Source organism: Gymnoscopelus microlampas (assembly GCF_963454915.1).
Source record: "Gymnoscopelus microlampas genome assembly, chromosome: 24".
Taxonomy (NCBI): Eukaryota; Metazoa; Chordata; class Actinopteri; order Myctophiformes; family Myctophidae; genus Gymnoscopelus; species Gymnoscopelus microlampas.
The window spans coordinates 4837912-5126269 of NC_139961.1; the positions used below are offsets into that span (position 1 = coordinate 4837912).

General features: G+C 42.2%; 3 protein-coding genes across 3 annotated transcripts in view; 1 reads left to right on the forward strand and 2 right to left on the reverse strand.

Moving 5' to 3' along the window:
• Positions 1–30427: 30427 nt before the first annotated feature.
• On the forward strand, positions 30428–153169 carry LOC311041068 (uncharacterized protein; the record flags this gene model as incomplete). Its single annotated transcript, XM_084051506.1, has 4 exons — positions 30428–30659; positions 150065–150181; positions 150699–150846; positions 152998–153169. 4 exons carry the CDS (start codon positions 30428–30430, stop codon positions 153167–153169), a joined length of 669 nt encoding a protein of 222 aa, XP_083907632.1.
• On the reverse strand, positions 85109–86434 carry LOC311040948 (uncharacterized protein). Its single transcript, XM_084051385.1, has 3 exons — positions 86215–86434; positions 85634–85775; positions 85109–85247 (listed from the first exon to the last, which is right to left on the reverse strand). Exons 1-3 carry the CDS (start codon positions 86388–86390, stop codon positions 85194–85196), a joined length of 372 nt encoding a protein of 123 aa, XP_083907511.1. The 5' UTR covers positions 86391–86434; the 3' UTR covers positions 85109–85193.
• Positions 153170–283231: 130062 nt separating the features above from the next.
• The window catches only part of LOC311041069 (uncharacterized protein), a gene marked incomplete at its 3' end in the record, with an annotated part of 5816 nt that continues 689 nt past the window's right edge, over positions 283232–288358 (reverse strand). The window contains exons 2-14 of the mRNA XM_084051507.1: positions 287312–287419; positions 286716–287105; positions 286324–286425; positions 285846–286078; positions 285573–285751; positions 285357–285450; positions 284928–285272; positions 284711–284828; positions 284512–284603; positions 284306–284420; positions 283836–284102; positions 283529–283696; positions 283232–283428 (exon numbers count right to left, since the gene is read on the reverse strand). Coding sequence (XP_083907633.1) covers positions 283232–283428; positions 283529–283696; positions 283836–284102; positions 284306–284420; positions 284512–284603; positions 284711–284828; positions 284928–285272; positions 285357–285450; positions 285573–285751; positions 285846–286078; positions 286324–286425; positions 286716–286785 — 1980 coding nt within the window. The 5' untranslated portion in view covers positions 286786–287105; positions 287312–287419. The remainder of the gene's footprint in view (positions 283429–283528; positions 283697–283835; positions 284103–284305; positions 284421–284511; positions 284604–284710; positions 284829–284927; positions 285273–285356; positions 285451–285572; positions 285752–285845; positions 286079–286323; positions 286426–286715; positions 287106–287311; positions 287420–288358) is intronic.

Below are 288358 nucleotides of genomic sequence, written 5' to 3' on the forward strand. Positions count from 1 at the left end.
CCCTGTATGAGTCCTCATGTGTGTTTTTAGATTAGACATTGTAGCAAAGCCTTTATCACAAACTAAAAGGGCTTTTCGCCTGTATGAGTCCTCAATGTGTATTTTAAGAGAATTTTTCTGAGTAAAGCCGCTACTACAAACTGTACAAGAAAAGGGCTTTTCGCCTGTATGAGTCCTCATGTGTGTTTTTAGATTAGACATTCTAGCAAAGCCTTTATCACAAACTAAAAGGGCTTTTCGCCTGTATGAGTCCTCATGTGTATGTTCAGATTATCCATTCTAGCAAAGCCTCTACCACAAACTGTACAAGAAAAGGGCTTTTTGCCTGTATGAGTCCTCACGTGATTTTTTAGATCACCTGTGCTAACAAAGCCTTTACCACAAACAGAACAAGCAAAGGGCTTTTCACCTGTATGAGTCCTCATGTATATTGTCAGGTTATCCGTTTTAACAAAGCCTCTACCACAAACTGTACAAGAAAGGGGCTTTTCACCTGTATGCGTCATCGTGTGTGTTTTTAGAACACTTTTCTGATTAAAGCCTTTACCACAAACAGAACAAGCAAAGGGGTTTTCCCCTGTGTGAATCATTGTGTGTCTCTTCAGATATGCCCTGTGATTAAACATTTTGCCACACTCTGTACAACTAAAAAGTTTATCCCCTGTGTGACTCCTCATGGAGTGAGTTTGTGTTGATGATTTCAGGGACAGGCTGCGCTGTCCTCCCACATTTTGTTTCTTGTGTGATTTCAGTGTGTTTAAAGCTGACAGATCTCCCCTATAGTCTCCTCGCACTCATCACTGTCTTCAGTGTCTGATTCAGAACAGTGTGAAGAGAGGAGCTGGTCATTATTAGTTGGTTGTGATGTTCCACAGTCCTCTACATCAACTTGTGTTTTCATGTGTTCAGTTGAGGTGCTGGCTACAGGCTTTGTCTCTCCGTTTTCATCATCATCATCATCATCACTTTTCACTGCTAAAAATGTCAACGTTGACGCACCAACCTCTTCTGGTCTTTGAAGTAGCTCCTCCTGTTCCTCTTTAATCTGTGGAGGTTGTGGTTCCACCTGGAACAGACTGGGGCTCCACTCCTCTTCTGGTGAAACCTCCTCTTTGCACACAGGGACGCGCAGGAAGTCTAGGAAAAAGATACAGTGAGACACTATAAAAGGTTTGAATCTTGTACCTTCACTGGAGTGCCTCAGTGCAGAGTAGTGGCATGAAAAAGTATCAACACATTACTCTTTGCCCAAATCTTCCAAAATTAAAATGTGATGGTGTGCTGACTGCGCTCTGTGCAGTAAAGGGTGTGGCCTTTTTTTTGTTTATATTGCAGCGGGACGAGACGACCTGAACGAGAGGCTATTATTTTGAAAGTAACTACTTGTAAATATGAAATCAGTGAGACTTCTGCAGCAGGGCAGTTCATATTGAAGTAGAATCGACAGCGACGCTTCAGTGAACCCAATAATACTTTAACAACCGGACCATTGTCCGATTCATGGTGCATTTAGATAGATGCAGGGGTCCATGCATCTATGTAGTCACATCGTTAATGCTTAAATCGATGACTTGATTAATTTCGGTTCATCTTCACACGCTCAGTACCGGTCCACTTTCTCCAATAAAATAAATAAAGAGTGCTTGAAACTTACTGAGATCCAGGTGGCCTTCAGGTTCCTGTTTAAGGTGGTCTTCAGTTTCCTGATCATTAGAAACAGTCCTGGCTTGAGAACTGATCTTCATCTGCAGACTGGACTCCACACTATGATCTGGAATGAAGGAATACAATATACGCTATAATAATAGGAACGTTTTGACATGAATAGGGACTTCAATAATAAGGACTTTGGTGTGACGCAAATACATTTTTAGCCATGTGGCACTGTGTGTGTGTGTGTGTGTGTGTGTGTGTGTGTGTGTGTGTGTGTGTGTGTGTGTGTGTGTGTGTGTGTGTGTGTGTAACAGACATACCTGCAGTGTGTAGTTTGATGTTGTGTGTGTAACAGACATACCTGCAGTGTGTAGTTTGATGTTGTGTGTGTGTAACAGACATACCTGCAGTGTGTAGTTTGATGTTGTGTGTGTAACAAGACATACCTGCAGTGTGTAGTTTGATGTTGTGTGTGTAACAAGACATACCTGCAGTGTGTAGTTTTTTTATTTTTTATTTAACCTTTATTTAACCAGTAAAATCACATTGAGACCAATGTCTCTTTTACGAGTGCGCACTGGCCAAGAGAAGAGGCAAATAAATGTTACACAGCTCTGCCAGTAACAACATAACAAGACATAACAAAGACAAACATGTCATCCATAATACCGAAAATCTACTACCAAAAGCACCAAATACAGACTAATTATTAAAAGGCTAATAACAACAATACATCTTAAAACTATTAAACTAATACAAAACTAAGATCACAGCATTTGCTACTCGTCAAAGCAGGAGCAGTGGCTGGAGAATGTGCCCATGGCAATCCTCTTAAAACTCACTAGGGGGATCAAAGAAGCCAATTTTAGTCTGGTCTGTAGGTCATTCCATGACCAGGGCCCAAAAAATGCAAGGCTCTTTTTCCCTGCCTCAGATTTGGTGTCTGGTATGACGTAGCGCATCCAAGCATTTGATCTGAGGTTAAGCGAATTTTGGACTAAATTAAATTTTGAACCAATATAACTAGGGAGATTACCAAGAATGGCTTTGTAGATAAAAGTGTACCAATGTAGCAACCTGCGAGATGCTAAGGATGACCATCCTACTAAAGAGTACAGAATACAATGGTGTGTCCTGTAGGTAGAGCTGGTAATAAACCTCAGTGCAGCATGAAACAGGGGATCAAGTCTGCCCAATGTTGAGGAACAGGCGAATCGGTACACAACATCTCCATAATCAAGTTGCGACATAAAAAGGCTAGTGACCAGCCTTTTCCTTGAGGCAGAAGAAAAACAGGACTTCATTCGATAGAAGAAGCTCAGTGTGAACTTCAACTTCTTTGCCAAGGCTTCAATATGATGATTGAAGTTTAGCTTGTTATCCAACCAAATCCCAAGGTATTTATATAGCGCCACCCATTCGATGGTTACTCCATCGAGAGTGGTGATGTTTGGGGGGCTATAGACGGTGCTATTTGGAGCAAATAGCATGGCCTTTGTTTTTTGGCCATTTAGTAGCAATTTGCTGTTTACCAATTCATGCTGCAGAGAGACAAAATCTGAAGCCAAGTTTGACACTGCCACGTCAAGAGAAGGGGCACAGGAATACAGAACTGTGTCATCAGCATACATGTGATACTTACAATGCTTAGATTGACTGCAAATATGATTGACATATAACAGAAAAAGCAATGGACCAAGAATGGAACCTTGAGGGACTCCCTTCTCAAGGGTGATGGAATCTGAAACAGTGTCACCAAATTTAACACACTGTGTGCGGCCAATTAAATAGTTTTTGAACCAGCCTAGCACATTGTGACAGAAACCAGCATTAGAAAGGACCTTGAGCAGTACATGAGGATCAACGGTGTCAAAGGCCTTGCTCAAGTCAATGAATAAGGCAGCACAAAAAGATTTTTTACCCAAGGCTGCCCTGATGTCGTCAATAACATTAAGGCACGCCGTTACAGTACTATGTTTTGCTCTAAAACCTGACTGCATGGGATTTAAGATAGAGTGTGAATCAAGAAACCCTTTTACCTGTTTTGATACTTGACCTTCTAGGATCTTAGCCAAGGCAGAGAGGTTAGAGATAGGTCTATAATTGTTTACGTCACAAGGGTCACCAGCCTTGAGAAGAGGGGAAACATTTGCTTGTTTCCACGCTTCTGGTAAACTTTGGGTGGATAGAGAGATGTTGAACAAATCAGTAACAGGTTGAGCAATGACAGCCGATGATAATTTTAAGAAGAAAGGGTCAAGGCCATCTGGGCCAGCAGACTTTTTAGGGTCTAGGGTGGACAGGGCATGCACAACATCCGAAACCAGGATGGGAGAGAAATCAAAACTAAAATCCGAAACAACAGATGAGCCAGCATTTTCCTGGGCTTCATTCTGAGGAGCTTTGGCGTTTTTCTCATCAAAGATGTGTCCCGCCCTTTTAAAATGCATGTTAAAAGTATTAGACATACATTTTTTGTCCGAAGTGAAGGAATCACCAACCCGAATTTTAGGCGGTGGGCCTGCTACTCCTTTCTGTTGAAGGGTTTTAACTACTCTCCAGAATTGACAATGATTACTGGAGGTGTCACTAGTGAGAGATAAATAATGTTCCGATCTCAACTTCCTGGTGATGTTGTGTGTGTAACAAGACATACCTGCAGTGTGTAGTTTGATGTTGTGTGTGTAACAAGACATACCTGCAGGGTGTAGTTTGATGTTGTGTGTGTAACAGACCTCCTGTTCAATTATTAACGAGACCAGATCAACTTGAGACCGCGTCCTAGTAACAGCAGATGTTGTCCACGGTGAAAGAACACGTAGCTGTCTTCGTCAATGCCTTTTTTTGTTCATATCACAATGCCACAACATACCGTTATGGTTCTTGTTTGGATGAAGAAACGTCGGACAGACGAACACTGACGTTGCGTTGTGGACGTTGATTCTCCGTTGGTTTTGTTGTTGTTGTTGATGAGAAACAGGAAGACAACCACTTCTTCCTGTCTCTCTAACAATAGATGTATACATGCCACTATTCGCCATTGGAGTCAACATATAAAGGTACAATAACTATTCATCCCATTTAAAGCGTGGAAATAAACGCATTAATGAATTAATAAATAAATGTTCATCCCCTCGGGGGATTCGAACTCTTCCCAACGTCAGCATAAATACACCAGACAGGTGCTTACACCGGTGAGCCATTATTCTCACAACAATTGTGTACCGTTAACAACTCATAGAGTATACAACCAGCCATTAAAAAACAAATCAGACATGGTCGCCAGGTCAACTTGAGACCTCAAGTCACCACACTGATTTGATTTATTTTACTGGTCTCCAACACGGCTGTTTAGTACAGATTTGTTTCTAAAATATCTCACCATGATCATCTATTATTCATTATGTTATAGGCTACTTAGAAATAGTAAATATGACGCATGATAGGTTAAATAAACCGTTTATGATCAATGGTAGGTCTACTCTAATGATCAATGGTTCAATGACCAGATCTGTAGAGGGCGCAGGTGAGTAATTTAAATTATTTCCGTCTGGTGGACATATTTTATTTTCTGCCCAAAAAGTGTATAATACAGAGAAGGTGGGGTCCTGAGATGTAACCCACCGTGGAGAATAGTCTTTCAACAACACCAAACGGCCTTTCTTTCGATGAGTAGCGAAATCGTTTTCTTTAGTTTTACTACAGTTGGAGACCTCGCACGGTAGTGGAATTTTCAGTCAATGGGAGGAGCACCGCTCCTAACGGAGACCAGAGCTCTAAATGGACATGCCTTGAAATGCCATTTTCTGTGCAGCGGCTGCTGCAACTGTATCTTAAAACATACTATTTCCAGGTGATTAGATTACGTAAACATTAGCTTCAATAATTTGTAGGACATTTAAAATCGACTGGTCAATAATCACGTCACTGTAATGTGGGTTTTCAGACACTTTTGGCCATATTTTATTTAACCTATCATGCGTCATTATTTACTATTTCTAAGTAGGCTATAACATAATGAATAATAGATGGTGATGATGATGATGATGAGGATGAGGATGATGATAGTGATGATAGATTTGAGAAACAAATCTGTAGTACACAGCCGTGTTAGAGACAGCCGTGTTCCCGAAGTGGGACCTTGCAGTAGTGCTGGAGGCACTCTGCCGTCCTCCTTTTGAACCTTTTGAGACAGTGGATCTGAGGATCGTGAGTCTCAAAACGGTACTCCTGGTGGCCCTGTGTACAGCCAAACGTGTCGGTGACATGCAGGCGCTCTCGGTGAGCCCGGAGTCCATGTGGTTCTCAGACGACGGCAAGAGGGTTTTGCTGAAACCCAACTTGGCGTTTGTGTCTAAGACTGGCATGATAGCTAGGGCCCCGGTGGAGTTGGGGGCCTTCTATCAACCGCCGTTCGCGTCGGTGGAGGATAAGCGGTTGCACTGTCTCTGTCCAGTAAGGGCGCTGAAACTTTACTGCCAGAGGACGGTGGTCGGCCGTGGGTCGTCTCAGCTGTTCGTCTCTTTTGGCCGGTCCAGTCAGAGGAAAGCGGTGGCTAGACCAACCCTGTCCAGATGGATCGTGGAGGTGATTAAGTTGGCCTATGAGAGTAGTGGGTCTGTAGTCCCGATGGGACTGAGGGCCCACTCTACTCGGGGTGTTGCTGCATCTTGGGCCCTTTACAAAGGGGTGTCGATGCAGGAAATATACTCTGCGGCGAACTGGTCGTCTCCTTCGACCTTTGCAGCCTTTTACAGCCTGGACGTGGCGGCATCTGCGATGGCGCACACAGTCTTGGGTGTGGCAGCAGGTTCAAGCCAGGAAAGTGATGGGCAAGCCTAGGGGCATGCTTCTCTTCCTGCTTGCTCTTCCTCAAAGGTCATGTATTACTCGACCTTTGTGGCCCTTTCAGCCGGGTCGTGGCGGCATCTGCAATGACGCACACGATCCTGGGCGCTGCGGTTGGCTCAAGCAATGGAAGTTTTGTGCAAGCCTAAGGGCATGCTTCTCTTCCTGCTTGTCCTTCCTCACAGGTCGTCTACTTCGACCATTGCGGCCTTTTACAGCCTGAATGTGGCGGCATTTGCTATGACGCACACGTTCCTGGGCATGGTGGCCGGCTCAAGAAAGGCCAATTTGGCTGAAGCCCACTTCAGCCCTGATTGCTCTAGGGGCTCGAAGGGGGGGGGGGGACGAAGAGCCTCCAGGACCAGGGTTAAGTCCCATGCGGGGTGTTTCACGGCCCGCGGGGGGTCCCGCCGCTGGGATCCACGAAGGAACCGGGTCACCAGAGTGTGAGACCCCACAAGAGTGTGAGACCCCACAGTCTGGTTGTCCACCCTGCTATGGCTGGCCGAGATTGCAGCCACATAGACCTTCAGTGTCGACGCTGACAGCTTCTTTTCCAATAGTGATTGTAAAAAACGCAATATTATCGGCACCGAGCAAGTCTCAGGGACCTCTCTGTTAACACCACACCATTGCGAGAATATTTTCCACCTGTTGGCATAGATTGCCCTGGTGGAGGGTGCTCTTGCGTCCAACACGGTCTGGATCACAGCCTGGTCACACAGACTCAGGAGTGGGTCCGGCCCCTCAGATGCCACAAATCACCCACTATTGGGAAACAGTTATAATATCAACTCAAATAAACACAGTAAAGAGCGGAAACACTCAGCAGGCAATCATAATTGGATAACTTAGGTTGTTCAGTTTACTAGAACAGGCAATTTAACAAAATGCAAAATAAATATATATATGGTGTCTTTCCACAACTTATAAAGAGACAGAGACCGAAAACAGACTCTGATAACCCACACCAACCTGTGCGTCTCCCACAGTGTGGCCGGCGCAAACACTGCTCTGCTGGGGAGCTATGTTGGTCTTCGGAAAAACACAATAGTGAGTCTTAATCGCAGCCCTTGGAGGACGCGAGATGCGAGGCTCCAACCTACTGTAGGTTACAGGGCTCCCTGCGAAAAAGACGATAGTTTAGTTTGTTTCTTTAGAACCTCAAACCTGCAACGCGTAGCCTGCGAGAAGATCAAACGGGAAGTCATAAATGACGGCTGTGGGCTTATGTACGCTGACTACTGCATTCCACGCCCACCGTCATTATGTCACAGCGGTGACTTTGCTGATATTAATTACTCGACTGCACGTGCGTGAGACGGATATATCCAGTGTTAAAGGGATATTTCACTTTCAAAAAAACTTTTGGTAATTTTATCATCTCCTCAGGCTTTTGTGAGCCCCCCCAGACCGTTTTTAAGTTGCTCGATTCAGTATTTAGATATTTGATATTAATTTTATCAGACACGCCCCCTTCCTATACAAACCCATTGTAACTTCAAACTCCATTTTAACCATGTTAGATTCATCAAAAACACCCGTCCTTGGTTCTGGTGACTCACCCTGCCCTCCTAATACGCGAGGGGGCCGTGTTTTTTCAATTACTTTTTTCATTTATTTTTTTGGAAAATGAAAAAAATTCAATACAATAAAAAAATTAAGTAAAATAAATGAAAAAAATAATCTGAAAAACACGGCCCCTCACGCATTAGGAGGGCATGGTGAGTCACCAAAACCAATGACGGGTGTTTTTGATGAATCTAACATGGTTAAAATGGAATTTGAAGTTACAATGGGTTTGTATAGGAAGTGTGGTGTATTTCAAGGCTAATACAGTGGAATATGAAAATATTATCAATATATTATAACCCAGAAACCATCAAAATGTCTCATAACAGGCAGAGACCAAAACTAGCCAAGTTTGAGTCAGTCTGTGGCAAACAGCTGCAGTTGAGTTAATTACCTTCACCCATCCTGTCCTATTGTCTCAAAGTGTGATTTGATGACACCACGCCCGAGCCATTCTTTTGTTCCCACAGTGTAAGCATTCTAATTATATGCAGGAGAGCCTGCCAGTTGTCCCTCCTAAATCAGACTGACAAGAAGTAAATCCATCAGGATTTACTTATATCAATGTGTACTAGTTTGTTCTAATTATACAGATATATAGGACTTTAGTTTTAGTAAAATAAAGATCATTCTGGGTCTAAGCCAAGGTTAAAGACGACATCATTGTGTAAGGGATTTTGACTCTCTCTCCAGAGGAGCTGAGCTGGAGAAAAGCGTTTCTTTTAAGTCATTTTAATCATCTAAATAATTTATACAATGTCAGACATGTTACTGTTTAGACTTATTTCAAAGCTAATAAAATGTTGAATAATAATGTTATAATGTGAGCTTGTGTAAAGGTACAGTTTGATAGATAAATGTTATGTGCTACCTAATTTAGATCCAGTGTGTGTGACTTTTAGGCCCACCCCAAAAAGTCCATTGTCTTAGCAAACCTGTATTGTGAATGGTCAGGAAGAGGGCCGTTACTTGCATATAATGTGATGTGTTTGTGAGATTCGGGACTCTGTGTTTTTGGGTACACACAGACGTCACGTTCAATGGAGCCGATTTCTATGAACAAAGGGAGCTGTACGACGATTGACTTGTATGTATGGATTTGCCGAGAACTCTTGACAATAAAATGGAATTGTTGGAGAAAGAAAAACTCTGATGTCTGAACGCTGGTCTTATTCCCCACCTCCCGGATATGAACTCGTATTTCCGCCGTTCCTTTATGGTCCAGAGACGACATTATTGGCGAGCCAGCTATCCTCTTTACCGTGGGGAGATCGGACGATTGCTGCGTTGGAGGTATGTGGTAATATGCTTTTACCGTTGCTTAGTTTGGTTTCCTCTCGGCATGTGTAAAAGAACCGAGTTGTTTGGGCCACGTTGGGTTCCGGTGGTGATGCGTGTTTGTTTCCGGCGGGGTTATGGCGCTGCGTTCGGGGCCTCTTGTTTTTTACCGTCTTTGTTTTGAGACGCGCGCGGCGCCTTCTGCCGTGCTGTGTGGACGTCTGTGTAAACATTCCTTTGTGTTCTCTTTGGAGAGGCCTGATGTGAAATTCACATTTCGCATGGGATACTGATGTTCACTCATCCTACTATAATTCTAGTAACCTCTGTAGTGGTGGTGAAGACACCCGGTTCTCCTCACTGGCTGGACCAATTGCTCTGATTTTGCACACAGCCATTGACCATTACCATCTGAACACAACTGTGAAGCCCGTTTTTCAATTTCATCAAATCTCAGCTTCTTATTAGCGTTTTTCTGTCAAACACTGTCGCCATGGTTACGGGGCTGCCCAGCTATGGGACGAACTGCCTCCCGGGTTGCCAGATCATGTGCGCATATCCCCCCACGGCTGCGCTGCGCCGACCGGGTATGGTCTAGTTAGGTTTAATTTCTTTAGGTTTAATTTCTTTATGGTGTAGTAACCATGAATTCATTAAATTGCAAGTCAGGTACTGTGTATGCATATTTGACTTGTTGTAACGTTTTGGTTATTTTATGGCTGTTTAAGATTTTTATCATCCCCGGGCGAACTAGCGTTCGTTCGGGAGACTGGATACGGCCCGGTCGACAGGATTTTATAGAATCTTTCTCAGGCCATAATCTAATTGGGACCTTTTAGTCATTCTGTGGGTGTTTAAGAAGTTTTTCATCCCCGTTCGCTCGGGAGACTGAATACGGCTCAGTCGTCTGGATGTTGGAGTCTTGTTCACGCCATAAAACTGGTTAAATGTGTCTTAGATAGATTCTCGTTACTGGCACTTTGGCCTTGTCTAGTCGGGTGTACACGAGCGCCCCGGATATTCCCAGAGGTGGAAATCTGGTTCGGTAAAAATGTCTATTATGGTGAGTAAAGGTACCAGGCCGACGCTGGCTGGTGGCACTTGGGATCCCGCTGTTTGTTTGTTGTGTGTTGGCCTGTGTTGTTACTTGTTCCAGGTGGAGCGGTAGTTTTTGTTGTTGTCTGTGACCAACTGTGTGTGTGTTGCTTTTTAATGCGTCTCGGATAATGGTGTTTGTTGTGTGTCTACAAGCTGTGTCATGTGATCTTATTTTCTCTCTTTATATGCGTGCCTGTGGGCACGGGGGGATTTGCGTTGGATAGTCTTGTATTGTTTGTATGTATGTATTGTTGCTGTTTTAGGCTGCTGAGGTACACGGTGGCCTAGGTTGTGCTTTTTACTTTTTACATGAGTTTGTTTATGGCTTAGATGTCTCGGTTGTTAAAACATTATGGGCATAATGTTTTTAAGAGGGGAGTGGTATATATATAATCTTTGAGAACGTTTGTTTGGACTTTGTTTTAATTGCATTTTATCTTTTACCTATTGTGTCGAGCTGTTTATTTTAGAAGGGAAGGCATTTTCGCAAAGTCCCGTCTTTGTTTTATTGTCCGCGCGTATGTTGTAGTTTTTGGGCAGGAAATGTAGTTTTTTCTACACGTCTTGACTTCCGCGTTGCTACGTGATATCCGGCAAAGCAAAGCAAAGTTTGTTGTTTACCCAGGGTGTCGGACTAAGCACGAAGCTTGTTTCCAGCCGGACCCTGCATGGAAGCCTTGCTCAAGGGCTATTCAGCGGTGATTCATGATTGATGTGATGAATTGGGGAATCGAACTAGGGACCTTCCGGTATCAAGGCCGCCCCTCTAACCACTAGGCCACCGCTGCCACCGCAAGCGAGACGCAGTTGTGGAGTTTTGGCTTTTATATCTATAAAGGCTACTTTTCTTATATATATTACACTTCGTAATATTCTCTTCTTTAAACGCCTTTTTGCTTGTATGAGATTCCTTTTGTCTGGATGGAATTAGGTCCTTTTTAGGGAATAAAGTATTTATTCTTTATTTTTGCATTTAAAACGATTTCCCGTTTTACCCTGTAATTGTACAGAGGCACACGTTCTCTTGTATGTGGGAAAGGCTTCTTTTGACTGTGTTTAAGCGCTGTTTTTGTTTTCGAGTGTTTTTGCTTGCTTTCTATTTTATAGGAAGACTTGTCTTTATAAGAAACCATGGATCAGGTTTCTGTTTTTTCTGTTTCTGATGCTCCAGTTAGGGTAGTTAAGGTATTGTGTCTAGGGAGGTTTGATGTTAGGTTACATAGAATTTGAATTTGGCCTGCTTGTGTGCTTTATACACGTCCGTATTTACAATGGATTGGTCGTTTACATGTGTGATATGGAGAACATTGTCTTTATGTTAAATTAGGGTCCTTTTCAGTGCACACGCAGAACCTTGGGGTACGCGGTCCCAAGGTCCCTCATTCTGGCTGGTTCCAGAGGAAAGGACTCTGCTGTGTGCCTCCAGAGGCATCCAGGGTTTGATCATGTTGGCTATGGTGCTCTGTAGTAACATGTTTAGGCTTATTCATAGTTGTTTTGTTAGGCTGGGCTAAGGTGTTTTACATCTGTGTGGTTCAATTCACAGACGTATTGCATTTTGACTCACTGGGCTGTGGGAAGAAGTGATATTATGCGTCAAATTTAAAACTAACTATTTTAGAATAGATGAGAATGATTGCCTGCTTAAGTACACAAATAAGATATTTCTCCCATAATGTCTGAATGGTGTACAAAAAGTGGTGCTAAAAGTGTTTAAGTATTTTAGAAGAAAAATTAGAAGTTCACTTCTGGCTGGACCCACGGAACACCACGTGATCAGTACGTGGTGACGTGTTGCCGGCGGGAGTGATTTATTGGACGGCATGGTAGTATTTTACCTTTAGTGGGAGCGAAGTTTGATATTGTCAGACTGCCTCCCCCTGGCGGTCAAAATATGAAGTTCGTCCCATTACTAAATGACAGTTCATGATGATAGAGTGACTTTCTTTTAACAGTTTTAGTTTAATGAGGTTGAGGTTAGGAGGTAGGCTCTCCAATCCCTTGACCTCAACAGGCGACGGTGGGACCGCAAGGTTCCGAGGGCACGTTAAAGACTTAATATAGTGCTGGGGAGAAGTACTGAAGGCCCCCGTGTCTAATGAAGAATGAGTTTACATTCTACCGTGGTTTCGTCTAGTCGATGTGCCGACTGCCGCTAGTTGTAAGGCAGCACATGGTGCGTGGATGACAGTCCACACCTAACCGGGAGAGACTGTCGGTGCTCACCGGTTACAGGCAAGGCTGGTGAAAACGGTTAAAGTTTCTATACCCATAGCGAGAATGGGATAGGGATCAGACCGTCGGTTTCCTGCTCAGAGTGCCAATCACACTTTGAGTAAGGGATCGCTATCGACTGGGTCACCGGCCGGTCGGGTCGCAGATAGGCATTAAATCCATGAAGAACTCAGTGAGGAGGACTGATTGGTCGCCGCGCCCGGCTCAATGTACAGTCAGGCCATCATAAGCTGAAAGCGAAAGGACAGCTAAGTAGGCGAGTGATGCTCCTGTGATCGGTGTCTTTGAAAAGAAGACACCGGGAAGCAGGAGGCTGAGATTTTTGTCCAGGGGAGCCTGGGTAGGGACCTCAGATGGAAAGGGGTCCAGCCTGGGATTGCGCCCTGTTGAGGGAGATCCGAAGGACTTAAGTGAGTATGTTAAGTATGTTTGACTAACATCGTTTGTCTGTTGTGTTAACAATTAATCTGTTTATTTAGCCTTCACAAGGGAGACTAAAAGATTGTCAATATAGTAACCAGAGGGGCTTAGTGTAGTCCCAGACAAGTGTCTTAGTTCTAGAAAATTGATTCTCGATTTTAACTATTCATTGATTAGATTATATGTTTCTAAAATAGTGTGTTTTTAGGCTAAGGACTTAAGTGGAGCTTTAAAACCTCCTATCCTTGGCAATAGAGCTTAATACCGTTTGTTTACATTTGCTACAGCTTCTAACAGAGATCACAATTATACATTATTCGAGCATGTACATAGAGTGTACATGTGTTGACTAAATTTACACCCAGTTTTTAAAATTGACAATGCTTAAAAGTTTATATGAAATCCTGATCCTGATTGTAGAATATTGGGTGTTGTGTAAAATGACACATTTCTGATACAATATATTACACTAGTATCAGTTTCCTTTGAACGAACCGCTCTGACGTAACTGACACAATGGTATCCACAGTTTGTGTTTTATTTTTATGTGAAAAAGTACAGTGTAAAACATACTTTCAGTAGAAAGAATACTGAGAAATTCTACCATTTTAGTAAAGGCCTGGAGTAAAAGATGGAGTGACAATATTTGTGACTGGAACGATTTGAACAAAATACTAATTGATGTGGCCTAAGGGAAGCATATTTTATCCAAAAAGAATCGGGAAAAGCAGGAGAGGGTGTTTTGTCTTTCAAAGGAGGGAATGAAGTAATCAAAAAAGCTCACACAAAAATCCCACACTAAAACTGACGACCGCATGGTTGTCCAGTGAAAAAACAGTGGAGGAATCTCCTCATCTATGAATTCCCTATGTTTTGTGAGAAGTCCATGTGTCCCAGACAGTTTGATCCAGTTGCTACAGGAGACCGCAGTCACCACTGATGGCAGAGGGGCAAACAGGTGTTTGCCAGTGGACAAGCCTGTTGCCAGTGCATCGGCACCCGTTCTAACGTGCCTGCGTTGAATTCGAGAGGGGTCCGGGGGGTCATTGATCTCCAATTGAGGCCCATAAGTTCCAGCAGGTCGACAGGTTTTTGCCAACACACAGGTGCAGCTCGAAGGACGATGTCGAACTACAGTCTGACAGTTACATCATCTTGCATAATCCCGTCCGCGGCCTCTCAGAAAACCTTCGTCTCAACGTCCCATATCATGCTGTCCTTGAGGGGGCACAGCGGAGACGCGAAGGTACCGGTGACCCAGTGAAAAAGGATCACCGGAGAGGGGAGGAGTCTAGGAGTCTAGTGGGCATGAGGTAAGCCTGAAGATATTTTGACTGCAAAGATTCAAAGCTATGGCAGAAAAAGACATTTGAAGGACACTTGAAGTGATGGGAAAACAAAAAGAGACATTCGAAATGTACAGAGACATTACATTAGGTGTTGGTGAATATTGGAGATACTGGAAATACCAGAGGAGTATCACGTACAAGGAAAAACAGTAGCCACCTTTTGAACTTGACACAAGGACATGATACATCACAGATTATAGTTTGGTGTGGGAGTTAAAAAAAAAAAAGAGCTAAAAACTTGCTTCTATGCCTATTTTGAAACTTGATAACAAACTCTTCCTTTAAAACTAATGTTAGATTTAGCAAATATGCTTTCAATAGTCTACTAAAGTATAACAAAATTGTAGAGTATGCAGATTGCAAATATTGTCAGTTTATTTTGGAAAATGTCTATTTTAAGAAAAATAGTTCTGTGGTTGTCTTTTAGACTTCACAGTTTTGGGATATTTTCATGATTATCAAATCATGGCAAAATACATTGGAACATGCTTAAACAAAAGAACAAGTTAATTAGAGCACTCTGAGGGAGTCACAGTAAATTAAGAGATGTGTCGTTAATAAATCACAAACGTTGGAAATTATGGTCAGATAAATCTGGAGCAAAGTAAGAGGTGATTGCAGTATGCAGTAAAGAACTTAAAATAGGAGATTTAGTACTAGGACAATATAGGAATGATATGGAAAAAGGTGAAAAGCTGTGGTAAGTGAGTAACAAAATGGAACGATTGATTGATGAAATACAAAAGGAATTAGAAGAGTAAAATATCAATAAAGTGGGAAAGATCACTTTAATATTAGATGGAGTTAGCACAAATTATGCAGGAACAACTGGACCAGAGTCCAGGAGAATGTACTGTCTGAAGAATCAGTGCATTCAACAATTTAATGATAGGTTCTCTAATCTTAACAGCATGAGTTAAACTGTGTGTTTATGAGTGATTAACCCTGTGTATGTATGAGTGTTAAGCAGTAAGGCATCTGGTTAGCTTCTGTAGAACAGGTGTAGGTAGGCTTTCGTTTCTGTACTAGGAGAAATTGGTGCTGAGATTGGAGAAGTCATCCCATTTGGACCAGGATGACGGCAGGCAGAGGGAAGCAGCGGACCCAAGGACAAGCAGAGGTCGTTCGGACTTCTACCCCCAGGGAACCGCAGCGACACCCATCTTCACACCGTCACCTATCAGCGATCATCACAGACCATGGTCGAGAGGGGAGGCTTGAGGATACAGCCTGCATGAGATTCAACCCGCCACGCCGGAGCAGTTTCTGACAGCAGTTTCATCTCCGCATCACTACACCAGCAGGGAGTGGGGACCAGTAGCTACCGGTCAACTCAACAGTACCGGCTCTACAAAACATCTTTGCCAGGGCCAGGGTGTAACACCTCTGGCGACGGGAGGACGAAAGGTCTCAGATCTACATGGTTTTTGACAAGTAAGCGAGCGTTTGGAAGTCCCACACTGTAACAAATTTCACTGTAAAATTACAGTAAATTACAGGCAGCACAGACGCCTGTAATTTACTGTTATTTTACAGTACATCTACTGTAATTCATTTTACAGTAGATATACTGTTTTTTCAATTACAGTATATTACTGTAAATTAAGTGTGGACTTATGGTAATTTAACAGCATACAGTTTTTTCAATTACAGTATATAACTGTAAATTAAGTGTGGGTTTATGGTAATTTAACAGCATACAGTTTTTTCAATTACAGTATATAACTGTAAATTAAGTGTGGGTTTGTGGTAATTTAACAGCATACAGTTTTTTCAATTACAGTATATAACTGTAAATTAAGTGTGGGTTTATGGTAATTTAACAGCATACAGTTTTTTCAATTACGGTATATAACTGTAAATTAAGTGTGGGTTTGTGGTAATTTAACAGCATACAGTTTTTTCAATTACAGTATACAACTGTAAATTTAGTGTGGGTTTATGGTAATTTAACAGCATACATTATTTTTCTAATACAGTATAATACAGTATAATAACTAATTTTACTGTCATTTTACAGTTTATTCTAGCATGTTAGTTTTCACAATAAAAGTCAATACAATCTGCTAATTAATAATTTGACATTCAATTCTTGATATACCACTAATATAAAACACACAGGTATAGATATTCAACACAGTTGGTTTATTTTTTAAAGCTGCTAATCAACAATATATGGAACATTACAAAATGTAAGAAGGTAGACATTAATTTTACAAAACAGTCTCCATTAAAACTTTTTTTTGTCTTTTTTTCTTTTCTTTTTTGAAATGCAATCAATAATAAAAGTTTTCCCTGACAGACTCATGAGGTAGATGAGCAAACGGTCTCAAGTAAAATCCCCCCTCCCCCCAAATCAAAAAAAATATTATTTTCAGTGAACAAACTGTCATGTAAAAACCTGAATGACAGGAAATGGCAACAACGGCATCTGTGTTAACATAACATAATATTAATACAGCAGCATTAATAACAATCTTTTAACAGAACTGCTTCACAGTTTAGCTGAAGTGCAAAATACTTACAGTTAAAGTCAACAACAGCATCTGCATTTTAACATAATATTAATATAGCAGCATTAATAACAATCTTTTAACAGCACTGCTTCACAGTTTAGCTGAAGTGTAAAATGCTTAAAGGGTAAGACCACTTTAGTAGAGGTTTGGGTTGTGTAGTTACCTTGCCATGATGTAACTCCAAAGGTGGGCAAGTCATAAAAAAAAAATTGCTCCATTGATTAGAAATTGATAATTCAAAATATGCTCCTCATTGACTTACATTGTACGGTAAAACAGTTCTCAAAGTCACTCTTTTAGCACATAAATGAACCCAAACATAGCTGATTCAGACAATATAGAGCATCACCAAACCCAGTACTGTTTGTTTTTTTAATAAAAATGTCAACTTCCTGTTGATTTGACTATTTGAAGATCTGGATCCGGATCCGCCGATCCAGTCCGGGTTTTCTACTTATTAAAAATGGCAAAATCAACAAGAAGTTGACATTTTTATTTTAATAAAAAACAGTACTGGGTTTGGTGATGTTCTATATTGTCTGAATCAACTTTGTTTGTGTTTGTTTTTGTGCTAAAAGAGTGACTTTGAGAGCAGTTTTACCGTACAATGTAAGTCAATGAGGAGCATATTTTGAATTATCAATTTCTAATCAATGGAGCAATTATTTTTTATTTCTTGCCCACCTTTGGAGTTACATCATGGCAAGGTAACTACACAACCCAAACCTCTACCAAAGTGGTCTTACCCTTTAAAGTGAAAGGCAACAACAGCATCTGCATTATAACATCAATATAGCAGCATCAATAACATTACTTTAACAGCACTGCATCACAGTCTAGCTTATGTGCAAAATGCTTAACATGAAAGGGAGATGGAGAAAGATGCCTTGATTCCAGCGTTTGGCTCCTCAATCACGAGTGCCTGTAAAACAAACAACAAAAATATGGATTAATACAATGTAGCCTAACTGCTAAAATAAAATATAAAATGGTAAATTTTGAAAGGAGGTAGAGCTCACAAACCAGCAAAGGATTTTACTTCATAATTGTGACGAAGTTTCGATCTCACAGGATCTTCATCAGTTCATCAGAATAAAAGATGCACACCTGTTCCATCATTGTTAACGCATGTGTGTAGTATTGACATGAATATTGTGTAGAGTTACAGAAAATGTTGCGGTCATGGGTGACAACCCATACAGTAGATCCAAATGGGCCATTAATCTGGTTAAAAACTGTTTTTTAAATGGTTTTAAAAAGTGTATTGTGTATTTTTGTATATTCTGGAAAGACAAATTCCCAGCTCCTCAAGAGTGAGGAGTCTCACCTGCTGTTTGTGGGAATGTCACAGTAGGGGAGGTACAGAATTTGGGGGAAAAGGGTTAAAAATGATGGAACAGGTGTGCATGTTTTATACTGACCTGATGAAGATCCTGTGAGATCGAAACGTTGTCGCAATAATAAAGTAAAATCCTTTGCCTGAAACTGCTGTGCGAGCTCTACCTCATCTGTGTGTGTATATAAACATGCTTTGACAATGGTAAATGTTAACATTCATCGGCAGACTTGTAATGAGCTACAGTAGCTGTGACCTACCAATGAATTCCCACTGAAAATCAAGCAGTTTTTTCAGCAGTGTGGCTACTTGTGGGTTGACGCTCACAGGCTTCTTCTGCACCAGCTTCCCCGTCTTCTTGGAGACAACCTTTCCAGTGGTGGCCTTGGTACCTCTTTCCGGGTTAATCCCGATGAACCGTCTATAAGAAAATAACAATAAAAATAATGTGTCTAAAATACAAAAACATGGATAATTGTCACATATCAATTGCAAACTGTGACACTGATTTCAGGCAGTAAACTATAGTTTCAGAAAGGTTGTGTGCTCAAACAAAAAGCAGGGCTGCCTTAAGTTGTAGTCTGTACACTGTCTCCATTAAATAGCCAGTTTCCACAAGTACCTTTAACAGACAAGATAAACAATTGAACTGTAAGTTCTGTGATTTTTACACCAGCAATAGATACCTTTGAATGAATTCCAGGGTTCTGGAGGCCTCGTCTTGGTATTTGAGGTTGAACATGTAGAACACCGCAAACAGTGCAGCAACTCCTGACACAAAGGTTGGCTGAATGCCCTCACAGACCACGTGCCCCTCAACGCTGATCATCCACTGGCTGTTTGTCATGGGCTCATTCCCTGTCAAATACAGAGTTTGAAATTAGATGGAGAATCTTGCACAGTGCCAATTTTAATAGATGAACAAACTATTTCTCAAAAACCTGAACAAGGGCAGTTGCTTGGATTCCCAGGTGGGACTGTAGAAGGGCAGAAAATACTACTAGATTTTACTTACTACATACTAGATTTTACCTACTTTTAATTTCTATTGCAGTAATTCCAGTTGAGCAAACATGTATCTTCATTAAAATTACAATTAAGATACTGTTTTTTTATTTATTTTTTCCAGTATGATATCATTACTCTGATGGAGATGGCATCTGCACTTTCTATGGTTGCCTCATTCTAATGATAAGATAAACTTATTTTAATATTACACAAAAATACATACTGAGCAGAATGAGTCGAGGACTGGCTGGTAGGGTGAACTTTCTCTCAACGTCAGCACTTGTGTCAGACCGCTGAAAATATAAAAAAAAAGCAGAGCAAAATAATGACATTGCAGCATGTGTACAATCACAAAAATATTGAACAATCAATGATCAATACTCACACTAGCAAAAATCAGCAGTCCATCTTGGCTTTCACCAAAATGGGCAGTAAGAAGCTGAACCACCTGAAGAGTCAAATCCCCATCCATGCCTTGGGAAACTATAGCTTGGACATCACTTTTCTTCGATTGGGTCCTGAAGAACTCCACAAGTGCTTGTCCACATTCCTCAATAGAATGCTCCAAATTTTGCAGTACTTTGACATCCGTCAGCAGCTCAAAGTGAGCATAGATGCCCCTCTGAGTAAAGAGGTATGGCCATTTGCTTCTTAGATCCTCAATGGAGGTTGCTTCCATTTCGTTTATGTGGGTACGCTGAAGGCTGTATGTAGTCTTCATGAGTTGGATCACCTCTGCTCTCTGTCCCCCATTCAAGCCTTCCTGTCTGTAAATGTTTTCCATTTGGCACCGTTTCTCTTCCAACGTGTCAGCAGTCTCCTCTGATGGATGCTGAGGCTGGAATCGTGTGCAGCCATAGGTATCAGCTGGTCCACGTTGGGGTCTGTGTCCCACCGAGCAGCGTCGCCGGTACAGCCCCGACCTGTTGATATTTTCAATGCGAGTTTTTACTTGCTGAAGGAGAGAGGCATAGCCTCCAGCCATTTCTGTTCCTCTTTTGGGCAGATCACTGAAACACTTTGGGTATTGCCTAACAATGCGCGCACAAACTGTGCGACACTCGGAGCGAGAGGGGTTGGTGTTGTTTTTTCTAATCTCATCCACTAGCACTCGGACCATCTGGAGTCGCCATTTCTGAAGAGGTCTCTGACCATCTCTAATGGCTGAAAGTATTTCCGGGGACATTTTGTTCCACGGCACCTGAAATACGTCGGGCCATGTTATGTTTTGTGAAGGTACACCATCGCTGGCAACTTCTGATTGTGATTGTGATGGGCTGGGGCTGGTGGTGGAGCTGCTGGGTGAGGATAAGGTTGTTGAGACTGAGTAGTTAGGCTGAATAGAAGCACTGGAATTGAATGAATCAGTTTGCATAACTTCCAAAGTGATGGTCTGGGTTTCTGAAACAACAAAGAATTCAACATTAAATTACTATTTTCAATAATTATCTATTCTATTGAAATGAACAGTAGGTATTATCATGTACCTTATGCAGGAATGAATACAGTTTATTGGATGAATATAAATGAGTCGATGGCTGGATAAGTATTAATTACCTAATCTGAAGGCCTCCAGTAATTTTCTCTGCTGTATAACAGGCAACAGGTCTTTGATGTCCACCTGTTCGACATATTTCAGGTCATCGACAGACGTGACTCCATCTTCCTGTAGTTTGTTAACAATTTGTGATTGTGTATCCTCAGAGAGACTGGGCAAATAGTTGAGAATAATCCTCTTGACATTTTCTTCAAGTGAAGACATTCTCCTAAAAGGTTGGAATAGAATGATGGAGAATTAGGACTGACATTCCCCAAAATGTGTATTCTGACAGTGGATAATAGTCGAGAAGCTTTTCTTGAGCAACACAGCAATAGACTTTCTGCATTGGTGTGATGTAATAAACACCAAATTCTGGCAGACGCACAGCTTCATACTTTTCAGTAATGAAAAACACACTTGAACTCCTATGTATAAGTGCCTGCTTAATTTTCCCAACGATGAGACCGTCATCATTATGAGCCATCACAACAAACATGTTGCTCTTGTATTCAGTCCCTTTTACTGACACAGCATGGGTGACCAGAGTGTTCAGAGGATCAAAGTTATAATGTGCAACTGATTGTCTGATTGCATCATTGTGGTCTTCCAAGACAAACTCTGTGCATCTTTCCACCACAACATCTGGTGGGAAACGTGGTCCAGCACCTAGAAAAGCTTGCAAGAGTTGATGTCTTTCTGCTAATGTTTTATTCAGGTTTTTAAAGTTTTGGAGTTTTCTTGCACATTGTTTGAAGTAGGTGTGTTTACTCTCAAATCTTAATGTCCACAAGCGGATCAGTGGTCCAAATTGAATAATGAGATCAGGATAGTGTAAAACATAGTGGTGTTTGGGCTTAATTGGGTTATTTGGAAAAGTTTCCAATCTAGTCACCAAATACTCCTCAATTAGCTCATGTAAATAGGCTACCTGACCCCTGGAAATATTTGGAGCACAGATAAGATCCACAAGCTCCTTGAGCTTTAATATAAGCTGCCATACCTCACTGTCACCTGGGTTTGCTATTTTGTCTCCAATTAACACAGGTAACATCCTCAGAAAGCACCAGTTCTGCACTGCATGCCCAGACAATTTTTTTTTGTCCTTTTTCACCTCACAGGGCTTGTTGTTTGCATCACTTGAAAGATATTTAAACTGATCTATGCGGCGATTCAAATCAAGATATGTAAATTGTTTCTCCACCATCACAAGATGTTTAATGTAGAGAGACAAATCTACAGAAACAACGCCCTCAAAAAGGTCATGGCCAAGGCAAGGAGGTAACCCTGGTTGGCATACATGAAAATAAGCCAACTGGTTGAAAATTGAGTCAAATTTTACTTGATTTACATTTGGAGACTGGGCATGTTCCTGATATGATGTTTCTGTACGATCTTGGCCCTTGGCAAGAGGATCTGACACAAATGTTCCACGGGCAATCTCACAATACCTACAAAAGTGTAAGCTTTTGCTGAAATTCTCAGTAAAGCCTCCAATGCAATGTGAACCCAAGTTATCACCTGCAATGGCACAAAGAGTTCCCTTGTAATTCTTACCATCAGGCATGGTGATGCCACTTGTCTCAAGATCTTTTAGATCTTTTATCAAAGAGCTAAACACTAGCTTGTGGGCCTCGATGCCAAAATCCTTAAAGTCCTTTTCCTTACATAGCAACACCAGTTGCATGTTCTCAATATTTGACCTATTGTGGGGTAAAATGTTAGCAAGGGTGGCATATACTGCTAGGACTTTGTGTTTTGTTTTCCCTGACCCAAGTGGATTTACAACCTCAAAGGCATCCTGATAGAGAATTATGCCTAATGAGGAGTTGTGTAGCTGAAACAACTGGTTATTTCCAATGACTGTGCCATCCCAAACATCTCTGAGCAAATACTCTGAGTTCACATTAGTGTTTGATTGCCAGTGTTCCAACACAGTAGGCAATAGAGATGCAACAGTGTCTTTGATGGGGATGTATTGTGCAAAACACTCCTTGCCAGACTTATTCTGGCCCAGACAAATTGGCATTGGCTCTACAAAATTGAAATTAGTCTTGAAGACAGTTTTTCTTCTCTGATCAGTTTTCAATGTTTGGGTATTATATTTTCTGAAAAGATCATCAGATTTAAGGGTATCAATTATATTATCTATGTCAGGTTCTGCAATTCCAATATTTACAAGCTTTTCCTTGAGTTTGAAAAGGAGATGTGACTGACTAGAGTCATGCAGCTGTTGATAGTCCTCTATGATACTCTGAATCACAGAGGCAGGAAGAAGACATTTGGCTTGCAACTTCAGATAAAACATAGCTAAATGTCTGAAAAATTGATTTTCTTCCACAGCCTCTGGGCATACCTCTGATTGTTCACAACTAACCTGACTTGCATCATCAAGCTGCATATTACTATCCCCACCACTATCATGGGAACTGGACGGAGTCACGATGCAGTCCATCAAACCCTCTGCAGTAGACTTTTTATGATTCCTTGACATATGTGATGTGAATGAAGACTGAACTTTAAATTTCTTGTCACAGTTTCTGAAAGGACATACCACCTCTGTCCCCTCTCTGATATGCACTTTTAAATGGGATAAAAAGCTCTGAGTATTCTCACATTTAGTACTGCACAATCCAACATGACATGTTAAATCAGCAACACAACACTGGGCAGTCCTAGACTGGGCACGATAGTGTCGATAGCTGTGAGATTTAAATGTGTTGTATGATTGGAAATGTCTTTGACATCCAGGATGAACACACTTAAAAGAAGCATTGGGTGTGCAACTGTGGGTCCTCATGTGCCTTATATATGTTAGCATATGAGAGCAAGTCTTAGCACACATATCACACGATATCATCTTGCTCACTTAAATGTATATCTTTGACTACAATGGTATTCTCAGCTTAGAAAGGAACACAATGGGCAATAATAATAACAGGACAGGAGCCAGCCTACTGCAAGTCTGCCAACCATTGCAATACTATCAAGCTAACATCATAACACAAAAGAATAGACTGATTCACTTAAGTTAAAGAAGTTGCCTACAGCCTATATTTTAATTAAGTTAAACAAATGATCATATAACCACAAACACACTTTAGACAGGTTTGAAACAACACCTGCTAGCTGCTAGCAACAAGCTACACAACAAGCTACACAACTAACGTTGCCCACTTTGGCAATCAGACCTATGATGAAACTAACTTTTTCTGAAACATCAATATTTAAACATGCAGACACATCAATACTTTCATGGAAACTTGACAAATTAGGGAGATAATTGTAATATACCTGTTACCTCCTTGGCTGTCTTCCACATGTGGTGAAGTGCTGCTTTGCTCTCCAGTTGAAGCTGTGAGTGGGTGTTTCCAGAAAATACTGCATTCTACTGTTAAATTACAGTTTCTACTGTTATTAGTCAAATAACAGCATAAACTGTTAATATACAGGAAAGGGATGACTATTTAACAGTATTTGTGCTGCTAAATTACAGTTTCTACAGTTATTAGTCAAATAACAGCATAAACTGTTAATATACAGGAAAGGGATGACTATTTAACAGTATTTGTGCTGCTAAATTACGGTTTCTACTGTTATTAGTTAAATAACAGAATAACTGTTAATATACAGGAAAGGGATGACAATTTAACAGTATTTTACAATTTTGTGAAAAACAGTAGAGATACTGTTGAAAATCCACCGTAAATTAACAGTGATTGGTTACAGTTATATAGGACTTTAGTTTTAGTAAAATAAAGATCATTCTGGGTCTAAGCCAAGGTTAAAGACGACATCATTGTGTAAGGGATTTTGACTCTCTCTCCAGAGGAGCTGAGCTGGAGAAAAGCGTTTATTTTAAGTCATTTTAATCATCTAAATAATTTATACAATGTCAGACATGTTACTGTTTAGACTTATTTCAAAGCTAATAAAATGTTGAATAATAATGTTATAATGTGAGCTTGTGTAAAGGTACAGTTTGATAGATAAATGTTATGTGCTACCTAATTTAGATCCAGTGTGTGTGACTTTTAGGCCCACCCCAACAAGTCCATTGTCTTAGCAAACCTGTATTGTGAATGGTCAGGAAGAGGGCCGTTACTTGCATATAATGTGATGTGTTTGTGAGATTCGGGACTCTGTGTTTTTGGGTACACACAGACGTCACGTTCAATGGAGCCGATTTCTATGAACAAAGGGAGCTGTACGACGATTGACTTGTATGTATGGATTTGCCGAGAACTCTTGACAATAAAATGGAATTGTTGGAGAAAGAAAAACTCTGATGTCTGAACGCTGGTCTTATTCCCCGCCTCCCGGATATGAACTCGTATTTCCGCCGTTCCTTTATGGTCCAGAGACGACAGAAGTGTTGAATGTATAACATTGATGCAAAGCCATGTTCTTGATCTTACGTCATTACGTACCTGCGTTACGTCATCACGTGCCTGCGTGCACACACTGTCTGCTATACTACACTCTGAGCATGCGCACAATAAATATGCCTCACTACCTGGCTGAACTCCATTGAGGATGTACGTGTGTTACTAAAGGACCACTGGTTACACTACACGCTGGAATAATGGCGAATGCAAACTCAACAGGTTATGGGCCCAGTCACAGTGGCCAAAAGTGGTTAAGACTAATTTTTGATGGTGACGAAAGGAACTACGAGCTCTGGGAGACGCGGTTCTTAGCACACATGCAACTGCGCGGATTGTGTGACACCATCGTGGAGGAGCCAGATATCGATGGCGACGATGAAGATGCACTCGCTGAAGATGCGAAATTCAATGCAGAAGCATATGCAGAATTAGTACAGGTTCTTGACGACAAAAGTTTGTCTCTTGTGATGCGTGACGTGGACAGAGATGGAAGACGTGCTTTATGCATACTACAGGAGCACTATGCAGGCAAAGGGAAGCCACGTGTGGTGAGTCTCTACTGTGAACTTTCTACACTCCACAAAGCAAGCAACGAGACCGTCACTGACTACGTCTTACGAGCGGAGACGATATTTACATCATTGAGAAGGGCCGAAGAAAATATCAGTGACGGGTTGCAGATTGCTTCGGTGCTAAAAGGTTTACCCGAATCCTATAAAGCGTTTGTCGTGCACATCACCCAAACGGATGACCGACTGACTTTCGGTCAGTTTATGACAAAGATGAGAAGCTTCGAAAACACAGAAAAATATCAGACAATGAGTGGAGACGCAGACGAGGACAACGTCATGAGGGCAGCAGCACGTGGACGTGGAAGGGAGAAGAAAAGAGACCTAGCCGAGGTTGAATGCTACAGGTGCAGGGAAAAGGGACATCTCGCCAGGACATGCCCGAACGCGCCCCAGGAGAGACGACCAGAGCGCTGGTGGGATACACCACGTCGTGGGAGAGGACGAGGACACGACGGAGGACGAGGATACGACGGAGGACGAGGATACGACGGAGTGAACACAGCACGAGGAGGACCCGAGGAGTGGATTGGAGTGGACCGAGATGCGAGTGGAGATGGAGAAGAACACGCATTCAGTTTCAAGATGGACGATTGTTCAATGGACACAAACAAGAAGGGACTTATGGTAGATTGTGGTGCCACAGCGCACATGCTAAATGACTTTACCAAGTTTAAGTCTTGTGATAAAAACTTTCAACCCATGAGCCATGTGATAGAGCTGGCGGACGGAACGAAAGCCACCGGGATGGCGAAGATGAGGGGAGAGGCTGAGGTCTATTTGATTGACAGTGAGGGACAACAGGTGAAGACACGTCTGAAAAGTGCACTTTACATCCCATCTTTCCCACAGAACATATTCTCAGTTAAAGCGGCGACAGCCAGCGGAGCAGAGGTCCACTTCAAAGAAGGAGATGACTGGATCAGACAGGAAAATGGTACCATGTTCAAAATTGATGTATATGGGAAATTGTATTATCTTAGCACAGTAGATAATGACGATATCGATGAGTGTAAAGGATGCTATGATATTCACACATGGCATAAAATACTTGGCCATTGTAATTTTGAAGATGTTGCTAAACTAGAGAATGTGGTTGAAGGGATGACTATCAAAGAGAAAAGTGATAAGTCCCCGTTTAATTGTGAGATATGCACACAGGGAAAATGTACTCAATATAGAAACAGACAGGCAGATGCCAGGGCAAAGGTGCCACCTGAGTTAGTGCATACAGATCTAGCTGGTCCAATAGAGCCAGCAGATAAAAATGGCTATAGATATGCATAGGCGGCGGGTGAGCCCGACATTTGGGAAGGCTGATACGGGACACATGCACGTGCATGTGTCCCCCTCCCGCGATTTTTTTCGGGTTTAGCGCGGATAAAGTTACTTTTTGGTTACTTTATTTTGGTTTTAGGGTTAGGGTTAGGGTTAGATATTGACCAGCGACAGCACACACAATATATAATAGCCTAAATAATGCTGCGCACATTTATTATATATAATTTGCTCAATTTCAAAAAAATTCCAGGATAACATTTGGGAAGGCTTAGCCTACCCTAGCCTTCATTACCCGCCGCCTATGCAGATATGCTATTGGATTCACAGATGATTATAGTGGGATGATTTTTCCTTACTTTCTAAAGTCAAAAAGTGACGCTGTCACAGCAACAGAGAAATTCATAGCAGACACTGCTCCCTATGGGACAATTCGGTGCCTAAGGTCTGATAATGGTGGTGAATATACAGGACAGGAGTATCAGTCTTTATTGACCAAGAACGGTATAAGACATGAGACAAGTGCACCCTATTCCCCACACCAGAATGGGACAGCAGAAAGGAGCTGGAGAACACTTTTTGAGATGTCCAGATGTATGCTACTGGAAAGTAATTTACCTAAACAATTGTGGACATACGCTGTGCAGACAGCAGCACAGACCCGCAATAGGTGTTATTGTAAGCGTCTAGAACAGACACCATACTGTGCATTTACTGGGAAAACACCTAACCTGTCTAAAATGAGGGTTTTCGGTTCAGAATGCTATGCTTACAAGCAGGATGCAAAGAAATTAGACTCAAGGTGTGAGAAGGGGATCTTCGTAGGCTACGATAAAAAACAGCCCAGCATATTTGGTCTATTATCCTGAAACAAGGAAGGTTATGAAACACAGATTAGTCAAATTTATTACAAAGAGCAGCATGGATAGCCAAACTCAGACAGATCTTGACCTGAATTATGACAGTTATAGAGACAGTACACCCATAATACAGACTAAGACAAAAACAACCAACCAGAGTCAAAGACAGCCTAGTGTACAGTATCACAGTGATACTACTTCAGAAAATGAGGCTAGTCAGTCTAATGAGACAGGAGTTACTCACAGGGGTCAGGAGGAGAGCGCACAGCGCTATCCCAGTAGAGAAAGGAGAGCTCCTGGGTATTTAAAAGAGTATCAATACAAAGTTAAATCTGAGGAAGAAAATGAGGATGTAGAATATTTCTACAGGGTTACTTATGGTGTACCAAAAACCTACACAGAGGCTATGGGCTCGAACAAGTCAAAACGTTGGTTTGAAGCAATGCAGGAGGAGATTAAGTCTTTGAAAGAAAATGAGACATTCACTTTGACCAAGTGAATGTCGGTGGGTGTATGTGGTAAAGGAGAGCCCAGAGGGGTCTGAGACTTATAAAGCCAGATATGTGGCTAAGGGCTATAGTCAAATAGAGGGAATTGACTATAGGGAAACTTTTTCACCCACTGCCAATATGACTTCTGTACGAACAGTGATACAGGTGGCAGCACAGGAGGATCTCATCCTACATCAGATGGATGTGAAATCTGCTTACCTCCATGCTCCAATGGACTGCGAGGTATATATGGAACAGCCAGAAGGCTTTGAAGTAGAGTCAAAAATGGGTGAACACCTAGTCTGTAAACTGAACAAGTCATTGTACGGTTTGAAGCAATCAGGCCGTAATTGGAACAGGTTACTACATGATCACCTTACCAAGAATCATTTCGAACAAAATGATGCAGATCATTGCGTCTATAGTAGACAATCTGAGAACGGCAAAGTGATACTGATAATATGGGTAGATGATTTACTCATTGCAGCCAGTGACAATGACTTGCTCAGTGAGGTGAAAGAGATGTTAAAAGGGAAATTCAAAATGAAAGATTTAGGAAAGTTAAAACACTTTCTGGGAATTGACTTCACTCACACAGAGTGAAGGAGAGGTCAAAATGAATCAAAAACGACACATTGAAAAAGTGCTACAAAGGTTTGGTATGTCTGAGTGCAAACCAAGGTCAACCCCATGTGAACAAAAGTTACACTTTGACACTGAAGGTGAAGTGATAGATACAACAGGGTATCAAGAAGTCATAGTAGTCTGATATACATTATGACAAGCACCAGGCCTGACTTGGGTTGGGTTGTAGGTAAGCTGTCACAGCATTTGTCAGAGCCTAAGCAACAGCACTGGGTAGCGGCAAAACAAGTGTTGCGATATTTGAAAGGCACTAGTGATCAAGAGTTGTGGTATAAGAAGAGAGAGGAAAACTTAAAACTTGAAGGGTACAGCGACGCTGACTGGGCAGCAGACCAACAAGACAGGCGAAGAACAACAGGTTATTGCTTTAGCCTAAGTAAGAGTGGTCCTGTCATATCTTGGAAAAGTAAGAAGCAGCCCACAGTGGCACTATCTACTTGCGAAGCTGAGTATATGGCACTTGCAGCGACCACACAAGAGAGCATGTACCTGGTACAAATGTTAAAAGAAATGGATAGAGGTAGCCAGCATACACCAGTTAAAATATATGAGGATAACCAGGGAGCTATCGCTCTTTCCAAAGATCCAGTTTGCAGACAAAGAAGCAAGCATGTAGACATTAAATACCATTTTATTAGATCTGCACAAGCCGAGGGTAAGATAACAATAGAATACTGCCCTACGACAGAGATGGTTGCTGATGTCCTTACCAAGCCACTAACAAAGGCTAAGCTTGACAAATTTAAAAAATATTTGTTTGGAGGGATGTAATTTGCCAGGTCAAATTAAAATGTAAAAAAAAAAAAAAAAAAAAAGATTATGTGTTCTAGGGAGCCATGTTCTTGATCTTACGTCATTACGTACCTGCGTTACGTCATCACGTGCCTGCGTGCACACACTGTCTGCTATACTACACTCTGAGCATGCGCACAATAAATATGCCTCACTACCTGGCTGAACTCCATTGAGGATGTACGTGTTTTACTAAAGGACCACTGGTTACACTACACGCTGGGATAATGGCGAATGCAAACTTAACACCCCTTAGCAGCCTCTTCTGAGACAATAAAAGCTTGACCTTCAGTTCAGATCAAACACACAACTCACAGTGAGGGAGGACAGACTGTCTTTCCACAGCTACAGGAGGCTCTATCTTCACTTACACACCTCTTCCACCAGGAGGCGAAAGGCACTAAGAAAGCAACAGTGCCTGGGTCATTCAATGCGCATGTGTGAAACACGTTGACCCGAAAGTAAGTGCGTGTTGCGATCTCGGTGAAAAACGTGTCATAAAGGAGGTAAAAACGTGTCAAATGGAGTCTGTACGGCTGCAGATAAATGAACACATGACGTCGGTGGGAGAGGATATATTGTGTGTTTTGGACAAACAGCAGCGTGGTGCTGATGTTTGTTGTGTGAAGCTTGTCAGAGTGTTTGTGTTGGAGCGCCTCAGTGCGGCTGCAGAGTTCATGTGCAACCTCTTCCAGAGAGAGATAGAGACACTAGAAACTCTGCTGGAGAAACAAAACAAACTGCTGGACATTGATTTTGATATGGACATCGATCTACACACTGCAGGTATGTCTGTTACACACACAACATCAAACTACACACTGCAGGTATGTCTATTACACACACAACATCAAACTACACACTACAGGTATGACACAGTGTTTGCATGGCGAGGTGTTGTTAGGTTAGATCTGTTTTTGGGGATAATTGTTTTTAGATCAATAGACCACGCAGCCATTAGGCTCCGTTTTGATGACTGAGTTTAACTTCCCCCTCCACACATCTATTCTCACACGCCTACTTTTAAAGTTTAATATTATACATGGCTATAGTCTCTATATAGTCTAGTCCTCCTTATTTATGTCACATCAAAGTCCTTATTATTCATTTCGTGCTGTATTCCTTCATTCCAGATCAGTGTGTGGAGTCCAGTCTGCAGGTGAAGATCAGTTCTCCAGCCAGCACTGTTTCTATTAAACAGCAACCTGAAGACCACCTTGAACAGGAACCTGAAGACCACGTGGATCTCAGTGAGTTTTAAGCACTCTTCATTTATTTTATTGGTGAAAGTAGGCCGGTGCTGAGGGTGTACCTCAGCAAATGTAAACATTAACAATTAAGTATTTTCCAAAATAGTAGGGACCGCCTCTCATTCAGCTTGCCTAGCATCTTCTATGAGAGCTGCAATGTAAACAAACAACAGCCACATTATTGTGGCAGTTTATTTAGTAGTTTATTTAGGAAACAAAGGCAAATAAAGCAATTATTTGTTGAACATGTGTTTTTCCTTTACCTGGACACATGAAGCAGAGGGAACTGCATGATATCATGTAAAGTTCTATAGAGTCTCATTGTATCTTTTTTCCTAGACTTCCTGCTCGCCCATGTGTGTAAATAGGAGGTTTCCCCTGAAGAGGAGTGGAGCTCCAGTCTGGTCCAGGAAAAATCAATATCAATTCAATTCAATTCAATTCAAAGGGCTTTATTGGCATGAGAAAACATACGTTTACATTGCCAAAGCAAAAAGCACAATACAACAATACAGCAATACAATCAAAATAAAAAATGTACATTTGAAAGTCAGAATTTTCAATAGATCAATTTCTATGTACCAAGATCACTGGGTGCAAATATAGTGCAGGAATATACACAGTGATTAGTCTTTAGGGTGGTTGTGTTCCGTTCGATATCCTTCTCCTATCACAGCAGCTCACGAATCTTGCTGCTGTGTTTGCACATTGTTGTACTTCGCCCAGCAGATATGGGAGTTTTTTGTCATTGGTCATGTTTTCAAAATCTCTGTGTGTGGTTGTAATCTGTGGGAAGTATGTGTCTCTGATGTCTTGGTACAAAGGACAGACGGTTAGGAAGTGTAGCTCGGTTTCCACTTCCTTTTGTGTGCAGTGGGTGCATAGTCTGTCTTCTCTCGGGATACAGGTCTGCCTGTGACGACCTTTCTCGATCGCAAGACTGTGCTCACTGAGTCTGTACCTAGTTAAGATTTTTCTTTGTTTTGGGTCGGTCACGGTGCTCAGGTATTCTGCCACTGCGTATTCTCTGTTTAGGGCCAGATAGCATTCTAGTTTACTCTGCTTTTGTGTTGCTTCTTTCCAATGTGTCAGGTAGTTTTTATCTCCAAAATATGAGAGGAGCTCCAGTCTGGTCCAGGAGGAACCACAACTTCCACAGATTAAAGAGGAACAGGAGGAGCTACTTCAAAGACCAGAAGAGGCTGGTGGGTCAACGTTGACATTTCTAGCAGTGAAAAGTGAAGATGATGATGATGAAAACAGAGAGAAAGAGCCTATAGCCAGCACCTCAACTGAACACATGAAAACACAAGCTGATGTAGAGGACTGTGGAACATCACAACCAACTAGTGATGACCAGCTCCTCTCTTCACACTGTTCTGAATCAGACACTGAAGACAGTGATGAGTGGGACGAGACTAGGAGAGATCAGTCAGCTTTAAACACACTGAAATCACACAAGACACAAACAGAGTGTGGCAAAATGTTTAATCAAAAGGTACATCTGATTCACACAGGGGAAAAGCTCTTTGCCTGTACAGTTTGTGGTAAAGGCTGTGCTCACAAGGGTAATCTAAAAACACACATGATGACTCATACAGGTGAAAAGCCCTTTTCTTGTTCTGTTTGTGGTAAAGGCTTTACTACGACAGGTAAACTAAAAACACACATGAGGACTCATGCAGACGAAAAGCCATTTTCTTGTAAAGTTTGTGGTAAAGGCTGTGCTCAGAAGGGTCATTTAAAAACACACATGAGGACTCATACAGGTGAAAAGCCATTTTCGTGTACAGTTTGTGGTAAAGGCTGTGTTCACAAGGGTGTACTAAAAATACACATGATGGCTCATACAGGTGTAAAGCCCTTTTCTTGTACAGTATGTGGTAAAGGCTGTGTTCACAAGGGTGAACTAAAAATACACATGATGACTCATACAGGTGAAAAGCCATTTTCTTGTACAGTTTGTGGTAAAGGCTGTGTTAGCACAAGTACTCTGAAAGAACACATGAGGACTCATACAGGTGTAAAGCCCTTTTCTTCTTCTGTTTGTGGTAAAGGCTTTACTACGACAGGTCATCTAAAAACACACATGAGGACTCATACAGGCGAAAAGCCCTTTTCTTGTGAAGTTTGTGGTAAAGGCTGTACTCAAAAGGGTGATCTAAAAACACACATGATGACTCATACAGGTGAAAAGCCATTTTCTTGTACGGTTTGTGGTAAAGGCTGTGTTAGCACAAGTAATCTGAAAAAACACATGAGGACTCATACAGGTGAAAAGCCCTTTTCTTGTTCTGTTTGTGGTAAAGGCTTTACTACGACAGGTAATCTAAAAACACACATGAGGACTCATACAGGCGAAAAGCCCTTTTCTTGTAAAGTATGTGGTAAAGGCTGTATTCAAAAGGGTGATCTAAAAACACACATGATGACTCATACAGGCGAAAAGCCTTTTTCTTGTACAGTTTGTGGTAAAGGCTGTGTTCACAAGGGTGTACTAAAAATACACATGATGGCTCATACAGGTGTAAAGCCCTTTTCTTGTACAGTATGTGGTAAAGGCTGTGTTCACAAGGGTGAACTAAAAATACACATGATGACTCATAAAGGTGAAAAGCCATTTTCTTGTACAGTTTGTGGTAAAGGCTGTGTTAGCACAAGTACTCTGAAAGAACACATGAGGACTCATACAGGTGTAAAGCCCTTTTCTTGTTCTGTTTGTGGTAAAGGCTTTACTACGACAGGTCATCTAAAAACACACATGAGGACTCATACAGGCGAAAAGCCCTTTTCTTGTGAAGTTTGTGGTAAAGGCTGTACTCATAAGGGTGATCTAAAAACACACATGATGACTCATACAGGTGAAAAGCCATTTTCTTGTACGGTTTGTGGTAAAGGCTGTGTTAGCACAAGTAATCTGAAAAAACACATGAGGACTCATACAGGTGAAAAGCCCTTTTCTTGTTCTGTTTGTGGTAAAGGCTTTACTACGACAGGTAATCTAAAAACACACATGAGGACTCATACAGGCGAAAAGCCCTTTTCTTGTAAAGTATGTGGTAAAGGCTGTATTCAAAAGGGTGATCTAAAAACACACATGATGACTCATACAGGCGAAAAGCCTTTTTCTTGTACAGTTTGTGGTAAAGGCTGTGTTCACAAGGGTGTACTAAAAATACACATGATGGCTCATACAGGTGTAAAGCCCTTTTCTTGTACAGTATGTGGTAAAGGCTGTGTTCACAAGGGTGAACTAAAAATACACATGATGACTCATACAGGTGAAAAGCCATTTTCTTGTACAGTTTGTGGTAAAGGCTGTGTTAGCACAAGTACTCTGAAAGAACACATGAGGACTCATACAGGTGTAAAGCCCTTTTCTTCTTCTGTTTGTGGTAAAGGCTTTACTACGACAGGTAATCTAAAAACACACATGAGGACTCATACAGGCGAAAAGCCCTTTTCTTGTAAAGTATGTGGTAAAGGCTGTATTCAAAAGGGTGATCTAAAAACACACATGATGACTCATACAGGCGAAAAGCCTTTTTCTTGTACAGTTTGTGGTAAAGGCTGTGTTCACAAGGGTGTACTAAAAATACACATGATGGCTCATACAGGTGTAAAGCCCTTTTCTTGTACAGTATGTGGTAAAGGCTGTGTTCACAAGGGTGAACTAAAAATACACATGATGACTCATAAAGGTGAAAAGCCATTTTCTTGTACAGTTTGTGGTAAAGGCTGTGTTAGCACAAGTACTCTGAAAGAACACATGAGGACTCATACAGGTGTAAAGCCCTTTTCTTGTTCTGTTTGTGGTAAAGGCTTTACTACGACAGGTCATCTAAAAACACACATGAGGACTCATACAGGCGAAAAGCCCTTTTCTTGTTCTGTTTGTGGTAAAGGCTTTACTACGACAGGTAATCTAAAAACACACATGAGGACTCATACAGGCGAAAAGCCCTTTTCTTGTAAAGTATGTGGTAAAGGCTGTATTCAAAAGGGTGATCTAAAAACACACATGATGACTCATACAGGCGAAAAGCCTTTTTCTTGTACAGTTTGTGGTAAAGGCTGTGTTCACAAGGGTGTACTAAAAATACACATGATGGCTCATACAGGTGTAAAGCCCTTTTCTTGTACAGTATGTGGTAAAGGCTGTGTTCACAAGGGTGAACTAAAAATACACATGATGACTCATACAGGTGAAAAGCCATTTTCTTGTACAGTTTGTGGTAAAGGCTGTGTTAGCACAAGTACTCTGAAAGAACACATGAGGACTCATACAGGTGTAAAGCCCTTTTCTTCTTCTGTTTGTGGTAAAGGCTTTACTACGACAGGTAATCTAAAAACACACATGAGGACTCATACAGGCGAAAAGCCCTTTTCTTGTAAAGTATGTGGTAAAGGCTGTATTCAAAAGGGTGATCTAAAAACACACATGATGACTCATACAGGCGAAAAGCCTTTTTCTTGTACAGTTTGTGGTAAAGGCTGTGTTCACAAGGGTGTACTAAAAATACACATGATGGCTCATACAGGTGTAAAGCCCTTTTCTTGTACAGTATGTGGTAAAGGCTGTGTTCACAAGGGTGAACTAAAAATACACATGATGACTCATAAAGGTGAAAAGCCATTTTCTTGTACAGTTTGTGGTAAAGGCTGTGTTAGCACAAGTACTCTGAAAGAACACATGAGGACTCATACAGGTGTAAAGCCCTTTTCTTGTTCTGTTTGTGGTAAAGGCTTTACTACGACAGGTCATCTAAAAACACACATGAGGACTCATACAGGCGAAAAGGCCTTTTCTTGTGAAGTTTGTGGTAAAGGCTGTACTCATAAGGGTGATCTAAAAACACACATGATGACTCATACAGGTGAAAAGCCATTTTCTTGTACGGTTTGTGGTAAAGGCTGTGTTAGCACAAGTAATCTGAAAAAAACACATGAGGACTCATACAGGTGAAAAGCCCTTTTCTTGTTCTGTTTGTGGTAAAGGCTTTACTACGACAGGTAATCTAAAAACACACATGAGGACTCATACAGGCGAAAAGCCCTTTTCTTGTAAAGTATGTGGTAAAGGCTGTATTCAAAAGGGTGATCTAAAAACACACATGATGACTCATACAGGCGAAAAGCCTTTTTCTTGTACAATTTGTGGTAAAGGCTGTGTTCACAAGGGTGTACTAAAAATACACATGATGGCTCATACAGGTGTAAAGCCCTTTTCTTGTACAGTATGTGGTAAAGGCTGTGTTCACAAGGGTGAACTAAAAATACACATGATGACTCATAAAGGTGAAAAGCCATTTTCTTGTACAGTTTGTGGTAAAGGCTGTGTTAGCACAAGTACTCTGAAAGAACACATGAGGACTCATACAGGTGTAAAGCCCTTTTCTTGTTCTGTTTGTGGTAAAGGCTTTACTACGACAGGTCATCTAAAAACACACATGAGGACTCATACAGGCGAAAAGCCCTTTTCTTGTGAAGTTTGTGGTAAAGGCTGTACTCATAAGGGTGATCTAAAAACACACATGATGACTCATACAGGTGAAAAGCCATTTTCTTGTACGGTTTGTGGTAAAGGCTGTGTTAGCACAAGTAATCTGAAAAAACACATGAGGACTCATACAGGTGAAAAGCCCTTTTTTTGTTCTGTTTGTGGTAAAGGCTTTACTACGACAGGTAATCTAAAAACACACATGAGGACTCATACAGGCGAAAAGCCCTTTTCTTGTAAAGTATGTGGTAAAGGCTGTATTCAAAAGGGTGATCTAAAAACACACATGATGACTCATACAGGCGAAAAGCCTTTTTCTTGTACAGTTTGTGGTAAAGGCTGTGTTCACAAGGGTGTACTAAAAATACACATGATGGCTCATACAGGTGTAAAGCCCTTTTCTTGTACAGTATGTGGTAAAGGCTGTGTTCACAAGGGTGAACTAAAAATACACATGATGACTCATAAAGGTGAAAAGCCATTTTCTTGTACAGTTTGTGGTAAAGGCTGTGTTAGCACAAGTACTCTGAAAGAACACATGAGGACTCATACAGGTGTAAAGCCCTTTTCTTGTTCTGTTTGTGGTAAAGGCTTTACTACGACAGGTCATCTAAAAACACACATGAGGACTCATACAGGCGAAAAGCCCTTTTCTTGTGAAGTTTGTGGTAAAGGCTGTACTCATAAGGGTGATCTAAAAACACACATGATGACTCATACAGGTGAAAAGCCATTTTCTTGTACGGTTTGTGGTAAAGGCTGTGTTAGCACAAGTAATCTGAAAAAACACATGAGGACTCATACAGGTGAAAAGCCCTTTTCTTGTTCTGTTTGTGGTAAAGGCTTTACTACGACAGGTAATCTAAAAACACACATGAGGACTCATACAGGCGAAAAGCCCTTTTCTTGTAAAGTATGTGGTAAAGGCTGTATTCAAAAGGGTGATCTAAAAACACACATGATGACTCATACAGGCGAAAAGCCTTTTTCTTGTACAGTTTGTGGTAAAGGCTGTGTTCACAAGGGTGTACTAAAAATACACATGATGGCTCATACAGGTGTAAAGCCCTTTTCTTGTACAGTATGTGGTAAAGGCTGTGTTCACAAGGGTGAACTAAAAATACACATGATGACTCATACAGGTGAAAAGCCATTTTCTTGTACAGTTTGTGGTAAAGGCTGTGTTAGCACAAGTACTCTGAAAGAACACATGAGGACTCATACAGGTGTAAAGCCCTTTTCTTCTTCTGTTTGTGGTAAAGGCTTTACTACGACAGGTCATCTAAAAACACACATGAGGACTCATACAGGCGAAAAGCCCTTTTCTTGTGAAGTTTGTGGTAAAGGCTGTACTCAAAAGGGTGATCTAAAAACACACATGATGACTCATACAGGTGAAAAGCCATTTTCTTGTACGGTGTGTGGTAAAGGCTGTGTTAGCACAAGTAATCTGAAAAAACACATGAGGACTCATACAGGTGAAAAGCCCTTTTCTTGTTCTGTTTGTGGTAAAGGCTTTACTACGACAGGTAATCTAAAAACACACATGAGGACTCATACAGGCGAAAAGCCCTTTTCTTGTAAAGTATGTGGTAAAGGCTGTATTCAAAAGGGTGATCTAAAAACACACATGATGACTCATACAGGCGAAAAGCCTTTTTCTTGTACAGTTTGTGGTAAAGGCTGTGTTCACAAGGGTGTACTAAAAATACACATGATGGCTCATACAGGTGTAAAGCCCTTTTCTTGTACAGTATGTGGTAAAGGCTGTGTTCACAAGGGTGAACTAAAAATACACATGATGACTCATAAAGGTGAAAAGCCATTTTCTTGTACAGTTTGTGGTAAAGGCTGTGTTAGCACAAGTACTCTGAAAGAACACATGAGGACTCATACAGGTGTAAAGCCCTTTTCTTGTTCTGTTTGTGGTAAAGGCTTTACTACGACAGGTCATCTAAAAACACACATGAGGACTCATACAGGCGAAAAGCCCTTTTCTTGTGAAGTTTGTGGTAAAGGCTGTACTCATAAGGGTGATCTAAAAACACACATGATGACTCATACAGGTGAAAAGCCATTTTCTTGTACAGTTTGTGGTAAAGGCTGTGTTAGCACAAGTAATCTGAAAAAACACATGAGGACTCATACAGGTGAAAAGCCCTTTTCTTGTTCTGTTTGTGGTAAAGGCTTTACTACGACAGGTAATCTAAAAACACACATGAGGACTCATACAGGCGAAAAGCCCTTTTCTTGTAAAGTATGTGGTAAAGGCTGTATTCAAAAGGGTGATCTAAAAACACACATGATGACTCATACAGGCGAAAAGCCTTTTTCTTGTACAGTTTGTGGTAAAGGCTGTGTTCACAAGGGTCATCTAAAAAAACACATGATACAGGGGCCTTTAGCCTCATCACTTAGGGTTAGGTTTGATTACATGTTTATATTCTACAGAGTTGTGTGTCTTTATAGAGGTGTTTTTATAGACTCAGATCCCCTTTATCCCTTGGGGAAAATGACTGTTTTTGTTTTGTTTAATAAAGGTTTCACCACTACAGTTCCTCTATGTGTGCTATATCATTCAAATATTCAACTTTTTGTTTAAGCCCAGAATGACAAGGATATCCACAGGTTCTGTAGAAATGTGTAGCAATTGTAAAAAAAATAATAGGCGTTAAATGCAATGAAGAAAAAAAACTTGCGTTGTGAGCTTGTAGATATTTTCAATGTTCACTATTAAATAGTGTTTAAAATACTTTGTTCATGAGGGATTTTTTTGTATGTCTTGAGACACCATGTGTATGTCTTCGGTCCTTGTGGTCTGTTCTATCACAGCAATATATGTTACAGTACAAGGGCCTTGTGGTATGTTCTATCACAGTAATATATATGTTACAGTACAAGTGAGAAACCAGTAAAAGTGAGAAAAATGTAACATCAGGCGCCCGTTTTAACAACGCTAGATTGGCTATTTCTGTGAATGTGTCCATGTGGTTAAGTAGTTTTGCTTAAATCATTAAGGTATTATTAAAGCATCAGCCCTGTGCCTAAATAAAATGACATTTATATAACTGGAAACACGCCTCTGCTCCTCCTTTAAACCTGACGTTTGGTATTCTGAACGGTGAACGTTGTGGTATTCTCTGAGTGAAACTCCCAGGGTGGCGTAGTCTGGTATTCTGTTCCGTACCTCGTGCCCTGGTCACATAATACTACAATCCAGTCGATTAAATGGTCCTTACACGTTGTCAAGTTTAATGGCACACTCATGTGTGTGTGTGTCTCCCCAGTGGTACATGTTGGCGTTATGAGTCTCTCACTGAACGAGCTCCTTCTGCACATATAGTGCATTTGTAATCCATGTGATGATAATAAGCAATTAGAATCAAGAAAATGACACTGAGTGAGAGAAATGAAGGTAGAGGCAGGCAGAACAGCAGTATAAACCTCTTAAAGACAAGTATGACAACATTTTAGCTGCAATGTCACAAAAATGCAAGTCACAGAGCAAAGGCTTAATATATCTGGTGTGTACATCATTTGCAGCAACTGTGAATTTTGTGGTATTCTCTGGGCAACACACACACACACACACACACACACACACACACACACACACACACACACACACACACACACACACACACACACACACACACACACACACACACGTCGGTCTGATGTGCGGGTCGGGTTTTTTCATGACCCGCCCCGCCCTGCCCCACCACGGAACCCAACCCGCCTCAACCCGTCCCGCGAACCCATATATAAATCTATGGCTCAACCGGCCCCGCGACCCGCGGTGGGAATATATTATATAGCGCTATTTTAAGTACCCAAAGTAAAGTTACTTTAAATGTCTACAGTATAGCACAACATTGTCATGGGCTAAATAAACAAGCATGTTGTTCAAAATAGGTTGTTTTTTTTGTTTTTTTTTGTTTTTTTTGTTTTTTTGCGTGTGAGAGCGGCTGACCCGCGGGTTACGGATCGGCCCGCCCATCACTACTGTCTGTCTGTCTGTCTGTCTGTCTGTCTGTCTGTCATAGATGTAGGTCTCTAAGTTTCATAAAAAGCGTATGCACGGTTCAGCCAGAACTGCGAAAAGTGGCAGAAGAAGAAACGGAATAATGCCAATAACAAAACGGGTCCATGCTGGAAGCCTGGCCCCGTAATAAAACCTACAGTGGGTGTCTGGGTTTAAATTTACTTTCAAGTGACTGTAAAATTAATACTAGTGATGTTTTTAATGTTCTCAAGTCACATCCTCATTTAGGATTATTACCATAGTCACAATTTGTCTTCTGGGAGGATTCTGGGAATAAAACTACCGTTTATTTCTAATACAGTATCAGCATCTTTACTATTTTCAACTACATTTTACATTACAAATTACAAACTGTTTGCCAAATGCTACAGCTTGTAAATGTGGAAACAATAACACCATGAGGATTTACACAATGAACTGTGAAGCTCTGCTCCTTCCTCAGACACATTCTTCATCGAGTAGTGTATTGGCAGGAAATATCCCATCTCCGAACAGACAGACACACACACACAGACAGATAGACAGACACACAGACAGATAGACAGACACACTGACAGATAGACAGACACACAGAGCAAAACCTACATGGTGTTGTTTAGCTCCAGCAGCTGTGTGTTCTTGTCGCGTTTGACCTGCTCGAGGGTGGACACCAATTAATTCTGGAAAGTTTGAATCCAAAATTTGAAATCTTGCAGAGGTAGTGGGGAAAATGTAAGTATAAAAAAAAATATATATATATATAGGGTCCAGGGATGGGACGATATATCGATATATCGCGATACTTTCTCCCGCGATAAATAATCGATATCACTTTTTTTTTTAAATCGATATTAAATTTTTTTTTTTTAGTTTGTTTGTGATACGTTGTGTATTTTTTGTGTAATGATGATTTTTAACTGTTTGGTGCTATTTTATGTGATAATGAATTGAATACAAGGACTATCGTGATATATCGTTGGTGAAATTTCTTGCAATATATATCCAATATCGTGATATCGCAATATATCGCAATATATTGAATACCGTGATATATATTTACCGTGGGCCTAATATCGTGATATATATCGTATCGTGAGGTACCCATATCGTCCCACCCCTAATATATATACACACACACACACCTATAAATTCACATCAAATGGCCAGTGGTACCTGGCTATTTAGAGATGCATGACGAGTACGACCATTGTGTTCGTTTGGTTTGGCCTTAGTAGTAACGTTGTCTGCGTTACCTTCTCATGAAGCGCTGCATGGAGGTTATTGGTGACTCCTCTGAGTGTGTGGTGGAACACTGTGACATCATTGCCAGCCTGGAGCCACTGTCCCCCCAGTTCCAGTTGAACAGCATTGGTTCTGGCCCTTGCAGCCTCCAGCTCTGTCTGCAACTCATCTCTCTCAAGCCTGTCGAAACACAGACACACACACACACACACACACACACACACACACACACACACACACACACACACACACACACACACACACACACACACACACACACACACACAAATTATTAATTCCTCATTGAGAACCCAGTGGTTCGTTTTAAGAACCTTTATTCAGTGCAATGTGACTCCTCCCAGCAACATCCCTCAGCAGCCACCGTCAAAAGTGCCACTGAGCACGGCAGGTAACTACTCCAGTGAAGCTGCTCAGCAGAAACTGGACAAGACTGTGGTTGCACTAGGCAGGTCCAGGGCGAGAATGTGTGTAATTATATGTGCAATGTGTTGAAAGGAGCTCAAGGAAAAAAGAAAGGTTCAGAAATGCAATCCAACAATCCATACTTAGTACTAGTCACAAGTTTGAAAAATGTTTGTTGTGATGGCTTACTGAAGATGATTTAGAGCTCCTTTCAGCTCCTCACACTGGATTTTCCTCTCCCTGAGGCCCTGCTGATGGCTCCTGAGGGAAGCTTCAGTCTCTGCAACCTGCTCTCTAGTCAGCTGGTTCTCCATCTGCATGAACTGAACCAAACACACAACAGTAGATTATAGCATAAAATCACTCAGAAGACATTTAAATTAAATTATTCAAGGGCAAGACCACTTTGGTAGAGGTTTGGGTTGTCTAGTTACCTTGCCATGATGTAACTCCAAGGTGGACAAGAAATCTAAAATAATTGCTCCATTGATTAGAAATTGATAATTCAAAATATGCTCCTCATTGACTAACATTGTACGATGAAACAGCTTTCAAAGTCACTCGTTTAGCACATAAACAAAAAAGTTGATTCAGACAATATAGAACATCACCAAACCCAATACTCTTTTCTTTCTTTTTTTTAAATAAAAATGTCAACGTCCTGTTTATTTTACTAGTTGAAGATCTGGATCCACGGATCCAGTCGGGGGTTTCTTCCTAATAAAATGCCCAAATCAACTGGAAGTTGACATTTTTATAAAAAAAAATAAAAAGAAACAGTACTGGGTTTGGTGATGCGTATATTGTCTGAATCAACTTTGTTTACGTACTAAAAGAGTTGGAGTTACATCATGGCAAGGTCCAAACCTCTACCAAAGTGGTTTTACCCTTTAATGTATTCCTCTGCCAGACAGAAGTGATATAGAACTCAAATAAAGTCTGTAATCAAGAGACAGCTGGACATTTTGGACTGCGATGGTGATGCCCATGGCTGCACTAAATGCCCTCAATTGTTTTCAGTTCATTTCCATCTGGCAGATGACACAGTGTAAAATAGATACTCTCAAAGATGGACACACTCTTACCTCGTTCTCCTCCTTAAAAATGCTGAACTGTGTGTGGACATCTTTGAGCTCTTCGATCTGTAGGCTTTGCGAATGAGAGAAGGTCTGCAGCTGTCTGAGCTGCTCCTCACTGTGGGCCAGTGCCTCTTCAGCTTGTTCTCTCTGTGTCAGACTCTGGTCTCTCTCACTCAGGGCAGCTGCTGCCTTCTCATTCAACTTCACAAGCATTGGACTGCTCTTCTGTAGAAGGACTCTGGCTGCTTGGAGCTAGTATCTTAGGGGGTATGTTTTGGTAGTTTTATGGGAGTCTGGTGAGACGACGGGCACATAGTGCATGGCTCACCAGACTCTTTTCACTTTGTCCAGCCCGTCACTTCTCTTTTTGTTTAGGACTTTAGTTAGGTTTAAATGTTGGTTCACTATTATTCTTAATATGTTACATTATTCACTATGTCATGATTTCATAGTGTATACAAACTTGATGTATTGAAAAATAAACCTTCAATTTAGTGTGAAACCTGACTATGTCCTTTATTGTGTTGTGGTCCCTTGGGTGTTGGAGCCAAGGTTAAAGGGGCCGTAACACCTGTAGAGACTGTTCAGCAACTCAGTAACTCAGCAACTCAGCAACTCAGCAACTCAACAACTCAGTAACTCAGCAACTCAATGCAAGTGGATGGGAGGGGATTTCGGGTGCCCTCTCTATTATTTTTAACTCTATGAAAAGAACGCTTTTTGAAACGCTTCCATCTTCCGGTGAAAACAAATGGAATTCTGGGTAATGCAGGAATCAACGAACGGCCTGCAGTGACGGTAATGACCAGCAGAGGCTGCTAAAAATCGTTATTTGTGGACCTGCATTGTATCACTTTAACTCTAAAGTCTATCTTTGCTGTATCTTCTTCTGAAGTACTTGTTGTCTTTTTTGCTCATCCCTGAATACTATATCTATGATGCACCTCCTTGCCTCCTTTTTTACTTCTTAATGTATTCCGTCTTCCTGGCCCTAACATCTATTTTGTTTGCTTGTCTTTGAGATGTTTGTTTTTCCTCAGTAGGAGGTTGCTGTGAATCTTTTTGTCTCTCCTCATTTGTTTTTGTCGACCGGGTCTTTATTCATTTTGTGAGACGTGTCATGTGAAGTGTTGGACAGCACTTGTGTGGATGATAATATGCCTGACTAGTGGAGGTGCTAAGCAACATTTGACTTCAAGTCATGATACAAAGGTCCCCTTTGGTATGGAAGTACCTTAGGGCCATAGGAAAATAATTATCCAAAGAGACAAGTTAGATCACCCTTCTTTTTTTTTTTATAGGCGTCTTTAAAAATGTCCGCCGACAATTAACCACTATTACACCAGACCCCATATCTTTGCTTCTGTTAGAGCTATAATAATAATATTGGTGTCAAAGTGTACATTCTTGGGGTCAAGGAATTCAATTAAATAGGTTTCAATGCAAAAAAACTAATACTTCATTAATTGCCATGACAGGGGGGGTTAAAATATGCAAATTTCATTAAAAAAATACGTTTTAACAGGGTAACTGAACCCCTCCCCCTCTAAAACTTGTATTTACTTTTCCCTTTGTCATGGAAGTACCTTAGGGCCATAGGAAAAAAAATATCCAGAGAGACAAGTTAGATCACCCTTCAGTTTCTTTATATAGGCGTTTTTAAAGAAAAGGCTGACGACAATTAACCACTATTATACCAGACCCCATATCTTTGCTTCTGTTAGCTATAGTAATACTATTGGTGTCAAATTGTACATTTTTGGGGTTGAGGAATTCAATTAAATAGGTTTCAATGCAAAATACCCAGTGCTTTACTAATTGCCATGACAGCAGGGGGTAAAATATGTAAATTTCACCAAAAGTTGGCTGGCCGCTGTTAAACGCAGGTTGTGCGCGGCCACAGTTTTTTGCAGCCAGCGGATTCTAAAAAAACGCTGTGACGCACCTGTCACTCACATTCAAGACCGTCCCCGTATCCCGCACCGCCACTAGACACTAGCCACTGGACAAAAAAATGTCTTTGCACTTTCACACTTGGGGTTCGTACATCTACATACACATTCAGATTTAAAATATAAAGTACTTACCCCATGGCCACGGATTTTACAATCATGTACGGGCCCTCATAAGTATCCGTATCTTCCGTATTGTTCAATAAAAAGCATTTCAATCCAATCAGTGGTCATTTTCTCCGTATGCTTTTAACTGCGCAACCCTAGCGGTTGAGAGGTGTATTGCACTGTTGGTACATTATAACTCTATGGGAAAATGGCCACCAATCGGATTAAAATGCTTGTTATTGAACAATACGGAAGATACGGGTACTTCTGAGGGCCCGTACATGATTGTAAAATCCGTGGCCATGGAGTAAGCACTTTATATGTTAAATCTGAATGTGTATGTAGATGTACGAACTCCAAGTGCACAAATCATAAAGTACTGGGTGAGATGCAACAGCTACAACCAGTTGGTCCACTGAGAGCACCATGTTGCTTCCTGAGTCTTGGGACGGTCCGCCTTCGACTCACCCGATTGGACAGAGGGGGAAAATCAGCTCCTGCCTCCAGCAGATTTATGCTTCTTCGTGTAGAGCGGATAAACGCAAGGTCTGCGCGACAAGCGGAAAAATCTGCTCTTGCGTGAATCCACGCATTTGCATTGAGGGCGTGCTCCCACCACACTTTTATTTTACCTCTGGGGTGGAATCTGCCAATGCTTTGTCAATGTAAATGCGTGGATTCTTGGAAAAAATCCGCAAGACCAGGAATCCACGCATTTGCATTGACAAAGCATTGGCAGATTCTGCCCCAGAGGTAAAATAAAAGTGCGGTGGGAGCGTGCCCTGACAAAGCATTGGCAGATTCTGCCCCAGAGGTAAAATAAAAGTGCGGTGGGAGCGCGCCCTAACAGGGTTACTTAACCCCCCTCCTCCAAAACTTTGATTTACTTTTCCCTTTGGTATGGAAGTACCTTAGGGCACTAAGAAAGAAATTATCCAAAGAGACAAATAAGATCACTCTTCATTTCTGAAATATATGCGCTTTTAAAAATGGCCGCCACCATTAGAAGTAATACAGCAGAACCCATATTTACTTCTGTTAAAGCTATAATGGTAAACATTGTGTCAAAGAGTACATTTTTAGGGTCAAGGAATCCAATTAATTAGGTTTCAAGGCAAAACAAATCCCCAATAACTTTCTTATTACCATGACAATGGGGTTGTCGTGATAATTTGAGTATTGCACTTGCAAATAACCAGTTCTGGCAAGTCCCTTGAAATAATTGAAATTGAAGCCATTCATCAAAGGGCAAAAGGAAAAGGATTTATAGTTGTTGCCTTTTCCAAATATCGCTCATAAGCCTTCATCACAAGTACAGAGCAGGTACAGACACCTGATGCATGTACCAGGTTCTGCAGATGTGGTCAACACCAATGAAAGACTGAGCTTTGCCACTAGTTGAAATACCACTATTGGTGAGAGCTGTATAGTGGAGAAGCTTAACCCCATTTTTTTACATTATTGAAACGAAGCGGATAAAAGCGCCACATTTTTTATGAGGCTTCTTTAGGACCTACTGATGGATTCTAGCCTTGGGTACAAAACTTTATTTTGAAAAGTATCCATACAATTATCCATATCAATATACATTAAAAAAATGTATATTGATATGGATACTTTTCATATCAATATATTTTTTTTCAAAAATGTATTTTTCCTGGACTCCTTGGATCACGACACAACTTCTCTTATAGGTCCCGCCCCTTTTCCGATTTCAATTAAATTAAATCCAATTTAATTTTATTAAATCCAAAATTCACACAAATCGGCACACACTGTGTCTTTGGTCATGTGATGTAGATGTATCAGTCCGATTTCTCATATTCCCCTCAGATTGGCTACGATTGGCTTCTAAAATTTGTACACCTGCATTTAAATGCGCTTGGCAGCCAACTCCCCTGCAATCAATTAGCTCGTCACTTCTCCTTCTCCACATGACCAAAGACACAGTGTGTGCTGATTTGTATGAGTTGGACAACATTTGTAGGAGTAATAGCAAAATGTGTGTTTTGAAAATAACGCAAAATGGCGTCAAATTTTGAAATCGGAAAAGGGGCGGGACCTATATGGGAAGTTGCGTCATGATCCAAGGAGTCCAGGGAAAAAATACTTTTTTATCTACGGTTCAAGAGTTATAGGCCAAAAAGTGAATCGGCCTGTTTTTTTTAATGAATATTGATATGGTTAATTGTATGGATACTTTTCAAAATAAAGTTTGGTACCCAAGGCTAGAATCCATCAGTAGGTCCTAAAGAAGCCTCATAAAAAATTTGGCGCTTTTATCCGCTTCGTTTCGATTATCTTGTTAAGCTCTCCCACTAGTAGTCCATCCACTGCCATTCATCCAGCCAGTCTCCAGACACACTCCAGAGCATCTGTGGAATAATCTATGATTATGAAAGATAATTGTGGATTATTATTAATGATATAGTAATGTACTTCGTTTCAACTGTCCTGTTGGAGTAAGACAATGTCCCATTTAAGTTGAGTCTAGCAGGCCATATTAGACCCCCTGTTGAGCTAGCAGCTTCAAAGGGCTCCTTGCATACCAGCGGGGGAAGGTGTGAGACAAGGAACAATAGGTGGACAGGGCAGAAGGCCAGTGCTAGCCAGCCCTTGTGTGATAAGAAGCAGTACATGACCAAGCGCAGAGCCTTGTGGGTAACCAGAACTTCCTGTTGCTTAAGATCTGCCCTAAAGGCGGACCTTATGTGTGAAGTTGATATAATAGCTTGTCTTGGGAGAAAGCCTTCAGATTCGATTGAGCTGTGCTAGGGTATGGGACCTAGTACAGTTTGCTAACAACTTGGCGAGAGAATGGATGGACTAAAGTAAGTGAGAATTAACTATGTAACGATTATAACTCTGATGTGTTCATAATGGGATGAGGATTCACGTCATTTAATATTGTTGTTCTCTGTGTTTTGTTTTCTTACAGGTTTAATAACCTAACCGGTCTGTCTAAGTGATGTAACTAACGTCTGTTTATACCATAGCCTGACGCTGACTTAATGAACCAGCGCCAGGTCTATCTGTAACTGACCATGTAACTTATGTATTCGATTTATGTATTATGTGTGATTTAGTGAATAAATATCTAAAAGACAACCAGTTTGAGTGATTAGCTTAAACACCAACCTCTCTCGACCCCCTTTTTCATTGGGCTTTAGCAACCGTAGCTCACTGCTCAAGGCAGGAAGTACGTGATTTGCTACAAAAGTGAACAGTTATTAAACTTTAGAGTCTCTTATATAAGAGACATCTATCAGTTTTAAGTTTAATCACAAGTTATTAAACTCTAGCAGTCCCCGGAGGGGACTTTCAACTGAGTTTTAAGCAGCTTAACCGTGTTATACAGAGGGTATAACACAGTATTAAACTGTGCTGGCCTTTAATAAGGCCTTCAGAGTTGTGTATTACTAAAGTAATAAACCTTGTGTTATACAGAGGCATAACACAGTACTAGTTTGTCTGAGAGGGACAACTAGTTCATTTATCAGAGTTTAATGTTCATAGTAATTGATCGCTAGTGTGCCACCTAGTTTTAAGGATTGATTACACAGTCATTTAATAGAGTTTAAATGTTCACAGTAATTGATCGCTAGTGTGCCAACTAGTTGCAAGGATTGATTACATAGTCGTTTAACAGAGTTTAAATGTTCACAGTAATTAAATTAAACCACTAGTGTGTCTAAAAGGGACAACTAGTGTTGAATGAATCACTTGAAAAGTTATAACCCGTGGTAGCCTATGAAGTATTAGGCCCTGGAAGCGGATGATATAAGTGAGTGATGCTGTGTTGTTGTAAAGATATGACACAGTTAACCCGTGGTAGCCTTGGTGAACTCTAAGAAAGGTTTTGGCCATAGAAGCGGATGAACCTTGAGAAAAGGTCCCGTGGTAGCCTCTGTAATTCCAGGAAAGAGAGAGGCATTGGAAGCGGATGTTATGCGTGTTATATAAAGAATAACAAACTCCTATAGCCATAGGAATGAAGACGCACTGTCTCTTTAACATGAGAAGTGAGTAGTAACAAAATAAAGTATCTATTAGGCCTGGTTATGGGACAGGTTTTAGCGTTAAACCAGGGGTGGGTTCAGCAGTAAGCTATCTGTCCTGAGAGCTACCTTTAGCGTCACTAGTTTACAGCAAGCTAAGTAGCTCTATTGTCTAGCATAAAGTGCTAGCTGCTAGCTAACTGCCACTGTTGACTGAGAGGTGGTTGCTGCCGGGAGGCATGCTGCCCCTGACCTAAGGGGTGGGGGAGTAAAATTAGCATTGTCTTTGTTCACTTACAAGACAGTGCTAAGCTAACCGCCAAATTCTAACACGCCTTGAGAGGAGGAGTAGTTAGGTTTGGTTAATAATCTAATCGTAGCAATGAGATGCTTGCCTTAAGATTAGACAACATTAAAATAGTATTCATGGTTTAACTAAGCTTTATGGGAGACCAGACACTGCAATGTAGCTAAAAATTAGACTAAAAGACAGTGAATATGAGGTGATCTTCTCATTGGGAGTTAAAAGGCCATTGTTTACTGATAAGGGGTGGGGGAGGTTTTCTACCACTAGCGTAATACCATATTGAACCAGACTTTATGATAGACTAAAACTGTGAGCAACTAGATGATTAGTTACGATAGCAGTGGATTAAGTCATCATTGTGGGTTAAATGCTATTATTTACTTTGGTAGAGCTAAATAAATCCTGCCAGTATTAATTAACACAATAACTAAATGTGAATAGACCATTGACAGGCTTCTTGCATAGAATGCTAGAGGGTGGGTGCTATTACAGGTTAAACACAGTGTTAATCAATTATTGTTGTTATATAGCTAAAGGCTGAACAACACTCTACTTGCTAATAGAACTGACGATTGCTTTCACAGCCTATTGAATTAAGACTAACTAAAAAAGGCCTACCTACAGTCCTGTAGAAGCCAAGAAGGCCAGGTAAAAAAGGGGAATGGAAGTGTTAGCTGAGTTACTAGAGAGGTGTGAAGCAGCTCAAGCAGGTTTTAGGAGAGAGGCAGAGTTTGCTATTTGTTGTCTACCAAGCGAAAGGGTGGCATGGGAGCTAAAAGCTGATTTAGATTCCTGGAGGTTGTTACATATTCTATCGCCATACTGGAAGTTGTCGGCATCGATTCATCTGTGATCTGCAGGATACAGGATGTCTGTTGCCTTGAGTATGACGAGACTTTGCAGAGAATCAAGGAGGCAACTTTGGCCAGATGGTCAAAAGCCGAAGTGAGTGAAGACCCCCCTGCTGTGAGGGAAAAGCGAGTGACTATCTCCACAGATAAGAAGGCAGCAGATCCGGTCGTAAAGGACAGAGCAGCTGGAGGTTGGAATGTCACACCTACTGTTGGATCTGCTGGGCCAGCAGTTCTCAGAGTCAACCCAGATGGCACCACTCCAGGGAGGAACGCAGGGTCCTGCCCGGGGGTCCCATTCTACGCTGCAGAGGGGGGTGAGAAAATTACTCCCACTGTACAAGCAGCCATCGCTGAGGAGGAGGTCCATCCGGAGGGAGCCGTGCTAGGAGCCAACATCGCAGATGAGCAGGCGGCCAGCAGAGCAGTCTCGATGGACAACGCGGCGGAGGGAGTGCCATCGGAGGTCGAACCAGCTCCAGGGGACCACGTTGAGAAGGAAGACCATCCAGAGGGCCATCCAGAGGGAGTGCCATCGGAGGCCGAACCAGCTCCAGGGGACCACGCTGAGAAGGTGCCACTGGGGATCGCAGTTGGTACTGCTCCTGGGGACAAGGCCACGGGTGACGTGGTGGTCGAGGCAGAGGCGTCAATCGTGACAGTCACGGAGGAGGACCCACTCAACGCAGAGGGATACCATCCACCAGAGGCCACAGGAGAGGCGCCGGCGAGGGCGTCAGAGGACGTCGTCACCGACCCACTCCTAGCCAAGGAGGTCGTGACAGCTGGAGGAGAGGAGCCGTCGACTGCTGAGAAGGAGGTGCCATCAGACGGCGTTGCTGCTCCTGCAGACCAAGCTGCAGGTACGGTGGAGCTGCCTCTGGAGATCGCGAGAGAAGCTGCAGAGGAGATGGTCGATGGAGCCGCGAGGGCGCCAGAGGACGTCGCCACCGAACCAATCAACGCTGAGGGGTGCCAGCCACTGGATGTCGCAACTGGAAATGTTGCACCAGGAGAGGCGCTGGTGAGGGCGTCAGAGGACGTCTACACTGACCCACTCATCGCGGAGGAGGTCCAGGGAGTAGCTGCTGGAGAAGGAGCCATGGCCAGCCAGCTGGGTGGTCCTACGGAGCCCCCGGGTAACCAAGGTGGCAGGCTACCTGCTGAAAGCGGCGTTTCCTCTGAGCCTCCAGTTCACAACGGTGGCAGGAGGCAAACCTTGGTTTGCAGACCAGTCGAGGTAAAATTATGCGGTGGCAGGCTACCAGCTGAAAGCGGCGTTTCCTCTGAGCCTCCAGTTCACAACGGTGGCAGGAGGCAAACCTTGGTTTGCAGGCCAGTCGAGGTAAAATTATGCGAATGTGCGAACTGCAAACCTCCTGACCTCTTGACAAAATGCGAGTGTGAAATATGCAAGCCTCCTGACCTCTTCGCTCCAGTCCGGTGGGTCATGAGGAAATTGCGGAAGGAAAGGAGAGGCGGGGTGCTACGTCAGGTCACTTCAGTTCTTACCGCCAGGATCCAGGCAGAGAGAATGCTTCGTCCTGGTGGGGCTGGAATAATTAGAAAAAAGAAGGTGAAGATAAAAGATAAGCCTTCTTCACCCTCTGCGGAGGGGAGCAAAGCCCCACGCTCTTTCTTGGCAACAGCTGAGAAGAGGCCCCAGGAGGGAGCTGCTAAAAAAGCAGTCCCACTGGCGGCTGGTGGTGCCAGCAACGTGACACTGGCGAACGAACTGACACTTGCGCTGCCACCCTCAGAGTAAGGGAGCAGTGCGGACGAGAAGCGAAAAGATGCCAGCGCGGTGTCTAAAAAAAAAAAAATCGAATGTCTTATTTGAGCGACTGTTTACATAGGAATTTCGAAATATATTTTGTAAATGAATGTATCATTTCTAGGTTTGCAATATACCACAGAAGAAAAACTTAACGCATAATGAAATGTATTAAGCTACTTGTAACTTCCAAAACTATAAATGCAACATAAGTTGGAAGGTTCTTCCGCACAACAACAATTATTCTGTACTGATGTTTGACTCATGGTATGAGCAATCAGACCTGTTTGAATTATTATTTGTTGATTGTCTAAAAAGCATTTTAGGATGTGTGCTTGAGGTTAAAGTTAAAATTTCTTAAGGTGAAATTGTAGATCAACTATTTTAATAATCTTTTAACCCTTTTACCCAAATTACAATGTCAGTTACCATGGCGACATGCCCTAAAATAGGACATTGACTTAGTGGGAGGAGAAAAGAAAAAAACAAGGCACGTGGGTGTCAAACCAATGGGCCTTGGAGGGTTCATGCTTGAATGTAGATAATACAATTAAAGTTAATTTGTCCTGGGATTTAGGAAAAATCTCAGGGATAAACTAGTGGAGAAGAATTGTTGCTAAATTAAATTGGTCATGATTTACTATGAAGTAAAGTCAATTTGAGATCAAATATTAGCCACAATGTCCAAAAAGTATTTCAAACAAATGGGTTTGGAGCCACTTAGAGACAATGTGTGAAATGTGTGTTGAAAATGTAATCTGTATGAGTATGGGATCAGAGCAGTTTACAGAGAGCCATACTAAACAATTGTTTTACCGAGCCGTTATCTAAAGAGCCGAAAAGCTCACCGAGTAATGTGTTCTGTGTGTGTCCTGGATCCTAGATCAGACACACAGGTGGCAGGTGTGGAATAATCTATGATTATGAAAGATAATTGTGGATTATTATTAATGATATAGTAATGTACTTCGTTTCAACTGTCCTGTTGGAGTAAGACAATGTCCCATTTAAGTTGAGTCTAGCAGGCCATATTAGACCCCCTGTTGAGCTAGCAGCTTCAAAGGGCTCCTTGCATACCAGCGGGGGAAGGTGTGAGACAAGGAACAATAGGTGGACAGGGCAGAAGGCCAGTGCTAGCCAGCCCTTGTGTGATAAGAAGCAGTACATGACCAAGCGCAGAGCCTTGTGGGTAACCAGAACTTCCTGTTGCTTAAGATCTGCCCTAAAGGCGGACCTTATGTGTGAAGTTGATATAATAGCTTGTCTTGGGAGAAAGCCTTCAGATTCGATTGAGCTGTGCTAGGGTATGGGACCTAGTACAGTTTGCTAACAACTTGGCGAGAGAATGGATGGACTAAAGTAAGTGAGAATTAACTATGTAACGATCATAACTCTGATGTGTTCATAATGGGATGAGGATTCACATCATTTAATATTGTTGTTCTCTGTGTTTTGTTTTCTTACAGGTTTAATAACCTAACCGGTCTGTCTAAGTGATGTAACTAACGTCTGTTTATACCATAGCCTGACGCTGACTTAATGAACCAGCGCCAGGTCTATCTGTAACTGACCATGTAACTTATGTATTCGATTTATGTATTATGTGTGATTTAGTGAATAAATATCTAAAAGACAACCAGTTTGAGTGATTAGCTTAAACACCAACCTCTCTCGACCCCCTTTTTCATTGGGCTTTAGCAACCGTAGCTCACTGCTCAAGGCAGGAAGTACGTGATTTGCTACAAAAGTGAACAGCATCTTCTCTGTATGCATTGCCCCCAATGTAACTAGGAAGGAGTTCTCACCAAGCTCTGTCTGGGGGAACTTCCACTGACGTTTTTTGGCAAGTGAATGGGGTTGATCAGCTAACATGACTGGTAGTAAGGCGGGAATATGTCGTTTTCAATACACGATAGTGCACTTGGTGATACAAGCGCGAAATTTGGCACAGATGTCCTTCATATGACCCTAATTGATAATCAACCTCTGGCCACGCAAAAAATCTAAGATTTCAAGATGGCCACCACCAGTTTTCAAAATGGCTGCAACGGCCAATGTTTTGGACTATATCACTTTGCTGGGGCTTATTTTAATATATGAGAATATGTTCTGGAGGTATTTCTACCAAGTACGATAAAAAAGAACATTAGGTTCCAATATGGCGGCATGTTTTCCAATATGGCTGCCGATAAATTGCAGAAATGTGCATCTGCTTATGGTTTATCCACATGAGCTTGTAGTACATGTATTTGTATTAATTACCATACACAGAATCCATTCATGGAACAGTGATTTACTAGCTTAGTAAAGCTTAGTGCTTACTTTTTGTTTTGTTATAAGTCATTATAAACACATTCTCATTTACAATGGTGGCTGGGCAAGTGACAGGCCAGTGTACTAGCAACTGCAACCACAGAGGGGTGTGCAGATAGATAAGTCCAAACTTAAAGCATTTGCAGTGTCCAGAACATGCTTTTTTGCATCCACATCGTGTCAGCTTCTGTAGTCCAAGAGCTTGGCTCCCAAATACAAAGGAATCGTTCAGTTTGTGATAAAAGCATGAAATTTGGTACACTTATAGCTAAAGGCATTCCAAAAAGAATTGGATATGGAGCCATCATGAATTTTCAACATGGCGCCCATGGGAGCCATTTTTCAAAATGGCCGCCAGCAACAACTGTTTTCTTATGAATGATGGATATAATATGATATTTCAGACTTATTTACTATACATAGTACTTGGTAAATGTCTTTTGGATAATAGAAAATTGTCATAGAATATTCAAGATGGCCGCCATTTTTCAAGATGGCAGACGTCACTTGTATGATATGGGTGATCTCGGTGTCAAATCAGTCATTTTATGCAGAATGCAGAATTCAAATTTGGAACTTTGGAATTGGCCAGAAGCTTCCTTCTACCTCACAACTGAATATGACCACTGTTTCTTTAAAGATGGCAGCCGTATAGCCGAAATAAAAATTATAATGGCAAGAAAAGAGAGCTATTATCTATTTTATTGGAATAAAAATGTTGATCCAATAAACTAAAAAATCCCTATATCTGCAAAATGAAAACAACTGAACCATTCGATGAATGGAAATGTAATAGAGTGGATGTTGAAGCACAGCCAGGGCACACTGGTGACACCACTGCTGTGAAACTCGGCATGGGGTTCAGTGCCAGCTAAATACACTCTGCTTAATAATGCCATATTTTCTGAGATTAATGTGCTGGTTGTGGTGATAGTTTAGTGGTAGTGTAGTTTAGTTTCCTAAATGCTATCTAATGTTAGCCCCACATCTACTTATAGTTTACATATTTAGATGTAGTTAGATAGCCGCACCTGCATGGACAGGATGTGCCAGTGCGGGAGAGCCAAGCCAAGGGTAACGGGGCTTTATATGACTTTCATATAGTTACCCGGATGGTGTACAGATCACACAGGAATTAAATGGTACTGGATGAACGATCGGGCTAGGTGTAGGGGAATTTTCTTATCCGAACCTAGTTGTATCCCATACTTGAATGTGTTTCCCTGTAGTAAAAGGTGGTAAAAGGATAGTCCCTCGGCATTTACTGCAAACATTGTTTTTTTCTTGTGTGAGAAAATGTCTAAGAAATTCCAACTTGTGAATTTTGATGGTCAAGGACCATCAACTTCTTGCACAGCCAAGACTGACTGGAAGCTCTGTATTATATGCCAAGAACACACGGCAGAGGCATTGAGATGTCCTTTGCAGTCCAAGCGAGCAGACAAGGGGAGTGGATACACTTCACTTGCAGAGCATTTAATCCAGTTTAATGAACTTGGCCAGCTCCTTTCAACATTTCCAATTGGAAGACTGGATGAGGGTCATGGTATTGAAGCAGCCATGATTGCAAACAAATCTCAATACCATCAAACATGCAGGCTGAAGTACAATGAAACCAAGTTGAAAAGAGCAAAAAAACGAGCATGCAGTGAAAGTCTTGATGAACAGTCAGAATGCAAACTCAGGTCCCAACCAAGTCGGACTCCTGAAATGAGACAGGTTTTTTCTGCAGACAGCCTACTGGCAATGAAGGCCTTCATGAGGCTGCAACATTTAAATTGGACCATCGGGTGTGCGCTGCTGCAACCCTACTTCAAGATACAGAATTACTTGGGCGACTTAGTGCTGGGGACATGGTGGCCATTGAAGCTAAGTATCACACCAGATGCCTAGTAGGTCTCTATAATCGTGTCAGAAAGGCTAACTTAGAAGGTCTTGAAGATAATGGCCAGGGACATGCAGCATCAACCTCTGGTGTTGTGTTTGCTGAGTTGGTGCTTTACATAGAAGAGACCAGGCAACACGATGGGTCAGCACCTGTATTCAAACTAGCTGAACTCTCCCAGCTCTACAAGTCACGAATGGAACAGCTAGGAGTAGAGGTTGATAACAGAGTTAACTCTACACGGCTGAAAGAGAGACTTCTTGCCGAGTTCCCTGATATGCGAGCTTACAACAAGGGAAGAGATGTCCTGATGGCCTTTGAAGACGACATCGGCACTGCTCTTGCCAAAGCCTGTGAGCAGGATAACAACGAAGATGCTCTGCACATTGCGCGTGCTACACAGATTGTCCGCCGTCACATATTTGGTGAGGCCAAACCATTTAATGGTTTTCCCGAACAATGCCAAGTGGACTCTGTGCCACAGCTGTTGCTTACCCTTGTGAACATGGTCCTAGAGGGACCCAACATCAAAGACCAGATGGAAGAAGCAACATCTCCTGCAGCACTTACGATTGCTCAGTTACTAAAATTCAACAGTGTTAAGCACAAGCGGATACCAGACACAGCAGCTTTTGTCAGACACAGTACTGCACAGGAGACACCAGTTCCATTATACATAGGACTGATGCTGCATGCCCACACACGTATAAGGGATCTTGTAGATAAAATGGCACATCTGGGCTTGAGTGTATCGTGTTTTCCAGCTCTCAACTCAGATGGGGAACCACGTCTGCCAGCAGTTTCATAGAGAACAAGTGGTATGCCCTCCACAGTTGCGCAGTCATGTGTTTACCACTGCTGCAGTTGACAATATTGATCATAATCCCAGTTCAACAACAGCTAGGGATTCTTTCCATGGCACGGAAATCTCTTTGATCCAGCATCCATCTTTTGTTGGTGAAGGGACTGACCGAAATAATATGAGTCTTGTGAGATAGATGGAAGCTTCTTAGAAAGTTCCTAATTCAACTCTTGCATCAAGAAAAATGTATAATTCGACACAGAGATCATCCATATCTAACTAGTCTGAAAAAATGGCGGCCATTTTGAATTTTCAATGAAAATCTTCAACTATCCATATGGTAAATAAATTCAACAAATTGTGTCTGTAATATCATATCCATCACTCATTAGAAAACAGTTGTTCCTGGTGGCCATTTAGAAAAATGGCTGCCATGGGCGCCATGTTGAAAATTCATGACGCCTCCATATCTAAATCTTTTGGGAATGCCTTTAGTTATAAGTGTACCAAATTTCATGCTTTTATCACAAACTGAACGATTCCTTTGTATTTGGGAGCTAAGCTCTTGGACTACAAGTGACGGCTGCCATCTTGAAAAATAGCGGCCATCTTGAATATTCGATGACAATTTTCTATTATCCAAAAGACATTTACCAAGTACTATGTATAGTAAATAAGTCTGAAATATCATATTATATTCATCATTCATAAGAAAACAGTTGTTGCTGGCGGCCATTTTGAAAAATGGCTGCCATGGGTGCCATGTTGAAAATTCATGATGGCTCCATATCCAATTCTTTTTGGAATGCCTTTGGCTATAAGTGTACCAAATTTCATGCTTTTATCACAAATTGAACGATTGTTTTGGTTATCTGCTGCATAATTTGGCAAACAGGACTGCACAAGAGTGACTGGCCCCATATATGTCCTGCTTGGAATGCACTTCACTTGCATTCACTTCCTTGTAGGAACTACTTCTATGAAGTTCTATCGTACATGAGTACTATGAACTCCTCAATGACTTGCATATGTTTATCATTTATTGCAACAGGTGTTGAACCTAATTCGGAGAAGTTGTCTGCCATGCTGACCTTTTTCCCTTTCCATGGAAGGACGAAACTGTGTGGCATCCCCTGAATGCATGAAAGAAGCAAAGACCTGGTGACTTTGATTCAATAGCTGATGCAATTTCATGAACGGGGATCCATCTGAGATCCTTCTCTCCTTCCAAAGGCAATCCACAGCTAATTCAAGCCAAGTCTTTGAACAAGTGAAACTGTTATGTCAACAATGTCATATATGGGCAGAGCTGCAGAGGATAGCATCTGACACATCATGATTCGCAGCTCAGATACTGACGTTGTTGTCATAGCAGTTGCACTTGTTCATATTAAGTAAGTCTGAGACTTATTGTCAGTATCAGCTGAGAACGCAGGGGTCTTATAGACCCCCTGGTATTGCTGAGGTGGAGCGCCACACTCACCGTACCTACTCATACACTGATCCTGACCGAACCCATGACCATGTGATCCGAAGGTGAAAGCTCTACCAACTGAGCTACCCAGACACAAAGACTTGGCTTGAAAAAGCTGTCGAAGAATCGCAGATGGATCCCCCTTCATGAAAATGCATCAGCTATTGGTTCAAAGTCATCAGGTCTTTGCTTCTTTCATGCGTTCAGCAAATGCCATACAGTTTTGTCCTTCCACGGATAGAGAAAAAGGTCAGCACCTGTTTGAGAAAATATCCCTATATATATCTAAGTTTTTGTATTTATTGGTGAACATATTGAAAAGTCTGTTGCCCTAGGTCATTAAAAAGCTACCAAATCACTTTAAAATGTGCTATAAATTGATTCTGTGGATGGTAATTAATACAAATACAATGTGCTACAAGCTCATGTGAATGTACATTTATGCAATTTATCGGCAGCCATATTGGAAAATATGCCGCCATATTGGAACCTAATATTATTATTTTTTATCTTACTTGGTAGAAATACCTTCAGAACATATTCTCCTATATTACAATAAGGGGGAAATCAAAGATTTACAGCCCCAGCAAAGTGATATAGTCCAAAATGTTGGCCCAGTTGCAGCCATTTTGAAAACTGGTGTTGGCCATCTTGAAATCTTAGGATTTTTGCGTGGCCAGAGGTTGATTATTAATTAGGGTCATATGAAGGACATCTGTGCCAAATTTCGCGCTTGTATCACCAAGTGCACTATGGTATCAAATTCCCGCCTTACTATGGTGTCTGACCTGGATTTAGGTAGTTGATTGCTTGAAGGAGGACATTCATTGCATGCCAAGCCAAGCCATAGTGGGACTGGTAGGAGACTCTATGAACAGTGGCAGTATGTATGATCTGGATGGGGGGCTGAACAAGGCTCTGCAATGCTTGCATAATATGCAGCCCATGAGATCCATACTTCATCCTCCAGGTTGTCTTTCCCCACAAGGTGTCTGACTCTCTCCAACCACTGGGAGCCTTCCTCAAGTATGTTGCTGAGAGAACAAGAGGCTGGCTGAGGATGACTGTTTGTATTAAGGGCAGGAACATCAGTTTGGAGTAACATCCAGATCCATTGTTGTGTAGAAAGCTGGAAAGGATTGTACATCCTTCTTCCCCATCTTAGCTGGAACTAGGATGTTAGTGAGATTGTCTGTTTGTTGGTCATCTGACGGGAAGTGCTGCTGAATGCTAATGCATGTCCCGTGGAAGGCTGATTTTGCTGTTGATGATGGGTTGTGGTCAATGTTGTCAAAACCACCATTGTTGAAGACACCCTTAACTGCCTGAGGTGGGACCACCACACCAATCTGCTCCCACTGATTGATCACTGTACTCAATGTTTTCAAGCGATCACATGATACACACATATCTCGCTTATGCATGGTATCCACCTGGTGTTTACTGCCAGTATGCAGGTGCAGATTCATTGCCAGATTGCTCTGGAACCCACTCCCACCTCACATCAAAACCGCCCCCACCCTTGCCGTGTTCAAAACCTCCCTCAAAACCCACCTCTTCAGAACTGCTTTCAGACCTAGCTGATCTCCTACCACCCTAGTCTCAACTTTTGTTTTATTCCCTGGCCTTCTGTAGCCTTTTTTTTACTTTTTTTTTTTTTTTGTATTTTCTTATTAAAGTTGTTTTGTTTTGATTGTGTTCTACTTAGTTTAGCTTTGTAAAGCGACTTTGAGTACTCAGAAAAGCGCTATATAAATTCCAGGTATTATTATTATTATTATTATTATTATTATTAGATACAGTGAAGCTGTGGTTCCCTTTCTCTTATGTGACAACTAACACTACGGACATTTCTTGGATCTGCATTTCACAGAGTTGTAAATTATTTGCTGCCCAATTGATGTAGCAACCTGGCACTTCTCTGGTTCAGGGGTCAATACCTTATCTATCCAGAAGCATCTTTAGGAACAATTGCAACAGGGGAGGGATTGAATTAGGAGGCTGTGAAGGAACCTGTACATTATTGTTTCATCGCAAGATATTCTTCCCGCAGGATTTTAGCTGCTCTAGTATACATGTTACAGAAAAGGTTTGATGTCGAATTCCTCGTTTAACCCATGAGGCGCCATAGTATTTAGAGTGTAAATATGAAACATTTCACGTTGTAGCAGGCGGCGTTCTAAATTGCCTCCTCTAGGAGGTTGTGACACCTTTTCAATGCCTGTATAACGGAAAGTACTAATACTGTGGCCTGCTTGTTTAAAGTGTAGAGCCACAGGATTGCGTTCGTCCCCGCATCTAATGTTAGAGCGGTGTTCGCTGATGCGAGTACGAAGGGGTCTGTTGGTCTTTCCTACATACCCCAAGCCACAGGGACATTTAGTAAGATACATCACATTTTTGGTACTACAGGTAATCACACTGCGTATCGGTTTTACCACTGTGGGGATGTGTGTAAGTTTTGCACTTAGACGTAAAGCCACACTGGGCACAACTCCCACACCTGTAGTTCCCATCGGGAATATCATCCAAAAAGGTGTTTTGTTTTAATTCGGGCGTATAGGATCTCACCAACTGGTCCCTCAAATTAGGAGGGCGTTTAAAAACAACAGCTGGGGCTTCTTTGAAGACAGTATTGAGTTTGTGGTCCGATTTAATTATATGCCAATGTTTTGCAATTATTATTTTTAAATCAAAGCCCATGGGTGAGTATCTGAGGACACAAAAAAAGGAGAATTTGCCTTTTGAGGTCTGATTTTAGGGGGTGCAGTACGTTAGTCCGACAGCGCATTCCTCCGACAGCGCAGCACTCTGACGTTTCCAATACTAAACCCGAACCAAACCCGCACCCTAACCCTAACCGCACGCGGATGCCACATAGTCGGAGAAATGGGATGTCGGATTATCGTATGCCTCCCGATTTTAGGGGTGTTCACTCTCCATTCCGACATCTCACCACTCCGACTAGTGGCTTCCGCGTGCGGTTAGGGTTAGGGTTAGGTATAGGGTTCGTCAACGTCGGAAAGGTGACATGTCGGAAAGGAGAAATGCACCCGATTTTAGGTATGAGACATTCATCTTGTGTCATGGCTTTAAAACGATTAACAGCGACATCAACCCATTCCTGTTTATACCCTCTATCTCTAAATCTGTTAGCCTATAGCCAGCGTCAGTGCTGCAAACCCTGCGTGCCCTATGAAACTGACTAATGGGCAGGCTTCGAATTAAATGTGTGGGGTGAAAACTATCCCCTCGAAGTAGAGTATTCCTATCGGTAGGTTTTCGATACAGGTCTGTCTGTATGGAGTTGTCATTTTTTATGACTAGTACATCCAGAAAACGAATGCTTGTGTCACTGAACTCGATAGTAAATTGTAAATGTTCGTTGGCCGAATTTAGATAGGCATGAAACGATTTAAGAGTTTCTGCCGTACCCGTCCATAAAATGAACAGGTCATCAATATAACGCTGATATAGTAGAATATTGGAATAGTAAGGGTTAACAGTAGAGTCTAGAACAAAATGTTGCTCAAAATAACCCATATAAAAATGTGCGTAATTGGGAGCCATTGTACTGCCCATGGCTGTCCCCTTAGTTTGTAAGAAGAAGTCATTTTTGTAAAGAAAGTAATTTGTAGTCAAAACTAATTCGGTGAGCTCAGTGACACAGGCTGTGCTAGGTTTAATAAGAGGATCTCTTTGCCTCAGAAAAAAGTTGACATCCTCTACACCACCCCTATGCGGGATGTTGGTGTAAAGGCTGCTAACATCCAACGTGACCAACCGACACTCTGTGGTGGGTAGGTCCACAGACTTTAATTTGCTAATAAAATCAATCGAATCCCTCGTATAAGAGGGGAGAGAAGTAACCCATGGTTTCAGGCAATAATCAACAAAGGGACATTAGTGGTTAGAGAATCGATACTACTCACTATTGGTCTGCCCACTAGAGGAATTGTTTGGGATTTGTGTACCTTAGGCAAAGTATAGAAAACAGGAATGACAGGAAAATCGTTTTTCATAAATGCATATTCACTTTTACCAATTTCACCATTTTCAAACCACATTTGTAATTGCTTGTGTACAGTTGCCTTGAAGTGATTGGTGGGATCAGATGGGAGCTTTCTGTAAAAAGTGTCATCATTTAATTGTCTCTTAGTTTCTAAGTCGTAGTCGGAGAAATTTTGAATGACAATGGCCCCGCCTTTGTCTGCAGGGCGAATTATAATGGTGGAGTCTTTCTGTAATTCAGTTACTACGTCTCTTTCCGACTTAGACATATTATTGAACACTTTATACTCCCTTTTTCTCTTCAAGGCAGCCTGTACGTCAAACTCAACTAAACGACAGTAGGTATCGAGAGAGGCATTCCTATTTCTTGGAGGGATGAAGGTAGATTTTTTTCTGAATGGAGTCGGTTTCGCTACAATGGCATTGTTAGTGGGTGGAGCCATGTCTAATTCACAATTTCATTCACATTATGATTGTAAAGTCCATTGACTGTCACTGGGAACACAGTTGTACTGGAATGAAATAGTTCTTTGAGTCTCAATGTGCGGAAAAACTTATGCAAATCTATATGTGTCTCAAAGTCATTCGTATTGCTTTTCATGCCAACAACAGCTTTCAGGTCATCATCAAACAACATAACAGGGACCAGCCACGATCTAGTCGCACAGATCTGATGTCAATATCCTCACGAAGGCGCGTGGTGTTACATTTAATAATAATTGATTGACTCAAACAATTCATTGAGGACATGTGCTCTGATGACCTGTGTTGCCTTATTTTATGTTGTGTCACAACGGCGGTTTCTGCTTTTCTATAGAGCCTAGTCAGACATGCACGATGATGCACTGCCTCCATAGCTACAGTGTTGTGCCTGAACGCGTTCAATGAACGATCGTTCATGAACTCGTTCATATTTTGGGGCGAACGTGAACTGAACGTACTGTATATCCGCTAGATGAACGTTATCGTGAACGCGTTCATTCTGGCGTTTGTGAACGGCGTTCTCTCACAGTTTAACTTCGTTCAAGAGTGTCCCAAATTTCCATGGTTACATCGGTTTGTCATGTTGTATTTCATCCTATTCTGTGTTTCCGAGGCGTCTTGAACGCACCATCAGCCAAAAAAAGAGAAAAGCAAGGCGGTGTCTAAACATTCATGTGCGCAGCGCGGAGTCCGAATCAGAGTGAACAGTCTCATTGCAGCGACAGCTAGTGAGCAGCACAGACAGTTACAGTACGGCCACTCGGCCAGGGCGAAGAGCTGACACTTTATCCGCTCTGCGAAGCTCATTTCCCGGCCACAAGCATTTGGAAGTTGACTTGTGTCTCTTCCAAAGTATCGGTGTTGTTTCCTTGGCTTCACTGCCGACAAAATTAACTTGAAGCTTGGCTGAATTAATAAGTAAACACCGCGGAACGGCGAGATGAGTTTGTCCGTGGCTGATGCGTCGTGCACCGTAGCCTACAGCCGACTTTAGGACGGTAGCCCCGGCCCCCGAACCTCTGAATGAACGTATTGTAGTCTGGACGTCCGACCCGACTTTATTTTGGGATTAAAAGTGGACTTCTGCACCTGGCTTTTGATGTTAACAGTGTCATACACTCACTTTGACAAGCCCCCAGCCCCCCCCCCCCCCAAGATTAATGAAAATCTTTAGAAAATAGCAGATCTACAAGCTCACTGTGTTGCACCATGACCTGTTGTGAGCTTGTAGATCGGCTATTTTCCAATATCCAAAACTTAAAAAGGGCTGAAGTGATACATGTATTTGTAAAATCTACTAAGTAACTAGTAACTCAAGTTTTCAAATAATTAAAAATAAGTACAATATTTGCCTCTGAGATGTAGAGTAGAAGTAAGTAAGTACTGAAAACTGCTAATACTCTAGTAAAGTAAAAGTACCTCAAAATTGTACTTAAGTACAGTACTTGAATAAATGTGCTTAGTTACTTTACAGCACTGGAAATAATAAATATAGGGTGCTTTGTGTATGTACACCAGAGAGGATATAATGTATAAGAAAATTAAATAAATAACATTGGTTTTATAATGTATTGGATAAATAATAAAACTATAGTAATAATAATAAATAATATATTTGGATGCATCCTGCTCCATATACAATACAATGCACTGCTTTTCAGTTCATCATTCAAGTTTGAGACAATAAAAAATATGCGATTAATATGCGATTAATCGCGCGATTAACTACAAAAATCATGCGATTAATCGCGATTAAAAATTTTAATCGCCTGACAGCACTAATATATATTGAAAAAAAAGAACGAAAAAGAACTGAACTAGTTCATTTTTTGAACCATGAACTTTAGTTCAAAATTTTGAATTATGAACTGAACTTTGAACTAGTTCATTTTAAAATTTGTGAACTGAACTTTGAACTAGTTCATATTTTAAGTGAACTTTCCCAACACTGCATAGCTACCATGTCACCAGCAGCTTGTTTAGCTAACAGCCACTTGTCACCCAGCACCTGAGCACATTATTTAACTTTTCGATCCAATCCCAGGGTGGAAGCCGTCCTTAGTTCCTTTCTGTTGCCAACTTCACCACAGAAGAAACACGGTGTGGTTTATTCACATGAGGATGATGATGAGCATAGTATATGATGAGTATAGCCTGTGCGGTGAACTTGTGTGAACACTGTGTTTTTACTGGGCTCACAGACTCTTCATGTCGTCTTCTTGCTCTGTCCACTTTTTGATCAATAATGGCACAGTTAACATAAAACAAATGTTCTGTATTCAATGAGAAAGTAATACAAACCTCAAATTGAACCTCAAAGTGTCTCAGATTTTCTGTCACCTCTCATTTAATCAAATTGTCGCAGTCCCTGGTGCAGAATTTATGTTTTGTGGCAGCAACAGGTGTAACTCTCAGGTGATAGCAGTCAGACATACACTTACAGTCAGACAGACACTCTCTCAAGACAGATTCAGAGCTCCGCAGCTGAATCTGTCGGGAGCTCCTGATACAACGTGTATAGTTAGGAATGTTAGGAATGTAAACAAAGACACGTAGACCGGAAGTGGAGGGCTGAGGGCGGACCTAATGGCCACCATCCTGTTATCCACATTCTATTGGGAGGTCCCCCCACTAGGGCGGGCCATACTTTTTTTTTTTTGAAAATCAAAAAAGAGGGGTGTTCAAATGACAGATTTTGGCATGTAGAACACAAATCTGAAGACATTTTTCAATTCTGATAAACCTAACCTACATTTTTTTGCAGTTGATTATTGTACATTTTTTGATTAATTTGCGATTTTCTTCTAGAAGAAAAAAATATTTCGGGAGGCTTTTATAAAGAATTCCTGTTCAAAATAACAGATGTTGGCATGTAAAACACAAATCTGAAGACATTTTCCAATTCTGATAAACCTAACCTACATCAATTTGCAATTGATTATTGTCCATTTCTTTGATTAATTAGCGATTTTCTTCTCGAAGACAGAACTTAAGATGGGAGGCTTTTATAAAGAATTCCTGTTCAAATAACAGATGTTTGTGTGTAAAACACAAATCTGAAGAAATGTTTCAATTCTGATAAACCTAACCTACATACATTTGCAGTTGATTATTGTTTTATTAATTTGTAATTAATTCGCTCAGGCCAACTGCAGCAATAGCAACTGCGGCTCTGATTGAATCATCACAGAAGACACCCTATGAAAAGTGATTGATAAAAACAAGGTCAAGATAGCACAGGAGAAGTTGATACGAGAGCTGGGGGATGAATTTGAGGAGAAGTGCAGGAAGGAGGGGGGGGGGGGGCGTGTGAGTCCTGCATCCTCTTTGATGGACGGATTGACCTGACCAATGTAATGATGGAAGCTGAGGGCAGTGACCAATCTTTTCCTGCAAAGATGAGGGAAGAACATAGTGTTGTCAGTGAGCCTGGCAGCAACTATATGTTCCATTTTACCCCAGAAACAGCAACTAAAGAGGAGTCACATGCAGTGCAGATTGCTAGACCTTGTGGGCCATTGGAGGAGACTCAACAAATGTCAACAGTGGTGTAAAAGCTGGAGTATTGTGAGGAAGCTGGAGCTGCACATGGGAAGACACCTGGTCTGGTTGGTGTGCAACTTACACACTGGTGAACTGCCCCTCCGCTGGCTCATTGTTGAACTTGAAGGTCCTACTCTGTCAACAAATTATCTGGACCAATACTAAAGCTCCTTGATTCAGTTGGATATCAATCCAAAATTTACCAGGATCTCTGATGGCCCTTCACTGATCAAGCTGCCTTACAAGGTCATTCAAGATTTCTCGACTGATCAACACTATGGCTATCAAATTGTTTGTGCATTCGGAGACAGAGTGGTTCCTACAAGGCTGGATCTGTTGGATATTGGGCCACAATGGGCCAGTAAACCACAGCCACCGGCTCACCACAGCAAACAGACTTCTCAGGCTCTGGGTGTCAAAGCATGGACTGAGAGGAAAGAATCAGAAAAATCTGCAGTTCATTGTGGAATACATCATTGGAGTGTATTATCCATGTTGGTTCAATGTGAAGATCAAGGAGTCCTGGATTGAAGGGCCTAGGCACATCCTGTTTCAGCTGGACTGCCTGAAGTCCCAGAGGAAGTAGGTACTGGACATTGTGATGCCAACTGTTAGAAGATCTGCTTGGTATGCCCATAATGAATCCACCCTCCAAACACTGCTGAGCGCTAAGGATCAGAAGGAGAGGATTGAGGGGGTGGAGGGAATCCTGGCCATCAGGGGAGAAGGAGACCCAGACACTCAGCTGGGGGACTCCTCTGTAAGAACCATAGGGACAACTGAGATCAATTATGATGCTTCCAGCATTGGTGGATTGATTAGCTGGTCAGAAGGTGTGTCAGAGCCACCTCTCACTTGCATACTAAACACATCGGAGATGAAAAACTTCATTGTCATCCCATGGAGGTGCCCAACTGGCCCTGCCACACTCAGAGCATTGAGAGGGTTGTCAAAATGGTGACTGAGGCTTCTTCTACATACTTCTCTAAGGAAAAGAGGGATGGAGGGATCAGGACTCAGGAGACCAGCAGGAGACTGATGTCTAAGGCAAAGCGTCAAAGCAGGACTTGTACAACCTAGCAAAGTTCAGGAAGTGATAATTGATCTTCATAATTGTATCCAGTGATATACATGCACTTCCATTGTGAATAAATATGTAAGTTTGATTTGGCTTTGTCAATATAAAGTATTTTCCTTATGTCTTTTAATATCCTAAAATGAGGCTAAAAAGGGCAAAATTAGTCATTTTGAAGTACAAAATAATGTAGGTTAGAGTTATTCCACCTAAAAAATAATGTCACATTTGAATTCCCCATATAAAAACACATCATTTAGACACCCCACATGTTAGGATTTCCTTTGGATTTTAATATCTTATAAATTAATTAGAACGGGTACAATTAGCGATATAAAAATGCAAAAAAATGTAGGTAAGAGTTGTCCTATCCAAAAAATAATGTCATATTTGAACTCTCCATCAAAAAACACATAAAATAGACACCCCTCTTTTTTGGATTTCCTTAAAGGACAACTTTGTTTTTTTACAACCAATGTTTATGTTTTAGATTGTAATTAAAGTAAATAAAAGATGAGTGTTCAAAATTTTAAATTTACGGCTTTCTATAGTTTTAGCAATTTTCACAATCTTTTTTACAGTGTTTTCACAGTGGGCGGGGGCATTCTGTCCGGTGGCTAAATATGTATTTTTTTAACACATTAACCCCGCGTTTTCTTTATTATTATTTACAGTAGCTCTTCTAGCCCCCAATAACTCACATCTGGCCATCTCAGACAGCCGGACCTTTTTTATTGTGCAAAAAAGGCATATTTAGCCACCGGACAGAATGCCCCCGCCCACTGTAAAAAATATCGCAAAAAATGCTAAAACTATAGAAAGCACTAAATGAAAAAAAAATTACACTCATCATTTATTTACTTTAATTACAAGCTAAAATATAAACCTTGGTTGTAAAAAACCAAAGTTGTCCTTTAATATTCATTTTAGCACCTGAGTATGGCCCGCCCTACCCCCACAGTCAAATTCTAAGGAAAAAAATAGCAGAGGGTGCCGTTTTTTCCTTTTTTTGACTGGGTTCCTAGATTGGACAGACACACATAGAGCATATGGCATGTGCATAAGAGGTTGTGCTTCTTAAAGTTATTTATAGGGGGAACATTTTAATGTCACCTTGTTGTCACTTATTTTGTTGATGAAATGTGCATATTCTACCCCCATTGTGAGGGTATGAGAAAACTATTGGGTTTTTTAGTCTTGGAACCTATTTAATTGTATTCCTTGGCCCCAGAAATGTGAAGCAAAGATATTGGTTCTGCTGTATTGCTGTAAATGGTGGCGGCCATTTTTTTAAAACATGTATATTTCAGAAATGAAGGGTGATCTAACTCGTCTCTTTGGATAAACGTTTTCCTATGGCCCTAAGGTACTTCCATACCAAAGGGGACCTTTGTATCATGACTTGGAGTTAACGGCATATTTTTGGGTCCTCACACCTCCACTAGACTGCAGAGAAGGCTTGGTGCTTGATGGTCCATTGTCCGTAGCATGCTTTGCTAGTGCTTGCTTTTTGATGCAGGTTGTCAAGGCTGTACGGTTGACAGGGGTGCATTTCTCCTTTCCGACATGTCGCCTTTCCGACGTTGACGAACCCTATACCTAACCCTAACCCTAACCCTAACCGCACGCGGAAGCCACTAGTCGGAGTGGTGAGAAGTCGGAATGGAGAGTGAACACCGGTTGACAGATGGGGTGACAGAGCATTAAGTCTGTACACATGTCACTGGCATGGAGTCAAACTGCATTCTGTCAATCGTCTGGGGAATTTACTAAGGTGTTTATTTGGTCAATCTTAGCAATCAGATCATCCACTTTAGTGAAGGTCATCATTACTGCTTTCGATGGTGGTAAAGGTAGGCCATCAGCATTTCTGCCATGAGAGTCAAACAGTCCATATCTTCCAGACTCGTCTCTAAACACAGCAATGGTGTATGGTGTTATTGTAAGCAGTGCATGTGTCATATCTGCAGACAAACACTGGAGTCTTGCTTGAAGATTCAGACACCAATCCCGTTGTCTATAGGCTCTCTTTGTCTCTCATGTATCCCATCTCTACTTTAGATCTGATCATAGAGTGATTGTTTTCCGTTTCCACATTGAGTGTCGTTTCCTCCATCGACAGGAAGTGGCTCCTGAACTGCTTGTGTTTTTTTTTTAAGTTTTCCTATTGTTCTTCTATACGGACCCTCCCAGCTCTGATTCATAGCCTTGAAGGAGTTCTCCTTAAGGCTAGGGGACTTTCGATTCTTTGCGCTCACACCACAGGCTGTGCAGCCTCTCGTCCACAGTAAAAAATAAAAAATACTTTCGCTACTCACCAAAACAAAGACAGTTTTATGGAGTTGAAAGCCAACTCTACTAAAGAAAACATTATTTAGTTACTCCGCTGCGCCCTCTACAGATCCAGTCAATGGAATTTTTCTATTTTGATTGATCACAAAATTCTACTACAACGCATGGAGTACTGGATTGGTTTGTCAGGCACAGCCTTGTCTTGGTTTTACTCTTACCTAACAGGCAGAAGCTATTTTGTCAGCCTAGCTAATTTTGACTCAGACAAACATGACATCTGTTCTGGTATTCCACAGGGCTCAATTCTGGGTCCCTTATTGTTCTCCCTGTATATACTACCACTGGGAGAACTCATCGCCGATCACGGAGTGAACTTCCATTTCTATGCTGATGATACCCAGCTGTATCTTTCGGTAGCTCCAGACGACCCCTGCGCTCTAGACCCATTGTTGACCTGTCTGTCCAGTATAAAATGCTGGATGAGTGAGAACTTTCTTAAGCTAAATGAGGATAAAACAGAAATTCTCATAATTGGCTCCAGTGAGCAGAGAGAATTAATAATAAGTAGACTTGGTAACCTGGCTGTAGAAAGTAACACCACAGTAAAGAACCTGGGGGTTATTATCGACTCTGAATTGAATTTTAATGCACACATTAATCATGTCACCAAGATTGCTTTCTTTCATCTTAGAAATATTGCGCGAATTAGAGACTATCTGTCGTTAGACGACGCAAAAACGCTGATCCACGCTTTTGTTTTCTCTCGGCTTGATTACTGCAATGCACTCTACTCTGGTCTGCCTAAGAAAACAACTGACAGATTACAACTTGTTCAAAATGCGGCAGCCAGAATTTTAACTAAAACTAGAATGAGAGAACATATCACTCCAGTACTAGCTTCACTACACTGGCTCCCGGTTGTTTTTAGGATTGATTTTAAAATTATTTTAATAGTTTATAAAGCTCTAAATGGTCTGGCACCTTCCTACCTCTATGACTGCCTAGAGAGACATGATCCAAACCGGACCCTCAGGTCTTCAAGTGCTGACCTACTCGAGGTGCCTAAAATGACATATAAAAAATACGGTGAAGCAGCATTCTGCTTTTACGGACCAACAGTGTGGAATAAACTCCCATTACACCTAAAACAGGCAGCCTCTGTCGATAGCTTTAAAGCACAGCTCAAGATCTATTTCTTCACTCTTGCTTTTAGCTGACTCTTTGGTTGATTTTTAAGTCCTCACTGTATTGCCTATTTTAATGTTTTATGCTTTTGCTTTTATTTTATTTTATTTTTTGTTTGCTTTATTGTTAAATTGGTTGTAACTGTAACTGTATTCTTGCTCTGTAAAGCACTTTGCGCTGCATTTCATGTCATGAAAGGTGCTATACAAATAAAGTTTATTATTATTATTATTATTATTGATCGGATCTGTAGAGGGGGCAGCGGAGTAACTAAAAAAATATTTCTTTCCGGTGAAATATTTTACATTTTGGCCAAAAAGTGTATTTTAGACGTGGGGTGGGGGGTTAGAGAGACGCAGACCCCTATTGCCCCAATTATTGTCCACATAACAAACCATCAGCCAGGGGCACGTCCCGCAAGATTTCAACTAGCGAGTCACCCCTGGCAACTACCACCGTCTTTATATTCTATGCTCTCTCTTGGAAGTTATAGAGGTTAGTATATTAACAGGTCGAAAAGTACCTCAATGAAAAATATTATAATAATCTAATCTGGCATCTCACTCCATAGACACATGCCCACTCTATTTGACCAACTACATCAAACGTGAGTTGGATTCGGGCAAATACTGTCATGTTGGACATTTTGCCCGCCCTAAATCCAGCCTACATGCCTGCTTAGGGCCTTTACTGTTCCTTGTTCTAAAAATGTAATCTAAATCCTAACAGTTTTCGGGAAAACTGATGTTAGTAATCAGTGGTTCTCAAACTTTTTCATGTCAAGGATCCTCAAAATGATATGTATTTGGATGTTTTTTTTTGTTCCAGATTGGGACCCCCAGAAGCAAAGATGTTGAAATGCTCAAAATGTTCTTATAAAAATGTATATATTAAATATTTGCACAAATGTTGTACAAGCTCATATAGCATGGCTGCTATTTCTGAATAACCAACCAATGTGCTATATATAATGTATATAGCTCAAATCTGAAATAACACAGATGCTTTCCCGGTTTTAATGGGTTAAGTGGTTAAGTAAAGAAACACAACAGACAGAGCTTATAAAACCCGACCCCGTATATCATCAATGGCTCCTGAAAGCCAATGGTGGACAAAGTGTCACGATCCGTGTCGTTTCTGTATTCCTGTTGTGTTCCTTGTTCCTAGTTTTAGTTAGTGTTTTACTTTTCTGTTGTGTTCCTTTCATTTTGAAGTATAGGGCATCGCAGTTGCGGCCACTTCCGGGTTCCACTGCAAAATACTCAATGCATTTTTCCCATTGACATTTCCAAAAATATTTATATCGATTCATTTAATTTAAGCCTAGAATCAAGCCATCCAGGGTCCTGGTGAATCATGACCATTAAACATTTTTTTCTGTGATTTATTTTATTTTATATTTAATTATACGATATACTGTATTTATTATACCCTTTGTTTTGCCGTTTTCAAAAAAGTTTTTTCACAGAATCAAACGTTTTATGGTCATGATTCACCAGGACCCAGGATAGCTTGATTCTAGGCTTAAATTAATTGATATAAATATTTTTGGAAATGTCAATGGGAAAAATGCATTGACTATTTTGCAGTGGAACCAGGAAGTGGGTGGGAACTGCGATGCCCTATTGTGTATTCCTTGTTTCTTAGTTGCAGTTAGAGTTTTACTTTACACTTGTGTACCTTTTATTTTGTAGTACCTAGTGTCTCCTGGTTTCCTCTGTTGCTGATCTGTACCTGTCTTGTCTCACCAGTCCTGTGATTTGCCAGTGTTTCCACCTGTGTCCTCTTAGTCCCCCAGCCTATCCCAGTGTTGATTGTCCAGTTGAGTTCACCTGCGTCTAGTTAGTCCTTGTGTATTTATACCCCCCTGGTCCCAGTATGCCTGTGACTTCATTCTCTCCCCAACCAGCATGCAGCTGCATGGGCCACTATTTTTGTTTTTGCATCCACCACCTCAATGCATGCATTGAGGGACACTGCACTACTGAATGCTGACAACTGATCTGTGTACCTTTTTAACAGTGGTGGAAAAAGAACCCACATGTTTAACTTAAGTAAAAGTATCAACACCACAATGTAGAAATACTCAATACCACAAGTAAAAGTCCGAAATTAAAAGTTTACTTCAGTAAAAGTATTATCGAAATGTACCAAAAGCAGAAAGTGCTCATTATGCAGAATTTTTCAACTGTATAAAATACATACAAAAACAGCAGATCTTAAAGGAAAACAAAAAGTATTTCCCCTGTTTTGTGAGACAACTCATTTTCCGGTTGCTAACTGAGGCTGGGTTTAGACGACAACGCTCTCTAGTGTAAACATCAAAGTGCTGTTGCGTTCTCACTTTTTATTTTGGCTTTAGACGGTGATGCACCAGTGATAGAAAACGCTGTAGTGTGCACAGCTTATAAGTGGGTTGCCATGTCCAACAATTTTCAAGATCTTTTTGAAAAAAGCAGATCTACAAGTTCACTGTGAGCTTGTAGAGTTATTTTCATTCATATTAAATGTGGTTGAACTTGCACTAATAATGACTTTAGTTGATATGTCACCATTTAAAATATAGTATTTATTTTGTTTTTACAATATTTTTTAAAAAGGAACAGTAGCTACAGTATGTGCGTGTAACACACTGTTCCGATCTGTGGGTTTGCGGCAAACCAAGGCAAACCAAGGAGCGTAATTTTCCAGTTAGATTGTACCAGTTAGATTGTACCATTAAAATGGATTTTCAGCAGAGGAACAGGGGGTCAACATTTAATAAATGAAGGAGCTTATGTGTATAGAAGCATTAGGGAGATGGCTGAAGTAGTGCGGAGGCCATGTGAGGGACTGGTAGACTACAAGTAATTAGGTCATAGGGCTATATTTCAAGTACGGAGCTGCTTTTGAATTATCTTTGCATGGATATCATTATAAATGTCCTTTTCCCGTTTTTTTTCTGCAAAACGTGTAGTACACGTTTTGTCTACACTGTAGACAGACACTGCATTTTAATGATATTTCTGTGCAGCTGATAAGAGGTTTTGTCATGCGGGACAAATTCATGTTTCAATGTGCCACTAATTTGAAACACACTACACACACACGCACAGATGTACAGTATAATTCTAATTGGTTGTCACAACACCCTACTTCATCTCCATCTCTACTTCTGTTTCTTTCTCTCTTGCATTGGTGTATTCATTCCAGTATGATGATCAAAACAATATTCTACATTTAAATATTTTTTTACACATTTTTGTAAACTCTCTGCACCCACAATGTTTGTACCAGATATATTTTACACATTATATGGATCGGCTGATTGCTATGAGAAAAAAAGTTTTATATCTTATTTGAAATGGTCACTGATGATGTCATTGGTAGGCAGGTTTCTGAAATGTCTACAGCCCATCTGAGATGCATGGCAAGTAGACTGAAACAGTCCCATCTTCTTACAATATAATTTATAGCATTAGTGAGGACCAATTATATGAACATTAACCTGTGCTCCTTTAACTATACTACATACTGTGCCCCCTACCAAAACAGCAAGCCAACACTGTTCCTACATTAACAGTACTTTCTACTTAATAATTATCTTTCTATTGTCCATAAGAAAATGTGTTACTTTTGAAATTGTGGTTTTGTCTGAGGTATGTAAGGCTTTTGAGATACACTGTGAATACATCAAGCTGGAGCTCTGATGCGATTCTCAGGAAAAATGATCCACAGGCCATGCTACTGCTGTTTGTTTGAACTTGAAAGAGAAACATTCCTTCACTGTCTGCATAATTATGATTCATGGAGTAACAAAATATATTATATAACACCTTCATTGTGTCGCTAATAGGATTTAAATGAGGTTGATATATAGTCTAATGTAGCCCTAAACATGTTTAGATTTCAGCTTAAACAATAGCAGGAAAACAATATAGACTAAATAAATTAACACATACAATAGAAAATGTTGTAAGTGCAAATCTTACAGTGGTTAAACTATAAATTATTTCCGTTCATAGGAAGTCATTGTTGGGTTTGATATGGTGGTAATGTGCTTTCAGAATAGAGAAAAGAGGAAACGCTGCGTGGGTCAGTAATCATCAGAAACTGAAAACGGGTGCTCAATTGGAGAGGGTTCAATTGTAGGTCAACACGTTTAAGTCCCTTCCTTTGTAGTAGTAGGCTGACATCCAAGTATGAAAAACAGGTGAACTTAAGAAAGATCCAAGGCACTCCGCTCAGTTGAGTTTTAAAAAGTCTTTATTTTGTCTGTATAAAAGTCTGTATTTTTAAAGTTAAAAAACGCACATGTGATGTCATCATCTCCATCTCTAAATCTTAAAATTGGTATAATCGAGACACTTCAGTCAGGGTGGGGAAGGGTCTCTGTGATTAGACTATGCAAGGGAGACATCCGGGCATTTTCAGTGTTGGTGAGTGCTAAGCAACACATCAAAGATAACACTGAAAATGCCCGGATGTCTCCTTTAATCATCTGGCTCTGACTTTGGTCAGAGCAGCTTTCTTTTTGTACGCTTGGATCCTTGTAGATGTCCTCCTTGGTGGCATTTTCTAAGCTATGGGACAGGGAGGCAACAGAAAAAGACTCATCAGGCTTATGTGACGTTACTCAACACGGCAAGGGACTGGCGAAATGCAATCACACGAGACATGCACGCACACACAAATTAGAGGGCAACCTACCTGAAGTGACACCCTTCTCCTGGTGCAGACCGCCATCTTTGGTCAGAGCAGCTTTCTTTTTGTACCCTTTCTGCCCAGGCTCAGGTGAAAGCAGTGGAATCACCGAAGCAATCGGCGTGCCCGCAGCGTGGCTCAGCCGCCAGTCTCTGGGTTTGTTCTTTATCCTTGTCGACTTCCTTGGTGTTATGGTTATGATCTCAGCTATGGGACAGGGAGGCAACAGAAAAAGACTCCTCAGGCTTATGTGACGTTACTCAACACTGCAAGGGACTGGCGAAATGCAATCACACGAGACATGCACGCACACACAAATTAGAGGGCAACCTACCTGAAGTGACATCCTCCTCCACAGCATCAGGCCCCTGGATCCTTTCTCTGCAAACAAACAAATTCACGTGCCTAAATGTCAAGTGGCTTCTGAAATGTACATGTCAGATAAAATAAATCAAACCACAAATTGGCGCTTGGCTCGTGTGCGGAGTGGCCCTGGTATGGGTGTTCAACTCACGGTGTAGGTTTAGACCGGCCAGCCTCTTTAAGCTTCAGTAGGAAGGCATCAAAGTTTGTTTCCCCAAAAAAAGAAAAATACATCCGAGACACTCCTGATTAAATTAAAAGTCCTTTATTACAAAACCTGGGACTAAACATACAAAAACACGTTAATAGAACTAAGTAAACACGACCACATAACACCAGTCCTGTGAGAAAACCACTTCCTATAGGTCTTCCCTCTAGTCTCATCTGACAAACAGTCAGCCCGGACTATTAACTGCTTCTGCATTTTCAATGATGCAATTTCCATAATATTTTCCAAAAGCATTTTCTTTTTCTGGCTTTCCTTCTCTGTCTTTCATGTGCGTGAATAAATCTTTAGACTGTTCGCGTAGGAGAGCTAGGATTTCCTTAGAATCTGGAATTGGGCATGCTGTGGCCTGAGTAGGAGAACCGTGAGAGCCATGTAGCTCTTTTATTACTTCGAATATTGATCCATTGATTCAGACTTAATTTCCTCCGTGTCCATTTTGAGTGGTATTTGCAGCTGATGGGTTGTTACACTGGTGAGAGGGGTTCCACTAGAATATTCATCTTCCCTTTCCTCTAATGAGCTTTTTACTGACTGCATCTCTGTCTTCCCGATTTCTCTTCCTTGAATGCATCAGGGGGGACAGGAATCGTAGCAACGGCCCCTCCTGGGGCAAAGATGAACTGAGAACCACAAAACAAAGGGTATTTATTGTGGGATCGCTAAAGCGACCACACTATTGTTATTGCCACTATTTATATACTATATTCCGGACGTTTTTTGACCCCTAACTAGTCCTTCATACTTTTAGCTGCAAACTCCGTTCCAACTCTACAACGTTCGGTTTAAATCTTTGAGATTTAAACCTGCCCATAGCCATGTATACATGTATGCATCTAGATTTAGACTTGCCCATTTAGATGTAGACGTGCCCATTTGTGTGCATTGGACACACAATATGAAAGCACTGCATTACACTGTTGTTGTGCACATCGACAGTCATTATCACTCCCTCCAGGCAACACACAACACACTTTCTTCATCTACTGGTGGATTTATTAGGCTCCACCATTGAACCGTTAACACATAAGACAAATAGAAAAATAAACAAATGCCCACATTATGCATATATGATAGAAACATTAACATAGGGTATTGTACAACAAACTTAAATGTCAAACAATGATACAATACACCTCAACATAAACAAACCTTGCTGGCTGCATACAACTACATTATAATGAAATCACTCCATACACCAAATGTCCATAATAAACAATAAGATATGCTCATTTAGACATTTGGTTACATATATCGTGTGATAGACTTTCATGGACACATCAGTGATAGTACATGGGGTCATATGGGGGTCTTTCAACTTCAGACCCCCTCACCCAGTCGACCAGACCGGGAGTGATCAGTTCTAGCATGACGACTTTCTTGGATGTTTCTGACAACAGGACAATGTCTGCTCAGAGGCTGGTCTCCACAATGTTTTGGGGGAATTTAAGTTGATTCCCCGGGTCCACCCTCATCTGCCATTCATTCGCTGTTGCCAGCAGACCTGTCTGAGCTTTCTGTCGGGAAGTTGGATATTGTCCTGCTCGAATGAATGTGATCGAGCAGGTAGGGCTGCCAGAATTGGCCAAAAACAACGTTTGAATATTCCTTTCAAAATCCCACATGCATTGGATCCATTCGAACCTATCGAACGTCAAACGCATATGTTTTGGATTCGATCCATTCGAACGTCGAACATCGAACATATCGAGCCGCTCGATATGTTTGACGTTCGAATGGATTCGAGCGTCGAACCCATATTTTTGGATTCGATCCAGTCGAACGTCGACTCTTTGAGCGAGATGAAATGAATGTATATTTATATATTCAGTCAGCCTGAGCCTACTAGTGCTGCTTACAATGTAACATTCGTTTTAAATAAAATTAAGGAAAAATTACAAACAAACAAATAGGCCTAGTCTATGCTTTCTTTGTTTAAATAAAATTAAAGACAATTCCGAGAACTGTCGTTACCCTGGAGGTAGTTTTAACCCAGAGGTATGACTTAAAATAAAGTGCTATAAAAACGTAAAATAATTAGGCTGGTACTTATTCAGTCAGCCTGAGCCTACTAGTGCTTACATTACAATGTAACATTCGTTAGTACAGTATGTTTTACTTTACTGGAATATTTCCAATTTACTCCATTACATCTCAGAGGCAAATATTATAATTTAACTACACTAAAATGTAAAACTAGTTACTTTGTAGATATTGATTATTACTACAAAACGTGCATTATCTGACTTCTATACTCATCTTCGCCCTTGGTTGTGTTTATAATGCATTAAGCATTTTCTCGGGCGTCCACACCGTGGCGAAGTTGAGGAAGTCCCACTTGTCCTTGTCACCCTCCTCCGCCTGCATGTACTCCTTCCTCCCGTTCAGAGTACTGCCCATCACCTTTACCTTCTTCTTGAGCATGCCCCACATGACTGTGTCGAAGGTGCCCTTAGCGATGAGGTAGTGGACGTGTACGGAGGAGGTCTGTCCGATGCGGTGGGCGCGGTCCTCAGCTTGTTTGAGCTGGCCTGGGTTCCAGCAGAGCTCTGCAAACACCACATGGCTGGCCGCTGTTAAGGTCAGTCCCTGTCCGGCTGCCTGGATGCTGAGGATGGCCACACGCGTGTCTGGATCAGTCTGGAACTTTTGGACCAACTGGCTTCTCTCAGAGGACGGGACATTGCCATCAATACGGATGTAACAGTTCTGAACATGCTTTAAAATCGCTTGCTGTGTTTTGCTGTGTCCACAGAAGCAGCAGTGGAAATGAGAACTTTTGATGCACAGTCCATGACACCTGTACATAATAAGTTATACAAATAACTTAACATTGTTAAGGCAATAAAAATGTTAACAGTATTCAAATTAGAATAAGTTAGTATTTAATATTACAATTGAGAGCTGCAACATTTATTTACATGCATAAATACCTCCATGTTTTAGAGCAGTCAGCCGGTGGGACTGAAGATGCGCAACAATTTTGCCATATTGTTCAACCTTGTTGCAGAGTCTGCATTTATAATTATTGGGGCCTTCAGGAATCGGTGGAATATAGGCATGATCTCCTTTAACAACAGTTGGGTGAATCTGAAAGCAAATGATTTTCTTCTTTTAAACTTATTTGCACTTCCAACAGTAAACATTCATATCACATAAATGACAGGAAGAATCTTAAATTAGATTTATTCTAATTATAATATGCTTATATCATTTAAGTGGGAACACATCATTCATATAATATTGCTAGTGTTTTGGCTCATTGATATTAGGTAGTTTATTATGTTATTCTTTAACCTGTCTTTTATAGTGTTAGGTGAGCTATTACATGTGTTGGATGACTAGACAGTGACTCTTCATTTAGCACACCTCTGATGATGCCCTAATTATATATTATCATTTTAAAGAGCCTGTTCAGGAACTACAGATATAAATTAGCGTATGGCCAACTCTGGCCCATTTACATAGATGTTAAAACTGACATGTTGATATAGTGAGCATTGTCCCTGTCAAATAAATAATGTTACATATAGAAGACAGATCTGCAGCTGACATTTAAGGGTCAATAATCTGTCTCTCGTGGTCATTACTATAGTTCAACTGTTAACAGTTACAACCTTAATTAGTACCACACATTGTATCACTCTATTCAACCACCAACTAGGCTTTGTTGTCTATCCATATCCATAACATTATTTGATTACATTACAATACGTAGGGCAGAGTACGTGTTTGTTTTGTTTTTGAATCATGCTAAGTGCTACCAGGTTAGCATCTAAGCCCCGGTTAGTGGTTACCATCTTAGCATCTACAATAAACTAAGCCGGTCATTAATTAGATTATCAATTTAGGTAACGCAAATCGGTATTGCTACCGACCATACTAATGTATTGACCGGTCTAAGCGTAACGTTATTATAATACAGCTGTAAAGTGTATAGTAGGCCTGCATCATGCTAATCCTGCATCATGCTAATCTCTGATTATATTAAAGTCAACACCACAAACAGAGTCAAACTATGCTCTATATTCTGATAGTACTCATTGCTATAGAGTGTTTGTTCAGTAAAAGGAGTCTCCTTGTCTCTCCACCTCTTTATTAAATAGAAAATGCATTTTCGTTTCAGTTTCAGTTTCATTTCCAATTTTATCCAATCAGGATAGAGAACTCAATCAGGATACAGATTAAACAAGTGAAATTGGAAGTGATGACACTAAGAAATGAGCAGACAAAATTGGAACTGAAACACTATACAAATTAAGCTTAAAAATGGGTACTTTCTCCTGATTGGCTGAGATTTTGACACCTACTGTACCGAAAAATGTATTTTCTGTTTATTAAAGAGCTGGAGAGACAGGGAGACATCTGTTACTGAAAAAAACACTCTATAGCAATGATTACTTTCAGAATATAGTATTTTAACCTTTTAACAAAATACTTTTTGTTTTAACCAAAAAATATCACTTACCCTACCTTTAACGCTTAACGAGGTTGGACAGTAGATTATTTACTTTAGTAAACTTTATTACTTTATTAAAAAATACATTTTTAATCAATACAAAAATGTAATGTATAAACCTACCACCCCTTCCTGAACGTAGTCCGCCATCTTGAAAGGACGTCTGCAATGGCGTCTTGTAGTTTTATGTAGTTTTCGGCCGTCTAACGATTCAAGTCTAGTCTAGTCGCCGAGATGAGAAGTCGCATGAAGACGCGCTCTCCGCGCTCCCGCTTGGAGACGCGCTCTCATGGCAACATATTTGCCAGTTTTTCACTGGATATACTCTTCATTTTCATCCTTTCGTGGACGACGGATTCATTCCTTGAATATCCACTACACCTGATGGAGACAGAAAAGGGTAATCCACGGGAAATGAAAAACGAAAAACACTCGGACTTCTACCTACTCGACGACACTACAGAATCAAAACAACTGGGGTTTGCGGATAAATCAATGTGACCACGCCACTCTCTTTAAGGGGAGAGACCCTGAACCAACTATGCATTTACTGTTACTGTTGTGACCAAATAAAGAAAAACATGGATGCAACTGGGACGTATCATCAGTGTTGTAGCCTGGGGTCATCGGGTGTTTCGGGTCTCGCAACATACAACATACACCCTCGCCCAGGTCACCCAGCCAGGGTTGATCAAGCCCCAACTTACGTCCCAGTAGCTACCCACGGTCAGTCCTATAGGGCAAGACAGGGCCACTCAGTCCGCTGTGTTACTGTTGTGACCAAATATCCCCAAGACAGACAGAGGCTTTTGTGCGTACAATCATTGGACACTTTATTTAAATAGCAGCAGAAAGTTTATGAAGAATACTGTGTGCGTGTACCAACACATGCATTGACCAGGGGGCAATAATAAGACTTTAATAATAACACAGCACACTGATGAGACTAATATAATCAACACCGCAAAAGGTTAAGATCAACTGCGACTTAATTTGCGCACACACACTAATGAAATTACACTCTTGTTAAAACACTGCTACCTTAAAAAGGGGGGGAAGGGAACAGCACGGTCACCAATGTGAAGGTAAACTGATCTGAGGACTGTTCATGTAAACTGAACCTAAGGTGAGGCACTTGAGCTTAGCAACTACTGAACATAAACAAAATAATAATAATAATAATAATACATTTTATTTATATGGCGCCTTTCAGGTCACCCAAGGTCGCCTAACAAAACAGAAAAGAAATACAAACAATAAAGCAAGTTAAAATACACACAAAATACACACATAAGGCCTGCAGCAGACTTTTACTCAAGGTGAGCATAGGCCTGTTTGAAAAGGTGAGTTTTGAGGTGGGATTTGAAGGTGGGGAGTGAGTCCATGTTTCGAATGTCGGGGGGAAGGCTGTTCCAGAGGCCAGGGGCAGAGCGGCTGAAGGCTCTACCCCCCATGGTGGACAAACGAGCAGCTGGGGGAACAGTGAGGTTGGTGAAGGAGGAAGACCTGAGTGACCGGGTGAGAGTTTTGATATGGATGAGATCAGACAGGTATGGGGGGGAGAGTTTGTGGATGGCATTGAAAGTGTTGATGAGGATCTTGAAGTCTATGCGGTATTTAATCGGTAGCCAGTGGAGTTGGTGAAGAACGGGGGTGATGTGGGAGATGGCAGGGGTTTTGGTGATGATGCGGGCTGCAGCGTTCTGGACCAGTTGGATTTTATGGAGGAGTTTGTGGGGGAGACCGAAGAGAAGGGAGTTACAGTAATCGAGGCGGGAGGTGACCAGAGAATGGACTAGGATGGCAGTGTTGTTGGGGGTGAGTGAAGGGCGGAGGCGGTTGATGTTGCGGAGGTGGAAGTAGGCTGACCGGATGGTGTTATTGATGTGGGAATGAAATGATAGAATGGAGAATGGAGAAAAAGAGCAGCGGCTGCCTGCTGACCACAATCCTGTGTGTCACCAGTTTCAGCCTATAGGCCCGAGGCACCTGTGAACCCAACGGCAGGAGCATGGGCTGACCTAACCTGCAGACACAAGTAGTCAGGAAATTAGAGGGGAGAGGAATGACAGCAACCAAAGTATTATGCAACCAAAAGTGTCTAAACTGAAAAATGCATGATATAATAGTGTGTGTGTGTGTGTGTGTGTGTGTGTGTGTGTGTGTGTGTGTGTGTGTGTGTGTGTGTGTGTGTGTGTGTGTGTGTGTGTGTGTGTGTGTGTGTGTGTGTGTGTGTGTGTGTGTGTGTGTGTGTGTGTGTGTGGCTAGCGTGTGTACATAGTGTCACTTGGACAAATAGCATAGAAAAGTAATGTCATTGAAATGATGTTTAGTTATTACTCAGACTGGCGGAGGTGAACCACAACCATTGGCCAGTCATGTTCATACAGTATAGTGGGTCCCCTGATAATGGCATCAGTTTCCACCCAGAGTAAGCCTGAAGTAGTGTGCAGGGTCCCCACACATTTTTAGCAATGAATTTCCAAAACTTTTCCAGAATATTTAGCCCAATTTCCAGGCCTATATAACAATCATTCGGCGCAATAATGTGTCTCTTACTCCTATGTAGAATGCCCAAAGATAGGCAGTGTAGCAAAAATAAAGTTTGAGACATACATTAGGCTGCCGTCACACAGCCCGTTCGGCGAAAAACTACTTATGTTACATATTTCGTGTGATATTATTCATGTTTATGAAAATGTTTTGTTTTAACAAAATCAATAGCCAAAAACAATGCATAGCCAAATATTTTTCCAGGACCCTTGATAAATTCCAGGACCTTTGATGATGTTTGATCAATTTCAAACCTTTTCCAGTACTGGATTTTTTTTAATTTTATTTCAAAATATTTCCAGGAATTTCATGACCGTGGGGACCCTGAGTGTGTGTGTGCGCGCCTGACCTGATTAAGCATGAGGTTGTTGTCCTTCAGCTTCACCATGTCTTTCTCCGGAGTGACTCTCTTCTTCTCCACCTCCTCCTCCAGTGTTCTTGACCTCTCCTCTGCTTGCTGTAGGGCCCGTTTAGTGCTGGAATTGGGCCATCTGACAGAAACAGACCATTTGTCCATTAATGGCTATGGCTTTGTTATCTTATATTTAGTCCACTTATCTATTTTTCTTTCAATATTCAAAACTCACTCAGGCTAGGGCCAAAAATAATACAGCAAGCTAGCTGGCAACTTGGTTTTATTGGCAGGTGGCTGATATGACAATTGGTTGCATTTTAAAATATAGGGCACATCAATATTTTCCAAACATGTACGGTAGTTTCTAGAGGTAACCGATTCTAGAAATATTTTAAAAAACGAAGATTTCTGAGTACTAGTACCCTGTTTGAGAAACACGGCACTATAAGGGAGCACCGTTTAGTAATCACATCTTTTAAAAACAAAAAAAATAAAAAATACACAAAAATACTGGTCCATTTTTTACATTAAATTAAAAGAGGCTTTGCCTGTGTGCCTGGTGTTTAGATCTGTACCTGTCAAGCAGGGCCCTGGTTTCGTTCAGATGTTTCTCCAGCTCTGCATGGTCCTGCTGGAGGCTCAAGAGCTCTCCCTTGGTCTTCACCAACACATCTCGGCGAGTCAGTTCCTCTTCCTCCATGGCAGCCAGATCTCCCCGCACCTCCTCCATGTCACCTCTCAGGTCCTTCATTCGCTGGTCGGACTCTGCCTTCTCCTGCTGAAGAACGGGGGTGATGTGGGAGATGGCAGGGGTTTTGGTGATGATGCGGGCTGCAGCGTTCTGGACCAGTTGGATTTTATGGAGGAGTTTGTGGGGGAGACCGAAGAGAAGGGAGTTACAGTAATCGAGGCGGGAGGTGACCAGAGAATGGACTAGGATGGCAGTGTTGTTGGGGGTGAGTGAAGGGCGGAGGCGGTTGATGTTGCGGAGGTGGAAGTAGGCTGACCGGATGGTGTTATTGATGTGGGAATGAAATGATAGAATGGAGAATGGAGAAAAAGAGCAGCGGCTGCCTGCTGACCACAATCCTGTGTGTCACCAGTTTCAGCCTATAGGCCCGAGGCACCTGTGAACCCAACGGCAGGAGCATGGGCTGACCTAACCTGCAGACACAAGTAGTCAGGAAATTAGAGGGGAGAGGAATGACAGCAACCAAAGTATTATGCAACCAAAAGTGTCTAAACTGAAAAATGCATGATATAATAGTGTGTGTGTGTGTGTGTGTGTGTGTGTGTGTGTGTGTGTGTGTGTGTGTGTGTGTGTGTGTGTGTGTGTGTGTGTGTGGCTAGCGTGTGTACATAGTGTCACTTGGACAAATAGCATAGAAAAGTAATGTCATTGAAATGATGTTTAGTTATTACTCAGACTGGCGGAGGTGAACCACAACCATTGGCCAGTCATGTTCATACAGTATAGTGGGTCCCCTGATAATGGCATCAGTTTCCACCCAGAGTAAGCCTGAAGTAGTGTGTGTGTGTGCGCGCCTGACCTGATTAAGCATGAGGTTGTTGTCCTTCAGCTTCACCATGTCTTTCTCCGGAGTGACTCTCTTCTTCTCCACCTCCTCCTCCAGTGTTCTTGACCTCTCCTCTGCTTGCTGTAGGGCCCGTTTAGTGCTGGAATTGGGCCATCTGACAGAAACAGACCATTTGTCCATTAATGGCTATGGCTTTGTTATCTTATATTTAGTCCACTTATCTATTTTTCTTTCAATATTCAAAACTCACTCAGGCTAGGGCCAAAAATAATACAGCAAGCTAGCTGGCAACTTGGTTTTATTGGCAGGTGGCTGATATGACAATTGGTTGCATTTTAAAATATAGGGCACATCAATATTTTCCAAACATGTACGGTAGTTTCTAGAGGTAACCGATTCTAGACATATTTTAAAAAACGAAGATTTCTGAGTACTAGTACCCTGTTTGAGAAACACGGCACTATAAGGGAGCACCGTTTAGTAATCACATCTTTTAAAAACAAAAAAAATAAAAAATACACAAAAATACTGGTCCATTTTTTACATTAAATTAAAAGAGGCTTTGCCTGTGTGCCTGGTGTTTAGATCTGTACCTGTCAAGCAGGGCCCTGGTTTCGTTCAGATGTTTCTCCAGCTCTGCATGGTCCTGCTGGAGGCTCAAGAGCTCTCCCTTGGTCTTCACCAACACATCTCGGCGAGTCAGTTCCTCTTCCTCCATGGCAGCCAGATCTCCCCGCACCTCCTCCATGTCACCTCTCAGGTCCTTCATTCGCTGGTCGGACTCTGCCTTCTCCTGCTGAAGAACGGGGGTGATGTGGGAGATGGCAGGGGTTTTGGTGATGATGCGGGCTGCAGCGTTCTGGACCAGTTGGATTTTATGGAGGAGTTTGTGGGGGAGACCGAAGAGAAGGGAGTTACAGTAATCGAGGCGGGAGGTGACCAGAGAATGGACTAGGATGGCAGTGTTGTTGGGGGTGAGTGAAGGGCGGAGGCGGTTGATGTTGCGGAGGTGGAAGTAGGCTGACCGGATGGTGTTATTGATGTGGGAATGAAATGATAGAATGGAGAATGGAGAAAAAGAGCAGCGGCTGCCTGCTGACCACAATCCTGTGTGTCACCAGTTTCAGCCTATAGGCCCGAGGCACCTGTGAACCCAACGGCAGGAGCATGGGCTGACCTAACCTGCAGACACAAGTAGTCAGGAAATTAGAGGGGAGAGGAATGACAGCAACCAAAGTATTATGCAACCAAAAGTGTCTAAACTGAAAAATGCATGATATAATAGTGTGTGTGTGTGTGTGTGTGTGTGTGTGTGTGTGTGTGTGTGTGTGTGTGTGTGTGTGTGTGTGTGTGTGTGTGTGTGTGTGTGTGTGTGTGTGTGTGTGTGTGTGGCTAGCGTGTGTACATAGTGTCACTTGGACAAATAGCATAGAAAAGTAATGTCATTGAAATGATGTTTAGTTATTACTCAGACTGGCGGAGGTGAACCACAACCATTGGCCAGTCATGTTCATACAGTATAGTGGGTCCCCTGATAATGGCATCAGTTTCCACCCAGAGTAAGCCTGAAGTAGTGTGCAGGGTCCCCACACATTTTTAGCAATGAATTTCCAAAACTTTTCCAGAATATTTAGCCCAATTTCCAGGCCTATATAACAATCATTCGGCGCAATAATGTGTCTCTTACTCCTATGTAGAATGCCCAAAGATAGGCAGTGTAGCAAAAATAAAGTTTGAGACATACATTAGGCTGCCGTCACACAGCCCGTTCGGCGAAAAACTACTTATGTTACATATTTCGTGTGATATTATTCATGTTTATGAAAATGTTTTGTTTTAACAAAATCAATAGCCAAAAACAATGCATAGCCAAATATTTTTCCAGGACCCTTGATAAATTCCAGGACCTTTGATGATGTTTGATCAATTTCAAACCTTTTCCAGTACTGGATTTTTTTTAATTTTATTTCAAAATATTTCCAGGAATTTCATGACCGTGGGGACCCTGAGTGTGTGTGTGCGCGCCTGACCTGATTAAGCATGAGGTTGTTGTCCTTCAGCTTCACCATGTCTTTCTCCGGAGTGACTCTCTTCTTCTCCACCTCCTCCTCCAGTGTTCTTGACCTCTCCTCTGCTTGCTGTAGGGCCCGTTTAGTGCTGGAATTGGGCCATCTGACAGAAACAGACCATTTGTCCATTAATGGCTATGGCTTTGTTATCTTATATTTAGTCCACTTATCTATTTTTCTTTCAATATTCAAAACTCACTCAGGCTAGGGCCAAAAATAATACAGCAAGCTAGCTGGCAACTTGGTTTTATTGGCAGGTGGCTGATATGACAATTGGTTGCATTTTAAAATATAGGGCACATCAATATTTTCCAAACATGTACGGTAGTTTCTAGAGGTAACCGATTCTAGAAATATTTTAAAAAACGAAGATTTCTGAGTACTAGTACCCTGTTTGAGAAACACGGCACTATAAGGGAGCACCGTTTAGTAATCACATCTTTTAAAAACAAAAAAAATAAAAAATACACAAAAATACTGGTCCATTTTTTACATTAAATTAAAAGAGGCTTTGCCTGTGTGCCTGGTGTTTAGATCTGTACCTGTCAAGCAGGGCCCTGGTTTCGTTCAGATGTTTCTCCAGCTCTGCATGGTCCTGCTGGAGGCTCAAGAGCTCTCCCTTGGTCTTCACCAACACATCTCGGCGAGTCAGTTCCTCTTCCTCCATGGCAGCCAGATCTCCCCGCACCTCCTCCATGTCACCTCTCAGGTCCTTCATTCGCTGGTCGGACTCTGCCTTCTCCTGCTGCAGCAGGAAAGACAGAGAGGCGACAAGGGCCTACAGGAACACAATGACACATTTTAAATCACTTGAACCCTTGAACTTAGACCCAATCTATACGCTCACAGTGCGTCAAAGTGAGCTTGTAGATCGAACATTTTCGAAAAATATTTGTATCGTTTCTAAAAATATGTTTTTGTGTGTGCATACAGTATATATGTAGGTATCAGTTATACCCACATATACACACACACACATACATATATATATATATATATATAGTGGCAGTTTACGACCAATTTGACATCAAATTAATACCATCACTTCATCAAAATGATCCAATGTAATCTAATCATCTAAAAGTCATCAGCAATCCGTAGCAATGGCAAAGCAGGGTGGTCAACTGACAGGAAATTGTTGGAAGGAGCGGTTGTACACATTGGTAAATATATTTTAAACAGGTTAGCACCAGTTATGGCCTTTTTGTTCCTTAAGCCGAGATTAAGATAGTTTTGTTTGTTGTAACTATACACATAGCAAGCCCAAGCTGTTTATGATCATTTGAAGTTTTACTGAATGATTAATTATATGCCAGTCACAATGTGTTAATTATATATATATACTGTACACATCTATACTATATATATATATATCCTTTCTTTTAGATAATGGTGTTGTCCAGAGGGCTGGTATTTCTCTGCTCCTCTCCTCCCCAGTCTCATAGCTTCATTATTCTGTCTTTTTTCACAATTAATCATTTTCTCCACTCGACTTCTGTTCTGCGTCTGAATCAATTTAGTCTTCTTTTCCTCTTGTTGCTTTAGATCTTGAATGAGCTGTCCTTCATGCATTCATCTTCTCCTTTTATCTCTGTGGTTCTTGCATCCCACGTCTCCCTTTCTAATATCTCTCTTCCTCTTCTATTTGAAACCATGATATCGACCACAATCCTGACATCTGAAACAAGCTATATATTTGTACTTGTATTTGAGGAACAATTATAGATTATATTTAATGATGCGATTTATTCCATTAATATTCTGTTCAGTGACACATTACCTTTTCTTTCTGCAGATCTTGCTGAATACGCAGCTGTTTTTGCTGCTCCTCCCTCCCGACTTCCTGTAGGGTGCTGAGCTCCGTCTCCAGTTCCTCCACTCGCCTCAGGCCCTCGTGCCGTGTCCTGCCTAAAACCAAAGACAGAAAATAAAACACGGAACAAACGCAACTCTAAAATGTATTTGAATCCAAGAAAATAAACTCCACAAAATGTGGCATTGATTCGGTACGCACTCATGGCTTCTTCGTTCTGCAGGCGTCCCTCTGAGAGTTGGCATGTTATGTCTCTCTCTCTCTGTCTCATCTGGACCTTCATGACGCCCATCGCCTCCTCTCTAGATCTCACCTCCACCTCACAACTATTGAGTCTCCCCTCGGTCTCTCTCAAAGTGTGCTGCGAGGCCTGAAGATTTTGCTGGCAAATAGCCAACTCCTCCTCTTTCTGCCTCACAACACTCTCCAGCTCTTCATTTCTGGTAGTTGCTCGTTGGAGGTCCTCTGTGAACAGTAAATTACATTCACGAGTACAGACCACGCCTTCAAACCAAACATCGTTTAACGTTCTTTATTTAGAAAAGAAGGAGATGGATCTGGAAGGGGAAGGGAAGGGGAGGAGGGTCGGGAGGAAGGGAGGCTTTGGGGTGAGGATGAGGAGTGGAGATGGAGGGGGCGATGATGTGCAGACAGGGAGGTGATGATGGAGGGAGTGAGGATGAGGAGTGAAGACAAGGGGTACGAATTATCTAGTGAGGAGGGTAAGTGAAGGATGTAAGGTGTGAGGATGGTGGGAGGATGGCTAGGGTGAGGTGAGCTGAAGGGAGTGAGAACAGAGGAAGGGGAAGTGGGGATGAAGGGCCGTGGGCGTGCGAAGCATAGATAGGGGGGCGCAAATGAGTGTGTGGGAAGAAGGGCGTCGTAGCCCTGGGAAGGGATGAAGGACGGGGCCCAGTGCGGGCGCGGCCCTGGGGGTGGGAAGGGCGAAGCCCTGGTGGGGGGGGAAGGGCGTGGCCCTGATGGGGGAGGAAGGGCGTGGCCCTGATGGGGGAGGAAGGGCGTAGCCCTGACGGGGGTGGCATAACCGTGTGGCTCCAGGGGGTGGAGACCTGAGTATTTGGCTTAGGGTCTGAGGAGATAGGCGTCCGTCTTGGCAGTGGTCTGAGGGCGCACCATCACTCGAGACCCCAAAAATAGAAAGCATAATTAGTCGTTAATTAGGACATTTACTGGACCATGGAAGTGTGGGCGTTCCTGAGGTCTTGGACATTGGTTCTAATGTATGTGTGGTATGCTTGGGACGTCCAACGCCCTAGGAGTTGGACGGTGTGGTCGGTGATGCCTCTTCTAGATGCAGAAGAAGCAGCACCGATTCGGAACGAATGGCCGGAAAAATTACCTGCGGGATATCCGGCCTTGGTCAGAACTTGCCGGAGGTGGTAGAGGAACCAGTGACGGGTTGCGACTGAACCGGTATCAGTGGTAAATAACGGATCGGAAGGGGAGGCGTGAGAGGAGCGCCTGGTATGGAGGTGATGGACCAGGGGTTCGTAAGGGCTGAGGTAGGAGTTGAGTTTAAACAGGTAAATTGGCGTCGTTCTGCCGAATTGGTCTGTTTTGCTATGTTTTAGCAAGAATACTAGTGTGGAGGAATCCGGAATAGTCAGATCAGATAAACAGGGATGGTAGTGAGGAATGAATGTGGAATTGGAAGCAGTGAATTCCGAACATCTAAGAAACCCAAAGAAAGCAAGGAGAAACATTGCTTCCAGTGTGGAGTCTACGGATGGATTAACATAGCCAGAGCGGAGTATGTTGATGCAGCCTGCGAGAACGTCAGAGGTAATAGGTTGGCGGCGTGGCGGATTACGTGGCTCATTCCTTCTCAGGCTCTTAAGGAGCAGGGTGACATGGGAGTGCTGAGCAAAGGGGTGAGGTGCTCCTGTTAGGAGCTTGGTAATAAAATTAATGCCTGATAGGTAGACACGGATGGTTGATGGATGCATGGCCCGGGAGGAATGGCTGTAGCTAATGTAGGAGGTGAGTGTAATGAGGTCCAGAGACGGAAATGGCAGGCTGTGGGTAGAATGAAATGACTGGAAATTGTTCCATGCTGTCCAATAGGAGGAGAGTGTGGATGGAGCTATACCTTGCAGGATGTGATTTCGGGAGATGGATACCAGGTTATGGAGAGGATGGTTTATGGGAAGGTCATTTCTGAATATGGAGGTACTGGAGTCGGGTGGAGGTCTGCGGATGGCGCCAAGGATCTGAATTTCTGGAAGGAGAAACGTGAGAGTGAATCGGCTACCATGTTGTGGTAACCTGGGACATGGGCTGCTCTGATTATGAAATTATTGGTGACTGAGAGCCATGTTAGACGTCTGAGTAGTGCCATGATGGCTAGTGATGCTGACCGGCCTTTATTAATAATGTGGACTGTGGACTGGTTATCGGAGTGTATAAGAACTGAGCGGCTGGTCCATTCGTGGCCCCAAAGAGAGGCCGCGACAATGATTGGGTACAATTCGAATAATGCTGATGAGTGGGTGGTGTCGAACGGGGGGGAAACGAAATCTAGGGGCCAAGGTTCTGCGAACCATCTCCCTCTGTAGTAACCCCCGAAACCTACAGAGGGCGCTGCATCGGTGTATAGTTGCAAATCCTCTGGTGAGGAGTGGAAATCGTTGTAAAAGAAAGAAATGCCATTCCAGTTGGATAACAGGAGGTGCCAGAGCCTAAGCTCTGTGCGGCATTCTAAGTCTAACGTGATATGATGGTGGAGGGATGGCACGGATGCAGCGAGGTGGAGAAGGTGGGAAATAAATGAACGGCCTTGTGGGATGATTCTTGTGGCGAAGTTAAGGTGACCTAGTAACTGGAGTAGCTGCTGCTTGGTGCATGATGTGATTTGTAGAAAGTTGGAGATGAGTAGTGTAATACGGTCTAGTTTATCTGTGGGGAGTGAGGCTTGAAATGAGGTGGAGTCCAAGTTGATTCCTAGGAATTCGATTTTGTTGAATGGACCCACAGTTTTCTCCTCGGCCAGGGGAACGCCGAGTGCCGCGAAAGCGGTCTTGAGGCACGTGATACTGCGTGCGGGGGGGGCTGATGGGGGGTCGACGGTGAGGAAGTCATCCAGGAGATGGACGAGGTGTGGGATGTGGTAATTGTTGCTTAAAATCCAGCAAAGGAGCTCTGATAGGTTGTCGAAAAGTTTTGGGCTACTTTTGCATCCAAATGTTAGCCTTACTGCAAAATAATATTTTGACTGCCAGCAGACGCCGAAAAGGTGCCATGAGTCTGGGTGGAGTGGGAGGACTTTGAAGGCAGACGTGATGTCGGCTTTTGATAGCCAGGCACCACGTCCAGCGAGCCGAATCAGGGCAATGGCATGGTCTACAGTTGAATAGTGGAGTGTGAAATCTGGACTGGGGATGAGGCTATTTATACTGGGGATGGATGAACCGTGTGGGGAAGATAGATCAATGATCAATCTTTTCTTCCCTGAGTACTTCCTGGTAGCCACTCCTATTGGGCTGATGCGGAAAATGGGGAATGGGGGGGAATCGAACGGACCGATCATGAAACCCTGCTTTACTTCTTTCTCAAGCAGGGTGGTGACGATTTCTGGTTCCGTTAGTGCGGACTGGAGGTTATTACAAAAGTGGGAATGATCCGGAAGTGTGACTAGGCCGGGTGAAAAACCATGATTGAGACCGTCTATGAAAAAGTGGACGAATGTGGGGTCTGGGTGGAATGCGAGCTCCTTGGCCAGGGCGGGGATGTTAATGGGGGTGGCTAGATGGCGTGCTAGTCAGCTTTTGGAAGGTTTGGTTGGGTTGTGGGGGCAAGTGTGGCGGGAATGGGCTCCTCCGCAGTAGGTGCATACGTGCAGGAGTTTGCAGAATGATGAGTCGCAGCCTGCGTCGTTGAAATTGTTGCATAGCATGCGGGAGCCGATGAACATGATCTTCCTGCCACGCTTGTCCGTGGCTTGGGAGGAGGCTGGTTGGGCTGTGGGGCGGCTGGGTTTGGGTCGCTTGTCCCGGCCTGGCTGGCGTGTTGCTGCTCCCATGAGGGGGGGAGCTGATGGAGGGATGGAGTATGGGGTGGGGCGATTGTGGTGGGGAACTGGAACTGCTGGAGGTTGAGCTACGGGTGTGGACTGGTGTGCGGAGAGCACGCACTCGGTGGTGGGGTGGGAGGGGCAGCCGCAGATGTTGCACGCTATGGCGGCGCTGCCTGTGAACAGCCGGCTGTATAATTCCACGTCTAGCGCTCCCCAGTAGGTGTTGATGTTCCATTGTTGGATACGGGCAGCCGCCCTCGCTGCGAACTGCCGGTGATATTCGTAGAATAACGTGCCCCCGAACCGCACTGCCATGTCCATGATTAGGGATAAGTAGTCATCTAACTCTTGCCTTCTGTGGGGGAATAGTGAGCAGATGACGTTCCTATAGATTGAAAATGCTAGGGTGAATTCGGTGGCAGTGAGGATGTTGTGGGGTGATGAAGTGGATGCGAGGTCTCGGAGGGTGATTGAGATGCCTCCGCAGTCGACTGTCCGGGGTTGAAAGGTGTGGGTGGATGGTTTTAATATGGCTGAGAGATCGATGTCCATACCCTGGATGATTTGTTGGCGGAGGTGATGGGATACAGGTTGTGGGTTGAGGGACAGCGCGTTCGGTGGCACCTGGGCTGCGACTGCGGAGGAGAGAGAAAAGGGGGGGGTTGGAAACACAAGGGCGGGGGTGGGAGGGAAAGAAGAGAGAGGTACGTTGCTCAGGATGCCCATGGCTGATTGGGGGGGCACCTGAGTGGGGGCTGAAGGTGCCAGCCAGCCTGGTGCGATGGCCATCTGGGTGTTGGGCTGGCTAGCGGCCTCAGGGACAGGAACAGAAAAAGAGACAGAGGTGTTGGGAAGGTTGGATGATTGTGCAGGGGGATGGGATGACAGTGAAGCCTGCATTAACTGGGATGAAAACCTTTGCCGGGAGGTTTGGAGAGAGGGGGAAGGGGTGGGGTGGAGAAGGATTAAAGGTTGGGAAGGAGGGGGGGGGAGGGGAGCAGGCACGGGGGGTGAAGGAACATGCATGAGGGAGGGGGTAGTGGGAACAAGCCTGGTCTGCTCTGCTTGGGTTGGGGGTCCGAGGCGGCTCTGCAGAGTGCGACCTGTAGGTGGAAAATTCGATAGGCGAGTATCTTTTGTAGTAATAAACAACGGTGTTGGCTGAATTACATTATAGGAGGACGAAACGGCCTCACCTGATGAACTTGTGCTTCGAGCGGGCGTTGTGATGTCCGCTCTGCTGCTGTAGTGTCTGCTGCTAGGACCCCGTGCCGGCTGTGTGACGTCATAGTGATGCGACTGGGAAGGACCCGCTGGAGAAGACGAAACTCTCGCTGTTGATGTGTAAAGTTGGAATAGTTGTCCTTTATTTGCAGTGCTAGAAAAAACGACACTCTTCTCTCTTAGTGCCTTTTTGAGCGATAGCACGGTCCAATCGCGGATGGGCGCGATTACCGTCCTGGACGGGGTCGCTGGAGGTGGCGCTCTTAGAGACGCCCGCCGTGGAGGAGGAGGAGGGGGGAGAGGAGAGTGCTGAGCGATGGGGTGGTGGTCATCACGACGTCTGCCTGGGGGCCTCCCCCGACGAGGCCGGGCTGGGGGAGGAGAAGCGACCTGGCGTCGGGGGGTAGAATGGTGGCGAGGAGGATGGTTACGTCCAGAGCCGTGCTGGGCGATCGGGTTCTCCTCCTCACGTCGGGTGGTGGAATGGTGACGTTGGTGTGGAGGAGGAGGAGAAGGAAGATGGTGGGGTGGAACGGGAGGAGCGCGGCCCGACCGGGACCGCTGGCTGGTCCGGGAGCTCCGGCTGTGGACAGGAGAGGCGGAGGGTTGCCTAGGTGTGGACCTCGGACCTCTGTGGAATTCCACCGGCGTTCCCCGTAGCCTTCGGGAGAGCGGCGTGTCGGACACGGCGGTGGAGGCGTTTGGAGAAAAATCCTCCTCGTCGGAGGCTTGGAGGGTGATTGGGAAATCCAAATCCATTGAGGTAAGTTTAGAACGATTCAACGATACGATAACTTTTCGATGTGCTGTGTACGAAGAACAATGCACGAAGGGCAGGCGAACCTGGCAGGTTTAAATGCCCTCGCTTATTGGTAGAAGGGGTGGAGTTCAGGGTGGAGCGGTTAGTTACCATGGCATCGGTGCCACTGTGAGTGGCGAGGGTGGAGCTATGATCTGTTACCATGGCAGACAAATCAAGGGAGGAGTTGACTTGGTTACCATGGTGATCGATCAAGCTTGTAACCTAGAGAGTGGGCTAGGAATGGAAATAGATTAGGGGAGTAGAGTGGGGGGCAAGGTTAGAAACAATCTCATGTTGGAAGGCGTAGTCTTCCTCCTGAACATACATTGTACCAACTCCATTTATAGCCCTTGCTATTTTAGTTACAATTTTAGTTAATTTGTGACCAGGTTATGACCTTGCCCATTTTGAAGCCTTTGTAATTTGCTTTGTCATGTACTAATTTTAACTGACAAAATCTTTACAAAAAAGGTAACCTGCTCCGCTGGTAATCCTTACCCAGATCACTGTTTCTGTCCCTGAGCGTTGGGAGCGCAGTTCTAGTGGTCCGCTTTTTTGGTGTGTTAGAGGTCTACGGATGAAATAAAACACACTTCTCATAAGAGGTTTAAATATGTATAAACACAACCAAGGGCGAAGGCGAGTATAGAAGTCAGATAAGCGGACCTGTTGAGACAGTTGTCTCTCCAAGGTGGCCATTTTAGAAGAGAAGGCCGTCCTCTTCCGGACTGCTGTCAACCATTTTGCCTTCATCCTTTTTAACTCTTCCTCGAGGGACTGTAGGCGCTGGTCCTGTTGTTTGCGCTCTTGTACCAAGGAGCGGATCTGGGAGGAAGCGGATGAAATAGATCAATAGATTTACGGACAAACTAGAGAGAGACCCGTTACTGAACAAACATTCTACAGCAATAGATAGAACAGATACTCGGTCGCCAGATTACTATTAGAATAGAGTTGAGCTTTTAAACAAAAATGGGGTAAATAATACTTGGTTGATGATGTGCGAGTTACTTACCTCCTTCTCCAAGACACTGGTCATTTTTATCTCCGTCGTAACAACGACCTGTGTTTGTCCAAAGAGTGGGATAATTCATATTTCAATGAGAACCATAGAAATAGATTAATTGTATCTCTAATTGGGGTAAATCCAGAGGGGTTTCAGGTATGGGACTCTGGGCTCATCTCAAGATGTTAGAAAATTACAGGTCATTTTGTTTTGCATTTTAAATGCTTGGATGCTTTTTTAATATGATTTTTTGGGGGTTTCTAACCACTTTAGAATTGTTTAACATGAGACCCTGGGTGTGACTAAAAAAACGAAGATCCTAGGAGGGACCAGGGTTAATATGAAAGTTGTCTTCGACAAATATTGATTTTAAAGACCTTTCCAACCAAGTGTTTGGTGTGCCATAGTGATATTGTATGCATGACGGAGCAAAAGTCATCAATGTCTGTCCTGTTACTTTTGCTGACATCGGGGACCAGGTTGGAAAAAAAGAATGTTCTCACTTTTACTTAAAGGGGAAATCCACCCATTTTCAATATTTAACTATGTCATTAATATAGCATAAAGGAGTTGTGTGGAAATAAGAAAAAAGTTCCCCCCTTTCTGTGTTGCTTTGAACTGGAGGATTGATTTTGGGTTTAACATTGCAAATTACACCGTGATGACTCATCATGGTGTAATTTGCAATGTTAAACCCAAAATCAATCCAGAAAGGGGGGAACTTTTTTCTTATTTCCACACAACTCCTTTATGCTATATTAATGACATAGTTAAATATTGAAAATGGGTGGATTTCCCCTTTAATGTTATTCTTTGGATTTGTTGACTTGAACACAGTCCACCCACCAAACCACAACTTACGAGTTGATCAACAGAGACGGCTCTGCGGACAGGTGTCATGCTGACACTACTGGAGGCTGAGGCTGAGGGTGTTGGTGGCAGGTCGTCCACTGCAGCTGTAGACAAAGAGATGATAAATTAAATGTCTCATGGAATAAAGCAAAAATAAAACGTCATTAATGAAAATGTAATGATGATGTTTATCATTTTAAACCCATGTTGCTGCTGTTCTACATACAGCCAACAAGTTGAAGAAATCACAGCTTGAGGCTTTAAACTTTGCTTTTATGACATTTCTGAGACCATTCATGTTTATGGAAGATGCTTCTAAACTTGTATTCTATTGCTAGTTTGACCACTTCAAATACTCTTTCATCTTAACATGACCGAAAATAGATGATCTACAAGCTCACAACACGTCGCAGCATGTTGTGAGCTTGTAGATCTGCTATTTTCTGTGAACGACATGCTTTCATAGAAGACATGCTGGCTTCTATGGAATCCAAATGACTGAAATCAGTCGTGGCGACTGAGAGTGAGAACTTTAATGCATGATGTCAAGACATCCAGCTTCCATGGTAGATATCATTTAAGCACTTGAATGTCTTTTTTACCCACCGTCCTTGGTGGGTCGGTTTTAGCAACTCGTGTTTACATGTTTAGGGCAGTGGTTCTGACAGATTCTGCTAGGTCTTGAGAGATTACAGTAACTGTGACATTGTATATTCTACACATCTTGTATGGGGTCAATCTTTTCAGATGGGTGCAGGCCAAAGATTAATTTAGGGGTCCTTGACATGGAAAAGTTTGAGAACCACTGAAGTAGAAGACCCATCATAGCTGGCATCTTTTCTTTTACAGGGTCATCATGGTGGAACCACAGTTTAAAAGAGTTCTACTATATAGGTGGAACGCTGAGCCTACTTATTAGCACTTGGGGCCTAACAACAACATGCCAATGTAAGCTGCTAGCCGCCTAAACTGTGGTGTAAAGCAGAGCCAAGGCTATGGTGTAATGTAACTAAGTACATTTACTCAAGTACTGTACTTAGTACAGTATTTTTTACTTTACTGGAATATTTCCATCTACAAGCTCACAATGCCTAGCATTGTAGATCAGCCATCAACATTTGTAGTATACATTTGAAAACTTGAGAACCAATACATTTTGATACCAATACTTTTGTACTTTTGCTCAAGTATTTTTTTTTATTCCGGACTTTACCTTGTATCTACATTACCGTATTGATACTTTTACTTAAGTACAAAATGTGAGTACTTTTTCCACCACTGCGTTACGTTAGCTTAGGAGGGTAACAACACTGGATGTGAGGCTTAGCTGCTACCAAACAGAAAGTAAGCTGCTACTAAACTAAACAACATTACTGAACTAATACTCACCCACATGGTCGTCAAAACGTTTGCCTCTGGCAAAAGACATGGCTGAATCAATAATGTCAGATACGCGGTACACGGAAGAACAAACAAAACGACGTCTGTGTTTGTAAAATGGAGCCTGTGTTTGATTTCAGCGCAGCGCCAGCTTTTCAAATTGACGTCACACGCGCTTCTAGCCAATGAGCTCCTCGTCAACAGATGACAGCCAGCGTTGCCATGTCTGCTTATTATAAGCGACTTTGGGTTTATTTTTCTGTGAAGTTGCTTGTAAATATTGGTGGTTGGGATGTTTTGGCCTTGTTTCTAAACTGGGCTTGCTTCCAACTTTTTTTGATTACGATCTAAACCAGTGGTTCTCAAATATATGTATGTGTAATAATGTTTCATGTTTCTTTTCATAGACTTGGTTGCTTATTTCTCACAGAATCTGGTGACACTGATGACAGCCTTGAGGAAAGCCTCTCAGCCAATCAGAAAGCCTGGTGATGCGCGGTTAACCAATCACTCCTTCAACTTCTGTTACCAATGATACTAATGAAGGCTCTGTTCCATTCTGGTCAATCAGAGTCAGGGTGCTGATATTGTGCATGCTAGCTCACTGGAAACACTGCTACACCAGACCACCAAACAAGGGACAAAAATGTGGGTCCAGGGACCCTCATGGTTCCTTAAGGGGTTTCCAAATGGACCCTTACTTGGTTCCATTTGTACACTCTCAGAGTTATGGGGATCGTGAAAATTGAAAAATCTGCGAACCACTGTGCTACACTAAATGGAACAGAGCCTTCATTAGTATCATTGGTAACACCTGTGAAGGAAGTGAAATATATGGCTGTTGTGCATAGAGCCTATTCAAAATTGACTTGTGTAAAAGTACAGGTATCAGTATCAAAATGTACTTATGATACCAAAAGTATAAAGTACTCATTATGCAGAATGTCCCGTTTCACAAGATTTCAAATGAATACATTTGATGCGACACATTGTGAGCTTGTAAATCGGCTATTTTCAAATGAACGAAATGTATATAGATAGGGCTGAAGTGGGTAATGTTATTCTGTACTGTAATTAGTCGTAAATTGAGTAAATTATGCAGTAATATACAATCGTATGTCCAGTAATCTGTACAGTAATAATGTACTGTCAGATCTTCCCTAATCTGTGGACTAATCTATAATCATATGTTCAGTAATCTACAGTCAGATGAAATCTGTAATGTATTCCACAAATATGTGTACAGATCCACTATTAGACAACAGAGAATCATGCGGTAGTTTTAAGATCATTTTCAATCCCACAAATCAAATGCCACTAATATCACCATTTCATGATTTTTTGTTAGATATTTTTATTTCATGGAAATGCAACATAATTTCAAATCCTTCACAGGACCATTATTGTTGTACATCTTATAGTCTTTTCTCTTTTTTTGTATTTCAAAACATGGTCACTCATACAACAATATAAACAAAACCTCATGTCACAAATGGAGTCATTGATGACAACAAATTACACTTGCCATGCTAAGGTTTGAAGATGATGCATTGGTACCGTCATTCTTATTTTATTATTTTCCTCTTCATTAGATTAACCCTTAAATGAACAATAAGTTGGACCTGTGTGAATGAATATAATAAAAGTACCACTGGAATTACAAAAGAAGCTTTCTTCATTCAAAAATGGAACAGATAAAGGTAGACAAAACCAAGTGGGTGTTTGTAAGTTTTTCCTCTCAAGATTTCACACAATTTTGCTTTATAAGAAAAAAATAGGGACTATTTTTTGCATATTTTGATAATTCAGCTGAATCTGTCGGGAGCTCCTGATACAACGTGTATAGTTAGGAATGTTAGGAATGTAAACAAAGACACGTAGACCGGAAGTGGAGGGCTGAGGGCGGACCTAATGGCCACCATCCTGTTATCCACATTCTATTGGGAGGTCCCCCCCACAGTCAAATTCTAAGGAAAAAAATAGCAGAGGGTGCCGTTTTTTCCTTTTTTTGACTGGGTTCCTAGATTGGACAGACACACATAGAGCATATGGCATGTGCATAAGAGGTTGTGCTTCTTAAAGTTATTTATAGGGGGAACATTTTAATGTCACCTTGTTGTCACTTATTTTGTTGATGAAATGTGCATATTCTACCCCCATTGTGAGGGTAATGAGAAAACTATTGGGTTGTTTAGTCTTGGAACCTATTTAATTGTATTCCTTGGCCCCAGAAATGTACACTTTGACACCAATATTATCATCATAGCTCTAACAGAAGATATGGGCTATGCTGTATTGCTGTAAATGGCGGCGGCCATTTTTTAAAACACAAATACTTTAGAAATGACGTCTTATCTAGTTTGTGTCTTTGGATAATTTATTTCCTATTGCCCTAAGGTAATTCCATGCCAAAGGAAAACTAAATTAAAGTTTTAGAGGGGAAATAAATGGAAAGTTACCCAGTTATTTACGTATTTTTCTAATAAAATGTGCTTATTTTACCCCTGTTTTCAATGGCAATAAGAAAATGATTGGGTTTTTTGCCTGGAAACCTATTGCATTGGATTACTTGACCCCAAAAATGTACACTTTGACACCAATATTATTATTATAGCTTTAACAGAAGCAAAGATATTGGTTCTGCTGTATTGCTGTAAATGGTGGCGGCCATTTTTTTAAACATTTATATTTCAGAAATGAAGGGTGATCTGGGAGGCATGCGTTAATCCGACAGACCTTTTCTCCGACTATGTGGCATCCGCGTGCGGTTAGGGTTAGGGTGCGGGTTTGGTTCGGGTTTAGTATTGAAACGTCAGAGCGCTGCGCTGTCGGACTAACGTACTGCACCCGGGTGATCTAACTCGTCTCTTTGGATAAACGTTTTCCTATGGCCCTAAGGTACTTCCATACCAAAGGGGACCTTTGTATCATAACTTGGAGTTAACGGCATATTTTTGGGTCCTCACACCTCCACTAGACTGCAGAGAAGGCTTGGTGCTTGATGGTCCATTGTCCGTAGCATGCTTTGCTAGTGCTTGCTTTTTGAAGCAGGTTGTCAAGGCTGTACGGTTGACAGATGGGGTGAGCATTAAGTCTGTACACATGTCACTGGCATGGAGTCAAACTGCATTCTGTCGGAGGAATGCGCTGTCGGACTAACGTACTGCACCCCCCACTCTGGAACAAAACAAAACATCCAAATACATATCATTTTGAGGATCCTTGACATGAAAAAGTTTGAGAACCACTGATTACTAACATAAGTTTTCCCGAAAACTGTTAGGATTTAGATTACATTTTTAGAACAAGGAACAGTAAAGGCCCTAAGCAGGCATGTAGGCTGGATTTAGGGCGGGCAAAAAAGGATCCTCAAAATGATATGTATTTGGATGTTTTGTTTTGTTCCAGAGTGGGACCCCAGAAGCAAAGATGTTCAAATGCTCAAAATGTTCTTATGAAAATGTATATATTAAATATTTGCACAAATGTTGTACAAGCTCATATAGCATGGCTGCTATTTCTGAATAACCAACCAATGTGCTATATATATATAGCTCAAATCTGAAATAACACAGATGCTTTCCCGGTTTTAATGGGTTAAGTAAAGACAGACAGAGCTTATAAAACCTGACCCCGTATATCATCAATGGCTCCTGAAAGCCAATGGTAAAAAAAAAAAAAATGGTAAATGGTGCATTTATATAGCGCTTCTATCCGAAGCGCTTTACATTGATTGTGCCATTAACCCATTCACACACACATTCATACACCGATGGCGGAGGAAACCATGCAAGGCACCAACCTGCTCATCGAGAGCAATTAGGGGTTCAGCATCTTGCTCAAGGACACTTCGACACTAACTCTAGGGGAGCGCCCCAGCCCGGGATCAAACTGGGAACCTTGCGGTTTTCCAGTTCACTCTACCCGGCCACTCTACCCCTGAGCCACTGCCGCCCCACTTGACAAACGATTTTATTGAACGTTCAGTTAAAAACATGTGTAAAAGTGGACCCTTTTCATAAACAAGTTTTTTTTGTTAAGAAGATGAGAAGATGGGGACGGGACGGGTGGTGGTGGTGTATCGCCGGGGCACCCTCTTAATAATCGTTCCACCCAACCTCCTGGGCTGCGTCTGAGGATCAGCTTACGGATTTCATCATTGATAAAGACGAGTAGGGAGTATAAGGGAACCCACAGAACCACCAGTTGGGTCTGGCCGGCTGGCCCTGATGCGTAACTTCTTTCTCCTCTCTTGCTGCCTCAAAATTCTCTGGACTTTATATTCTTGTCTCAAGTCTTCCACTCTTTTTTCCTTGATTTCCCTCTTCCCCTTCTCCCTTTCATCAAAAGCGAAGGGGACGACTTTTACGCCAGGGAGACGAGGATAGAGGGGCACACCGGAGTGAGGCATTGGATTGACACGGGATGGAGCTCTCACCTCCACCTTGCGCTCCAGTCGCACCCTTTTGGGGGTAAAATCTGGGGATTTGGGGACAGTGATTTCCCTCTTCCCCTTCTCCCTTTCATCAAAAGCGAAGGGGACGACTTTTACGCCAGGGAGACGAGGATAGAGGGGCACACCGGAGTGAGGCATTGGATTGACACGGGATGGAGCTCTCACCTCCACCTTGCGCTCCAGTCGCACCCTTTGGTGGACAAAGTGTCACGATCCGTGTCGTTTCTGTATTCCTGTTGTGTTCCTTGTTCCTAGTTTTAGTTAGTGTTTTACTTTTCTGTTGTGTTCCTTTCATTTTGAAGTATAGGGCATCGCAGTTGCGGCCACTTCCGGGTTCCAATGCAAAATACTCAATGCATTTTTCCCATTGACATTTCCAAAAATATTTATATAATTTCATTTAATTTAAGCCTAGAATCAAGCCATCCAGGGTCCTGGTGAATCATGACCATTAACATTTTTTTTCTGTGTTTTTATTTTATTTTATATTTAATTATATAATAATAATAATAATAATACATTTTATTTATAACGCACTTTACATTCTCACGAATCTCAGAGTGCTACAGATTAAAAGCAGAGCATAAAAGCAGCATAGGCAACAATATGATATACTATATTTAATAAATACCCTTTGTTTTGCCGTTTTCAAAAAAGATTTTTCACAGAATCAAACGTTTTATGGTCATGATTCACCAGGACCCAGGATAGCTTGATTCTAGGCTTAAATTAATTGATATAAATATTTTTGGAAATGTCAATGGGAAAAATGCATTGAGTATTTTGCAGTGGAACCAGGAAGTGGGCGGGAACTGCGATGCCCTATTGTGTATTCCTTGTTTCTTAGTTGCAGTTGGAGTTTTACTTTACACTTGTGTACCTTTTATTTTGTAGTATCTAGTGTCTCCTTGTTTCCTCTGTTGCTGATCTGTACCTGTCTTGTCTCACCAGTCCTGTGATTTGCCAGTGTTTCCACCTGTGTCCTCTTAGTCCCCCAGCCTATCCCAGTGTTGATTGTCCAGTTGAGTTCACCTGTGTGTAGTTAGTCCTTGTGTACAGTATTTATACCCCCCTGGTCCCAGTATGTCTGTGACTTCTTTCTCTCCCCAACCACCATGCAGCCGCATGGTCCACTGTATTTTCGTTTGTTTTTGATTTTGGTGTTGTTTTGTTTTTGCATCCACCACCTCAATGCATGCATTGAGGGACACTGCACTACTACTGAATGCTGACAACTGATCTTTGTAAATTTTAAGCAGTGGTGGAAAAATAACCCACATGTTTAACTTAAGTAAAAGGATCAACACCACAATGTAGAAATACTCAATACCACAAGTAAAAGTCAGAAATTAAAAGTTTAGATTAGATTAGATTTATTGGTCCCCGTGGGGAAATTCGTCTTACTTAAGCAAAAGTATTGTCGAAATGTACCAACTGTATAAAATGCATAAAAAAACAGCAGATCTTACAGGAAAACAAAAAGTATTTCCCCTGTTTTGTGAGACAACTAATTTCCCGGTTGCTAACTGAGGCTGGGTTTAGACGACAACGCTCTCTAGTGTAAACATCAAAGTGCCGTTGCGTTCTCACTTTTTATTTTGGCTTTAGACGGTGACGCACCAGTGATAGAAAACGCTGTAGTGTGCACAGCTTATAAGTGGGTGTGCACAGCTTATAAGTGGGTTGCCATGTCCAACAATTTTCAAGATCTTTTTGAAAAAAGCAGATCTACAAGCTCACTGTGAGCTTGTAGAGTTATTTTCATATTAAATGTGGTTGAACTTGCACGAATAATGACTTTAGTTGATAATTCACCATTTAAAATGTAGTATTTATTTTGTTTTTACATTATTTTTTAAAAAGGAACAGTAGCTACAGTATGTGCGTGTAACACACTGTTCCGATCTGTGGGTTTGCGGCAAATAGTGTTAAGATGTCCCTCAAAGTCTACTGAAATGCGCAAATCTAAAATATCAATATGGTCTCTCCTGTGCACCATGGAAAATGTTAACATGGTATGGTAATGTGTACCATTAATGTAATACCTGAATTCCAACAACTAATTTTCTTGACCAGTAAATACCATCAAAATGTCATCTATGCATTTTTTAAATAATAAAATAAAAGCCATATTCAAATACATATCTGATTATTTAATGACGGAAACAGAAAGCGACTGTGACCTCCTGCATCAGCAGTTTTCTATCATGGTCATGCAAGTCTTCAATCACATGAGCATTTGTGAGGATGATATTTGTGAGGATGAACCTATCAAACAGGAGAAAACCACTTCCTATAGGCATCTGACAAACAGTCAGCCCGGACTATTAACTGCTTCTGCATTTTCAATGATGCAATTTCCATAATATTTTCCAAAAGCATTTTCTTTTTCTGGCTTTCCTTCTCTGTCTTTCATGTGCGTGAATAAATCTTTAGACTGTTCGCGTAGGAGAGCTAGGATTTCCTTAGAATCTGGAATTGGGCATGCTGTGGCCTGAGTAGGAGAACCGTGAGAGCCATGTAGCTCTTTTATTACTTCGAATATTGATCCATTGATTCAGACTTAATTTCCTCCGTGTCCATTTTGAGTGGTATTTGCAGCTGATGGGTTGTTACACTGGTGAGAGGGGTTCCACTAGAATATTCATCTTCCCTTTCCTCTAATGAGCTTTTTACTGACTGCATCTCTGTCTTCCCGATTTCTCTTCCTTGAATGCATCAGGGGGGACAGGAATCGTAGCAACGGCCCCTCCTGGGGCAAAGATGAACTGAGAACCACAAAACAAAGGGTATTTATTGTGGGATCGCTAAAGCGACCACACTATTGTTATTGCCACTATTTATATACTATATTCCGGACGTTTTTTGACCCCTAACTAGTCCTTCATACTTTTAGCTGCAAACTCTGTTCCAACTCTACAACGTTCGGTTTAAATCTTTGAGATTTAAACCTGCCCATAGCCATGTATACATGTATGCATCTAGATTTAGACTTGCCCATTTAGATGTAGACGTGCCCATTTGTGTGCATTGGACACACAATATGAAAGCACTGCATTACACTGTTGTTGTGCACATCGACAGTCATTATCACTCCCTCCAGGCAACACACAACACACTTTCTTCATCTACTGGTGGATTTATTAGGCTCCACCATTGAACCGTTAACACATAAGACAAATAGAAAAATAAACAAATGCCCACATTATGCATATATGATAGAAACATTAACATAGGGTATTGTACAACAAACTTAAATGTCAAACAATGATACAATACACCTCAACATAAACAAACCTTGCTGGCTGCATACAACTACATTATAATGAAATCACTCCATACACCAAATGTCCATAATAAACAATAAGATATGCTCATTTAGACATTTGGTTACATATATCGTGTGATAGACTTTCATGGACACATCAGCTAGTACATGGGGTCATATGGGGGTCTTTCAACTTCAGACCCCCTCACCCAGTCGACCAGACCGGGAGTGATCAGTTCTAGCATGACGACTTTCTTGGATGTTTCTGACAACAGGACAATGTCTGCTCAGAGGCTGGTCTCCACAATGTTTTGGGGGAATTTAAGTTGATTCCCCGGGTCCACCCTCATCTGCCATTCATTCGCTGTTGCCAGCAGACCTGTCTGAGCTTTCTGTCGGGAAGTTGGATATTGTCCTGCTCGAATGAATGTGATCGAGCAGGTAGGGCTGCCAGAATTGGCCAAAAACAACGTTTGAATATTCCTTTCAAAATCCCACATGCATTCGATCCATTCGAACCTATCGAACGTCAAACGCATATGTTTTGGATTCGATCCATTCGAACGTCGAACATCGAACATATCGAGCCGCTCGATATGTTTGACGTTCGAATGGATTCGAGCGTCGAACCCATATTTTTGGATTCGATCCAGTCGAACGTCGACTCTTTGAGCGAGATGAAATGAATGTATATTTATATATTCAGTCAGCCTGAGCCTACTAGTGCTGCTTACAATGTAACATTCGTTTTAAATAAAATTAAGGAAAAATTACAAACAAACAAATAGGCCTAGTCTATGCTTTCTTTGTTTAAATAAAATTAAAGACAATTCCGAGAACTGTCGTTACCCTGGAGGTAGTTTTAACCCAGAGGTATGACTTAAAATAAAGTGCTATAAAAACGTAAAATAATTAGGCTGGTACTTATTCAGTCAGCCTGAGCCTACTAGTGCTTACATTACAATGTAACATTCGTTAGTACAGTATGTTTTACTTTACTGGAATATTTCCAATTTACTCCATTACATCTCAGAGGCAAATATTATAATTTAACTACACTAAAATGTAAAACTAGTTACTTTGTAGATTTTGATTATTACTACAAAACGTGCATTATCTGACTTCTATACTCATCTTCGCCCTTGGTTGTGTTTATAATGCATTAAGCATTTTCTCGGGCGTCCACACCGTGGCGAAGTTGAGGAAGTCCCACTTGTCCTTGTCACCCTCCTCCGCCTGCATGTACTCCTTCCTCCCGTTCAGAGTACTGCCCATCACCTTTACCTTCTTCTTGAGCATGCCCCACATGACCGTGTCGAAGGTGCCCTTAGCGATGAGGTAGTGGACGTGTACGGAGGAGGTCTGTCCGATGCGGTGGGCGCGGTCCTCAGCTTGTTTGAGCTGGCCTGGGTTCCAGCAGAGCTCTGCAAACACCACATGGCTGGCCGCTGTTAAGGTCAGTCCCTGTCCGGCTGCCTGGATGCTGAGGATGGCCACACGCGTGTCTGGATCAGTCTGGAACTTTTGGACCAACTGGCTTCTCTCAGAGGACGGGACATTGCCATCAATACGGATGTAACAGTTCTGAACATGCTTTAAAATCGCTTGCTGTGTTTTGCTGTGTCCACAGAAGCAGCAGTGGAAATGAGAACTTTTGATGCACAGTCCATGACACCTGTACATAATAAGTTATACAAATAACTTAACATTGTTAAGGCAATAAAAATGTTAACAGTATTCAAATTAGAATAAGTTAGTATTTAATATTACAATTGAGAGCTGCAACATTTATTTACATGCATAAATACCTCCATGTTTTAGAGCAGTCAGCCGGTGGGACTGAAGATGTGCAACAATTTTGCCATATTGTTCAACCTTGTTGCAGAGTCTGCATTTATAATTATTGGGGCCTTCAGGAATCGGTGGAATATAGGCATGATCTCCTTTAACAACAGTTGGGTGAATCTGAAAGCAAATGATTTTCTTCTTTTAAACTTATTTGCACTTCCAACAGTAAACATTCATATCACATAAATGACAGGAAGAATCTTAAATTAGATTTATTCTAATTATAATATGCTTATATAATTTAAGTGGGAACACATCATTCATATAATATTGCTAGTGTTTTGGCTCATTGATATTAGGTAGTTTATTATGTTATTCTTTAACCTGTCTTTTATAGTGTTAGGTGAGCTATTACATGTGTTGGATGACTAGACAGTGACTCTTCATTTAGCACACCTCTGATGATGCCCTAATTATATATTATCATTTTAAAGAGCCTGTTCAGGAACTACAGATATAAATTAGCGTATGGCCAACTCTGGCCCATTTACATAGATGTTAAAACTGACATGTTGATATAGTGAGCATTGTCCCTGTCAAATAAATAATGTTACATATAGAAGACAGATCTGCAGCTGACATTTAAGGGTCAATAATCTGTCTCTCGTGGTCATTACTATAGTTAAACTGTTAACAGTTACAACCTTAATTAGTACCACACATTGTATCACTCTATTCAACCACCAACTAGGCTTTGTTGTCTATCCATATCCATAACATTATTTGATTACATTACAATACGTAGGGCAGAGTACGTGTTTGTTTTGTTTTTGAATCATGCTAAGTGCTACCAGGTTAGCATCTAAGCCCCGGTTAGTGGTTACCATCTTAGCATCTACAATAAACTAAGCCGGTCATTAATTAGATTATCAATTTAGGTAACGCAAATCGGTATTGCTACCGACCATACTAATGTATTGACCGGTCTAAGCGTAGCGTTATTATAATACAGCTGTAAAGTGTATAGTAGGCCTGCATCATGCTAATCCTGCATCATGCTAATCTCTGATTAGTTGCTGATAGGAGGCAAACAGTTTTTTGACTGTGTTTATGAGGGCTGTTGGTTTATCCACCCACCACCCTATGTTTAACTATTATGTTTAATTGTATTTATTATTTGTAGGCTGGAGTGATTGGCACAAAAGCTATAAGAATAAAGGCATTTATATATGAACTTTACGTACGGTTTGGACTTCAGTCTTTTTATCACACGTCGAAACAACCCTAGCTGTCGGCAACCAGTAGTGCCTAAAAGTATAGGACTTTAGACACTACATTTAAGTATATAAAGTATAAAGTCAACACCACAAACAGAGTCAAACTATGATTTACTTTATTAAAGGTAGGGTAAGTGATTTGCGTTGGTTAAAATAAGTGTTAAATAGCTCTATATTCTGATAGTACTCATTGCTATAGAGTGTTTGTTCAGTAAAAGGAGTCTCCTTGTCTCTCCACCTCTTTATTAAATAGAAAATGCATTTTCGTTTCAGTTTCATTTCCAATTTTATCCAATCAGGATAGAGAACTCAATCAGGATACAGATTAAACAAGTGAAATTGGAAGTGATGACACTAAGAAATGAGCAGACAAAATTGGAACTGAAACACTATACAAATTAAGCTTAAAAATGGGTACTTTCTCCTGATTGGCTGAGATTTTGACACCTACTGTACCGAAAAATGTATTTTCTGTTTATTAAAGAGCTGGAGAGACAGGGAGACATCTGTTACTGAAAAAAACACTATATAGCAATGATTACTTTCAGAATATAGTATTTTAACCTTTTAACAAAATACTTTTTGTTTTAACCAAAAAATATCACTTACCCTACCTTTAACGCTTAACGAGGTTGGACAGTAGATTATTTACTTTAGTAAACTTTATTACTTTATTAAAAAATACATTTTTAATCAATACAAAAATGTAATGTATAAACCTACCACCCCTTCCTGAACGTAGTCCGCCATCTTGAAAGGACGTCTGCAATGGCGTCTTGTAGTTTTATGTAGTTTTCGGCCGTCTAACGATTCAAGTCTAGTCTAGTCGCCGAGATGAGAAGTCGCATGAAGACGCGCTCTCCGCGCTCCCGCTTGGAGACGCGCTCTCATGGCAACATATTTGCCAGTTTTTCACTGGATATACTCTTCATTTTCATCCTTTCGTGGACGACGGATTCATTCCTTGAATATCCACAAAATCTACACCTGATGGAGACAGAAAAGGGTAATCCACGGGAAATGAAAAACGAAAAACACTCGGACTTCTACCTACTCGACGACACTACAGAATCAAAACATCTGGGGTTTGCGGCTGGAGCTCTCCATATGCTCCTGGCCATGGACTCGACTAGAAAGTACGCGCCCCCGACAGGACGCATGGACCGAAGATTTTTAATCATCCTTTTTCTTCTCCTGTCGGGTGATATCCACGTTAATCCAGGCCCAGTTACCACCAGGCAAACTTCTGCCCGTCTGGCGAGAGAGGCAAACTTGGCCAACGAAGCTAGCGCTGCTAACGTTGCTATCGTTGCCAGCGACAACGTCGCACAACAACAACAACCCCACGCCGCTAGCTCTCGGTCCCAACAAGCCAACGCACCCTCGGACCACTACGACACCGCAGCTGTACTCGACGCGCCACGACGCGCGACGGAGAGACGCTGCGCAACGGAAGAAACCTATCCACGGACACATCTGGCGTTTCCAGGCGGCACACGGACCAGGATGGACCCCCGTGGACACAGACGAAGGCCCCCCTCAACCCCCCATCCCCCCATCCCCCAAGCCCCACAGCTGGTTGCTTACCAACAAGAACCAGACGATGCCCAACCCCCCACCCCCCCCCAACCCCCACAGATGGCCGCGTACAGCGAAACAGAGGCTTTGATGGACGCTAACACCTCAACACCCCCCTCCCCCCCCGACACTGCTCCTCTCTGTGGACTCTCAGTGGACAGACATCTTTTCATTGAACAAATGAAAAAATCGTTTGGTGTTGGCTTGCACATGATACACCTCAATGTGAATTCCCTTGTAGGAGACAAGCTAACACAAATCAAGCAGATGTTTTATGATGGTAAGGTTGACATTTTAACTTTCTCTGAAACGAAACTTGATCATACGATAGATGATACTGATATTGAGATTGAAAACTACAAACTTTTCAGAAAAGATAGGAACAGAAACGGGGGCGGCGTATAAGGATAAGGATAAGGATAATTCCTTTTAACAGGTCGTTCATGAAAGTCCTTGCGGTCTTGTTTCCAATGAGAACCTGTGAGCAATTAGGGGTTAAGAGTCTTGCTCAGGGACGAATTTCATTTCATCGACACATATGCTGGCCTGGCCTGGAATCGAACCTGGGGCAACCAGGGCCTCTGGCTCCCTAGGTGGGCTCACTAACCACTCAGCTATGGACGCCCCCACAGCTATGGACGTATGCATGTATGTACATAAAGACAATGTCTGCATCCTTCGCGAAGACCTGAATGATGCAGACATTGAAGCTGTGTGGGTCGAGATCATTTTTGAAAATGCTAAACCTGTGCTAGTCGGTACCATATACAGACCTCCTAACCAGACTGATTTCTATGATAGACTTGATGAATGTTTAGCTAAAGTGGACAATGAGGAGACAGTGCTTCTTGGTGACTTTAACACTGACATGCTCCGTAAGGAAGCGTCAGTGTTTAAGTCATTCAGGGGGTTTTGTAATCGGCACTCACTCCACCAGCTGATCACTCAGCCCACAAGGCTGTGTGTTTCCACTCAAACTATCATAGATCTCATTCTAACAACGGACAAGGACAAAATCCTCAATAGTGGTGTTTCTACCTGTGGCATATCTGATCATAACATGATCTTCTGCACCAGAAAGAAACGTAAACCTAAGACCGGTTACCACCAAACAGTCACGATCAGAGACCTCAAAAACTACAAGAGTGAGGACTTAAATCACAGACTGGAGGAACAGGATTGGTCCGACGTACTAAACAGCACACAGGTAGACGAATCTTGGCTTGGTTTCAAAACCAAATTCATTCAAATTTTGGACAGTGTGGCTCCCATGAAAACCATCAGGGTCAAAACCCGCTCGGTTCCATGGATGAATTCGGATATCCTTACTACCATGAAAGTCAGAGACAAAAAGTGTTCTGACTATCATAAAAGTAGGATCAAACTTGCCAAAAGCTTCAATAAAGGTCTCGAATCCCACGTAGCGAAACTCAAAAAAGAGAAAAACATGCTAAGAAACAAGGTTAATGGCATGCTGTTGTTAGCAGAAAAAAGCTACCTCGATGGCAAAATTGAGGAAAATCAAAACAAACCACGTGAGCTCTGGAAGCTATTCAACAACCTACTAGGCTGCAGCAAGAAATTGAAAACCAGGTTTACAAACATAAACCTCAAGGTGAATGACACTCTCATTTCATCCAAACGGGAAGTGAGTAAAATCCTCAACATATTCTTCACGACCGTGGCCTCAGAGTTAGTTGAAAAACTACCCCCTCACTCTGGGAGTCATGGTGGAGAGTATGTTGATTCATTTTACGATAAACAGGGTGTACGCAAAGATGATTTTAAACTCTCCCCTGTGTCAACAGATGAGGTGTTTAAAAAATTGAGTGCACTCCAACAACACAGAGCCACAGGTCCCGACAACATCCCCGCTAAATTTCTAAAAGACTCAGCCGCCTCCATTGCCCCAATCATTACCCACATAATAAACCTCTCCATCATACAGGGACGGGTCCCTAACGACTTCAAAAAAGCAAGAGTGACCCCTCTGTACAAAAAAGGAAACCAATTAGACCCTGGCAACTACCGCCCTATTTCTATTCTTAGCTCCATCTCGAAAGTCATGGAAAAAATAGTCTATGAACAGATTGATAAGTACCTTGCCGAAAAAAATCTAATTTACGAATTCCAATCTGGTTTCAGAACAAACCACTCCACTGACACATGCCTTCTCTATTTGAACGACTCTATCAAACAAGATGTCGACAAGGGCAAATATTGCGGCATGGTCATGCTGGACCTCCAGAAGGCTTTTGACACCGTTAATCACCCAATTATGATCAATAAGCTCAAAGCAATAGGCTTTGATGACACGTCGGTGAACTGGATGAGATCCTACCTGGAAGGGAGGGAGCAAGTGGTGGAAGTAAACGGCACCCAGTCCCCTCCCCTCCCAGTGACTTGTGGTGTTCCTCAAGGAAGCATACTAGGACCACTACTGTTCCTGATATATGTGAATGATATGTCCTCAGCTTGCGACTGCAAACTGTTCCTGTTCGCAGATGACTCGGCTCTGCTGGTCTCGGACAGGGACAGGCTGCAGGTTGAGAAAACTCTCAGCACTGAACTCAACAAGATCTGCATCTGGCTCTCCGACAACAAACTCTCATTACACCTGGGTAAAACTGAATCCATCCTCTTTGGGTCCAACCCTAACCTTAGAAAGGCTGAGAGTTTCACGATCAAAGTGGGTGAAAATGTTATCACAAGAAAGGAGGAAATTACCTACCTGGGTTCCATCTTGGAGGCAAACCTCTCAGGTGACAAAAACGCTGAAAAGACGATCAAAAAGGTCCACAAAATAACACGGAGGATGTGGAGGCTTGTTCGTAAAGTCAGTAAGAATACTCTGAAGATTCTTGTAGGGGCCCTCATACAAGGTCATTATGATTATGCATGCACTTCATGGTATCACAACACCTCCAAGGCCCTAAAAACAAGGCTCCAAACATCCCAAAACAAACTTGTAAGGCTACTTCTTGGCCTCAATTACAAAACCCATCTAACCCATGCCCATTTTGCTAGGCTTGGATGGCTTAGGGTTGAGGACAGAGTACAGCAACTTGCTATGGGCCTGGTCTTCAAGATACACCACAACATTGGGATCCCCCTGTATTTGTCAAAATACTTCCAAAATGTTAATCAAGTCCATGATCATAACACCAGAGGCAGCTCCACAAACCATGTTCAACCCAGATTTGGCACAACAAAGGGAATGAACTCTTTCTCATGCTATTCATCTAAAATGTGGAATGCCCTACCAAAAGGAGTAAAGGAGTGTAAAACCCTACTCACTTTCAAAAATGCCCTAAAGATACACCTTCAGGAGGCTGCAATTCAAAAATGGCCCCTGTCCAAGTCCTAACCTACCCCATGTCCTAACCTAACCTACCCCCCCCCCTCTCTCTTTCTTTTTTGTACATATTTTTCACCCTTCATACTTCATACCAGTAACCTGTAAACTGATTGTATGACATTCTGTATAGTAGTGTGTATATCTGTCTGTCTCTTATATGTCAACATGATTTGTGTGCATGGGGATCTCATCTTAAACAAGCTACGTGCTTGACTGAGCTTGAACTGAGCTATCCAGTTTAGTAGACCTTGTATTGCGAATTTGTACTTCCATGTACTGTTATGTACTGCCATGTACTGTTCTCATGTCTTACTAAATAAAGTACATCAATCAATCAATCAATATTGGATAATAATGAGGAATACGAAACGCCCCCCCCCCCCCCCCTACAATGGGAAACGCCCCAATAGGATACGCCCCTAGTCTGCAGTCTGCAGACAGACCCTTCTCCATGTAGCAGGACTTACTTACAGATAGTTTAAACCCCCAGTTATATGACCACTCCTCTACTTTTCCAATTGCTTCCTTAATTTGTCCTATTACACATTGGTTATTGCGTCCCCTTACCCAGATAGCCCCATCGTCTGCATATAAAGCGGACCCGATCCTTCTATCTAGTTTCATAAATATGTCATTAATCATTATATTAAATAGTACCGGACTAATTACACTTCCTTGCGGGATTCCGTTATCTATTATATATTCTTCTGACATCTCTGCTCCCACTTTAACCCTGAATCTTCTGTTAGTTAAAAAGTCGAGCACCCAGTTATAGAACCGTCCTCTAACTCCCATTTTGTCCAGCTTGATCAATAGCCCTTCCCTCCACATAGAGTCATACGCTTTTTCGATGTCATAGAATATGATTGCCATTAATTCTTTCATTTTAAATGTTTTTTCTATTTCATTGCTTACTTTAATAACCAAATCCATTGTTGACCTTCCTTTCCTAAATCCACTTTGGTATGGGGCCAGCAGTCCTTTCTGTTCCAAAAAGTAATTAAGCCTTCTGACTATTATCTTTTCCATCCACTTGCACAGGTGCGATGTTAAGGCTATTGGTCTGTAGTTACCTGCATCATTTGGGTCTTTACCAGGTTTGTTCAATGGTAGGATTACTGCACTCTTCCAGTTCTTTGGCATTCTTCCTTCTTCCCATATCTTATTAAACAAATGCATAATTAATTTTAGCACTTGTTCGGGCAGTTTTTGGAACATCGCGTAGCTAAGCTGATCCTCTCCTGTAGCCGTGTGCTTAATTCCATGTAATGCTAGTTGTAGTTCGTACAAGGTGATTTCAGCATCCAAGGCTCTTTCTTCTCTACTTTTCTTTCTATACACGTCCCTATTCTCATTTAGGATCGTCTCTTTCCTTTGTCTGTGTGTGTCATCCAGGTGATTACCACTGCACAGTGGTAATCACAAAATCTGCACAATTCTTTCCTAGTATATATGCCTTCTCTTTATCTGTTATTGCCATGTTCCCGTCCTCTACTAGGACTAGTATTTTGACACAAGCGTTTTTCCCATTCATCTTTTTTAACATCGCCCAGACATCTCCTATTTCCACTTCTCTTCCTATTGTTGAGCAGTAGTTTCTCCATGCATTGCGCTTACTGCTCTTAACTATCCTGCGGACTGACGCCCTTTTTTTTTCTGATATTCATTAATGTTTTCTTGGTTCAAGTCTTTCCTCAGCTTTCTCATTGCTCTATTTCGGTTTTTAATAGCCTTGGTGCATTCTCCCATTATTTAAACAGACTAGTTCTCTTGCGTCCATCATTTCTTCCACTATGTTTCCGTTACTGTCTGTGTGTTCACTTCCCCATAAGTTATTGTGTGCGTTAAAGTCACCACACCATATTTCCCTTCTATTTCCTTGTCTGTTTGTTATTTGTTCTAGTGTTTCTAGATTTAATGGTTTACATGGATTGTATATATTCACTAGCATAATATTCCCATCTTTCTTACATATTTCGACTACTACATTTTCCATTTCTGTTGCTGTTACTATTCTTCTAAATGCTATCCCATCTTTAATAAAAGTTGCACACCCTCCACCGTTATTTTCCTCTCTGTCATATCATTCAGATACATACCCAGGTATGATGAAATCGAGGTGCGGCCGAAGCCACGTTTCTTGGATACAAATTGCCTCGGTTTAATTTCTGACTTTGCTATGTAGTGTTTTAGCTCTTGACCATTTGCTGTAAGGCTTCGTGCATTCCATTGTAGTATATGGAATACCATTATGATGAGTTTAGACATCATCCTGAGACACTCCATCCTGAGGTACTGTAGGAACATCGCATGAATTTCTTCTGCTTTCAGCTCTTCCATGTCTAAGTATTCATTTGCAGCTGTGACCACTGCCCTGATTCTGTCACTTCTCCCTTTGTGTAGTGGAACTACATTGACCATACTGCACATAAACATGATGAATTTTTTCTTGTCTACGATCAGGATATTATCCTTTACTTTACACTTGTGCATGGCTGTTGCTGTGCCATTGATCCGCTGGCCTTAGTTGGCTGGGCTTTCCTGGGGCCTGTTCCTCAAAAGGTGAATAAACTAAGCCTGGACTTAAGCCAAATCCAGACTTGACAAAGTCGGGTCCATATAAGCCTCGTTTATTCCGTTCCTCAAAGCAAAGCCAGGCTGAAAAGGAGCGACTTTGTCGAGCTAGGCCTTGCCAAGCCAGGCTGTGTCGAGCCAGGATAATGAAGCCAAGCTTCACGTATTTCTATAAAAGACCATGAAAGTCGATAGCAGAATCCTTGAACTTGACCAATCATGGAGTCCAAAACCAGAGTGGCGTTCCTCTCTGTGGCTGAGCAGCAGCATTGCAGCAGCTCATGGAATCATACAAGGAAGTGAAATGTATTATAAGCGAGAAACGCGACCGCAATAAATAGATCCAGGCAGAAAGCGTGGCAAAGTAGTGCAAGCACACACAGTGTGTGTGTGTGTGTGTGTGTGTGTGTGTGTGTGTGTGTGTGTGTGTGTGTGTGTGTGTGCGTGTGCGCGCAACGGGACGGGACGGGACGGGAGGGGGGGTGTACCGCTACTGGGGGCCGCGACGGGATGAGCGGGGAACGGGGGGACGGGGGTACGGGGGGGGACGGGGGACACGCAATAACCCCACATTTGCAAGACCACTTTGGTAGAGGTTTGGGTTGTGTAGTTCATGATGTAACTCCAAAGGTGGACAAGAAATAAAAAATAATTTCTCCATTGACTAGAAATTGATAATTTAAAATATGCTCCTCATTGACTTACATTCAGTGAAGAGGCTCTTTTAAACCCGTACAAAAAATATATATAAAAATATATAGACATTTTTTTTATAATATTAAAAGAAAATCTGTAATATATTATCAAACATCTAACAACAATATGAACTATAGTGTTAACAGAGTGACAATGACATATCACGAGTCATTGTGAAACAATTATGATTCATGGTCACACTATTTCAGTAATCCTACTATAATTCTAGTAACCTCTGTGCGTTTGTAGTGGTGGTGAAGACACCCGGTTCTCCTCACTGGCTGGACCAATTGCTCTGATTTTGCACACAGCCATTGACCATTACCATCTGAACACAACTGTGAAGCCCCTTTTTCAATTTCATCAAATCTCAGCTTCTTATTAGCGTTTTTGTGTCAAACACTGTCGCCATGGTTACGGGGCTGCCCAGCTATGGGACGAACTGCCTCCCGGGTTGCCAGATCATGTGCGCATATCCCCCCACGGCTGCGCTGCGCCGACCGGGTATGGTCTAGTATAATTAATTTGATTATATCTTATTGTATTTATTTCATTTTATTTGAATGCAAGGTCATTAAAATGAGTCCATATTCAAACACATGTGTTGAATTAACTGTGGAAAAACTTGAAGAACAAGGCACTGGATTAAGTAAGCTTGGCTGTTAGCCTGCTCCTGACCAGGCTAACTTCACAGCTAAATTACCATGGTAACTAAGGTAGGATTGCTTCAATTCTCTTTTGAGGAATCGGGTCATGGCTAAACTTAGCCAGGGTGAACTGGCTAAACTAATCTTCAAGCTAATTCAGCTTTTGAGGAACCGATTCAGCCCTAATCCTGGCTAAATTAAGCCAGGATAGGTGTTAAAGCCAGGCTTAAGCTCTAATTCCCTTTTGAGGAACAGGCCCCAGGAGGTGTGAAAGCTGAGCTGTTGGGAAGACGGAGAGAGAGCAGCCCTGCTGTTGACAGAGAGTTGATGAATTATGAATGTTGTGTTTCTACACGTTTTCATCACTTCAGCCTCCAACTTCCTGCCATCAAGTCTCTCTTTTTTTAATGTTATTTGATGTATTTGGCTGACTCCAGGGTGGTTACCATGGTAACAAGCCCACCAGGTGCAGCATTTCAAGCTCTCCCATGAGGTGTCAAGTCTCACTGTTGTCTCCTAAGAATGAAGGAGTCCAACATAGCGCGGCACTGAGTGCTGCGCTATGAGCTTGTAGATCTGCTATTTTTTAATCAAAAAAAATTATTGTGATCCTATAACACATTTTGCTGGGGACCCCCTGGAACCCCATACTGTCGGGCAGACACCTCTTCTCTCCGTATTTTAACTCTTTTCGTAAATTAAGGTCGTACTTCGCCATTCTATGTCACACAAAAGTAGCAATAACAGCCGATCTACAAGCTCAAAACGCGTCGCTGTGTGACACGTTTTGAGCTTGTAGATCTGCTATATATTTTTTTTATCAGAATCCTGTTTTATTCTTTTCTGTGCTGTTTTTTAATCGGAATCCTGAAAAGTAACATTTTCATTTCATTTCAAATGAATTTAGTTATTTTTATGTTAGCTCTATGAACTTAAATACAAATACGTTTGACATAAAAAAGACAACATACTGTAATTATACTAGTCATTAAGCTAATAATATAGACTTAAAGGGATATTTCACTTTAAAAAAAACTTTGGGTAATTTTATCATCTACTCAGGCTTTTGTGAGCCCCCCCAGACCGTTTTTAAGTCGCTTGATTCAGTATTTATGGGTGAGTCACCAGAACCAAGGACGGGTGTATTTGATAAATCTAACATGGTTAAAATGGAGTTTGAAGTTATAATGGGTTTGTATAGGAAGGGGGCGTGTCTGATAAAATGAATATCAAATATCTAAATAGTGGATCAAGCAACTTAAAAACGGTCTGGGGGGGCTCAGAAAAGCCTGAGTAGATGATAAAATGACCCAACGTTTTTTTGAAAGTGAATTATCCCTTTAAGTAATTAAAGGGATATTTCACATGTTTGCATGTTAGGAATTGTAACAGCTGAAATCATTAATATATCACTATTCTGATATTAACCTGAGGGCCGCATTAAGTGAAGGTGGGGGCCACCAGGCCGCCAGTTGCCAATGTATGATCTAGTTAGTTGAGCTGCACAAAGTAACAAGCCCTGAGGCCTGTTCCTCAAAAGAGAATTAAAGCTTAAGCCTGGCTTTAACACCTATCCTGGCTTAATTTAGCCAGGATTAGGGCTGAATCGGTTCCTCAAAAGCTGAATTAGCTTGAAGATTAGTTTAGCCAGTTCACCCGGGCTAAGTTTAGCCATGAGCCGATTCCTCAAAAGAGAATTGAAGCAATCCTACCTTAGTTACCATGGCAATTTAGCTGTGAAGTTAGCCTGGTCAGGAGCAGGCTAACAGCCAAGCTTACTTAATCCAGTGCCTTGTTCTTCAAGTTTTTCCAGTTAATTCAACACATGTGTTTGAATATGGACTCATTTTAATGACCTTGCATTCAAATAAAATGAAATAAATACAATCAGATATAATCAAATTAATTATATTACTGAAATAGTGTGTGACCATGAATCATAATTGTTTCACAATGACTCGTGGGATGTCATATTGTCACTCTGTTAACACTAGTTCATATTGTTGTTAGATGTTTGATAATATATAACAGATTTTTTTTTTCACTGAATGTAAGTCAATGAGGAGCATATTTTAAATTATCAATTTCTAGTCCCCCCCCCCCCCCCCCCCCCCCCGCTAATCCCGTCGCGGCCCCCAGTCGCGGTCAACCCCCCCGGCGTCCCGTCCCGTGCGTCCCGTTGCCGTCCCGTCCCGTCGCGCGCGCGCACACACACACACACACACACACACACACACACACACACACACACACACACACACACACACACACACACACTCTGTGTGTGCTTGCAATACTTTGCCACGCTTTCTCCCTGGATCTATTTATTGCGGTCGCGTTTCTCGCTTATAATACATTTTAGATTTTACTTCCTTGTATGATTTCATGAGCTGCTGCAATGCTGCTGTTCAGCCACAGAGAGGAACGCCGCTCTGGTTTTGGACTCCATGATTGGTCAAGTTCAAGGATTCTGCTATCGACTTTCATGGTCTTTTATAGAAATACGTGAAGCTTGGCTTCATTATCCTGGCTCGACACAGCCTGGCTTGACAAGGCCTAGCTCGACAAAGTCGCTCCTTTTCAGCCTGGCTTTGCTTTGAGGAACGGAATAAACGAGGCTTATATGGACCCGACTTTGTCAAGTCTGGATTTGGCTTAAGTCCAGGCTTAGTTTATTCACCTTTTGAGGAACAGGCCCCAGGCACACCCGAATTGTTGATTAGCAAGTGGATCAAAGACTGATGCAATCACCTCTCCAGATACAGACATTAACATTTCAAATGTACCTCCTCTTTTTCGTATGTGGCCACATGCTATAAGATGGGGTGTTTTGTGACTGTGTGGGGTGTGTGTCTCAGGCCGGAGGGCCGCCTGTGGGGACCTCAGGGTCTCCACAGAAAGCTGTTGTACTCTGTCTGTACTATGATGAAATAAACTGGAAGAAGTAACCTCACTATGGAGTGATGACTCAAATCCATTCTTCAAACATCTATTCACATCTCTGGAACATCAAACTAACTTTACAATATGGCGTTGTTGGCAATTAGTATAGTATATTAAACCTGTAAGTCTGTGGTTTTTAAGATACCAAATATGGCGTGGACGACAGGATACCACATATGGCGCAGACGGCAGGATGGTTATCAACAAATACCACATATGGCGTTTAAGTCGGCAGTCGCGTTGGTTTGGCTATTTGGGGGGCGGGACGCCAATCTCCAGAAAATGCTGAGCCAGGCGTCGAAAGGACATGCGCAGTTGGGGGCGTCTTTGCCTTGCGGTGGATGGACGGGTCCGGTTATCTTCCGGCGACGTGGGGGGACCACTGCAAAGGTGAATTATGGACATCGGCACGACATGACGACAACTTTTCGAGGATCTACGGGGAGAGGCCCTCATCATGACCAGATCTAGGATGCTGTACGACTCATCTGGCTGCACAACTTATCTTCTACGGTCGCTAAAGGAGCGCGCTGCGGTGCTGACGGCAGTGCGGGGAACCTGTGGATGGACGGGGTTCTCTCGTGGCGGGTAATGTTGTGAGGAGGACAGAGGACAGCGGGTGCCAGCAGAACGTAGAACCGGCCACGCTTATTTGTCTTGATTTTCTCGAAGTATTCAGTACAATTGCAAGCCAGTTAATAGTGAATGTATTCTAATATGTTTACAAGATATTAAGTACAAGAAATTGACTGAGTATTTACAGAGAAGAAGATAATTAGACTGGAGATGAGGGGTTCTTCGTGGGGAGTGTGTTAACATTTTCTACGATCACAAGTAGAGCGTGCTGTTGTAAAAATTGCAGCTATCTGTTGGACAATCTGGTGACTGCACTGGGAAACGCGGCTGGGGCGAGAAAATGACATTGAGGGAGACTGCGGAGAAACATTATCGTGCGGGACATTGTGCATGTGGGACCTGGGGTTATATTTTTGTGATGATGGGGGTTTAAACTGTGGAGCGAGGGCTGCCATGGCGGAAGTGTTTGTGAGGATATTTTTTTACTTTCTGGTCTCTGGTATTTAATGTGAGCTTACTTTGTGTTTTTGTTATTTCATTGGGGGTACACTGCCTTGTCTTTTCACTGTGGGCACTTCCGTTGGTAGCTGTCATTTGTACTTATTGGTACGGTGTAAGCTTAGGGATAAGTATTAGGCTATCTTTGGGTATAATTTGGTGGCTCGGCGGGGGGGACATTGACCTGGGGGTGGTGTTATCGCTTGGTGAGTGATGATTCAACTGTATGCTGTCAGCTTCCATTGTGCTTGTTAGCTGTGTAATGTTTTATCCTGGAGTTTAAAGGACTAACAGAGGGATCCTCCACGCTAATTGGAATCAGGGAATGTGTTTTCTGTCTATTTGTAAATCACCTTGTCACTGTACTATGTAATCTTGGTTCCTGTATGTGCATTGTTCTGTATTGGATGTTGTTTGCTATTTATTGTTCCTGAATGTTTTATTTTTGTCCTGGTTGTGTTCCAGTAAGTTTCATGGGGGGCGGTTCTTTGTTTTTCTTTTGAAATATACGTGTTTGCGGAAGACGTTTAGTGTCTCCCGTGGGGGGTCTGTAGTATATTTCATAACTTAACATACACATTTAAGCCATCTGTTAGAAGTAATAGGATTGCAGGTCTACTTTGGGCTGCAGACAGAAGAGTGGATTCAGACCATTTGTGGGCTCCAGCCTGGCTGTGTGGGGGTAGGCTAAATTAGCATTGCCTTTTGTTTAACATGGAGTCACAAGGTCTCCATCCTGGCACACCCGAATTGTTGATTAGCAAGTGGATCAAAGACTGATGCAATCACCTCTCCAGATACAGACATTAACATTTCAAATGTACCTCCTCTTTTTCGTATGTGGCCACATGCTATAAGATGGGGTGTTTTGTGACTGTGTGGCCGGAGGGCCGCCTGTGGGGACCTCAGGGTCTCCACAGAAAGCTGTTGTACTCTGTCTGTACTATGATGAAATAAACTGGAAGAAGTAACATCACTATGGAGTGATGACTCAAATCCATTCTTCAAACATCTATTCACATCTCTGGAACATCAAACTAACTTTACAATATGGCGTTGTTGGCAATTAGTATAGTATATTAAACCTGTAAGTCTGTGGTTTTTAAGATACCAAATATGGCGTGGACAACAGGATACCACATATGGCGCAGACGGCAGGATGGTTATCAACAAATACCACACCTACAAATCAAAGAGCTCAAAGATGTCCACACACAGTTCAGCATTTTTAAGGAGGAGAACGAGGTAAGAGTGTGTCCATCTTTGAGAGTATCTATTTTACACTGTGTCATCTGCCAGATGGAAAAGAACTGAAAACAATTGAGGGCATTTAGTGCAGCCATGGGCATCACCATCGCAGTCCAAAATGTCCAGCTGTCTCTTGATTACAGACTTGATTTGAATTCTATATCACTTCTGTCTGGCAGAGGAATACATTAAAGGGTAAAACCACTTTGGTAGAGGTTTGGACCTTGCCATGATGTAACTCCAACTCTTTTAGTACGTAAACAAAGTTGATTCAGACAATATACGCATCACCAAACCCAGTACTGTTTTTTTTTTTTGTTTTTTTAATAAAAATGTCAACTTCCAGTTGATTTGGACATTTTATTAGGAAAAAACCCTCGACTGGATCCGTGGACCCAGATCTTCAACTAGTAAAATAAACAGGACGTTGACATTTTTATTTAAAAAAAAGAAAGAAAAGAGTACTGGGTTTGGTTATGTTCTATATTGTCTGAATCAACTTTGTGTTTGTTTATGTGCTAAACGAGTGACTTTGAAAGCTGTTTCATCGTACAATGTTAGTCAATGAGGAGCATATTTTGAATTATCAATTTCTAATCAATGGAGCAATTATTTTAGATTTCTTGTCCACCTTGGAGTTACATCATGGCAAGGTAACTAGACAACCCAAACCTCTAACAAAGTGGTCTTACCCTTGAATAATTTAATTTAAATGTCTTCTGAGTGATTTTATGCTATAATCTGCTGTTGTGTGTTTGGTTCAGTTCATGCAGATGGAGAACCAGCTGACTAGAGAGCAGGTTGCAGAGACTGAAGCTTCCCTCAGGAGCCATCAGCAGGGCCTCAGGGAGAGGAAAATCCAGTGTGAGGAGCTGAAAGGAGCTCTAAATCATCTTCAGTAAGCCATCACAACAAACGTTTTTCAAACTTGTGACTAGTACTAAGTATGGATTGTTGGATTGCATTTCTGAACCTTTCTTTTTTCCTTGAGCTCCTTTCAACACATTGCACATATAATTACACACATTCTCGCCCTGGACCTGCCTAGTGCAACCACAGTCTTGTCCAGTTTCTGCTGAGCAGCTTCACTGGAGTAGTTACCTGCCGTGCTCAGTGGCACTTTTGACGGTGGCTGCTGAGGGATGTTGCTGGGAGGAGTCACATTGCACTGAATAAAGGTTCTTAAAACGAACCACTGGGTTCTCAATGAGAAATTAATAATTTGTGTGTGTGTGTGTGTGTGTGTGTGTGTGTGTGTGTGTGTGTGTGTGTGTGTGTGTGTGTGTGTGTGTGTGTGTGTGTGTGTGTGTGTGTGTGTGTTTCGACAGGCTTGAGAGAGATGAGTTGCAGACAGAGCTGGAGGCTGCGAGGGCCAGAACCAATGCTGTTCAACTGGAACTGGGGGGACAGTGGCTCCAGGCTGGCAATAATGTCACAGTGTTCCACCACACACTCAGAGGAGTCACCAATAACCTCCATGCAGCGCTTCATGAGAAGGTAACGCAGACAACGTTACTACTAAGGCCAAACCAAACGAACACAATGGTCGTACTCGTCATGCATCTCTAAATAGCCAGGTACCACTGGCCATTTGATGTGAATTTATAGGTGTGTGTGTGTGTATGTATATTAGGGGTGGGACGATATGGGTACCTCACGATACGATATATATCACGATATTAGGCCCACGGTAACAATATATATCACGGTATTCAATATATTGCGATATATTGCGATATCACGATATTGGATATATATTGCAAGAAATTTCACCAACGATATATCACGATAGTCCTTGTATTCAATTCATTATCACATAAAATAGCACCAAACAGTTAAAAATCATCATTACACAAAAAATACACAACGTATCACAAACTAAAAAAATAAAAAAATAATATCGATTTAAAAAAAAAGTAATATCGATTATTTATCGCGGGAGAAAGTATCGCGATATATCGTCCCATCCCTGGACCCTAATATATATGTATATGTATATATATATATATATATTTTTTTTTATACTTACATTTTCCCCACTACCTCTGCAAGATTTCAAATTTTGGATTCAAACTTTCCAGAATTAATTGGTGTCCACCCTCGAGCAGGTCAAACGCGACAAGAACACACAGCTGCTGGAGCTAAACAACACCATGTAGGTTTTGCTCTGTGTGTCTGTCTATCTGTCAGTGTGTCTGTCTATCTGTCTGTGTGTCTGTCTATCTGTCTGTCTGTGTGTGTGTGTGTCAGTCTGTTCGGAGATGGGATATTTCCTGCCAATACACTACTCGATGAAGAATGTGTCTGAGGAAGGAGCAGAGCTTCACAGTTCATTGTGTAAATCCTCATGGTGTTATTGTTTCCACATTTACAAGCTGTAGCATTTGGCAAACAGTTTGTAATTTGACTAACTATGTAAAATGTAGTCGAAAATAGTAAAGATGCTGATACTGTATTAGAAATAAACGGTAATTTTATTCCCAGAATCCTCCCAGAAGACAAATTGTGACTATGGTAATAATCCTAAATGAGGATGTGACTTGAGAACATTAAAAACATCACTAGTATTAATTTTACAGTCACTTGAAAGTAAATTTAAACCCAGACACCCACTGTAGGTTTTATTACGGGGCCAGGCTTCCAGCATGGACCCGTTTTGTTATTGGCATTATTCCGTTTCTTCTTCTGACACTTTTCGCAGTTCTGGCTGAACCGTGCATACGCTTTTTATGAAACTTAGAGACCTACATCTATGACAGACAGACAGACAGACAGACAGACAGACAGACAGTAGTGATGGGCGGGCCGATCCGTAACCCGCGGGTCAGCCGCTCTCACACGCAAAAAAAAAAAAAAAACAACCTATTTTGAACAACATGCTTGTTTATTTAGCCCATGACAATGTTGTGCTATACTGTAGACATTTAAAGTAACTTTACTTTGGGTACTTAAAATAGCGCTATATAATATATTCCCACCGCGGGTCGCGGGGCCGGTTGAGCCATAGATTTATATATGGGTTCGCGGGACGGGTTGAGGCGGGTTGGGTTCCGTGGTGGGGCAGGGCGGGGCGGGTCATGAAAAAACCCGACCCGCACATCAGACCGACGTGTGTGTGTGTGTGTGTGTGTGTGTGTGTGTGTGTGTGTGTGTGTGTGTGTTGCCCAGAGAATACCACAAAATTCACAGTTGCTGCAAATGATGTACACACCAGATATATTAAGCCTTTGCTCTGTGACTTGCATTTTTGTGACATTGCTGCTAAAATGTTGTCATACTTGTCTTTAAGAGGTTTATACTGCTGTTCTGCCTGCCTCTACCTTCATTTCTCTCACTCAGTGTCATTTTCTTGATTCTAATTGCTTATTATCATCACATGGATTACAAATGCACTATATGTGCAGAAGGAGCTCGTTCAGTGAGAGACTCATAACGCCAACATGTACCACTGGGGAGACACACACACACATGAGTGTGCCATTAAACTTGACAACGTGTAAGGACCATTTAATCGACTGGATTGTAGTATTATGTGACCAGGGCACCGAGGTACGGAACAGAATACCAGACTACGCCACCCTGGGAGTTTCACTCAGAGAATACCACAACGTTCACCGTTCAGAATACCAAACGTCAGGTTTAAAGGAGGAGCAGAGGCGTGTTTCCAGTTATATAAATGTCATTTTATTTAGGCACAGGGCTGATGCTTTAATAATACCTTAATGATTTAAGCAAAACTACTTAACCACATGGACACATTCACAGAAATAGCCAATCTAGCGTCGTTAAAACGGGCGCCTGATGTTACATTTTTCTCACTTTTACTGGTTTCTCACTTGTACTGTAACATATATATTACTGTGATAGAACATACCACAAGGCCCTTGTACTGTAACATATATTGCTGTGATAGAACAGACCACAAGGACCGAAGACATACACATGGTGTCTCAAGACATACAAAAAAATCCCTCATGAACAAATTATTTTAAACACTATTTAATAGTGAACATTGAAAATATCTACAAGCTCACAACGCAAGTTTTTTTTCTTCATTGCATTTAACGCCTATTATTTTTTTACAATTGCTACACATTTCTACAGAACCTGTGGATATCCTTGTCATTCTGGGCTTAAACAAAAAGTTGAATATTTGAATGATATAGCACACATAGAGGAACTGTAGTGGTGAAACCTTTATTAAACAAAACAAAAACAGTCATTTTCCCCAAGGGATAAAGGGGATCTGAGTCTATAAAAACACCTCTATAAAGACACACAACTCTGTAGAATATAAACATGTAATCAAACCTAACCCTAAGTGATGAGGCTAAAGGCCCCTGTATGAGTCATCATGTGTTTTTTTAGATGACCCTTGTGAACACAGCCTTTACCACAAACTGTACAAGAAAAAGGCTTTTCGCCTGTATGAGTCATCATGTGTGTTTTTAGATCACCCTTTTGAATACAGCCTTTACCACATACTTTACAAGAAAAGGGCTTTTCGCCTGTATGAGTCCTCATGTGTGTTTTTAGATTACCTGTCGTAGTAAAGCCTTTACCACAAACAGAACAAGAAAAGGGCTTTTCACCTGTATGAGTCCTCATGTGTTTTTTCAGATTACTTGTGCTAACACAGCCTTTACCACAAACCGTACAAGAAAATGGCTTTTCACCTGTATGAGTCATCATGTGTGTTTTTAGATCACCCTTATGAGTACAGCCTTTACCACAAACTTCACAAGAAAAGGGCTTTTCGCCTGTATGAGTCCTCATGTGTGTTTTTAGATGACCTGTCGTAGTAAAGCCTTTACCACAAACAGAACAAGAAAAGGGCTTTACACCTGTATGAGTCCTCATGTGTTCTTTCAGAGTACTTGTGCTAACACAGCCTTTACCACAAACTGTACAAGAAAATGGCTTTTCACCTTTATGAGTCATCATGTGTATTTTTAGTTCACCCTTGTGAACACAGCCTTTACCACATACTGTACAAGAAAAGGGCTTTACACCTGTATGAGCCATCATGTGTATTTTTAGTACACCCTTGTGAACACAGCCTTTACCACAAACTGTACAAGAAAAAGGCTTTTCGCCTGTATGAGTCATCATGTGTGTTTTTAGATCACCCTTTTGAATACAGCCTTTACCACATACTTTACAAGAAAAGGGCTTTTCGCCTGTATGAGTCCTCATGTGTGTTTTTAGATTACCTGTCGTAGTAAAGCCTTTACCACAAACAGAACAAGAAAAGGGCTTTTCACCTGTATGAGTCCTCATGTGTTTTTTCAGATTACTTGTGCTAACACAGCCTTTACCACAAACCGTACAAGAAAATGGCTTTTCACCTGTATGAGTCATCATGTGTGTTTTTAGATCACCCTTTTGAGTACAGCCTTTACCACAAACTTCACAAGAAAAGGGCTTTTCGCCTGTATGAGTCCTCATGTGTGTTTTTAGATGACCTGTCGTAGTAAAGCCTTTCCCACAAACAGAAGAAGAAAAGGGCTTTACACCTGTATGAGTCCTCATGTGTTCTTTCAGAGTACTTGTGCTAACACAGCCTTTACCACAAACTGTACAAGAAAATGGCTTTTCACCTGTATGAGTCATCATGTGTATTTTTAGTTCACCCTTGTGAACACAGCCTTTACCACATACTGTACAAGAAAAGGGCTTTACACCTGTATGAGCCATCATGTGTATTTTTAGTACACCCTTGTGAACACAGCCTTTACCACAAACTGTACAAGAAAAAGGCTTTTCGCCTGTATGAGTCATCATGTGTGTTTTTAGATCACCCTTTTGAATACAGCCTTTACCACATACTTTACAAGAAAAGGGCTTTTCGCCTGTATGAGTCCTCATGTGTGTTTTTAGATTACCTGTCGTAGTAAAGCCTTTACCACAAACAGAACAAGAAAAGGGCTTTTCACCTGTATGAGTCCTCATGTGTTTTTTCAGATTACTTGTGCTAACACAGCCTTTACCACAAACCGTACAAGAAAATGGCTTTTCACCTGTATGAGTCATCATGTGTGTTTTTAGATCACCCTTATGAGTACAGCCTTTACCACAAACTTCACAAGAAAAGGGCTTTTCGCCTGTATGAGTCCTCATGTGTGTTTTTAGATGACCTGTCGTAGTAAAGCCTTTACCACAAACAGAAGAAGAAAAGGGCTTTACACCTGTATGAGTCCTCATGTGTTCTTTCAGAGTACTTGTGCTAACACAGCCTTTACCACAAACTGTACAAGAAAATGGCTTTTCACCTGTATGAGTCATCATGTGTATTTTTAGTTCACCCTTGTGAACACAGCCTTTACCACATACTGTACAAGAAAAGGGCTTTACACCTGTATGAGCCATCATGTGTATTTTTAGTACACCCTTGTGAACACAGCCTTTACCACAAACTGTACAAGAAAAAGGCTTTTCGCCTGTATGAGTCATCATGTGTGTTTTTAGATCACCCTTTTGAATACAGCCTTTACCACATACTTTACAAGAAAAGGGCTTTTCGCCTGTATGAGTCCTCATGTGTGTTTTTAGATTACCTGTCGTAGTAAAGCCTTTACCACAAACAGAACAAGAAAAGGGCTTTTCACCTGTATGAGTCCTCATGTGTTTTTTCAGATTACTTGTGCTAACACAGCCTTTACCACAAACCGTACAAGAAAATGGCTTTTCACCTGTATGAGTCATCATGTGTGTTTGTAGATCACCCTTTTGAGTACAGTCTTTACCACAAACTTCACAAGAAAAGGGCTTTTCGCCTGTATGAGTCCTCATGTGTGTTTTTAGATGACCTGTCGTAGTAAAGCCTTTACCACAAACAGAACAAGAAAAGGGCTTTACACCTGTATGAGTCCTCATGTGTTCTTTCAGAGTACTTGTGCTAACACAGCCTTTACCACAAACTGTACAAGAAAATGGCTTTTCACCTGTATGAGTCATCATGTGTATTTTTAGTTCACCCTTGTGAACACATCCTTTACCACATACTGTACAAGAAAAGGGCTTTACACCTGTATGAGTCATCATGTGTGTGTTTAGATTACCCTTGTGAGCACAGCCTTTACCACAAACTGTACAGGCAAAGAGCTTTTCCCCTGTGTGAATCAGATGTACCTTTTGATTAAACATTTTGCCACACTCTGTTTGTGTCTTGTGTGATTTCAGTGTGTTTAAAGCTGACTGATCTCTCCTAGTCTCGTCCCACTCATCACTGTCTTCAGTGTCTGATTCAGAACAGTGTGAAGAGAGGAGCTGGTCATCACTAGTTGGTTGTGATGTTCCACAGTCCTCTACATCAGCTTGTGTTTTCATGTGTTCAGTTGAGGTGCTGGCTATAGGCTCTTTCTCTCTGTTTTCATCATCATCATCATCTTCACTTTTCACTGCTAGAAATGTCAACGTTGACCCACCAGCCTCTTCTGGTCTTTGAAGTAGCTCCTCCTGTTCCTCTTTAATCTGTGGAAGTTGTGGTTCCTCCTGGACCAGACTGGAGCTCCTCTCATATTTTGGAGATATTGATTTTTCCTGGACCAGACTGGAGCTCCACTCCTCTTCAGGGGAAACCTCCTATTTACACACATGGGCGAGCAGGAAGTCTAGGAAAAAAGATACAATGAGACTCTATAGAACTTTACATGATATCATGCAGTTCCCTCTGCTTCATGTGTCCAGGTAAAGGAAAAACACATGTTCAACAAATAATTGCTTTATTTGCCTTTGTTTCCTAAATAAACTACTAAATAAACTGCCACAATAATGTGGCTGTTGTTTGTTTACATTGCAGCTCTCATAGAAGATGCTAGGCAAGCTGAATGAGAGGCGGTCCCTACTATTTTGGAAAATACTTAATTGTTAATGTTTACATTTGCTGAGGTACACCCTCAGCACCGGCCTACTTTCACCAATAAAATAAATGAAGAGTGCTTAAAACTCACTGAGATCCACGTGGTCTTCAGGTTCCTGTTCAAGGTGGTCTTCAGGTTGCTGTTTAATAGAAACAGTGCTGGCTGGAGAACTGATCTTCACCTGCAGACTGGACTCCACACACTGATCTGGAATGAAGGAATACAGCACGAAATGAATAATAAGGACTTTGACGTGACATAAATAAGGAGGACTAGACTATATAGAGACTATAGCCATGTATAATATTAAACTTTAAAAGTAGGCGTGTGAGAATAGATGTGTGGAGGGGGAAGTTAAACTCAGTCATCAAAACGGAGCCTAATGGCTGCGTGGTCTATTGATCTAAAAACAATTATCCCCAAAAACAGATCTAACCTAACAACACCTCGCCATGCAAACACTGTGTCATACCTGTAGTGTGTATGTAGCAGGATGGGCGTGGGTTCCCACGCTGCCCCCGGCCCCATCCTCCGCCCACTCATCAGTGGGCTGATTGATAACAGTATTAAAGCAACGCACCCCCACACTCAGTTAGCTGTCTGTCTCCACACCTGGTCCACTATCCATTCAGGCTGGCCTGTTGGGCTCGTCTGCACTTGCATCGCGCATCAGCGCAGGTATGTCTCTCCGTCTTGCTGTTTATGCTATTGTCTTATGCTGCGTGGAGCACGGTCTTGAACTTGACCATGACCGTTTGTGTCCTCTGTAGCCCTGCTTTGTGTCTACCCCTCCCGTTGGCGTTTGCGCCGAGCGTGTGTTCTTCACACTGCACAACGGGTACGTTGGTGGTTCTTCCTCTCCACAGTATAACAAGTAATATATATATATATATAATTCTATGTCAGGCAGACACTATAATAATCATGGCCTTTATTATTACTATAGTTATTCCTACCGGTGTCCGCCGCTGCAAGCGGGCCATTGTGGCTTCCGCCTTTTGCTGCATAGTGGTACGTTACTGTCTGTCTCTCTGCTCCTGTCTTAATGAACATTAGTATTATAAATTGGTAGAATGACAGGGCCCTTTATCGTTTCAGGCACTGATACCTGCTGCTGCTTTGCGGGGTTTCAATCACCCACGCTTTACTAACCCTGACGCTCCACGCTGAGGTTCCCTTCCCCCCGTGCCTAACGGCTGTGGAACAACTTGCTCAGCCAAGCTCACGCCTTTACATGGGTTAAAACTAAAGTACTCTTTTCCGACGCAACCGTCCACTCAGGCTCTCAGCCAGCCTCATTGTTTGTTTTGTTTATTATTTAGTATTATTGCTTTCGTTATTGTTTATTTAGTGTTATTGCTTAGTTTGTTTATTTAGTGTTATCGCCTATTTTGTTTATTTCGTTGTTGTTTATTTTTGCTTATTTAGTATTGGTTTATTTTGTGTTTATTTGCTTTTGTTATTCCCGGCAACTTAGGCCTACAGACGGCACTCTAGTATAATATATCTATATATATCCTCTATAATATATATATATATATATATATATATATATATATATATGATACCAATTGATTGAATCTATTTCCCTGGCACTGCTTAACGCTTGATTTCCTGTCTTGCAGGCCTGTGGCTGGGGACCCCTTGGTGCGAGGGAGCAGGTGGCGGCTGCCCAGTGGGTCGTGGTATTTCTCCCCCCTTTTACTGTGTTTTTAGTGTGATATAATCTTAGTTTGTTTTGCTGTGCCATCTCGGGGAGCCCTTCCTCTGGGTCAGCCGGCCTGCTCAGCCTCCCCCTTATCCCCCAGCACTGGCCCTATAGTTCTTATTATTAAGCGCATTGCCCCACTAATTGGTTTTAGCATATTAACGTTTTTGCCACTTTTTATTGTTGATGAGACTACACTGTTTATTATTACAATAAAGCTTTTTGTACTTTCTAAATCCTAAATACTGTTTCTGCCTTTTTATCATGTTACACGAACTTGTGGGAGGAGTAATTTATGTTCAGGTGGTTGTTTAACACTATAAATATTTCCTGGGGTGCAACTCCCCAGGTGGCGTAGTTGGCTACATATATAATTAAATATACCGCCCTGCTACATGTAGTTTGATGTTGTGTGTGTAATAGACATACCTGCAGTGTGTAGTTTGATGTTGTGTGTGTAACAGACATACCTGCAGTGTGTAGATCGATGTCCATATCAAAATCAATGTCCAGCAGTTTGTTTTGTTTCTCCAGCAGAGTTTCTAGTGTCTCTATCTCTCTCTGGAAGAGGTTGCACATGAACTCTGCAGCCGCACTGAGGCGCTCCAACACAAACACTCTGACAAGCTTCACACAACAAACATCAGCACCACGCTGCTGTTTGTCCAAAACACACAATATATCCTCTCCCACCGACGTCATGTGTTCATTTATCTTCAGCCGTACAGACTCCATTTGACACGTTTTTACCTCCTTTATGACGTTTTTCACCGAGATCGCAACACGCACTTACTTTCGGGTCAACGTGTTTCACACATGCGCATTGAATGACCCAGGCACTGTTGCTTTCTTAGTGCCTTTCGCCTCCTGGTGGAAGAGGTGTGTAAGTGAAGATAGAGCCTCCTGTAGCTGTGGAAAGACAGTCTGTCCTCCCTCACTGTGAGTTGTGTGTTTGATCTGAACTGAAGGTCAAGCTTTTATTGTCTCAGATGAGGCTGCTAAGGGGTGTTAAGTTTGCATTCGCCATTATCCCAGCGTGTAGTGTAACCAGTGGTCCTTTAGTAAAACACGTACATCCTCAATGGAGTTCAGCCAGGTAGTGAGGCATATTTATTGTGCGCATGCTCAGAGTGTAGTATAGCAGACAGTGTGTGCACGCAGGCACGTGATGACGTAACGCAGGTACGTAATGACGTAAGATCAAGAACATGGCTCCCTAGAACACATAATCTTTTTTTTTTTTTCTTTTTTTTTACATTTTAATTTGACCTGGCAAATTACATCCCTCCAAACAAATAATTTTTAAATTTGTCAAGCTTAGCCTTTGTTAGTGGCTTGGTAAGGACATCAGCAACCATCTCTGTCGTAGGGCAGTATTCTATTGTTATCTTACCCTCGGCTTGTGCAGATCTAATAAAATGGTATTTAATGTCTACATGCTTGCTTCTTTGTCTGCAAACTGGATCTTTGGAAAGAGCGATAGCTCCCTGGTTATCCTCATATATTTTAACTGGTGTATGCTGGCTACCTCTATCCATTTCTTTTAACATTTGTACCAGGTACATGCTCTCTTGTGTGGTCGCTGCAAGTGCCATATACTCAGCTTCGCAAGTAGATAGTGCCACTGTGGGCTGCTTCTTACTTTTCCAAGATATGACAGGACCACTCTTACTTAGGCTAAAGCAATAACCTGTTGTGCTTCGCCTGTCTTGTTGGTCTGCTGCCCAGTCAGCGTCGCTGTACCCTTCAAGTTTTAAGTTTTCCTCTCTCTTCTTATACCACAACTCTTGATCACTAGTGCCTTTCAAATATCGCAACACTTGTTTTGCCGCTACCCAGTGCTGTTGCTTAGGCTCTGACAAATGCTGTGACAGCTTACCTACAACCCAACCCAAGTCAGGCCTGGTGCTTGTCATAATGTATATCAGACTACCTATGACTTCTCGATACCCTGTTGTATCTATCACTTCACCTTCAGTGTCAAAGTGTAACTTTTGTTCACATGGGGTTGACCTTGGTTTGCACTCAGACATACCAAACCTTTGTAGCACTTTTTCAATGTGTCGTTTTTGATTCATTTTGACCTCTCCTTCACTCTGAGTGAAGTCAATTCCCAGAAAGTGTTTTAACTTTCCTAAATCTTTCATTTTGAATTTCCCTTTTAACATCTCTTTCACCTCACTGAGCAAGTCATTGTCACTGGCTGCAATGAGTAAATCATCTACCCATATTATCAGTATCACTTTGCCGTTCTCAGATTGTCTACTATAGAAGCAATGATCTGCATCATTTTGTTCGAAATGATTCTTGGTATTGTGATCATGTAGTAACCTGTTCCAATTACGGCCTGATTGCTTCAAACCGTACAATGACTTGTTCAGTTTACAGACTAGGTGTTCACCCATTTTTGACTCTACTTCAAAGCCTTCTGGCTGTTCCATATATACCTCGCAGTCCATTGGAGCATGGAGGTAAGCAGATTTCACATCCATCTGATGTAGGATGAGATCCTCCTGTGCTGCCACCTGTATCACTGTTCGTACAGAAGTCATATTGGCAGTGGGTGAAAAAGTTTCCCTATAGTCAATTCCCTCTATTTGACTATAGCCCTTAGCCACATATCTGGCTTTATAAGTCTCAGACCCCTCTGGGCTCTCCTTTACCACATACACCCACCGACATTCACTTGGTCAAAGTGAATGTCTCATTTTCTTTCAAAGACTTAATCTCCTCCTGCATTGCTTCAAACCAACGTTTTGACTTGTTCGAGCCCATAGCCTCTGTGTAGGTTTTTGGTACACCATAAGTAACCCTGTAGAAATATTCTACATCCTCATTTTCTTCCTCAGATTTAACTTTTTTTTGTATTGATACTCTTTTAAATACCCAGGAGCTCTCCTTTCTCTACTGGGATAGCGCTGTGCGCTCTCCTCCTGACCCCTGTGAGTAACTCCTGTCTCATTAGACTGACTAGCCTCATTTTCTGAAGTAGTATCACTGTGATACTGTACACTAGGCTGTCTTTGACTCTGGTTGGTTGTTTTTGTCTTAGTCGGTATTATGGGTGTACTGTCTCTATAACTGTCATAATTCAGGTCAAGATCTGTCTGAGTTTGGCTATCCATGCTGCTCTTTGTAATAAATTTGACTAATCTGTGTTTCATAACCTTCCTTGTTTCAGGATAATAGACCAAATATGCTGGGCTGTTTTTTATCGTAGCCTACGAAGATCCCCTTCTCACACCTTGAGTCTAATTTCTTTGCATCCTGCTTGTAAGCATAGCATTCTGAACCGAAAACCCTCATTTTAGACAGGTTAGGTGTTTTCCCAGTAAATGCACAGTATGGTGTCTGTTCTAGACGCTTACAATAACACCTATTGCGGGTCTGTGCTGCTGTCTGCACAGCGTATGTCCACAATTGTTTAGGTAAATTACTTTCCAGTAGCATACATCTGGACATCTCAAAAAGTGTTCTCCAGCTCCTTTCTGCTGTCCCATTCTGGTGTGGGGAATAGGGTGCACTTGTCTCATGTCTTATACCGTTCTTGGTCAATAAAGACTGATACTCCTGTCCTGTATATTCACCACCATTATCAGACCTTAGGCACCGAATTGTCCCATAGGGAGCAGTGTCTGCTATGAATTTCTCTGTTGCTGTGACAGCGTCACTTTTTGACTTTAGAAAGTAAGGAAAAATCATCCCACTATAATCATCTGTGAATCCAATAGCATATCTGCATAGGCGGCGGGTAATGAAGGCTAGGGTAGGCTAAGCCTTCCCAAATGTTATCCTGGAATTTTTTTGAAATTGAGCAAATTATATATAATAAATGTGCGCAGCATTATTTAGGCTATTATATATTGTGTGTGCTGTCGCTGGTCAATATCTAACCCTAACCCTAACCCTAAAACCGAAATAAAGTAACCAAAAAGTAACTTTATCCGTGCTAAACCCGAAAAAAATCGCGGGAGGGGGACACATGCACGTGCATGTGTCCCGTATCAGCCTTCCCAAATGTCGGGCTCACCCGCCGCCTATGCATATCTATAGCCATTTTTATCTGCTGGCTCTATTGGACCAGCTAGATCTGTATGCACTAACTCAAGTGGCACCTTTGCCCTGGCATCTGCCTGTCTGTTTCTATATTGAGTACATTTTCCCTGTGTGCATATCTCACAATTAAACGGGGACTTATCACTTTTGTCTTTGATAGTCATCCCTTCAACCACATTCTCTAGTTTAGCAACATCTTCAAAATTACAATGGCCAAGTATTTTATGCCATGTGTGAATATCATAGCATCCTTTACACTCATCGATATCGTCATTATCTACTGTGCTAAGATAATACAATTTCCCATATACATCAATTTTGAACATGGTACCATTTTCCTGTCTGATCCAGTCATCTCCTTCTTTGAGGTGGACCTCTGCTCCGCTGGCTGTCGCCGCTTTAACTGAGAATATGTTCTGTGGGAAAGATGGGATGTAAAGTGCACTTTTCAGACGTGTCTTCACCTGTTGTCCCTCACTGTCAATCAAATAGACCTCAGCCTCTCCTCTCATCTTCGCCATCCCGGTGGCTTTCGTTCCGTCCGCCAGCTCTATCACATGGCTCATGGGTTGAAAGTTTTTATCACAAGACTTAAACTTGGTAAAGTCATTTAGCATGTGCGCTGTGGCACCACAATCTACCATAAGTCCCTTCTTGTTTGTGTCCATTGAACAATCGTCCATCTTGAAACTGAATGCGTGTTCTTCTCCATCTCCACTCGCATCTCGGTCCACTCCAATCCACTCCTCGGGTCCTCCTCGTGCTGTGTTCACTCCGTCGTATCCTCGTCCTCCGTCGTATCCTCGTCCTCCGTCGTGTCCTCGTCCTCTCCCACGACGTGGTGTATCCCACCAGCGCTCTGGTCGTCTCTCCTGGGGCGCGTTCGGGCATGTCCTGGCGAGATGTCCCTTTTCCCTGCACCTGTAGCGTTCAACCTCGGCTAGGTCTCTTTTCTTCTCCCTTCCACGTCCACGTGCTGCTGCCCTCATGACGTTGTCCTCGTCTGCGTCTCCACTCATTGTCTGATATTTTTCTGTGTTTTCGAAGCTTCTCATCTTTGTCTTAAACTGACCGAAAGTCAGTCGGTCATCTGTTTGGGTGATGTGCACGACAAACGCTTTATAGGATTCGGGTAAACCTTTTAGCACCGAAGCAATCTGCAACCCGTCACTGATATTTTCTTCGGCCCTTCTCAATGATGTAAATATCGTCTCCGCTCGTAAGACGTAGTCAGTGACGGTCTCGTTGCTTGCTTTGTGGAGTGTAGAAAGTTCACAGTAGAGACTCACCACACGTGGCTTCCCTTTGCCTGCATAGTGCTCCTGTAGTATGCATAAAGCACGTCTTCCATCTCTGTCCGCGTCACGCATCACAAGAGACAAACTTTTGTCGTCAAGAACCTGTACTAATTCTGCATATGCTTCTGCATTGAATTTCGCATCTTCAGCGAGTGCATCTTCATCGTCGCCATCGATATCTGGCTCCTCCACGATGGTGTCACACAATCCGCGCAGTTGCATGTGTGCTAAGAACCGCGTCTCCCAGAGCTCGTAGTTCCTTTCGTCACCATCAAAAATTAGTCTTAACCACTTTTGGCCACTGTGACTGGGCCCATAACCTGTTGAGTTTGCATTCGCCATTATTCCAGCGTGTAGTGTAACCAGTGGTCCTTTAGTAAAACACGTACATCCTCAGGAATGCCTCACTACCCCAGGTAGTGAGGCATATTTATTGTGCGCATGCTCAGAGTGTAGTATAGCAGACAGTGTGTGCACGCAGGCACGTGATGACGTAACGCAGGTACGTAATGACGTAAGATCAAGAACATGGCTTTGCATCAATGTTATACATTCAACACTTCCTATACAAACCCATTGTAACTTCAAATTCCATTTTAACCATGTTAGATTCATCAAAAACACCCGTCATTGGTTTTGGTGACTCACCATGCCCTCCTAATGCGTGAGGGGCCGTGTTTTTCAGATTATTTTTTTCATTTATTTTACTTAATTTTTTTATTGTATTGAATTTTTTTCATTTTCCAAAAAAATAAATGAAAAAAGTAATTGAAAAAACACGGCCCCCTCGCGTATTAGGAGGGCAGGGTGAGTCACCAGAACCAAGGACGGGTGTTTTTGATGAATCTAACATGGTTAAAATGGAGTTTGAAGTTACAATGGGTTTGTATAGGAAGGGGGCGTGTCTGATAAAATTAATATCAAATATCTAAATACTGAATCGAGCAACTTAAAAACGGTCTGGGGGGGCTCACAAAAGCCTGAGGAGATGATAAAATTACCAAAAGTTTTTTTGAAAGTGAAATATCCCTTTAACACTGGATATATCCGTCTCACGCACGTGCAGTCGAGTAATTAATATCAGCAAAGTCACCGCTGTGACATAATGACGGTGGGCGTGGAATGCAGTAGTCAGCGTACATAAGCCCACAGCCGTCATTTATGACTTCCCGTTTGATCTTCTCGCAGGCTACGCGTTGCAGGTTTGAGGTTCTAAAGAAACAAACTAAACTATCGTCTTTTTCGCAGGGAGCCCTGTAACCTACAGTAGGTTGGAGCCTCGCATCTCGCGTCCTCCAAGGGCTGCGATTAAGACTCACTATTGTGTTTTTCCGAAGACCAACATAGCTCCCCAGCAGAGCAGTGTTTGCGCCGGCCACACTGTGGGAGACGCACAGGTTGGTGTGGGTTATCAGAGTCTGTTTTCGGTCTCTGTCTCTTTATAAGTTGTGGAAAGACACCATATATATATTTATTTAGCATTTTGTTAAATTGCCTGTTCTAGTAAACTGAACAACCTAAGTTATCCAATTATGATTGCCTGCTGAGTGTTTCCGCTCTTTACTGTGTTTATTTGAGTTGATATTATAACTGTTTCCCAATAGTGGGTGATTTGTGGCATCTGAGGGGCCGGACCCACTCCTGAGTCTGTGTGACCAGGCTGTGATCCAGACCGTGTTGGACGCAAGAGCACCCTCCACCAGGGCAATCTATGCCAACAGGTGGAAAATATTCTCGCAATGGTGTGGTGTTAACAGAGAGGTCCCTGAGACTTGCTCGGTGCCGATAATATTGCGTTTTTTACAATCACTATTGGAAAAGAAGCTGTCAGCGTCGACACTGAAGGTCTATGTGGCTGCAATCTCGGCCAGCCATAGCAGGGTGGACAACCAGACTGTGGGGTCTCACACTCTTGTGGGGTCTCACACTCTGGTGACCCGGTTCCTTCGTGGATCCCAGCGGCGGGACCCCCCGCGGGCCGTGAAACACCCCTCATGGGACTTAACCCTGGTCCTGGAGGCTCTTCGTCCCCCCCCCCCCCCTTCGAGCCCCTAGAGCAATCAGGGCTGAAGTGGGCTTCAGCCAAATTGGCCTTTCTTGAGCCGGCCACCATGCCCAGGAACGTGTGCGTCATAGCAAATGCCGCCACGTTCAGGCTGTAAAAGGCCGCAATGGTCGAAGTAGACGACCTGTGAGGAAGGACAAGCAGGAAGAGAAGCATGCCCTTAGGCTTGCACAAAACTTCCATTGCTTGAGCCAACCGCAGCGCCCAGGATCGTGTGCGTCATTGCAGATGCCGCCACGACCCGGCTGAAAGGGCCACAAAGGTCGAGTAATACATGACCTTTGAGGAAGAGCAAGCAGGAAGAGAAGCATGCCCCTAGGCTTGCCCATCACTTTCCTGGCTTGAACCTGCTGCCACACCCAAGACTGTGTGCGCCATCGCAGATGCCGCCACGTCCAGGCTGTAAAAGGCTGCAAAGGTCGAAGGAGACGACCAGTTCGCCGCAGAGTATATTTCCTGCATCGACACCCCTTTGTAAAGGGCCCAAGATGCAGCAACACCCCGAGTAGAGTGGGCCCTCAGTCCCATCGGGACTACAGACCCACTACTCTCATAGGCCAACTTAATCACCTCCACGATCCATCTGGACAGGGTTGGTCTAGCCACCGCTTTCCTCTGACTGGACCGGCCAAAAGAGACGAACAGCTGAGACGACCCACGGCCGACCACCGTCCTCTGGCAGTAAAGTTTCAGCGCCCTTACTGGACAGAGACAGTGCAACCGCTTATCCTCCACCGACGCGAACGGCGGTTGATAGAAGGCCCCCAACTCCACCGGGGCCCTAGCTATCATGCCAGTCTTAGACACAAACGCCAAGTTGGGTTTCAGCAAAACCCTCTTGCCGTCGTCTGAGAACCACATGGACTCCGGGCTCACCGAGAGCGCCTTCATGTCACCGACACGTTTGGCTGTACACAGGGCCACCAGGAGTACCGTTTTGAGACTCACGATCCTCAGATCCACTGTCTCAAAAGGTTCAAAAGGAGGACGGCAGAGTGCCTCCAGCACTACTGCAAGGTCCCACTTCGGGAACACGGCTGTCTCTAACACGGCTGTGTACTACAGATTTGTTTCTCAAATCTATCATCACTATCATCATCCTCATCCTCATCATCATCATCATCACCATCTATTATTCATTATGTTATAGCCTACTTAGAAATAGTAAATAATGACGCATGATAGGTTAAATAAAATATGGCCAAAAGTGTCTGAAAACCCACATTACAGTGACGTGATTATTGACCAGTCGATTTTAAATGTCCTACAAATTATTGAAGCTAATGTTTACGTAATCTAATCACCTGGAAATAGTATGTTTTAAGATACAGTTGCAGCAGCCGCTGCACAGAAAATGGCATTTCAAGGCATGTCCATTTAGAGCTCTGGTCTCCGTTAGGAGCGGTGCTCCTCCCATTGACTGAAAATTCCACTACCGTGCGAGGTCTCCAACTGTAGTAAAACTAAAGAAAATGATTTCGCTACTCATCGAAAGAAAGGCCGTTTGGTGTTGTTGAAAGACTATTCTCCACGGTGGGTTACATCTCAGGACCCCACCTTCTCTGTATTATACACTTTTTGGGCAGAAAATAAAATATGTCCACCAGACGGAAATAATTTAAATTACTCACCTGCGCCCTCTACAGATCTGGTCATTGAACCATTGATCATTAGAGTAGACCTACCATTGATCATAAACGGTTTATTTAACCTATCATGCGTCATATTTACTATTTCTAAGTAGCCTATAACATACCCAGCTAGCAGATCGGCGTTGCAACCGACGTCAGGCCGGCCTGGACAGAGCGGGCCCCGCCGAGCGGAGGCTCACCCTCCTCACGCCCTCCTCACGCCGGAGATGTCTCGCTCACCGAAATGTCCGGCGGAGTAGCATTTTAGAAGAGTCTGCGGCGGTCTGCAGCCAGCGTCACGACGTCCTGACGCTGTTAATGCCACGCTTTGAATTTTCCCTATACATTCTGACCATTGGTTCTCAAAGTGGGGTCCAGGGACCACCATGGGTCTTGAGGGAGTTCCAGGGGGTCCCCAGCTAAATGATAGGAAGGAACCAAATGGACCCTTATGGGTCTGTAAGTAAAAGTGTACATGGAACCAAATGGACCCGTGAAAAGTGTACGTTATACGTGTTTCAGAGTTAAATTAACCATGATTTTAATTAAAGATAAAGATTAATTTGGGTCCCAAAGATAGAAATGCCATTGGACTGGGGTCCCTGAAATTAAACTGGGTGAACTGCTATCATCACTGCTATCACTTCATTTTCACTGCTATCACAGCACAGAAATAATCCAAATATACAAATTCAACACCATTAAAAAAGTGAAACGTAAAACTATTTATATAAACTCTGTCTGTCTGCCTGTCTGGCTGTATGGGTCTGTAAAGCTATATTTTTGCTACAGTCGTATGACAGTTGCACAAATAAAAAATAAGAACATTTTGGCAGCTTCCCTGCTGTATCTGAGTATGCTGACCCCTGATGTACATGAAATAATGCAGTAAAGACTTTTTTTCTCTTTTTTTTATTAGAAAAAGGCACAGAGATAATCCAAATATACAAATGACATTATCAAAAAAGTGAACAAGTAAAACTATAAAAAAAAGTAGTCCAAATTAAACACTATCAAAAAAGTCAACAAGTAAAACTATAACATTTTTTTTGTGCCATTTCCCCCCCTAAACCTGAAGCCATTTGTAATCGTGTATATTAATGTTATTTAATGTTCAAAACAAAATAAGGTGACCTCAGTAATAATACTGATAATAGTACTACTGAATAATTCCAAGGATTAATTGCTCCTCAGTTGTTGTTTTTATTATTCTTATTCTGTTGCTATTATATTTATTCCTTGCATTGTTAATTCTAATTTAGAGTTGATGTATTTGCTTATTTAAAACAAAATATATATAATGAAGTGTCTTATTATTATTATCAATATCATTATTATTATTACCCTTATTATTATTATTATTATTATTATTATTATTATTATCAAGTTGTATAATTCATTATTAGCACTAAACATACTTTATTTAGGCCTTACAGCAGGAACTCAATATACTCCAGTTCAGTAGGTGGCGATATACACCGGATATACGCAACGGACGCTTACATCAAATCAATGACCAGTGTTGCCATATTTTGCGAGAGAAATAAGCAGCCAGGTCTATGAAAACAAGCCCAAAACTGTGTATTGCTGGCTATAGTCATGTGGTGACTATAGGCCACATGGCCTAGATATGTATGTGTATATATATATTGAAAATAGCCGATGTACAAGCTCACAACGCGTCTTCAAACAAACCCAAAGTCGCTTATAATAAGCAGACATGGCAACACTACAGCTCCATTCTTTGAGCAACGGTAGGACATCCGGTTGCTTCTGCGTCGGCCCTTCTCTTTCTCCTCTATGCTTCTCGACAGAGGGAAAACATACCGCTGATATATCTATCCTTTTCCTCCGGGGAAATATAATTTAAAGGTTAGTGTATTAGCCTACTATTTTGTTTGTATCTGTGTGGATGTATGCCTGCTGTGTGTAGTCTAAATATCTCGTTTTACAAATGTTTGACTGTTTCATTGTGTACATGTTAGCGTGCTAGCTGGCTAGCTTACTGTAGCTAACTGACTAGACTTTTCTTGCTACCCACATTACTTTTAATCACGTCACAGAGTTATGATACTAACTGTTGATCGATGGATTGGTAGGTGAATCTGTGTTATGGATACTTGTACTTATTTTATTTATATAGATCGCCGAGCTCATGTTAGCTGAAGGCTAGAATAAGGCAGAATTAAGCTAAAAGCTTACACACACACACACACACACACACACGGCTGCTAATTTTCTTAATTATTTTGCTTTACATTAAATGAACTGGCTGCTGAAAATAGCCAATCTACGATCTTATGCCACAGCCGAAATACCCTGCATTGATATTAGTATGTTACTGTTTGTAGTTTTTTCCTGCGATGGAGCATGATACGGCTTTGATTGTGTCTAACCCTTCTCTTTTTCTTTTTAATTTTCTTTCTTTCTCAGATGTTTCTGCTCGTCATTTCCTGCATCACAGCAGTGGGGATGAAGAGATCGGGAGAATCTGTGATGACCAAGCTTATAAAACCATGGTAGGTTTAACATGAGTCTAGAAGTAATGTACAGCATAAAGTAGAGCCTGACTAAAAAAACAAAAACTGTTTGATTACTTACACACTATCCCTGTGTCTGTATGTTCCAGACGCAGCGCTGTTTGACCTGGTGAGGGCAGTGACCACATTCAAGAACCTCTTGGACCTCACGTTTTGCAAGGTAAGGGTGTGACTACACAGTTATCCAAAATAGCCAATCTACAAGCTCACAGCACGCCACATTTATTTTACCATAAATCCCTGAAACCTCTCTATGTCATGATAGTTGAAAATTATGTGAAAATGGTGTTGGTGTGGAAATTTAGTGAGGCATTGGAAGAGGGGAACTGATCAATGTATCAAGGGTTTCTACACACTGAGTTAAATTAACATACATTTCACTATATAAATTGGGGTCTCAGAGATAGCCATGCCATTAACAGGGTCTGTAGACCTGATGCATGTTAAATTGGGGGTCCTTATTATTAAAACCAACACCACCGTTGTCTAATTTATTTCCTTTCTCTCCCTCTCAGTTGGCGTTCGTTGGGTGGCTCACGTGACGCGTTCCACATGAAGGAACTGCATTGGCTTTGGAAGAAGAGGCGGGCGACAGACACCAGCACACAGAACCCAAAATTGAATTAAATGAACAGTGGCCCATTTTGTATTCATTCCAGTAGCTTTGATATGGCTCTGAGTCTGTGGCATGTTAACTAGAAACACATACAGTACACCAGGACAAACTACAGCGGTAACACATGGAATCAAAATGGACCTTTACATGTCTGAGCGTCTGTGTACAGATAGAACCAAATGGACCCTTACAGGTCTGCAAGAGTACAAATGGACCTGCCCTGCCAAGGTAAAGAGCAGTAACTAAGTTTTTGGACACGCCGACTTATTTGAGTATCCCAAAGGTCAAATTAGCCTTTGTGATTTTGGGGGATAAACAATTACCTCATTTTTCAGTGATTTTTGATTTCGTAGTTACTGCTCTTTACCTTGGCAGGGCAGCATAGATCTCCTATTTTTTTAACATTCTTATGCATTTTTTACTTGACATTCTGCTCAATGGGTATGTTTACTTTTGTCCAGTAGCTTTGATATGGCTCTGAGTCTGTAGCATGTTAACTAGAAACACATACACCAGTAACACATGGAACCAAAATGGACTTTACATGTCTGAAAGTCTGTGTACAGATGAAACCAAATGGACCCTTACAGGTCTGCAACTCTGAGTGTACAAATGGACCATCTCCTATTTTTTAATATTCTTATGCATTTTTTACTTGACATTCTGCTCAATGGGTATGTTTACTTGTTTTGTTACTTTAAGTAGGCTATTGATTACCAGTCTGACTTCACACATATTATTACAGCATTGATACTTTTATGTGGAATACTTTTCTCACTGTCTGCCATTTTAATTAAAGTGATACATTTGTATTTTAGGATTATTATTTCTGTGCCTTCCTTTTCTAATAAATACCATAACAATGGAGTTAATGTCTGTGCTGCATTATTTCATGTGGGCCATGTATTTTATGCATTATGTCATGTTCTTAGACAGATACTTAGAGATACAGGGGAACTGTGTGATGGGGACCTTATTCTGTATTGCTACTTGACATGTTTATAGAAACCTCAAATGCGGGTGGGTGGGGGGGGGGTGACAATGGCCGCTAAATATAGGGGATGAAAGGGAGGAGGGGGGGGGGTATATACAGCATTATATGACGGCGCTACGCTATCCGGCCGCTATCGACGACCGCCACGGTTGGCGTTGTCCGCCGGAGTGAGGCTGATTAGCGGCTCGGCGTGACGCGCGGCTTACGCTGATCAAGGAGGCCGAGTGGACGCGGCGTGTCCCGCCCGGCGGACGCCCCGGTCGGCGTGGCGTGGAGACGGCCTCACGCCAGAAATTTGCGATATTTTGCTAGCTGGGATAATGAATAATAGATGATCATGGTGAGATATTTTAGAAACAAATCTGTACTAAACAGCCGTGTTGGAGACCAGTAAAATAAATCAAATCAGTGTGGTGACTTGAGGTCTCAAGTTGACCTGGCGACCATGTCTGATTTGTTTTTTAATGGCTGGTTGTATACTCTATGAGTTGTTAACGGTACACAATTGTTGTGAGAATAATGGCTCACCGGTGTAAGCACCTGTCTGGTGTATTTATGCTGACGTTGGGAAGAGTTCGAATCCCCCGAGGGGATGAACATTTATTTATTAATTCATTAATGCGTTTATTTCCACGCTTTAAATGGGATGAATAGTTATTGTACCTTTATATGTTGACTCCAATGGCGAATAGTGGCATGTATACATCTATTGTTAGAGAGACAGGAAGAAGTGGTTGTCTTCCTGTTTCTCATCAACAACAACAAAACCAACGGAGAATCAACGTCCACAACGCAACGTCAGTGTTCGTCTGTCCGACGTTTCTTCATCCAAACAAGAACCATAACGGTATGTTGTGGCATTGTGATATGAACAAAAAAAGGCATTGACGAAGACAGCTACGTGTTCTTTCACCGTGGACAACATCTGCTGTTACTAGGACGCGGTCTCAAGTTGATCTGGTCTCGTTAATAATTGAACAGGAGGTCTGTTACACACACAACATCAAACTACACCCTGCAGGTATGTCTTGTTACACACACAACATCAAACTACACACTGCAGGTATGTCTTGTTACACACACAACATCACCAGGAAGTTGAGATCGGAACATTATTTATCTCTCACTAGTGACACCTCCAGTAATCATTGTCAATTCTGGAGAGTAGTTAAAACCCTTCAACAGAAAGGAGTAGCAGGCCCACCGCCTAAAATTCGGGTTGGTGATTCCTTCACTTCGGACAAAAAATGTATGTCTAATACTTGTAACATGCATTTTAAAAGGGCGGGACACATCTTTGATGAGAAAAACGCCAAAGCTCCTCAGAATGAAGCCCAGGAAAATGCTGGCTCATCTGTTGTTTCGGATTTTAGTTTTGATTTCTCTCCCATCCTGGTTTCGGATGTTGTGCATGCCCTGTCCACCCTAGACCCTAAAAAGTCTGCTGGCCCAGATGGCCTTGACCCTTTCTTCTTAAAATTATCATCGGCTGTCATTGCTCAACCTGTTACTGATTTGTTCAACATCTCTCTATCCACCCAAAGTTTACCAGAAGCGTGGAAACAAGCAAATGTTTCCCCTCTTCTCAAGGCTGGTGACCCTTGTGACGTAAACAATTATAGACCTATCTCTAACCTCTCTGCCTTGGCTAAGATCCTAGAAGGTCAAGTATCAAAACAGGTAAAAGGGTTTCTTGATTCACACTCTATCTTAAATCCCATGCAGTCAGGTTTTAGAGCAAAACATAGTACTGTAACGGCGTGCCTTAATGTTATTGACGACATCAGGGCAGCCTTGGGTAAAAAATCTTTTTGTGCTGCCTTATTCATTGACTTGAGCAAGGCCTTTGACACCGTTGATCCTCATGCACTGCTCAAGGTCCTTTCTAATGCTGGTTTCTGTCACAATGTGCTAGGCTGGTTCAAAAACTATTTAATTGGCCGCACACAGTGTGTTAAATTTGGTGACACTGTTTCAGATTCCATCACCCTTGAGAAGGGAGTCCCTCAAGGTTCCATTCTTGGTCCATTGCTTTTTCTGTTATATGTCAATCATATTTGCAGTCAATCTAAGCATTGTAAGTATCACATGTATGCTGATGACACAGTTCTGTATTCCTGTGCCCCTTCTCTTGACGTGGCAGTGTCAAACTTGGCTTCAGATTTTGTCTCTCTGCAGCATGAATTGGTAAACAGCAAATTGCTACTAAATGGCCAAAAAACAAAGGCCATGCTATTTGCTCCAAATAGCACCGTCTATAGCCCCCCAAACATCACCACTCTCGATGGAGTAACCATCGAATGGGTGGCGCTATATAAATACCTTGGGATTTGGTTGGATAACAAGCTAAACTTCAATCATCATATTGAAGCCTTGGCAAAGAAGTTGAAGTTCACACTGAGCTTCTTCTATCGAATGAAGTCCTGTTTTTCTTCTGCCTCAAGGAAAAGGCTGGTCTCTAGCCTTTTTATGTCGCAACTTGATTATGGAGATGTTGTGTACCGATTCGCCTGTTCCTCAACATTGGGCAGACTTGATCCCCTGTTTCATGCTGCACTGAGGTTTATTACCAGCTCTACCTACAGGACACACCATTGTATTCTGTACTCTTTAGTAGGATGGTCATCCTTAGCATCTCGCAGGTTGCTACATTGGTACACTTTTATCTACAAAGCCATTCTTGGTAATCTCCCTAGTTATATTGGTTCAAAATTTAATTTAGTCCAAAATTCGCTTAACCTCAGATCAAATGCTTGGATGCGCTACGTCATACCAGACACCAAATCTGAGGCAGGGAAAAAGAGCCTTGCATTTTTTGGGCCCTGGTCATGGAATGACCTACAGACCAGACTAAAATTGGCTTCTTTGATCCCCCTAGTGAGTTTTAAGAGGATTGCCATGGGCACATTCTCCAGCCACTGCTCCTGCTTTGACGAGTAGCAAATGCTGTGATCTAAGTTTTGTATTAGTTTAATAGTTTTAAGATGTATTGTTGTTATTAGCCTTTTAATAATTAGTCTGTATTTGGTGCTTTTGGTAGTAGATTTTCGGTATTATGGATGACATGTTTGTCTTTGTTATGTCTTGTTATGTTGTTACTGGCAGAGCTGTGTAACATTTATTTGCCTCTTCTCTTGGCCAGTGCGCACTCGTAAAAGAGACATTGGTCTCAATGTGATTTTACTGGTTAAATAAAGGTTAAATAAAAAATAAAAAAACTACACACTGCAGGTATGTCTTGTTACACACACAACATCAAACTACACACTGCAGGTATGTCTTGTTACACACACAACATCAAACTACACACTGCAGGTATGTCTGTTACACACACACAACATCAAACTACACACTGCAGGTATGTCTGTTACACACACAACATCAAACTACACACTGCAGGTGTGTCTGTTACACACACACACACACACACACACACACACACACACACACACACACACACACACACACACACAGTGCCACATGGCTAAAAATGTATTTGCGTCACACCAAAGTCCTTATTATTGAAGTCCCTATTCATGTCAAAACGTTCCTATTATTATAGCGTATATTGTATTCCTTCATTCCAGATCATAGTGTGGAGTCCAGTCTGCAGATGAAGATCAGTTCTCAAGCCAGGACTGTTTCTAATGATCAGGAAACTGAAGACCACCTTAAACAGGAACCTGAAGGCCACCTGGATCTCAGTAAGTTTCAAGCACTCTTTATTTATTTTATTGGAGAAAGTGGACCGGTACTGAGCGTGTGAAGATGAACCGAAATTAATCAAGTCATCGATTTAAGCATTAACGATGTGACTACATAGATGCATGGACCCCTGCATCTATCTAAATGCACCATGAATCGGACAATGGTCCGGTTGTTAAAGTATTATTGGGTTCACTGAAGCGTCGCTGTCGATTCTACTTCAATATGAACTGACCTGCTGCAGAAGTCTCACTGATTTCATATTTACAAGTAGTTACTTTCAAAATAATAGCCTCTCGTTCAGGTCGTCTCGTCCCGCTGCAATATAAACAAAAAAAAGGCCACACCCTTTACTGCACAGAGCGCAGTCAGCACACCATCACATTTTAATTTTGGAAGATTTGGGCAAAGAGTAATGTGTTGATACTTTTTCATGCCACTACTCTGCACTGAGGCACTCCAGTGAAGGTACAAGATTCAAACCTTTTATAGTGTCTCACTGTATCTTTTTCCTAGACTTCCTGCGCGTCCCTGTGTGCAAAGAGGAGGTTTCACCAGAAGAGGAGTGGAGCCCCAGTCTGTTCCAGGTGGAACCACAACCTCCACAGATTAAAGAGGAACAGGAGGAGCTACTTCAAAGACCAGAAGAGGTTGGTGCGTCAACGTTGACATTTTTAGCAGTGAAAAGTGATGATGATGATGATGATGAAAACGGAGAGACAAAGCCTGTAGCCAGCACCTCAACTGAACACATGAAAACACAAGTTGATGTAGAGGACTGTGGAACATCACAACCAACTAATAATGACCAGCTCCTCTCTTCACACTGTTCTGAATCAGACACTGAAGACAGTGATGAGTGCGAGGAGACTATAGGGGAGATCTGTCAGCTTTAAACACACTGAAATCACACAAGAAACAAAATGTGGGAGGACAGCGCAGCCTGTCCCTGAAATCATCAACACAAACTCACTCCATGAGGAGTCACACAGGGGATAAACTTTTTAGTTGTACAGAGTGTGGCAAAATGTTTAATCACAGGGCATATCTGAAGAGACACACAATGATTCACACAGGGGAAAACCCCTTTGCTTGTTCTGTTTGTGGTAAAGGCTTTAATCAGAAAAGTGTTCTAAAAACACACACGATGACGCATACAGGTGAAAAGCCCCTTTCTTGTACAGTTTGTGGTAGAGGCTTTGTTAAAACGGATAACCTGAAAATATACATGAGGACTCATACAGGTGAAAAGCCCTTTGCTTGTTCTGTTTGTGGTAAAGGCTTTGTTAGCACAGGTGATCTAAAAAATCACGTGAGGACTCATACAGGCAAAAAGCCCTTTTCTTGTACAGTTTGTGGTAGAGGCTTTGCTAGAATGGATAATCTGAACATACACATGAGGACTCATACAGGCGAAAAGCCCTTTTAGTTTGTGATAAAGGCTTTGCTAGAATGTCTAATCTAAAAACACACATGAGGACTCATACAGGCGAAAAGCCCTTTTCTTGTACAGTTTGTAGTAGCGGCTTTACTCAGAAAAAAACTCTTAAAATACACATTGAGGACTCATACAGGCGAAAAGCCCTTTTAGTTTGTGATAAAGGCTTTGCTACAATGTCTAATCTAAAAACACACATGAGGACTCATACAGGGGCTAAGCCTTTTCGTGGAAGTTAGTCACACACACACTATGTGACACATGTATATGATCATTCAGTCTAATCCAGGATGACAATGAGAAGGATACTAAAGCAGAGGAATTGAATTAACCGACAATATCAACATGACTGAATAAAATAAATATGTGTTTCTAGTTTCTTGTGATAGAGTTTTGTTTTATCTTTTGTATGGTTCTTATTATCTGTAAAAATATTATCTTGTATTATTCCCTCCAGCTCATAGGTTATTTGTAGAACAATATGAGCACCAGTGTCTGTCCACATTTGTCAGGATTAAAAAGAGTCACGTTTATTATATATATATATATATATATATATATATTCATTAATATGCCTGCAATAAATATGTTCATTAATATGCATACCAATGCATATGCACTGACAAGCTGATGGGTTTGTGTAGCAGCTCACTGTGTGGCGACATGTGTGTTGTTTGGATTGATAAAGGATCATAGTACATTATTTGGTAGATGCCAGAGACAGTTGAGTTAGTTACATTCTACGGAGTTGTTTGTCTTTATTGGGGTGTTTTTTCTGAACAAAATTGTTTTTTACGTATTACTTGTACATGCCATTTTTGAACATTTTGATAATGTTTTTGTTTGTTTAGTTTAATAAAGGTTTCAACACTGCTTGTCCTCTATGTATGCTTTATCATAGGCTCCATGCACAGCAGCCATATTATCACTTCCTTCACAGGTTACCAATGATACTAATGAAGGCTCTGTTCCATTTAGTCTAGCACACCCATACGACCCCCATAACTCTGAGAGTGTACAAATAGAACCAAATGGACCCGTAAGGGTCCATTTGGTACAATAATAAGTATTCATAGTCTGTTGACTACATATGAATATGGTATTTTGAATCTGAATCTGAATATTCCAATATCTCAATCTACGTCACCTCTTCCTCCTCCTTCCACCCACCCTTTTTCTGCTCCACCTCCTAGCCACACCTATTTCTCCAGGATATAAGAGACGCTTATCGACTTTCCTTATTAAAAAAAAAAATGGAGGGGTCTACAGAAGTATTAGTAGAGACCAACTCTGACGATACTCTTTATGGTTGTAGTGGAGCATATGACCCCGATTACAATCCTTGGGGTACCGTGTCTGGTGAATACATGGCCATAGGGTTATGTCCACCACCATCACCTGTCTTCTACTCAACACCGTGTTCATCGCCAGAGTTTATGCCACCCTCACCATGCTCATCATCACCGTTGTTATACTTCACACCATGCTCAACGCCAGAGTTTCTACCACCCTCTCCAGTGGATTCACCCCTGACTCTGGATCAACCTGATGGTCTGCTCAGTACGGTCTTTCTCGATATTATAAAAGTATGCATAGCAAAGTTGCTGGATGTGGTAATAACTGACCAGATGAAAGAAGACTGCTACGGTTGTCAAATTGATCACCCCAGCCAGATCGAACACCAGTGCCTTGGTTCACTACCGAGATATTATCTCTACAACCATTTTAAAGAAATAGTGAAAAGACTATGGAATGATAAATTTATGTTGCTATCCCTTCAAGAATCCAAGGGATTTGTGAAGCCTTTATTCATGAATTGAAAGACGCTGAAGATATTTCAGAAAAGATCCAAGAAGCCACTGGTCATTACAAGGATACAAATAATGCATTGACCGAACCACATTTTGGAGTGCCTAGATCTAGTATTGACAATTATTGACAACTATTGGATTAGAGTGTATATATTCATGAACATGTAATCATAATAAAGTTTGTAATACAAATGTTTTTTATTCTTTTATTATGATGGTTCATATATTCAATATCATCCATCTCATTTGACAAGTTTGACAAGTTTTAAAGTGACTTGTGGCAAATTCAGAAAATAATTATCCCTCAGAGGACTAGATAAGAGGGTTTGACCAGCCTCCTGTACCAAAACAGTCAATGAACTGTTCAGGGTGGTATGGCCGTAAGCAACAGCAGCAGCAGCCGGTAGGGCTTATATAGATGACTGTGGCCCTGCTGTGGAGCGTGTGTATTCCTCCGTTCTACTTGGGCTGGCCTGCTAAAGGCTAGAAGTGACACTCTTCAGCAGTGCCATTTTCTTAGATAGTGCTGCGTTCATAAATGACGCTTACTCATTCAGTGTGGCAAATGAAAAAAGCTTACAGCACCTGGTATTACCAGGCGGTCTCCCATCCATGTACTAACCAGGCCCGAGCCTGCTTAGCTTCCGAGATCGGGCGTGTTCAGGGTGGTATGGCCGTAAGCAACAGCAGCAGCGGCCGGTAGGGCTTATATAGATGACAGTGGCCCTGCTGTGGACCGTGTGTATTCCTCCGTTCTACTTGGGCTGGCCTGCTAAAGGCTAGAAGTGACACTCTTCAGCAGTGCCATTTTCGTAGTTAGTGCTGCGTTCATAAATTACGCTTGCTCATTCAGTGTGGCAAATGAAAAATGCTTACAGCACCTGGTATTCCCAGGCGGTCTCCCATCCAAGTACTAACCAGGCCCGACCCTGCTTAGCTTCCGAGATCGGACGAGATCGGGCGTGTTTTTTTTTTCTTTTATTATAAAAATCATATTTACAATTCAGAGCAGAAACAATATGCAGAAATTAAACATAAAATAAATGAATCATATTAAATGAAAATAATAACGAAATCAAATATGACAGAATACAGAGTTGTGATACATTGAGCATTAATTCACAGGTCCTGAATTCATATTCTTATTCCTCATTACCTTTTCATTAAAAAACTTTAATAAACATAAACATTAATTTATCATCAGACGAAATGGTGATAAACGTATCACTATCCACAAAAAAACTTTCAAACTGCTCTCTGTCATATTTGAACACAAATAATACATCCCTCCTTACAGTAGATTCAAAAATAGGCCACACTTTCACCTTCTTCCCTTCAAAATGAGCTAAATTCCTCCTTGTCCTGACCGCATACCTCGCATGGCTCAGCACAAAATTTAGAACGTTAACATTCACCTTTCTTGTATTCTCACTTGCACCAAACAACATCAGTTCCCTCCATTTAAAACCTTCAATGAACTCATGTTTCCAGTTTTTCAATAAGAAACCCTTTAGTTTACTGTAGAATTCCTTCAGTCCCTCACATTCTAGAAATAAATGCATAAAGCTTTCTGGACTTAATTCACACACGTCACACTCTCGCTTTACTGATCGGTCTATCTGATGTAAAACAACATTTGTAAAGATCCTATTGTGTCTAAGCTTGAAATCATTATCTTCACATTCAATACTATACTTCACATTTAAATTCATCCATATCTTTTTTACATTCATTTCTGGAAATACCCTTGTCCAGACTTTTTCTGATGCTGGTACTCTCGTCAACATGAGCTGATAAAAATCCTTCACTTTCATTTTACTCAGTTCTATTTTATTTTCATTCTTTTCAACTCTCAATTCAGGCATTTGCTCCCCTTTACAGTTCTAAAGTTTGGTTCTTAAGTAATCTTTCAAACTACATGTTTAACAGTATTTTCCATGTGCCCGCATATAGGCAAATGAGGTGCAATGCCCAATTTGCAGGGTTACATGGCGGCTTTCCGACATGTCGCCTTTCCGACGTTAACGAACCCTATACCTAACCCTAACCCTAACCTTAACCGCACGCGGAAGCCACTAGTCGGAGTGGCGAGATGACGGAATGGAAGGCGGTTACCAATTTGCAGTAGGAGATATCCTGAGTCCGAAATCGAAGTGCATGCGGTGAAAGGTTCTGCGGTGTTTTGCATTTTTTTGTCTTCACTAGTATGGAGAAATATTATACTATTGATCAATTGCATTATGTACAGGTCAATGGTATTTTATTTTTCAATTATGAAATTTGAACTATCAAGTTAATGTGCTGCTTTGAAGGAGTCTTTACACATGAGTGTTATAGCTAATTGTACAGTTTACGTTTTGTTTTGAAATGGCTTTTTTTTCCTTTTCCTTCTAGGGCTGTTGTCTTGCACATAGCCATCCATTGCACAGCAATGATGCAACAGCTGCGGGAAGGCCTTGAGGTTTAAGACCTCATCAAGGTCATGCACAAAAAGCCAGTGGAATGTCGCGGTCTCTTCGTTGTTGGGGAAGCTGACTGAAGAATACTGTTCACGTGCAATTGTCAAGTTGTAAATCGAATTGCACATCATGTTTTGCACCATTTCTTCAGGGCACTTTGTCTGTGGGCAGTGTAACTGTGATGGCTGACTCAACAGCCACACATTGGGCCTCATTCAGCAATAAATTCGTAAGTTGTCTTCTTAAATTTCTTCCTAAGTGAATTCCTAAGAGAAGTCGAGTCAGTTTCATGAAACGTTCTTAAAGGGCAGAATTGTTCGTAACTATGTTCTTGATGATGATGAATCACAATCCTCGTAACTTGAAGGGGTGTGCCAGTTAATCCTAATTACCATAGGGAGCCTCCCCACCAATCCCCATATAAGGCATGACTGCATGGCTCTGCCTGCAGTCACACCTGTGTGTGATTGCTGCACACATAAATCACAGGAAATCACACAAAGAAATAAAGTTGAGAGAATGAAGTAAAGAATACCTAAACTAAAGCCTAAAGATGGTGGAACACCAGACTCCAAACATAAAAATAAATAAATATTTCTGTGGAGGTACTTCTGAAGTGAACAGCAAATTATTTTATTTAATTAATGAATGTATTTTATTATTTCTCTCACATTAATCAACATATCACCACTCGACATCAATGTAAATTTGCTGAAATTAGCTGTTAAAAATGTTATCCATATTTCATGTTCAGGAGTAGCGTTAGTCGTGGATATAAAACATTTTAGTTCTGAAAGCTGGTGGGTGGATATAGAGGGTCTTTAAGGTAGCAGCTGCTTGGTATGTAATGGGGTGGAAATAGGGGTGTGGTGGGTGATATGGTGGTGCAAGGAGGGGTGTAGGGGGCTGTGTGGGGTATGGGGATGGGTGTGACGGGTGGGTATAGGGGGGCTTTCAGGTAGGAAGGGGACTTGAAAATGGGGTGTGGCGAATGTCGGGATATGGGGGTGGGGGTATGGGGGGCGATGACGGTGGGTTGGGTGGGGGGTTATGGGGTGGGTATGGGGCTTGGGCTTCAACTCAACCGGGTCTGTTTGGGTTAGATGCATTTGGCTGCAGACCCCCACCTGAAAATATTTTCTGCTAGGGAAATGTTTTCAAGATTATCAAAATGTTTCGAAAATAGCCGATCGACAAGTTCAAAATTGCCAGCAATGGGACGCGTTGTGAGCTTGTAGATCAGCTATTTTCAAACAAAGTATAAAATAGGGTTAAAGTGATTAAACTGTTCCTCGTTTGCTGTGGACCCCCTGGAACAGCTTCAAGGACCCCTGGGGGTCCCCAGACCACACCTTTGATAACCTTTTTTGCTCTAAAGATATGATAAAAAATATTATTGTAATTTAAATCCTATATTATACAACTGTAGAATTGAAGAATTAATTATTTTTGCAAAAACATATCACACTAAAGAAGAGTGTTCTCTAGTATGCGTAGATTTCTTCTTAACTTAAGAACAAATCACAGCTAAGAAAACATTTGTGAATGCCAAAATCTCTTAAAAAACTTCTTAAGTGGGTCTAAGAACAAATTTGTTCATAAGTACGGTTCATGAATCGGGCCCATTGAGACTATATATTGTATGGTGATTTCCTTTTGGGTTTATTTAGTTTGTTTATTTTCAGTTGTGCATGATACACACATGCAATCTAATATACATAACCAACCACAACCAGTTGAAATGACAGTTTATCGTTTAGTTGTTTTTCTGTGAGTGATTCATTTGCATTTGAGTTGACTGAGCTTTCTTTGAGTTACCATTCCTGTGGGAAGCTGCTGACAGAAATGGAGGTGATGGGCTGGCCTAAGGAATGAGGATCAGCTGCTCCAGATCAGCTGCTAATGTGGACAATTGGACTGCACCACACTCTTTCTGCACCATGGGCAGGGGCAGGGGTTATCAGTGTGTGTTTAAGTGGTAGCCTGTGTCTTTTCCCCCTTTGTGTTCACAGTGGTCTGACCCGTCCCTATATATGTCCACCTCATATGTCAACCTGGTTTAGTTCAGTGAGATCAGTTGTGATGAACAGTTCTGTTTTTCTGTTCAGTTATTTAAGCTGATATCATTTATTTTGGGCGCACTTATTTTTGTTATTTGTTGACACAAAGGACAAAAAAACGAAACTAAAATAAAGACAAAAAAATAACAATATTTCAACCCAACACCAAGTTTCCCTTTGTCTCTCCAATCGACCAATTCTGTCCCTGACGGTCACTGTTCAACCAATAATTACATGACTTTTTTTTTCTTTCCTACAGTTTGCAAGTGTCAATGTCTCATAAGATTACTCTATGGTAGCATACAGTGTGCAGCTCTACTTTGTTACCTTTTGATCTGAGATCAAACTGTTAAAATGTTTACCTCGTACTTACAGTACAGCTGCTGTTTTTCTACACTTTGTACTAAAAGCAAGTGTCACTGTCTACTGTTTAAAGAAATCTGTTATTGTTCATGGCCTGCAAACTGAATGAATTGCCTTATGTTATTTTACTGTGTATCATTTACAGTCCTTAACTAATTGCACCTAAAACATAAACACTATCTGTTCATATAAAATACCTTTAATTCTCAGTGACTAAATGATGTGAAGAGGCATTTCATTGTGTAGGCCTACTAAATAACCCATGAATACTTGGGCCTATTAGATAAAGCCCACCACAAAGGTGCCCATATGGTTGGTCAAGGACCATGCAATGTTCTCTGAGGTTCAGTAGTTCCTTTCACCTCTAATGGCTCTCTCCAGGAAGGTGTGGGGGAGGTCACTGGTCAGGCACCCCCTACCAGATAAAAACTTCCAACAGTAACAGTAAAGACCTGAGACAGAACAAAGAACCTTTAAAAGTGATCTGTTGTCTTACCCATCAGTTTTGTAACATTGATGTCAATCTTCACACAAACAAATCACAACTGAAACAGTCTAGTCTTCAAACTTTTTTATTAGAATCAGTGGTGGAAAAAGTACTCAAATGTTTTACTTAAGCAATACTGCAATGTAGAAATACTCTGTTACAAATAAAAGTCGGAATTCAAAATGTGAGTTCAAAAAGTACAATATTTGACTCTGAGATGTAGTGGAGTAAAAGTGTAGACAATTGGAAATACTCCAGTAAAGAAAAAATACCTCATAATTGTACTTAAGTACAGCACTTGAGTAAATGTACTTACTTACTCCACACCACTGATTAGAATGATACAGAAATTATAAATGGATAAACTAAAAAACAAAAGGCCTTTTATTGGCCGCCACGATATTTGGCCTGTGAAATTAAAGTGAGGATTCCCATCTCTGTCTCCAATTTCATTTGGGGTTCCAGGTCCCGGAGCAGACTGGCCACATAAAGTCCAAACTGTGCTGTCCCGTCAAGATGTTCCATCTGCAGCTCCGCCATCACAGCGTTGTCAAAAGGGTCATCCTGAGATGGCTCCTCCTGTCCCCCCACAGGGTTCCTGGGCCTTTGACTGGATCCTATTTAGTAAGGTTCAACCATTTATTATATTGAGCTGGACTGGATTACAGTGGCACATCTGTATGTTGTGTACAGTAGCACTGTGGTCAACCTCAGTTGTTTTTAAATATGCTTTATAAATAAAATTGACTTGACTATAATGGTTCTGTCTGGTTTATGACTCTGTGACATTTTCTGGCCAAGTACGCCCTCATGTGGCACTTTTGACAAACAGCATCTATGAATCGGCGCTCATATCAGCAGACCTGGGATTTCCTCTACATATTGTGGCTGTCAGACAGAAACCTTGTCACTTTTCAGGAAATGGAAAAAAAAGTGGTCTAGTGACTGTAGTCTGTAGACTCTTGGTTCTCAAAGTGGGGTCCGGGGACCCCCAGGGGTACTCGAGGGCGTTCAGGGGGTACCCAGCAAAGTGTGTAAATATAGCATCAGAATAATTATGACCTTTTATACTTTGGCTATTCAAAAATAGCAGATCTACAAGCTCATAGCGCGGCATTATGAGCTTGTAGATCTGCTATTTTTGAAAAATCTTGAAAATATGTGCAAATCTTTGAATATATATATTTTTAAAGCGAACATTTAACTCTAATCTTTGCTTCACTTAGAAATAGCAGCTCTACAGGCTCAACGCGTCGAGATTCAACCCGTTGTGACCCATATAGATCGACTATTTTCACTACTTTTGTGTGACACTGTAGTATGGCAAAGTAGGGCATTATTTTACCCCCCCAAAACTATTCAAAAAAACATTCAAAGTTGAAATAATGGAGATTTTATGAGTTTTTTTTGTCCGACAGTGACAATATGAAACATCCTGCAGCAGCTGGTTGCTGGTGGGAGGCTGTGGGCTGAACTCTATGAACGTGACTGTCCAGGGTTCCATTTACTGTGGGGATCAATGCCTCTGCTTTTGATATCCCCCATGATGGCCCCATCCGGTCATTTATTTTATTTTTATTACATAATACAGCATTGAGTAGGCCTATTTATCACATCATTATCTGACTGCTATTTGTGGATAGCTTTATACAAAAAGTAATTTCAGCCACTCTTTTACACATGTAAACTTGAGATGTGACTGGCTGCCTTCAATCTAAACAACTGATGTTAGCTTAACAACATGAACCCTAGGGTTGGCTAACTTAGCCAATCTACAATTTCGCAATATGTCGCAACTTGCACTACATTGTGAGCTTGTAGATCAACAGTTTTCGGTGAAGAGATTTGCGGGAAACAAGTAGGGGACCAAGTATAGACCCTTGGGAGACACAGATCATCGAAGCATATAGGTTTCAAGTGGGTAAGCCATTCTTATACTGTGCTAGTTGTGATCACTGTTACAGTCTCCAAAATAAGTATATAAACAAAATAACCAATGGCTCAGAATGGAGAGCACACCGTAAAAGGACGCCACAAAAAACTATTTTCTTACAGTCTACACTCAAATCATTATCAGAACAAAATCAGTACTGGTGGATTTATTAGGCTCCACCATTGAACCGTTAACACATAAGACAAATAGAAAAATAAACAAATGCCCACATTATGCATATATGATAGAAACATTAACATAGGGTATTGTACAACAAACTTAAATGTCAAACAATGATACAATACACCTCAACATAAACAAACCTTGCTGGCTGCATACAACTACATTATAATGAAATCACTCCATACACCAAATGTCCATAATAAACAATAAGATATGCTCATTTAGACATTTGGTTACATATATCGTGTGATAGACTTTCATGGACACATCAGTGATAGTACATGGGGTCATATGGGGGTCTTTCAACTTCAGACCCCCTCACCCAGTCGACCAGACCGGGAGTGATCAGTTCTAGCATGACGACTTTCTTGGATGTTTCTGACAACAGGACAATGTCTGCTCAGAGGCTGGTCTCCACAATGTTTTGGGGGAATTTAAGTTGATTCCCCGGGTCCACCCTCATCTGCCATTCATTCGCTGTTGCCAGCAGACCTGTCTGAGCTTTCTGTCGGGAAGTTGGATATTGTCCTGCTCGAATGAATGTGATCGAGCAGGTAGGGCTGCCAGAATTGGCCAAAAACAACGTTTGAATATTCCTTTCAAAATCCCACATGCATTCGATCCATTCGAACCTATCGAACGTCAAACGCATATGTTTTGGATTCGATCCATTCGAACGTCGAACATCGAACATATCGAGCCGCTCGATATGTTTGACGTTCGAATGGATTCGAGCGCCGAACCCATATTTTTGGATTCGATCCAGTCGAACGTCGACTCTTTGAGCGAGATGAAATGAATGTATATTTATATATTCAGTCAGCCTGAGCCTACTAGTGCTGCTTACAATGTAACATTCGTTTTAAATAAAATTAAGGAAAAATTACAAACAAACAAATAGGCCTAGTCTATGCTTTCTTTGTTTAAATAAAATTAAAGACAATTCCGAGAACTGTCGTTACCCTGGAGGTAGTTTTAACCCAGAGGTATGACTTAAAATAAAGTGCTATAAAAACGTAAAATAATTAGGCTGGTACTTATTCAGTCAGCCTGAGCCTACTAGTGCTTACATTACAATGTAACATTCGTTAGTACAGTATGTTTTACTTTACTGGAATATTTCCAATTTACTCCATTACATCTCAGAGGCAAATATTATAATTTAACTACACTAAAATGTAAAACTAGTTACTTTGTAGATATTGATTATTACTACAAAACGTGCATTATCTGACTTCTATACTCATCTTCGCCCTTGGTTGTGTTTATAATGCATTAAGCATTTTCTCGGGCGTCCACACCGTGGCGAAGTTGAGGAAGTCCCACTTGTCCTTGTCACCCTCCTCCGCCTGCATGTACTCCTTCCTCCCGTTCAGAGTACTGCCCATCACCTTTACCTTCTTCTTGAGCATGCCCCACATGACCGTGTCGAAGGTGCCCTTAGCGATGAGGTAGTGGACGTGTACGGAGGAGGTCTGTCCGATGCGGTGGGCGCGGTCCTCAGCTTGTTTGAGCTGGCCTGGGTTCCAGCAGAGCTCTGCAAACACCACATGGCTGGCCGCTGTTAAGGTCAGTCCCTGTCCGGCTGCCTGGATGCTGAGGATGGCCACACGCGTGTCTGGATCAGTCTGGAACTTTTGGACCAACTGGCTTCTCTCAGAGGACGGGACATTGCCATCAATACGGATGTAACAGTTCTGAACATGCTTTAAAATCGCTTGCTGTGTTTTGCTGTGTCCACAGAAGCAGCAGTGGAAATGAGAACTTTTGATGCACAGTCCATGACACCTGTACATAATAAGTTATACAAATAACTTAACATTGTTAAGGCAATAAAAATGTTAACAGTATTCAAATTAGAATAAGTTAGTATTTAATATTACAATTGAGAGCTGCAACATTTATTTACATGCATAAATACCTCCATGTTTTAGAGCAGTCAGCCGGTGGGACTGAAGATGTGCAACAATTTTGCCATATTGTTCAACCTTGTTGCAGAGTCTGCATTTATAATTATTGGGGCCTTCAGGAATCGGTGGAATATAGGCATGATCTCCTTTAACAACAGTTGGGTGAATCTGAAAGCAAATGATTTTCTTCTTTTAAACTTATTTGCACTTCCAACAGTAAACATTCATATCACATAAATGACAGGAAGAATCTTAAATTAGATTTATTCTAATTATAATATGCTTATATAATTTAAGTGGGAACACATCATTCATATAATATTGCTAGTGTTTTGGCTCATTGATATTAGGTAGTTTATTATGTTATTCTTTAACCTGTCTTTTATAGTGTTAGGTGAGCTATTACATGTGTTGGATGACTAGACAGTGACTCTTCATTTAGCACACCTCTGATGATGCCCTAATTATATATTATCATTTTAAAGAGCCTGTTCAGGAACTACAGATATAAATTAGCGTATGGCCAACTCTGGCCCATTTACATAGATGTTAAAACTGACATGTTGATATAGTGAGCATTGTCCCTGTCAAATAAATAATGTTACATATAGAAGACAGATCTGCAGCTGACATTTAAGGGTCAATAATCTGTCTCTCGTGGTCATTACTATAGTTAAACTGTTAACAGTTACAACCTTAATTAGTACCACACATTGTATCACTCTATTCAACCACCAACTAGGCTTTGTTGTCTATCCATATCCATAACATTATTTGATTACATTACAATACGTAGGGCAGAGTACGTGTTTGTTTTGTTTTTGAATCATGCTAAGTGCTACCAGGTTAGCATCTAAGCCCCGGTTAGTGGTTACCATCTTAGCATCTACAATAAACTAAGCCGGTCATTAATTAGATTATCAATTTAGGTAACGCAAATCGGTATTGCTACCGACCATACTAATGTATTGACCGGTCTAAGCGTAGCGTTATTATAATACAGCTGTAAAGTGTATAGTAGGCCTGCATCATGCTAATCCTGCATCATGCTAATCTCTGATTAGTTGCTGATAGGAGGCAAACAGTTTTTTGACTGTGTTTATGAGGGCTGTTGGTTTATCCACCCACCACCCTATGTTTAACTATTATGTTTAATTGTATTTATTATTTGTAGGCTGGAGTGATTGGCACAAAAGCTATAAGAATAAAGGCATTTATATATGAACTTTACGTACGGTTTGAACTTCAGTCTTTTTATCACACGTCGAAACAACCCTAGCTGTCGGCAACCAGTAGTGCCTAAAAGTATAGGACTTTAGACACTACATTTAAGTACATAAAGTATAAAGTCAACACCACAAACAGAGTCAAACTATGATTTACTTTATTAAAGGTAGGGTAAGTGATTTGCGTTGGTTAAAATAAGTGTTAAATAGCTCTATATTCTGATAGTACTCATTGCTATAGAGTGTTTGTTCAGTAAAAGGAGTCTCCTTGTCTCTCCACCTCTTTATTAAATAGAAAATGCATTTTCGTTTCAGTTTCAGTTTCATTTCCAATTTTATCCAATCAGGATAGAGAACTCAATCAGGATACAGATTAAACAAGTGAAATTGGAAGTGATGACACTAAGAAATGAGCAGACAAAATTGGAACTGAAACACTATACAAATTAAGCTTAAAAATGGGTACTTTCTCCTGATTGGCTGAGATTTTGACACCTACTGTACCGAAAAATGTATTTTCTGTTTATTAAAGAGCTGGAGAGACAGGGAGACATCTGTTACTGAAAAAAACACTCTATAGCAATGATTACTTTCAGAATATAGTATTTTAACCTTTTAACAAAATACTTTTTGTTTTAACCAAAAAATATCACTTACCCTACCTTTAACGCTTAACGAGGTTGGACAGTAGATTATTTACTTTAGTAAACTTTATTACTTTATTAAAAAATACATTTTTAATCAATACAAAAATGTAATGTATAAACCTACCACCCCTTCCTGAACGTAGTCCGCCATCTTGAAAGGACGTCTGCAATGGCGTCTTGTAGTTTTATGTAGTTTTCGGCCGTCTAACGATTCAAGTCTAGTCTAGTCGCCGAGATGAGAAGTCGCATGAAGACGCGCTCTCCGCGCTCCCGCTTGGAGACGCGCTCTCATGGCAACATATTTGCCAGTTTTTCACTGGATATACTCTTCATTTTCATCCTTTCGTGGACGACGGATTCATTCCTTGAATATCCACAAAATCTACACCTGATGGAGACAGAAAAGGGTAATCCACGGGAAATGAAAAACGAAAAACACTCGGACTTCTACCTACTCGACGACACTACAGAATCAAAACATCTGGGGTTTGCGGATAAATCAATGTGACCACGCCACTCTCTTTAAGGGGAGAGACCCTGAACCAACTATGCATTTACTGTTACTGTTGTGACCAAATAAAGAAAAACATGGATGCAACTGGGACGTATCATCAGTGTTGTAGCCTGGGGTCATCGGGTGTTTCGGGTCTCGCAACATACAACATACACCCTCGCCCAGGTCACCCAGCCAGGGTTGATCAAGCCCCAACTTACGTCCCAGTAGCTACCCACGGTCAGTCCTATAGGGCAAGACAGGGCCACTCAGTCCGCTGTGTTACTGTTGTGACCAAATATCCCCAAGACAGACAGAGGCTTTTGTGCGTACAATCATTGGACACTTTATTTAAATAGCAGCAGAAAGTTTATGAAGAATACTGTGTGCGTGTACCAACACATGCATTGACCAGGGGGCAATAATAAGACTTTAATAATAACACAGCACACTGATGAGACTAATATAATCAACACCGCAAAAGGTTAAGATCAACTGCGACTTAATTTGCGCACACACACTAATGAAATTACACTCTTGTTAAAACACTGCTACCTTAAAAAGGGGGGGAAGGGAACAGCACGGTCACCAATGTGAAGGTAAACTGATCTGAGGACTGTTCATGTAAACTGAACCTAAGGTGAGGCACTTGAGCTTAGCAACTACTGAACATAAACAAAATGGAGAAAAAGAGCAGCGGCTGCCTGCTGACCACAATCCTGTGTGTCACCAGTTTCAGCCTATAGGCCCGAGGCACCTGTGAACCCAACGGCAGGAGCATGGGCTGACCTAACCTGCAGACACAAGTAGTCAGGAAATTAGAGGGGAGAGGAATGACAGCAACCAAAGTATTATGCAACCAAAAGTGTCTAAACTGAAAAATGCATGATATAATAGTGTGTGTGTGTGTGTGTGTGTGTGTGTGTGTGTGTGTGTGTGTGTGTGTGTGTGTGTGTGTGTGTGTGTGTGTGTGTGTGTGTGTGTGTGTGTGTGTGTGTGTGTGTGTGTGTGTGTGTGGCTAGCGTGTGTACATAGTGTCACTTGGACAAATAGCATAGAAAAGTAATGTCATTGAAATGATGTTTAGTTATTACTCAGACTGGCGGAGGTGAACCACAACCATTGGCCAGTCATGTTCATACAGTATAGTGGGTCCCCTGATAATGGCATCAGTTTCCACCCAGAGTAAGCCTGAAGTAGTGTGCAGGGTCCCCACACATTTTTAGCAATGAATTTCCAAAACTTTTCCAGAATATTTAGCCCAATTTCCAGGCCTATATAACAATCATTCGGCGCAATAATGTGTCTCTTACTCCTATGTAGAATGCCCAAAGATAGGCAGTGTAGCAAAAATAAAGTTTGAGACATACATTAGGCTGCCGTCACACAGCCCGTTCGGCGAAAAACTACTTATGTTACATATTTCGTGTGATATTATTCATGTTTATGAAAATGTTTTGTTTTAACAAAATCAATAGCCAAAAACAATGCATAGCCAAATATTTTTCCAGGACCCTTGATAAATTCCAGGACCTTTGATGATGTTTGATCAATTTCAAACCTTTTCCAGTACTGGATTTTTTTAAATTTTATTTCAAAATATTTCCAGGAATTTCATGACCGTGGGGACCCTGAGTGTGTGTGTGCGCGCCTGACCTGATTAAGCATGAGGTTGTTGTCCTTCAGCTTCACCATGTCTTTCTCCGGAGTGACTCTCTTCTTCTCCACCTCCTCCTCCAGTGTTCTTGACCTCTCCTCTGCTTGCTGTAGGGCCCGTTTAGTGCTGGAATTGGGCCATCTGACAGAAACAGACCATTTGTCCATTAATGGCTATGGCTTTGTTATCTTATATTTAGTCCACTTATCTATTTTTCTTTCAATATTCAAAACTCACTCAGGCTAGGGCCAAAAATAATACAGCAAGCTAGCTGGCAACTTGGTTTTATTGGCAGGTGGCTGATATGACAATTGGTTGCATTTTAAAATATAGGGCACATCAATATTTTCCAAACATGTACGGTAGTTTCTAGAGGTAACCGATTCTAGAAATATTTTAAAAAACGAAGATTTCTGAGTACTAGTACCCTGTTTGAGAAACACGGCACTATAAGGGAGCACCGTTTAGTAATCACATCTTTTAAAAACAAAAAAAATAAAAAATACACAAAAATACTGGTCCATTTTTTACATTAAATTAAAAGAGGCTTTGCCTGTGTGCCTGGTGTTTAGATCTGTACCTGTCAAGCAGGGCCCTGGTTTCGTTCAGATGTTTCTCCAGCTCTGCATGGTCCTGCTGGAGGCTCAAGAGCTCTCCCTTGGTCTTCACCAACACATCTCGGCGAGTCAGTTCCTCTTCCTCCATGGCAGCCAGATCTCCCCGCACCTCCTCCATGTCACCTCTCAGGTCCTTCATTCGCTGGTCGGACTCTGCCTTCTCCTGCTGCAGCAGGAAAGACAGAGAGGCGACAAGGGCCTACAGGAACACAATGACACATTTTAAATCACTTGAACCCTTGAACTTAGACCCAATCTATACACTCACAGTGCGTCAAAGTGAGCTTGTAGATCGAACATTTTCGAAAAATATTTTTATCGTTTCTAAAAATATGTTTTTGTGTGTGCATACAGTATATATGTAGGTATCAGTTATACCCACATATACACACACACACATACATATATATATATATATATATATATAGTGGCAGTTTACGACCAATTTGACATCAAATTAATACCATCACTTCATCAAAATGATCCAATGTAATCTAATCATCTAAAAGTCATCAGCAATCCGTAGCAATGGCAAAGCAGGGTGGTCAACTGACAGGAAATTGTTGGAAGGAGCGGTTGTACACATTGGTAAATATATTTTAAACAGGTTAGCACCAGTTATGGCCTTTTTGTTCCTTAAGCCGAGATTAAGATAGTTTTGTTTGTTGTAACTATACACATAGCAAGCCCAAGCTGTTTATGATCATTTGAAGTTTTACTGAATGATTAATTATATGCCAGTCACAATGTGTTAATTATATATATATACTGTACACATCTATACTATATATATATATCCTTTCTTTTAGATAATGGTGTTGTCCAGAGGGCTGGTATTTCTCTGCTCCTCTCCTCCCCAGTCTCATAGCTTCATTATTCTGTCTTTTTTCACAATTAATCATTTTCTCCACTCGACTTCTGTTCTGCGTCTGAATCAATTTAGTCTTCTTTTCCTCTTGTTGCTTTAGATCTTGAATGAGCTGTCCTTCATGCATTCATCTTCTCCTTTTATCTCTGTGGTTCTTGCATCCCACGTCTCCCTTTCTAATATCTCTCTTCCTCTTCTATTTGAAACCATGATATCGACCACAATCCTGACATCTGAAACAAGCTATATATTTGTACTTGTATTTGAGGAACAATTATAGATTATATTTAATGATGCGATTTATTCCATTAATATTCTGTTCAGTGACACATTACCTTTTCTTTCTGCAGATCTTGCTGAATACGCAGCTGTTTTTGCTGCTCCTCCCTCCCGACTTCCTGTAGGGTGCTGAGCTCCGTCTCCAGTTCCTCCACTCGCCTCAGGCCCTCGTGCCGTGTCCTGCCTAAAACCAAAGACAGAAAATAAAACACGGAACAAACGCAACTCTAAAATGTATTTGAATCCAAGAAAATAAACTCCACAAAATGTGGCATTGATTCGGTACGCACTCATGGCTTCTTCGTTCTGCAGGCGTCCCTCTGAGAGTTGGCATGTTATGTCTCTCTCTCTCTGTCTCATCTGGACCTTCATGACGCCCATCGCCTCCTCTCTAGATCTCACCTCCACCTCACAACTATTGAGTCTCCCCTCGGTCTCTCTCAAAGTGTGCTGCGAGGCCTGAAGATTTTGCTGGCAAATAGCCAACTCCTCCTCTTTCTGCCTCACAACACTCTCCAGCTCTTCATTTCTGGTAGTTGCTCGTTGGAGGTCCTCTGTGAACAGTAAATTACATTCACGAGTACAGACCACGCCTTCAAACCAAACATCGTTTAACGTTCTTTATTTAGAAAAGAAGGAGATGGATCTGTCGGGAAGGAATTTGGTTATGCATGGATTAGATGATGGAAGGAAGGAAGGGAAGGGGAGGAGGGTCGGGAGGAAGGGAGGCTTTGGGGTGAGGATGAGGAGTGGAGATGGAGGGGGCGATGATGTGCAGACAGGGAGGTGATGATGGAGGGAGTGAGGATGAGGAGTGAAGACAAGGGGTACGAATTATCTAGTGAGGAGGGTAAGTGAAGGATGTAAGGTGTGAGGATGGTGGGAGGATGGCTAGGGTGAGGTGAGCTGAAGGGAGTGAGAACAGAGGAAGGGGAAGTGGGGATGAAGGGCCGTGGGCGTGCGAAGCATAGATAGGGGGGCGCAAATGAGTGTGTGGGAAGAAGGGCGTCGTAGCCCTGGGAAGGGATGAAGGACGGGGCCCAGTGCGGGCGCTGAGTGTGTGTGTGCGCGCCTGACCTGATTAAGCATGAGGTTGTTGTCCTTCAGCTTCACCATGTCTTTCTCCGGAGTGACTCTCTTCTTCTCCACCTCCTCCTCCAGTGTTCTTGACCTCTCCTCTGCTTGCTGTAGGGCCCGTTTAGTGCTGGAATTGGGCCATCTGACAGAAACAGACCATTTGTCCATTAATGGCTATGGCTTTGTTATCTTATATTTAGCCCACTTATCTATTTTTCTTTCAATATTCAAAACTCACTCAGGCTAGGGCCAAAAATAATACAGCAAGCTAGCTGGCAACTTGGTTATATTGGCAGGTGGCTGATATGACAATTGGTTGCATTTTAAAATATAGGGCACATCAATATTTTCCAAACATGTACGGTGGTTTCTAGAGGTAACCGATTCTAGAAATATTTTAAAAAACGAAGATTTCTGAGTACTAGTACCCTGTTTGAGAAACACGGCACTATAAGGGAGCACCGTTTAGTAATCACATCTTTTAAAAACAAAAAAAATAAAAAATACACAAAAATACTGGTCCATTTTTTACATTAAATTAAAAGAGGCTTTGCCTGTGTGCCTGGTGTTTAGATCTGTACCTGTCAAGCAGGGCCCTGGTTTCGTTCAGATGTTTCTCCAGCTCTGCATGGTCCTGCTGGAGGCTCAAGAGCTCTCCCTTGGTCTTCACCAACACATCTCGGCGAGTCAGTTCCTCTTCCTCCATGGCAGCCAGATCTCCCCGCACCTCCTCCATGTCACCTCTCAGGTCCTTCATTCGCTGGTCGGACTCTGCCTTCTCCTGCTGCAGCAGGAAAGACAGAGAGGCGACAAGGGCCTACAGGAACACAATGACACATTTTAAATCACTTGAACCCTTGAACTTAGACCCAATCTATACGCTCACAGTGCGTCAAAGTGAGCTTGTAGATCGAACATTTTCGAAAAATATTTTTATCGTTTCTAAAAATATGTTTTTGTGTGTGCATACAGTATATATGTAGGTATCAGTTATACCCACATATACACACACACACATACATATATATATATATATATATAGTGGCAGTTTACGACCAATTTGACATCAAATTAATACCATCACTTCATCAAAATGATCCAATGTAATCTAATCATCTAAAAGTCATCAGCAATCCGTAGCAATGGCAAAGCAGGGTGGTCAACTGACAGGAAATTGTTGGAAGGAGCGGTTGTACACATTGGTAAATATATTTTAAACAGGTTAGCACCAGTTATGGCCTTTTTGTTCCTTAAGCCGAGATTAAGATAGTTTTGTTTGTTGTAACTATACACATAGCAAGCCCAAGCTGTTTATGATCATTTGAAGTTTTACTGAATGATTAATTATATGCCAGTCACAATGTGTTAATTATATATATATACTGTACACATCTATACTATATATATATATCCTTTCTTTTAGATAATGGTGTTGTCCAGAGGGCTGGTATTTCTCTGCTCCTCTCCTCCCCAGTCTCATAGCTTCATTATTCTGTCTTTTTTCACAATTAATCATTTTCTCCACTCGACTTCTGTTCTGCGTCTGAATCAATTTAGTCTTCTTTTCCTCTTGTTGCTTTAGATCTTGAATGAGCTGTCCTTCATGCATTCATCTTCTCCTTTTATCTCTGTGGTTCTTGCATCCCACGTCTCCCTTTCTAATATCTCTCTTCCTCTTCTATTTGAAACCATGATATCGACCACAATCCTGACATCTGAAACAAGCTATATATTTGTACTTGTATTTGAGGAACAATTATAGATTATATTTAATGATGCGATTTATTCCATTAATATTCTGTTCAGTGACACATTACCTTTTCTTTCTGCAGATCTTGCTGAATACGCAGCTGTTTTTGCTGCTCCTCCCTCCCGACTTCCTGTAGGGTGCTGAGCTCCGTCTCCAGTTCCTCCACTCGCCTCAGGCCCTCGTGCCGTGTCCTGCCTAAAACCAAAGACAGAAAATAAAACACGGAACAAACGCAACTCTAAAATGTATTTGAATCCAAGAAAATAAACTCCACAAAATGTGGCATTGATTCGGTACGCACTCATGGCTTCTTCGTTCTGCAGGCGTCCCTCTGAGAGTTGGCATGTTATGTCTCTCTCTCTCTGTCTCATCTGGACCTTCATGACGCCCATCGCCTCCTCTCTAGATCTCACCTCCACCTCACAACTATTGAGTCTCCCCTCGGTCTCTCTCAAAGTGTGCTGCGAGGCCTGAAGATTTTGCTGGCAAATAGCCAACTCCTCCTCTTTCTGCCTCACAACACTCTCCAGCTCTTCATTTCTGGTAGTTGCTCGTTGGAGGTCCTCTGTGAACAGTAAATTACATTCACGAGTACAGACCACGCCTTCAAACCAAACATCGTTTAACGTTCTTTATTTAGAAAAGAAGGAGATGGATCTGTCGGGAAGGAATTTGGTTATGCATGGATTAGATGATGGAAGGAAGGAAGGGAAGGGGAGGAGGGTCGGGAGGAAGGGAGGCTTTGGGGTGAGGATGAGGAGTGGAGATGGAGGGGGCGATGATGTGCAGACAGGGAGGTGATGATGGAGGGAGTGAGGATGAGGAGTGAAGACAAGGGGTACGAATTATCTAGTGAGGAGGGTAAGTGAAGGATGTAAGGTGTGAGGATGGTGGGAGGATGGCTAGGGTGAGGTGAGCTGAAGGGAGTGAGAACAGAGGAAGGGGAAGTGGGGATGAAGGGCCGTGGGCGTGCGAAGCATAGATAGGGGGGCGCAAATGAGTGTGTGGGAAGAAGGGCGTCGTAGCCCTGGGAAGGGATGAAGGACGGGGCCCAGTGCGGGCGCTGAGTGTGTGTGTGCGCGCCTGACCTGATTAAGCATGAGGTTGTTGTCCTTCAGCTTCACCATGTCTTTCTCCGGAGTGACTCTCTTCTTCTCCACCTCCTCCTCCAGTGTTCTTGACCTCTCCTCTGCTTGCTGTAGGGCCCGTTTAGTGCTGGAATTGGGCCATCTGACAGAAACAGACCATTTGTCCATTAATGGCTATGGCTTTGTTATCTTATATTTAGTCCACTTATCTATTTTTCTTTCAATATTCAAAACTCACTCAGGCTAGGGCCAAAAATAATACAGCAAGCTAGCTGGCAACTTGGTTTTATTGGCAGGTGGCTGATATGACAATTGGTTGCATTTTAAAATATAGGGCACATCAATATTTTCCAAACATGTACGGTGGTTTCTAGAGGTAACCGATTCTAGAAATATTTTAAAAAACGAAGATTTCTGAGTACTAGTACCCTGTTTGAGAAACACGGCACTATAAGGGAGCACCGTTTAGTAATCACATCTTTTAAAAACAAAAAAAATAAAAAATACACAAAAATACTGGTCCATTTTTTACATTAAATTAAAAGAGGCTTTGCCTGTGTGCCTGGTGTTTAGATCTGTACCTGTCAAGCAGGGCCCTGGTTTCGTTCAGATGTTTCTCCAGCTCTGCATGGTCCTGCTGGAGGCTCAAGAGCTCTCCCTTGGTCTTCACCAACACATCTCGGCGAGTCAGTTCCTCTTCCTCCATGGCAGCCAGATCTCCCCGCACCTCCTCCATGTCACCTCTCAGGTCCTTCATTCGCTGGTCGGACTCTGCCTTCTCCTGCTGCAGCAGGAAAGACAGAGAGGCGACAAGGGCCTACAGGAACACAATGACACATTTTAAATCACTTGAACCCTTGAACTTAGACCCAATCTATACGCTCACAGTGCGTCAAAGTGAGCTTGTAGATCGAACATTTTCGAAAAATATTTTTATCGTTTCTAAAAATATGTTTTTGTGTGTGCATACAGTATATATGTAGGTATCAGTTATACCCACATATACACACACACACATACATATATATATATATATATATAGTGGCAGTTTACGACCAATTTGACATCAAATTAATACCATCACTTCATCAAAATGATCCAATGTAATCTAATCATCTAAAAGTCATCAGCAATCCGTAGCAATGGCAAAGCAGGGTGGTCAACTGACAGGAAATTGTTGGAAGGAGCGGTTGTACACATTGGTAAATATATTTTAAACAGGTTAGCACCAGTTATGGCCTTTTTGTTCCTTAAGCCGAGATTAAGATAGTTTTGTTTGTTGTAACTATACACATAGCAAGCCCAAGCTGTTTATGATCATTTGAAGTTTTACTGAATGATTAATTATATGCCAGTCACAATGTGTTAATTATATATATATACTGTACACATCTATACTATATATATATATATCCTTTCTTTTAGATAATGGTGTTGTCCAGAGGGCTGGTATTTCTCTGCTCCTCTCCTCCCCAGTCTCATAGCTTCATTATTCTGTCTTTTTTCACAATTAATCATTTTCTCCACTCGACTTCTGTTCTGCGTCTGAATCAATTTAGTCTTCTTTTCCTCTTGTTGCTTTAGATCTTGAATGAGCTGTCCTTCATGCATTCATCTTCTCCTTTTATCTCTGTGGTTCTTGCATCCCACGTCTCCCTTTCTAATATCTCTCTTCCTCTTCTATTTGAAACCATGATATCGACCACAATCCTGACATCTGAAACAAGCTATATATTTGTACTTGTATTTGAGGAACAATTATAGATTATATTTAATGATGCGATTTATTCCATTAATATTCTGTTCAGTGACACATTACCTTTTCTTTCTGCAGATCTTGCTGAATACGCAGCTGTTTTTGCTGCTCCTCCCTCCCGACTTCCTGTAGGGTGCTGAGCTCCGTCTCCAGTTCCTCCACTCGCCTCAGGCCCTCGTGCCGTGTCCTGCCTAAAACCAAAGACAGAAAATAAAACACGGAACAAACGCAACTCTAAAATGTATTTGAATCCAAGAAAATAAACTCCACAAAATGTGGCATTGATTCGGTACGCACTCATGGCTTCTTCGTTCTGCAGGCGTCCCTCTGAGAGTTGGCATGTTATGTCTCTCTCTCTCTGTCTCATCTGGACCTTCATGACGCCCATCGCCTCCTCTCTAGATCTCACCTCCACCTCACAACTATTGAGTCTCCCCTCGGTCTCTCTCAAAGTGTGCTGCGAGGCCTGAAGATTTTGCTGGCAAATAGCCAACTCCTCCTCTTTCTGCCTCACAACACTCTCCAGCTCTTCATTTCTGGTAGTTGCTCGTTGGAGGTCCTCTGTGAACAGTAAATTACATTCACGAGTACAGACCACGCCTTCAAACCAAACATCGTTTAACGTTCTTTATTTAGAAAAGAAGGAGATGGATCTGTCGGGAAGGAATTTGGTTATGCATGGATTAGATGATGGAAGGAAGGAAGGGAAGGGGAGGAGGGTCGGGAGGAAGGGAGGCTTTGGGGTGAGGATGAGGAGTGGAGATGGAGGGGGCGATGATGTGCAGACAGGGAGGTGATGATGGAGGGAGTGAGGATGAGGAGTGAAGACAAGGGGTACGAATTATCTAAGGATGAGGAGTGAAGACAAGGGGTACGAATTATCTAGTGAGGAGGGTAAGTGAAGGATGTAAGGTGTGAGGATGGTGGGAGGATGGCTAGGGTGAGGTGAGCTGAAGGGAGTGAGAACAGAGGAAGGGGAAGTGGGGATGAAGGGCCGTGGGCGTGCGAAGCATAGATAGGGGGGCGCAAATGAGTGTGTGGGAAGAAGGGCGTCGTAGCCCTGGGAAGGGATGAAGGACGGGGCCCAGTGCGGGCGCTGAGTGTGTGTGTGCGCGCCTGACCTGATTAAGCATGAGGTTGTTGTCCTTCAGCTTCACCATGTCTTTCTCCGGAGTGACTCTCTTCTTCTCCACCTCCTCCTCCAGTGTTCTTGACCTCTCCTCTGCTTGCTGTAGGGCCCGTTTAGTGCTGGAATTGGGCCATCTGACAGAAACAGACCATTTGTCCATTAATGGCTATGGCTTTGTTATCTTATATTTAGTCCACTTATCTATTTTTCTTTCAATATTCAAAACTCACTCAGGCTAGGGCCAAAAATAATACAGCAAGCTAGCTGGCAACTTGGTTTTATTGGCAGGTGGCTGATATGACAATTGGTTGCATTTTAAAATATAGGGCACATCAATATTTTCCAAACATGTACGGTGGTTTCTAGAGGTAACCGATTCTAGAAATATTTTAAAAAACGAAGATTTCTGAGTACTAGTACCCTGTTTGAGAAACACGGCACTATAAGGGAGCACCGTTTAGTAATCACATCTTTTAAAAACAAAAAAAATAAAAAATACACAAAAATACTGGTCCATTTTTTACATTAAATTAAAAGAGGCTTTGCCTGTGTGCCTGGTGTTTAGATCTGTACCTGTCAAGCAGGGCCCTGGTTTCGTTCAGATGTTTCTCCAGCTCTGCATGGTCCTGCTGGAGGCTCAAGAGCTCTCCCTTGGTCTTCACCAACACATCTCGGCGAGTCAGTTCCTCTTCCTCCATGGCAGCCAGATCTCCCCGCACCTCCTCCATGTCACCTCTCAGGTCCTTCATTCGCTGGTCGGACTCTGCCTTCTCCTGCTGCAGCAGGAAAGACAGAGAGGAGACAAGGGCCTACAGGAACACAATGACACATTTTAAATCACTTGAACCCTTGAACTTAGACCCAATCTATACACTCACAGTGCGTCAAAGTGAGCTTGTAGATCGAACATTTTCGAAAAATATTTTTATCGTTTCTAAAAATATGTTTTTGTGTGTGCATACAGTATATATGTAGGTATCAGTTATACCCACATATACACACACACACATACATATATATATATATATATATAGTGGCAGTTTACGACCAATTTGACATCAAATTAATACCATCACTTCATCAAAATGATCCAATGTAATCTAATCATCTAAAAGTCATCAGCAATCCGTAGCAATGGCAAAGCAGGGTGGTCAACTGACAGGAAATTGTTGGAAGGAGCGGTTGTACACATTGGTAAATATATTTTAAACAGGTTAGCACCAGTTATGGCCTTTTTGTTCCTTAAGCCGAGATTAAGATAGTTTTGTTTGTTGTAACTATACACATAGCAAGCCCAAGCTGTTTATGATCATTTGAAGTTTTACTGAATGATTAATTATATGCCAGTCACAATGTGTTAATTATATATATATACTGTACACATCTATACTATATATATATATCCTTTCTTTTAGATAATGGTGTTGTCCAGAGGGCTGGTATTTCTCTGCTCCTCTCCTCCCCAGTCTCATAGCTTCATTATTCTGTCTTTTTTCACAATTAATCATTTTCTCCACTCGACTTCTGTTCTGCGTCTGAATCAATTTAGTCTTCTTTTCCTCTTGTTGCTTTAGATCTTGAATGAGCTGTCCTTCATGCATTCATCTTCTCCTTTTATCTCTGTGGTTCTTGCATCCCACGTCTCCCTTTCTAATATCTCTCTTCCTCTTCTATTTGAAACCATGATATCGACCACAATCCTGACATCTGAAACAAGCTATATATTTGTACTTGTATTTGAGGAACAATTATAGATTATATTTAATGATGCGATTTATTCCATTAATATTCTGTTCAGTGACACATTACCTTTTCTTTCTGCAGATCTTGCTGAATACGCAGCTGTTTTTGCTGCTCCTCCCTCCCGACTTCCTGTAGGGTGCTGAGCTCCGTCTCCAGTTCCTCCACTCGCCTCAGGCCCTCGTGCCGTGTCCTGCCTAAAACCAAAGACAGAAAATAAAACACGGAACAAACGCAACTCTAAAATGTATTTGAATCCAAGAAAATAAACTCCACAAAATGTGGCATTGATTCGGTACGCACTCATGGCTTCTTCGTTCTGCAGGCGTCCCTCTGAGAGTTGGCATGTTATGTCTCTCTCTCTCTGTCTCATCTGGACCTTCATGACGCCCATCGCCTCCTCTCTAGATCTCACCTCCACCTCACAACTATTGAGTCTCCCCTCGGTCTCTCTCAAAGTGTGCTGCGAGGCCTGAAGATTTTGCTGGCAAATAGCCAACTCCTCCTCTTTCTGCCTCACAACACTCTCCAGCTCTTCATTTCTGGTAGTTGCTCGTTGGAGGTCCTCTGTGAACAGTAAATTACATTCACGAGTACAGACCACGCCTTCAAACCAAACATCGTTTAACGTTCTTTATTTAGAAAAGAAGGAGATGGATCTGTCGGGAAGGAATTTGGTTATGCATGGATTAGATGATGGAAGGAAGGAAGGGAAGGGGAGGAGGGTCGGGAGGAAGGGAGGCTTTGGGGTGAGGATGAGGAGTGGAGATGGAGGGGGCGATGATGTGCAGACAGGGAGGTGATGATGGAGGGAGTGAGGATGAGGAGTGAAGACAAGGGGTACGAATTATCTAGTGAGGAGGGTAAGTGAAGGATGTAAGGTGTGAGGATGGTGGGAGGATGGCTAGGGTGAGGTGAGCTGAAGGGAGTGAGAACAGAGGAAGGGGAAGTGGGGATGAAGGGCCGTGGGCGTGCGAAGCATAGATAGGGGGGCGCAAATGAGTGTGTGGGAAGAAGGGCGTCGTAGCCTGGGAAGGGATGAAGGACGGGGGCTAGTGCGGGCGCGGCCCTGGGGGTGGGAAGGGCGAAGCCCTGGTGGGGGGGGAAGGGCGTGGCCCTGATGGGGGAGGAAGGGCGTGGCCCTGATGGGGGAGGAAGGGCGTAGCCCTGACGGGGGTGGCATAACCGTGTGGCTCCAGGGGGTGGAGACCTGAGTATTTGGCTTAGGGTCTGAGGAGATAGGCGTCCGTCTTGGCAGTGGTCTGAGGGCGCACCATCACTCGAGACCCCAAAAATAGAAAGCATAATTAGTCGTTAATTAGGACATTTACTGGACCATGGAAGTGTGGGCGTTCCTGAGGTCTTGGACATTGGTTCTAATGTATGTGTGGTATGCTTGGGACGTCCAACGCCCTAGGAGTTGGACGGTGTGGTCGGTGATGCCTCTTCTAGATGCAGAAGAAGCAGCACCGATTCGGAACGAATGGCCGGAAAAATTACCTGCGGGATATCCGGCCTTGGTCAGAACTTGCCGGAGGTGGTAGAGGAACCAATGACGGGTTGCGACTGAACCGGTATCAGTGGTAAATAACGGATCGGAAGGGGAGGCGTGAGAGGAGCGCTTGGTATGGAGGTGATGGACCAGGGGTTCGTAAGGGCTGAGGTAGGAGTTGAGTTTAAACAGGTAAATTGGCGTCGTTCTGCCGAATTGGTCTGTTTTGCTATGTTTTAGCAAGAATACTAGTGTGGAGGAATCCGGAATAGTCAGATCAGATAAACAGGGATGGTAGTGAGGAATGAATGTGGAATTGGAAGCAGTGAATTCCGAACATCTAAGAAACCCAAAGAAAGCAAGGAGAAACATTGCTTCCAGTGTGGAGTCTACGGATGGATTAACATAGCCAGAGCGGAGTATGTTGATGCAGCCTGCGAGAACGTCAGAGGTAATAGGTTGGCGGCGTGGCGGATTACGTGGCTCATTCCTTCTCAGGCTCTTAAGGAGCAGGGTGACATGGGAGTGCTGAGCAAAGGGGTGAGGTGCTCCTGTTAGGAGCTTGGTAATAAAATTAATGCCTGATAGGTAGACACGGATGGTTGATGGATGCATGGCCCGGGAGGAATGGCTGTAGCTAATGTAGGAGGTGAGTGTAATGAGGTCCAGAGACGGAAATGGCAGGCTGTGGGTAGAATGAAATGACTGGAAATTGTTCCATGCTGTCCAATAGGAGGAGAGTGTGGATGGAGCTATACCTTGCAGGATGTGATTTCGGGAGATGGATACCAGGTTATGGAGAGGATGGTTTATGGGAAGGTCATTTCTGAATATGGAGGTACTGGAGTCGGGTGGAGGTCTGCGGATGGCGCCAAGGATCTGAATTTCTGGAAGGAGAAACGTGAGAGTGAATCGGCTACCATGTTGTGGTAACCTGGGACATGGGCTGCTCTGATTATGAAATTATTGGTGACTGAGAGCCATGTTAGACGTCTGAGTAGTGCCATGATGGCTAGTGATGCTGACCGGCCTTTATTAATAATGTGGACTGTGGACTGGTTATCGGAGTGTATAAGAACTGAGCGGCTGGTCCATTCGTGGCCCCAAAGAGAGGCCGCGACAATGATTGGGTACAATTCGAATAATGCTGATGAGTGGGTGGTGTCGAACGGGGGGGAAACGAAATCTAGGGGCCAAGGTTCTGCGAACCATCTCCCTCTGTAGTAACCCCCGAAACCTACAGAGGGCGCTGCATCGGTGTATAGTTGCAAATCCTCTGGTGAGGAGTGGAAATCGTTGTAAAAGAAAGAAATGCCATTCCAGTTGGATAACAGGAGGTGCCAGAGCCTAAGCTCTGTGCGGCATTCTAAGTCTAACGTGATATGATGGTGGAGGGATGGCACGGATGCAGCGAGGTGGAGAAGGTGGGAAATAAATGAACGGCCTTGTGGGATGATTCTTGTGGCGAAGTTAAGGTGACCTAGTAACTGGAGTAGCTGCTGCTTGGTGCATGATGTGATTTGTTGAAAGTTGGAGATGAGTAGTGTAATACGGTCTAGTTTATCTGTGGGGAGTGAGGCTTGAAATGAGGTGGAGTCCAAGTTGATTCCTAGGAATTCGATTTTGTTGAATGGACCCACAGTTTTCTCCTCGGCCAGGGGAACGCCGAGTGCCGCGAAAGCGGTCTTGAGGCACGTGATACTGCGTGCGGGGGGGGGCTGATGGGGGGTCGACGGTGAGGAAGTCATCCAGGAGATGGACGAGGTGTGGGATGTGGTAATTGTTGCTTAAAATCCAGCAAAGGAGCTCTGATAGGTTGTCGAAAAGTTTTGGGCTACTTTTGCATCCAAATGTTAGCCTTACTGCAAAATAATATTTTGACTGCCAGCAGACGCCGAAAAGGTGCCATGAGTCTGGGTGGAGTGGGAGGACTTTGAAGGCAGACGTGATGTCGGCTTTTGATAGCCAGGCACCACGTCCAGCGAGCCGAATCAGGGCAATGGCATGGTCTACAGTTGAATAGTGGAGTGTGAAATCTGGACTGGGGATGAGGCTATTTATACTGGGGATGGATGAACCGTGTGGGGAAGATAGATCAATGATCAATCTTTTCTTCCCTGAGTACTTCCTGGTAGCCACTCCTATTGGGCTGATGCGGAAAATGGGGAATGGGGGGGAATCGAACGGACCGATCATGAAACCCTGCTTTACTTCTTTCTCAAGCAGGGTGGTGACGATTTCTGGTTCCGTTAGTGCGGACTGGAGGTTATTACAAAAGTGGGAATGATCCGGAAGTGTGACTAGGCCGGGTGAAAAACCATGATTGAGACCGTCTATGAAAAAGTGGACGAATGTGGGGTCTGGGTGGAATGCGAGCTCCTTGGCCAGGGCGGGGATGTTAATGGGGGTGGCTAGATGGCGTGCTAGTCAGCTTTTGGAAGGTTTGGTTGGGTTGTGGGGGCAAGTGTGGCGGGAATGGGCTCCTCCGCAGTAGGTGCATACGTGCAGGAGTTTGCAGAATGATGAGTCGCAGCCTGCGTCGTTGAAATTGTTGCATAGCATGCGGGAGCCGATGAACATGATCTTCCTGCCACGCTTGTCCGTGGCTTGGGAGGAGGCTGGTTGGGCTGTGGGGCGGCTGGGTTTGGGTCGCTTGTCCCGGCCTGGCTGGCGTGTTGCTGCTCCCATGAGGGGGGGAGCTGATGGAGGGATGGAGTATGGGGTGGGGCGATTGTGGTGGGGAACTGGAACTGCTGGAGGTTGAGCTACGGGTGTGGACTGGTGTGCGGAGAGCACGCACTCGGTGGTGGGGTGGGAGGGGCAGCCGCAGATGTTGCACGCTATGGCGGCGCTGCCTGTGAACAGCCGGCTGTATAATTCCACGTCTAGCGCTCCCCAGTAGGTGTTGATGTTCCATTGTTGGATACGGGCAGCCGCCCTCGCTGCGAACTGCCGGTGATATTCGTAGAATAACGTGCCCCCGAACCGCACTGCCATGTCCATGATTAGGGATAAGTAGTCATCTAACTCTTGCCTTCTGTGGGGGAATAGTGAGCAGATGACGTTCCTATAGATTGAAAATGCTAGGGTGAATTCGGTGGCAGTGAGGATGTTGTGGGGTGATGAAGTGGATGCGAGGTCTCGGAGGGTGATTGAGATGCCTCCGCAGTCGACTGTCCGGGGTTGAAAGGTGTGGGTGGATGGTTTTAATATGGCTGAGAGATCGATGTCCATACCCTGGATGATTTGTTGGCGGAGGTGATGGGATACAGGTTGTGGGTTGAGGGACAGCGCGTTCGGTGGCACCTGGGCTGCGACTGCGGAGGAGAGAGAAAAGGGGGGGGTTGGAAACACAAGGGCGGGGGTGGGAGGGAAAGAAGAGAGAGGTACGTTGCTCAGGATGCCCATGGCTGATTGGGGGGGCACCTGAGTGGGGGCTGAAGGTGCCAGCCAGCCTGGTGCGATGGCCATCTGGGTGTTGGGCTGGCTAGCGGCCTCAGGGACAGGAACAGAAAAAGAGACAGAGGTGTTGGGAAGGTTGGATGATTGTGCAGGGGGATGGGATGACAGTGAAGCCTGCATTAACTGGGATGAAAACCTTTGCCGGGAGGTTTGGAGAGAGGGGGAAGGGGTGGGGTGGAGAAGGATTAAAGGTTGGGAAGGAGGGGGGGGAGGGGAGCAGGCACGGGGGGTGAAGGAACATGCATGGGGGAGGGGGTAGTGGGAACAAGCCTGGTCTGCTCTGCTTGGGTTGGGGGTCCGAGGCGGCTCTGCAGAGTGCGACCTGTAGGTGGAAAATTCGATAGGCGAGTATCTTTTGTAGTAATAAACAACGGTGTTGGCTGAATTACATTATAGGAGGACGAAACGGCCTCACCTGATGAACTTGTGCTTCGAGCGGGCGTTGTGATGTCCGCTCTGCTGCTGTAGTGTCTGCTGCTAGGACCCCGTGCCGGCTGTGTGACGTCATAGTGATGCGACTGGGAAGGACCCGCTGGAGAAGACGAAACTCTCGCTGTTGATGTGTAAAGTTGGAATAGTTGTCCTTTATTTGCAGTGCTAGAAAAAACGACACTCTTCTCTCTTAGTGCCTTTTTGAGCGATAGCACGGTCCAATCGCGGATGGGCGCGATTACCGTCCTGGACGGGGTCGCTGGAGGTGGCGCTCTTAGAGACGCCCGCCGTGGAGGAGGAGGAGGGGGGAGAGGAGAGTGCTGAGCGATGGTGTGGTGGTCATCACGACGTCTGCCTGGGGGCCTCCCCCGACGAGGCCGGGCTGGGGGAGGAGAAGCGACCTGGCGTCGGGGGGTAGAATGGTGGCGAGGAGGATGGTTACGTCCAGAGCCGTGCTGGGCGATCGGGTTCTCCTCCTCACGTCGGGTGGTGGAATGGTGACGTTGGTGTGGAGGAGGAGGAGAAGGAAGATGGTGGGGTGGAACGGGAGGAGCGCGGCCCGACCGGGACCGCTGGCTGGTCCGGGAGCTCCGGCTGTGGACAGGAGAGGCGGAGGGTTGCCTAGGTGTGGACCTCGGACCTCTGTGGAATTCCACCGGCGTTCCCCGTAGCCTTCGGGAGAGCGGCGTGTCGGACACGGCGGTGGAGGCGTTTGGAGAAAAATCCTCCTCGTCGGAGGCTTGGAGGGTGATTGGGAAATCCAAATCCATTGAGGTAAGTTTAGAACGATTCAACGATACGATAACTTTTCGATGTGCTGTGTACGAAGAACAATGCACGAAGGGCAGGCGAACCTGGCAGGTTTAAATGCCCTCGCTTATTGGTAGAAGGGGTGGAGTTCAGGGTGGAGCGGTTAGTTACCATGGCATCGGTGCCACTGTGAGTGGCGAGGGTGGAGCTATGATCTGTTACCATGGCAGACAAATCAAGGGAGGAGTTGACTTGGTTACCATGGTGATCGATCAAGCTTGTAACCTAGAGAGTGGGCTAGGAATGGAAATAGATTAGGGGAGTAGAGTGGGGGGCAAGGTTAGAAACAATCTCATGTTGGAAGGCGTAGTCTTCCTCCTGAACATACATTGTACCAACTCCATTTATAGCCCTTGCTATTTTAGTTACAATTTTAGTTAATTTGTGACCAGGTTATGACCTTGCCCATTTTGAAGCCTTTGTAATTTGCTTTGTCATGTACTAATTTTAACTGACAAAATCTTTACAAAAAAGGTAACCTGCTCCGCTGGTAATCCTTACCCAGATCACTGTTTCTGTCCCTGAGCGTTGGGAGCGCAGTTCTAGTGGTCCGCTTTTTTGGTGTGTTAGAGGTCTACGGATGAAATAAAACACACTTCTCATAAGAGGTTTAAATATGTATAAACACAACCAAGGGCGAAGGCGAGTATAGAAGTCAGATAAGCGGACCTGTTGAGACAGTTGTCTCTCCAAGGTGGCCATTTTAGAAGAGAAGGCCGTCCTCTTCCGGACTGCTGTCAACCATTTTGCCTTCATCCTTTTTAACTCTTCCTCGAGGGACTGTAGGCGCTGGTCCTGTTGTTTGCGCTCTTGTACCAAGGAGCGGATCTGGGAGGAAGCGGATGAAATAGATCAATAGATTTACGGACAAACTAGAGAGAGACCCGTTACTGAACAAACATTCTACAGCAATAGATAGAACAGATACTCGGTCGCCAGATTACTATTAGAATAGAGTTGAGCTTTTAAACAAAAATGGGGTAAATAATACTTGGTTGATGATGTGCGAGTTACTTACCTCCTTCTCCAAGACACTGGTCATTTTTATCTCCGTCGTAACAACGACCTGTGTTTGTCCAAAGAGTGGGATAATTCATATTTCAATGAGAACCATAGAAATAGATTAATTGTATCTCTAATTGGGGTAAATCCAGAGGGGTTTCAGGTATGGGACTCTGGGCTCATCTCAAGATGTTAGAAAATTACAGGTCATTTTGTTTTGCATTTTAAATGCTTGGATGCTTTTTTAATATGATTTTTTGGGGGTTTCTAACCACTTTAGAATTGTTTAACATGAGACCCTGGGTGTGACTAAAAAAACGAAGATCCTAGGAGGGACCAGGGTTAGTATGAAAGTTGTCTTCGACAAATATTGATTTTAAAGACCTTTCCAACCAAGTGTTTGGTGTGCCATAGTGATATTGTATGCATGACGGAGCAAAAGTCATCAATGTCTGTCCTGTTACTTTTGCTGACATCGGGGACCAGGTTGGAAAAAAAGAATGTTCTCACTTTTACTTAAAGGGGAAATCCACCCATTTTCAATATTTAACTATGTCATTAATATAGCATAAAGGAGTTGTGTGGAAATAAGAAAAAAGTTCCCCCCTTTCTGTGTTGCTTTGAACTGGAGGATTGATTTTGGGTTTAACATTGCAAATTACACCGTGATGACTCATCATGGTGTAATTTGCAATGTTAAACCCAAAATCAATCCAGAAAGGGGGGAACTTTTTTCTTATTTCCACACAACTCCTTTATGCTATATTAATGACATAGTTAAATATTGAAAATGGGTGGATTTCCCCTTTAATGTTATTCTTTGGATTTGTTGACTTGAACACAGTCCACCCACCAAACCACAACTTACGAGTTGATCAACAGAGACGGCTCTGCGGACAGGTGTCATGCTGACACTACTGGAGGCTGAGGTTGAGGGTGTTGGTGGCAGGTCGTCCACTGCAGCTGTAGACAAAGAGATGATAAATTAAATGTCTCATGGAATAAAGCAAAAATAAAACGTCATGAATGAAAATGTAATGATGATGTTTATCATTTTAAACCCATGTTGCTGCTGTTCTACATACAGCCAACAAGTTGAAGAAATCACAGCTTGAGGCTTTAAACTTTGCTTTTATGACATTTCTGAGACCATTCATGTTTATGGAAGATGCTTCTAAACTTGTATTCTATTGCTAGTTTGACCACTTCAAATACTCTTTCATCTTAACATGACCGAAAATAGATGATCTACAAGCTCACAACACGTCGCAGCATGTTGTGAGCTTGTAGATCTGCTATTTTCGGTGAACGACATGCTTGCATAGAAGACATGCTGGCTTCTATGGAATCCAAATGACTGAAATCAGTCGTGGCGACTGAGAGTGAGAACTTTAATGCATGATGTCAAGACATCCAGCTTCCATGGTAGATATCATTTAAGCACTTGAATGTCTTTTTTACCCACCGTCCTTGGTGGGTCGGTTTTAGCAACTCGTGTTTACATGTTTAGGGCAGTGGTTCTGACAGATTCTGCTAGGTCTTGAGAGATTACAGTAACTGTGACATTGTATATTCTACACATCTTGTATGGGGTCAATCTTTTCAGATGGGTGCAGGCCAAAGATTAATTTAGGGGTCCTTGACATGGAAAAGTTTGAGAACCACTGAAGTAGAAGACCCATCATAGCTGGCATCTTTTCTTTTACAGGGTCATCATGGTGGAACCACAGTTTAAAAGAGTTCTACTATATAGGTGGAACGCTGAGCCTACTTATTAGCACTTGGGGCCTAACAACAACATGCCAATGTAAGCTGCTAGCCGCCTAAACTGTGGTGTAAAGCAGAGCCAAGGCTATGGTGTAATGTAACTAAGTACATTTACTCAAGTACTGTACTTAGTACAGTATTTTTTACTTTACTGGAATATTTCCATCTACAAGCTCACAATGCCTAGCATTGTAGATCAGCCATCAACATTTGTAGTATACATTTGAAAACTTGAGAACCAATACATTTTGATACCAATACTTTTGTACTTTTGCTCAAGTTTTTTTTTTATTCCGGACTTTACCTTGTAACAGAGTATTTCTACATTACCGTATTGCTACTTTTACTTAAGAACAAAATGTGAGTACTTTTTCCACCACTGCGTTATGTTAGCTTAGGAGGGTAACAACGCTGCTGCTACCAAACAGTAAGTAAGCTACTAAACAACATTACTGAACTAATACTCACCCACATGCTGGTTGAATCGTTGGCCTCTGGCAAATGACATGACAAGTAGGCTATAAAAGCAATCAAATTGAATTAACAAACAGTCAGATACAGTTACATGCTTTAACAATGAACCCAAACATAGCTGAGATTCAGACAATATAGAGCATCACCAAACCCAGTACTGTTTGTTTTTTTAATAAAAATGTCAACTTCCTGTTGATTTTACTATTTGAAGATCTGGATCCAGATCCAGTCCAGGTTTTCTACTACTAAAAATGGCAAAATCAACAGGAAGTTGACATTTTTATTTAAAAAAAAAACAGTACTGGGTTTGGTGATGTTCTATATTGTCTGAATCAACTTTGTTTGCGTTCGTTTATGTGGTAAAAGAGTGACTTTGAGAGCTGTTTTACCGTACAATGTAAGTCAATGAGGAGCATATTTTGAATTATCAATTTCTAATCAATAGAGCAATTATGTTTTATTTCTTGCCCACCTTTGGAGTTACATCATGGCAAGGTAACTACACAACCCAAACCTCTACCAAAGTGGTCTTGCCCTTTAACTTCCTTCACCTATCCCATAACCCCGGAGGGTCGTTGGGGCACCACAGACAATTGGGCAATTAAACCTAGTGAGGCTAGTTAGAGTAATAACAACATGTGACTCTTAACTAGTGGAATAATGATACAACATGGACAGCATAGTACACTATGTCTTATCTGAGCCTTTTTACCTTTTATAAAGTGGAAAATGTCTTTAAATCTTTTCACTCCATTCCACTGATAATTTGCCAAATTGTGAGCATTTGTGAACCTGTTAATATTTAGACTTTGTAAATATGGTTCATATGGGCTTCAGAGTGTGAAGATTAACCCATGCTTTGTATTTGTTTCATATTTCTCATACTGTAATAACCAACCAGTAATGCAGAGTTAATAGTACATTTATTTTAAATAAAGATGATCTGATTCTATATCTGATGTTCTTTTAGTTATTTAGTTATTAGTCTTGGTTTTTGGACGTCTTTTTCCTTGAAGTCTCAAGGACAGTAGAAAGATTTTCTAGACTATTTTCACACAAGACACATTGGTTATGTTCAGACTGGCAGCCAAAATATGATTTGACACATGAAAACTTTTGCTCATCAGGTTTGAACCACATTCATAGGTGTTTAAAAATGTTTCAAATCAAAGTTCTAAAGATGTGTCTCAGTCTGGAAGCTCTAACCTCTCAAATCTGACATCAAAATGTCATTTATGTCAGTGGTTCATAACCTTTTCAGGCCGTGACCCCCCAAAATAATCATATTTGAACTGGGGACCCCCCACCCTGACAAGCACTTGGAATTGTATGAGTTGAGGCACAGAATTTAGTTTGACTCGGTTCCACAGATAAATATTGTTAAAATAGTCGATCTATAAGTTTGTCGGCTATATTAAAAAATGTTTCCTCTTTCTTATATTATTTGACAATTTGGCTTATGTTTGACCAGTTTTTATAGTATAGTTTGTTGCTTATTTTGATGCAGTAATGGTATTCTTCTCTTTCTTTTCTTAAAAGTCCTTAAATTGTAACTGTCATCTGGGGACCCCCCCAAAAATCATGTGGGGATCCTCCCGGGGACCCCGACCCACAGGTTGAGAACCACTGATTTATGTCACTGACAAAAAATATAAATGGTCCCTTGCCTTTAGATCCTGTGTTCAAATGCAGATATCTGGTTATAGAGATTCATATATTCCAAACACAAAAACAAAGCCACACGGACTCGTCTAGTCGTGAAATCAGTTTTAATAAACAGTTCCCTGGAGAGGATTATAAGGCCAGAACACATTAAACTGGTACCATGATTGCTTTGGTGTAGAAACGCCTCACTTCCAACACCACTGAAAATGGACCAAACACTCAACATGGCAGAATAGCACTCAAAATGGTGGAATGGTTTCCATCATGACCAATACAGTTATTTCATACATAGAGCTCTTCCCTTCTGCCATACTTAAAACCACTGAAACCCTATACTGAGCTGACCGCTGTCCCCCAGGGCTCTATACTAGGACTGCTAGTATTTCCCTCTACACCAAATCTATTCACCAAAAAAAGCCAAACATAATGTGGACGCTAAGGTTTAAGTGTTTTTGAGTGTAGAGGAACAACAACTTGAACTCTGGTGTAGGATAAGGATAAGGATAATTCCTTTTAACAGGTCGTTCATGAAAGTCCTTGCGGTCTTGTTTCCAATGAGAACCTGTGAGCAAATAGGGGTTAAGAGTCTTGCTCAGGGACAAATTTCATTTCATCGACACATATGCTGGCCTGGCCTGGAATCGAACCTGGGGCAATCAGGGCCTCTGGCTCCCTAGGTGGGCTCACTAACCACTTAGCTATGATTCAGATCAAAGTGTCTGGGTGGTTGTGCCCCACCAGACAAAGACAAAGATAAAATAAGTTGTCATTGAAAATTGAGAGAGGGGGCAGAACACCAGCTAAGCCAATCAACACTGAGTCCCACACACATGCTATGAATTATCAATAGATATCAAATATTTGCTCCTCGGAGCACAGGTCTCCGCCAGGGCAGGTAGGTTATTGTGGGCCAGCAATGTTTCATGGCAATCGGACTCTGCGTTCATGATTTGAGACATTTGACACAGGTCAGATATAAGGCAGTCTAAGCTAAGTAATGTTAACCCATTCAGACCGGGAACGCATCTGTGTCATTTTCAGATTTCTTTGGGCTATTCAAAAACAGCAGATATACAAGCTCGTAGCTCGTAGATGTGCAATTTCTTTTTTAATCATGAAAGTTTGTGCAAATCTTTGAATAGATATTTTTTAAGCGAACATTTGTAACTCAAATCTTTGCTTCTGGGGGATTCTGGGGGATGTTGCTATAATCAGTGGTTCTCAAACTTTTTCATGTCAAGGACCCCAACAATGATATGTATTTGGACACCGTCCCCCATCTCAAAATATGTTGTTCCAGGGACCCCCCAGAAGGAAATATTTTGATTTTTACAAATGTTCGCTTTAAAAAACATATAGGCCTACAGTATACAGTATATTCAAAGATTTTCACAAAAAATAGCAGATCTACAAGCTCATAGCGCGGCACGGCACTCTGTGTGCTGTAATACAGGTCTAACTTGAAATCAGAAAGCATATAACTGCAGGATCTGGACACAGATGTGTTTAATACAAAGGCCGTTCTTGTCTGTTGTGATATGGGTTTAACTTTTGTTAGGACCCTGAGGTGGTAGGGGACATGTCATAATGTCTAGGCCTGTGTGTAATATCAACATGTGCAATACAGAAATGTTGGAAACCAGAATTCATTGCCAGGGACGTGCACATATAGACTCTAGGTGGTGCTAGAGCACCTGCCCTTTGCCCTCTTGACCAGAAGTGCCCTTTTGAAAAGAAGGGAAAAAAAAGTTTTTTTTTTTTTTTTTCAGTTTACAGCAGGGATCTTCAACAGGGGGTCCGGGACCCCTAGGGGGTCCTCAGAGTTACTACAGGGGTCCGTCAAATCTTTGTGATATGATTTTTCTTTTTACCATAACCACTCGAAACCTAGCATCCCCTTTCTGAGGAGAAATTTCAATCAGAAACACTCTCGTCTTAGTAGATAAAGAACCATTTATTGCCACAAATGGAATACAGTTAGACTTGGCGTTAGAGCTCCGCTCTTGGGAGAACATTCACTGAATTTTGTCGAAGCAGCCTGCTAAGCATATATTCAGAGAATGCTTAAGCAAATCCCCCATAGGGATACAATGTCAACAATAAGCAATACATTGACATACAGTATTAGTTAGAATTAGCAGATATACATGATAAACACAAGTATTTGAGCCTAGCAAGATTTTAACAGCAGATATACATGATAATATTAGTATTTGAGCCTAACCAGACTCTAAACAAAGCAGATATACATGATAATAACAAGTATTTGAGCCTATGCTAGACTCTAATCAAAAGGTGGAGGCTGGGGTGGAGGAGGAGCTAGCAAAATGCATTGGTTCAGCAACCAAGAAAGACCTAGAGAATATGAAGCCGTATTTATAGGAACCTCTTTGCTCAAGCGTGAGCTGTGATTGGATAATGAGTGTGTGATGTAATGACCAGCTGAGCTGTGAATGGGGAATAGAAAGCTGATGTTCACATCAGCTGACTGACTGCTGGTTACAGCGGGTGCATTTCGCCTTTCCGACATGTCGCCTTTCCGACGTTGACTAACCCTATACCTAACCCTAACCCTAACCCTAACCGCACGCGGAAGCCACTAGTCGGAGTGGCGAGATGTCGGAATGGAAGGAGCACCCCGGTTACAGCTTTGGCGTGCACGACTTCCGTGTCCTGCATGAACTAACGCTATGCTTCATGTGTGGCACTCCACCTCAGCAATCCATCTCCCAGGGGTCTAGCTCATTGTAACGGGGACAGACTCCTGCGTGTTACTCGGCTGATACCGACAATAAGCCACCTCCCACCTACTTATTTATAATGTATAAGGTCAAGTATCACACAGCTTCATAATTAAAGGTCACTCACAGACTTTTTATTTTGGCCAGGATCTTGTTTCATAATAATTGTCAGAGTCTGTAATACATTATAATAATTATACAATGCATTATCACTGCTCATTAAACGTAAGTAATCGAGGCAAAAGCTATAAATAATCAACTCAGATTGATCCTTTGAAAAAAAACATTTGTTTCTGTTTAACAAAAAAAATGGGGAAAAAAAATATCGTTTTGAATTTATTTTTTTTACAATCATTATAATCTGGCATGTGTGAGCTACTGCCGACTGAGTCACATTTAACTGTGTCAATTTACTGGTGGAATAATGACACCTTTGAATTTATTCACAAATGGTTTTAGCAACAATAAAATATCAATTGCACAATAAAGTGCGGGGTGCGTAATTGTTGCGTATACCAATGTAATAAAGTTATTAACCTTGCAGACTACGCCACTTAGGTTTGAATTAAAGGAGCCTAAGAACTCCTGGATTAACTCTCTTTGTTTCAACAGGCTTTTTACAGGTTCGAGATAACTGGGTAAGTATTTATACATAAAGAGAACACAACACCAATAAAACCAAGGAGGAACTGAAACCACACAACGGATAAAAAGGGGTAAACATACATTTATTAGAAATTTCCCTGATACAAGAGGCCTCTGTGCCTTTAAAACACATACAAAAATAATACAATCCTAAAATATACTCTAACCTCCTATGGCGCCGTTAAACTAACTAAAATGTACTCTAAACTACTAAAATGCAAACAATGGACAAAAACAACAATAATAGCAGGAGCGCAACTAAAATAGCAAAATAGGCAAAATTACTTATACGAAAGTAAAGTGCGGTGCTATATAAAGTGCGTTCAAACTATGAGGACTTTAGGCCATTCAAGTGCAACTCGGGGGTTTCTTTCGGCCAACAGCAGAATGTGCAAAAACAGCAATAGTGCATCAAGTACTTATTGTAAAGTAAAGTGCAGGTGCTGTTAAATACAATAAAAGGCTACGAATACTAAAACCATCATGTGCAAATATTGGGGGAAAACAGGTGGAGGGGAATCAAGCCAGGACTCTTCAATTGTACGTCTGTTTCATATCACCGTCTGCAAATACAGAAACAATGGAGCCAGTTCATCTGTTTCAGGTAAAGTATTGTGGGCTGCTAGCAGTATGGGCTATCACAAACGAGTGTTGCGTGGATGGAAACTTACTCCGAAGGCCGCGGATTGCGGCCTACTGACGGAGTTGCGCGTCGCAACACTTTAGCCTCTCTTTTCATCTGCTCCTCTCCTTATATGGTCTGGTCGTCGCTGCTTTCGTCCTCTCCTTCCCCTCTGCACGGTTGGTCTCTCACGGGTCAATATAACAATGGAGCCACAATCTTTGTGCATTTGGACCAAAGCGTTTGTCACTAAAGGTTTCCCCCCCCTGTATGAGTCCTCACGTGTCGTTTCAGATTACTCTGGTCAGAAAATTCTTTGCCACAAACTGTACAAAAATAAAATATACTCTAACCTCCTATGGCGCCGTTAAACTAACTAAAATGTACTCTAAACTACTAAAATGCAAACAATGGACAAAAACAACAATAATAGCAGGAGCGCAACTAAAATAGCAAAATAGGCAAAATTACTTATACGAAAGTAAAGTGCGGTGCTATATAAAGTGCGTTCAAACTATGAGGACTTTAGGCCATTCAAGTGCAACTCGGGGGTTTCTTTCGGCCAACAGCAGAATGTGCAAAAACAGCAATAGTGCATCAAGTACTTATTGTAAAGTAAAGTGCAGGTGCTGTTAAATACAATAAAAGGCTACGAATACTAAAACCATCATGTGCAAATATTGGGGGAAAACAGGTGGAGGGGAATCAAGCCAGGACTCTTCAATTGTACGTCTGTTTCATATCACCGTCTGCAAATACAGAAACAATGGAGCCAGTTCATCTGTTTCAGGTAAAGTATTGTGGGCTGCTAGCAGTATGGGCTATCACAAACGAGTGTTGCGTGGATGGAAACTTACTCCGAAGGCCGCGGATTGCGGCCTACTGACGGAGTTGCGCGTCGCAACACTTTAGCCTCTCTTTTCATCTGCTCCTCTCCTTATATGGTCTGGTCGTCGCTGCTTTCGTCCTCTCCTTCCCCTCTGCACGGTTGGTCTCTCACGGGTCAATATAACAATGGAGCCACAATCTTTGTGCATTTGGACCAAAGCGTTTGTCACTAAAGGTTTCCCCCCCCTGTATGAGTCCTCACGTGTCGTTTCAGATTACTCTGGTCAGAAAATTCTTTGCCACAAACTGTACAAAAATAAAATATACTCTAACCTCCTATGGCGCCGTTAAACTAACTAAAATGTACTCTAAACTACTAAAATGCAAACAATGGACAAAAACAACAATAATAGCAGGAGCGCAACTAAAATAGCAAAATAGGCAAAATTACTTATACGAAAGTAAAGTGCGGTGCTATATAAAGTGCGTTCAAACTATGAGGACTTTAGGCCATTCAAGTGCAACTCGGGGGTTTCTTTCGGCCAACAGCAGAATGTGCAAAAACAGCAATAGTGCATCAAGTACTTATTGTAAAGTAAAGTGCAGGTGCTGTTAAATACAATAAAAGGCTACGAATACTAAAACCATCATGTGCAAATATTGGGGGAAAACAGGTGGAGGGGAATCAAGCCAGGACTCTTCAATTGTACGTCTGTTTCATATCACCGTCTGCAAATACAGAAACAATGGAGCCAGTTCATCTGTTTCAGGTAAAGTATTGTGGGCTGCTAGCAGTATGGGCTATCACAAACGAGTGTTGCGTGGATGGAAACTTACTCCGAAGGCCGCGGATTGCGGCCTACTGACGGAGTTGCGCGTCGCAACACTTTAGCCTCTCTTTTCATCTGCTCCTCTCCTTATATGGTCTGGTCGTCGCTGCTTTCGTCCTCTCCTTCCCCTCTGCACGGTTGGTCTCTCACGGGTCAATATAACAATGGAGCCACAATCTTTGTGCATTTGGACCAAAGCGTTTGTCACTAAAGGTTTCCCCCCCCTGTATGAGTCCTCACGTGTCGTTTCAGATTACTCTGGTCAGAAAATTCTTTGCCACAAACTGTACAAAAATAAAATATACTCTAACCTCCTATGGCGCCGTTAAACTAACTAAAATGTACTCTAAACTACTAAAATGCAAACAATGGACAAAAACAACAATAATAGCAGGAGCGCAACTAAAATAGCAAAATAGGCAAAATTACTTATACGAAAGTAAAGTGCGGTGCTATATAAAGTGCGTTCAAACTATGAGGACTTTAGGCCATTCAAGTGCAACTCGGGGGTTTCTTTCGGCCAACAGCAGAATGTGCAAAAACAGCAATAGTGCATCAAGTACTTATTGTAAAGTAAAGTGCAGGTGCTGTTAAATACAATAAAAGGCTACGAATACTAAAACCATCATGTGCAAATATTGGGGGAAAACAGGTGGAGGGGAATCAAGCCAGGACTCTTCAATTGTACGTCTGTTTCATATCACCGTCTGCAAATACAGAAACAATGGAGCCAGTTCATCTGTTTCAGGTAAAGTATTGTGGGCTGCTAGCAGTATGGGCTATCACAAACGAGTGTTGCGTGGATGGAAACTTACTCCGAAGGCCGCGGATTGCGGCCTACTGACGGAGTTGCGCGTCGCAACACTTTAGCCTCTCTTTTCATCTGCTCCTCTCCTTATATGGTCTGGTCGTCGCTGCTTTCGTCCTCTCCTTCCCCTCTGCACGGTTGGTCTCTCACGGGTCAATATAACAATGGAGCCACAATCTTTGTGCATTTGGACCAAAGCGTTTGTCACTAAAGGTTTCCCCCCCCTGTATGAGTCCTCACGTGTCGTTTCAGATTACTCTGGTCAGAAAATTCTTTGCCACAAACTGTACAAAAATAAAATATACTCTAACCTCCTATGGCGCCGTTAAACTAACTAAAATGTACTCTAAACTACTAAAATGCAAACAATGGACAAAAACAACAATAATAGCAGGAGCGCAACTAAAATAGCAAAATAGGCAAAATTACTTATACGAAAGTAAAGTGCGGTGCTATATAAAGTGCGTTCAAACTATGAGGACTTTAGGCCATTCAAGTGCAACTCGGGGGTTTCTTTCGGCCAACAGCAGAATGTGCAAAAACAGCAATAGTGCATCAAGTACTTATTGTAAAGTAAAGTGCAGGTGCTGTTAAATACAATAAAAGGCTACGAATACTAAAACCATCATGTGCAAATATTGGGGGAAAACAGGTGGAGGGGAATCAAGCCAGGACTCTTCAATTGTACGTCTGTTTCATATCACCGTCTGCAAATACAGAAACAATGGAGCCAGTTCATCTGTTTCAGGTAAAGTATTGTGGGCTGCTAGCAGTATGGGCTATCACAAACGAGTGTTGCGTGGATGGAAACTTACTCCGAAGGCCGCGGATTGCGGCCTACTGACGGAGTTGCGCGTCGCAACACTTTAGCCTCTCTTTTCATCTGCTCCTCTCCTTATATGGTCTGGTCGTCGCTGCTTTCGTCCTCTCCTTCCCCTCTGCACGGTTGGTCTCTCACGGGTCAATATAACAATGGAGCCACAATCTTTGTGCATTTGGACCAAAGCGTTTGTCACTAAAGGTTTCCCCCCCCTGTATGAGTCCTCACGTGTCGTTTCAGATTACTCTGGTCAGAAAATTCTTTGCCACAAACTGTACAAAAATAAAATATACTCTAACCTCCTATGGCGCCGTTAAACTAACTAAAATGTACTCTAAACTACTAAAATGCAAACAATGGACAAAAACAACAATAATAGCAGGAGCGCAACTAAAATAGCAAAATAGGCAAAATTACTTATACGAAAGTAAAGTGCGGTGCTATATAAAGTGCGTTCAAACTATGAGGACTTTAGGCCATTCAAGTGCAACTCGGGGGTTTCTTTCGGCCAACAGCAGAATGTGCAAAAACAGCAATAGTGCATCAAGTACTTATTGTAAAGTAAAGTGCAGGTGCTGTTAAATACAATAAAAGGCTACGAATACTAAAACCATCATGTGCAAATATTGGGGGAAAACAGGTGGAGGGGAATCAAGCCAGGACTCTTCAATTGTACGTCTGTTTCATATCACCGTCTGCAAATACAGAAACAATGGAGCCAGTTCATCTGTTTCAGGTAAAGTATTGTGGGCTGCTAGCAGTATGGGCTATCACAAACGAGTGTTGCGTGGATGGAAACTTACTCCGAAGGCCGCGGATTGCGGCCTACTGACGGAGTTGCGCGTCGCAACACTTTAGCCTCTCTTTTCATCTGCTCCTCTCCTTATATGGTCTGGTCGTCGCTGCTTTCGTCCTCTCCTTCCCCTCTGCACGGTTGGTCTCTCACGGGTCAATATAACAATGGAGCCACAATCTTTGTGCATTTGGACCAAAGCGTTTGTCACTAAAGGTTTCCCCCCCCTGTATGAGTCCTCACGTGTCGTTTCAGATTACTCTGGTCAGAAAATTCTTTGCCACAAACTGTACAAAAATAAAATATACTCTAACCTCCTATGGCGCCGTTAAACTAACTAAAATGTACTCTAAACTACTAAAATGCAAACAATGGACAAAAACAACAATAATAGCAGGAGCGCAACTAAAATAGCAAAATAGGCAAAATTACTTATACGAAAGTAAAGTGCGGTGCTATATAAAGTGCGTTCAAACTATGAGGACTTTAGGCCATTCAAGTGCAACTCGGGGGTTTCTTTCGGCCAACAGCAGAATGTGCAAAAACAGCAATAGTGCATCAAGTACTTATTGTAAAGTAAAGTGCAGGTGCTGTTAAATACAATAAAAGGCTACGAATACTAAAACCATCATGTGCAAATATTGGGGGAAAACAGGTGGAGGGGAATCAAGCCAGGACTCTTCAATTGTACGTCTGTTTCATATCACCGTCTGCAAATACAGAAACAATGGAGCCAGTTCATCTGTTTCAGGTAAAGTATTGTGGGCTGCTAGCAGTATGGGCTATCACAAACGAGTGTTGCGTGGATGGAAACTTACTCCGAAGGCCGCGGATTGCGGCCTACTGACGGAGTTGCGCGTCGCAACACTTTAGCCTCTCTTTTCATCTGCTCCTCTCCTTATATGGTCTGGTCGTCGCTGCTTTCGTCCTCTCCTTCCCCTCTGCACGGTTGGTCTCTCACGGGTCAATATAACAATGGAGCCACAATCTTTGTGCATTTGGACCAAAGCGTTTGTCACTAAAGGTTTCCCCCCCCTGTATGAGTCCTCACGTGTCGTTTCAGATTACTCTGGTCAGAAAATTCTTTGCCACAAACTGTACAAAAATAAAATATACTCTAACCTCCTATGGCGCCGTTAAACTAACTAAAATGTACTCTAAACTACTAAAATGCAAACAATGGACAAAAACAACAATAATAGCAGGAGCGCAACTAAAATAGCAAAATAGGCAAAATTACTTATACGAAAGTAAAGTGCGGTGCTATATAAAGTGCGTTCAAACTATGAGGACTTTAGGCCATTCAAGTGCAACTCGGGGGTTTCTTTCGGCCAACAGCAGAATGTGCAAAAACAGCAATAGTGCATCAAGTACTTATTGTAAAGTAAAGTGCAGGTGCTGTTAAATACAATAAAAGGCTACGAATACTAAAACCATCATGTGCAAATATTGGGGGAAAACAGGTGGAGGGGAATCAAGCCAGGACTCTTCAATTGTACGTCTGTTTCATATCACCGTCTGCAAATACAGAAACAATGGAGCCAGTTCATCTGTTTCAGGTAAAGTATTGTGGGCTGCTAGCAGTATGGGCTATCACAAACGAGTGTTGCGTGGATGGAAACTTACTCCGAAGGCCGCGGATTGCGGCCTACTGACGGAGTTGCGCGTCGCAACACTTTAGCCTCTCTTTTCATCTGCTCCTCTCCTTATATGGTCTGGTCGTCGCTGCTTTCGTCCTCTCCTTCCCCTCTGCACGGTTGGTCTCTCACGGGTCAATTTAACAATGGAGCCACAATCTTTGTGCATTTGGACCAAAGCGTTTGTCACTAAAGGTTTCCCCCCCCTGTATGAGTCCTCACGTGTCGTTTCAGATTACTCTGGTCAGAAAATTCTTTGCCACAAACTGTACAAAAATAAAATATACTCTAACCTCCTATGGCGCCGTTAAACTAACTAAAATGTACTCTAAACTACTAAAATGCAAACAATGGACAAAAACAACAATAATAGCAGGAGCGCAACTAAAATAGCAAAATAGGCAAAATTACTTATACGAAAGTAAAGTGCGGTGCTATATAAAGTGCGTTCAAACTATGAGGACTTTAGGCCATTCAAGTGCAACTCGGGGGTTTCTTTCGGCCAACAGCAGAATGTGCAAAAACAGCAATAGTGCATCAAGTACTTATTGTAAAGTAAAGTGCAGGTGCTGTTAAATACAATAAAAGGCTACGAATACTAAAACCATCATGTGCAAATATTGGGGGAAAACAGGTGGAGGGGAATCAAGCCAGGACTCTTCAATTGTACGTCTGTTTCATATCACCGTCTGCAAATACAGAAACAATGGAGCCAGTTCATCTGTTTCAGGTAAAGTATTGTGGGCTGCTAGCAGTATGGGCTATCACAAACGAGTGTTGCGTGGATGGAAACTTACTCCGAAGGCCGCGGATTGCGGCCTACTGACGGAGTTGCGCGTCGCAACACTTTAGCCTCTCTTTTCATCTGCTCCTCTCCTTATATGGTCTGGTCGTCGCTGCTTTCGTCCTCTCCTTCCCCTCTGCACGGTTGGTCTCTCACGGGTCAATTTAACAATGGAGCCACAATCTTTGTGCATTTGGACCAAAGCGTTTGTCACTAAAGGTTTCCCCCCCCTGTATGAGTCCTCACGTGTCGTTTCAGATTACTCTGGTCAGAAAATTCTTTGCCACAAACTGTACAAAAATAAAATATACTCTAACCTCCTATGGCGCCGTTAAACTAACTAAAATGTACTCTAAACTACTAAAATGCAAACAATGGACAAAAACAACAATAATAGCAGGAGCGCAACTAAAATAGCAAAATAGGCAAAATTACTTATACGAAAGTAAAGTGCGGTGCTATATAAAGTGCGTTCAAACTATGAGGACTTTAGGCCATTCAAGTGCAACTCGGGGGTTTCTTTCGGCCAACAGCAGAATGTGCAAAAACAGCAATAGTGCATCAAGTACTTATTGTAAAGTAAAGTGCAGGTGCTGTTAAATACAATAAAAGGCTACGAATACTAAAACCATCATGTGCAAATATTGGGGGAAAACAGGTGGAGGGGAATCAAGCCAGGACTCTTCAATTGTACGTCTGTTTCATATCACCGTCTGCAAATACAGAAACAATGGAGCCAGTTCATCTGTTTCAGGTAAAGTATTGTGGGCTGCTAGCAGTATGGGCTATCACAAACGAGTGTTGCGTGGATGGAAACTTACTCCGAAGGCCGCGGATTGCGGCCTACTGACGGAGTTGCGCGTCGCAACACTTTAGCCTCTCTTTTCATCTGCTCCTCTCCTTATATGGTCTGGTCGTCGCTGCTTTCGTCCTCTCCTTCCCCTCTGCACGGTTGGTCTCTCACGGGTCAATATAACAATGGAGCCACAATCTTTGTGCATTTGGACCAAAGCGTTTGTCACTAAAGGTTTCCCCCCCCTGTATGAGTCCTCACGTGTCGTTTCAGATTACTCTGGTCAGAAAATTCTTTGCCACAAACTGTACAAAAATAAAATATACTCTAACCTCCTATGGCGCCGTTAAACTAACTAAAATGTACTCTAAACTACTAAAATGCAAACAATGGACAAAAACAACAATAATAGCAGGAGCGCAACTAAAATAGCAAAATAGGCAAAATTACTTATACGAAAGTAAAGTGCGGTGCTATATAAAGTGCGTTCAAACTATGAGGACTTTAGGCCATTCAAGTGCAACTCGGGGGTTTCTTTCGGCCAACAGCAGAATGTGCAAAAACAGCAATAGTGCATCAAGTACTTATTGTAAAGTAAAGTGCAGGTGCTGTTAAATACAATAAAAGGCTACGAATACTAAAACCATCATGTGCAAATATTGGGGGAAAACAGGTGGAGGGGAATCAAGCCAGGACTCTTCAATTGTACGTCTGTTTCATATCACCGTCTGCAAATACAGAAACAATGGAGCCAGTTCATCTGTTTCAGGTAAAGTATTGTGGGCTGCTAGCAGTATGGGCTATCACAAACGAGTGTTGCGTGGATGGAAACTTACTCCGAAGGCCGCGGATTGCGGCCTACTGACGGAGTTGCGCGTCGCAACACTTTAGCCTCTCTTTTCATCTGCTCCTCTCCTTATATGGTCTGGTCGTCGCTGCTTTCGTCCTCTCCTTCCCCTCTGCACGGTTGGTCTCTCACGGGTCAATATAACAATGGAGCCACAATCTTTGTGCATTTGGACCAAAGCGTTTGTCACTAAAGGTTTCCCCCCCCTGTATGAGTCCTCACGTGTCGTTTCAGATTACTCTGGTCAGAAAATTCTTTGCCACAAACTGTACAAAAATAAAATATACTCTAACCTCCTATGGCGCCGTTAAACTAACTAAAATGTACTCTAAACTACTAAAATGCAAACAATGGACAAAAACAACAATAATAGCAGGAGCGCAACTAAAATAGCAAAATAGGCAAAATTACTTATACGAAAGTAAAGTGCGGTGCTATATAAAGTGCGTTCAAACTATGAGGACTTTAGGCCATTCAAGTGCAACTCGGGGGTTTCTTTCGGCCAACAGCAGAATGTGCAAAAACAGCAATAGTGCATCAAGTACTGATTGTAAAGTAAAGTGCAGGTGCTGTTAAATACAATAAAAGGCTACGAATACTAAAACCATCATGTGCAAATATTGGGGGAAAACAGGTGGAGGGGAATCAAGCCAGGACTCTTCAATTGTACGTCTGTTTCATATCACCGTCTGCAAATACAGAAACAATGGAGCCAGTTCATCTGTTTCAGGTAAAGTATTGTGGGCTGCTAGCAGTATGGGCTATCACAAACGAGTGTTGCGTGGATGGAAACTTACTCCGAAGGCCGCGGATTGCGGCCTACTGACGGAGTTGCGCGTCGCAACACTTTAGCCTCTCTTTTCATCTGCTCCTCTCCTTATATGGTCTGGTCGTCGCTGCTTTCGTCCTCTCCTTCCCCTCTGCACGGTTGGTCTCTCACGGGTCAATATAACAATGGAGCCACAATCTTTGTGCATTTGGACCAAAGCGTTTGTCACTAAAGGTTTCCCCCCCCTGTATGAGTCCTCACGTGTCGTTTCAGATTACTCTGGTCAGAAAATTCTTTGCCACAAACTGTACAAAAATAAAATATACTCTAACCTCCTATGGCGCCGTTAAACTAACTAAAATGTACTCTAAACTACTAAAATGCAAACAATGGACAAAAACAACAATAATAGCAGGAGCGCAACTAAAATAGCAAAATAGGCAAAATTACTTATACGAAAGTAAAGTGCGGTGCTATATAAAGTGCGTTCAAACTATGAGGACTTTAGGCCATTCAAGTGCAACTCGGGGGTTTCTTTCGGCCAACAGCAGAATGTGCAAAAACAGCAATAGTGCATCAAGTACTTATTGTAAAGTAAAGTGCAGGTGCTGTTAAATACAATAAAAGGCTACGAATACTAAAACCATCATGTGCAAATATTGGGGGAAAACAGGTGGAGGGGAATCAAGCCAGGACTCTTCAATTGTACGTCTGTTTCATATCACCGTCTGCAAATACAGAAACAATGGAGCCAGTTCATCTGTTTCAGGTAAAGTATTGTGGGCTGCTAGCAGTATGGGCTATCACAAACGAGTGTTGCGTGGATGGAAACTTACTCCGAAGGCCGCGGATTGCGGCCTACTGACGGAGTTGCGCGTCGCAACACTTTAGCCTCTCTTTTCATCTGCTCCTCTCCTTATATGGTCTGGTCGTCGCTGCTTTCGTCCTCTCCTTCCCCTCTGCACGGTTGGTCTCTCACGGGTCAATATAACAATGGAGCCACAATCTTTGTGCATTTGGACCAAAGCGTTTGTCACTAAAGGTTTCCCCCCCCTGTATGAGTCCTCACGTGTCGTTTCAGATTACTCTGGTCAGAAAATTCTTTGCCACAAACTGTACAATTGAATGGCTTTTCTCCTGTATGAGTCCTCATATGTATTTTTAGGCTAAAGTTGCGAGCAAAGCCTCTGTTACAAAGTTTACAAGTGATTGGCCTTTCCCTTGTATGAGTCCTCATATGTCTTTTTACATCACTGTTTTGACAAAAGTTTTTGTTACAAACTGGACAAGTCACGGGCTTTTCCCCCGTATGAATCATCATATGCGTTTTTAGGTGACTCTTTTGAGTACAGCCGTGGCCACAAACTGCACAAGTGAAACTCTTTTCCCCTGTATGAGTCCTCATGTGTCTTTCCAGATCATAGTTGTCCCGAAAGCCTTTTTTACAAACAGTACAAGTGACTGGCTTTTTTTTTTGTTGTGTCTTGTGTGACTTCAGTGTGTTTAAAGGTGACTGATCTACACTGGGCTCCCACTCATCACTGTCTTCAGTGATGTCATATTCAGAACAGTGTGAAGAGAGGAGCTGGTCACTAGTTGGATGTGATGTTCCACAGTCCTCTACATCAGCTTGTGTTTTCATGTGTTCAGTTGAGGTGCTGGCTGCAGGCTCTGTGTCTCTGTTTTCACCATCATCACCTTCACTTTTCACTGCTAGTAATGTCAGCATTGGCCTATCAACCTCTTTTGGTCTTTGAAGAAGCTCCTCCTGCTCCTCTTTAATGTGTGGAGGCTCTGGTTCCTCTTGGACCAGACTGGGGCTCCTCTCCTCTTCAGGGGAAACCTCCTCTTTACACACAGGGAGGTGCAGGACATCTAGGAAAAAGATACAATGAGAGACCGGTAAAGGTTTGAACATTTTTCAGTGTTTCCTCTGTTTAATGAAAAGCTAGTCCACACACATCCACTTCAGTGCCCAGGTTGCAGTTCTCAACAGGAAGGAAAATAAAGTATGCACATCAGTAAGAAAAGCTCCGCTATTTTTATTGCGCTCTCCTTTCCTGAGAGCTCATCTCCTGATGAAGATCTGACTGATGGAAACGTTGAGAAACAGATTACTAATTTTTTTATCTGAAACCTAGCATAATTTATGGTACATTCAGATTGATCTAGGGGTCCACACATCAATGTAGTCAAATTGTTAACGTTAAAATCGATTACCGATTCATATTGGACGGTTGATCTTTACACCATTAGTACCGACAAGCTAATATTGAAATACTTCCATCATATATATGTATATATATTAATCATATTCGGCCTTTCGGTATTCGGCCAACTGTTCTCCATTTTCGGCATTCGGTTTTGGCCAAGAATTTCCCATTCGGTGCATCCCTAACCAACTATCTGCTATAGACCCTTGCACTTCCTTCCGTCGACGATGTCAGATATGTGAGATTGTAGATTTTTTCTTTCTTTGAGTCTCCCTTTTACCACAGACATCTCTCAGCAGCAGTCACCAGTAAATAAAAGAGTGCATACCGATTATGACGCGTGACCGTGAGCTAACAATGCTAAGGCCTAGCTCGTTATTCCACCGTTGTTTTGTCCACAAACATCTTCGGTGAAATACTTCCATACGAACGTCGAGCGGCCTGTTGTTTAGCTGGGGCTGCCATCACAGCTGCTGTGTTCGCTACAATGTTACATTGATTATACAACTAGATTCTGTCCCGGAAAAGACTAACGCAATACTGGCCGCTTCGGCGCTTAATCCCACCGTGGTGAAGTTAGTTTCAGCCTCAGGTTGAATATTCACCCAGTGGATATTACTCCAGTAAAGTAAAAATACCTCAAAATTGTACTTAAGTACAATACTTGAGTAAATGTACTTAAGTTACGTTACACCACCACAGAGGAGCGATACTGATGGGCGGGGATTAGGCTTGTAACCGGAGAACAATGGGCCAACAACCAACCAAAACCACTCTCATGTTAATGTTGTCCCTGCAAGTTAAAGCCACTCTCCGCCCCCAAAAGACCGACAGAAACACACAGAAACACTGCTCTTTTTGTAATGTAATTTAAACCACTTAATGATTCTAAAACGCCTATCCTTTGGACTATAAACCTTCTTCAACATTCGAAGTGTGTTAATATGAAAGAAATCACCAAAAAAAAAAAGTTAGAAAAGCTATTTTCTACTGCTTGTCAATGGGCGAATTGATGCCCTAAACTGAACACCAGACCTGCTCACATATTATAGGAAGAAAGGTGATAGATGGAGCAGGAGAGATAAGAAAAAAGAACATAACACATGTCAAATAATCAATAATATATACAGATTGTGTATGTAGTAGCATACAGACAGACAGACAAACATTATAGATAGATAGATAGATAGACAGACAGACAGACAGACAGACAGACAGACAGACAGACAGACAGACGATAAAATGTACTTACTGGAAGCGGCGCTTCTGCGCCCGGTGGCTCTCTCTCTCGTGTGTTCGTGTGTGTGTGTGTGTGTGTGTGTGTGTGTGTGTGTGTGTGTATGTGTCTGTGTCTGTGTATGTGTCTGTGCCTATGCGTGTGCGTGTGCGTGTGCGTATGTGTGACAGGGTCAAAGCAGGGGGGTGAAACCAAATTGTAACATTTTTTATTGATGATGAAAAACCTGTATTACGCACTTAAAAACATCATTCTCTTAACTATATTTCTGCACTGCATGTTTTATGGTTGACAATGTATTTCCCCCCGGTCCCCGAGCCACTTGACATTGGACTCCCCTATAGGCTGTGTGACATTGGCCTTGTGACAGCGGACGGCCAATGTCCCCAGGTCACGCTGGTGGCAGAGCGAATGAGGGCGGAGTAGGGTGTGGCCCACCTTATTCAAAAGTGAGCGCGAGCCACTTGGACAGGAGAGAGACAGGCATACAGGGCAGTGTGGAAGTGACAGCCAGAAGGGACGGTTGTGCACAGGAGGAGCAGACATACCACGGAGCAGAGGTGGGGAATACAGTGATCGCGGCACGTACCAAGCCACCAGCAGCGGACGGTGAGCAGACGGCGCAGTAGCAGCAGAGACGGGGAGGACAGACAGACGAACCAAGGAACGGAGGAGAGGTCCAGTGGCGATAACGTTGCGCGCTTCACACCCTCAAAGCCAGACGTACAGTCTGGCGGGCGAGTAAGTGTCCTTCTATGCAACGTTACCTTTATAAACCCACGGTCCTAAACCTCATATGTGAAATATACCTGAACAGATGAACTGGTTCTAGTTTCTATGATTGCAGGCAATACGCACGAAGACAAGAAGAGACAGTGATTCCTGGCCTAAACCCCCCGCTCCAGTTAAACCCCATATAAGGACATTCCCACCTTTTGCATTGAACCGTGATGAGTATATGACATATAGCAATTGAATTGGCACTTGGCACTTTACTGCTTCAGTAATAGTTGGCACTTTAACGCTAAATTCATTATTTATTTGCTATAGTTTGCACAAGCCCTGTCTGTTTTTAGTGTTTGGTGATTGTCTGTATTCCTGTATTTTAGTTAGTTAGTGGGCGCATTAGGAGGTTGAGGTTTTAGAATTAGTGTTATATTTTGTTTATGTTTTTCAATATTTTATGGCTTATAGACGCCACTGTATTAGCTTAATAAAATAGATTACCTTTTTATACAAACCTGTTTCCGTCCAGCTTTCTCCAAGGGATATGTGTTGAAGTGTTGTTCTCATTTAAAAGTATTGTACTTACCTGGGTAAACTCGAACCTGTGAATAGCCTAAGAAAGAGTGTTACAGAGGACCCTACCTCTTAAATAAAAAGGTGGCGTAGTCTTGCAGTACCTAACAAACAGTATTATTCTCACAGTAATTACGCACCCCGCACTTTACCGTGCAACTGATATTTTATTGTTGTGAGTTTAATGTGTATTGTTATTTATTTATTATTGAGACAAAGTAAAGAGTGTCAGCATTCTAAAAAGAAGTGGCAAGTTACATGTGACAACCTGGCCACCGTCACATATTTGGCGTAGCGCGGCAGGACTGGGTAGAGAACAACACAAAATCCCTAAGAGAAACTGTATTGAAATTTTGCTGTTTTGCTGCTTTTTGTTTTGTTTTGTTTGGTTGAATCAAGAAAGTAATGATGATGATGCCAGTGTATCCAGGGGCACCGTGGCTACCTAAGTTTTCGGGCATAGAAGGTGAGGAGAAATACAGGGAATGGAGAGAACAGATTAAAGGATTATTGGGCACTCAGGATTTAACAGAGGAGAAAAAAGTTGCTTTTGTAGTACAGACCCTTACTGAGGAAGCTAAGCGACAAATTAGTGTAATTGACAAGGAAGATCGCAATACAGTGGCCAAAGTCTTTAAATGTTTAGACACGTTGTATAAAACATCTGTTTCTGCTTCCCAAGCTCGTGCCTTGTTCTATGGCTGTGCGCAACGCGCAGGCGAAAGTGTGCAGGCTTATATTTTGAGGCTTAGAGAGTTGTTCTGCGGGCTGCGGCGGCTCGACCCAGACACCGCTCCCTCCGATGCCATTCTGCGAGAGCAGTTACTTGTAGGACTGTCTGAAGGCCCTCTGGGTCAAGCCTTAAGAATATATGCCCGTCGAAACCCCACAGAAGACTTCGCCGCCCTAAAAAATGAGGCCTTCCTACTAGACACTGAACATAGAAGAGAAGGGACTGCTGAAATCTTGTGCCATGCTGTTAAACCTGTCTCTATCCCAACACCCTCACAGGAATCTGAATGGAGAGAGAAACTGAAACAGGAGATTATGGAAGACGTCAAATCGCAAATGCAGGGGTTTACGCAGGAGCTCATGAAAGAGATCAGACCGCTCCTTCGACCCAACACCACCGATACACGACCTCGCGGTTCGCCTCCATCTGAACGACGCCGGGAGCCGTACCAACGCAACGAGTGGGATGAGGGAGGTAGGCCGATCTGTAGGAGCTGTAGGCAGTCTGGGCACATTGCTCGCTTTTGTAAATCTGACCCCAATCATTTAAACTAGTACGCCCTGTCGCCGAGGTCCGGGAGACAGGGGTGCAGCGCGCACTCGCCAGATCAAGGGCTAATGAAGTGTTTATTGGGGACTGTCCGACTATTGGGATCACTATGGGAGGAGTCCACTTAAGGGGGTTACTGGATACTGGGTCACAAGTCACATTAATGCAGCAAAGCTTATTTGAGGAAAAATTCTCACACCTAACGTTGGGAAATGGGCCCCTTGTTTTTAAATTACGCGCCGCTAATGGTCTTGACTTACCGTACACTGGCTATGCCATATTGGACCTAGAGCTGGAGGGAATGAAGATCCCAGGGAGAGGAGTTGTAATCGTGAAAGATGAACATTGTACTCAACCGCTGATTATTGGGATGAATGTCGTGAACGCTGTATGGCATGCCCTCTTTAAATGGCCTGGGAGGCCTGTGTTTCCATGTCAGCAGGGAAGGACGCTGTGGAAGGACGCATTCGCCACCTGTAGGAGGGTGGAGGCAGTGACGAACGAAGATGGGTCCATCGGTTATGTGTGGCCGGTCGGCCGGCGGAAGATTCGAATCCCCGCGCAGAGTGAAGTGATGATCTGGGGCCGCGCTTGGAGAGGACCAAATGGAGCGGACTACGAGGCCTTGATGGAAGCCTTGCCGGATGGAAAAGATTTGGGAGTGGCCCGTGCCCTCGTCACGGTGCGCCACGGACGTGTTCCCATACGAGTGTGCAACCCACACGCATATAGTCTGGTCCTGGACCGCCACCAGAAGCTGGGGAGGCTGTACCCGGTGGAAGAAGCGGATGTCCGAGGCGGCAGGGACCTGAGCCTGTCCCTGGGGACCGACGGAGAGGTGGAAGTGGCCGTAATCAGTGTGGAAGATGATGGACCACTGAAGACCCTGCCCGAAGAGATGGAAGTGTTGACGGAGCGTGATGACCTGCCGGAGGCGCAGAAGAGAGAGTTACACGAGATGTTGTGTCGGTGGAAGAAGGTGTTCGCCATCCATGACGAGGATTTCGGACGGACGGACGTCGTGCAACACCAGATACCGACCGGAGACGCGGCACCCATACGAGAGCGACACCGGCCGTTGCCGCCCTCCATGTACCGGGAGATGAAGACCCTCCTGAATGAGATGCTGGAGAAGGGAGTCATCAAGGAGAGTTGCAGTCCGTGGGCGGCACCTATCGTACTGGTCAAGAAGAAAGATGGCAGCTGGAGGTTCTGCGTCGACTACAGGAAACTTAACGCCGTGACGCACAAGGACGCCTTCCCCCTACCCAGGATAGAAGAGACGCTCACCAGCCTGACGAAGGCGCAATGGTTCTCCACGTTAGACCTGGCCAGCGGGTATTGGCAAGTAGGAATGGATCCCCGGGACCGGGAGAAGACCGCCTTTACGACCCCGCTGGGCCTGTTCGAGTTTCAACGCATGCCGTTCGGGCTTTGTAATGCGCCCGCGACGTTCCAGAGGCTGATGCAGCAGTGTCTGAGTGGTCAGGTGACAGAATCCTTGCTGGTATATCTTGATGACATTATAGTATATTCACCTGACTTCTCCTCTCATCTACAGCACCTCGAGCTCGTCTTCCAACGCCTGTGGAGACATGGACTGAAGCTGCGGTTAGACAAATGCAAACTTCTGCGGAGGGAAGTGCAATTTCTGGGCCATGTCGTGGACAAAGAGGGAGTGCGGCCCGATCCGGAGAAAGTGGTGGCAGTGCGGGACTGGACACCACCCTCAACGGTCCGCGAGGTCCGCGCGTTTCTAGGTCTAGCGGGTTACTATAGGCGTTTCGTGTCCTCTTTTGCTGCTATAGCACGACCCTTAAACAACTTATTGATAGGAATCCCAAATGACGTAAAATCCCACCAGTGTAAAGTCGAGTGGACTTCGGAGTGCCAGCGGGCGTTTGATGCGTTAAAGAGTGCCCTCACACAAGCCCCGGTGTTAGCGTATGCGGATTATACACAGCCTTTTGTGGTTTACACTGATGCGAGTGGCCGTGGGTTGGGAGCGGTTCTAGCCCAGGTCCAAGACGGTCACGAACGTGTAATAGCTTATGCAAGCCGCAGTCTCCACCCGACCGAGCAGAATGACGCAAATTATAGCTCGTTCAAATTGGAGCTTTTGGCCCTTAAATGGGCCGTGACCGAGAAGTTTAAAGATTATCTCACTGGCGCTCGATTCACAATATTCACGGACAATAACCCTGTTGCGCATCTCCAAACGGCTAGATTGGGAGCTGTGGAACAACGGTGGGCTGCTCAACTTGCGTCGTTTACTTTCGACATCAAGTATCGACCGGGCAAAAACAACGCCAACGCTGATGCCCTATCGCGGTTCCCAGTGCAGCCTGTAGATGTGGCGGCTGTACAATCGACGCCAGCAGCCCGGGAGGATGAGTGGAGAGAGACGCAGGATCGGGATCCAGATGTGCAGGTGGTGAAGAGGTGCGTGGAACGGGGGAGAGCCCCTAATATGGTGGAGAGGAAGAATTGGACTCGGGGAGCGCGGCAACTGTTACGCCAGTGGAACAAACTGATTATACGAAATCATGTGTTATATAGGAAGGTGACCGATCCTTATACCAAAGAACAATACTCACAGATCATTTGTCCAGGTTCACGCAGAGAGGAGGTATGGAGAGGAATCCACACGGCCGCGGCGCATGCTGGGTTGGAGAGGACCTTGGCCCAGCTGCGACGTCGGTTCTATTGGCCAGGCATGGAGGGAGCGGTGCGTCAGTTACAACAGGGTTGTGTCGCCTGCAGCCTGCAGAGGAACAGGTCAGAGCCTCGGGCCCCCTTACAACCCTTTGAAGTCTCATATCCACTAGAAGTAATAGCCATTGATTTCCTCACATTAGGTAGGCCTGCTGATGCGTGGCAAAACATTCTGGTAGCTACTGACTTATTCACCCGTTATAGTTGGGCTATTGCCACCCGAGACCAGACTGCGCACACCACTGTCCGTGCGTTATGGACGCATATTATCCAGCCGTTCGGCTGTCCGGCCCGGTTCCACTCAGATCGAGGCCCCAACTTCGAATCCGAGTTAATGCACCATTTATGTCAGACTTATGGTATTGCAAAAAGTCGCACCACTCCGTACCACCCGGCTGGGAACGGTGGAGTGGAACGATTTAATCAGACATTACTGAACATGTTGCGATCACTAGACACTGATAAACAAGGAAGATGGAATGAGCACTTACCCGAGTTAGTTCATGCTTATAACAACACGATCCATAGTGCTACGGGTTATGCCCCCGCCTACTTAATGTTTGGCCGACATTTGAGGCGCCCTATAGATGTCCAGTTAGGAGTGCAGTCAGCGCAAGAGCGCATGGGAGTGGGTGGCTGGGTACAGGACCACCAACAGAGAATGGCGACAGCTTATAGGACCGCAGGGGAGAGGATGGGAGAAACGGCCAAGAGGAGAAAGCAGGTTTATGACCGTAGGGCCGGTATTACACCCCTATTACCAGGAGAGAGAGTGTGGATTCGAAATAGGAAGAGAGATGGCCAGGGGAAATTGAGTACGTGGTGGGACCCCGAGCCTTACGCAGTGATGGAACAGGTGGGAGCTACGGGGTTGGTGTACCGAGTCAGACCCGAGAAGGGGGGGCGAGAAAAGACCATACATAGAAATGCGTTGAAAGTGTGTGTAGCCCCCAGGTCGCCCCACGAGGACCCCCCAGCTGTAGTGCAGCCCGAGCAGGTAGAAGCAACAACGCCGCAGTATTATGGGTTTCTCTCCGTCCCGAGAGCACCAGATGAGCCACGGCGCTCGGGAAGAGCAAATATAGGCCAGCCACCCCAGAGGTATGGACATGATTAGGGACAGTTGCAGGGACTGGCAACGGAAAAGTGGGGGGGGATGTGACAGGGTCAAAGCAGGGGGGTGAAACCAAATTGTAACATTTTTTATTGATGATGAAAAACCTGTATTACGCACTTAAAAACATCATTCTCTTAACTATATTTCTGCACTGCATGTTTTATGGTTGACAATGTATTTCCCCCCGGTCCCCGAGCCACTTGACATTGGACTCCCCTATAGGCTGTGTGACATTGGCCTTGTGACAGCGGACGGCCAATGTCCCCAGGTCACGCTGGTGGCAGAGCGAATGAGGGCGGAGTAGGGTGTGGCCCACCTTATTCAAAAGTGAGCGCGAGCCACTTGGACAGGAGAGAGACAGGCATACAGGGCAGTGTGGAAGTGACAGCCAGAAGGGACGGTTGTGCACAGGAGGAGCAGACATACCACGGAGCAGAGGTGGGGAATACAGTGATCGCGGCACGTACCAAGCCACCAGCAGCGGACGGTGAGCAGACGGCGCAGTAGCAGCAGAGACGGGGAGGACAGACAGACGAACCAAGGAACGGAGGAGAGGTCCAGTGGCGATAACGTTGCGCGCTTCACACCCTCAAAGCCAGACGTACAGTCTGGCGGGCGAGTAAGTGTCCTTCTATGCAACGTTACCTTTATAAACCCACGGTCCTAAACCTCATATGTGAAATATACCTGAACAGATGAACTGGTTCTAGTTTCTATGATTGCAGGCAATACGCACGAAGACAAGAAGAGACAGTGATTCCTGGCCTAAACCCCCCGCTCCAGTTAAACCCCATATAAGGACATTCCCACCTTTTGCATTGAACCGTGATGAGTATATGACATATAGCAATTGAATTGGCACTTGGCACTTTACTGCTTCAGTAATAGTTGGCACTTTAACGCTAAATTCATTATTTATTTGCTATAGTTTGCACAAGCCCTGTCTGTTTTTAGTGTTTGGTGATTGTCTGTATTCCTGTATTTTAGTTAGTTAGTGGGCGCATTAGGAGGTTGAGGTTTTAGAATTAGTGTTATATTTTGTTTATGTTTTTCAATATTTTATGGCTTATAGACGCCACTGTATTAGCTTAATAAAATAGATTACCTTTTTATACAAACCTGTTTCCGTCCAGCTTTCTCCAAGGGATATGTGTTGAAGTGTTGTTCTCATTTAAAAGTATTGTACTTACCTGGGTAAACTCGAACCTGTGAATAGCCTAAGAAAGAGTGTTACAGAGGACCCTACCTCTTAAATAAAAAGGTGGCGTAGTCTTGCAGTACCTAACAAACAGTATTATTCTCACAGTAATTACGCACCCCGCACTTTACCGTGCAACTGATATTTTATTGTTGTGAGTTTAATGTGTATTGTTATTTATTTATTATTGAGACAAAGTAAAGAGTGTCAGCATTCTAAAAAGAAGTGGCAAGTTACATGTGACAACCTGGCCACCGTCACATATGCGTGTGCGTGTGCGTGTTCTCTCAACTTCTCTCTGTGTATCCATCTCTCTGTGTACGGTCTCTCTCACAAGCTACTCCTTACTGCTTCCCCACAAATGGCCATTGGGTCCCACACACTTTTATAAACTTCTGTTGTGTCATGTGGCCACGGCGGCACTTTGATCCACGGAGTCTCACAGCTTGTTTATGATCAGTCCTGATTGCTGTTGTCACTGGGTTCGTTTGATTTCAGAGGTCCCCACAAGTTTGTTTTCTCACGTGCCCCTTTCTTCAAAGAAGTTGTCCTCAGATGACCCATATAGTCCATGAGCCAGACAAGATTTCATTATCGAAAGAGTGGGCAAAACAAAACCTATATTTAATTGTTCAAAGGGTGTTGCCTGTAGCTGTGGAAAGACAGTCTGTCCTCCCTCACTGTGAGTTGTGTGTTTGATCTGAACTGAAGGTCAAGCTTTTATTGTCTCAGATGAGGCTGCTAAGGGATGTTGAGTTTGCATTCGCCATTATCCCAGCGTGTAGTGTAACCAGTGGTCCTTTAGTAAAACACGTACATCCTCAATGGAGTTCAGCCAGGTAGTGAGGCATATTTATTGTGCGCATGCTCAGAGTGTAGTATAGCAGACAGTGTGTGCACGCAGGCACGTGATGACGTAACGCAGGTACGTAATGACGTAACATCAAGAACATGGCTTTGCATCAATGTTATACATTCAACATCCCCACTCAAAGACATGTCCATAACTCCCTAGAACACATAATCTTTTTTTTTTTTTTTTTTTTTTTTGACATTTTAATTTGACCTGGCTACCTCTATCCATTTCTTTTAACATTTGTACCAGGTACATGCTCTCTTGTGTGGTCGCTGCAAGTGCCATACTCAGCTTCGCAAGTAGATAGTGCCACTGTGGGCTGCTTCTTACTTTTCCAAGATATGACAGGACCACTCTTACTTAAGCTAAAGCAATAACCTGTTGTGCTTCGCCTGTCTTGTTGGTCTGCTGCCCAGTCAGCGTCGCTGTACCCTTCAAGTTTTAAGTTTTCCTCTCTCTTCTTATAGCGCAACTCTTGATCACTAGTGCCTTTCAAATATCGCAACACTTGTTTTGCCGCTACCCAGTGCTGTTGCTTAGGCTCTGACAAATGCTGTGACAGCTTACCTACAACCCAACCCAAGTCAGGCCTGGTGCTTGTCATAATGTATATCAGACTACCTATGACTTCTCGATACCCTGTTGTATCTATCACTTCACCTTCAGTGTCAAAGTGTAACTTTTGTTCACATGGGGTTGACCTTGGTTTGCACTCAGACATACCAAACCTTTGTAGCACTTTTTCAATGTGTCGTTTTTGATTCATTTTGACCTCTCCTTCACTCTGAGTGAAGTCAATTCCCAGAAAGTGTTTTAACTTTGCTAAATCTTTCATTTTGAATTTCCCTTTTAACATCTCTTTCACCTCACTGAGCAAGTCATTGTCACTGGCTGCAATGAGTAAATCATCTACCCATATTATCAGTATCACTTTGCCGTTCTCAGATTGTCTACTATAGACGCAATGATCTGCATCATTTTGTTCGAAATGATTCTTGGTAAGGTGATCATGTAGTAACCTGTTCCAATTACGGCCTGATTGCTTCAAACCGTACAATGACTTGTTCAGTTTACAGACTAGGTGTTCACCCATTTTTGACTCTACTTCAAAGCCTTCTGGCTGTTCCATATATACCTCGCAGTCCATTGGAGCATGGAGGTAAGCAGATTTCACATCCATCTGATGTAGGATGAGATCCTCCTGTGCTGCCACCTGTATCACTGTTCGTACAGAAGTCATATTGGCAGTGGGTGAAAAAGTTTCCCTATAGTCAATTCCCTCTATTTGACTATAGCCCTTAGCCACATATCTGGCTTTATAAGTCTCAGACCCCTCTGGGCTCTCCTTTACCACATACACCCACCGACCCCCCACTGCTTGCTTATTCTCTGGCAGTTTGGTCAAAGTGAATGTCTAATTTTCTTTCAAAGACTTAATCTCCTCCTGCATTGCTTCAAACCAACGTTTTGACTTGTTCGAGCCCATAGCCTCTGTGTAGGTTTTTGGTACACCATAAGTAACCCTGTAGAAATAATCTACATCCTCATTTTCTTCCTCAGATTTAACTTTGTATTGATACTCTTTTAAATACCCAGGAGCTCTCCTTTCTCTACTGGGATAGCGCTGTGCGCTCTCCTCCTGACCCCTGTGAGTAACTCCTGTCTCATTAGACTGACTAGCCTCATTTTCTGAAGTAGTATCACTGTGATACTGTACACTAGGCTGTCTTTGACTCTGGTTGGTTGTTTTTGTCTTAGTCGGTATTATGGGTGTACTGTCTCTATAACTGTCATAATTCAGGGCAAGATCTGTCTGAGTTTGGCTATCCATGCTGCTCTTTGTGATAAATTTGACTAATCTGTGTTTCATAACCTTCCTTGTTTCAGGATAATAGACCAAATATGCTGGGCTGTTTTTTATCGTAGCCTACGAAGATTCCCTTCTCACACCTTGAGTCTAATTTCTTTGCATCCTGCTTGTAAGCATAGCATTCTGAACCGAAAACCCTCATTTTAGACAGGTTAGGTGTTTTCCCAGTAAATGCACAGTATGGTGTCTGTTCTAGACGCTTACAATAACACCTATTGCGGGTCTGTGCTGCTGTCTGCACAGCGTATGTCCACAATTGTTTAGGTAAATTACTTTCCAGTAGCATACATCTGGACATCTCAAAAAGTGTTCTCCAGCTCCTTTCTGCCGTCCCATTCTGGTGTGGGGAATAGGGTGCACTTGTCTCATGTCTTATACCGTTCTTGGTCAATAAAGACTGATACTCCTGTCCTGTATATTCACCACCCTTATCAGACCTTAGGCACCGAATTGTCCCATAGGGAGCAGTGTCTGCTATGAATTTCTCTGTTGCTGTGACAGCGTCACTTTTTGACTTTAGAAAGTAAGGAAAAATCATCCCACTATAATCATCTGTGAATCCAATAGCATATCTGTAGCCATCTTTATCTGCAGGCTCTATTGGACCAGCTAGATCTGTATGCACTAACTCAAGTGGCACCTTTGCCCTGGCATCTGCCTGTCTGTTTCTATATTGAGTAAATTTTCCCTGTGTGCATATCTCACAATTAAACGGGGACTTATCACTTTTCTCTTTGATAGTCATCCCTTCAACCACATTCTCTAGTTTAGCAACATCTTCAAAATTACAATGGCCAAGTATTTTATGCCATGTGTGAATATCATAGCATCCTTTACACTCATCGATATCGTCATTATCTACTGTGCTAAGATAATACAATTTCCCATATACATCAATTTTGAACATGGTACCATTTTCATGTCTGATCCAGTCATCTCCTTCTTTGAAGTGGACCTCTGCTCCGCTGGCTGTCGCCGCTTTAACTGAGAATATGTTCTTTGGGAAAGATGGGATGTAAAGTGCACTTTTCAGACGTGTCTTCACCTGTCTTTGTTGTCCCTCACTGTCAATCAAATAGACCTCAGCCTCTCCCCTCATCTTCGCCATCCCGGTGGCTTTCGTTCCGTCCGCCAGCTCTATCACATGGCTCATGGGTTGAAAGTTTTTATCACAAGACTTAAACTTGGTAAAGTCATTTAGCATGTGCGCTGTGGCACCACAATCTACCATAAGTCCCTTCTTGTTTGTGTCCATTGAACAATCGTCCATCTTGAAACTGAATGCGTATTCTTCTCCATCTCCACTCGCATCTCGGTGTGGGTCCCCGTGCCGTGTGCTCCACGCACTCCTCGGGTCCTCCTCGTGCTGTGTTCACTCCGTCGTATCCTCATCCTCCGTCGTATCCTCGTCCTCCGTCGTGTCCTCGTCCTCTCCCACGACGTGGTGTATCCCACCAGCGCTCTGGTCGTCTCTCCTGGGGCGCGTTCGGGCATGTCCTGGCGAGATGTCCCTTTTCCCTGCACCTGTAGCATTCAACCTCGGCTAGGTCTCTTTTCTTCTCCCTTCCACGTCCACGTGCTGCTGCCCTCATGACGTTGTCCTCGTCTGCGTCTCCACTCATTGTCTGATATTTTTCTGTGTTTTCGAAGCTTCTCATCTTTGTCTTAAACTGACCGAAAGTCAGTCGGTCATCTGTTTGGGTGATGTGCACGACAAACGCTTTATAGGATTCGGGTAAACCTTTTAGCACCGAAGCAATCTGCAACCCGTCACTGATATTTTCTTCGGCCCTTCTCAATGATGTAAATATCGTCTCCGCTCGTAAGACGTAGTCAGTGACGGTCTCGTTGCTTGCTTTGTGGAGTGTAGAAAGTTCACAGTAGAGACTCACCACACGTGGCTTCCCTTTGCCTGCATAGTGCTCCCGTAGTATGCATAAAGCACGTCTTCCATCTCTGTCCGCGTCACGCATCACAAGAGACAAACTTTTGTGGTCAAGAACCTGTACTAATTCTGCATATGCTTCTGCATTGAATTTCGCATCTTCAGCGAGTGCATCTTCATCGTCGCCATCGATATCTGGCTCCTCCACGATGGTGTCACACAATCCGCGCAGTTGCATGTGTGCTAAGAACCGCGTCTCCCAGAGCTCGTAGTTCCTTTCGTCACCATCAAAAATTAGTCTTAACCACTTTTGGCCACTGTGACTGGGCCCATAACCTGTTGAGTTTGCATTCGCCATTATTCCAGCGTGTAGTGTAACCAGTGGTCCTTTAGTAAAACACGTACATCCTCAATGGAGTTCAGCCAGGTAGTGAGGCATATTTATTGTGCGCATGCTCAGAGTGTAGTATAGCAGACAGTGTGTGCACGCAGGCACGTGATGACGTAACGCAGGTACGTAATGACGTAAGATCAAGAACATGGCTTTGCATCAATGTTATACATTCAACACTTCCTATACAAACCCATTGTAACTTCAAACTCCATTTTAACCATGTTAGATTCATCAAAAACACCCGTCATTGGTTTTGGTGACTCACCCTGCCCTCCTAATGCGTGAGGGGCCGTGTTTTTCAGATTATTTTTTTCATTTATTTTACTTAATTTTTTTATTGTATTGAATTTTTTTCATTTTCCAAAAAAATAAATGAAAAAAGTAATTGAAAAAACACGGCCCCCTCGCGTATTAGGAGGGCAGGGTGAGTCACCAGAACCAAGGACGGGTGTTTTTGATGAATCTAACATGGTTAAAATGGAGTTTGAAGTTACAATGGGTTTGTATAGGAAGGGGGCGTGTCTGATAAAATTAATATCAAATATCTAAATACTGAATCGAGCAACTTAAAAACGGTCTGGGGGGGCTCACAAAAGCCTGAGGAGATGATAAAATTACCAAAAGTTTTTTTGAAAGTGAAATATCCCTTTAACACTGGATATATCCGTCTCACGCACGTGCAGTCGAGTAATTAATATCAGCAAAGTCACAGCTGTGACATAATGACGGTGGGCGTGGAATGCAGTAGTCAGCGTACATAAGCCCACAGCCGTCATTTATGACTTCCTGTTTGATCTTCTCGCAGGCTACGCGTTGCAGGTTTGAGGTTCTAAAGAAACAAACTAAACTATCGTCTTTTTCGCAGGGAGCCCTGTAACCTACAGTAGGTTGGAGCCTCGCATCTCGCGTCCTCCAAGGGCTGCGATTAAGACTCACTATTGTGTTTTTCCGAAGACCAACATAGCTCCCCAGCAGAGCAGTGTTTGCGCCGGCCACACTGTGGGAGATGCACAGGTTGGTGTGGGTTATCAGAGTCTGTTTTCGGTCTCTGTCTCTTTATAAGTTGTGGAAAGACACCATATATATATTTATTTTGCATTTTGTTAAATTGCCTGTTCTAGTAAACTGAACAACCTAAGTTATCCAATTTTGATTGCCTGCTGAGTGTTTCCGCTCTTTACTGTGTTTATTTGAGTTGATATTATAACTGTTTCCCAATAGTGGGTGATTTGTGGCATCTGAGGGGCCGGACCCACTCCTGAGTCTGTGTGACCAGGCTGTGATCCAGACCGTGTTGGACGCAAGAGCACCCTCCACCAGGGCAATCTATGCCAACAGGTGGAAAATATTCTCGCAATGGTGTGGTGTTAACAGAGAGGTCCCTGAGACTTGCTCGGTGCCGATAATATTGCGTTTTTTACAATCACTATTGGAAAAGAAGCTGTCAGCGTCGACACTGAAGGTCTATGTGGCTGCAATCTCGGCCAGCCATAGCAGGGTGGACAACCAGACTGTGGGGTCTCACACTCTTGTGGGGTCTCACACTCTGGTGACCCGGTTCCTTCGTGGATCCCAGCGGCGGGAACCCCCCGCGGGCCGTGAAACACCCCTCATGGGACTTAACCCTGGTCCTGGAGGCTCTTCGTCCGTCCCCCCCTTCGAGCCCCTAGAGCAATCAGGGCTGAAGTGGGCTTCAGCCAAATTGGCCTTTCTTGAGCCGGCCACCATGCCCAGGAACGTGTGCGTCATAGCAAATGCCGCCACGTTCAGGCTGTAAAAGGCCGCAATGGTCGAAGTAGACGACCTGTGAGGAAGGACAAGCAGGAAGAGAAGCATGCCCTTAGGCTTGCACAAAACTTCCATTGCTTGAGCCAACCGCAGCGCCCAGGATCGTGTGCGTCATTGCAGATGCCGCCACGACCCGGCTGAAAGGGCCACAAAGGTCGAGTAATACATGACCTTTGAGGAAGAGCAAGCAGGAAGAGAAGCATGCCCCTAGGCTTGCCCATCACTTTCCTGGCTTGAACCTGCTGCCACACCCAAGACTGTGTGCGCCATCGCAGATGCCGCCACGTCCAGGCTGTAAAAGGCTGCAAAGGTCGAAGGAGACGACCAGTTCGCCGCAGAGTATATTTCCTGCATCGACACCCCTTTGTAAAGGGCCCAAGATGCAGCAACACCCCGAGAAGAGTGGGCCCTCAGTCCCATCGGGACTACAGACCCACTACTCTCATAGGCCAACTTAATCACCTCCACGATCCATCTGGACAGGGTTGGTCTAGCCACCGCTTTCCTCTGACTGGACCGGCCAAAAGAGACGAACAGCTGAGACGACCCACGGCCGACCACCGTCCTCTGGCAGTAAAGTTTCAGCGCCCTTACTGGACAGAGACAGTGCAACCGCTTATCCTCCACCGACGCGAACGGCGGTGGATAGAAGGCCCCCAACTCCACCGGGGCCCTAGCTATCATGCCAGTCTTAGACACAAACGCCAAGTTGGGTTTCAGCAAAACCCTCTTGCCGTCGTCTGAGAACCACATGGACTCCGGGCTCACCGAGAGCGCCTGCATGTCACCGACACGTTTGGCTGTACACAGGGCCACCAGGAGTACCGTTTTGAGACTCACGATCCTCAGATCCACTGTCTCAAAAGGTTCAAAAGGAGGACGGCAGAGTGCCTCCAGCACTACTGCAAGGTCCCACTTCGGGAACACGGCTGTCTCTAACACGGCCGTGTACTACAGATTTGTTTCTCAAATCTATCATCACTATCATCATCCTCATCCTCATCATCATCATCATCATCATCATCTATTATTCATTATGTTATAGCCTACTTAGAAATAGTAAATAATGACGCATGATAGGTTAAATAAAATATGGCCAAAAGTGTCTGAAAACCCACATTACAGTGACGTGATTATTGACCAGTCGATTTTAAATGTCCTACAAATTATTGAAGCTAATGTTTACGTAATCTAATCACCTGGAAATAGTATGTTTTAAGATACAGTTGCAGCAGCTGCACAGAAAATGGCATTTCAAGGCATGTCCATTTAGAGCTCTGGTCTCCGTTAGGAGCGGTGCTCCTCCCATTGACTGAAAATTCCACTACCGTGCGAGGTCTCCAACTGTAGTAAAACTAAAGAAAACGATTTTGCTACTCATCGAAAGAAAGACCGTTTGGTGTTTTTGAAAGACTATTCTCCACGGTGGGTTACATCTCAGGACCCCACCTTCTCTGTATTATACACTTTTTGGGCAGAAAATAAAATATGTCCACCAGACGGAAATAATTTAAATTACTCACCTGCGCCCTCTACAGATCTGGTCATTGAACCATTGATCATTAGAGTAGACCTACCATTGATCATAAACGGTTTATTTAACCTATCATGCGTCATATTTACTATTTCTAAGTAGCCTATAACATAATGAATAATAGATGATCATGGTGAGATATTTTAGAAACAAATCTGTACTAAACAGCCGTGTTGGAGACCAGTAAAATAAATCAAATCAGTGTGGTGACTTGAGGTCTCAAGTTGACCTGGCGACCATGTCTGATTTGTTTTTTAATGGCTGGTTGTATACTCTATGAGTTGTTAACGGTACACAATTGTTGTGAGAATAATGGCTCACCGGTGTAAGCACCTGTCTGGTGTATTTATGCTGACGTTGGGAAGAGTTCGAATCCCCCGAGGGGATGAACATTTATTTATTAATTCATGAATGCGTTTATTTCCACGCTTTAAATGGAATGAATAGTTATTGTACCTTTATATGTTGACTCCAATGGCGAATAGTGGCATTTATAACATGTATACATCTATTGTTAGAGAGACAGGAAGAAGTGGTTGTCTTCCTGTTTCTCATCAACAACAACAACAAAACCAACGGAGAATCAACGTCCACAACGCAACGTCAGTGTTCGTCTGTCCGACGTTTCTTCATCCAAACAAGAACCATAACGGTATGTTGTGGCATTGTGATATGAACAAAAAAAGGCATTGACGAAGACAGCTACGTGTTCTTTCACCGTGGACAACATCTGCTGTTACTAGGACGCGGTCTCAAGTTGATCTGGTCTCGTTAATAATTGAACAGGAGGTCTGTTACACACACAACATCAAACTACACACTGCAGGTATGTCTGTTACACACACACAACATCAAACTACACACTGCAGGTATGTCTGTTACACACACACAACATCAAACTACACACTGCAGGTATGTCTTGTTACACACACAACATCAAACTACACACTGCAGGTATGTCTTGTTACACACACAACATCAAACTACACACTGCAGGTATGTCTGTTACACACACACAACATCAAACTACACACTGCAGGTATGTCTGTTACACACACAACATCAAACTACACACTGCAGGTATGTCTGTTACACACACACACACACACACACACACACACACACACACACACACACACACACACACACACACACACACACACACACACACACACACACACACACACAGTGCCACATGGCTAAAAATGTATTTGCGTCACACCAAAGTCCTTATTATTGAAGTCCCTATTCATGTCAAAACGTTCCTATTATTATAGCGTATATTGTATTCCTTCATTCCAGATCATAGTGTGGAGTCCAGTCTGCAGATGAAGATCAGTTCTCAAGCCAGGTCTGTTTCTAATGATCAGGAAACTGAAGACCACCTTAAACAGGAACCTGAAGACCACCTTAAACAGGAACCTGAAGGCCACCTGGATCTCAGTAAGTTTCAAGCACTCTTTATTTATTTTATTGGAGAAACTGGACCGGTACTGAGCGTGTGAAGATGAACCGAAATTAATCAAGTCATCGATTTAAGCATTAACGATGTGACTACATAGATGCATGGACCCCTGCATCTATCTAAATGCACCATGAATCGGACAATGGTCCGGTTGTTAAAGTATTATTGGGTTCACTGAAGCGTCACTGTCGATTCTACTTCAATATGAACTGACCTGCTGCAGAAGTCTCACTGATTTCATATTTACAAGTAGTTACTTTCAAAATAATAGCCTCTCGTTCAGGTCGTCTCGTCCCGCTGCAATATAAACAAAAAAAAGGCCACACCCTTTACTGCACAGAGCGCAGTCAGCACACCATCACATTTTAATTTTGGAAGATTTGGGCAAAGAGTAATGTGTTGATACTTTTTCATGCCACTACTCTGCACTGAGGCACTCCAGTGAAGGTACAAGATTCAAACCTTTTATAGTGTCTCACTGTATCTTTTTCCTAGACTTCCTGCGCGTCCCTGTATGCAAAGAGGAGGTTTCACCAGAAGAGGAGTGGAGCCCCAGTCTGGTCCAGGTGGAACCACAACCTCCACAGATTAAAGAGGAACAGGAGGAGCTACTTCAAAGACCAGAAGCGGTTGGTGCGTCAACGTTGACATTTTTAGCAGTGAAAAGTGATGATGATGATGATGATGAAAACGGAGAGACAAAGCCTGTAGCCAGCACCTCAACTGAACACATGAAAACACAAGTTGATGTAGAGGACTGTGGAACATCACAACCAACTAATAATGACCAGCTCCTCTCTTCACACTGTTCTGAATCAGACACTGAAGACAGTGATGAGTGCGAGGAGACTAGGGGAGATCTGTCAGCTTTAAACACACTGAAATCACACAAGAAACAAAATGTGGGAGGACAGCGCAGCCTGTCCCTGAAATCATCAACACAAACTCACTCCATGAGGAGTCACACAGGGGATACACGTTTTAGTTGTACAGAGTGTGGCAAAATGTTTAATCACAGGGCATATCTGAAGAGACACACAATGATTCACACAGGGGAAAAACCCTTTGCTAGTTCTGTTTGTGGTAAAGGCTTTAATCAGAAAAGTGTTCTAAAAACACACACGATGACGCATACAGGTGAAAAGCCCTTTTCTTGTACAGTTTGTGGTAGAGGCTTTGTTAAAACGGATAACCTGAAAATACACATGAGGACTCATACAGGTGAAAAGCCCTTTGCTTGTTCTGTTTGTGGTAAAGGCTTTGTTAGCACAGGTGATCTAAAAAATCACGTGAGGACTCATACAGGCGAAAAGCCCTTTTCTTGTACAGTTTGTGGTAGAGGCTTTGCTAGAATGGATAATCTGAACATACACATGAGGACTCATACAGGCAAAAAGCCCTTTTAGTTTGTGATAAAGGCTTTGCTAGAATGGATAATCTAAAAACACACATGAGGACTCATACAGGCGAAAAGCCCTTTTCTTGTACAGTTTGTAGTAGCGGCTTCTCTTAACCCATTGAGACCTGGAACTTGTGTCATATTTTGATTTGAGCTAAAAAAGCATTATTTTACACTTTGGCTATTAAAAAAATAGCAGATATACAAGCTCATAGCGCGGCACCGAGTGCCGCGCTACGAGCTTGTAGATCTGCTATTTTTGAAAATTCGTGAAAATGTGTGCAAATCTTTGAATCTATATATTTTTAAAGCAAACATTTTTAATCTTTGCTTCTGGGGGTCCCTTGAACAACATATTTTGATGAGGGTCCGCGGCCAAATGCATATCATTTTGGGGGTCCATGACATGAAAAAGATTGAGCACCACTGATATAGAAACATACGTTTTTCAGAAAACTGTTGGGATTTAGGAGACATGTAGAATCGGCTTCAGGTCTCAATGGGTTAAAATACACATTGAGGACTCATACAGGCGAAAAGCCCTTTTAGTTTGTGATAAAGGCTTTGCTACAATGTCTAATCTAAAAACACACATGAGGACTCATACAGGGGCTAAGCCTTTTCGTGGAAGTTAGTCACACACACACACACTATGTGACACATGTATATGATCATTCAGTCTAATCCAGGATGACAATGAGAAGGATACTAAAGCAGAGGAATTTAATTATCCGACAATATCAACATGACTGAATAAAATAAATATGTGTTTCTAGTTTCTTGTGATAAGAGTTTTGTTTTATCTTTTGTATGGTTCTTATTATCTGTAAAAATATTATCTTGTATTATTCCCTCCAGCTCATAGGTTATTTTTAGAACAATATGAGCACCAGTGTCTGTCCACATTTGTCAGGATTAAAAAGAGTCACGTTTATTATATATATATATATATATATATATATATATATATATATATATATATATATATATATATATATATATATATATATATATATATATATATATATATTCATTAATATGCCTGCAATAAATATGTTCATTAATATGCATACCAATGCATATGCAAGTGCTGACAAGCTGATGGGTTTGTGTAGCAGCTCACTGTGTGGCGACATTTACTTTACTTTACTTTATTATGGATCCCCATTAGCACTTGCACTAAGCATGGCTATTCTTCCTGGGGTCCAACACCCAACATACACATCATACTCAACAAACATTACAGATACAAACACAGACAAAGACAATAGTTCACTTACAAAAATTCAGAAATACATTTGAAACAATTTTGTTCATTTCATGATTAAAAAAAGTAGCCAAACTTTTTTCCTACACCATATTCATGTTAATAACAGACAAGTCAATAAGATGTCAGAGGTTAAACACAAAATCAGTAAAGTTCATGAAATATTGGAAGATACTGTTTTACCATAATTTTGAAACCGTCTTTTGTATTGGCTTGAACAATATACCTAGGCAATGAATTCCACCTTACAATAGCTCTATACATAACAGTTTTCTGTATAACAGATGTCTTAACTTTGGGAAAATTCAACCTTCCTTCAATTGCATGTCTTGTTTGATATTCATGATGAGTATAATGTTTTAATAACTTTTTATATAATATTTCTGGAGATTGTGTAACTTTTATGTTTCTAATCAAATTAACTAAACAAGTAGCCCTTTGACTAACAGACAACCATCTCAGACTGTCATGCATGTCTTTTACATTAGTTCTATAGGAACAATTTAATGCACAACGTGCAGCTTTATTTTGAACAATTTGTAGTTTCTTAATATCCATCATTGAGGCACTAGACCAAATAACAAAACAATAATCAAGCTGTGACAGAACTAAAGCGTTTAAGACATGTCTAATGACATCTGGTGGCAGTCCCTTAGAAATTCTTCTTGTAACTGAGACAGCCCGTCCCATCTTGCTCACAGTATTATCAACATGATGTGACCATGATAGAGTGTTGTTGAAAGTAATACCTAGGAGTTTTGTTTCTTGTACCTGGTCAATTGGAATGTTGTTTATATTCAAATTCAATTTTGGTTTAGATAACATCTGATACTTTGATCCCATTAATATACACTTTGTCTTACCAATATTCAGTACAAGTTTATTATTCTTTACCCATTCTGTTACTAGCTTTAATTCATTATCCAAAATATTTTTAATCTCATCTGTTTTCATTCCTGCAGCATATATGGTCGAGTCATCTGCATACATTGAGATTTGGGATTTATGTAGAGCTAACGGAAGATCATTTATGAAAATTGAAAACAATAGTGGTCCTAAACAACTTCCCTGAGGGACTCCACAATTGAGCTGACTTACATTTGAAAAACTACCATTAAAGAAAACTGTCTGCTTTCTGTCACTTAAGTAACTCTCCATCCAATTTAATGCAGTGACAGTGAAACCATATTGTTTGAGTTTATCCAGTAACAACAGATGATCTATCAAATCAAATGCTGCACTAAAATCAAGTAAAACAGCCCCCACCAATCTTCCATTATCAATCTCACATTGCCAATCATCGGTCATCTGTGTCAAGGCCGTACATGTCGAGTGACCAGGCCTGTAGGCATGCTGATATTCTGTATTTAATCCATTTACATCAAAATAAAATTGTATTTGTTGAAAGATAATTCTCTCCATTACCTTTCCTAACGCTGGTAACAAGCTTATAGGTCGACTGTTTGTACCAGAAAAAGGTGCAGCTGTATTTTTTGTAAGTGGAATGATTTTAGCAATCTTCCAAGCCTGAGGACAAATGCATTTCTCAATGCTCAAGTTAACAATATGACAAACAGGGACAGCAATAAAATTAGCCATCAAACTGAGAAATTTCACATCTAAATCATCAACCCCAGGTGGTCTATCTTTACATTTATTAAGCAGACACTCAACTTCATTAACGGTTACTTTTGCTATTTTAAATTTTCAGTTTTTATTATTCATCGATTTTTCAATTAAAGTAGTTGAGGGGTTTATACTTGCATGTTGCATATTGCTCCTAAAGCTGTTGATCTTAGAATAGAAATAATTCCCAAAATAATTAGCAATGTCCACTGGCTTGGTCAATTATTTTCCATCCACTTCAAGATATGATGGGCAAGATTTTGGTTTTCTGCCCATCATGTCATTTACAACATTCCACATTTTCTTTTTATCATTTTTCACATTTTTTATTTTGTTCTCATAAAACAATTGTTTTTTCTTTTTATTTTGAGCTGTAACATAATTTCTTAGCTTTTTATAAATTTGCCAATCAGACTCAAAACTTGATAGGATCGCTGCTTGTTTTGCTTCATCTCTCAATCTCATTGCTTCTCTTAGTTCATTATCCAACCAGGGTGATTTCAGATTTCTTACTGTGTATTTTCGAATAGGAGCATGTTTTTCAATAATTTGTACAAATAATGTGTTAAAGACTTCAAGTGCCTCGTCTGGATTTACTTTGTCCAATACTTTCCTCCAGCATATATCTTTAATATCATCTGTAAATACATCTTCATTAAATGTTTTCATTGATCTCTTATAAACAATTTTCGGTCCTGATTTGGGCACCTTCGCCTTTCTTACAGCTACTATTAAATTATGGTCAGTACACCCCACTGGTATGGATAATGCTTTAGAGCATAAATAACTACAGTTTGTGAAAATATGATCAATGCATGTTTCACTTTTACCACCATCACTCCTTATCCACACTCTTGTTGGTTTTTCCACTATCTGAATTAAATTACATGTTCTAGCAGTTGATTGAAGCTTCTCTTTAAGTGGGCAATTTGAAGAGTTCCAATCAATATTTGTATCACCTAAAAAATATATTTCATGACCAAGATCACATACTTTATCTAACATAAAACAAAGTTGATTAAGATAATCCATACTTGCACTTGGTGGTCTATATACACATCCTATAAACATGGGTTTTACATGTGGTAGATTCATTTGCAGCCAAATCACTTCAATATCTGCAGCCATTAGATCAGGTCTTAATTTGACTGGAATATGATTCTGTACATAAAACGCCACTCCTCCTCCATATCTATTCCTGTCCCTTCTAAAAATATTATACCCCTGAATACCCAGTACCTCATCATTAAAAGTATCATCCAGGTGGGTTTCTGATATTGCTAATACCTGTATACCCAGCGATAATAATTCTGCTACTTCATTAATTTTATTTCTCAGGCTGCAGATATTGATGTGAGCTACTTTTAACCCCTTTCTAGGTAGACTAATCGTCATCATCATAAACCAATTTGTTTCTTAGTAAACAATTTCTTCCCTTCAGTTTGTGAACTATTAAACACATAACACATACACATAACACACACATAACACACACATTTACAACCAAGCTGAGAGTGGTTTTGCAAAGGGAGAGTGGGAGGCCCATCCTCATAGTGTAAAAAAACACTACAAAAAAACAGCCTCTCTCCACACGCACACCCCCCCCCCCACCCCATACCGAGAAAACAAGTGGTAGTAAATAGTTGTGAAACCATATTAATAGTACTGATGCTTCGATACTGATGTACTGATGCTTCGATACAAATAACATTTTTTAATTAAGGTAGAAAAACTGTATAAAAATTAAAATAACCAAAAAATAAAAAATAAATAAACCTTGTACCATATGACCCAGCTTAGGTTTTTAACTTTGACATCATGTTATTAGACCGATGGGTATATGGAAAAACAAATAACAATACTTTTAAGTCGCTATGTAACTGCTTCATGGTAAGCCTTCCAGGTCTCCATTGACTGTCAAAAGCTGCAATATTACAGCATTACAGTAGTAAGTAACCTGTGGGCATCTCAACTGCTGTAGTATGAGTGCCCTGTTAGTCACGGAGAGGGGGAAAGAAAAGAGCGGCGGGAGAGAAAAGAGAGAAAGAAAAAGAGAGAGGAAAACGCCCTTATAGGTAATGAGAGCAGCTGAAACAGTTCAATTATAGCAAACTGAGTCCTTTAATATTAACGTAATCAACTACATACCAGTATGATGTGAAGCACCGTTGGGGGGGGGGGGGAATGAGAAAAAAAAAAAATCAAAACAAATTAAAAAAACAAAAACAAAAAAAGAAAAAGAGAAAGAGAAGAAAGTCCTTTGTCCGTTCCGTTTATCCATTCCGTGTGACGTCGGGGGGGGGGGGGGGCAAGACGCTTATCCCAAGTCCTTTAAAAAGTCTTCTGCCTCTTTTGGGGTCTTGAAAGAGTGGTCTTCTCCGTCGTGCGTGATGCATAGCTTCGAAGGGAAACGCATTTTGAACCGTATGCCTTTTTCGATGAGTTGGCCACATACAGCGTTGTATCCACGTCTTGCCATCCTGGTCTGATAGGAGATGTCCTGTCTGATAGTCACTTTGTTGCCCTCGTAGATCAGCTCGCCCTTCGCCCGCGCTGCGGTGATAATTCTTTGAGCGTCCCGCGGCGAGTGGAGTTTTATGACAACAGGTCTTGTCTTATTAGGCTTAATAACTCCCGCAGCTCTGCGACAACTGTCGATCTTCACGATGCCATTTTTGGTCTCAATATTCAGCAGGTTAGGGAGCCAGGTCTCAAAGAATTTAGCGGCCTGTTGGCCCTCTATACCCTCTTTTAGGCCCGTGATACATACACTTCCACGTCGACTCAAATTGTCATTTTCTTCGGCGCGTTCCTGGAGAGTCTTCACTGTTTGTTCTAGCTTCAACAGCCTGCGCTCCATTGTTGAGACGCTGTCCTCGGCCGTTGAGACACGAGATTCAGCCTCTGTAATGCGCTTGGTATTGTCTAACAGTTGGCTGTTAAATCCCTCCAGTGTAGTACTAACTTTCCTCAACATGACCACCCACGACGCCATGGCCTCCATGGCCAAGTCCAAGTTCAGCGTCCTCATGGTGTGTCTCGTCGTGTTTCTTCGACACTGAGCGAGTGTCAATAGCGGCCCGTCCTAGTCCTCTCTTCTTCATTTCTTCAGTACTTGACATTATTAGGTTTACTATGTAGTAAAATAAACTTGATAACTACCATAAGGTTTAAAATGCCATTGTCTCGGTGGGGTTGGGAGAGGACAGCAGAAGCGAACCTCTCACGCTGACGTCATCACCGGAAGACATGTGTGTTGTTTGGATTGATAAAGGATCATAGTACATTATTTGGTAGATGCCAGAGACAGTTGAGTTAGTTACATTCTACGGAGTTGTTTGTCTTTATTGGGGTGTTTTTTCTGAACAAAATTGTTTTTACGTATTACTTGTACATGCCATTTTTGAACATTTTGATAATGTTTTTGTTTGTTTAGTTTAATAAAGGTTTCAACACTGCTTGTCCTCTATGTATGCTTTATCATAGGCTCCATGCACAGCAGCCATATTATCACTTCCTTCACAGGTTACCAATGATACTAATGAAGGCTCTGTTCCATTTAGTCTAGCACAGTGGTTTCCACGACCCCCATAACTCTGAGAGTGTACCAAATGGACCCGTAAGGGTCCATTTGGTACAATAATAAGTATTCATAGTCTGTTGACTACATATGAATATGGTATTTTGAATCTGAATCTGAATATTCCAATATCTCAATCTACGTCACCTCTTCCTCCTCCTTCCACCCACCCCTTTTCTGCTCCACCTCCTAGCCACACCTATTTCTCCAGGATATAAGAGACGCTTATCGACTTTCCTTATTAAAAAAAAAAATGGAGGGGTCTACAGAAGTATTAGTAGAGACCAACTCTGACGATACTCTTTATGGTTGTAGTGGAGCATATGACCCCGATTACAATCCTTGGGGTACCGTGTCTGGTGAATACATGGCCATGGCGTTATGTCCACCACCATCACCTGTCTTCTACTCAACACCGTGTTCATCGCCAGAGTTTATGCCACCCTCACCATGCTCATCATCACCGTTGTTATACTTCACACCATGCTCAACGCCAGAGTTTCTACCACCCTCTCCAGTGGATTCACCCCTGACTCTGGATCAACCTGATGGTCTGCTCAGTACGGTCTTTCTCGATATTATAAAAGTATGCATAGCAAAGTTGCTGGATGTGGTAATAACTGACCAGATGAAAGAAGACTGCTACGGTTGTCAAATTGATCACCCCAGCCAGATCGAACACCAGTGCCTTGGTTCACTACCGAGATATTATCTCTACAACCATTTTAAAGAAATAGTGAAAAGACTATGGAATGATACATTTATACCTGGAATCATGCGTGTGTTGGAAACTCAGGGGCTTGTTGCTATCCCTTCAATAATCCAAGGGATTTGTGAAGCCTTTATTCATGAATTGAAAGACGCTGAAGATATTTCAGAAAAGATCCAAGAAGCCACTGGTCATTACAAGGATACAAATAATGCATTGACCGAACTCATCACATTTTGGAGTGCCTAGAGATCTAGTATTGACAATTATTGACAACTATTGGATTAGAGTGTATATATTCATGAACATGTAATCATAATAAAGTTTGTAATACAAATGTTTTTTATTCTTTTATTATGATGGTTTATTAGGGTTAGGGTTTGTGTTGACAAAACAACAATATCATACAGACAACTTATCTGTCAATATCATCCATCTCATTTGACAAGTTTGACAAGTTTTAAAGTGACTTGTGGCAAATTCAGAAAATAATTATCCCTCAGAGGACTAGATAAGAGGGTTTGACCAGCCTCCTGTACCAAAACAGTCGATGGACTGTTCAGGGTGGTATGGCCGTAAGCAACAGCAGCAGCAGCCGGTAGGGCTTATATAGATGACAGTGGCTCTGCTGTGGAGCGTGTGTATTCCTCCGTTCTACTTGGGCTGGCCTGCTAAAGGCTAGAAGTGACACTCTTCAGCAGTGCCATTTTCTTAGATAGTGCTGCGTTCATAAATGACGCTTACTCATTCAGTGTGGCAAATGAAAAAAGCTTACAGCACCTGGTATTCCCAGGCGGTCTCCCATCCATGTACTAACCAGGCCCGAGCCTGCTTAGCTTCCGAGATCGGGCGTGTTCAGGGTGGTATGGCCGTAAGCAACAGCAGCAGCAGCCGGTAGGGCTTATATAGATGACAGTGGCCCTGCTGTGGACCGTGTGTATTCCTCCGTTCTACTTGGGCTGGCCTGCTAAAGGCTAGAAGTGACACTCTTCAGCAGTGCCATTTTCTCAGTTAGTGCTGCGTTCATAAATGACGCTTGCTCATTCAGTGTGGCAAATGAAAAATGCTTACAGCACCTGGTATTCCCAGGCGGTCTCCCATCCAAGTACTAACCAGGCCCGACCCTGCTTAGCTTCCGAGACAATATGCAGAAATTAAACATAAAATAAATGAATCATATTAAATGAAAATAATAACGAAATCAAATATGACAGAATACAGAGTTGTGATACATTGAGCATTAATTCACAGGTCCTGAATTCATATTCTTATTCCTCATTAACTTTTCATTAAAAAACTTTAATAAACATAAACATTAATTTATCATCAGACGAAATGGTGATAAACGTATCACTATCCACAAAAAACCTTTCAAACTGCTCTCTGTCATATTTGAACACAAATAATACATCCCTCCTTACAGTAGATTCAAAAATAGGCCACACTTTCACCTTCTTCCCTTCAAAATGAGCTAAATTCCTCCTTGTCCTGACCGCATACCTCGCATGGCTCAGCACAAAATTTAGAACGTTAACATTCACCTTTCTTGTATTCTCACTTGCACCAAACAACATCAGTTCCCTCCATTTAAAACCTTCAATGAACTCATGTTTCCAGTTTTTCAATAAGAAACCCTTTAGTTTACTGTAGAATTCCTTCAGTCCCTCACATTCTAGAAATAAATGCATAAAGCTTTCTGGACTTAATTCACACACGTCACACTCTCGCTTTACTGATCGGTCTATCTGATGTAAAACAACATTTGTAAAGATCCTATTGTGTCTAAGCTTGAAATCATTATCTTCACATTCAATACTATACTTCACATTTAAATTCATCCATATCTTTTTTACATTCATTTCTGGAAATACCCTTGTCCAGACTTTTTCTGATGCTGGTACTCTCGTCAACATGAGCTGATAAAAATCCTTCACTTTCATTTTACCCAGTTCTATTTTATTTTCATTCTTTTCAACTCTCAATTCAGGCATTTGCTCCCCTTTACAGTTCTAAAGTTTGGTTCTTAAGTAATCTTTCAAACTACATGTTTAACAGTATTTTCCATGTGCCCGCATATAGGCAAATGAGGTGCAATGCCCAATTTGCAGGGTTACATGGCGGCTTTCCAACATGTCGCCTTTACGACGTTAACGAACCCTATACCTAACCCTAACCCTAACCTTAACCGCACGCGGAAGCCACTAGTCGGAGTGGCGAGATGACGGAATGGAAGGCGGTTACCAATTTGCAGTAGGAGATATCCTGAGTCCGAAATCGAAGTGCATGCGGTGAAAGGTTCTGCGGTGTTTTGCATTTTTTTGTCTTCACTAGTATGGAGAAATATTATACTATTGATCAATTGCATTATGTACAGGTCAATGGTATTTTATTTTTCAATTATGAAATTTGAACTATCAAGTTAATGTGCTGCTTTGAAGGAGTCTTTACACATGAGTGTTATAGCTAATTGTACAGTTTACGTTTTGTTTTGAAATGGCTTTTTTTTCCTTTTCCTTCTAGGGCTGTTGTCTTGCACATAGCCATCCATTGCACAGCAATGATGCAACAGCTGCGGGAAGGCCTTGAGGTTTAAGACCTCATCAAGGTCATGCACAAAAAGCCAGTGGAATGTCGCGGTCTCTTCGTTGTTGGGGAAGCTGACTGAAGAATACTGTTCACGTGCAATTGTCAAGTTGTAAATCGAATTGCACATCATGTTTTGCACCATTTCTTCAGGGCACTTTGTCTGTGGGCAGTGTAACTGTGATGGCTGACTCAACAGCCACACATTGGGCCTCATTCAGCAATAAATTCGTAAGTTGTCTTCTTAAATTTCTTCCTAAGTGAATTCCTAAGAGAAGTCGAGTCAGTTTCATGAAACGTTCTTAAAAGGCAGAATTGTTCGTAACTATGTTCTTGATGATGATGATGAATCACAATCCTCGTAACTTGAAGGGGTGTGCCAGTTAATCCTATAATTACCATAGGGAGCCTCCACCAATCCCCATATAAGGCATGACTGCATGGCTCTGCCTGCAGTCACACCTGTGTGTGATTGCTGCACACAGAAATCACAGGAAATCACACAGAGAAATAAAGTTGAGAGAATGAAGTAAAGAATACCTAAACTGAAGCCTAAAGATGGTGGAACACCAGACTCCAAACATAAAAATAAAATATAGCTGCAAGCAGCAATAATACGGGGCCAGTGAATAGAGAGAGAGAGAGACATGGAAACGGAATAGATTGAAGAGAGAGAGAGTGACATGGAAACAATAGATTGATGAGAGAGAGAGATGGACACATAATGGTTTGATTGGACATCTCAACCTACTGCCATTAACAGGATTCAAACTCTCAACCTTCAGACTAATAGGCTGCAACACTACCATAGTGCTGTAGCTTTGTCCAGGCTGATATTGTCTGTTGAAGATCATAAACTCTTGCCTTCTTTCATGAACCAAGCCCCTGTTTCACTAACACTAAGATCACTCGTTCACAAACCATTTACCAATGAATAAATTGTACATCTCCTCAGAACCAAAACTAGTGAAAGTAGCCGATCTACAAGCTCACAAACCATGAAAAGTTGTGAGATTGTAGATCAGCTATTTTCAGAATGAAGTATGTCATACGTTGAAAAAACGTACTCTCAAATAAGCATTTCAGGTTATCTTTACCATTTGCACATGTATTCATTGATACAGTCATGTTGTTTGCAATTCAACTTAAATTAAGTCTGCATCAAGTGAGGCTTGAACTGGCTACCTTGAGTTTGTGAGGCATTCATTTAAGGGAGACGCCATTGGCCAACAGACAAGTAACTGTGAAAAAGGAGATCACACAGATGATACAGTTTCACGCAAATAGCTGAAAAATCCTGGGTTTAAGTGTTTTTCAAACTGCTCAAAATTGCAGAAAATCTAAGGGCGGAGCTTAATGGTCAAAGCGATAGATGTGTTCCTCATGAGTCAAGGCACAAGTGTAAGCAAGTTTCACGACTTTCGGCCAAACGAGGCATGACTTTTGCCTGTTTAAAGTTTGCATTTTCAAAAAATTGCTATAGCGCCCCCCTTTGGCCAATTGGAGTGAGATTGGTTTCAGTAATATTTGGAATGACTCTCTACATTACTGCAACGTTTCAAAGAAATGTGAGTCTTGCATGTATGTTTTAGGCACAGATGAATAATTTTCATAAAACTGTAATAGTTCAAATCTATCTCCTCCTGGGATTTTTGAGCAATCTGCACGAAACATTTTACACATGAACTTTGGACCACTGCCTACAAAAATTTCCAACGGATTTTCCATAAGTGAAAAAATGCAGAAGTTAGGAGCCAATGACTGCTTTTCATATAATTCAAAATGGTGGGCGATCTAAAGGTCAGAGGTCAAAAGTCAGACCACGAAAGTTGTCGGGCATGAAGAGACGCATGTGTGTATCGAAGTTTCATGGTTGTAGGTCAAACAGGGCATGAGTTGTACCTGTTCAAAGTTGGCACTTTCAATTGAGTGCTATTGCGCCACCCTTTGACGAATGAGTGTGAGAATTATTTCTTGGTAGTTTTTCATGAGCATCTACCATATGGCCGAGTTTCGTAAAAAGCGTATGCACGGTTAAGCCAGAACTGGCAAAAACAAGTATTTTTCAAACTGCTCAAAATTGCGGAAAATCTAAGGGCGGAGCTTAATGGTCAAATCGATACGTGTGTTCCTCATGAGTCAAGGCACATGTGTAAGCAAGTTTCACGACTTTCGGCCAAACGAGGCATGACTTATGCCTGTTTAAAGTCTGCCTTTTCAAAAAATTGCTATAGCGCCCCCTTTTGGCCAATTGGAGTAAGATTGGTTTCAGTGATATTTGGAATGACCCTGTACATTTCTGCAAAGTTTCAAAGAAATGTGAGTCTGCATGTATGTTTTAGGCACAGATGAATAATTTTCATAAAACTGTAATAGTTAAAATCTATCTCCTCCTGGGATTTTTGAGCAATCTGCACGAAACGTTTCACACTTGAACTTTGGACCACTTTCTACAAAAATTTCCAACGGATTTTCCATAAGTGAAAAAATGCAGAAGTTGGGAGCCAATGAATGCTTTTCATATAATTCAAAATGGTGGGAGATCTAAAGGTCAGAGGTCAAAAGTCAGAGTGTGAAAGTTGTTCAGCATGAGGAGACGCATATGTGTATCCAAGTTTCATGGCTGTAGGTCAAACAGGGCATGAGTTGTACCTGTTCAAAGTTGGCATTTTTCAATTGAGTGCTATAGCGCCACCTTTTGACAAATGAGTGTGAGAATTATTTTTTGATCGTTTTTCATGACCATCTACCATATGGCCGAGTTTCGTAAAAAGCGACTGCACGGTTCAGCCAGAACTGCGAAAAGTGGCAGAAGAAGAAGTGACAGAATAATGCGAATAACAATACGTGTCCAGAGCAGAGCTCTGGCCCCGTAAATATAGCTGCAAGCAGCGATAATACGGGGCCAGTGAATAGAGAGAGAGAGAGACATGGAAACGGAATAGATTGAAGAGAGAGAGAGTGACATGGAAACAATAGATTGATGAGAGAGAGAGATGGAAACATAATGGTTTGATTGGACATCTCAACCTACTGCCATTAACAGGATTCGAACTCTCAACCTTCAGACTAATAGGCTGCAACACTACCTATAGTGCTATAGCTTTGTCCAGGCTGATATTGTCTGTTGAAGATCATAAACTCTTGCCTTCTTTCATGAACCAAGCCCCTGTTTCACTAACACTAAGATCACTCGTTCACAAGCCATTTACCAATGAAGAAATTGTACATCTCTTCAGAACCAAAACTAGTGAAAGTAGCCGATCTACAAGCTCACAAACCATGAAAAGTTGTGAGATTGTAGATCAGCTATTTTCAGAATGAAGTATGTCATACGTAAAAAACGTACTCTCAAATAAGCATTTCAGGTTATCTTTACCATTTGCACATGTATTCATTGATACAGTCATGTTGTTTGCAATTCAACTTAAATTAAGTCTACATCAAGTGAGGCTTGAACTGGCGACCTTGAGATTGTGAGGCATTCATTTAAGGGAGACGCCATTGGCCCAACAGACAAGTAACTGTGAAAAAGGAGATCACACAGATGATACAGTTTCACGCAAATAGCTGAAAAATCCTGGGTTTAAGTGTTTTTCAAACTGCTCAAAATTGCGGACAATCTAAGGGCGGAGCTTAATGGTCAAATCGATACGTGTGTTCCTCATGAGTCAAGGCACATGTGTAAGCAAGTTTCACGACTTTCGGCCAAACGAGGCATGACTTATGCCTGTTTAAAGTCTGCATTTTCAAAAAATTGCTATAGCGCCCCCTTTTGGCCAATTGGAGTAAGATTGGTTTCAGTGATATTTGGAATGACCCTGTACATTTCTGCAAAGTTTCAAAGAAATGTGAGTCTGCATGTATGTTTTAGGCACAGATGAATAATTTTCATAAAACTGTAATAGTTAAAATCTATCTCCTCCTGGGATTTTTGAGCAATCTGCACGAAACGTTTACCACTTGAACTTTGGACCTCTGCCTACAAAAATTTCCAACGGATTTTCCATAAGTGAAAAAATGCAGAAGTTAGGAGCCAATGACTGTTTTTCATATAATTCAAAATGGTGGGAGATCTAAAGGTCAGAGGTCAAAAGTCAGACCACGAAAGTTGTCAGGCATGAAGAGACGCATGTGTGTATCGAAGTTTCATGGTTATAGGTCAAACAGGGCATGAGTTGTACCTGTTCAAAGTTGGCACTTTCAATTGAGTGCTATAGCGCCACCCTTTGACGAATGAGTGTGAGAATTATTTCTTGGTAGTTTTTCATGAGCATCTACCATATGGCCGAGTTTCGTAAAAAGCGTATGCACGGTTAAGCCAGAACTGGCAAAAACAAGTATTTTTCAAACTGCTCAAAATTGCGGAAAATCTAAGGGCGGAGCTTAATGGTCAAATCGATACGTGTGTTCCTCATGAGTCAAGGCACATGTGTAAGCAAGTTTCACGACTTTCGGCCAAACGAGGCATGACTTATGCCTGTTTAAAGTCTGCCTTTTCAAAAAATTGCTATAGCGCCCCCTTTTGGCCAATTGGAGTAAGATTGTTTTCAGTGATATTTGGAATGACCCTGTACATTTCTGCAAAGTTTCAAAGAAATGTGAGTCTGCATGTATGTTTTAGGCACAGATGAATAATTTTCTTTAAACTGTAATAGTTAAAATCTATCTCCTCCTGGGATTTTTGAGCAATCTGCACGAAACGTTTAGCACTTGAACCTTGGACCACTGCCTACAAAAATTTCCAACGGATTTTCCATAAGTGAAAAAATGCAGAAGTTAGGAGCCAATGACTGTTTTTCATATAATTCAAAATGGTGGGAGATCTAAAGGTCAGAGGTCAAAAGTCAGAGGGTGAAAGTTGTTCAGCATGAGGAGACGCATATGTGTATCCAAGTTTCATGGCTGTAGGTCAAACAGGGCATGAGTTGTACCTGTTCAAAGTTGCCATTTTTCAATTGAGTGCTATAGCGCCACCTTTTGACGAATGAGTGTGAGAATTATTTCTTGATCGTTTTTCATGACCATCTACCATATGGCCGAGTTTCGTAAAAAGCGACTGCACGGTTCAGCCAGAACTGCGAAAAGTGGCAGAAGAAGTGACAGAATAATGCGAATAACAATACGTGTCCAGAGCAGAGCTCTGGCCCCGTAAAAATAGCAGAGGGTGCCGTTTTTTCCTTTTTTTGACTGGGTTCCTAGATTGGACAGACACACATAGAGCATATGGCATGTGCATAAGAGGTTGTGCTTCTTAAAGTTATTTATAGGGGGAACATTTTAATGTCACCTTGTTGTCACTTATTTTGTTGATGAAATATGCATATTCTACCCCCATTGTGAGGGTAATGAGAAAACTATTGGGTTTTTTAGTCTTGGAACCTATTTAATTGTATTCCTTGGCCCCAGAAATGTACACTTTGACACCAATATTATCATCATAGCTCTAACAGAAGATATGGGCTATGCTGTATTGCTGTAAATGGCGGCGGCCATTTTTTAAAACACAAATACTTTAGAAATGACGTCTTATCTAGTTTCTGTCTTTGGATAATTTATTTCCTATTGCCCTAAGGTACTTTCATGCCAAAGGAAAACGAAATTAAAGTTTTAGAGGGGAAATAAATGGAAAGTTACCCAGTTATTTACGTATTTTTCTAATAAAATGTGCATATTTTACCCCTGTTTTCAATGGCAATAAGAAAATGATTGGGTTTTTTGCCTGGAAACCTATTGCATTGGATTACTTGACCCCAAAAATGTACACTTTGACACCAATATTATTATTATAGCTTTAACAGAAGCAAAGATATTGGTTCTGCTGTATTGCTGTAAATGGTGGCGGCCATTTTTTTAAACATTTATATTTCAGAAATGAAGGGTGATCTGGGAGGCATGCGTTAATCCGACAGACCTTTTCTCCGACTATGTGGCATCCGCGTGCGGTTAGGGTTAGGGTGCGGGTTTGGTTCGGGTTTAGTATTGAAACGTCAGAGCGCTGCGCTGTCGGACTAACGTACTGCACCCGGGTGATCTAACTCGTCTCTTTGGATAAACGTTTTCCTATGGCCCTAAGGTAATTCCATACCAAAGGGGACCTTTGTATCATGACTTGGAGTTAACGGCATATTTTTGGGTCCTCACACCTCCACTAGACTGCAGAGAAGTCTTGGTGCTTGATGGTCCATTGTCCGTAGCATGCTTTGCTAGTGCTTGCTTTTTGAAGCAGGTTGTCAAGGCTGTACGGTTGACAGATGGGGTGAGCATTAAGTCTGTACACATGTCACTGGCATGGAGTCAAACTGCATTCTGTCAATCGTCTGGGGAATGTACTAAGGTGTTTATTTGGTCAATCTTATCAATCAGATCATCCACTTTAGTGAAGGTCGTCATTACTGCTTTCGATGGTGGTAAAGGTAGGCCATCAGCATTTCTGCCATGAGAGTCAAACAGTCCATATCTTCCAGACTCGTCTCTAAACACAGCAATGGTGTATGGTGTTATTGTAAGCAGTGCATGTGTCATATCTGCAGACAAACACTGGAGTCTTGCTTGAAGATTCAGACACCAATCCCGTTGTCTATAGGCTCTCTTTGTCTCTCATGTATCCCATCTCTACTTTAGATCTGATCACAGAGTGATTGTTTTCCGTTTCCACATTGAGTGTCGTCTCCTCCATCGACAGGAAGTGGCTCCTGAACTGCTTGTGTTTTTTAAAGTTTTCCTATTGTTCTTCTATACAGACCCTCCTAGCTCTGATTCATAGCCTTGAAGGAGTTCTCCTTAAGGCTAGGGGACTTTCGATTCTTTGCGCTCACACCACAGGCTGCGCAGCCTCTCGTCCACAGTAAAAATAAAAAATACTTTCGCTACTCACCAAAACAAAGACAGTTTTATGGAGTTGAAAGCCAACTCTACTAAAGAAAACATTATTTAGTTACTCCGCAGCGCCCTCTACAGATCCAGTCAATAGAATTTTTCTATTGATCGGATCTGTAGAGGGGGCAGCGGAGTAACTAAAAAATGTTTTCTTTCCGGTGAAATATTTTACATTTTGCCCAAAAAGTGTATTTTAGACGTGGGGTGGGGGGTTACTCAGAGACGCAGACCCCTATTGCCCCAATTATTGTCCACATATCAAACCATCAGCCAGGGGCACGTCCCGCAAGATTTCAACTAGCGAGTCACCCCTGGCAACTACCACCTTCTTTATATTCTATGCTCTCTCTTGGAAGTTATAGAGGTTAGTATATTAACAGGTTGAAAAGTACCTCAATGAAAAAAATCTAATCTGGCATCTCACTCCATAGACACATGCCTACTCTATTTGACCAACTACATCAAACGTGAGGTGGACTCGGGCAAATACTGTCATGTTGGACATTTTGCCCGGGAGGCATGCGTTAATCCGACAGACCTTTTCTCCGACTATGTGGCATCCGCGTGCGGTTAGGGTTAGGGTGCGGGTTTGGTTCGGGTTTACTGTTTAATGTCGGAGCACTGCGCTGTCGGAGGAATGCGCTGTCGGACTAACGTACTGCACCCCCCACTCTGGAACAAAACAAAACATCCAAATACATATCATTTTGAGGATCCTTGACATGAAAAAGTTTGAGAACCACTGATTACTAACATAAGTTTTCCCGAAAACTGTTAGGATTTAGATTACATTTTTAGAACAAGGAACAGTAAAGGCCCTAAGCAGGCATGTAGGCTGGATTTAGGGCGGGCAAAAAAGGATCCTCAAAATGATATGTATTTGGATGTTTTGTTTTGTTCCAGAGTGGGACCCCAGAAGCAAAGATGTTCAAATGCTCAAAATGTTCTTATGAAAATGTATATATTAAATATTTGCACAAATGTTGTACAAGCTCATATAGCATGGCTGCTATTTCTGAATAACCAACCAATGTGCTATATATATATATAGCTCAAATCTGAAATAACACAGATGCTTTCCCGGTTTTAATGGGTTAAGTAAAGACAGACAGAGCTTATAAAACCTGACCCCGTATATCATCAATGGCTCCTGAAAGCCAATGGTAAAAAAAAAAAAAAAGGTAAATGGTGCATTTATATAGCGCTTCTATCCGAAGCGCTTTACATTGATTGTGCCATTAACCCATTCACACACACATTCATACACCGATGGCGGAGGAAACCATGCAAGGCACCAACCTGCTCATCGAGAGCAATTAGGGGTTCAGCATCTTGCTCAAGGACACTTCGACACTAACTCTAGGGGAGCGCCCCAGCCCGGGATCAAACTGGGAACCTTGCGGTTTTCCAGTTCACTCTACCCGGCCACTCTACCCCTGAGCCACTGCCGCCCCACTTGACAAACGATTTTATTGAACGTTCAGTTAAAAACATGTGTAAAAGTGGACCCTTTTCATAAACAAGTTTTTTTTGTTAAGAAGATGAGAAGATGGGGACGGGACGGGTGGTGGTGGTGTATCGCCGGGGCACCCTCTTAATAATCGTTCCACCCAACCTCCTGGGCTGCGTCTGAGGATCAGCTTACGGATTTCATCATTGATAAAGACGAGTAGGGAGTATAAGGGAACCCACAGAACCACCAGTTGGGTCTGGCCGGCTGGCCCTGATGCGTAACTTCTTTCTCCTCTCTTGCTGCCTCAAAATTCTCTGGACTTTATATTCTTGTCTCAAGTCTTCCACTCTTTTTTCCTTGATTTCCCTCTTCCCCTTCTCCCTTTCATCAAAAGCGAAGGGGACGACTTTTACGCCAGGGAGACGAGGATAGAGGGGCACACCGGAGTGAGGCATTGGATTGACACGGGATGGAGCTCTCACCTCCACCTTGCGCTCCAGTCGCACCCTTTTGGGGGTAAAATCTGGGGATTTGGGGACAGTGATTCCCCTCTTCCCCTTCTCCCTTTCATCAAAAGCGAAGGGGACGACTTTTACGCCAGGGAGACGAGGATAGAGGGGCACACCGGAGTGAGGCATTGGATTGACACGGGATGGAGCTCTCACCTCCACCTTGCGCTCCAGTCGCACCCTTTGGTGGACAAAGTGTCACGATCCGTGTCGTTTCTGTATTCCTGTTGTGTTCCTTGTTCCTAGTTTTAGTTAGTGTTTTACTTTTCTGTTGTGTTCCTTTCATTTTGAAGTATAGGGCATCGCAGTTGCGGCCACTTCCGGGTTCCAATGCAAAATACTCAATGCATTTTTCCCATTGACATTTCCAAAAATATTTATATAATTTCATTTAATTTAAGCCTAGAATCAAGCCATCCAGGGTCCTGGTGAATCATGACCATTAACATTTTTTTTCTGTGTTTTTATTTTATTTTATATTTAATTATATAATAATAATAATAATAATACATTTTATTTATAACGCACTTTACATTCTCACGAATCTCAGAGTGCTACAGATTAAAAGCAGAGCATAAAAGCAGCATAGGCAACAATATGATATACTATATTTAATAAATACCCTTTGTTTTGCCGTTTTCAAAAAAGATTTTTCACAGAATCAAACGTTTTATGGTCATGATTCACCAGGACCCAGGATAGCTTGATTCTAGGCTTAAATTAATTGATATAAATATTTTTGGAAATGTCAATGGGAAAAATGCATTGAGTATTTTGCAGTGGAACCAGGAAGTGGGCGGGAACTGCGATGCCCTATTGTGTATTCCTTGTTTCTTAGTTGCAGTTGGAGTTTTACTTTACACTTGTGTACCTTTTATTTTGTAGTATCTAGTGTCTCCTTGTTTCCTCTGTTGCTGATCTGTACCTGTCTTGTCTCACCAGTCCTGTGATTTGCCAGTGTTTCCACCTGTGTCCTCTTAGTCCCCCAGCCTATCCCAGTGTTGATTGTCCAGTTGAGTTCACCTGTGTGTAGTTAGTCCTTGTGTACAGTATTTATACCCCCCTGGTCCCAGTATGTCTGTGACTTCTTTCTCTCCCCAACCACCATGCAGCCGCATGGTCCACTGTATTTTCGTTTGTTTTTGATTTTGGTGTTGTTTTGTTTTTGCATCCACCACCTCAATGCATGCATTGAGGGACACTGCACTACTACTGAATGCTGACAACTGATCTTTGTAAATTTTAAGCAGTGGTGGAAAAATAACCCACATGTTTAACTTAAGTAAAAGGATCAACACCACAATGTAGAAATACTCAATACCACAAGTAAAAGTCAGAAATTAAAAGTTTAGATTAGATTAGATTTATTGGTCCCCGTGGGGAAATTCGTCTTACTTAAGCAAAAGTATTGTCGAAATGTACCAACTGTATAAAATGCATAAAAAAACAGCAGATCTTACAGGAAAACAAAAAGTATTTCCCCTGTTTTGTGAGACAACTAATTTCCCGGTTGCTAACTGAGGCTGGGTTTAGACGACAACGCTCTCTAGTGTAAACATCAAAGTGCCGTTGCGTTCTCACTTTTTATTTTGGCTTTAGACGGTGACGCACCAGTGATAGAAAACGCTGTAGTGTGCACAGCTTATAAGTGGGTGTGCACAGCTTATAAGTGGGTTGCCATGTCCAACAATTTTCAAGATCTTTTTGAAAAAAGCAGATCTACAAGCTCACTGTGAGCTTGTAGAGTTATTTTCATATTAAATGTGGTTGAACTTGCACGAATAATGACTTTAGTTGATAATTCACCATTTAAAATGTAGTATTTATTTTGTTTTTACATTATTTTTTAAAAAGGAACAGTAGCTACAGTATGTGCGTGTAACACACTGTTCCGATCTGTGGGTTTGCGGCAAATAGTGTTAAGATGTCCCTCAAAGTCTACTGAAATGCGCAAATCTAAAATATCAATATGGTCTCTCCTGTGCACCATGGAAAATGTTAACATGGTATGGTAATGTGTACCATTAATGTAATACCTGAATTCCAACAACTAATTTTCTTGACCAGTAAATACCATCAAAATGTCATCTATGCATTTTTTAAATAATAAAATAAAAGCCATATTCAAATACATATCTGATTATTTAATGACGGAAACAGAAAGCGACTGTGACCTCCTGCATCAGCAGTTTTCTATCATGGTCATGCAAGTCTTCAATCACATGAGCATTTGTGAGGATGATATTTGTGAGGATGAACCTATCAAACAGGAGAAAACCACTTCCTATAGGTCTTCCCTCTAGTCTCATCTGACAAACAGTCAGCCCGGACTATTAACTGCTTCTGCATTTTCAATGATGCAATTTCCATAATATTTTCCAAAAGCATTTTCTTTTTCTGGCTTTCCTTCTCTGTCTTTCATGTGCGTGAATAGATCTTTAGACTGTTCGCGTAGGAGAGCTAGGATTTCCTTAGAATCTGGAATTGGGCATGCTGTGGCCTGAGTAGGAGAACCGTGAGAGCCATGTAGCTCTTTTATTACTTTGAATATTGATCCATTGATTCAGACTTAATTTCCTCCGTGTCCATTTTGAGTGGTATTTGCAGCTGATGGGTTGTTACACTGGTGAGAGGGGTTCCACTAGAATATTCATCTTCCCTTTCCTCTAATGAGCTTTTTACTGACTGCATCTCTGTCTTCCCGATTTCTCTTCCTTGAATGCATCAGGGGGGACAGGAATCGTAGCAACGGCCCCTCCTGGGGCAAAGATGAACTGAGAACCACAAAACAAAGGGTATTTATTGTGGGATCGCTAAAGCGACCACACTATTGTTATTGCCACTATTTATATACTATATTCCGGACGTTTTTTGACCCCTAACTAGTCCTTCATACTTTTAGCTGCAAACTCCGTTCCAACTCTACAACGTTCGGTTTAAATCTTTGAGATTTAAACCTGCCCATAGCCATGTATACATGTATGCATCTAGATTTAGACTTGCCCATTTAGATGTAGACGTGCCCATTTGTGTGCATTGGACACACAATATGAAAGCACTGCATTACACTGTTGTTGTGCACATCGACAGTCATTATCACTCCCTCCAGGCAACACACAACACACTTTCTTCATCTACTGGTGGATTTATTAGGCTCCACCATTGAACCGTTAACACATAAGACAAATAGAAAAATAAACAAATGCCCACATTATGCATATATGATAGAAACATTAACATAGGGTATTGTACAACAAACTTAAATGTCAAACAATGATACAATACACCTCAACATAAACAAACCTTGCTGGCTGCATACAACTACATTATAATGAAATCACTCCATACACCAAATGTCCATAATAAACAATAAGATATGCTCATTTAGACATTTGGTTACATATATCGTGTGATAGACTTTCATGGACACATCAGCTAGTACATGGGGTCATATGGGGGTCTTTCAACTTCAGACCCCCTCACCCAGTCGACCAGACCGGGAGTGATCAGTTCTAGCATGACGACTTTCTTGGATGTTTCTGACAACAGGACAATGTCTGCTCAGAGGCTGGTCTCCACAATGTTTTGGGGGAATTTAAGTTGATTCCCCGGGTCCACCCTCATCTGCCATTCATTCGCTGTTGCCAGCAGACCTGTCTGAGCTTTCTGTCGGGAAGTTGGATATTGTCCTGCTCGAATGAATGTGATCGAGCAGGTAGGGCTGCCAGAATTGGCCAAAAACAACGTTTGAATATTCCTTTCAAAATCCCACATGCATTCGATCCATTCGAACCTATCGAACGTCAAACGCATATGTTTTGGATTCGATCCATTCGAACGTCGAACATCGAACATATCGAGCCGCTCGATATGTTTGACGTTCGAATGGATTCGAGCGTCGAACCCATATTTTTGGATTCGATCCAGTCGAACGTCGACTCTTTGAGCGAGATGAAATGAATGTATATTTATATATTCAGTCAGCCTGAGCCTACTAGTGCTGCTTACAATGTAACATTCGTTTTAAATAAAATTAAGGAAAAATTACAAACAAACAAATAGGCCTAGTCTATGCTTTCTTTGTTTAAATAAAATTAAAGACAATTCCGAGAACTGTCGTTACCCTGGAGGTAGTTTTAACCCAGAGGTATGACTTAAAATAAAGTGCTATAAAAACGTAAAATAATTAGGCTGGTACTTATTCAGTCAGCCTGAGCCTACTAGTGCTTACATTACAATGTAACATTCGTTAGTACAGTATGTTTTACTTTACTGGAATATTTCCAATTTACTCCATTACATCTCAGAGGCAAATATTATAATTTAACTACACTAAAATGTAAAACTATTTACTTTGTAGATTTTGATTATTACTACAAAACGTGCATTATCTGACTTCTATACTCATCTTCGCCCTTGGTTGTGTTTATAATGCATTAAGCATTTTCTCAGGCGTCCACACCGTGGCGAAGTTGAGGAAGTCCCACTTGTCCTTGTCACCCTCCTCCGCCTGCATGTACTCCTTCCTCCCGTTCAGAGTACTGCCCATCACCTTTACCTTCTTCTTGAGCATGCCCCACATGACCGTGTCGAAGGTGCCCTTAGCGATGAGGTAGTGGACGTGTACGGAGGAGGTCTGTCCGATGCGGTGGGCGCGGTCCTCAGCTTGTTTGAGCTGGCCTGGGTTCCAGCAGAGCTCTGCAAACACCACATGGCTGGCCGCTGTTAAGGTCAGTCCCTGTCCGGCTGCCTGGATGCTGAGGATGGCCACACGCGTGTCTGGATCAGTCTGGAACTTTTGGACCAACTGGCTTCTCTCAGAGGACGGGACATTGCCATCAATACGGATGTAACAGTTCTGAACATGCTTTAAAATCGCTTGCTGTGTTTTGCTGTGTCCACAGAAGCAGCAGTGGAAATGAGAACTTTTGATGCACAGTCCATGACACCTGTACATAATAAGTTATACAAATAACTTAACATTGTTAAGGCAATAAAAATGTTAACAGTATTCAAATTAGAATAAGTTAGTATTTAATATTACAATTGAGAGCTGCAACATTTATTTACATGCATAAATACCTCCATGTTTTAGAGCAGTCAGCCGGTGGGACTGAAGATGTGCAACAATTTTGCCATATTGTTCAACCTTGTTGCAGAGTCTGCATTTATAATTATTGGGGCCTTCAGGAATCGGTGGAATATAGGCATGATCTCCTTTAACAACAGTTGGGTGAATCTGAAAGCAAATGATTTTCTTCTTTTAAACTTATTTGCACTTCCAACAGTAAACATTCATATCACATAAATGACAGGAAGAATCTTAAATTAGATTTATTCTAATTATAATATGCTTATATAATTTAAGTGGGAACACATCATTCATATAATATTGCTAGTGTTTTGGCTCATTGATATTAGGTAGTTTATTATGTTATTCTTTAACCTGTCTTTTATAGTGTTAGGTGAGCTATTACATGTGTTGGATGACTAGACAGTGACTCTTCATTTAGCACACCTCTGATGATGCCCTAATTATATATTATCATTTTAAAGAGCCTGTTCAGGAACTACAGATATAAATTAGCGTATGGCCAACTCTGGCCCATTTACATAGATGTTAAAACTGACATGTTGATATAGTGAGCATTGTCCCTGTCAAATAAATAATGTTACATATAGAAGACAGATCTGCAGCTGACATTTAAGGGTCAATAATCTGTCTCTCGTGGTCATTACTATAGTTAAACTGTTAACAGTTACAACCTTAATTAGTACCACACATTGTATCACTCTATTCAACCACCAACTAGGCTTTGTTGTCTATCCATATCCATAACATTATTTGATTACATTACAATACGTAGGGCAGAGTACGTGTTTGTTTTGTTTTTGAATCATGCTAAGTGCTACCAGGTTAGCATCTAAGCCCCGGTTAGTGGTTACCATCTTAGCATCTACAATAAACTAAGCCGGTCATTAATTAGATTATCAATTTAGGTAACGCAAATCGGTATTGCTACCGACCATACTAATGTATTGACCGGTCTAAGCGTAGCGTTATTATAATACAGCTGTAAAGTGTATAGTAGGCCTGCATCATGCTAATCCTGCATCATGCTAATCTCTGATTAGTTGCTGATAGGAGGCAAACAGTTTTTTGACTGTGTTTATGAGGGCTGTTGGTTTATCCACCCACCACCCTATGTTTAACTATTATGTTTAATTGTATTTATTATTTGTAGGCTGGAGTGATTGGCACAAAAGCTATAAGAATAAAGGCATTTATATATGAACTTTACGTACGGTTTGGACTTCAGTCTTTTTATCACACGTCGAAACAACCCTAGCTGTCGGCAACCAGTAGTGCCTAAAAGTATAGGACTTTAGACACTACATTTAAGTATATAAAGTATAAAGTCAACACCACAAACAGAGTCAAACTATGATTTACTTTATTAAAGGTAGGGTAAGTGATTTGCGTTGGTTAAAATAAGTGTTAAATAGCTCTATATTCTGATAGTACTCATTGCTATAGAGTGTTTGTTCAGTAAAAGGAGTCTCCTTGTCTCTCCACCTCTTTATTAAATAGAAAATGCATTTTCGTTTCAGTTTCAGTTTCATTTCCAATTTTATCCAATCAGGATAGAGAACTCAATCAGGATACAGATTAAACAAGTGAAATTGGAAGTGATGACACTAAGAAATGAGCAGACAAAATTGGAACTGAAACACTATACAAATTAAGCTTAAAAATGGGTACTTTCTCCTGATTGGCTGAGATTTTGACACCTACTGTACCGAAAAATGTATTTTCTGTTTATTAAAGAGCTGGAGAGACAGGGAGACATCTGTTACTGAAAAAAACACTCTATAGCAATGATTACTTTCAGAATATAGTATTTTAACCTTTTAACAAAATACTTTTTGTTTTAACCAAAAAATATCACTTACCCTACCTTTAACGCTTAACGAGGTTGGACAGTAGATTATTTACTTTAGTAAACTTTATTACTTTATTAAAAAATACATTTTTAATCAATACAAAAATGTAATGTATAAACCTACCACCCCTTCCTGAACGTAGTCCGCCATCTTGAAAGGACGTCTGCAATGGCGTCTTGTAGTTTTATGTAGTTTTCGGCCGTCTAACGATTCAAGTCTAGTCTAGTCGCCGAGATGAGAAGTCGCATGAAGACGCGCTCTCCGCGCTCCCGCTTGGAGACGCGCTCTCATGGCAACATATTTGCCAGTTTTTCACTGGATATACTCTTCATTTTCATCCTTTCGTGGACGACGGATTCATTCCTTGAATATCCACAAAATCTACACCTGATGGAGACAGAAAAGGGTAATCCACGGGAAATGAAAAACGAAAAACACTCGGACTTCTACCTACTCGACGACACTACAGAATCAAAACATCTGGGGTTTGCGGCTGGAGCTCTCCATATGCTCCTGGCCATGGACTCGACTAGAAAGTACGCGCCCCCGACAGGACGCATGGACCGAAGATTTTTAATCATCCTTTTTCTTCTCCTGTCGGGTGATATCCACGTTAATCCAGGCCCAGTTACCACCAGGCAAACTTCTGCCCGTCTGGCGAGAGAGGCAAACTTGGCCAACGAAGCTAGCGCTGCTAACGTTGCTATCGTTGCCAGCGACAACGTCGCACAACAACAACAACCCCACGCCGCTAGCTCTCGGTCCCAACAAGCCAACGCACCCTCGGACCACTACGACACCGCAGCTGTACTCGACGCGCCACGACGCGCGACGGAGAGACGCTGCGCAACGGAAGAAACCTATCCACGGACACATCTGGCGTTTCCAGGCGGCACACGGACCAGGATGGACCCCCGTGGACACAGACGAAGGCCCCCCTCAACCCCCCATCCCCCCATCCCCCAAGCCCCACAGCTGGTTGCTTACCAACAAGAACCAGACGATGCCCAACCCCCCACCCCCCCCCAACCCCCACAGATGGCCGCGTACAGCGAAACAGAGGCTTTGATGGACGCTAACACCTCAACACCCCCCTCCCCCCCTGACACTGCTCCTCTCTGTGGACTCTCAGTGGACAGACATCTTTTCATTGAACAAATGAAAAAATCGTTTGGTGTTGGCTTGCACATGATACACCTCAATGTGAATTCCCTTGTAGGAGACAAGCTAACACAAATCAAGCAGATGTTTTATGATGGTAAGGTTGACATTTTAACTTTCTCTGAAACGAAACTTGATCATACGATAGATGATACTGATATTGAGATTGAAAACTACAAACTTTTCAGAAAAGATAGGAACAGAAACGGGGGCGGCGTATGCATGTATGTACATAAAGACAATGTCTGCATCCTTCGCGAAGACCTGAATGATGCAGACATTGAAGCTGTGTGGGTCGAGATCATTTTTGAAAATGCTAAACCTGTGCTAGTCGGTACCATATACAGACCTCCTAACCAGACTGATTTCTATGATAGACTTGATGAATGTTTAGCTAAAGTGGACAATGAGGAGACAGTGCTTCTTGGTGACTTTAACACTGACATGCTCCGTAAGGAAGCGTCAGTGTTTAAGTCATTCAGGGGGTTTTGTAATCGGCACTCACTCCACCAGCTGATCACTCAGCCCACAAGGCTGTGTGTTTCCACTCAAACTATCATAGATCTCATTCTAACAACGGACAAGGACAAAATCCTCAATAGTGGTGTTTCTACCTGTGGCATATCTGATCATAACATGATCTTCTGCACCAGAAAGAAACGTAAACCTAAGACCGGTTACCACCAAACAGTCACGATCAGAGACCTCAAAAACTACAAGAGTGAGGACTTAAATCACAGACTGGAGGAACAGGATTGGTCCGACGTACTAAACAGCACACAGGTAGACGAATCTTGGCTTGGTTTCAAAACCAAATTCATTCAAATTTTGGACAGTGTGGCTCCCATGAAAACCATCAGGGTCAAAACCCGCTCGGTTCCATGGATGAATTCGGATATCCTTACTACCATGAAAGTCAGAGACAAAAAGTGTTCTGACTATCATAAAAGTAGGATCAAACTTGCCAAAAGCTTCAATAAAGGTCTCGAATCCCACGTAGCGAAACTCAAAAAAGAGAAAAACATGCTAAGAAACAAGGTTAATGGCATGCTGTTGTTAGCAGAAAAAAGCTACCTCGATGGCAAAATTGAGGAAAATCAAAACAAACCACGTGAGCTCTGGAAGCTATTCAACAACCTACTAGGCTGCAGCAAGAAATTGAAAACCAGGTTTACAAACATAAACCTCAAGGTGAATGACACTCTCATTTCATCCAAACGGGAAGTGAGTAAAATCCTCAACATATTCTTCACGACCGTGGCCTCAGAGTTAGTTGAAAAACTACCCCCTCACTCTGGGAGTCATGGTGGAGAGTATGTTGATTCATTTTACGATAAACAGGGTGTACGCAAAGATGATTTTAAACTCTCCCCTGTGTCAACAGATGAGGTGTTTAAAAAATTGAGTGCACTCCAACAACACAGAGCCACAGGTCCCGACAACATCCCCGCTAAATTTCTAAAAGACTCAGCCGCCTCCATTGCCCCAATCATTACCCACATAATAAACCTCTCCATCATACAGGGACGGGTCCCTAACGACTTCAAAAAAGCAAGAGTGACCCCTCTGTACAAAAAAGGAAACCAATTAGACCCTGGCAACTACCGCCCTATTTCTATTCTTAGCTCCATCTCGAAAGTCATGGAAAAAATAGTCTATGAACAGATTGATAAGTACCTTGCCGAAAAAAATCTAATTTACGAATTCCAATCTGGTTTCAGAACAAACCACTCCACTGACACATGCCTTCTCTATTTGAACGACTCTATCAAACAAGATGTCGACAAGGGCAAATATTGCGGCATGGTCATGCTGGACCTCCAGAAGGCTTTTGACACCGTTAATCACCCAATTATGATCAATAAGCTCAAAGCAATAGGCTTTGATGACACGTCGGTGAACTGGATGAGATCCTACCTGGAAGGGAGGGAGCAAGTGGTGGAAGTAAACGGCACCCAGTCCCCTCCCCTCCCAGTGACTTGTGGTGTTCCTCAAGGAAGCATACTAGGACCACTACTGTTCCTGATATATGTGAATGATATGTCCTCAGCTTGCGACTGCAAACTGTTCCTGTTCGCAGATGACTCGGCTCTGCTGGTCTCGGACAGGGACAGGCTGCAGGTTGAGAAAACTCTCAGCACTGAACTCAACAAGATCTGCATCTGGCTCTCCGACAACAAACTCTCATTACACCTGGGTAAAACTGAATCCATCCTCTTTGGGTCCAACCCTAACCTTAGAAAGGCTGAGAGTTTCACGATCAAAGTGGGTGAAAATGTTATCACAAGAAAGGAGGAAATTACCTACCTGGGTTCCATCTTGGAGGCAAACCTCTCAGGTGACAAAAACGCTGAAAAGACGATCAAAAAGGTCCACAAAATAACACGGAGGATGTGGAGGCTTGTTCGTAAAGTCAGTAAGAATACTCTGAAGATTCTTGTAGGGGCCCTCATACAAGGTCATTATGATTATGCATGCACTTCATGGTATCACAACACCTCCAAGGCCCTAAAAACAAGGCTCCAAACATCCCAAAACAAACTTGTAAGGCTACTTCTTGGCCTCAATTACAAAACCCATCTAACCCATGCCCATTTTGCTAGGCTTGGATGGCTTAGGGTTGAGGACAGAGTACAGCAACTTGCTATGGGCCTGGTCTTCAAGATACACCACAACATTGGGATCCCCCTGTATTTGTCAAAATACTTCCAAATGTTAATCAAGTCCATGATCATAACACCAGAGGCAGCTCCACAAACCATGTTCAACCCAGATTTGGCACAACAAAGGGAATGAACTCTTTCTCATGCTATTCATCTAAAATGTGGAATGCCCTACCAAAAGGAGTAAAGGAGTGTAAAACCCTACTCACTTTCAAAAATGCCCTAAAGATACACCTTCAGGAGGCTGCAATTCAAAAATGGCCCCTGTCCAAGTCCTAACCTACCCCATGTCCTAACCTAACCTACCCCCCCCCCCTCTCTCTTTCTTTTTTGTACATATTTTTCACCCTTCATACTTCATACCAGTAACCTGTAAACTGATTGTATGACATTCTGTATAGTAGTGTGTATATCTGTCTGTCTCTTATATGTCAACATGATTTGTGTGCATGGGGATCTCATCTTAAACAAGCTACGTGCTTAACTGAGCTATCCAGTTTAGTAGACCTTGTATTGCGAATTTGTACTTCCATGTACTGTTATGTACTGCCATGTACTGTTCTCATGTCTTACTAAATAAAGTACATCAATCAATCAATCAATATTGGATAATAATGAGGAATACGAAACGCCCCCCCCCCCCCCCACTACAATGGGAAACGCCCCAATAGGATACGCCCCTAGTCTGCAGTCTGCAGACAGACCCTTCTCCATGTAGCAGGACTTACTTACAGATAGTTTAAACCCCCAGTTATATGACCACTCCTCTACTTTTCCAATTGCTTCCTTAATTTGTCCTATTACACATTGGTTATTGCGTCCCCTTACCCAGATAGCCCCATCGTCTGCATATAAAGCGGACCCGATCCTTCTATCTAGTTTCATAAATATGTCATTAATCATTATATTAAATAGTACCGGACTAATTACACTTCCTTGCGGGATTCCGTTATCTATTATATATTCTTCTGACATCTCTGCTCCCACTTTAACCCTGAATCTTCTGTTAGTTAAAAAGTCGAGCACCCAGTTATAGAACCGTCCTCTAACTCCCATTTTGTCCAGCTTGATCAATAGCCCTTCCCTCCACATAGAGTCATACGCTTTTTCGATGTCATAGAATATGATTGCCATTAATTCTTTCATTTTAAATGTTTTTTCTATTTCATTGCTTACTTTAATAACCAAATCCATTGTTGACCTTCCTTTCCTAAATCCACTTTGGTATGGGGCCAGCAGTCCTTTCTGTTCCAAAAAGTAATTAAGCCTTCTGACTATTATCTTTTCCATCCACTTGCACAGGTGCGATGTTAAGGCTATTGGTCTGTAGTTACCTGCATCATTTGGGTCTTTACCAGGTTTGTTCAATGGTAGGATTACTGCACTCTTCCAGTTCTTTGGCATTCTTCCTTCTTCCCATATCTTATTAAACAAATGCATAATTAATTTTAGCACTTGTTCGGGCAGTTTTTGGAACATCGCGTAGCTAAGCTGATCCTCTCCTGTAGCCGTGTGCTTAATTCCATGTAATGCTAGTTGTAGTTCGTACAAGGTGATTTCAGCATCCAAGGCTCTTTCTTCTCTACTTTTCTTTCTATACACGTCCCTATTCTCATTTAGGATCGTCTCTTTCCTTTGTCTGTGTGTGTCATCCAGGTGATTACCACTGCACAGTGGTAATCACAAAATCTGCACAATTCTTTCCTAGTATATATGCCTTCTCTTTATCTGTTATTGCCATGTTCCCGTCCTCTACTAGGACTAGTATTTTGACACAAGCGTTTTTCCCATTCATCTTTTTTAACATCGCCCAGACATCTCCTATTTCCACTTCTCTTCCTATTGTTGAGCAGTAGTTTCTCCATGCATTGCGCTTACTGCTCTTAACTATCCTGCGGACTGACGCCCTTTTTTTTTCTGATATTCATTAATGTTTTCTTGGTTCAAGTCTTTCCTCAGCTTTCTCATTGCTCTATTTCGGTTTTTAATAGCCTTGGTGCATTCTCCCATTATTTAAACAGACTAGTTCTCTTGCGTCCATCATTTCTTCCACTATGTTTCCGTTACTGTCTGTGTGTTCACTTCCCCATAAGTTATTGTGTGCGTTAAAGTCACCACACCATATTTCCCTTCTATTTCCTTGTCTGTTTGTTATTTGTTCTAGTGTTTCTAGATTTAATGGTTTACATGGATTGTATATATTCACTAGCATAATATTCCCATCTTTCTTACATATTTCGACTACTACATTTTCCATTTCTGTTGCTGTTACTATTCTTCTAAATGCTATCCCATCTTTAATAAAAGTTGCACACCCTCCACCGTTATTTTCCTCTCTGTCATATCATTCAGATACATACCCAGGTATGATGAAATCGAGGTGCGGCCGAAGCCACGTTTCTTGGATACAAATTGCCTCGGTTTAATTTCTGACTTTGCTATGTAGTGTTTTAGCTCTTGACCATTTGCTGTAAGGCTTCGTGCATTCCATTGTAGTATATGGAATACCATTATGATGAGTTTAGACATCATCCTGAGACACTCCATCCTGAGGTACTGTAGGAACATCGCATGAATTTCTTCTGCTTTCAGCTCTTCCATGTCTAAGTATTCATTTGCAGCTGTGACCACTGCCCTGATTCTGTCACTTCTCCCTTTGTGTAGTGGAACTACATTGACCATACTGCACATAAACATGATGAATTTTTTCTTGTCTACGATCAGGATATTATCCTTTACTTTACACTTGTGCATGGCTGTTGCTGTGCCATTGATCCGCTGGCCTTAGTTGGCTGGGCTTTCCTGGGGCCTGTTCCTCAAAAGGTGAATAAACTAAGCCTGGACTTAAGCCAAATCCAGACTTGACAAAGTCGGGTCCATATAAGCCTCGTTTATTCCGTTCCTCAAAGCAAAGCCAGGCTGAAAAGGAGCGACTTTGTCGAGCTAGGCCTTGCCAAGCCAGGCTGTGTCGAGCCAGGATAATGAAGCCAAGCTTCACGTATTTCTATAAAAGACCATGAAAGTCGATAGCAGAATCCTTGAACTTGACCAATCATGGAGTCCAAAACCAGAGTGGCGTTCCTCTCTGTGGCTGAGCAGCAGCATTGCAGCAGCTCATGGAATCATACAAGGAAGTGAAATGTATTATAAGCGAGAAACGCGACCGCAATAAATAGATCCAGGCAGAAAGCGTGGCAAAGTAGTGCAAGCACACACAGTGTGTGTGTGTGTGTGTGTGTGTGTGTGTGTGTGTGTGTGTGTGTGTGTGTGTGTGTGTGTGTGCGTGTGCGCGCAACGGGACGGGACGGGAGGGGGGGTGTACCGCTACTGGGGGCCGCGACGGGATGAGCGGGGAACGGGGGGACGGGGGTACGGGGGGGGACGGGGGACACGCAATAACCCCACATTTGCAAGACCACTTTGGTAGAGGTTTGGGTTGTGTAGTTCATGATGTAACTCCAAAGGTGGACAAGAAATAAAAAATAATTTCTCCATTGACTAGAAATTGATAATTTAAAATATGCTCCTCATTGACTTACATTCAGTGAAGAGGCTCTTTTAAACCCGTACAAAAAATATATATAAAAATATATAGACATTTTTTTTTATAATATTAAAAGAAAATCTGTAATATATTATCAAACATCTAACAACAATATGAACTATAGTGTTAACAGAGTGACAATGACATATCACGAGTCATTGTGAAACAATTATGATTCATGGTCACACTATTTCAGTAATCCTACTATAATTCTAGTAACCTCTGTGCGTTTGTAGTGGTGGTGAAGACACCCGGTTCTCCTCACTGGCTGGACCAATTGCTCTGATTTTGCACACAGCCATTGACCATTACCATCTGAACACAACTGTGAAGCCCCTTTTTCAATTTCATCAAATCTCAGCTTCTTATTAGCGTTTTTGTGTCAAACACTGTCGCCATGGTTACGGGGCTGCCCAGCTATGGGACGAACTGCCTCCCGGGTTGCCAGATCATGTGCGCATATCCCCCCACGGCTGCGCTGCGCCGACCGGGTATGGTCTAGTATAATTAATTTGATTATATCTTATTGTATTTATTTCATTTTATTTGAATGCAAGGTCATTAAAATGAGTCCATATTCAAACACATGTGTTGAATTAACTGTGGAAAAACTTGAAGAACAAGGCACTGGATTAAGTAAGCTTGGCTGTTAGCCTGCTCCTGACCAGGCTAACTTCACAGCTAAATTACCATGGTAACTAAGGTAGGATTGCTTCAATTCTCTTTTGAGGAATCGGGTCATGGCTAAACTTAGCCAGGGTGAACTGGCTAAACTAATCTTCAAGCTAATTCAGCTTTTGAGGAACCGATTCAGCCCTAATCCTGGCTAAATTAAGCCAGGATAGGTGTTAAAGCCAGGCTTAAGCTCTAATTCCCTTTTGAGGAACAGGCCCCAGGAGGTGTGAAAGCTGAGCTGTTGGGAAGACGGAGAGAGAGCAGCCCTGCTGTTGACAGAGAGTTGATGAATTATGAATGTTGTGTTTCTACACGTTTTCATCACTTCAGCCTCCAACTTCCTGCCATCAAGTCTCTCTTTTTTTAATGTTATTTGATGTATTTGGCTGACTCCAGGGTGGTTACCATGGTAACAAGCCCACCAGGTGCAGCATTTCAAGCTCTCCCATGAGGTGTCAAGTCTCACTGTTGTCTCCTAAGAATGAAGGAGTCCAACATAGCGCGGCACTGAGTGCTGCGCTATGAGCTTGTAGATCTGCTATTTTTTAATCAAAAAAAATTATTGTGATCCTATAACACATTTTGCTGGGGACCCCCTGGAACCCCATACTGTCGGGCAGACACCTCTTCTCTCCGTATTTTAACTCTTTTCGTAAATTAAGGTCGTACTTCGCCATTCTATGTCACACAAAAGTAGCAATAACAGCCGATCTACAAGCTCAAAACGCGTCGCTGTGTGACACGTTTTGAGCTTGTAGATCTGCTATATATTTTTTTTATCAGAATCCTGTTTTATTCTTTTCTGTGCTGTTTTTTAATCGGAATCCTGAAAAGTAACATTTTCATTTCATTTCAAATGAATTTAGTTATTTTTATGTTAGCTCTATGAACTTAAATACAAATACGTTTGACATAAAAAAGACAACATACTGTAATTATACTAGTCATTAAGCTAATAATATAGACTTAAAGGGATATTTCACTTTAAAAAAAACGTTGGGTAATTTTATCATCTACTCAGGCTTTTGTGAGCCCCCCCAGACCGTTTTTAAGTTGCTTGATTCAGTATTTATGGGTGAGTCACCAGAACCAAGGACGGGTGTATTTGATAAATCTAACATGGTTAAAATGGAGTTTGAAGTTATAATGGGTTTGTATAGGAAGGGGGCGTGTCTGATAAAATGAATATCAAATATCTAAATAGTGGATCAAGCAACTTAAAAACGGTCTGGGGGGGCTCAGAAAAGCCTGAGTAGATGATAAAATGACCCAACGTTTTTTTGAAAGTGAATTATCCCTTTAAGTAATTAAAGGGATATTTCACATGTTTGCATGTTAGGAATTGTAACAGCTGAAATCATTAATATATCACTATTCTGATATTAACCTGAGGGCCGCATTAAGTGAAGGTGGGGGCCACCAGGCCGCCAGTTGCCAATGTATGATCTAGTTAGTTGAGCTGCACAAAGTAACAAGCCCTGAGGCCTGTTCCTCAAAAGAGAATTAAAGCTTAAGCCTGGCTTTAACACCTATCCTGGCTTAATTTAGCCAGGATTAGGGCTGAATCGGTTCCTCAAAAGCTGAATTAGCTTGAAGATTAGTTTAGCCAGTTCACCCGGGCTAAGTTTAGCCATGAGCCGATTCCTCAAAAGAGAATTGAAGCAATCCTACCTTAGTTACCATGGCAATTTAGCTGTGAAGTTAGCCTGGTCAGGAGCAGGCTAACAGCCAAGCTTACTTAATCCAGTGCCTTGTTCTTCAAGTTTTTCCAGTTAATTCAACACATGTGTTTGAATATGGACTCATTTTAATGACCTTGCATTCAAATAAAATGAAATAAATACAATCAGATATAATCAAATTAATTATATTACTGAAATAGTGTGTGACCATGAATCATAATTGTTTCACAATGACTCGTGGGATGTCATATTGTCACTCTGTTAACACTAGTTCATATTGTTGTTAGATGTTTGATAATATATAACAGATTTTTTTTTTCACTGAATGTAAGTCAATGAGGAGCATATTTTAAATTATCAATTTCTAGTCAATGGAGAAATTATTTTTTATTTCTTGTCCACCTTTGGAGTTACATCATGATGGCAAGGTAACTACACAACCCAAACCTCTACCAAAGTGGTCTTGCAAATGTGGGGCTATTGCGTGTCCCGCCCCCCCCCCCGTCCCCCGTCCCCCGCACTGCAAAAAAAACAAGGTTTCCGGCTATGAAAACCGATGAATATGAGATGTAAATTCAGAGAATTTACAAGAATTTACAAGAGTTTTCCACTCGGAAAACTCAAAGTTTTGTGAGTCGGTAAACTCCTGTATGGTACCAAATTAAGTATGCGTGACCCCCTGCTGGGGTTGCTGCCAGAAAATCACACCTTCAGCCCTAACCTGGATTTCCACAATTTGGGAGGGGGGAGATCCCCCCTCCCTCCTCCCTATCACGAGCAATGCTACTGAGCATGTGCAATAAGCCACCTATGATTGGCTGTGACGTAGGTGGGCATCCCTCCCTTATTTTGGGGGTCACATTGTGTGTGGGGGGGGGGGGCTCACAAGGTGACCCCCCTCCTAGGGATCTGGTGCCCCCCCCCTAGGGATCTGGGGGGTGGTCCCCCCCCCTTATTCCCTTATTTTATATATATATATATATTTATTTATGTATATATATTTTTATTTATTTATGTATATATATATATATATATATATTTATTTATGTATATTTGTATGTATTTACTTATTTAGTTATATATATACACACACACACACACACACACACACACACACACACACACACACACACACACACACACACACACACACACACACACACACACATATATACATACAAGATTCTGAAAACAATTGGCAACAATCTCAGTCAGGTAAATTGTGTTTATTGATTAAAAAAAACAGTATACAGTATACTTTGGCTATTCAAAAATATCTTCTAAAACAGTAAAAAATCCCCATCTCCCCATCCCCAAATGTTTTTTCCAGGGACCCCCAGAAGTTGTAAAAAAACTCCCACAAAGGGGACAATAATAACAAAAATAAATTGTAGTTCTGTCTCTCATGCAGTGTCTTGCTGAACGAACGGCCTCTGCTTCTCTTTGGAGTCCCTCCACCAAACTGGACAACTTAACAGTTACTGTGTAAGAGAGCTAAAAATGAGCTGTTCTGTGCCAGTGTGTCTCGCCGCACGCGGTGGTGATGAAGGGAACGCGGGTCTCTTCGGTTGTCTTTCCTCTCCTGAAGCACCTGGCATAAAGCAGAAAGCTCCTCATCTCTCTCGGGTGGAGATGAAACAATCCACACCGCCCGTCCATCTACGATGCCGTCCTCTTCATCTGACATTAGTTCAGGAACTGCATGCGCCCACACGGCCCTTTCTCCATCAGACTCCAGACATGCAGTCCTGGTGGTCATCAACTGTAAAACATAGAATAGCAATTAAATTATGTATTACATTACCATTATTACAGGAACACAGAATGTAAAACAAAAAAACATCTTACAAACAGTTCCATATAACTTACCCTCAATCTTCTCTGTCGGGTTTTCATTGAGGCATTCATCTTTTTCTTCTGGTCAGCATTCTCTGGCTGGTCCAGGCGATGGCTTCTTCTCAGAGACTCAAAGTGTGTCCTGCAAGCCGCTGAAATACAAGGAAAACACAATTAGGATCTATTTAGTTGTTTATCTACACAAACAACACAATTCCACATCTACACTGCTCTAAAAGATAACCTACATGTGACTGCAATTTTTAACTGGCCCCTGTAAAAGTCTAAGCCAGTTCCAGACTCCAACCCCCTCCATTCGAAGCTCACACCTCCACCCCACCCTATTCAAAGCCTGCATCAAAACCCACCTTCCCCTCCCCCCTAATTCAAACCTCTGTTTCTGCCTTAGCTTACTGGTTCCTTTTTAGAAGTATTTATCTCCTAATAAAGTTGTTGTTTTGTTGTAAAGCAACTTTGGGTACTAAGAAAATCGCTATATAAATGTTATGTATTGTTATTACTTAGCTGGGGTAAATTACACAGTGATACAAAAAAAAAAAACGTACCTTTCTTTTGGATCAAGTCTCATGGCATTGTTTTCAGAGTTGTGTAGACGTCTCACCGTCTCCTGCAAACAGAAAGATTCACAAAGTTAGTTGGACTATAAAAGCATAAAGGCCTTCTCTCCTTGTATGTATTAACTCAAATATAACAAAGGGGAAACTGTAAACTTAATGTAACAGAGGATTATTTCTTTCTGACAACTCTGCAGACATGTAATTGATAAATGCAAATTCAGTTAGTTTGCAAAAACAAACAAATTTCACAATTACGACATAAAGTGTTCCAGGTTTCCTGCTACAGTAATCCATGGCATATAATATTATGCTCTTGTGATACTAGTGCAATACAATATAATGTATCCTACTAACAATTTATAAATACGTCATGTAGGCTTGAAGCTTACCTTAATTCAAGTATGTTGAGTCAGTCAGCCAGTCAAGTCAACTGATTTTCATCTGGCTGCAGTGGATGGCAGTTAAGATTTAAAAAATTAGATAACCTGATTGGCCAAACTGAGAAGGAAAGTCATTGGTTGTGAATGGCTGTGCTGTGGAGAGACACTGCAGCATTCACATGATAATTAGCAACTTTGGTCAAAGCTGTCTGGAATGGGAAATGTTGTTATACTCTACATCTCAGAGGCAACTATTGCACTTTTTACTACAATGTAATTAATTAAAAACTTTAGTTAAGGTACTTAGATTTAGATTAGAGTATACATAAAAAAACATAGATTAACAAATTAAGCCCTACATTATACAAAGCATTGCAATGTGATTTTTGTCAAAAGACCATAGTTAAGATTTAGATGAGTTAAATTACTTTTTAGATTATTTAAAAAACATAGATTAACAAAGATATTGAAAAAAGTATAGTGTTTTGTTCCATTTTTGTAACGTAAACCTGCCAAACGTGTGTTTTATTGCCGATTAAGCTCATTTGTAGAGAGAGAGAGAGAGAGAGAGAGAGAGAGAGAGAGAGAGAGAGAGAGAGAGAGAGAGAGAGAGAGAGAGAGAGACGTTTTTTACATGAAAAAAATGCTCCAGGCACCTTTCCTTAAAAACAACACAACATTTTACATTTCACAATTAAAACAGATCAATCCTCGATTCCTCCCACATTCTAGAAACAATAAACATCCACTTTATACAGAGGGTTCAGCCATGACCAGTGTCACACAGTCTGTGAGTGATTCCTGATGTTGGACTGTGTTATAGGTAAATGAAAAGTTAACCCCTTCAATCAACTGAAATATATGAGAAATGTTCCATGACATAATGCGATAATGTTTTATGGGTAATAGCTTGTAGATCTGCCATTTCTCTCACACACACACACACACACACACACACACACACACACACACACACACACACACACACACACACACACACACACACACACACACACAATTAAGACCTATCCGGTGAACAGATATGGGAAATATTCTTATTCACTTAGATTATATATTAAAAAAAACACACTCTGTGTGTGCTTGCAATACTTTGCCACGCTTTCTCCCTGGATCTATTTATTGCGGTCGCGTTTCTCGCTTATAATACATTTTAGATTTTACTTCCTTGTATGATTTCATGAGCTGCTGCAATGCTGCTGTTCAGCCACAGAGAGGAACGCCGCTCTGGTTTTGGACTCCATGATTGGTCAAGTTCAAGGATTCTGCTATCGACTTTCATGGTCTTTTATAGAAATACGTGAAGCTTGGCTTCATTATCCTGGCTCGACACAGCCTGGCTTGGCAAGGCCTAGCTCGACAAAGTCCCCTTCTAGATGGAGTGTTCATTCTGTCCCCTTGAACATACGTGTGTGGTCTTTCCTGTGGTGGACTGTAAAGTACATATCGTTGCTGTCGGGCAGAAACCCCTCATTTTTTTGTGTTTTTTCATAAATCTATGACCTACTTGATCATACTACAGCGTCACACAAAAGCATCAAAAGCAGCAGATCCACAAGCTTGAAACACGGCGCGACGCGTTTCGAGCTTGTAGATCTGCTACTTCTGCTACAGTTTTGGACATAATGGTTTCCACCCGACAGCGATGATTTACTTGAGTACATATTTTGAGTATCCGTACTTTAATTGAGTATTTGTATTTTTTTTTTCTGACTTACACTCAGTGCATTTCAAAGACAAGAATACTGTACTTTTGACTTTCTAGGAAGGAGGAAAAAGTACGTTATGAATTATGTACTATTTCAAATGGTGAAAATGGCCGATCTGCTCACAACGCAGCTGCGACAAGTTGTGGGCTTGTACAGTGGCTATTTTCACTTATATTTTTGTCGGAAAATGTCTGGAAAATCTTTGCATTGTTTTGGAAAAATGTACGCTGCAATGCACTGATAATTAAAAACAAAATGTACCTTGGAATACTTAGTATTTTTAAAAGCAAGTACTGCAGGACTTTAACTCGAGTACAAATTCGATAGAGCAACTTTGCACAGTTGAGTTATATTCCGATGGGATATATACGGTTATGACATTTTCATAAATGATTTAATTGTCGCAATAATTGCTTACAGAAATGTTATTTCTATTCATAATGTTAGAAAAAATGTTTTTCTAACATTATGAATAGAAATTACATTTCTGTTTGGCTTTTAGGCTTTGTGAATTAAAAAATTTAAATCCACCACTGGTTCTCTCTGTCAACCTGAAGTTGCAGAAATCCCTGCATGACCGGAACCTGGACCGTGTCCGCACCCAGCTCAGGGACACCGAGGAGGACCTTGTAAGCCAGCAGGCGATGTATGCGTACCTGCCCGCCGAGGTCCTCGCTGGCCACGCTACTCGCCGTGCCCTCGATAACGAGATACATAACCTCAAGGTGAGTTTCCATGCCGCCAAAACCTGCTAATTCGTAAAAAGCATCACATGGTTAACCACTCGAACCCCATATGGTTGACCGGAGTCCCCCAGGGCTCTATGCTAGTGTATTGTCTGTTATCGCGGGGAAAGCTTTTGCTGACAACCCCTGCAACGTGATGTAAGCTCGTAGCTATTTTCTGGTTTTCCAGCTTTCCCCACAATACGGATGCTGGGGTTTAACCCATTGAGGCCTGAGGTTCCGTTTCTACAAATGTCTTCTAAATCCTAACAGTTTCTTTTAAAAACATATGTTGCTATATCAGTGGTTCTCAATTTTTTTCACGTCCAGGACCCCAAAATGTATTTGGCCACGGACCCCCAACTCAAAATATTTTGTTCCAGGGACCCCCAGCAGCAAAGATTTGATGCTTTAAAAAAACATATATTCAAAGATTTGCACACATTTTCACAAGCTTTCAAAAATAGCAGATCTACAAGCTTGTAGCGCGGCACTCGTTGCTGCGCTACGAGCTTGTAGATCTGCTATTTTTGAATAGCCAAAGTGTAAAATAATGTATTTTTTAGCTCAAATCAAAAAAGTGACACAAATGCGTTCCGGGTCTTAATGGCTTAAATGTTTCTATAGCAGATCTATGTAGATCGGATATTTTGTGAATTTTCTTTTTAAAACGTTAAAATATTTAGTGGCTATCTATGTATTTACAGTATGTCTATGCTTGTCGATAACTGGTTTCTTGTGTTGTGCCTTTTAGATCAGTGTTTCTCAAAGTGGGGTCTGGGGACCCCTAGTGGTCCTTGGAGGGGTTCCAGGAGGTCCCCAACAAAATGTGTTCCCTTGGCTTGTTAAAAATGGCAGCTATACAAGCTTGCAGAGCGTCACTTCGTGCCGCACTCTGCGAGCTTGTACATCTCTGCTCTTTTGTGTTTTGAAGATTTTGAATAATCTTTTAACAAATCTTCTCTTCTGGCGGGTCCCTGGCACAAAACCTTTTCAGATGGGTGTCCGCGGCTAAATACATCAATTTGGGGGTCCTTGACATGAAATGGTTTGTGAACCACTGTTTCAGATGGTATCTAAATGCTTGGTTTCTGGTCTGCAGGGCAACATCAGGGTGCTGTGCAGAGTGTGACCTCCTGTGGATGTAAAAATGAGCTGCATCCCCGTCCACGACATGAGGTCACTGACTCTGGTCAAGCCTGAGGAGGTTAGAATGCATCTCACCATGAATGTCAATATTTAGCGTTCCTGGTTCCTTTAAACTTGGTTAAACCTGCATGTTAGTGAAGTAATTTTCACCGCCAATCAACTGAACCAGTGTTGTGTAATCTGCATGCGGAGGCAGGGAGCGAGGAAATAAGTAGTTTGTACATTTTATCCGATTGCTGGTCAAATGCGTCACCTGACGTTAGACCAGTAGTTTGTGAAAACTGGGCAGAATCTTATCCCAGTTTGACTGTAGATTATGTTTATCCTTCACTCTCCTAGGCTAGACAGACAGGGTGTCTGCAGGTTATTGTATTCATAGGCACTAAATGATTTGAGAAAATAGAATAATCCAATTTGCATATTTATTTTGGTTGACAAATTCAAGTGGTGTGTGTGTGTGTGTGTGTGTGTGGAGATTACTTGATCTCTCTTAACAGTGTTTTTGTTTTAATTCAGTTTGCATCAAAGTCTTGAAATGTATTGAAAGTGTCTTAAGGTCTTTTAAACTGAACTAAACTGAATTTGCTGAACCTGCAGATGACATTGACAGAAGACCGACAGAAGCCCTACCTCTTCGGGTTTGGGCAGGTGTTGGGTCCCCATGTGTCCCAGGAAGAGGCACGTACACACACACACACACACACACACACACACACATACACACACACACACACACACACACACACACACACACACACACACACACACACACACCATTAACCTAGGATATGAATGGCCCTAAAGCAGTGGTTCTCAAAGTGGGGTTCGGGGACCCCCAGGGGTCCTTGGGTTCCTGGGGGTTCCCAACAAAAATGTGTTAATCTAACATCACAATAATTGTAACCACTTTATCCATTGGCTATTCAAAAATAGCAGATATACAAGCTCACAGCGCATCACTCCGTGCTGCGCTGTGAGCTTGTACATCTGCTATTCTTGAATGTTTTGAAAATATCTGTTTAAATCAGTCAAATTTATAAATCTTCTCTTCTGGGGGTCCCTGGCAAAACATTGTCAGAAGGCGGGGGGGGGGGGCATGGCCAAATACATATCAGTTTGGGGGTCCTTGGGGGACATGAAAAACGTTTGAGAACCACTGCCCTGAAGTAATTAACCCATTAAGACCGGGAACGCATCTGTGTGTCATTTTAAGATTTCTTTGGGCTATGAAAAAAATTGCAGATCTACAAGCTCGTAGCGTTGTGCCACGCTACGAGCTTGTAGATCTTCTATTTTTTTAAAGCAAACATTTTTTACTCAAATCTTTGCTTCTACAAATGTCTTCTAAATCCTAACAAAAATCCTATGAAAAAAACGTATGTTTTGTATCAGTGGTTTTCAAACTTTTTCATGTCAAGGACCCCAAAATTATATATTTGACCGCAGACCCCCATCTCAAAATATGTTGTTCCAGGGACCCCCACCAGAAGCAAAAATTTGAGTAAAAAAAAATGGCTTTAAAAATATATATATTCAAAGATATTTGCACACATTTTCACGATTTTTCAAAAATAGCAGATCTACAAGCTCATAGCGCGGCACTCGGTGCCGCGCTATGAGCTTGTAGATCTGCTCTTTTTGAATAGCCAAAGAAATCTTAATATTAATCTTTGGTCCTCCTCCTGCAAGGTCTTCAGTGAGATCTCCCTGCCCGTCCTGTCGGTCCTGGATGGATCCACCGTGTGCTGCGTAGCATACGGAGCGACGGGCAGTGGCAAGACCTTCACTGTGGAGGGTGGTCCCACGGAGGAGAGCAAGGGGCTCATTCCCAGGGCGGTGCAGCAGCTGCTGGATGGAGGGAGGAGACGGGAGGAGGAACAAGGCTGGCAGGTCTGGTGCTCCGATCTCCATATTATAACTTTTTGTTGTACTATTCACATAGATAAACCTCTCGCTTTATTTTGAAAATAATTTGGGTCAAATCTTTGAATTGTGTATCATTATTATTATTATAAGGTACCGGGGGTCCCCAGCAAAACGTGTTAATAGTGTTACAATCATTTTAACCATATTTTATACCAGGGGTCTTCAACGTTTTCAGGCCAAGGACCCCCTAGCTGAGAGAGAGATGATGAAGGGACCCCCTGCTCTATATTGTATAAAATTGTGTTTCAGATTAGTTTTATTTTTTACTTGGTCTGCTCTTTTTTCCCTCTACACCTATAGCCTCTTTGCCAAAAATAGCAGATCTACAAGCTCTCAACACCTCGCGCTGCCAGGCGTTGAGAGCTTGTAGATCTGCTATTTTCGGCTAATGTTCCCCTCAGAAAAGGAATTCTAGGGTTCAAGTGGTTAATGTAAAAAAACTAAATCATATCACACAAAGATTTGGCGGACCCCCTATAGTAGCTCTGAGGACCCCCTAGGGGTCCCGGCCCCCCTGTTGAAGACCCCTGTTTTATACTATTCAAAAGCCATGGGGAAAAAAACGATTAAGTCAAATCTTTGAAGGTCCCTGGCACAAAATGGGGGGGGGGGGGGGGGGGGGTCCTTGACCTGAGAAAGTTTGAGAACCAGTGTTGTAAGGGACATTGTGAAAGTGTTCTAAAAAGCGCCTGATCCTCTCCCCTCAGTACTCCTTCAAGGTGAGTCTCGTTGACGTTTGTGGGGAGACGGTAACAGACTTGCTGGCCAGTGTGGTGGACGAGGGGGCACGACAGGAGGTCTGCAAGGTCATGGTCACCTCAGAAGAGGAGGTAGGGAACCGTGGTTTATTGTTTGTTAGGATCCCCATTAGCTTGCCATGACAAAAGCTCGACACAAGCTTGTAGCGCGGCACTCGGTGCCGCGCTACGAGCTTGTATATCTGCTATTTTTGAATAGCCCAAATGTGTAAAATAATGCTTTTTAGCTCAAATCTAAAGATGACATAGTTCCAGGTCTTAATGGGTTAAATGTTAATCTTAGTTCTATTAACTGTTGAGATGACGTTCTACATGTCTGATCCTCATCAGGTGCGTCATGTGATGGATGCAGCCACCCAGCGTCGCGTGGCTTCTGGTGCCGGCATCGAGCATCACTCCTCTGGTGCACATTCACTGTTCCACCTGGATGTGCACGGGACAGACCCCAACGGGCAGATACACCACTGTGAGTGTTTGCTTACAGAAGTAAATCGAAATTGCCAGTGTCTTTAGAAATTTCGTCAACAAACAAAAACTAGACTGAAATGTTAGGGAGAGACTAGCGGAGAAGAGATCCAGTAGAACGCAATTCATTCCATGCTTGGTTGGTCCGTGTACCTTCTGGCAGTTGGATTTTCTTTTGGAAACCACAAACGGAAAACCGCCCATTGCGCTCGTTTTTCATTTTTCGTTTTTCATTTAGGGTCGTGTCGGTTCTTTCGCTCCCGTTCGCTCCCGTGTTTCATTTTTCATTCTTCATTTTAACACACGTTATGTTCGTTTCGCTCCCGTCTTTCATTTTTCATTCTTCAATAAAAAATAAAAAATGAAACGTAAGAAAAACAGGGTTTTGCTTTTTCTTTCTTTCATTTCTCGATCTTAATCAAAGATACTGTAAAGACTAGAACAGAAGCGGAAGTAGATGTAGGACTTAAAAATAAAAGTGTATGTATATATATATATATATATATAAAATATAAATGTATTTTACCGTAGGCTACATGATTATAACATTACTATGGCTACATCAATGACATAGATAGATAGATAGATAGATAGATAGATAAAGATAGATAAAGATAGATAAAGATAGATAGATAATATAAATATATTATACTGTAGGCTACACGGTTATAACATAAACATAATTATGATAGGCTATATTATTATATTAGGCTATTAACATTATGCAAGCTAATTATATTTACCATGGTTACGTCAATTAGAAGACAGATAGATCTCTGTCTGTCTGTCTGTCTGTCTGTCTGTCTGTCTGTCTGTCTGTCTGTCTGTCTGTCTGTCTGTCTGACGGACGGGCGGACGGACGGGCAGATATAGTTTTCCCGGTGCCCAGTCTTCCTGGTGCCCAGATTTCCCTAGCGCCCACTCTTCTCCACCCCTAAGTGCCCACTCTTCCAAGGTTTTATCGGTTTTATCTGATTTATCTGGTGACCCTTCCAAGTGCCCACATGTCCCTAATGCCCACTCATCCAAGGTGCCCAGTTATCCCTAATGCCCACCTATCCTGGCTGTTACCATTACTAGCCTATACATAAATACACACTGCAGTTATTTCCACACAGTAGCCTAAAATTTAAATGGCCTACATAGCGGAACAGATTAATATCTTCAAATAACTGGTAGCTGCTTTCACTAATGCCCTGTCAGTCATCAGTGTAAGGGTTTGACAATATTATGCCCGTAGAAAGTAACCTGACGCTGCCAAATCGAAAAAAACTTGTTTCACATTTGTTTCACAGCTGATGCTGTCTTGAGAAACGTAGTTACTCAATACCGCCCCCAGCTGGCAGAGTCAGGTTACGTAGAAAGCACCGCCGTCTGCAACGATGAAGCAGCCTTATAGTTAAGCTCAGCAGGTCATAGACCTACTACAGCATGTTAGATTCCCTCATTAAACAATAAAATTATATATATAGATATTATGCTGTAGGCCAGTGGTTCTCAAAGTGGGGTCCGGGGACCCCAGGGGTCCTTGAGGGGGTTCCAGGGGGTCCCCAGCCAAATGATGTCTGCAACTCTGAATGTAGGCCTACACATGCAACCAAATGGGTCCAGGGTCCATTTGTATGCTCTCAGAGTTAAATTAACACTGATGATACTACATATAGACTACGTATAGATTGGGGGTCCAAGAGATCAAAATCGTATCAAATGGGAGTCCGTGGCCTGATGTATATCTAACTGGGGGTCCTTGGTATTCAAATGGTTGAGAATCAGATATTTATCTGTATCTATATCAATAAAACAGGTAAAACAAGTCAATGCCTGCCCCTCCAAACTGTTAACTGTACATATGTCTTTGATTTCTAAGCTGTTTGTGTTTAGTATTGTATATTTGTCTGTCATTAAATGTTTCAATGAATTCAGTACAAAGGACCCCAATGGGAAACAAGCCATAGGCTTTCTATTGGGTTTAAAATCCCCTTTGCAGACTTTGTATTGAACTGTACTTTTAAGTATTGAATCGATCACTCAGATAGATCTGATAGAGTTGATTAAATATAGCCAATTTATTGTCCTTTTAATTTAGACATGGGTTACATTATGTAGTACTGACCATAGTTTATATTTGACCTTAGCCAACAGAAGGTGTATGACTACCACCAACAAACACTTTCAACTGTAAAATTTGTGTGTGGACACCATGTTTTAGTTAGCTGAATTTCTCTTGCAAATACTTGTTCTATTTTACAAACCCATATACATCATGTAATTGAGACTGGTACTACACAATCAGAATATTGGTGAAATAGAACACAGACATTTTTTTTACAGATTATACAATGATAAAAATACATAAATTAAGCATTTTACCACAAAGTGAAGAGTCAACTTTCTTTTAACGTTTTATTTTTTCAGACAGGCAGCTGATGGCACCACTGGTGATGGCACTGATAATTTGAGTGTAATCAATTAAGACAGTGTTCAGTACCACCTGCTGATTATATCATAAACACATTGCCATAACAGGCAGCATAACATGACGGGCACACAGAGGTAAACAAAACATGACATTAGTTTAAAACACTGTTCAGTACAATAAAACATTTTTTTAAAATGCATATTACAAAAACACTTGACAATAAAGAATTGGGTTAAAACAAAACTTTTGTAAAAGACTAGAATACCCAAGTCTAGACAAACATTTATGGAAAGAACATGTCATATAGGAACATCTCTTGAGTAAACTCAAACTGGCCTCAGCACACAAAACCAGCCGGGCCAGCCAAACAGGGCGATCCGTATACTGTACTTTCTTCACTGGCGTTTTTTTACACATTTGTTTCCCCAATACATTTAATAATATACTAAGTCTCCCAATTGTTGCATCTGTTGTTCAACCCCCACCTCCCCATTTTCTTTTTTAAGAACCCCCCCCCCCATACCATTCACACTGCCGACCCGGCCAGCCGGGCAGGCCAGATCCAGCCATGGCTGGCACCCACAAAACTGGCCCACCCGACCAGCCTGACCCACAAAATAGCCACACTACCAGCCGGGTCAGCCCCACAGGGCAATCCGAATAGGCGTATACTTTCTTCACTGGGGTTTTTTTTTTTTTTACACATTTAATTATATCCCAATTCTCCAAATTGTTGCATCTGTTGTTCACCTCCTCCCCACCTCCCAATTTTATTCTAAAAATCCATTCTGTCAATTATCCCTCATTGTCCCAATTTATTCATTCTGCCAATTCCCCACATCGATGCTAATTCCCTAATTTTGTAAACCCCCCCACAAATTACACTATTCAATTATGTCCTGAAAGACATTGATCACCTCTTCCATTCCAGTCATCTCAAAGAACCCGTCTTGGAATGTGCGGTTCCGGCATTTCGGGCACCTGTTGTGATCTGCCAGCCACTTCTGCACACAACTGCGGCACCCAACGATACAGCGACAGCACGGGGTGGCAATTGGAATCCTAATTGCCTCTGCAAGATTAAAGATAATTGTTGATTAGAACATGAATTTGATCAGTACCTTCATCTCCATTTGTAACTCAATCCTGTAATACAGTATATAACAGCTCAATACAGTCCATAAAAATCAAAATATTCTCCTCAAAGTCATTTAAAACTGTGGCTATATTGTATTCATCATTTTAAAGTCAAAAATAATAAAACATGGAATCTTTTTACCCTCTAATTAAGTACTGTAAATTTGGTGTACTACTCCAAGCCCAGTAAAAAAAAACGACATTTTGGATAATGTACAATGGTTGTGTGACATAGGCCCAATACAGTTACAAGAAAATGTGTGTGAACTGTATAAACCAGTAAAGGTACATTCTTTACATGAGGAAACATGCATAGTCCTAACTAAGTATGATTCAGAGTTTGGATCCTTGTGCAAAACAGTAATGAACCTGAAAGTGTATAGCTCATTATCATATTGTATGAGTCCATAAAGTTAACTTGTTACCATAAGAGTAACAAATGTATTAGTGCATGCATTTATATTTATGTTTAATGCACACATGTAACATACTGTACACACCTGTGCACATGAAACACTGGAAGAGGTCTTTCAGGGCTTTTCTCTGCGCCTCCGTCAAAGAAACAGTCGATACCCGATTACCCTGGACATAGTCTGTGATGTTTCGCAGGCCTTGTGAGATGGCAGGGAGCTCTTCAGAGGCAAGGACAAATTCTTCCACTCTGTCCCTTGCTTCTTCTCCAAGTCTGGGGAAGAAAGAAACAATAATTGAGACATCTAGTTTGCCCCACAATTTAGGTGCTATATACAAATTCTCAGTCCACCCCATTTGGCCTTTCTTGGGGAGGATAGACAACCAAGTGTCTCCTCCGGTGATGAAGTCACCAGCCGTGAGTTCAGGGTTAAACTGGGAAGGCGTAACGCATGCAGAACACCACACTATCCATCCCGATTGTGCTCCCTGCTGAAAAGGTGCCCTGACAAACCTGTAGTAGTCACTAGTTTAGGATGGCAAAACCAACTTGATACATTTGTGGGCTACTGAGAAGTGTATTATTGTCTTAATGTCTTCTGTGGATAACCTTAGTGTCCAAACGAATCCAATTCAAACAGTGGATTTTCTCTGCATTCAGTAAATTCTTACGTTGACCTCCTCCTCTTCTTGTGCGCCTGCATCTCATTGTAGGCGCTCTCCCGCAGTGCGAGGACCTTGGAACCACTCTTCTTCCAAAATGCTGCATCTACAGAAAAGTGAATGTAACATAATTACCATTTGGTTTCCAAGAGATCTCTGCTTTGCATCTTCACCAATATATAAACCTTGTAGTTACAGCTCTCAATCTACCATATCTCAAAATATAACACCATTTCAGCCAATTCACATTGGAAAAATAATATTTACTTATGAATGAAGTCCTTACACTCAAGCTTAGGCCAGAGTTTTGACCTTACAACCACCCCACCAGTTACATATGTATAAATAATATGTTTGATCGTTTCATTACATTAACCTTTAACTGTTATAATAAAAATGTAAGCCTGAATTACATTTCAAACAAAGTTTCTGAATTACAAAGCATTCAACCAACCCAGAGTCATTGACCAACTTAGTAAATACTATAACTTACTTCTCCAAGCGCTCGAGTCAATTATCTTTTGCCCTGACGGCTGACAGAGGACTACGTCTTCCTCCAACGTCAATTCTTCGCGGACCTTGGCAGAGACGATGTCCACGGAGAGATCCTGTTCTGGCAAGATGATATGAAGGGAGCCACCATCGGTGTAGAGCTGTCCTCTCTCCACTCTACCGACAGTTATGCTCCTTTCAACACAGAAAAAGACAGGGTGGGTGTTACTCATAGATTAATATGTATTCATTTGGGTGTTTTGAGCGCTTCCCATTATCTAACATTAGGGGTGGAATAGGCCAACATACAAGGCCAAAATTATCAGACATTTACAGATTGGTGGTATTCAACCATTTGAAATGCTTAATATTCAAATACAATCCATTAAAGGTAAATTTGGCATGCATGGTTTGAAATGACACATTGTAAATACAGTATGCATGCTTATCCAACAGACATGAAATTAATATAGTCAATTTATTCTTTATATCATTTGTTTCATACTTGGTAAAGGTTTTTGGCTGGCGTGGGAGTGGCTGTGCATCTCCTCCAGCAGGCCTTGGGAGGAATAGGCGCCGATGAGGTGCAGATGGTGGTGGTGGAGCTGCTGCAGCAGCAGCAGCAGCTGGCAGCAGGTTCGCAGGAGCCTCCTCACCACACACTTCGTATCTTATTTCTGGACTGACATCCATGTAACCAGAGGATCCTGACACAACCACGTCGCCATTTTCAGCCGTAAGGTAAATGGTTGTTGAAGCCAACTGAAAATGGACGGATGAAAAGGATTTTAAAATTCTCATTTTCCTTTCATTCTCATAGTCCCCGTCTCAAATATCTTACTGTCCTTCACTCCTGTACAAACAAATGTTGATCCCTGTCTGACATGCTGAAAATGCCAAATAAACACAAAGATAAAAAAAACTCCTATACAAACCGAATAGTGGAGAAAAATGGTTTAGTATGAGCAAGTTAATGCTAGCTAAACTGCTTTACAGTGTAAATACTAAATAGTCTGATGCATGTGCAGAGCAGTGCAGTTATATATACACATATCAGAGTACACGACTTTGATGCAGTACTACAGCATATGCAATGTTTGTGATTCAAAATATTACTGCTCGAAGTCTGTTACATAATGTACCAAGTCAGTGGTTCTCAAAGTGGGGTTCCAGGGAGTCCCCACCTAAATGCGTATATAATATAGCATCAGTTAAAAACAATTAAATCCCGTTTTATACATCGGCCCATCTACAAGTAAGCACGGTAAGACTACAAATGGAGAGACTGTAGCGCCTCAGTAGATAAATCAAGAACTACCATCAGTCTTAACACAATATCCAAAACTAAAAATTGTGCATAAAACCACAATTCTTGTATGGGGTCCCTGGCACAAGATATTTATTATATGCAGGTCCGCAGCCAAATGCATATTAATTTGGGGGTCCTTACATATAAGTTTGAGAACCAGTGTAAATGCAGTTATGGAATCACTCCATAATCAAATGAAAAGTCACATCGGGCCGGCCGCCCAACACGTGGGTTGACCACGCTAGCATTAATTATCCATGTGTTAGTCGAATATAATTCAACTTTATTACACAAGTACATTCCTAATATATGTGGGTTCAACATATGAGATATGGTTTAATTTATGTGTGCCAACTGCTTTTGTTCATTTCAGGTGGCCAGACTTCATGCTTTAGGCTCTATGCCAATTCTGTTCTACGGGCAACAACAACGCGACAAGGCGTGGAAAGCCCACGTTGTCCAACATCTCTCTCTAACTCCCCTGTTGAGCGAGATGTTGGACAAGTTACAGAGAGGATACGAGTATCTCCTGAACCGTAAGGAAAACATTTTAAATGCATGTTTTTTTCTTTGTACACATTAAAAGTGAAAGTAAACATGTTTATTGACCAATCACAATGTCTACAGATCAAGACCAACAGAGACCAACAGACGAGCAGCCATCCACCTCGCAGGACACAGACACAGTGCGCCCCACAGAGGAGCAGCCATCCACCTCACAGGACACAGACACAGTGCGCCCCACAGAGGAGCAGCCATCCACCTCACAGGACACAGACACAGTGCGCCCCACAGAGGAGCAGCCATCCACCTCACAGGACACAGACACAGTGCGCCCCACAGAGGAGCAGCCATCCACCTCACAGGAAACAGCGTGCCCCACAGAGGACCTCTACGTACTTCAGTTGGTTGAAGTGGAACCTTCTGCTGCTACCCCCCCCCCCCCTGCTGTCTCTTCTACCTCTCTATTCTGCTACTTCCTCTCTCCCATCTGGACCTCTCTTATCAGAAGTGGAACCTTCTGCCCCTCCCCCCGCCCCCACTGTGTCTTCTCTCTATCCTACTCTCACCTCTTCTGGACCCCTCTGAACAGAAGTGGTTCCTGTGGAACTTCCTTCCCCCCCCCCCCCCCCCCCCCCCCCGCCCCCACTGTGTCTTCTGTCTGTCCTGCTCTCACCTCTTCTGGACCCCTCTTAACAGAAGTGGTTCCTGTGGAACTTCCTTCCCCCCCCCCGCCCCCACTGTGTCTTCTGTCTGTCCTGCTCTCACCTCTTCTGGACCCCTCTTAACAGAAGTGGTTCCTGTGGAACTTCCTTCCCCTCCCCCGCCCCCACTGTGTCTTCTGTCTGTCCTGCTCTCTTACCAGAAGTCTGTCCTGCCCCTCTCTGTGCTGCTCCACCTCCAACCGGTCCGTCTGACCGGAAGAGAGTGAGGACCACCCGGCCTTTGAGTGAGCGCACTAAGCAGAAAAGAGAAGGTACTTTTGGTTTTGCATGGTTTTACACCACACTATTAATGAATTCACAATGGCAATCCCGGCTTAATCCAGATTACAGGTTCATCGAATTTGGTAGCCAATTTTTTATTTTATTCTATTTTGGTGGTCTCTTTGAAGTTGCCAAGGTTCAAAAGCCATGGTTATTATAACCCTTGCATCCCTATTCTGGGGCTAATATTCAGCAAAAATAGCAGATCAACAAGCTCCCATTTCTGGGTTAGGGTTAGGAGGTGGCCTAGTATAGAGCACTTAGGAATCAACAAAGTACCATATAGGGGTTAACCGTATATAGTTTTTGATCAGGGTCGCCCAGTTTGTACTAGGTCCCCTCCTTTTTTCCCTGTACCCTGAATCTCTATTGAAAATGGCCAGTCTACAAGCTACAACACGTCGTGGCTAGGGTTGGGATCCGGAATCAGAAGAACCAGATTCAACATTAAGGAGCCGGAAGCGGTTCCATCACATTTGGTTCCATTTGTATACTCTGAGTTACAGACCTGTAACTGTCCACTTGGAACCCCCATATAGGAATCGTTAAAGTTAAGCGTTAAGGAATCGGACCGTTCAGAGGGAATCTTTAAAATCCTAAAGGATCCCAACTCTAGTCATGGCGCACTGTGAGCTTCTAGATCTGTTGTTTTTGCTGTTTGTTGCTTATTACCTGCACAGGGAATGGGGGCTTGTAGATCGGCTGCTTTCACACTGGTGTTATACTATACCACTATACTGTATATTATCTTAACATTCTTATACTTTAACCCCTATATACTACCTAACATTATTGTCGTACTATATTATATTATTATATACAGTTATAGCTACCAGTATCCCCCCCACCCCCAAATTGCTTGCTGAGGGTGGGACTGTCGGGTCTCTGCTCTACATGTAAAGTGTCTTGAGACAACTTGTTGTGATTTGACACTTGAATTGAATTGTAAACAATAATAGCGATTCTCAAAGCAGTCCTCCAAACCCCACCTCCGCTGTCATTAGAACGGAGGGAGCACTCCCTATGAGCACGGCAGCAGAGGCTGCTTGCGCGCTTCATTCATAGGCAGATAAGTGACACTAATTGAACTGTCCATGTTATGGTTTGTGAAAAGTCTTCTAGCCCTGCCAGGCTAATAATCTGGCTTCCACTAGCCTTAAAGCAAATAGGACATTTTAGTCTCATGAATGTTAATATGAGTGTTTTATTTTCTTTGTTCTGTTAACAGCTGGTCCGAGTTGGAAGGCTGACCCGACTGTTCCTCCCGCTGTTCCTGACCCTGAGGTGGCTTTTGCCCCCGATGCTGTTGGTGTGTATTTTATTAGCACAAAGCAATATGTTCAGCAAAACTCAATTTGTTTTTTTGCCACAATAATGGGTATCAACCCTTTCCCCAGCCATTCCTCTGCCTAATTTATGTTCCATCGCACAAAGGTGTCGCGCATCGAACGGCCGAGCAGACATCCAAGCTCACAGCAGTCACTTCCGCGACACGTTGTGAGCTTGTATGTCAGCTGTTCTCTGCGCGCAACAAAGAATGTTTCGCTAGGGAGCGCCTCACCAGCCAACACTCAGAGGAGGTTGAATAAACTGCCCCAGCACTCCCCCAAGGAGTGCTGGTTTGGGGATCTGTTGGGAAATTATTACATGAAACCGGCACCTGCGTGTGCAGTCTCGATGTTTAAAAAAAAATGTTGGTCTATAATGAACATGCCCAGAAATGTTGTTGTTTGTTGCCCAGTTGTTTGTTTGACAAAAACTAGGGACAAACTCGTACACAAATGAAAAATACTGCAGATATTTACATAGCATTGCATCATGGCTTAACTGTTCTTCTCTTTTCATCATTTAAGGTTGCCAGACATGTGACACCAAGGATTCTTCCAAGTTATATCTGTATGAGACAATAACTAAGAGAAGGAAACTTAAGGTAAAATGTAGAACCATATACATATGTTTTTTTTTCTTTTCCAAAATGTGTTATTTCTTCTGCCTTTTCCTGGTTTTATTTATGGGGTCACAGTGTTTAGATACAGGAAGCAGCGAGAGAGTCAGGGAGTGACATGCCGAAAAGGTCTGCCTTGCCTAGGCATCGACCTGGGGACTCACTGTTGGGCATCAGTCTATGTGGTACTCGGAGAACCATGTGTTACTGTACTTCAATCAAACCATGTTCATTTTTTACATCTTTTTGTTATGCTTATTGAAAGGCCAGAATGACTCACTGAGACAAGCAAAGATACTAAAATAATGTTATGCCCTACCCAGTGGTTGCTTAAACAGCTAATATTGTTGTGTGTTTGTGTGTCTGTTTAGGGGAAACATCAAGTCTCAGTCAAATGGAAGCCTTGTTGTGAATGGTAAGAAATTGTTAATATTATTCTAATTTGATTACACTTTTTGCCCTACCTGGGTCAGTGGTTTATGTGTGAAAGCACCAGTTTTTCCTTCCTATCAAATTATCCTTACTATTTAGGAAGGGTTCACCTCATCTTAGTAGTAGCACGCAGAGAAAGAATGCTAAACTTTCTGTCTGGATTTAGGGACCTAATGTTGCTCAGAGTAATTCTCAAAATTGTGGAAAAGAGGTGACGTGGGTGCCTGCCTGAGATAGTCACTATCCTTATCCCTGAGTGCTTGCAGTTGAACACCTTTCCAGTGTTTCTATGAAGAGCTATGCAGTTTTAAACCAATAGACAAGCCATTACACAAGTTTTGTAATTGAGTTCTCTAAATGAATTCCTCTTAATAATTTATTGATACTTCACAGTGGCAAAATCTACAGCAACTCCTGGGAGCCGGCAGAGAACTACCCTGAGTGATGACATCATGCCCGAGCAGCCTTCTGCCAACCTGGGATTATTATTTGTTTTATTGTGTTTTTGTTCTGTTGCTTGACTGCTGTTGTGCTGCTAGTGTTTTTGCACCTTATTCTCTTGCACCTGTGTTTGCACTTTTGTTTATTAAAACCCATTTGCACTGTGAATGTAGTGTTCCTTCCAATAAGTCAATTTATAATTGTATGAACTGAGGTTATAATAGTTTTCCATGTAAAGTCTCATATACTGTATATGTTATGGTTTTATTTGTTTGAGAGTAACAACTAAGAACCACAGTCAGTTATTGTGCCCATGCATAGGCTACCTAATTTCAATAGCTACATTATTGCTGGTCCTAAATTATTTTATTTTTTGTGACATGTAGCAGAATAGGCTATATCTCACAGGTTCTCTCATTTGAGTGACTCTCAAACTTTCACACACCTAGATTAAGAAGTTTAAAAGTGGGTGTAAGCAACATTTACAATAAATGCACACCAGTTTACCTTGTGCAAGAGAATTTGAAGGAACGTTTTGGTCTAAGACAGGCTCTACTTTACAGTAGACTAAGATGTCTGATCTGTCATCGGATTGACAGTGTAATGAATGAAGTACAATATATGGGTATAATTATCACCAGTAATATGAACATACATCTAGTCAACAAATGATAGCATACTGTATATGTACAGACTGATAACTGGATATAGGCCTATATATGAGGCAGATATGTTTACAGTGTCATATAGGCTTAAATTGTATGAAGATACTATAATTGTTAGAAAGATGATTATGTAGGCTACAGTCAATCAATAGCATCTGTCAGCAGTTAACATAAGCGGGCAACTGTCCTGCTTCTGTAGTGTACAACCTGGTAGCCAATGTGTTAATGAGTCATTCATTCGGAGTTATCCAAGAAGAGAATGTATGGTTTATACAATTAGATTAAGGTGATGCACGTACATACACACAATATGTCAATTGCAAAATGGGAAAAGTGGGCATTGAAAACCCATACAAACCTTTACTTAATGATTCAGCCTACAATAGCAATAGAAATAGCTCTTAATGTCTAGCGTTGGCCTATGCAGCACAGTGTGTGAAGGAGCTGTCTCCATCAGACATGCATAATATATGTTTCGTCATAACCAATCTACAAGCTCACAACAAGTAGCAACCATGACCTTGTAGATTGTCTATTTTAGGCGCACACCACCATCATACGACAAAATATAGATCAAAGCTTATTCATGCTTCTTGGTAGACCATTGTGGTCCTATATATTACTATGTATTTTTATACATGTATATATTATTACCAGCATATACTTTCTCAATATATAAAGAAAAACATCACATGGATGCACCTGGGACGTATCATCAGTGTTGTAGCCTGGGGTCGACGGGTGTTTCGGGTCTCGCAACAACATACACACTCACCCAGGTGACCCAGCCAGGGTTGATCAAGCCCCGACTTAAGTCCCAGTAGCTACCCACGGTCAGTCCTATAGGGAAAGACAGGGCCACTCAGTCCGCCTATCCGGAACTGCTTTGCCGGGACCGGGGGAGAGGAGAGGCTCTGGCACGTGGAGGGACTAGGCTCTGTTGATGGCAGGAAATGCCAAGACCTTTCCAAAACTGATTGACCCCATGTATTTAGCACATTCTGTTGCTGACTTATAAGCCTTCAAAGGCGTATCAGTGTCAATATGTTCAATATGCTTGTCTGTACCTTATACACAGTCATCCTTTACAATTTGGAACACTTTAGACCCCATTATCCCCATAAACAACCCATACACTACATAACTCTAACCCAAATGAACCATACAGTATACTGTATTCCCCTTTACTTAATATGGCCATTTAGAGCCTTATTCTCCAGGCTGGCAGCATGGACTTCGATTATAGTAGGCTACATTGTACTTTCAATACTATGACACTGTAAAGAACATTCAGGGCACATTTGCCAGTATTGGCCATAGATGGATAACACCGCAAGGTGGATCATGGCAGGATGCCCAGAAACCTATATAAGGGTTGACCCATTTAGTCCCGACCTCTAGTGACCTATGCGATCCTAACCTTCCCAGTCTGACATCATAGAATCTCCTAGACGGATATACATGGAGATAGCTGGCATACCTAGCTCTGACATCAGAGAACCCCTCTCGGAACTAAATATATATAGGGATAACCGAAACGTCCAGGACTGACGTTATAGTCCCAGATTTGGGCATAACTGACATTCTTCTATGAAAAAGTTGTGAGCTATGATGCAAACCAAACTATCCGTCAGAAAAATTGTATCTGTGAAGTGGCTCTGGATTGGCTTTGCTCCTAACAGGTCATTATGCTCCTATTAACAAGTCATTGTTTCCATTGTGGCTATGTATTACTATGTAATACCACACTAATAGCACGCTATTACCACACTATGTATTACAGGCTTCTCCTGATTATATGTGATATTTTCTTTATATATTCTTTATTATATGTGATAGTGTAACTCCATGTGAGCCTGCCTGCTGTCTGGTATCATCCAGCAGTGCCCTAGTGATGATTCCAAAGTCTTGACTTGATGGCTTTTGCTGTGCAGGTAACTTGGCTGTGGAACTCCCTGCCTGTGGCTGTCAGGCAGGCACACTCTTTAAATCCTCTTTTAAATCTCACATTTCACAGCTGTTTCTTAATTGATGAATAGTTAATATACTTCATTTTTTCTTGACCTTGGGTCAAATATAGCTTGCCCTTCAAATATAGCTGAATTATAGACCTACAAATATGTATGACATACAGTAACAGCATGTTAATAAAAGGTGAATGCTTTTGTGACTCACTAATATCCAAGGCTAAGCTAAACAAACAGCTTTATTTGTTTTGAATACACAATCGATACATCACTGTAACATTTTCAGTTAATCGGTGGCCCTTAGGGGACTCCCAGTTCTCTGATGTTCATTATATTTTAGAGATCACACACACACACACACACACACACACACACACATATATATATATATATGCGCAGTATACGTTTTGCATTGCACTCCATCATGTCTAGAACAGCAGTCATCTCCATATTTTGGTATCAACAGACAAACACACGACACAGATTCCTGGAATTTATTGGTCTTTGTGGCACATTCCTACAGGCAGACAAGCCAGTAATCATCCTTTAATTTCCCATTATGGCATCCTGTGGTAATATGTACTGGTGTACGAAATGTCCTGCAACTGGAGTGGGAATTAAGGTATATGATTTCATTTTTGTATTACAAAGAATGTTCTAGGAATCAGTGTTATCACATCACAGGTTTACAGGAGTAAGAGTGAAGGTGAAGTTTCATCATTCATTTTTTTGAAGAAAGGAGGGGCAGAGAGAGGGAAAACATATCTAAATGTAACTCATTTCACGGCTTGGTTGGTTGAATGCTTGATTCTGAATAAATCCAACAGAGCGCTGTCTAATCAAACACTCAGCACCTGGCTCTTATCAATCTGCATTGCAACAACAGTAAACAAACACAATGTCATTTACAGCTGAACAGTACACTCAAGCATGTTTTCAAAAACATTTGCAGCGAGGAATAGACAATGGTGTACCCCGAATATTGATTCTATTTGATCAACACTTCCTGTTGTTTTCAGAGGCGACCACGTTTTATTACTGTAAGCAATATAATCCTTTTTTTGTGTTACTCTTGGGTCAATTTATTAATTTCTTTATGAAGTTGCCTGGCAATAAGCAAGAATTGAGAAATAATCACCCTGTCAGGTTTAGTTTCTCAATAATGGCCTGCTCCCCATTGATTATCCCTTGCATAAAAGGCATCAAGTATGGATAGGTCCACATAGCAGCAGGTATGTACATGAGGTTAAACGTGAGGTGCAAAAAGTAGTAGCACAACAGCAGGTCCACAAAAGAAGGTAGTCTGCATGAAGCAAAAACATCACAGGTAAAAACTCCACTGGAAAGGGTAACAAGTCGACACCAAGGGTGGTAATCCAACATAGGAAAAGCAGTCCGTCAACGAAAGTGTTCCAGTGTTCCAGCGTTTTAGGTGTGCATAGGAGTGAGAGAGCCAGAGGGACAGAGAGAGCGAGAGAGACGACCAGATGAGAGGCAAATCAGATCGTATCCAAGCCTGCACATGGATGCTATTCCTTTGTCAATCCAGAATATATCTTTTACCATCCCCAGTTTTAGAAACCTCTCACACAGGCTTTTGCTGACTACAGTTCGTCATCAGACATTTATGTCAATGTCATATTCATCATCATCATCATCGTTGTCATCCAAAAAGTTGATTTCCTCTGCTCCGGACAGAACTTGTAGATAACGGTCTCGTGAGTGAGTCATCGTTTCTTTGATATTCCACAGCTTTCTTTGAACGATGCTCTGCAGACCTTTCAATCCCTCTTCACTTAGGCCCCACTGTGAATCTTGGATGTAGAACACAAGATAAGGCCTGTATTAGTAACTTTAACAACAGTCATCAGAGTTGTGTATTATGTCTATGAATTATTATATTGCAATACATACCGTCCATTGCCTCAGAGGAAATAATGCAGGACAGCTCCTTCAGGCCTTCGGCACGAGTTGAAAGAGATTTCCAGTGGTGATTCATCTCTGTCACGAGGATCTTCTTCTCCTCCTCAAGTCTCCTTACAGCCATAATGATGTCGAATGCCTTTCTCTTCGTCCTTAAGTCTGGAATGCATTTTTGACAAAGATTCACAGGGGAAATTAGTTGGATTTGCCAATTTGGCCACTCCCAACCTCAACAAGCAAGCGAGCATATGATCTATTATGTGTCAGATTTGTTGGTAGTCAACAGACTAGTACATACCACTTTGTTGTAGTAGCTGCCATGACCATGCATGCTCCACAGACAGGATGGTTTCCATGCAAAGTGGTTCTGTGCTTGGAACCAGTCTGTTGTATTGTTCCACAACAGAGGACAGCATCTCTTTCTCCCCCCTGATCTTGCGGCGCAGCCTGGCACGACCTTTGTTACCGGCCTTATCGGTATAAAGGCGCTGGGACCTCCTCTTGAGACTCACCACCAGCATCTCAATTTTGTTGGCCAAGGCATCGGGCTCACATGCAGTTGTTGCTGCAGAGAAGAAATAGGTGGGTTGCACTTTAAGTGAACAATTATTCACAATTTAATGCAAGACTGCAGTAGAGGATCTAAGTGCTCATGAAGGAAAAAAAAAACAAAAGGTACAAGGCACAGGGAGACAATGTCAGTGGAAGCTAACATTAAATTCTCTAATGATGTCACCTGGCAGAAGCATATAGTAAGAACAGCCTCACCTTCTGCCCACTCCTTTACGTCCTTGACCCAGTCTTCTAACTGGCTCTCTGCCACTGCAAATTGGACCTTCATCAACTCAAGGTTCTGCAACTGGCTTTGCAGAGCTTTGCTGGTCTACAATGACAAAGAATCATAGACAATAAAACAAATGTTGTCTCTAACACGTCAAATACTGAAACATACAGAACATTACTGATACCATTACCTTCTGATATCGCCGAGCGAGTGCGGTGGCCAAATTGTCCCTCTTTTGCTGATTCCAGTTCATAGCCATTAGAGTCAACATGTCAGTGCGTCCTGCCAACAGAAATTGGTGTTAGCATATATTATGATTATGATAATGTTAACATCCTATGTGTACTTATGTTATGTTTTTGAACTAGTGCTGTATGTGGTCATCTCACCTGCTTTTGACATGTGCTTTGTCGTCACTGCAATCCTAGAAAGGAAGGCATTACATTGCTCCACCTCCTCACCTAGTGTTAAACCAGCCCCATCCTGATACTGCCCACTCCATTTCACCTGGGTAAATATATAACAAATACAATGTTCAGATGATGGTGACATTCATGTACTGGTGTTCAGATAAAGTCATTCAATCACATGATAATCTTTCCTTACCTCACATTTGAAATCATGGGCTTTGGCATGAAACACTGACAGGAAAGGCTTCATGTTAAGCAGATGCTGCAACTCTGGGCATTTATATGCAACTCTTTGGAGGTAGGGCCAGTACTTGCAGGTCACATCCATACAAAAAAAAATGATTTGCCTACTGGCCAGCTTTTGTTGCAGGTACAAGGGGTAAGCAAAAATTTCTCCCCTGTACATATTTAATGCACAGAGTAGCAATCCATGCCGACACACCGCAAGCTCTAGTCCCTCTTCGTCGATACTGCTGGTAGATTTTTTGGAGGTCTCTCTCGCTGCTGACCACTGCCCTCCACAAACACCTCTTCCAGGTACCTACAATATGGATATGGAAGATGAAAACCTTTTCGTATGAGGGTATTGTAGTCGTGTACATATAATTATAGTATGCAATCTTACATGTTTTGTCGTCTGGTGTATGTAGTCAACAAATGTTGTCACGTCTTCATCCTTGGCTATGAAGATGCCATCAAAGATGGCCGGTTCCTCAGATCTAAAGAAAAAAAAAAGGCATACAAACAGTTTACAAAATCTTACAGTATGAGGTTACTTGGTGCATATTAGACTTTTTCCTAGTAACATAAATGCTGTTACAATATACTAATTTAGAAGTACCTGGCTGCATTCTTGAAGCGATAATGCTTGCGATTCCCATCCACTGATACCGCAACCATTTCCGGTGTGCACGCCGGACACTCAAAGGGCTGCTCCTTGCAGATGTTTTCCAGCTCATACTGCACGGCTTCCCACTCAAAAAAACTTTTCTGGAAGCCATCTCTTGAGATCTTCCCAGTCTATTTAAAAATAAGGAAACCAACGGCTAATAATGTGCAAAAATAATTAGCAGTCAATTCAACCCACATGACAAACAGAGCTTTCAACACTCACGCGACCAAAGTGGACAGTTCGCTGATCCAGCATTCTTAGAAAAGCCTGGCAGGATAATCCTGGTGCTGCCATCTTCATTTGTTCGAATGAGAAGAACACATCTGTGGCATAAATTGTGGCGAACTGAAGGGTAGCAGGCCAGTAGTTTCTGCTAATTAAATCGTCCACTCCAGCAGTCCAAGTGGCTTTGCATGCCTCACAACTCACGTCAGGCATGCTGAGATCATATCGTCCTAGGAAAAACACACACACACACAAAAAAAACACAGCCACTATAGTGTAAAACGTAGCTCCTTAAACGGGGTTAGGGTGCTTTGTAGTGTGGCATACATTAGTCAATAGCATGTGTTTGTTTGTTTGTTTGATTTGATATGATATACATACCGATGACAAACTTTGTCAACATAATTGAGTGCAGATTTTTTTTATTTTTTTTTAAGATGCTTTTTAAAAGGACAAAAAGCTCTTCACTTCTTACCATCCATCGTGACCACAGCGACAGCCTTTCCTGGCTTCACCCTCAATGTCTCTTTTGGACAACTACAAATGGTGTCAGGTATCTGCACAGGTACGAGGCGATCTGAAAGAGATCATACATGTGAATTAAGATAATTAAAGTCCAATGGGAAATACAACATCATGATTGCTGGAACGACCTGAAGAGAATGAATCTTTTCTTGGGAAAGGTAAAATACATTCAATGGCTGCATTGCTGAAAATGTATTCAAGATATTCTCAGGAAGATGATTGACATGGGCCATCCAAATGCATTCAAGTTCAAGCAATAAAGCATTGTTTAAGTGGACTAACACGCTTAACGTGTCAGAGAGTTGAATGTGTTATGGTAAACACTCACAAACAAGAACTTACCACAACGGCAAGGAGCCTTATCCACAATGCAAGTGGTTGGAGGCAATGACTGGAAGAACCCGGCAGTCATGGCATCTCTGTTATGTAGTACATATCTGGAGTGCGTGATGATGTCACAATCAGCACAGAGGAAGGGGCGTGGTTGACAGTCATGACAGCGAACAGCAGCTGTATTAATGGCACACTGTTAGCAGATGTGTGGGGCTACATTTTCTTTTGCTGCTGCGCTGTTCACTAGCCGGGGTCTTTCTACCCGCCATCTCTCTACAAAGAGACGCTTTCGTGTGCTCCAGTCTTTGGAAGCCAGGAGAGGAGCTGATGGGGATGGTTCTTCCTGAGCAACACCCGATGAAATGCCCAGTGACAGCTGGAGCTCTTGTATGAAACACTCTGTTAAAACAGTATGGATTATTGAAAAATAACTTTGTGTTTTACATGATCAAAAGCATAATACATGAAATGGCTGGGAAAAGTCGAGTTGCCCATTATTCTGGCAAATGTGTAATACAAACATGTAATTAACATTTAAACTAAATGATAGATTATTACAATATAATATATATGAACATATTGCTTAGTGCTGATGAAATACACACCAACAGCATCTGGGGCAAAAGCCACCTCAGGGTTAATGTCAGGAACATCGGGAGGAGGAACAGTCTTCCGACGGGAAACAACAGGGTCAGCCTTCTGACTCGGACCAGCTGTTAACAAAAAAATAAAATACTCATATTAACATTCATAAGACTAAAATTTCCTATTTGCTTTAAGGCTAGTTGAAGCATGATTATTAGCCTGGGAGGACTAGTAGACTTTTCACAAACCGTAACGTATCTGCCTATGAATGAAGCGCCATATACATGAAGGCAAATAGGAATGATTGCTGATTGCTTGATTTAAAAAGTGTCTGGCTGCCTATTGGCCACTCAATAACAAACTATTTCAATTGAAGCCTTGCCAAGACTAATGTCACTTTATCCATAGTCATTTATGATGTGCATTACAATCACACACACACACTTCAGAATGAGCACACAGAATGCGAGAATGAACACACATGCATTCTAAACACGTACAACACAAATGATAATGTACACATTTAGATTAGAGCTAGGATACAGTGTACAGCATAAATTATGTGCTTAGTACTTGTCTTAATACGGTATCTCTTGCTGTATTACTCATATTCCCATTTATTTTATAGACTTAGTTTGAACTTATATTTACTTTATCCAAGTCCCTTATCTGTGGTGGAGTTACAGTATCTCTCTCTCATTTTCACCAAACTTCTCTATCGTACACTCGCACAGTGATACATTCTCACCTTCTCTTTCTTTCACACACACTCACACACACACACACACACACACACACACACACACACACACACACACACACACACACACACACACACACACACACACACGGCAGAGGAAAAATCATGCAAGGCACCAATGTCAGGAGCAGTGAGAGGTTCAGTGTCTTCTTGCCCAAAGTCATGTGGACACTAACCCAGGGAGCTGGGGTTTGAACCGGTAAACTTCAGACTCCCCAGTGGGTGCTCAACCTCCTGAGCCACTGCCAACCCAGCTCACAATGATGTCAACTATGTCAACTATTTTATACTGCTTAAAGCGCCATTA

Excerpts from the sequence above, each read along its gene's own strand:
- LOC311040948 (XM_084051385.1), bottom strand. The coding sequence starts at position 86,390 with ATGAAGGACCTGAGAGGTGACATGGAGGAGGTGCGGGGAGATCTGGCT. Across the intron at positions 85,776-86,214 it reads ACCAGGGCCCTGCTTGACAG|ATGGCCCAATTCCAGCACTA; the intron begins GTACAGATCTAA and ends TGTTTCTGTCAG. Across the intron at positions 85,248-85,633 it reads ACAACCTCATGCTTAATCAG|GTTAGGTCAGCCCATGCTCC; the intron begins GTCAGGCGCGCA and ends TTGTGTCTGCAG.